This window comes from Mytilus galloprovincialis, chromosome 1, assembly GCF_965363235.1.
Source record: "Mytilus galloprovincialis chromosome 1, xbMytGall1.hap1.1, whole genome shotgun sequence".
NCBI lineage: Eukaryota > Metazoa > Mollusca > Bivalvia > Mytilida > Mytilidae > Mytilus > Mytilus galloprovincialis.
The window spans coordinates 73,029,988-73,318,345 of record NC_134838.1 but is presented as its reverse complement, the minus strand read 5'-3'; the positions used below and the strand labels follow the sequence as shown (position 1 = coordinate 73,318,345).

Here is a 288,358-nt window from a genome sequence, read left to right as displayed (position 1 = left end):
TCCGTTAAAACATTATAATTCTAATTTCGTGTAACACCTAGGATAATGCACTTTTGTGTGGTTATGTTTTATGCCTTATTTTATTTTTCTTAATGTTGTGCAGAATTAAACTGTATTGTTTTTGTAGGAAGTTTGAGGTTTAACTTGGTTAAAAACCACTTCTGGCAAAATCTTGATTGAATGAAACTATTAAGATTTATCTGAATAATTGGTTTTGATCATAAAATATGAATATTAATATTCTAATTTTATTGATTTTTATCATTGTTTTTCTTTGCCTTAGGTTACCTCTTGTCAAGAAGCATGGCGAAAACAACAGTATGATGTAAAATAAGTACCGTAGAACTAACAAGAGGGCAGGTGTTACCAGCAACTGTAGCGTTGCCGAACCAATGTAAATTGTGTATTCATGTTCTAAGGTAAAGAAAAAAAAGAATCCATTGATTTATACATGTGTTACAAACAGGTGGGGCAGGTGACAAGCACACGACCATGCCTGGTGGCCTAACAATCATGCACGCTTTCTTGTCTTACAAATAAAAACACAAACTGTTAAAAACTACCAAATAAGTTTTCTAATCCTACCATTAATTGAACCCATTAAGAATCGCAGTCTGTGTCCCTTTTACATGGAATTTTAACAGTTTGGATTATATATTAAAGGACCAATTGTCACCCAATAGAGAAAAACAACATATAAAGATTGTGAAATTAACAACTTTTCTTTTGTCCTATTGTAGCTACTCCTCTTTTGAAAGTTTGTAACAATTGTATAAGAACGGCATACAAATATCTTTTAAGTCTACGTCAAGGGGACAAATAGACACTCTGACAAACTTCTGTTTACATTAAATAACACATAGAATGGTCAATATTTATCAGAATGTATGTGAGGTCTCAAGGGTCGGACCGTAGGTGACAATTTTCTTGAATAATATTATATAATGCAATCATTATAGTAGTGTTGATTAAATAATCATATTTTATTATGATCCATCTTGGTTTCGTAGTTTATTTTAGCTACTTAAATTATGATTTTAAACACCTATGTTCTGAAGAAGTAAATTTTTTGAAAATATAATTGCAGAGTGCATGCAGTACTGTCCATCAGAAATAGATATGATATTTTGGGTAGATGCATGTGACACAAATTTGAAAAAAAATAATTTCAATATTTTAAGGCGTTGGAATCGGGTGATGTCTTTAAACATCAAAACTGGCCAATTTTTATAGGGACTAGTCTATGTTCAAATGGTCATTTTAAACATGAGTTAATCCATGCTTTGCCTAGATTGACAGATATCAACAAACAGACTATATTGTAGACTATAAAAAAAACCCAGTCCTATGAATAACTTATAAGTCGAGGATAAACCAATGTACAGATTCATTGAAAATCCAGGTTATTTTGAGGCCAACCTGGGATTAGTATTTTTATCACTTATTTCATCTTTTGTCCTGTCATGTTATAATAATTTATTAACATTATTTATTTTGACTTGTTTTAGATGTTCTAACAAAAATTCTATTGTGTTTTGTGAGGTTTCAAAATTTTTCGTTTTGAGCTTTGTCTCTGAAATTGGAAAACATAAAATCCTATAATGAATAAGAAACATTTATTAATTTCCTTTCTATCCACTAAACTTGCATGTAATATATTTAAACATTTGAAAAGAGAGTTGCTATAATTTCATTTCCACAAAATTGATTTATTTGCATTTCTGACATTTAAATGATATAACATTATTATGGAATAAAATTTGGCATTAATAATTTTTTAAACGAAGAATATTAACTTTTTTTCTATTTCAATAATGAAACTTAAGGGTTTATATTGAATTAAAAATGGATGCATAAATTAAAAGATTTATAGATATTTTTTGCAAGGAGACTACATGTATTATTAAAAGTCATGTAATTGGGTCTTTAAATTTGCACATTTTGTTAGAAAAAGATTTCTCAAGATAAAATTTTAAATTTTCTCATGACACTTTTGTATGATTTAGATATGACTTTCAATCTTTAAGAACAAATTTGGTGACTATTTTGAAAAGCTATGTCCTTTAACCGTTTCATAGTTCTTATTTATTAACATATTTTCAGTAGGTTTATTGTTCCTTGGAGATTTACAATGAGTTGTGGTAAAGTTTTTGGTAACCCAATGAATTCAACAATATTTTATGTTGGAACACAGTTAAGTTTACTGTTTGCGTTTTGTTTTGCATACTTACAGATCTTAATATAAAAGTTTGTGATTTATATGTACACAACAGTCCATAATTTTGAAAAGTCAAAGCATAAAAACCAAAGGGGCTTTAAAACGAAACAGCCAAAACTGTCTAAGGGTCAACTTTGCTTAGGGATGGAACTTTAGCACATTCATATTTTTTTTGAATGTCCAATATTGGTTATAATCTTAATATATCACTGAAGAACCAAGGTCATTAGAGCTTCACAAATCACAATGTGCAAAGTCTCAATTAAAAAAAAATTATGACAAAAAAAATAGAAAAAATTGTGTCATGTGTTGATGGACTGTTGTCTTATAATTGTAAAACCCAGAAGACACATATACTTTATTCAAATGAAATGATGTTTAAAAATGAGCGATTAGCACTTGCCAAAAGTTACATACATTGATGGGTTTCCTGAAGATATTTGTTTCACGCATTCTCTTAACTTTATATCGAACCATAAAACACAAAATATGAAATTAAACATGTAATATTCTGTAATAAGGGTGAAGCAAATAATTGGGGTACTTTGGATGCGTGAAAAAAACCATATAGTTACTGTATTCTGTTACAAGATAATGATTAAATATATTATCTTTTTTTCACAAGTTGTATTATTCGGTGTCTATGAATCTCCTAATTTTCACAACCTGAAACCAGACCATCTTAGAATCAATAACTACTTATCATTATAAGCTATTTGATAGGATATTAAGAGGAGATCATTTTTATCTTCAAATCTTACTAATCAGTGATAAGCCTGTTTAATGTCAAAAATACAAGCCATTTGTCATAATTATATTTATTTGCAATTTGTTGAAATGTACACCTAATTGACATATGGCTGCCATCTTGAAATGGACATGATGACACACAGATTAGTTCTTGTTTAGTTAATTACAATCAAACACATGATAAGGAGACCAGGAATGAGGCTATATATCTTGTAATTGCCATAAAAATTGTTTAATTTATGAAACAACCATATCAGATTAAATACTTATATTTAAGAAATTTTATCTGACTTTGTCTTTTAAATGTTACTGGATTTAAATTTTGGGCTGTCGTTAGATTAGGCTTTATCACAAATTTTGTATTGTCTTGTCTTAGTCTGATTAATTCTCCATGTATGGAACACCACTTTCAGGATCACATTGATGATGCAAGACAGATATCAGCATCATATAGTAATTATGTTGGGTTCTGAAATTTGCTGTTAGTGCTCCTTTCTTTGAATTAGTTTTATCTTTTATCGTATTTATCCCTGAATTGCTATCTCTACAGAGCAGAACTGTTACTGTAGTTTCACAATTGTTAGATTGTTTTGCAAAGGAGTAGATTCACGAAGGGCCAATATTGACCCAATTTTTCTGCAAAAAAAGCTAAAAACTTTGTCCTTATGCTCTCATCAGAAGAAGGTGGTTGGAATAGTTTAGAGTTACTGTCCCTTATTTTGTCACCTGCATACATTGATGTCATGTTGAAGGTGTTGAACCTGAAAATTTTCGAGTACCTTGATATTCTCCATAACCATAATTGAAATACAACTAAATTTTCTGTCATTTGCATATGATATAGCCACTGGGGCATTAAGCAATCAACAATCAATCAATCGTCCTCCTCATGAGAGAAGCTTGAGATGTAGATTTAAATATATTGCATTTCTTATCAAAATGATATTATAATGTGCAGTATGATCTTAGTAGAATTTAGTGAGTAGGTGTGTGGATACTTGATAAAAATAAAATAAATTTAGAGGATTTTGAGCAACATGTTGCAACATCACAAAGAACTTTAAACTTTTAAACTTTAATGGGGTAATATCAGCATCCATAAATTAAGTAGAATACAAAATATAGTTTATGTTTAAATAACCTTGTGGCAGGAAACTGATGAAAATGTATATAAAGATGAGATTTTGATGAAGATTAGCATATTTCTATTCTTATTTTTCCATATCGAGTTTGGTCTTGTCTGAAATTATATCACACAAATTATTTTTAAGGTCAATCTTCTTTATAAAAGATTAAAAGTTTATCTTGCCTCACAATGCCTTACTAAAAGGATGAAAAAAATAATATCTTCCTTGCTATTATATATTTCAAATGATGTATTGGGGATAGTCAAGTTTGAAGTTTTTAAGCGTGAAAAATCTACCTCAGACTTGTTTAGTCATTAAATTATTAGTTTTGTGTATTGGGTTTATTATTGAAGTACATAGGAATTGTCATCTCAATGTGATATTAAGCATTTAAAAGGCAATTTGAGTACTTATAATTATAAGCTAGAAGTAAGTCCGTCACCAGGGGTGGAGGAAAGAATGTCTTTTCTTTATGCAGAGTGTCTTGACATGATTTGCTGACTTCATGTTTTAAGAGATTACTAAATGTCGAGCATATTTAGACGGTAATCTTTTCAGGACAATCAAAATAGTTAGGATTTTGTATCCTGTTTATGGGACGAAAAACCCCGCTGTTTCCATTTCCATGTCAGACTGTTTAATAGAAGGCAGTTGTACCAAGACCACCTAAAATAATTATCCTATGATAATAAACATGTATAAAATAGGATTAAGTATGTCATGGTCTTTAGTGTAACATGTTCTAGGGGCTGTAAAAAGTACTGTTCTACCTCTGACTGACAAAGGTCGTCTAGTATGTATCCAAAAATGAAGCCTTGTTAATAATTAACTGGTTTTTTTTTCCCTTCTCAAACTTTAGTTTGCCTTATACTCAATGCTAATTACCACCAAACACCAACCAAGCTTGAATTTTGGTGGCAATTTGTTTAGTGTTCTTGAGTTATGCCCCTTCATAAATGGAAAAAATGATAAAAAAACATATAGAAACAAACACAATTAAGTTTCAAAGAAACCAAAATAGGTTTGAATTAATAAATTGCCTCTTGCATATTTACAAGCAGGAGCATCTTATTTGGTCAAAGTGTTGAGTATGAATTTTCAAACTAATTTCACTGATTGATATGCCTTGGTTGACCATAAAATGTAGGTTATTTAAAATACTTTTAAAAAAAAAAAACCTTCTCAAAAGGGAAATTACTCCTATAATTAATGAGACATTTGAAAAAAAAAAACATTTTTAAAAGAATTTGTAATAGCCTCCCAGTAGAGATTGACCTCATTAGTGTTGTGTTCAGTGACATGTTTTTCATGTTTGTTAAAAAATGTGAAAATTCTAACAAATTTATTTTAAAGAGTATATTACTAGTGAACAGATGTAGCACGCAATAATAGCTGCATTTTATTTTATCAAGTGAATTATTAGTAATAATGTTATTATTATATATTTACCTCCTAAGGGTAAAACAAGGTGATAATAATGTTCTTTGGTTGGTTCAAAGGCACATATGTATATTGCTGCTGACAGGTTACATTTGTATTCATATAAACTCTTGCATGATTGAACAATTTAAACAGGAGTTGTCTCCTCTTCCCACACAAATGTCACATGGTTGCTTTGAAGTTCGGAAAACAATATGTCTCCAGGAATTTTATTTATATATATAATAACTTAAAAGTTATATGGGGACAATAATAACTAACTGCTACATCAGCAAGAAAAGAAAACAAATTTTTAACCTGGGCTTGTGGCAATTGTGATGAAATGTGATGAAAATTGCAAATAGGCCTCATATTTTTTTCCAAGAAGTAGGTCTTAATTGCTATCAGTATGGACAGCATTACACCTGCAAACAATTTTTTTTAGCAATCTGATAAAAGCAATTTCAAAGTCTTAGGCCAAAATTAAAAATATGTTTGTTTCCCGTCCCCCCACCCGTGTCATAAATAAGATAAGTTGCCTTGACTGAACAAGTTGAACCATTCATGTGACCATCCAGTTAAAAAAAAATTAAAAATAAAACCTTCCTGGTCTTTTTACAAAGGGTAGGGGAAACAGACATTCTTTTAAACATTGCCTTGTGTCTACTACTAGGCAGTGGCGAATCCAGAACTTTTCATAGAGGGGGAGGGGAGCTCAAGTCATGCTTCAGTGATTCCCTCCGTAATCAACCAAATTTTTCAAAAAGGGGGGCAGGCACCCCAGGGCCCCCTGGATCCTCCTATACTAGGGAGTTGTTTAACGAACTTGACTACCTATGAGGGTCGTTCACGGTTGGTCTTGTGTCTTGAACAGACCTTTATTTTATACATGGTGCCTTGTTTGTAGGTTGGGACTCATACTTTATTGTTCCCAGCTGTATAAAGGAAGAAGTTTGTTACAACTGAAAATTTGTCCAAAATTGAAACCTCAGTATACATGTATCTACAAATAAAGTGAATTTACTTTTTCCCTTAATTGCCATAAGTGTCTAACATGATGTTAAATGCAAGTAAAATTAAGCCTTTTACTAATTTCTTTAAAGAAAAATTGACAAGTACAAATTGTACTGCTATACCAACAAAATCGAATTTCATTTTTATATACATATCTTTAAATTGTTGCAGTTATGTCATGTTAATTCAGTAAAAATACCTGACTTTAAATGTAAATAATGATGTTTATGGAAAAAATGACAACATATTAACTTTTCATCATCATAATCGATGCTCTAACCATTGTTCTGTACATCATTAAAATTCCTTATACATGCAGTGTCACCATCCTTTTGATAATTTAGTGGATTTACAGGATCAGATACTTTCGCTCATTACTTAGTTGTATCCAAAGATTCGTATCATTAAAAGAACTTACAAATCTTTTTAATATATAGCGCTTTTTTTTTCTTTTTTTCAAAAACAGTTCTCTACTTTTTTAATGTTGCTATTTGCTTAAAAATAAGCCAGCATTTTTATTAAGTGTAAACGAGTTTCATTGTTCAAATCAATCATCATTCTTTTAAAATTCTGAATTTATTGTTTGCATTTTAAAACTTATTTTGTTCCGCCCACAATTCTATATATACTTATATAAGCTATAAAAAACATACAAAGGCTAAAAATAAAATCAATAAGAAATCAGCATATTGTGCTGACATTGGGAGTTATGCATTAATGACATGTGCATATTGTGTGTATGTGTGCAGTTTTAATGTATTGGAATTTCTTTGTTGTACAATGGACAATGACCCAGTGCAAGCTTTTTTCGGCATAATTAAAACAAAGGATAGCAGTAGATTAAACAAGAGGTGGTGCACGAGGTATTTAATCAGTAAATTTATACAAAACATTTTCTTTGTCCTGGGACATTGATTTATATTTTTATTTTTTATGTTGATTTAGCATTTGTTGCATTCTTAAATGTTATGTTGTTAACTTCAAAATAGAAAGTGCATTTTGTAATTTCTTTGTTTCATTTCAGAAGACCGATTTTACTTTGTTTGAAAAATGGATGATTTAATTGTGTATCCAGGAATTAAAGAATGGTGGAATTTGAAAAAAATGAAGAAACTGTTGAAGTAAGAAATATTCTGATCAAAAATGCAGAGATTTACTTGACTTTTTAATGTCCTCTTAAAGTTATAGTTTTTAAGAAGATAAGGAGGGTTGAGATCTCAAAAAGTTTAAACACTGCCATATGTTTATGAGCCTGTAGCAAGTATGAAATCTCTTCAGTTATAATATATGTCAATGGTTAAATTTGATATCCCTGTCCATACATGAGAATACTAATCTGTTGGTCAGTGATATGTAAATGCATGGTCCATTAATGCCAAAAAAAACTATTTTTCAATTGTTATGTAATGCAGACTTTTAATGTGGTTTTTAACTTAATAGTTCAAAATGTCAACACCCTGTATGAAGACATGGTTCCTTGGTACCTCATCCAGTCACATTTTTTCCATCCTGATCTGCCCAATCTTTGCTATTTCTCCTAGATGCAGCAGGCTTGCACTTAAATAGGGGTCTTTTGGAGAAGATAACTGTCAGATTACAGTCAATCCTTTATAAAAGTATTTCTAAGCACCAGGGAGCCACAGTTACCTAGTTTACCTACAGTGATCCCTAAAGCTTGTCAACTCTGAGGTCTGTTTCAACCCTGCTGGTGGCACGGTGTGTTTCAATTGTATCTCAATGGACTTTGACTTGAGATTGCCAGTTTTCCTGCTGAAAGTCTCTGGTTCTCTATAGGGAAGCCAACTTGCTCAACAACAAAAAATCTCTTCCATGATATTTAGATGCAAGAAGATGTGGTATGAGTGCCAATGACACATCTCTCCATCCAAGTCGCAATTTATAAAAATAAACCATTATAGGTAAATTTATGGTCCTTTTGCTTACATTTTTAATAGCATGCTAAAAAGGGCCCCAAAAATGAAACACTTATGAACCACACCAACAAATGATAACCACTGAACATCAGGGTCCTGACTTAGGACAGGTACAAAAAATGCAGCGGGTTTAAATGTTTTAATAGGAACTAACCCTTACCTGAAACAATAGTGAAACATCACAACATAGAAAGACACTATAAAATATCAAGTTTTACTCTTGTATCTAAATATAACCAGATTTTTTCAGTTCTTCTTTATAAGTTATAAATAATATATTGTTGCATATTGATAAAATTTCATTTTTACAGGCAACTTATAGTGTATAACACTGCTAAGTACCAAGTACAATTAGGTCACTGTGATCTACATTTTATTGATTCTGACTTAATTTTATGTTCAACTTTTTGACTTTATTATAAATCATTTGTTGATAGTCTTGCATTAGATAACATACTTCTCATTATTTTGCACAATGGATTACATTAAGATTACCTACCCTTTCAGCATTTTGTAAACAATTCTGGTAAAGTAATTTTTCAGAAATTTTTTTTTCTTTTTTGTTCTTCTTTTTTTGTAACTGGTGATAGTCATTTATCCCCGGCTTAGTATATATCTAGGATTTTGATTGGTTAACGCACGTCGTTACAAAACCCATAGCCCCTGGGTGTTGCTAACCCATATCCCTGGACGTTGCTAACCATTATCCCGGGGAACTTCACGCAAGTTTTCCTTATTTCCATGTTTGCTCCTTGTGAAATATTGAATTCTGTAGATTATCCATGATGTTTGTAATTAAATATTTAATTCATTAACGATTTTGTCCTATTATGCCGATCATTTACACTCATTTCATTAAATGCATCACTTGACTGCCACATTTTCAAGGAATGGGACTACTGACCTAGCTATGCAAATTACCCACGTTAACGTCACACCATCTATGGCGTTACGCTCACAACATTGAGCGCCAAATTCGACTCAATCCAGTTTCTCTGTCTCCGTATTAAAAACGTCTTATATTTGACTACCTGTAGGGTTCTACCAAAGGTAGTACCCTACACCCCGTAAAAAATATGTAAAATTTCCAAATTTCAATAAAACTTTTTTAGATAATGAAAAAAACGTTGTTTTCGCGTTACACTTTGTATCCGAATTTCCATAAAACTCGCCCGATTCGGACTAAGACCGGGGATAAATTCGTTATCTACGTTCATATCCGTAGATATGGATATTTTAACACCCTTCAGTACCCTGTACACCCTTCGGCTACGCCTCATGGTGTACTGGGGTACTTCAGGGTGTTAAAATATCCATATCTACGGATATGAACGTAGATAACTTATATTCAAGCTCCACTCTCTTAAGCTTTAAGGTTTAAGCTTTAGTCAATATTCCAACTTTTTTCATATTCTAATTGAAAGTAGGCTAAGCAGGTCTCAAAGAGTATAATATTTTTCTTCCTTAGGTAAGGAAACTTTTAGAGGGAAGAAGATTGTATAAATCCAATTAATAATTTCCTGATTTTGTTTTACAGTTTATTAAATAATCACAGGATGTTATCCAGTATTCCTTTAGGGATTCATAAGGAGGAATAGAAAAATCATGTTATCCATTGTAAGGAGAGTTCAAGAACACTTTCTATTGACAAGGTAAATATGTATTAAGATCTCTCTTGAAGTGTTGAGGGTTGTAAACATGGACTACAGCCCAGACTTAGGGGCCATGATGGCAAAATGGACTTATGATGAATATACACAGACAAGGATTTATACTTCCATTACAGCATAACAATAGGGACTAATAGATAGGTAGATGCTATAAAAATGAGACCGGGACTCAATAAATGTATATGAAATAGAGTTGTAAGCCAGTGGTTTACTCCAGGTCACCAGGATTCTGGTTAAATTATATAAATGGATAGAATGAGGCATCAAACACACTTGACTTGTTGGAAACTTTAACATGTCATACAGAAATTTGGACATTGGTATTTTACATTCTAAAAGAAATGTTTTCTCATGCAAAACACCCTCTTGACAATTATTTTTAAGCAAATTAGGCCCAAACTATACCTAATCCTTAAGAGAATATAAAAGCAACATTTACCAAGAAAAGGGCCAGCTTTTGTCCTTTATATGGTTGTTTATACCTAGTCTGGTCTAAAACTGAAAACAAGAATACCCACTCCTATTGCCTGTTATTTCTACAGCTAATTAACATAAAAACAAGCATAACCTGTACATGTAGAAATAAAAATGTAGAAACTAAATTGAAATTTAATATGTGCTAAAATAGCTGTGAAATATCATTTGAAAATTTTAGCACATTTACACCTTTATAAATGTTCTTCCTTATTAAGTGAGAATAGATAAAGTTTAATTTATATTTGTCAAAATAGTTTGAAAAGATGATTTGTCAACCAAAAGGTTAAAATCTTTCTACAAATTCATAGTTTTCTCAATAAGAAATATGATTGACTGAAAGTTGCTTGCTTAATGTCCAGTGAAAAAAATAAGATTAATTGGAGAACTGTCAAGATCAAAATAACACCTGTTTAAAAATAAAATTGGTAAGATTTTTTTAAAATTTAAATATTATAATTTATTTAACTGTGAGCCTTTATTGAATTTTCGTGTTCTAGTTGTATATTTGCCACATGCTTATTTGGTTTGCTAGCGCAATACATATTTGAATTGAACTTTCACGACTGATATTTTGATTGCCTTTAAAGGAAAACTCAAATAACCAATTAAGCAAATAAGGTCTTTTGTTTTCCCTATCTTTCCTTAAATTACTAATGATTTCTTGCTCCTGATAGCATTATGTATTCTAGTTATCATATAAAATCAAAATATTAAAACAATTATAGAGCAAATAGTGTATAAAGATAAATGCCCCATGAATAATTAACATTTAACAAGCAAAAAACATAGAAATGTAATGCTTGATAGATCACTTAGAATATTTGATATTTCTTAATAAAAAATCAGTTTTTTATGAAACTGTGTAAACAGTATACATAATAAATGAAAATCATGTACAATAGTAAAATATGGAGACAGACCATTGCTACAACCAAGAAAGCCATGTCATCAGAACTTTGGAGATGTATTACAATAATAAGAGGAGTTGAATAGGGATAAGAGAACCTGAGAATGAGGGTTTGAAACTGAGAGAAGAAGGGAGGATGTAGGGGGAATAGGGATATACTGGAAAAGATGCTTTGACCATTTTTTTCTAGGAGCTGGGATGGGTGGAAAAGTGGAATCAGGGACCCCCTCCTTCTCTCATCTGATGAAGCAATAAATTGTGTGTGCTTTTTTTTACATTGATATTGTGTAAGAGTTATACAATTACACTCCATTTTAAAGACATGTGCACCATTAAAATACAAAAAAGTACAAATAATTGTCCATGACAGAAAGTTTGAGATGGGTGTGAAGACAAGGTCTAATGAAAGTTGATGTGATTCATAGCTCTACCAGATCCATCTTCATTAAAAATCATCAAATTTTGTTTTCATCCTGTCGTTATAAGATGTATACTAATTCATCATTACATCCTTAGGCAAGGACAACCATCATGGGGACAAATTTCTTACGACACGATTTATACAGACAAATTTTAATACTGGCTGTATCATTTATCATCAGTATAATAAGTGTTTCCCGCCAAAACAGGAAACATTTATTTAGACACCTGATAGGCCCCCTAGTTGTCGTCATCTATTATTTTGGTCAACTGATCTTGAAATGTTAAAAAAAATTGTCAGTTTTTATTTCAAGGTTAAGTGGCCTACTTGAATGTTGTAAGGTTATATACTCAATAGAGAGGTTTTTTTTATCAAGGGATGGTCAACTTTTTTGACATACCTACTTAAAACATACCAAGAATCATTAGAATTATACAAGTGTTAGTTATTTACATTTTTAATAATATATGATAAAAAGATGACTCAAAATACTGTTTAAAGGGATAGTAGCTACGATTTTGACAAAAATATGAACAAGTTTTAAAGCTGCTAAAATCAAAGATATGTACTAAATATAAGCAATAAGATCGCTAGAATGTTTTCATAAACTACAGAAGTGTTAATAATTGATAATTCATATCGTGTTGTGTGCCTATTCATCTCATTAATTATGCATCGGGTTTACTTCCCGAACTTTGCCGACACAGCAAGTGAGCTAACCAAGATATATATAGATACGAACACGTGCTTTTTGTTTTCTTACATATTTGATAATTACTCTATATTAAACGTACATATTTGACGCCATTTATCAAATTATGTAAATAAAAAATATAACAAATGCCGGCATATTATTCCAACCCAAGATTCTCCAACAATGGCGATATTTTACACTTATTACATTTGTATGACTTAACCATGCCGATAATGTATACACGTGTTTGTGTGTTAAATTTGGGGCCTCCATGAAGGATACACTTGAAAAATAATACTAAAGTTTAGGAAGTTGATTTATAATTTCTTCTAAGGTGGGAGATTACTGCCCGTAAATCTATAAACATATTTTTGACAATTATGAACACGTTGAGATTTTTTTTCATGTGATCTGGAAAATTTAAGAAATGTAAACATTACACAAACCGTCGGCTACTTCTGTTTGACTTTGCCTGCGTGGCAGGTGTTTTGAGTGATTTTAATGACCGATCTCGTCGACGTTTTTTTTTTTTAATTTACAATAACTTGTCTGCACCTCTTTTCTCGCTGAAACTGTAAATTCACGTACTATTTCCGCGATAACATTCCCCTGTTCGACCATTTTCCCTTCGAGGCACAATGTGCGATTGCGCATTAGGAACTGAAGAGTAAAGGTCATATGAATAAGGGTTGGGCTTAACATCGAATTATTATCTATAGACAATAAATAAATGTAGGTGCTAAACGTTAAAAAGCTTCTAAACGCTTAATGGAACGTAACCAGTAATTGTTTTAATCATAATTATTTTACTTTTTGTACAAAATCCGGCATATAGATTTAAAAAGTAATTTTAATGAAAATCGTAGCTACTATCCGTTTAAGTAGAAGCTGAAGTGAGCTTTAGGTATAAAAGAAAGAGATTTAGACCTAATGAAGAGTCATGTTTGTTCTAGTAAAATAACAATTGAAGATGTTAGCCTTCTTAAATTTAATTTCAATGACTGCATTTATTTTGCACAGCTTCAAATTTTCTGCAAATTGCATATTGGAGTTGTGGATTGACACCATTGGAAGTTCTTTTCTGGTAGTAACCACATGTCTGCTGCATATTCAGTGTTTCTGATGTCTTCTTGGTCTAAATCTTAAGAGGCAGTGCCAATAAGCATAGAGCTTAAGATGGAAAGTGAAAAAAAATTAAAAATCATAAAACCTTGCTTAAAATAAACATTTTAGTCTTATAAGACTATATGACAAGCAAAAATGATCATTTGAAAGAAAAAAAAAACTTTTTTGGCAGTTCAATAATGGTTACCATAGAAACTATTGAATCTGAGACACTATTTGAGGTAAAAAAACAGGACATTCCGACATGAAATATTATATCAAATTTGTTTATCCCCTTTCAAAGCTGAACCTAGTGGTTAATCTTGGGTTTGAAGAAAGTATATCAGAAGGTTGAGTTGTATTGAAATAGTGTTCATGCCATATCTTTATTCTGCATCCATGTCTACTTTCCCCATCCCTTCAAGTGCACATCTTGGTAGACCAAGGCATTATCTTTTTGGTGTAACAGCTAATACATTTATTATAATGGTGTGTGTGTTATACAAGGTCTCTTTAGTACCCTCTACCCTTGCCCATGTGAAATTTTTAAATTGTTTGTATATACATTGAACGACAAATTTATGTGACATGTAAAATTTTCTGACGTCAGACACACGAATCAATGAATGTGTTTGTAGATAGATGTTTTTTGTGTTCTGTTAATTGTTCCTTTTAAAATTGTTACACGATGATGACTGCTGCTCCCATATTTTGACTATTTTATTTATTATGACTGTTTAGTTCACGCATCATTGTAAATATAACGAAATTTTATGAGACTGTCATCAAAGTGAGAGATTTAGCCCTTTAAAACCAGGTTTAATCCACCATTTTCTACATTTGAAAATGCCTGTACTAAGTCAGTAATATGACAGTTCTTGTCCATTCCTTTTTGATGTGTTTTGTCATTTGATTTTGCTATGTGATTATGGACTTTCCGATTGAATTCTCCTCTGAGGTCCATATTTTTGTTATTTTACTTTTCACTCCTTATAAACTTGAAAATAAGGATCCCACCTGAAAAAGGTTGGAAACTTAACAAGCCATACCTTTCCTTCCAATAATTATCTGTAATCTTTTTATGTCTGCCTTCTGGAGGTATGTTTTCTCGTCTGTTAGTCCACTCTGTATCAGGTAAAAAGTTTTTGAATAGTTCAGAATAAAAATTGTAGTCCCATCAACTTGAAAGGATGTACATCTCTTCATTTTCATGTGAACTATTCAAATTATATATTGAGTTAAGGTTTTGACCCAAATTTCATAGTTCACTCAACACAGAAATGTAAAATGAAAGTGTCAAATAAGTACATTCTCAGGTTGAAGTAGTTTACAATGAAGTTGTGGTCACATCACTTGAAACTTTGTACACTTATAAAGGTAAGAAGGTGTGGTATGATTGCCATTGAGACAACACTCCAGTAGAGACCAAATGACATAATAGTTAAGAAAAATATAGGTCACTGTATGACCTTCAAAAATTCAATATTTGTCTGTCTGTCTTCGACTTGGATTTTTGACCAGGACTAATTTTATAGATCATTAAATTCATAATGTTAAATTTATGTGATTCTTTTAGTAAAACTTTATTTTTAAAATTAAAATCGAAATAAAATAAATCCGGAATAGTTGAGCATGCCTGACATTTCAGTGTGTGCACTCTTTTGTTGATAAGCTTTAACTATGTTAACAAGTGACCAAATATTGTTAAAAGACTTCCTTAGCAATTGCATGGAAGCCACAGTATATTTTAATTTGGGTCTTTGCCTATAAAGTAAGGATAGGGTATAAGGACTTAAAGGTTCACATTTAGAGGATGCATCTTATATATTTATTTCTATTGTTTGTTTGTTTTTGCAACATAGTCCCAGGGTCCCCTGTATACATGGTATGGCTATTTGTTTTCAATAACAGGTCATCAAAGAGTAACCCTCAGCCATTTTGATGACACAAGGAAATGTTGATGGTTCTGCAGTTATGAAATCATTTTGCATGTGATGATGTCAGTTGGTCATGTGTGACAGAATCTCATATAGCAAGAAGTCTTTAGGACCAAAAGGAATTGATTCCTTTTTATATTGTTTTTAAAACTATTTGATACAAGGAAAAAAATGTATATAATACATATAAATTATATATAATGTGTTATAGGTTTTTAAGCTTGAAAAGTTAATCTTTGCTATGCAGACTAGATGATGCCCAGAAACAATACGACTTTTCCAACACTTGAGACTTGAAAAGACTTGTAGACATTAATATTACAAAAATTAACTGTCGTCTGCCAAGTGCACAAATTACATTAACATAGAAGTGTAAATCATTTTATTGATCAGTAATAAATAAATCTTTTTAAAAAGATTGATAGAAAAATAAATGTTACAAAAAAATAAGTGATTGATGAAATTTTAGGTAAAATTTTTGTATGATAAAGATCAAAGAAATAACATATATATATCTTAACAGCAGACCGACAGAAAAAAATTCCTCATGCTTGGAGACCTCTTTTTTTTCACCTGCAGATCCGGTTGCTTACACAATTATGTCAAGTTCATTTTGTTTTTTATGAACTAATTGAACTACCAATTTAAGCCACAAAATATTTATTTTTAAAATTTCATCATAAGCCACAAATAAAACTTCTTTTATTGGTTACGATACACCATCAACACTAACATATTGTTACCTATGGTAGTGTTTACATTGTATTTACTTTGGTGTTTAGGCAGATGGGGCTTTATAGTATAAATTCCATCTTTTGTAGATTTAAACTATAATTGTGAATACATAGACAGATGTCCCCTATCTACGTGATCTTCTGATGACTTAACTGAAATAAAAAACTTTTCAAATGATTGTTTGAACTATTACATCTCATCTTGTGCCATTAATTTACTGTGGATCAATTTTTCTTTGATCATTCAGGAAGATATTTGGGTACTTATTATAACGAATCAGGATCGTCACAGCAGATGATTACCGATTTTGTCAATGTCTTTTCAGAAAAAGCTCGTAAACATGAATACAATCGTGAATGTTGCTTCAGTTTCACATAAAAAATCAATCGTTTATTTTTCATTTGGTAAACTGATATTGGAAATGTAGAGATAATTAGTAATTTCCATAATATTATCATTCGTCTTCTTCAAAACTGTGTATCCAGCGCTTCAGCGATATCACGGCTTAACAAGATGAGTCATTTTTATCAGAAAACATTAGGATATTTTTTTTAATTTGAAAGTTAATAATAATCCTTTTTTATAAGATGAGTGTAACACAATCACTCCAAATGGAAAGGGGAGGAAATTGGCTTGTGACATGAACAATGGTTACTATGGTGACATGATAATCAGAAGAATAATTTCTGCAATTAAAGGCATCGTCTTGAATTTCAGCAGTAATCTGCCTAAGGTTTCCTTCACTTTCCACAGCTGTGCACTAATTAGGACTGACTGATGCCATTAATGGTCCGAGATTCTCATAATGATTTATATACCGAACATGGATTTGAAAAAAATGATTTAATTGTTTGGTCCAATCAAAGTTATTAAGTCAAGTTATTAGTCTAGGAACAAATTCAAAATTAACTTTGTATTTTATTTTTCAATAGAAGAATGGAAACATTTTCTTCTTCCATATTTTGGACTGTTTGAATTGCAGACCTAAAATATTTAATGTTTCAAACTTTTAATACTGGGTTTTAGGAATACTTTTTTCTTAAAATTGTCACTGTTCTTTCACTTGCTTGTAAATTGACTAAATCTGTATACATTTGTAAAGTATGTTATGAACATTCTATTGCATTGGAATTAACTGAATCTAATTTATAAAATATTTTTAATGCTTTGAAAATCCCAGGTAACAGTCCTTGTTTTGAGCAGATGGGAAATGGAAAAAAAAGTTAATGTCCCACTGGGAGCAGATAACATCGTTTTATAAGAAGAGATTTAATGAGTGAAATGTATTATTGTTTATTTCCCAGAGTGTCCCAAGAGATCCCTGGAAAATCCATTGCAATCCATCACTGTCGGGGCATGTTTCAATACAAAAACATGCCTTATCAGAGCCACACAGCACAGAACACCATAAGGCCATATTATTAGATGTGAAAATGTTTTCTTGTAATTATTTTAATTAATGATTTAAGGGTCAGAGAGGCAGACATTTGGTTGATCATGTGGCAAAACTCCCAATTGAGTTTAATGTGTGCTGGTAGTGTTTGCATATTTGATTGGTCAGTTTAAATGTTGCAGAAAAAATATTCTATGGTTATTTAAAATTACTTTTAATAGGAATCAGCAATCACTAGCCATAGATTTTTAAAACATTTTAAATTCCATGGTATAATTGTTAAGAGGTTAAATTTTAAGCATATGATCTGAACTCAAGTTTTCTTTAAGATAAACTGCATGTTCTTGGTGAGTCAGTAGGGCAAAGTCGTGTACTAAATGTAAATAAATATCAATACTTTATCTAAGTAAATATGGACATAGTTAAAGAATGCAAAAACTATTGTTCACCCCCTGTATGATAAAATCTTCCATCTGGCTTGAAATTACTTAGAAACTGCAATTTTCAGAGGCATGTTAGAATGCAATAGAGTTGCAATTTAATTTGATTTCGAAGGGTCACTAGATTTTTTTGTTGCAAATTGAAAAACTTAGTATGAATGAAATTGTAATTTATAGCTATTGGTGTCAAGCTATTGATTTATTGGCAAGATAAATAATGTATACATGGTCAAAGTCAGAGACATCAATCTAAAATGACCTTCACCTTAATTTCAAGTCCTGCTGGGCTAATTATCATTAATTTGACAAATTATTGATGTAGGCAGAAGAATTATGGATTGATTGGTGTGATAATCCAGGTTTTGTGACAGGTGAGCGGGAGGATATGTAAGATGACAAGTACTTTTGACAACTAGGTCTGAAACTGCATGTATAATTAATCCCATTAGCTACTCTAAGGACCTATAACCAAGGCCACAAGTGGAGTATGTTGGTTTTGACAGGTAGGGATGGAAAAGCATGCATGAATAAACCATTAGTGGTTTCCAGGATCTATACATGTATGATTTTGCTGTTAAGAAAATTAGGGATGACATCTTGAAATGACATGGATGAAAACAGCATGTGTGAATCCCATTGCCTGTCAAAACTTACATTTGTCAAATTTTTATAGAAGTTTATTTGTGCAAATTAGATAACTACTTTAGTAATTTTTTTCTGTTAAATTTTACAGCCAAAATAAAGCAGTGACCTTTACAACTTGGTTTAATCAAATTTTTCTGCCATTATGCTGGGGGAAAAAATCATTGATTTGTTTAGACGCAACAGAAACATTTGAAATGACCGACTGAAGCAAATTGTTTTCAAAAGGTTACTATTAGTTGTCCAAAATTAAGGGCACTAGTAAGGCTTTAGTCACTTGGTAAATTTCTATATCTCAGCTGCCCTTTATGTCACTAACTCAGGTATGAAAATAAAGAGATGCCATGGGAATTTGATAATCCTCCTATTTCAAATAAGTTTTTTATTTTGCTATAAAGAAATAATTACATCAATCAAGACAGAAAACAAGTTTATTTTTAGACCTTTTTCACTTCAAACATTGTAATATCTGTTTAAACTGCATCTTTAAGGAATAATATTTTTTTTATAGGTCTCAAAAACTACAGCTTTCAATCCTGTCTCTTCAAAATTGTACTAACTCTCATAAAATAAAATTTTTCATATCGGTTGAATTTTTATAGTCTCCCTTGGTTTATAGATTTGTTAGAAATATATATTGCAAAGTTCACAAAATCTGTGTAAAGCAGTATTTTCTAGTTAGGATTTGTCCATCATAATGATTGAATGTAAATTATCTGAACTTTTTATTACTTGTCATATCAGGAGACAGAAAGTAGATCAAAAGTCACAATTCAGTTTTGATATTTTTCTTTGATTGATAACAAACTACTTATTTTTACCACTTTTTTCCTATAAATTTTCTTTCAATATATTTAAAGCAACTTTTTTAAATATCAATATTTTTTTTTAAGGTAATCTACTTTAAAATTCTGACTATTTGTCTTATTTTTCAAGGATAAGTTGCATGAACCATCTAATGTTGCATAAAAAAATACAAGACTTATTGGTGGTGAGGACAGAACAACTGTCAGATGTCTTGAAAACAGAAGGAAAGTGTTGCCAGGTGATGCAAAAATTTTGATGTAGAAATGTGCTATGGTAATAAAATCCAGTGACATATGGAGAGAGAAAAACAGGAAATGAGGAAAGAATGTGAATTTTTTATTTCCTCTGAACATATTTTTGTTATAAACATGTGATAAGATGACTTTAGTCATTCAAGTACCCTTGAATACAATTTTCATAGGAAAAAAAACTTCAAAACTATCTAAAAAGATTAATGATATGATGTACGTGGCTTCCGTTTCAATGTATGTATAGCGATCAGACTTTCATCAGAAGTGTAATGAAAAAATGAACACATGTAACCACATCAAGGTTTTAATATGTCTGGAAGATGAAATAGTTGGTTTTGAAGGTTAATGATTTCTATAATGGTTACATAAGATGTGTATTTGTTGTTTAAAATATAGGGAAACTTCCAAAAAAGTCCAAAAATGTAATACTTGTATATTTAGGTTGACCTCAAAACCACCTGGTCTTCCTAGCATGTTATAATTGCAGACCCTCTGGTCATTTGTCCTACTTTTAACCTCCAAAAATATTAATTTATGAATATATAATTGACACTTTATGGATTTATTTGATTGATTAATTAATTATTGACAGTTTCATAATGGTATATTGGTCCATTTTTTTTTTTTGGCATTGACAAGTTGTGTATTACATAAAGGTGTAGACTGCTGATTTGCAAAATATGACAGAGTTGTATATTTCAGTTAAGTTACCTGGCACATGAATGACAGGCACTTGTGCCATCCCTGCTATATGTAATAAACATGTTAATTAGGACAAGAGATTTTAATTGGAATCTGGTGAATTTTAATGAATGTGTGATATTTATATTGTATTGAATGATTGGTTGACTATAAACTTTGGCACTTTTATATTTAGATAATTAAGAAATCATGCTGTTTCTTGCTGAGGAAAAGGGTTTCAGATTTGATATATAACAGCCCAGAAAGAGATTACAGAATAAAGTACTGAAACAATATAAAGAATCATGTATTGCCTATAAGGTTTTCTACCAGTAATTAGGCAAATAGTTCTCTCTTTTGGTCTTTAGACTCTGTTTACATTTGCAAAAAAATGAACTATTCTTTATTTAAATTGTTTTTGGGGAAGACGGCTTCAAGCCGTCAATCCCCAATGGGGTTGACCAGAGTGACATTCCCTCACATCATTCATTTTGTTTTTATAGTGTGAAAAAAACCCAACAAATCTTACTGAGAATGATGAGATGGGGAGACACAAATGAATAAATTGACTTTAAACACTTTTTTACACATTTCCCTTCTGTTTCTCTCGAAATTATCGTATATTGAGCTCTCCTTTACACTATTTACGTTTCTTTTACAATCCGGAAAAATCAGTATGACGAGATATTCTAAATATATCCAACCTACATTATATTTTATAGTGACGTCATTGTTGGAATGCCACACTACGCATAAGCAGGGATATCCTTCATTGGTTATTTAAATCATTCTCAAAGATTGTGCACTTATTAAAAAATAGTATTTGTTAAATTTAAACATAATGATGTTTGCTAAATATCAACATGCAATACTTTAATTTGTAGGTCAACAACTTTCAAAGTAAACAGGATGTCCGAGGGGCTACATGTGATCGGGGAGAGAAACGATCTTTTCCATTTTTTTCTGTAAAACTCTGTTTTGAGAATCTTCCTCCAATTCAGGAGCACCTCAATTTTTGAGCTAATTATCCATTATAATAAACACTTAAAATGTGACATTTAGTATATGATAAGTAGTCTTCCATTAAAACTAAATTTTGTGTACCAACATAATCATTGTAATAGTTACAAAAAAAATTACAAATGTTGCATTTTGTAGTTTAAACCTATTTATTCATGAAATTTTACAAATATTTCAAAATGTAGGATTTGGAAACAGCTTCACACAGTTTACATCAATCATATTGCTATTTTTATAAGTACCTGTATCCCTGTGATGAGAGATGTAACTGGGAACTTTATCAATGGAAATTTAAAACTGAATAGATTTTTCAGTCCTAACTTTCTTAAGAAATAAATTAAAAATCTGTACTGTCACAAAAAAAGGAAAATGGCCCTAGCCTGCAGTTCAGTCATACACTATTAAGATTTCAAAAATAATTGTAGTTGTTGTTAAATGACAGAATTCAACTAGTTGAATTTTAGATAATTAACTATCAACTTTAATTGAATGTTTAGATTTAGAAGATGCAGATCTCTTCCATTGGTCTAAATTGAATCCTAAACTAAAGAAACGAAATTACATTAAACAACAATTGATTCCAATAGTGTCAACCTTCCACATGTTCTAGCTGTTGTTTTTTTTTATGCCCACCTACGATAGTAGAGGGGCATTATGTTTTCTGGTCTGTGCGTCCGTTCGTTCGTCCGTCTGTCCGTTCGTCCGTCCATTCATCCGTTCATTCGTCCGTCTGTCCTGCTTCAGGTTAAAGTTTTTGGTCGAGGTAGTTTTTGATGAAGTTGAAGTCCAATCGACTTCAAACTTGGTTCCCTATGATATGATCTTTCTAATTTTAATGCCAAATTAGAGATTTTACCCCAATTTCACGGTCCACTGAACATAGAAAATGATAGTGCGAGTGGAGCATTCGTGTACTGAGGACACATTCTTGTTTTTCATTCTTTATATGAAGACTATTAAAAGATAACCCCCCCCTCCCCCCCAAAAAAAAACATGAAATAGAAACAAGGGCCGTCTTTCCCCTCAGAGCTTTTCAGCTCTTTGATTAAAAAGACCAGTCCACAGTGCAGACAAAATTATATAATAAGCTGGTCAGCATTGTATACTGCTTCAATTGCCTGTTTCATAAATAAAACTTATTATAACTGGTACCATATCAAAACATTGGCAAGTTTACCATATTTTATCACTCATTTTAAAATCCTTCCCTTTTACCCCACGGTCTTAACAATTTTTTAAGACCATCCTCATTTTATTCCACTCACTTAGTCTGTTATAATTTGATCTCCGGTTTCAAAGAGCAACAAAAAGTTAATTAATTCTTAATCATCTGGTAATATGATTTTTTACATAACCCTATCATTATAAAAGCATTGACCCATTGACTTACATATAGTATAACTATAACTATGTGCTATAATAATCTCACGTTTGAGTCTCTTTTTAAATTCTCTTTATCTGTATACACATCAAATTTGAAGACTTCATAGAGGAAATCGATTAGATTTTAATTCAATGTATTAATTTTGAGCGTGATTGAATAATTTGTCATAATCAAAGTCTAATGATCTACACATCTATATGCCAGGCAAATTGATTGTCATTACACTTAGGTGCCAAATGTCATAATTGTAAGGAGCAGTCTTGACCTTGTATGTGATGTCATTTACACACTTATCACTAATTGCATTTCCTTATTTACCTGAAATGTCAATCAAATCTGTGAACAGGTATTGTTGACATTAGTTAGTAAATTTGCTAGTTTAACCAATAGCCTTTGACTAACCTGTAAGGATAGGTGACACTTTCATGATCATGTCATACACTTATGTATGAAATAATTGGCAAAGATCAATTAACAACATGATGTAAGAAAGTGCAGACACTGTTATATATGTTTAATCGTAGACTGCTATCGTTTGATCCAAGGTTAAATCTTCAAATAAGCTGAAAAATATATGTTTAATCGTAGACTTCTATCGTTTGATCCAAGGTTAAATGTTCAAATAAGCTGAAAATTGTATTAAAAAAACTGTTCAAATTTGGGATGAGAAAAATTGAAATAAGATTATTTTATTCATATTTGACAATCTGTTGTTATAATTAAAATTAATTTTGTTCTTTTAAAATTTATGACATATAAGTACTCGTAATATTTGATTGACATAACAACTGTATATATAATCTAAACTCATTGCTGTTGAAAATTGAAAAACTTAATAAAATGACATAGCGAAAATTCAATCATTATATAAATTGTATTCACAATAATTTGATATTTGAAAGTGCATGGATTATATGTAAAACCTTTCCATCATTGTTTATGGTTAAATGTGTTGGGTTGGAGACAGGCTGATTTAGCCGACTTAATAAATTATTAATATAACAATAACAAATCCTGCTAAGTTGATCTCCTTCTCATTTCAGTTTGGAAATTTTATAAATCAAGTAAATTCTTGCTTCAGCACAAATCAATTTATGTTCTATTGAGTAAACTGTTTTTGAATGATGTTTATGAAGTTCCGGAGTAACCTTGGAATAGGATAATGGAGTAATAAAAGTACAAGATGCTGTCGTCTGCTAATGCATGCACTAATCATAAATATCAAATATCCGTACATTAATTAGGAGAAAATTTCAAAAGAAATTATTAAGTGTAAAATCTTAGAATAAGTTTTGATGAAACTACATGTCTAAGTAGAAAATGACTTTCACAACACTAAAATTGTTGAAGTAGCTCATTGTGGAATGGTTTTGCATTCTATAGAAGCAATTGGTTATGATTTCTATCAATTTTTATTGGGTCTCTGTAGATACAATTAATGTTGTTTCCTGATGGTGTTAGGGGGTGAAGGAAAGGTCAGTGGTAGCTTCTTTAAGGAAAAATGACTATAACAATATTGGTTGTTAGTCATTATTGAAGACTTAGATGAACACTTTCAAGATTAAAAAGGTCAACTCTTTTTCTTATCCTTTCAACATCCTCAAGTTTTACAATTGTTAGTTTTGGATTCAGTCCTATTAAATTGGAAAACAGCATAATGATTTTGTTTTAGTAGAAAACTTAAAGGTCGCAACCTTTTTGACATGGGAAAAGTTGCACATTTTCTGCCTGACAATTCTTGTTTCCTCCACTTGTCATCTGTAATTACTTTGTGTCCTGTTAATTGGAGACATTTCAGAGGCCAATATTTCACCAAAGAGAGATCATTGAATGAATGAATGAGGCAGGAAATTGTTTGATTGTGCTTCCTGTGAAGTTTTATAGTGGTCAGCAATGATTTTGATAATTTGAGCTTACTGACCAACAGAGGTGGTCTGATAGATGACTGCCATGATGACCCTGTAAATCAATTTGTGTTGGACTAGGTGATGACCATGGCTAGCAGCTGTCAGATTTATTACTGGTCAGATCTTGTTATCATGCCCAATAGCAAGGAATGCTATATAAAAGTCTTCCAGGAATTTTTATATACATTTTTGTACTTTATTTAGAATATTGTTTTGTTGTCCTGATCTTTTATCATTGCTCATTATTGGGATGGTGAAATATCTACATGTACATCCAAAATATTTTGGCAATTTGTTAGTATGATTTTCCCAAAGTTCACAAATTTGTTTGCATGTATACACATTTTAATTTTGTGCTTTCTCAACAATAAACAATGAAAGTGATTTTCTTAAAATTACTGAAAGGATTGATTGATTGACTATTGGTACAAGAAGCCAGCGAACACAGAGAGACACACAGCCTTGAAAAAGCTAACTACCATATCTACTCTAATACTAGGAATAATTATACAAAATAGTTGTTCAAAACTATTAGTAACTTTTCTATTTGCTACTTGGCACCATTTCCAAATGACACTGTAGTAAACTCTCAGTGCATGTGGTGTGCAATATTATATATTTGTATTATAATTAAGTTTCATTTTTATAACAACTCTATACAATGTCAAAATGCATATACATGGTCTTTTTTGTTGTTGATGAGACAGATAATCCATTTACATTAAAAAAAAACGTCAGAAGGGCAACAGAATTTGTCCGCAACAATAGAGCTGGTTATAATTGTACCATTTAGATTGCGAACTTGAAACTTTTATTGTACAGTATTTTAAAGTACATTTAAATTTTACTGTTTTATATTTAAAGTCTTACAAATAAAAGGGCAATTGATCAAAATAAATTTAAAAAAACAAATTGCTTGGCAAATGCACATTTAATGCAATTCAAGACCTTGTCAATCAAATTGTAGACTCCAAGCGACCTCCTGGATCACAGACAAATTTGTCAGCTCAATAAAGGATATTTATCAAATTTTGATTGATTGCAAATTATTGACACAATAGAAAGTTATAAAATTGTTTGTCAATCTACAAAAGTCTTCTATCTTGATAAAAATATAAAAAGATAACACCATAGTTTTGTCAACATAATAACTAAAACATCTGAAAGAAAAAAGAGGCGATCGATTTTTGTTGAGAGGTTCATAGACTACAAGTGTTTGGTAATTACTAAGCACTTTGCTACCTTTGATACTAATTATAGGTCAAGGAATCAGTTATGAATTATTATGTGTTATGATTTGCAGAAATATAGTTGTCTGACATTTACCAATAATTTCTACCTGACTTTTAGGGGGTCTGTGAGGTAAATACCCCCTGGCTTGAGTAGGATATTGGACATTTTCATATCCCACTTGTCTGTTGGCTTGTCTATTGACTTGAAAATATATTCTCAAGATTATTGTATTTGGCATTGAAATTTCACTTGGAGAGTTTCTTTTTATGTTGTAGATAAATAAGCAATTGTAAATACAATATAGTGACAACGTTTTAATATCTCTATTTAACAGTTTAGATTTTTATGGCAGTTAACACATAGAGGTGGAAAGTTTGTTGATACCTGTAGCATGGCAGTTTTGTTTAAGTGTCTAAAAGAGTTACTATAATTCACAATTTTGTTCAGACTTTGGGCAATTTAGAGCTAAATACACGATTATTGACCTTCATATGAATTGCTCCCCTTTTTGAAATTATTGTTTATGTTGTATTAAACGTACAAAAGCAAAGTCTATACATATATTGGCTCTCATAGCCATAAAGTGGCATTTAAAATGAATAAATAAATCAATATGCTGGATCATCTATTAAAGACACTATGTTTTAATAAGATTGAGAATGGAAATGGAGAATGTGTCTGAGACAACAAGTCGATCTGAAGGTCATCAATAGGTCTTCAACACAGGGGGAAAATCCTGCAACCGGAAGCAGACTTCAGCTGGCCCCTAAACAGAATGTATACTAGTTTAAACCTAGAAAAGTTAAAGATACAGATTACATTGAAAATCTTTGCAAATTCTTATCAGTAATGAATTTTTAGAAAAGTTACTTTCAAAGCATTTGATAATAAGACAGGAAATCTTTGTATGTTTGCGATTTGGAAACTGGAAATTCCAAAAGGAAATAATATTAATTTTCAAAAGGTGCAGTGCAACAAGTATTACTGTTAGAATTCAGTTTTTAGATTAGTTGGTCAGTCTTTTACCTTGAAAATAAATAAACAAAAACCTACACTTGTTTCCTCTTAATCAACAGAGGTGGGCGATACCCTGAAAACCCAAGTAAACAATGAAACCTTCTTGGCAGGAGAAAAATAAAAACAAAACAAAACAGATACATGTCATGCTAGTAACTCATTTATGAATCAACTAAAACCTGACTTAACCTTTCTGTATTATCTTCATATCTACCTTGTTAAATGAGATAAGTCTTTTCATAAAATATAATAATTATGTCAAAAGCCGTTATTAATCAAGGCTGTCATCAGATATATGAGTGGGATAATTATACCACAATATTACCTCCGTTGTTCAGGCCGAAAATTTACTATTTTAGTTTCTTATTCAGATTTAAATTAGTACTTTACAGATTGGTTTATCGAAGATTTAAATTTGTTATGTTTTTCCATGTGAAAAATCGGTAATGTTACCTTAAAGAAATCAAATACTGCAATAGCAAAAAAAAAAGAATATTGGTCGATGTGATCTTAGTATCTTTTAAACTTGATCAGTAGAAAAAAATAGAGATAATAAAGGCACCCAGGTTCATCTTCCACATGATGGATAAGTTTTAAATGTCCATGAAATTGTATTATTTAGTTAAATTTGCAAAAAGCTTTATCAGCTGTGAAACTGTAGCTGATATGAACTCTGTATGCTTTATATACCCATACTTTAAAAGTGTAAGCTGTATTGAAATCATCTTGTCAATCTATACTCCTAGTTGTCCAGCAAAATCTGTAATTCATAACAGAGTGACTTAATATTACGTCTGGAGCTTAATGATGATGATGATGATGATGTAATATTTGAGCATATTGGAACTGTCGGCCACCTTCTTTCTTTTTGAAGATACTTTTTTATTAATTTTTTTTCAATATACTGAATGAACTCTTTATCAAGCTTTCTCAAAGTTCTGATGAACATAAATACTGTATGTTTAATTTGCAGCTTATCTTGTTAGCATTTTCTGGATCTATTAGACAGCTTAACTTCCTGAAAAATATAGAATTGTTTGAAGTTAGTTTAAGGGTAACTGTAACACCACTTGGTTTGATAGGTCAGTTTGTGACTTGCTTTGGTCAAAAATAAAAGAGGACATACTGCAACAAGTGTGTTACTTAGTTACTCACTGGATATTACTGGTAGTAGTTTTTCTAGAGCATTCCCTCTGTGACTGTCATATATTAAGCAAATGCGATGTAAAACCCACTCAATCAATTAAATTAATCATATTTGTGTGCAGGCTATAAAACCTGGGAAGCAATTATAGTTTAGACATGTATGTCTATCTCAACATAAGATGCCACTTTATTCTAAGAAAAATCTGAAACTCTTTTGCAATAATTTTTATCCTTTCAGGTGATTCCCAGAAAACCCAGTTCAGAGGTGTGATGGATTTGACTCTTAAAAAAGACCTATATTTGTAAGAAAATTAATAATTCTTAATATAACATCAATGTCTCTTATTTGACAAATCTTTGGGTGATCTGGAGTTATAGCCCTTCATTGCTTTAACAGGGTCACCTATTAAAGTAAGAAAAAAAAACCGAATTCTTTCATTTGACAGCCTCTTACTAGGGAATAAATTAGGTCATTAATAAAAAACTACTGGTCAATCTTGATCTGACTTGCATGATATTTTCACTTTTAGATTTAAATACATATCATATGTAATATAAAGGTAACTCAATGTAGTTTCAAAAGGAAAGAATAATAAATTCCCTTAACCATAAATATTAGTTTAATAATTACATTTGCACTATCATGACTGTAAGGTTATTGTATGTACTCAAAACAACTAGGAAATATGATTGACAGATAATAATCCTTTGATATTGACAACACACAATTGATAGAAAAAACAATTGGCAGACACAATAATACACCTCCACTAGCAAATAACCACTATTACCTGCTAAAAAGAGGAGATAATTAACATTAACGAGCTTTCAATTAGCTCCCAACAGCAATTAGGCCAAGACAAAATAAGCCTTTGGTTAACAGACCTCTTGTATATAATCGTTAGTTTAAAATACCATTAAGATTGGCGAAATCATTTAGTCCATATTCTTTTTATTAATCAAGAAACTTTTTATTGGATGTGTACTTGTGCTGCAGTTTATTTTTACACAAAAAAAAAATGTACTATGCTTCAGGTAAAAAAGCACGTTGCCAATACTTATAAATAAATAAATGAAATATGATGTCTATAAATTAAATCAATTGTTTACTTCCTAGTGCACTTGTTCTTTGGGTATATTATATTATTCTATATTTAGATACATTATTTTACATTATAGTATCCTCAATCATTAAAATAGCATTGTTCTTTTTGTTGCTTTCATATTAATTTGAATCACTAGCCAGTCAACACTGAGACTGTAAGTTCAAACCCATGCAGGTGCACTCTAACTCCAATCTTAATTGACTAGGTCAGAGACATGTATACACAAATATGTCTCTAACTAGGTCAATAATAATAATAATAATTATTGTCAATTTTTTTATCTGAGGTCGTGGTTTTTCTCCGTGGAACTCCAGCTTCCTCCACCAATAAAAACTGGCTGCCACAAATAGCTAAAAAGCAGTGCTTAAAGGTGGTATTGAAAACACACTAAATAAAAGAAAATCACATCATATTTATTTGGTTACCTTGGCCTAATGTTGCCTCATGCCTCGGTAGTAATTTATGTTTACTTGCATAAACATAGTAATTTGGTGCAATTTACATATAAATAAACATGATGTTTAAAAATGCGTTAATTACTCATTTCTACCTATAGTATTATTAAACCAGGTAGCTTTAAGAGAAAAGACAAGATTTGTATACATTTCTTATCAATATAATCTTTATGATTGAAAAGATAATAATTGCAGGTGTATTTTGAAGGATGATTTCATATTTATATAATTAGGACTAAGATATTAGTCTACTTAAAAGAAGATCGAGTTTCTAACTACTAATTATTAAGTGATTCTCAATTTTCTAAGTATACACGATTATGAAATAATGTTAGTGTTCCAGGTGAAAAGTGTCAATTATGACATTGCACGTTTTTAATGATTTATGGATGTTATAAATGGCTAGTGTTTTATACTTTTAATTTTGTATGAGGAAGAATCACAATAAGTCAATATTTCCTTTTATCTTCAAAAAAGGTTTTAAGGCGGATATATATCCTTATATGTAGATGTCCTGACCTGTGTCCTTGGAATTTAAATAGCCCCTGATGTAAGCTATAAATTTCCAACTGGGGCGTATATATATATATATTTTTATTAAGATTTTATATTTATAGAATTAATACCATTAGTTGCTGAAAAGGACTTCGACCTGATTAGAAGACCCGTTGAAATAGTGCACCAAGACCTCTTTCAATCTTCTATTATAATGTATTGGCCATAGGATTATACCCCTCCTGTTTCATAGTTGAACATAACTGTAAAATTTATTCAAATTTGAAATTTATTATTAACATTTAAAGAAAAAAAAATCGTGTTTTATTGTTATTCATTTACCAAACCACAGTGGCAGGTGTCGTCACAATAAAACTGTAAACTGTAAAGATTGCCCATTATTCATGTTCTTAGTAGATTTAAGATTAAATCGTCAGTTTTAATAATTTAGTATGCTTTGAACATTTTTGAACTTTCAAATCTTTTATATTGAAATAGCTTACCATTGATGTGGATATACATAAAAGTAAATAAAAAAAAAAACCTGATTATATTATGATGAAAAATTTGCAGATTTGTCGAATAGCTTATTTCGAGAGTTTCAAATTGAACTGTTTGTCCTTCACATTGAACTGAATGCTTTTTAAACAGACCAAGATCAATTTTCAATAAAATCGTCTGTTTTTTTTACAGTTCAGTTGGGACTTCAGGGATTAATTTTATGAAAAAAAGAAGTTAATGTAGTCAGCACCTTGAAATTTTGCATGCTTTATTAATTACAATTGGATGAAACAGTCATGTAATCACTCTTTAATTGATCTATGTACTAAATTACATATCACACAGCAAACATAGGTAAAAATTTGTTACTCAATCTCTCTTTTATGAGGAGTGTTGGTTAACATATATATAATAGTAATAAGTCAACCAGTGCTGAAATTACCACACATTATATAGATCACCGATACATTGAATATTTATTATCTATAGCGCTGTTGCAAATGTATTGTCAACATGTTTTCCGAACCAGTGAAAAAAATAAAGGAAATCAACAAACTTGTTTTGTTAAGATTCATATGTCAAATTAGTTCAATTTCATTAGAAAGCTGAGGATGGTTTGCTGCACTGAAGCAGTCAAAATATTGATTGCAGTGTTCCGAGTGAATCCGGAAAGATTTTTCCAAAGATGTGAAGTGAGACCGCTGAGGCAAACGAAATTGTCACAAGATGAATAGCTAGTAATTCTTTGGCATCCTTTATCTGCAGGGTTCAGAAAAATAGATCTGTACTGTTCAATTATTATAATCTTTATTTCTCAAATAAAAATTGCATGTTAGTAATGTAGAAGTGAATAGATCAAAAGTTTTATATTTATGTAAATTTGAACGATTAGTATTAATTGGGAGTATTCAAAGTGCATACTGAGTTCTAGTGACATTGTTGAGGTTTAATCTGGCTTAATGGCAATGGACTTTGTTTTATCTTTCCCAATTGTCTGAGGTTATGTTTTTCAACTTGAAAGTGAATTTTATAAGATTTATATGAAATTTATTCAACTGGAAAATTAAATAAATATTAATATTTGTTGAGACAGTTGTTTTGCAGTATTGAAAGAAAAAACGTTTAAAAAAGAGTCTGTAAAGGCAATTAGTAATTCTGTGAGTGATCTAAGCTGAAAAATATCAATTTTATTCCTGATTCTATTTGTTTTTCTCAAGTCTTGTTTTTCATCTATCAAATTAAAGCCACTGTACATGTAAGGAAATGATTTCGATAAAACTTAATTTTCTTATATTTGCCTGCAGGAATTGATTGGTATATATTACTGAGGGAAGACTTTTATGGTAGGACAGAGTTGATTGATCTGACGAACATCAGGGTCATTTAAGGAGACATTGGTCATTGGCCCTATCTTTATTGACATAACATTTGGTTGATAATGGAGTTTTTCTCTTAAATAACATGCCTTTTAATTTTATGTCCAGTGGATAAACTAGGTATCTGTTTTGAAAATGAATATAAAATCACTGAAATAAATTAACTGTATAAAGCTCTATTTATATAAGCTGTACATTGTGAAGCCTTGCCTGATAAGATGACATTAGAATTTAGGGAGAAAAAAGATTATCATAATGGATGCAGATGAGACAACACCCCAAAATAAAACCAAATGTGCTGTATATCAAATGTCTTCAGTGACTTCACTAGTGATATTGCATAGCCAAGGTTAAAACTGCATTTTTAACCGGATTTTTGTGACAAAAATGTCGGTTATTGATTTGGGGATGTACGGCGGGCGGCCGGGCGGGCGGGCGGCAATCAAATGTTGTCCGTGCATTTACTCATGAACCGTTCAACCAAAGCTTTTAAAATTTTAATATGTTGTTACTGACAAATAAATGAAGGTCAAGTTCAATAATGGCGATTTTGACTTTTACCGTTCAGGAGTTATGGTTCTTGAAAGATTGAAAAATGAAGTTTCCAGTCATATCCCTGCATTTACGCATGAACTGTTCTACCAAAGCTTCCCAAATTTTAATATGTTGTTACTGATGACAAAATGGAGGTCAAGTTCAATAATGACGATTTTGACTTTTACCGTTCAGGAGTTATGGTTCTTGAAAATTGAAAAATGGAGTTTCCAGTCGTGTCCGTGCATTTACGCATGAACTGTTCTACCAAAGCTTCCCAAATTTTAATATGTTGTTACTGATGACAAAATGGAGGTCAAGTTCAATAATGACGATTTTGACTTTTACCGTTCAGGAGTTATGGTTCTTGAAAGATTGAAAAATGGAGTTTCCAGTCGTGTCCGTGCATTTACACATGAACTGTTCTACCAAAGCTTCCCAAATTTCATTATGTTGTTACTGATGACAAAATAGAGGTCAAGTTTATTAAAGACAATTTTGACTTTTACCGTTGTGATATTGCCAGGACACAAATAAATATTAATAAATCCGGTTTGCTGTCGTTGTGACAGCCTCTTGTTACATTTTAAAATGCATATGATTTCTTGAGCATGATTTAAACTGAGGATCCTAAATCCCCCCCCCCCCCAAAAAAAGGGGGGTGGGTCAGTTTAATATCATACCACATCTCCTATAATACAGGTTTTAGTGGAGTGCTTTGGCATGCTTTCTCACTGTTTTAAATAATTAAGTTGAAATTAAGATGGTAAGGACTACCATATGCTTTCCATAGCTCATTGGGCCGTCTGAATTACCTGATAAATACCTGAAAATCCCTTTCATGCTAGACTTTTGATTTCCATAAAGTAACTCATTAGGCCTACTAAACTCCCTGATAAATACCTGATAATGCCTTCTATATTAGGCATTTCAAATGGATATAAGAGAAATACTATGACCTTTTAGCAAATGATTGATTTAAGTTCTGATGGACCTGTGGCTAAAAATATTTATATGAAGTAGAGTTTATTTAGAATAATGACTATGAAGTCTTATCAGCAGTGCAATCTATAAACTTGTATTGAGTAAAACCTTAATTGGTAAATTGCTTACTTTAGTAAATGATTTTTTTCCGGCCTACATACTGATGACAAAATTAGGTTTGACTGTGCTACTTTCATTTAATTTACATCATGACGTACATACATGATTTTTATAACATTTGACTTTTTTAATTGAATAACAGATTTTCATGGTATTATACTATGAGTGCTGTATATTCTACACGATTACAGTTTTTGTATTGAATGTTACACAATGTTTGACGTAGATGTAAATGATAACAGTAAACAGTTGTAAAGGTCGTTGTCACATGTTGCTTGACATGTGAAATTGTAATTACAGAATTAGATATCTTATTAATGTGTCCGATTTTAGTAAAATATGGAGAGTGATTATTGGGGATTAAACCCAACAGTAAGAGTAAATCAGCATTACTGTGATTGATTTCAAGTAGCTTCAATTTATGTTGTTTACTTATCTTTATAATATCCAAGATTGTAGTGTGTAGGCACCCGATAGTTCATTCACTTGGTGTTTTTAGCATAAAATGTCAAGATATTATTTTTTAATGTAGATATTGACTTAGTTAGTACAAGTAAGGTCACATTTTGCCAGTGGGCTTAACCTTTTAGGATATAGACTTGGAAATGTATAGATATATTTTAATGTATTTTTGTTTTTTAATCAAGTTGAGAGGGTTCTGATTGGTATTGTGATATTGGAGAAATAAAGTTACATTTGGAGGATTGAGGAAACAGACAAAACAGACAAGTGTCAAATTAGGTTCACAGAATGAATAAACATGACATGGTTGGTCTCTTCAAATCACTGCGAATTTTGGAATAATAATATAAAGGAAAAAAATCCGCACAAAAGCATTTTTGATAGTTTCTGATGTTTGTTTTTAAGGTTGATTTTTTTCTCCCAAAGTTCTAACAAAAGTTCCTTTTTTTATCATTGAGACATTGATCTATGTTGTATTTCACCTTTTATATTTTAACCTTGTCAATAAATGTTTTATCAGGATCAGGTCATTTACACAAGCCGCAGGCTATACAATTGTAATCTTTTTTAAAGAACTGTTAAGTCATTTCCTTTGAACGTAGAATCTTGTTAGTATATGCGGGGATAGTGTAATTACATACATCCATGTACATATGCACACCCTATATTATTATGTCTGCCTGTTATATCCGCGATAAACTTTCCTTTGACTTTGTAATTGGGTCGCATGTACGGCAGGTTTAACACTTCTGATCTATTAAAAACAATATCTTATACACATGGGTAAACCCCTCTTTAAGCATGGTTATCGTATAATACAGGTATATAATTACTCTGTATTGTGCGCTTCATGTTGAGCGTAAACGTTAAATTAACAGTGGCTTTTATGGCAAATGGGTCTGCTGACGATTTATGTTTTCCGAGGTAGAAAATTTCGGAAAACATCAATTATGTATTGTAACATATATCAGACAAAAGTATTGATGTCTGGGACCATTGACACGCAGGATGTCTAGATATATATATACCTTTAATGTTACATTCAAATGTCAGTTTTTGATGACAACTAAGATAGGTAAATAAACAATCGGTAGCAGTGTTAAAATCCACTGCAAATTAATACCAGTCCGTAATTAATACCAGTTTGAGATGGGGGTCATCTAGGTTGTTAATTACTTATTTTTCATGTCTGTTTTATAAACACACAGAAGATATGTACTAAGATAATTGTTAGTACATATATTAATAATAAAAGGTTCACTAGTTCATTTCTCTCAAGAAGAGGTGTTAATGACCAGTGCTGAAGTACCTGTATAGCAAGTTCAGATATTTAAAGTCTGTGAATTGTCAAGAAATATTGCTTTAAGAAGAAAATAAGAAAATCTTGCATCACAGAGTTTGATTGACTATTTTGTCTCTTGGGAGCTTTGAAAACTATCTGTGAGACAGGTTTTGAGTCATGAAAATTACTCATGTTGACTCAAAACACACACATTTGATCCTACAAATTAACTTTGATGGCTGCTAACTTCATTACAATGGAAGCTGAAGAGTTGAATGAAACTCTATGAATGCAAATTTAAATGTGAAGACTTGCAAATGCAATTTTTTTGTTGTTGATAAAAAAGTGAATGACTTGTGGAACTTTTATGGTTTTGAATTATAGCTGCTGCTGTTCTAATCATTTGACATTGAACAAAAAGTTTACAGTAAATTAAATGTGCAAATCTGTTCCAAGAAAGTTATAAAAGAGATGCAAGGTATTTCAAATATTGACAAGAAGTAGAGCTCAGACTGATAATGTAACATAATTTGCCATGTTATATCTTATTTTTAGAAACTTTACAATTGGCAAGTCCTGCATTTAACAGCAAGAATGTCCTGAAGTCATGGTCACAAATACAGTACAGTATTCATTTGAAATTCATATGACAGGGAGGATGCTTTTATATTATTCAGTGTATTTTGTCATGTATTTCTCCAAACATTGAATTGATAGTGTCCTGTCGAGACAGACATTATTTGTTAAGATTTTTTTTAACATAAAAAGATAAAAATAAATGCTTGTTCTGCACCTTTACAACCTTTTCACCTCGACACTTAAATCGTTGCCCCTTGTTTAATACCAGACACTACTTGATCACGTAATTTAAACACTTACCTATATGTCAGGTTGCCCTTATTGACCGTCCACATACCATTAAATATAAAGACGGTTATTTTTTTAATGTCTCTCTTTAGGCTTATTTTTTATTGTATCTCTTAAGGCTGTAAGTTTTAATTATATAATAATTAATTGTTTGACCAGTATTCATGTTTTTAAGTGTCATTATGATTAAAATGGTATTATCACCTAGCTATCCTCCTGGAAGTGTTTCTTGTCAAGTTAATTTCATAGTCTACCTGGATTTATGAAATGAGTATTTTATAATTGATCAATAGTGATTGTATTGGGATAGATTGAATCATTAGACAACTTTTATATTACTCAATTCTTGGTTAAGGATACTTAGTTCTTACCTATCGATTTTGACATATATATAGAAAAAGTGATTAATAAAACGTACTTAGATATTTTTGGGATGAGAATAACTTTGGCAACCTGGCAAAGTGCAGTTTTTTTCTACTCAATTAGATTTTTATACAGAATTGTTATTGGTGCATCTGCTATTGAGATCTGTGAAAATATATGTTGGGAGATATTTCTGCAATAATATATCTGATTATTAAAAACCTTGAAAAAAGTATGTCAAATAAGTAATCAGTTGAAGATATAAGTAGGTCAAAACTTAACAGGGATTCCAATAGATTTCAAATTGTTTTAAAAGCATGTTTGTCAACTTGTTGTGAATAATTTTTATTTGATAATCCTGTTGCAAGCAATCCTTGTATTGATGTAGGAATTACCACATTAGCTAAGTGATAAACTTAGCAGTAGTAGATGGAATTTCACGTTTCCAAAAAAAAAAAAGAGGGAAATTCCGTATATAAGAATCAATACTAGTAACAGCTGAACAAAAACTTTACAGACTGTAATGACGAGAATTCTTTTTTTAACACATATCGGATATATGGCATAAATAAGACCCATATTTAGTTACATTTCTTTTTCTGTTCTTCTCAAATATTACATCATTATGATGTACTATCAGACAAACCTACGCTGGTAACATGTGTTGGTGTTATATTGAAAATAACCTTGACATTGTTAAATTCAATTGATATTTAAAAATACATGTATGAAAAAAATACGAAGTAAATAGTGCTTGTTTATGATGGTTATCTCCTTGAACTAATAAAAGGGTGTACTGATATTTTTATGAACAAATTTATAGCATAAAAATGTTGACGATTTGCCTGGGAAATGATGAATACATGACTAGATTTATAATACATGTACCATGAAATACCTGTTTGATTACAGTTATATGAGCAGTTAATGGTTCAACTAGTTATAAGTACATGTATAAACATTGGGGTAATATCAGTGTACAGTTTGGATTCTGTTCAACTATGGGTCTAGACTATTCCATGTGGTAATCACATATTGTAAATATCACACTTAACTTTAGTATACACAGGTCATATAAATATTATCATAGATTTATAATATTGTTATTTTATAATGAACTGAATATGAGATTTTCTAACTCAATGCATCTGTCATTTAGGTTAAGCTCGGGAAGAGGATAACTAATACGTTATGCCATTAAAAGTCGGACTGACTGTGAGGTTATTTGGTATGAATCCAAGAAAGTCTATTCTTCAGATTATTGCCCTTTTTGTGTCAGTTATATCAAAGGTTAATAACATCGACTTGGATGAAAACCAGTTAAACACCGAAATTCATCTACCTGATGATTTTTTTACTGACAAGCTGTTGAAACTTAGTACATGCATGATATTGTATACAATGATAAACAAATACAACTTTTTATTAGATCCTTTTAATGCTTATTTTTATTTATTTTCACATTGATACCAAAAGGAAATCATATCAGTCATATCATGCCAATAAAAGTTGGATCTAATTTGATAAATCTATTTTCATAATCGTTACTTTTGCCTTAGCACCCCTCCAGAATTGCACTGGTATTGGAAATCTGCTTTTATTTTTATCTGGTCAACTATATTTAGGGAATATAAGGTTAACCTATATGTATATACTTTCTGGCAGGGTTAATTTTACTTTGACCTCACTTAGCTCTTTGATCAGTATGTGGATAAGCCTCTGCATCAGATACTTACCCTGTAAGCTATCTAAGTTCAACTAAATATGGTATTGTGTTGATTATTGGAAGATGCTCATATCTGTCTGGCAGGGTTCAGTTGACATTTACCTTAATTTCATGGAACTTAATAATGTTAAAGTAAATGTAATATCTGTGAAACCTTGATCTTTAGACTTTCAACATATAATTCAATTAAAGTACACATAGGTTATGCATCTAAGTAATACTCTTGTATAAAGTAAAGCTGATGTTCAGTCAAACACTAAAGAAAAACGTGATAATAAGAATTGTCTGATTTAGCTCATGGTTAGACCAGTCTTGAGAAGGACTAACAAATATAAAAATAAGATTTGGAATGTCAGTAACTCTCCTTAAGAGGCTAAACGACACCAAAATTAATAACTATAAGTTACCTTACATCCAGTTTGAAATGGGGAAACAGTTTATATGTTTTATATTTGGCCATAGATCCGATCCCATTTCAGTACGGTTTTTTTTCAATGACTCCTCCAAACTGTTAAAGATGGCAGTGTTAAATTAAAGCTCAGATTTTCCAGTAAATGACCTTGTGACAGATAGTTGAATATAAAAGTCTTCCATAAAAACTATCATGTTGAACCATTGTATAAAAAACATCTGCTCTCAAATACTACTCTATAATTTTTTTAATTTGAATATCCTTTTTATGTAGAGATCTTGAGTTTTGACTGTACAAATAAATAATGTATTGGAAGTCATTAATTATTTGAAATCAAAAACATTATGAAACTTTAAAAAGTAAAATTAATTTTATAAAGACCTTAAGATAAAATATCTATTTGCAATTCCCTTCTTATCATCTGTTATTTGCTTGTAAATAGTATTTTGCCTGTCTGTTAAGTCAAACTATTTATGTTTAATTAGATCAATGCTAATAAATTCTGTAACACTTCATAATTAAGAAGTCAAAAGATATAATTTGTGCACAACAACTGCTTAGAAAGCATTGTAAAAAAATTGTTACCCTAGAAAACTTACAAGGACATACTTCATTTCTTGTCTTTGAAGTGTATTTGAAACTAAACCTTGTAACAAAATTTACTCCAAACAGCAAAGGGTGTAAAAATTTGCATAATTTTCCAACCTTTCCCAAATTATACTTAGAATTAAAGAGTGATCAAGTTTGTCAGTGCATTCCTCTTTAACTGTCTGATGTGCATCAAAGGACTACAGTATCTTTAACATTGATATCACACTGCGTATCGAAATAAGTGCACCTTTTTTTTGTGTTTAATTTATCGACAAGAAAAGAATTATAACAGGATAATTTTGAATTAAAGGTAAACATATTACGCTATGATTATATGGCAGATGACGAGGAACTTCCAGTATTAGTTAAGGTAGAATTAATTTTAAGTTCATGCCTTTTGTTGAGTTTGGAGGTGGAATATATTGGATTTTTAAACTTTTTTAATGAAATTAGTATACTTTGACTCATTCTGGAACATACCACTTGTAAACTTCAGCTTTTCAATGTTTAAAAGAGGGACGAAAGATACCAAAGGGACAGTCAAACTCATAAATCTAAAACAAACTGACAACGCCATGGCTAAAAATGAAAAAGACAAACAAACAACAGCACATATGACACAACATAGAAAACTCAAGAATAAACAACACGAATCCCAGAAAAAAACTAGGGGTGATCTCTTAGGTGCTCCAGAAGGGTAAGCAGATCCTGCTCCACATGTGGCACCCGTCGTGTTGCTTATGTGATAACAAATCTGGTTAATAGTCTAATTCGGTAGGTCACATTCATGAAAGGGAAGGGGATTGTAGTTACGACGTAAGAAACATCCGATTATATGTGAAACGGTTATTCCATAACGGTCAACCAACTCGTGATGGCATCCGTAAAATTTACAAAGGGATGATTTCAACTTCACCATTTGGAACTCTTGGTTTAATAGCTTCCTTGTGAGCAGCAACCCTCTATCAAGAAAATCATGAGTGATAGGAAATGCAAGCACGGGAATATCGTATCAATTGGGAGATATATACCCTGTATGCAGGTGCTGCTGTAATGTTGCTACCTAGAAATGGAAAGTTCACAATTGGAAAGCTGAAATCATGTCTTTTGTCGTAAAGTTTTGTTTTCAACCGACCCTCATTGTCAATTTCTAGATGTAAGTCAAGCTATGAGGCTGACTTAACTGTATCTGTAGTATCTTTTATCACTAGATTGATGGGATAGATGAGTTCCACATAGTCACCCAATTTTGAATTATTTAGTGAAAGAACATCATCTATATAGAAAATAGAGTTAAAATATATTGCTAACTTCTTATCTTTCTTCCTAAGAAGTTCCTGGATGAAGTCAGCCTCATAATAATAAAGAAATAGGTCGGCAAGTAGAGGGGCATAGTTTGTTCCCATTGGAATGCCGACAGTCTGTTGAAAAACACGTCCTCGGAACGTAACAAATATGTTGTCAATCAAGAAATCAATCATCTTGATAATATCAGTTTCAGAGAATTTTTTGTTTGAATCAGAGTGATCCTTTACAAAGTAGGATTTATCCCTCCCTAAGACAAGATACTTGTATCTACGTTGGCCATTCTTTTTTATGAAGCAAAGCAATACCAACTCTTTCAATTTGTCTCTTAGTTTGGAATGTGGAATACTTTTGTAAAGAGTAGAAAAGTCAAATGTTTTAATGCTGTTACATGATGAAAGAGAGTTAGATTGTATGTACTCTAAAAGATCTTTGGAATTTTTAAGTATCAATAGACTGCACAATGTATAACAGACAGTGAAACTTTGCAAAATTCGAAAAAAGAAAATGACAAATTTAACCATTTATCAAACAGTCCCACAAAGTTCCATTCAACAGAAAAAACTGTAAAGTCCATCCCAATATCTAACAATAATGCACACTGTCGTTCATATTTTTGACTTTTTACTAGCATTTATAACTGAGAAAAAAGGTGATGACTTGAATATGACTAAAGATAATCAATTCATATTTGTCTGTTACAACCTATGGCATTCATTTTTTTAGAAGGATTGAAAAACAGATTTTAACAGGCTTATAATTTTTTTTTTTTATTTTTTATTTTATCAAAGGCAATAATTGTTTTATTCTATCCATTTAAACAGGCTTCTTGAATTTGAATACATGCACATGTTTACATTTACAGTTGACTGTGTCCTCATTATTTCCTCCTGCATGTTAGGATGTACTGCTGGTGTGTACTTTAAACAAATCTGTATTAGATTTGCATGTGATTAACAGATTGTAATGACACTATGACATAATCATACATCTTCCCTCCGAGCTGCATATTACCTGCACGATTACAAAATTTTCATTAACAAAAAAAAGATTTATTGTGAAAATATCAATTTTATATGCCAATGGTATTTCCTAATCCCTGATGAATTCTAAGATAAAAAGAAATAAAATACTGGTACAAAAGACAAAAGATGAAATGTCCTTTTTATGGTTGGATATTCCAAATATATTATTATCTCATTTGGCATTCATACATATTGTATTGCTGGAAGATTTTATAGATTTCCTTAGCAATGCCGGATTCATGTGAAGTGGGTTTCCCGTACCCTTATGATGCTGATACATTTACTTTAAATTTTGGATTTTCCCTTTTTCCAGTTTGACCTTTACCTTTCTGTAAATTGAAATAGTTTTCATGTTGATTTTATACCCTTAGATATATCATTCTCATCAGATAGGCAGATTTTAGGATGTTACAAAAGAATTTCTTTCAATAAATGATCATATATCTTAACTGTTAGCTATGTATTGATCAACATTAATATTTAGTAACTCCCTGTCTTGAGATAACATTCTCCGAAACCCAGCTGACATCCAACCAATTTGTCATCTTAATGCTGAAGTTACAATGGCCTTTATGTTGATGGATCCCAGGTAATGAACAAGTTTATGATTTTTTTCCATGCTGTATAGTTTTAAAGCAATGGTTGGTATTTCGGAATCTTGCCAGACAATACATTTGTCAATGTTTAGTTTTGGATCACCATAATCAGAGTCAAAGGACATCATTTATTTTCTACACTAAGTTCTAGTGACAGTGTTATTAAATATTAAAGTGACATCTTGGAAATAAGCAGAATTCTTTTTTTAAATAAATAACCAAGGTACTTTTACATGTACTGAATTTCAAGGTCATTTTATATAATTCAGAATCTCTTTCGTGTGCTAGAATGTACATAATATGTCTTAGCTGCATGTGAAGACTCAAAACATTAAATTATAAAATCATTCTGCCTGTTCATTTTTCAATAGATTATTTTTCATATATACATAATTGTATAGATATATTTTTTTCATTTGATTTTCTTTTGATCCGCAATATCTTCAGATATTTAGCACAGTTTATTTTCAGAATTCAGCTGTAGATTATATTCGATGACATTTTTGAAAAGTTATTGAACTTTTTTCCAAAGGACCTACATAAAAATTTGCTTAGATACATAAATAAATCATAAGATCTATCCTTGACATGTAGCCTAATTTGCATATATCCCATAGTGATGGTCTTAATCCTACAATTATAGGTCTGTTACCCTATTAATCATTTTGATGACCACTTTACTGTTCCAATATTCACCAATGGACTTTACAAATTTTATTACATTGTGTTTGAGGTATCCATTTAAACCAATCCCTGTATTTGGTCCTTTTGGGGTTATTTGATCGCATCATAATTGGTTTTGCAAAATGATGACCTTTTCAATCTTTTAATTTATTTAGATGGCATTTTGATTTTCATCCGTTATTGTAAGGGGTGTTGAACTTTTTAAGTATAGTGTCTGAATTTTTTACCTTGTTGAGGAGACCAGGATAGGATGTTCTAACACGAGATTCCCGCTGTTCTAAGATCCGGTGACTTATACCGCTCATCATGATACTGAGCTGTAATTATGAACTGACATCGCAAAAAGTAGACCTATTAAATGGCTAATAAAATCAAGTCTTGTAATCCAGTTTGGTCTACATTTGTGACATGCCTCCATTGGGAATTCTTCTTCAATGATGATAATCCTTGCATTTCATAAAATAACAGAAAAATGAATAAACAAGTATCTTCCTGAAATGCGAACAAATTGTCCTACTTGCCTTATTTAATTTCAAATTTTCCCTTTTTTTTTATAAGATTTAGAAGTAAATCAAGTAAACAAGATTTAAATGTGTTAAAATTAGGTTTTGATATGGCCTTATTATTTGAAATACCTGCATTTGTTTTCAGTAATCTGAAATAATAGTTAATATTTTATCATTCTATTTTCAGATTGTCTAAAGAGGGGTCAAGCTAATAGTACAACTTTAAAATGCAGGTAATAATATTTGATTTGAAGTTATGCAGTATTTAAGGATCTTTGTCAATTTTACATATATAAGTTTATTACAAAGAACTTTGCTTAAGAAATATAACTAGGTAATGAATTTAATCACAAAGCAAAGCAAAACACAAACTTGAAGTTAAATTATTAGTCCTTGAAAGTTCATTGCCATGGAAAAACAGACAATGTACATGTTAAGGTCATATGGTAATCATTTAACTCAAATCGGGTAAATAATGCAGGCTAAAATTGGTTTAAAAAAGAGGTTACCTGCTTAACCCTTTCCTCCATAGTGACGCCTTTTGACGCCACCCCTTTTACTCCATAATGACGCCTTTTGACGCCTGTGTAGTACCTCAGTTGAAACGCTTTGACTACAAAGTGTCTGCAGTAGACTTAATAAAATTTGTATCCAATATGAAAAGGAATATCGTAGGAATATCCGACTTCAATTTATTTGATGAATTATTTGTTTTTCGCAATGCATTAATACTTTAAAGCATATTTTTAGCATTTTATTGAAAAATCCTTATGCGAATCAAGTATGCAAAAGAAAAAATTCAATGGAGGAAAGGGTTAAGGCACTTGTAGTTCTCTACCCCCCCCCCCCCCCCCCCCCCCCCCCCCCCCCCCCCTTTTTTTAGCTCACCTGGCCCGAAGGGCCAAGTGAGCTTTTCCCATCACTTGGCGTCCGTCGTCCGTCGTCGTCGTCGTCCGTCGTTAACTTTTACAAAAATCTTCTCCTCTGAAACTACTGGGCTAATTTCAACCAAACTTGGTTACAATCATCATTGGGGTATCTAGTTTAAAAATTGTGTTCGGTGACCCCGCCAACCAACCAAGATGGCCGCCATGGCTAAAAATAGAACATGGGGTAAAATGCAGTTTTTGGCTTATAACTCAAAAACCAAAGCATTTAGAGCAAATCTGACATGGGGTAAAATTGTTTATCAGGTCAAGATCTAACTGCCCTGAAATTTTCAGATGAATCGGACAACCCGTTGTTAGGTTGCTGCCCCTGAATTGGTAATTTTAAGAAAATTTTTGCTGTTTTTGGTTATTATCTTGAATATTATTATAGATAGAGATAAACTGTAAATAGAAAAAATGTTAAACAAAGTAAGAATTACAAATAAGTCAACAGGTCCAAAATGGTCAGTTGACCCCTTTAGGAGTTATTGCCCTTTATAGTCAATTTTTAACCATTTTTCGTAAATCTTAGTTATCTTTTACAAAAATCTTCTCCTCTGAAACTACTGGGCCAAATTTAACCAAATATGGCCAAAATCATAATTAGGGTATTTAGTTTAAAAATTGTGTCCGGTGACCCGCACAACAAACCAAGATGGCCGCCATGGCTAAAAATAGAACATAGGGGTAAAATGCAGTTTTTGGCTTATAACTCAAAAACCAAAGCAATTAGAGCAAATCTGACAGGATGAAAGTTGTTTATTAGGTCAAGATCTAACTGTCCTGAAGTTTTCAGATGAATTGGACAACCCTTTGTTAGGTTGCTGCCCCTGAATTGGTAATTTTAAGGAAATTTTTGCTATTTTTGGTTATTTTCTTGAATATTATTATAGATAGAGATAAACTGTAAATAGAAAAAATGTTTAGCAAAGTAAGATTTACAAATAAGTCAACAGGTCCAAAATGGTCAGTTGACCCCTTTAGGAGTTATTGTCCTTTATAGTCAATTTTTAACCATTTTTTTCGTAAATCTTAGTTATATTTTACAAAAATCTTCTCCTCTGAAACTACTGGGCCAAATAAAAGCAAACTTGGCCACAATCATCATTGGGGTATCTAGTTTAAAAAATGTGTCCAGTGACCCAGCCAACCAACCAAGATGGCCGCCATGGCTAAAAATAGAACATAGGGGTAAAATGCAGTTTTGGGCTTATAACTTAAAAACCAAAGCATTTAGAGCAAATCTGACAGTGGAAAAAATTGTTTATCAAGTCCAGATCTATCTGCTCTAAAATTTTCAGATGAATTGGACAACTGGTTGTTAGGTTGCTGCCCCTGAATTGGTAATTTTAAGGAAATTTTGCTGTTTTTTGTTATTATCTTGAATACTATTATAGATAGAGATAATCTGTAAACAGCAATAATGTTCAGAAAATTAAGATTTACAAATAAGTCAACGTGACTGAAATGGTCAATTGACCCCCTAAGGAGTTATTGTCCTTTATAGTCAATTTTTTAAAATTTTCATATTTGTAAATTTTTACTAACATTTTCCACTGAAACTACTTGGCCAAGTTCATTATAGATAAAGATAATTGTAAGCAGCAAGAATGTTCAGTAAAGTAAGATGTACAAACACTTCACCATCACTAAAACACAATTTTTCATGAATCTATCTGCGTCCTTTGTTTAATATTCACATAAACCAAGGTGAGCGACACAGGCTCTTTAGAGCCTCTAGTTTTATGAATCCCTGTGTATAATATTTTTTGGAGGGCCATAATTTTCATCACACAAGTAAATGAATTCTTTTCTGTTTTAACGGTAGTGACAAGATCCTATTTTTAACCTTTCAGATTAAAATATCCTCAACTTTTCTTTCCTTTAATAATATAAATAGATATAAGAGTATTAGTTAATCTTCAAGAGTTGTCAATAGCATGGTATTAAACTGACAAATTTTATAGAAATATAGGTGTATTTGATATGAAATAAAAGGTTGTCATGAACTTAAGTCACATGTTAACTGTGTTAGTCCGGAAGTCTGCAGCACTGAGATACTTTTGTGATCAATGACTTTCTAGTACCTTGTGTGTACATGTAATCTATTCGTACTTGAATTGTTTATTGGGAAAATGGTATTGCGTTGTAGAAGTCTGATTTCATGTTAAATGATATTGACATTTTATTTTGTTTTGATTTTAAAGCTATATTTATTTTACATACATAAAATACAACAAAGATATAGGCAATAGTCTATTATTAGGTAAAATAATTGTCTTCTGTTATAAGAAGAGGGAAGTAAATGCTCTTCCTGGATTGTAAGTCCACAATAAACATTTGACTTTATCATAAAAATGTTTTAGTATACCGTAGTTTTATCAACTTAATTCAAATTGATGTTTACTACAATATTTGTTAATGCATTATATAGAACTTCAAATTTCCAATAAAAAAAGGATTGAACAGGGACCAAGAATAATCTTTCAAATAAGGATGCAAAAAAAGGCCCTTGAAGCTTTTTCGAAGAACTGTTCGACGTGTTTGGAGATTGCAAATTCGGGAAATAATGGCTATCTAAATGAATTCAGATGTAATGTTTCTGCTTTTACATAAAGGAACTGTCTTGTTCCCCCTCTTAACACTTACCTTCCAAACACCATCTTCCCAAAAAAGAAAATTTATGCCAGTTATATTGGTTGGGAGAAATTTAAACCAGAAATGCTTTGTCCTCGGTTTTGTCACGTTTCCTTTCTAGAAATCAGATTTTGTTCATAGATATCATGCTTATATATTGCAGTTCAAATTTGATCTTCTTCAAGAGGTGAAAACATCTTTTATTTTCAGTTTTTGCATAATACAAGCTCGTCAATTAAACCGATCATAATTAGATCATCATATGTAACACTGCACCAGTTTTATCCCTATTTTAGTGTCTGACCTCTTGGTGCATTGCTGAACAATTAAGAGAAACTTTATATACCCTATAAATTGCATGTCACTAATGTAATGTGTTTCGGTTCTATAACCCCTGAACATTATGTCAAATTTTACGTGACATTATCAAGTCTATCAGGAAATTAGTAGAGAAGTGGAGGTCTCATATAGGTCATTCTTCAGGATGGCAAATTATTTTTGTAGAGAGAAAACTTACCTTTAAAGCAAATTAGACTATAAATAATGATAAAATAACTGAAGGCCTTTGTCCCTAGTATAATAACAGTAGATGGTTGTTGTCAAGCGAATTTTACTTAATAACGCATCAATTAAGATAAAAGATTATTGGTCTGAAATAGTAACTTTTCATGTTGTGATACTTAGGAAGTGAAGTAGAAAGGTTATCTGCTAATGAAATACACATGAAGTTTGTTAAGTGTCAGCTGTGTAAAGGTTAAGGGTAGGCTGGTGAAGTCAGGGTCCACCCTTATATCAAAATTCATGATTTTTACTTTCCACGGCTCCCAGCCGTCTGAGTCTGCACTGTTCAATATTACAGCATGCACATTAACATCATTTTTAAGGGTTACTCAAGGTAGGAATTATTGATAAATAACAATGTGATACATATTGACATTAAAAAAGATCAGACTTCTCTAAATGAATGAATCAGTTGCCATCTTTTCACAATAGCAGGGCATAAATTGCTGCAAAGCAAAATTGAATTGTCTGATTTGTATTAAGGCCTTGGATCTTGTGTGCATATATATTTTCAAAGTTGGAAAGAAAATGTTGTCGGTATATGTCACGGGCTCTATTATATGACTTGATATAACTTAGATGGAAAATATTTTAGGAGGAGGGTTTAGATCATTAGTTTTAAGAACAGGTCAAACTGGAAGACCTTTTGTCTCTGTTAACACTGGTCTGTCCCCTGATTTACACGGAAGACTGCATGAGGATTTTACTGAAATCAGAAAAGTTGCAATAGTTATAAAAACATTAATGAAAATTTGCTTTCCCATGACTAAAAAAATTATGCGGTTCAAACCTATATTATGTAATGGTTGACCCTTTTTTACTGTCTTCAATACAAATTTAAAAATTTTTAAAATAAACATGTTAACTTTTTGCTTAATTTTGTACAATTATTCAAAGTGTGTCCTTGACTTGCTACTACACATTTACGGACCATTTCCTGGAATAGTTTTCTTTGATATTAAATGTTTACCTGGTTAATGCAGGTTTTGATATGCTTTAACATGATTAAAGTTTTTTTCTGATTTAAAAACTGATATGAAATGTCTATTGTTTTATCTTCTGGTTTATCAATTGTTTACAGACATTTTAATATGATTGTACTTAGTAGATGGTCAGATATTCTTATACATAGACGGTTGATATCTGATAGTGGTAGTAAAAATGATAAGTTGTTATAATTCTACCTTACATCTTTTAGTTGGGTTAGCTTCAAAGGGTTTTATTTGGTATAGAACTTTTAAAAAAGGGTTCCTGCCAAACACCAAGTTTGAGTTCTACTTGTTCAGATTTTGACATTTTAATTAATTGCTGTAACATTGCAATTTAAAATGGTGGTATTACTGCCAACACCATCAATGTCCTGAGCTGAGGCCAACGGTCATCATGTGTCTCGACCTCTAGCTCTGTACACTCAGGATCAGTGTACATTCAAATTTGACCAATGAATAATTAAAATTTCATTTTTGGGGGAAAATTTAAGTTTCAAATAGAAATGAATAGATATTTGTCACATACATTACAAGTAACTTGATTTGGGATAAGTAAAGCAGACTTAATTTAATACAAGATTTCCACTTTGATAGATATTTTCACATAATGTCAAATTTCTTACAACAAACAGACAACTGTCATGTGTGTATAGAAGTGAAAAGGATTAACAATAATTTGATATGACAAATTCATGTACTCTTCATTTTACATATATGTTTTTCTTTCCTCAACTCCATGTTAAATGTTGGTGAAAAGAGAAAATGTCAGCTGCCAATTTAATTTAATTTTGACAATTTAGAATTGATGTGGTATTTAAATGTTGATATAAACAGTGAAGTTTATCATCTTTATGATAACCTTAACAGCACGACTAGGTGTGCAGATTGTGTACAAGGGCTGTGTTATGCTTAATGATGCATTCTGCTGGTACATAAGTGACCCCCATACCTGTTGACCTACATGCAGGTGTTCACATTAAGGCTCTCCAAAGGGAAAATTTATAGCTTTTTTTCTTAATTGTGCCAATAACCTCATAACTGAGATTGAACTTTTCTGTTTTATGATAATTCAACAGTAAATAATTGCATAATATTTTATAAAATGATTCAATGAGTCAGAAAGGATCATTCAACCCATTTGATGTAGATATTCTATTTTTAAAGGAGTTTTACAAGAAAATAATTAAAGTACTTTACCTGTCTTTTATTGAGAAATGGAGTAAGAAGGATGTTGATCACAACATGGGTGTTTTAGACTATGATACATGTATAGAAATACTTTTATTTATATAATTGACTTACTTCAACTGCTCCAGATTGAAGTTGTAAAATAGCCTTAATAGGTTCCAATTATGACCTACATTTATAAATTAAGAATTAAATGCATACTATTCCTGAATGAGTTGTAGAAAAATGTTTAATATAGTGATTGGACAAGAAAACCAAATGGCAAAATTTTTCTCAGTTTATATAAGCTGATAAAATTTTTGATAAATTCTCTGTCTGGCTCCACTGTTGCCCACCCTAAAAGTAGGTAGGGTTTTATTTGTTAATAGTTATCAAAGGTATCAGGATTATAATTTAGTATGCCAGACGCGCGTTTCATTTACATAAGACTCATCAGTGACGCTCAATCAAAATATTTATAAAGCCAAACAAGTACAAAGTTAAAGAGCAATGAGGATCCAAAATTCCAAAACGTTGTGCCAAATACAGCTAAGGTAATCTATGCCTGGGATAAGAAAATCCTTAGTTTTTTAAAAAGTTCAAAGTTTTGTATACAGGAAATTTATAAAAATGACCACATTATTGATATTCTACTGGGCTGGTGATACCCTCGGGGACGAAACGTCCACCAGCATTGAAAAATTGCAGACAGGTTTTTTTAATGAAATTTGATATACATATGCTATAACTTTTTATATGTAGTCTGTAACCTATGTATCAATTTAAATATGAAATACTGGTACATAAATGTCATGTCCTAAGTACCTACATGGTAAAAAAAAATTAAAATCTATTTTAAAAAAAGTAAAAAATCCTGATACAATCCCCTATTGTATTGTAAAAATCATAAATAATTTTGACGGCAAACATATCAAGAACAAGGTTAATATTTTATTACCCTTAGAGCATATGATATCGCTCTATCTTGGCAGATACATTACAATTAAAGTTAATTTCATGCTCAAATATATCTTTGAGTGTTGTAAATATTTAAAAGTAAATAGGATCATCAAAGATTCTAGAGGGGATAATAAAATCATATTTTCTGTATAGATGGGCTGTAATCTTCTCTCTTTACAACTTTTGTATTGTTATATTACTATCACAAGGACATGCCATTAAAAATATCTAGACACATTTGAATAAAGGTGCAAAAGACTTAAGTATTGGAACATGGCATAAAATCACCAGGGCCAAGTATTTTCAGTGTTGTTTTCAAGTCTGTATTTCTTGTGATTGCAGTCAATAAATTCAACATCAATTTTTTTTTTATTATAAGTGTAAATGTATTTCATTTAGCAATATTCAATTGAAGGCAGTTCAGTGTATTGCCTCCCATTTGTCCTTCACACCATATTTTGATAATGGCTAAAATTTAATTTTACAATTTAACATATGTATAAATAGAAGTCATTTACTGCTTTTATTCTGAGTGATTGGTTCAGATGAGCATATGTAGTTTGGGGCACTTGCTCATTGAAGTTGTAACATTTTATTTGTTGGTAGTGATCTTTGATAAAAGTGAGGGGTCTTTACAATGACCTATATCTAATGCAAAGCCAACATAGTTTTCAATAAGATAAGATAAGATCTACAATGAGTACGAATGTCAAGGAGGATCACATTGACCTAAAATAAAGTCTTATCACATAAGAAAAATTGTCTTACAACATTATAATATAGATTCATCATTAGTTAACATATTTCCTGGTCATTTCAAGTGCTTAGATTTTCTTTAAAATGCCATTTATATTCTTGTAGATATGTGGTATAAAGTGTTGAAACAGCTTCCCACTGGCTTTTTCAAAATACAGTTATAATAAAATGGTATATTACAGCTTATTTACAGGTCAGTATCAAGGAAATGTAACACCATTTACAGTATGTGCCAAACTGATTTACGGTTTGCCTGACTGAAAAAGAAATTTGATGTTTTTCTACTATATTCAATTGAAAATTTTATCTGAATTATTTTTTGTCTGAAATTTTGTTGGTCAGCTCTGAGAGTTTGAGATACACTACATTTATTGGAAAAAGATACCTACATTTTGACTCTGTCTTATAGTTGTCTACATGTACTTCCTATGATAGTAGAGTGGCATTATGTTGTCTGTTCCTTAAAAGTTTGGTTTACAGTAAATCTCAGTTGGTTAAGGAAGTTTGTTGTCTGTTTGTTGTCTGTTTCTGATGGCAATCTGATTATTTATTTTAGGGTTATAAAGAGGTTTGGTGCACTTTTATGTCATTTCTGTACAATAACTAATAACCCTAAACCCAATGGGTTTCAATATTTTTAATAAATTGTTCTTCAAAACAAAATGTAGGTATCACCTTATATTGACAATACAATTTTCCCTTCTACTGTTCTGAAATTGTCCTCATTTCTTTATTTCCAAGTGCATTTTTAAAATCTACCTCTGCTACAGTAAACTTGCATGTATTTTTGGTCGCCCCTTTAGAAATTGTCCTGGAAGCAACTCATGACTAACCAAGACATACTGTATCTAATAAGTTGTTTCTATATAGATAGGCTACAGTTTCTTTTAGGACTTGACTGGCTTAGAATTTGTTGACCTTTTTTTTTATATATATATATATATATATATATATATATATATATGGGAAGGAAATCTAAAATTTTAAACTTTTGTACACTTTGATGTCTTACTTAATTTCCATATTTAACTGGATTGTTTGATTATAAGTGGTATATTTTAACCCATCTTTTACATTTATAGGATCAATGTGTCCTTTAGAAGTACTTTTTAGTCAAACTCATTTCGTATACAGTACATATATACTGATCGCAATAATAAAATCTATTTACATGTTGTTTTTCACTCTCTTTTTCTGATCTGTTGTTTTTCACTGTCTTTTTCTTATCAAATTGTTTATGTGAATGTTTGTTTGCTTTCAAACGGTCTAATGTTTGGTCTATTTTTGCATGATACATTTACGTTTCAAACAAATTAATCCATCAAAAATAGAGCCAGATATATTTATAACACAGGTAAAAACAGTCTCACCTGGCGTCAATTACATAACGGATAACACCTGTATTGTATAAATATGTATTTACATTTGTAAATCGTGCCCTCCTTGCCAAGGTAGCATCATTACTTTCATGATTACAAGTTAATTATTATTTATTCTTTAAGTAAAAGGAGAAACTTGATAAATTGTCTATTTACTTGTATGCTGTATTTTTAAGATCCTTGAGTAATTATTTTAAAAGACAAACATGAATATATTTCTTCGATATTGTCAATTTTTTTATAGGTTTTTTCAACATTTTTGGTTTTTAGTTCTATTTAGATTTAATTAAAATTCCTAAAAAAGAACTTACTTTAGTGATTATTGGTATTCTAAGTTATTTTAGTCCTATATAGGACAAATTACTAAATTTGATTTACGAGATTTGTAAATTTGCATATAAACCTAATGGAGTCTTGTAACATCTTATCAGTGTAAATAATTCAGGTATTGATTCAAATTTTAATCGCCTATAATTCGAGTCTCTCCAATAGATGTAAGGGTCTCTAGTCCTTTACACTTAGACTGAGAGCACCTGTCCTGATTATTGTATTTATTTACACGGGTAGATAACGATTGTCTCCAGTACCCGACAGATGTTCCCTGGATGGAAACACCCTTTTAAAATTCACTACCCTGAAGTCGTAATGTGAGATGTATATCTTTATCTTATCACCACACCATTATAGTATCGCCTGTTAAGTACTTATAGCAGTAAGCAAAGCGTGACAAAGTCCAACTTAAATCCCTGTTTCTTCAGTTTTCAAGTGGCTAGCTTTGTTCCTGCTGTTTCTCTTATCCTATAAGTCAGTATATAAAATCATAGGTGCGATGCCATCACACTTTATATATCTAAAATGGACTTGTTTTGATTTTATCAAAAGGCTCTCGTCTGCTTGATGTTATTTGCATTAAGAACATTTCACATGTTTTCAGTTTTCCCCTTTGATAATGAAGTACCATCCTGAAGCATTAAATTGTTTCCCACATAAAAAAACAAGCAGGTTTTCATTCACTTAAAATAATTTTCTACAGTTCAGAAGAGTTTTTTTAAAACACCAATCCTTCATATTGATGCTGCATATGTTTGACTATTAATTAAAATATCTTCTAATTTTTGACTACATAAATTGGATTTATTGGAGAGGAATTGGTTCAGACAAAGAATTGCCATTTTTGATTTTGAGGAATTTTACATATTTACAGCTCTGACGTTTTGTGATTTCAAGCACAGCCAATTGTATGGTAGTTAAAGCCTTTTATATGTATCTTATTATAACTTTTCAAGTCTCTCATGTGGAAACTTATATTTATAGCATTCCTAGAGAAGTCCTTATTAATTTTGCTTATTGGTGATATCAATCTTGCAAAGAATTTTACAAAACTTTTGGCCGGCATGTTGGTCATTTTTAAACCAAGGAAGAAAAATTCATTTTCAGTTTCAAAACACAAAATATCAAACAATTATGTTTAAGTGGACAAGCATGATGTACAAAATGTTTTATCTGTTCATTATATAATCTGAACAATATAGGGAATTCAAACCAAATGTCATTTTTGAAGTATCCACTTTTAATAAAAGATTTTCTTGTCTTTCTATCAGTTTTTAATGCAGTCAGCATGTTTTTGTTTGCTCCTCCTTTCCATTAAGCATCTGAAAAGAATTATAATTTACTCGAGATTTATTTCCTGTTTTCACCCGATTACAAATTTTAATTTAACATAACTAAAAATACATAGATATATAATAAGTGGCACAATTTCCTTACAACAGTGTAAACTGGCACGTTAAAAGAATTAACTGAACTGATTAAATCAAGCTGCGATTTTTAATAAGATGTAGGTCAAGTTTTATATATATATATACATCCTCAGGTAATATAATACGAAGGTTATATATAAACATGATGTCATTATTGTTTGTATACAGAAAAGTTGTTTTTGTTTTATCCCAGGGCAGCATGTGGTTTTAAGGTGTAAAAAATAATCATGATTCTGTCTCCTAGGTAATTGTCATAAATCTTAATCATTGTAATCACAAATTACATTATCTACATGTACAGTTTTTAAGTCGTGACAGGTTTTCTGAACTTATTCTCATGGATATAGGGCATAGTCAGACAAACATGAATGTCAAGTTGGAAACCTCAAGTCTGTATCATTAATTGCTAATTCATAGGTTAGGTCATGTAATGGGTGGGTTCTTGTTAGTTACTACATGTATTTGCTTTTATTCTTATCCAAGGCTAATTGATATATCAATTAAACTCAGGATTTATATCTGACTATACAAATCCTTGATTAAATCAATAACAACACCAATTAAATGAATTTCAAAGTTAAAGGCCAGAAAATTTGTTAACCCATTCTGTTTTCAAATGTTGGATTATATTTAAAAGGATATGTGGTGTATAATGTCAATTAGACACCAACAATGCAATAAAACAAAAAAAAAATTTCTTTAACCAGAAAGTATCAGAAAGCCATTTAGTTCAGACCAGGTAACTTCATTATTAATTAACGCACACATGAAGCACCACCGATCATTACAAATAATACTACAATTATATGCGCTGGTTCTGGCGGGGTACCAGAAAACATGAGACATACATGTATCTGTGGTCAGATCTGTGATTATGATAAATGTGAATCACCATTATTTTTTTATGTGTCAGTGTGAACCCTGAAGATTGATAACCATCTTTGTTGTAACATTTTTTTGTGGTTGACTTTCTGCAGGGGTATAAAGATTTGATGTTATTTGTGAATAGATTTGACAAGACCTAGTGAAAGTTTGAAGTAACTGCCCCAAAAAATAAAGAAAAAAAATATGCTTGTCACTGTCTGACAATGATCTAGCTAGTAATTTAGATTTCAATCTTAAAAATTTGATAAATCACTTTAAATATTTTTAAATAAACGTTTAGCAGGGTCAGCCACATTGATTACAAAAATTGATGTTGTGGTTTTGGGCTGGGTTTTATTGAGGTATCAATTTTTTTGTAACCATTGTTTGATAATGAGACCAACTAAATTTGGCATGCATTAAAGAAAAGGGAAATATTGAAACATAAAATAAAATTAACATTTAACCAACACATTAATTATGATTTGTTCTCAGTGTTTCTACATCACCACTAACATCCTTTAGCATTGCAAGAAATTACTTGGTATTGAGGTATGTAGAGCATATTGCTTGCATTTTAAAAACTTCTACAATGAGCCTAATTTCTTAATTTTTATGTGAATTTAAAATAAAATATCAAAATTAATGTGTCCAACCTCAGATTCAAACCCCTAAAAAAAATGAGCGCTTTGAATTTAGCTTCTAATTCCCTAAGAACCCTTTTGGTTCTGCTAGGACCTCTAATATATAAGTAATTTTGATTTTAAAGAAATCTTGCATATGTATTGGAAAAACATTGATTCTGACTTGTGAACAATCCTTGAATCTTAAAAAAGTGTGTTTTTGTAAAGATTGCTATATATAGTGTTTGCATGCAGAAAGCAATGGATAAATAGATATAATCTAATCACATATATCCTATTAGATATCTATCAGGTGTGGGTAGGAAATTGTTGGAAATAAGAGAGGTGTAAATACCCAGAAATAGGAATCTTGACTTACATCTTAAAGTACAGGTAATTAGATATATAAAAAAGTTAATACACAGAAAAATTAAATCCACTAAGAACATCCTGCAAAATTTTTGTGTAAGCAGGAAATTGAAAGAATACAGAAAGGTATAAATACTTGACGTGATAATGTTAAACAAACATGCAAGTAGAGTTAGTGTATATTAAAACTCAATACACAATAAAACACTTGAAAACATCCTCCCGACAGACTTATGTCTAAGCAGGAAGTCATGGGTACTGATGTTTGTTAGGATACTGGGAGATATGGAGACATGAACCCCTTATAAACATTGTAGAATGCTTAGCAGGAAGTCATGAGAATTCAGGGTACTGAAACTACTGATGTTTGTTGGAAGCTTCTGTATAATACTGGCAGATATGGAGACAAGTACCCTTTATAAACATCCTGGAAGGCTTAGCAGGAAGTCACCTTCACATTCTTAGACCCGAAACTGGTACAGAAGGGAAAAAAAACATGTTTTCAGTTATGGGTATCAACAAGGATCTGATTTCATTTTAAAACAGAAAGGAATTTTCTTCCAAAACATGGCTTTGGATATTTGTTAAAAACAATAAAATATTTATTCAGGGTTTATAGAATCAAGAGTTTCAAAACTGAATACGGTAAACAGATGATAGTGTATTATGTAACCCTGTCCAAAATTTGGAAAGATGTTATGTCCTGATATTATATGGAAATATTTGAGTTAATCGTGCAATTTGATTGGTTGCCTTGACAGGGTACATGAGCCCTTGAAAAAAAATGAAGATCAGAATTGTATTATATAATGTTGAAATTAAGACACTCCAGTATAATATAGTTGTTGTTTTCGGGCTTCACATGAGATTTGGGCTCACATTTCCTGTGAAGATCCCATTACAATGTAGTTTGAGAAATTAAAAACAAAAAACAGGGTCTTTGATAATGTTACATAAAATGAAACATTTGTGGAACTTGGGTAAATATTTTGAACTTGTGTGAAGTCAAGGTCCTTAACAACCCCTACAGGAGAAGGCAAAGATTAAGAGCTATTAAGGAAAACTACATGGTCCAAAATAAAGAAAAGTATTATTAAAAATTATCGTAGAAATTTATATGAAAGTTGACAGGGACTTGTAATAAGTAGCAGTATATATCCTATGTAAATATAATTACAGGGGTTATGACCAGTACAAACTGACCATTAGTAATCCTCAGGTCTGATCCATTTAATCCTGACACCTAACACTCCTCAACATATGTCTTGATAAATATCTAGGTAACAATTCTTTATCCAACAACTTATTTCAAACAATAATCTAAACAAACGGTTAGAAAGAAAAACATTGATACAAATATTAGAGTCACTTGTTTCCCTGAAAGGTGTGTTATCGTTTATAAACTTTGATAAAGCGTTGAAAATTTATGAGGCAGTATGTACTTTACATAATTTGGAATTTAATGGTTTTAATTGTTATTGAAAGGATTATTTAGAAATTTTTAAATGTCACGAAGAATTACGTTTTGACTCTTGAGCGTTTTGATAGCCTAAAATATACAGTTAGGCAGATGGGGCAGGCCGTATGTTTGGGTAAAGGTGTTAGATGGGTACCAGTACTGCCATCTGTTGTGGCCTCACCTGACGGATACTTTACTAATGACAAATCCTTGTTTAATGTCAACTTATAGTCAAGTGAAATGTTAATGGTACCAGGTTACAACCATTGTGACGAATCAAACTCAATTTTTTTATCAATATATTATTTTTTAATTTAGCACTCAAATTGATTGTCAGGCAGTTTAAATGTTAGTTTTAAGTCAAAAGGATGGATTTTTAAATTGCCAAAAATGATTGATTAATAGCTTATATCAATGCATTTTGTTACAGTGCAGGTTGTGTATTGATTTTTTAAATCAGATTAAAAAACTTCATCTTGTGTCTCGAAACTGATTACAACTACAAATGCCAAGGTTTTGTATACATACGTAAATCTACTGTTGTTCAGAAATTAGAAATAGCTGTTATGTTTTTGATTAATTATTTTGTTATGTCAAACCAAGGTTTCTTCTAGTTGTTTCTGGTGACATGTAAACAGATCAAAAAGTTTTTGACAAATTACAGAACAGATAATTATGCTAGTAACTTATATAATGCCATAGTTTTTCAGGTACTTAATTTTAAATTGTTAATTAGATTTCAGTTGCATGCAAATTCACTGCCAGATGTTTCAGTGAAAAATAAGGGGCAATGGAGGTTTTTGTTGCTGTAGTGGGACATTACGTCCCAAAATTGTTAAATCCACCACTAAGGATTACTCAACAGATATGTTGTACAGGCTTGTCACCTGTCTTGTGTGTTTAGTTTTTTAAAAGGGAAAGGAATTGGGAATTCACCAACTTTATTTGCCCAACTAAAACTTTCACATATTTATTTTTTTTTAATTTGTACAACATTAACATAACAATGTTATGTACTCATAGATGTGTCCTAAAAAAACATGAGTTTTATACAGAATTTCTCAAGATTAATACAACGTCTATTTATATGTACATAAAAATATACTTCACAATTGTACCGAATTAGCAAAAAAATAAATTTAAGGGAAGTAACTCTTTTAATTTGTCACATTCAACCTTTGAACTAAATATGATCTGTGTATGACCTTGACTGAAATAAAAGCTATAAAAGTTACTATTAAACTGCAAAATAACAAATTCATAAACATGTCATAAATTTCCAAATGAGAATTTCTATTGAATTATCCTTGAGAGAAAATATAGATAATATCAGTAATAATTAGACAGAAAAAGTTTTACGTTTATGTTTATTTACCAAAGATAGGGGGCTGTGAATAAAGATTAGTGTAACACATTTTCTATTTCCTGTACCGACTTTGAGAAAGTTTTCATTAATTTTGCAGCTTTGTGTATTTCTATAAAGCCAGAGGGGGGTTACTATTGAAGTGCTTCATTTGTGATAATACCCACAGTCTGTCAGGAGTGAAAAGATTAACTGAGTACACAGACACATCTGTCGCATTCTCACAAAATCAAAAGATTTTGTCAAATCCTTATTCCACTTTAAATCTCCAGTTTTGTTTGTTTATCTTTTAACAGAGGTAATTTGTTCTGTATCTAGGCTGATTGTGTATTAGAAAACTGTCAATTTGGCAAAAATCAATAATAATAGCATTCTTAGTTTGAAATGAGAAATGCATGTTTGAAATGTTGTATTTCCTTGATTATTAGTTGTAGAAGTGTGGTAGTTGTAGAGTTGACTTGAGGGTCAGAACTGGTCAGAGAAATGACCTGGTTGGTTGTGGTCAGTCATCCCAGGTCATTGTTTAGAGGCTACATGTTTTCTGTAGACCAGAACATATTATACATGATAATTCATAATTAATAGGTCCTCTTTGATGTTTATATTGGTTGTTTTGATATATGGGATATTTTTCTTTAAATCTATTTGAATATGATTCGGATATAATTACTTAAATAACATAAATAAGCTCGCTCAATAAAAACACCATAAAATGAAAATTACAAAGAATAAATAAATGTGTTTTTACTTATTTTTTACATAAATGTAGGTTATGTGGATTTATATATTCCCTTGACCTTGATGTCCTTGTAATTGTTACCGTTCAGTCAAGAAAATTTTGGAAATGATGTTTTGAGGTTTTTGACATTTTGATATCTATGAAATTCGTCTGAAGTTTTAAAAAAATCTGGTCATAAGAAGGAAAATAAAAATTGTGAAAAACATATCATTGTGCCAAATGAAAGTATTTGGATTTCCACCATAATTAGATTTTTTCTGGCAAAAAAAATTATTTTTCTCCTGTTCATTTCTATAAACATATATAACCTCATTCAGGTTGAAATTGAGGTCAAGGATTCCATTTCAATTGTATTAGGCATTGCAGGAAAAACTCATAATTGCTGAAAGCACATTGCATCTATAGGTGTGATTTGAAGAGAAACTCAGATTTATTATTCAAACCTGGTACCTATGCAGAAAGACATATATGATGCTACATATTTTTTTTAAATCAAAACATTATAAATGACAATAAACCAATGAATTGTTTGTTAAAGCTTGCTAAAAATTCACCTAAACATTTTCAAATCTAAATGATTGTGTTGACATTTTCTAGACACATGGAAATGTAAATAGTCTTATCCTAAAACTAGAACGAGTATAAAGGATCTGTCACATTCAGTGAGAAAAAAAACAGTTCATTAGATTTATTCTCTATCAGATAAATAAGTGATGCAATGCCAGTAAAAATTCTCTTTCCTTTGAATTAATGGCAAGTTTGTCAGTTTCCTGACAGATAAGAAACATTTGATTTGGCTTTTTGAAGAATGTTTATGGATAAAAAACAGGATTTAATGGATTTTACTTTGATACCTGATCTATTAAAATGTTGTTCTTTGGCCAGAAAGGTTTAATATTTTGACTAGAATTAGTTAGGCCTTTTTGGCTCTTTCTTGTAATGTTTTGAAACCTTACTTTGTTTTGGACAGTTTAATGCATTCTTTACATATCTAAATTAATTTATTGATTTTTTTGTGTGCAAAAATGACTTGTTTTATTCTTTGGAAACATTCAGCTTAAAGCAAAAGTATAGTGCATGACAACTTTTAGATTCTATCATCACATTCATTTCCGGAATCAAAACATCAAAGACGTTCATATTAAGGACAATATGGACGTGAAATGATTAATTATTATAAAATAATGGTAAATTGTTATTAAATTTTCTGTTAAGATGTATGGATTTTTTATTTTGACTAATAGTAATGTATTCTGTTTGAAGTTAAGGATTTTGGCTAATCATCTTAATGTCAACTGAATTAATTAATGAATGTATTTGGTAGATTGTCACTTTGGATCCAATCTATATCATAAAACAACACAGAACAGCAAATTGAAGTTTGCAGAAAGAGGTTGAAGAGGATGCCATGGGGGAGTCAAAAGACTATCTGTCAAAGATAAAAAGACAAAACTTCCAGAAATAATAAATATCCACACAACTAATTAAGACCTACAAATATCCACACAGCTTATTGAATGTAAAAAGTTCCTGCTCCACTATCTGCACCCATCTTGCTACAAGTAAAAATTTATTGAGGGAAGATTTATTATCCAGAAATAGGGTTGTTGCAACAACTAATAAAAGCTACATATTTAGCATATATTTGTCATTAACATGTTTTTTTAATGAGCAGTGAAAGATACTGTTGCAGAATTATAATTCGACATATGAAATTGTATCTTTTGTATGTAAATCTGATAAACAGAAGTATGATATTACATACCTTTTTGTTTTGAACATTTAGAATAAACACTAAAGAAAAAAGTGTTCCTGTGCAATTGCATTTTGAGTGTGACATTGGAAATCAGAAATGCAAATGGAGTTACATGTATGTATTATTTTTTTTGTAAATTGCAGAAAAATATATTGACTACCATGATCATATGGACAAGTGTTTAAATCTGTTCAGTGATAAAAAAAAATTATTCTATGAAATATTATATTGAGGTCTCCCACCTATGGTAGAAATGACAACAGGTCATTTGGTCTGTGAACTTTTCTCTCTTGTTTACCTGATTTAGCACATAGTTTCTTGAATGTTTGTCATGGGGCAGTTCAATATTAAAATGTGGACTATTTTTATGACCAGTGACTGAAGACCATTTAGTGCAATCTGTATTCACATCAACCTAATTGAGTATAATCCCTTTAAATAGAAAATTTAGTTTGACTTCTGAATGAACCCAACACCTTATAATTGAATCCAATTCTATTACTTATATTCATTTAGAAGAAGAAATGAAATTGTCTGTAGAAAGCAGAATGGAAAAAATCTATTCCTGAAAGCATGTTATACGAAAAATGTTATTTGTTTACTACTCATAAGGAAAGTGGAATATCTGAGTATTCTTTCTATGTCTCAATCTTGCTATGAAATGAAAAATTTGGTCTATTTGGTCAATTCTGATTTCTTTTTCATTTAATCAGTAGAATACTTTTCTTTTTATGGATGTTTTATGTATTTACAAGGAATGTTTGTTTGAGTTTTGCTATTTTAAAAGTAAAAGACATTTTTCATCTTTTAAGGATTACTAAGTATGCAATTAAATGGAAACCTCTGTATGAAGTACTGCAGAACCTGCTTTTCTGATGCACTTTGATTCTTAAAAGTGAAATTTTAAAAGATTTAATTTATCAAGTGTTTTAAGAAACATACTTGTATGCATTCAGAATGAAGGTTCAAAATGCTTCAAAAGATGAAAGATAAAAGAAAATTATATTGATGATAACATACTCTGCAAAAATCATTTCCAATTTATGAAAAATGAATAATTGTGCACCTGCAGACACTATATATAAAGTATTAAATTCTTGTGGCTTATATTAATGGTAATATGAATGTATTAAAAATATTGGATAATTTTCCTACCAGAAATAGATTGGTTATTATAGCCTTAAAAACTACTAAGAAATTGATATTTTTGTTTCTTTCAATTGGTTTATTTGCTATGATAGATAAAAATCCAAAATCCATCAATTATATGTCTTGTTTGCAGTTTTTACCTTCTGGTAAAAATTTTATGAATAATCAGATGGATTGGAAAAAATCACGAGTTTGGTTGTTTTAGCATGAATTAGTAATACCGGCCTTTCATTAAATATTGATGAAAATTATGTGTATTGAATTGCTGACGGGCAACTCAATACACAGAGATGACTGTCATTTCTGACGGTCACACTCGGTTAATGCTATAACCGATCGGCAGTGAGTAACAACCATTTGTCATAAAATTGAAGCTCATCATGCAAATTCTGCTTCATCTAAAAAGGAAACTGAAGTTTTGCAGGTCTTCGCCTCATCGAACATTTGTCATTCATTAAACCAAGATTAAAAGTTGTCTTTGATCTGACAATCTTAATTATCATCTTTAACAGTGTTATAGAAGGTGTCCAATATCCTTAAAAGTAGTAAAGAAATACTTTTATGTATAACAATATTTAATAGTCTTGTTAGAAGAATTCATTAAATTAATTTTCCTTTTGAAAATATTGCAGTTTTATAGATTGTAATTAAGATTTCAAACAAAGCATATTTTTTTGTAATTAAGGCTTGTATGTCATTTTAAAAGTCTAAATTGTCCCTTTTTAATCTTTAATCTACCATGCAAGTACTAAGGTAAATGAAGTTTTCTGTGACATTGGGCTTTAAGAGCTACCTGCTCTGGATGTGATCCTGTATTTAATGAGGCTTCTGATAAACCAGGCTCGGAACCATACATAGTTCATTATTTAATGGACATTTATGAATAGTACATGAGGACCAGGAACAATCATTCTTAGAAATAAAAAAAAAAAGGGAAAATTATTGAAAATCAATGGTTGGGAAAACTATTTATGTAAAGATAACTTGTAATGTCCACACTTACTACAAAACTATTATATATCAATAAATTGAGTCCACCTCATAGATTTTTGCAAATGTCTGATCTTAACAATATCATAATAGATGTTAATACAAGTCCAAATAACTACAAAATTTGGTCTATGAGTCTTTTGTTGGTCATAACTTAGAAAATTAGGACTGCCTCTTAAAGTAAGTTTTTGATTTTTTGATATAATGCTATCCTATTTGATCTGCTTGAAATTCTTCAGTGCATTAGGGGGACTTATGTACTGTCTATTTTCTCGGTGAAAATGGCTTAAAATGCAAATGAAACATTTGATTGTAAAGTGGTTAAAATAGCAATATAGACCACCTAATGTCTGAATGCATTGAGGTCAGATTATTTATACTTTCAGGTACATGTTAAATGCTTTGTAATATTATTCAATCTTTTTACACCCATGGATAATAAAAGTCTGGTGATTAGCCCATTAAACTGCCTTTCTATTGCCTATAGATTAAGGATGCACAAAGATTTATAATCTGATAAAAGTGCTACTGTAACATATTCTTGCCAACAAACAAGATGTTACTTCCATAGAAATTCAATTATTTCAAAAAGCGGTAGCTTCATAATTTAATTTCAAATGCACAAAAAATTGAAATTATCGTGTTATCATCTATTTAGTAATGTCAGATATGGTGAAATGGATCATACTAGAAACCAATTTTATTTTTCATTAGAAGGTGAATTGTTAATTGGACAATTTTAATCGGAAGTTTCTATGTTGAATTTTGGTTTATATATCCCATTTTGAGTTGGATGCAATGACCTGACATTAGATTTGAGTAGAGCAAGTGGAAGTTATTCCATCATGGGGGAAATAAAGAATTGCATCATTTCTATAATTGTATATGACCTATATTAGCTAGGTGATATTTATAGTCAATATTTCACCTGTTACTTTGCTATAACCAACTACAAAATATAGATATTAATCCTGTGTTACATGCTTACTTTTGTTATATGAGATAACTATATTAATATAGTATAATCCACCCTCAATTATGATTATATTACAGAAAAGCCCTTAGTTCTTAAAATGTAAATATAGAGTTCAAACAGTATAAATGCTTAAGATGATCCAACCTATTAGAACCTTATATGTAGATCTAAATATAAACACTTGCAGTTATTAAACCTTCATTGTCTTCCTGGTCAAGATGCTGGGGACAATTATCACCACTCAAGTGTAATTACCAGTATTGGAACAAATCCGTTTAACTTATGTTTTATAAAAGAAGTTTGAGATATTTTTTTGAAAAAAGGAGTATAAGGTGGCCCAAGAAAAGAAAATGTTAGATAACTTTTTCAAATTGGCACATAATGTTTAGAAATGCATAGGGTCAAGAAATATCAATGAAAAACATTAAGATTTTTAAGTGATGACGTCACAATTACGTCATAATATGCACTGTTTTCACAAAAACAATGAAAAATACATTATTAGGGCCCCGCCTTTAGGCGGGTCGCCCTATAGTGATCAGTCTGTCCGTCCGTCCATCCGTCCGTCCGAAAGTTGATCAATAAGATTTTATTAACTACGATAATTATTGTTATCATGATTTGAAGTTTATTTAAATTGTTCAAGAGGATTAATTAGGGCCCCGCCTTTAGACGGGTCGCCCTATAGTGATCAGTCTGTCTGTCCGTTCATCCGTCCGTCCGTAACACTTTAACTTTGTGTCCGCTCCATATCTAGAGAACCATTATGATTTCATACTTTATACTTTACATGTTTATTAACCACCACCAGAGGGCGTGTCATGATGTATGTACAACTTCCTAGGTCAAAGGTCAAGGTAAAAAAACTTTGGTTTCAGTTGACAACACTGTGTCCTGTGGTGAAGATCGTGTCCGCTCTATATCTTGAGAACCGTTATCATTTCAAAGTTTATACTTGACATGTATATGAACCAACACCAGAGAATGTGTCATGATTTATGAACGACTGCCTAGGGCAAAGTTCAAGGTCAAAAACTTTGGTTTCAGTTGACAACCCCATGTCCTATGGTAAAGATCGTGTCCGCTCTATATCTTGAGAACCGTTATCATTTCAAAGTTTATACTTGACATGTATATAAACCAACACCAAAGGGTGTGTCATAATTTATGTGCAACTTCCTAGGTCAAAGGTCAAGGTAAAAAAACTTTGGTTTCAGTTGACAACACTGTGTCCTGTGGTGAAGATCGTGTCCGCTCTATATCTTGAGAACCGTTATCATTTCAAAGTTTATACTTGACATGTATATGAACCAACACCAGAGAATGTGTCATGATTTATGAACGACTGCCTAGGGCAAAGTTCAAGGTCAAAAACTTTGGTTTCAGTTGACAACCCCATGTCCTATGGTAAAGATCGTGTCCGCTCTATATCTTGAGAACCGTTATCATTTCAAAGTTTATACTTGACATGTATATAAACCAACACCAAAGGGTGTGTCATAATTTATGTGCAACTTCCTAGGTCAAAGGTCAAGGTCAAAAACTTTGGTTTCAGTTGACAACCCCATGTCCTATGGTAAAGATCGTGTCCGCTCTATATCTTGAGAACCGTTATCATTTCAAAGTTTATACTTGACATGTTTATAAACCAACACCAAAGGGTGTGTCATAATTTATTTACAACTTCCTAGGTCAAAGGTCAAGGTCAAAAACTTTGATTTCAGTTGACAAACCTATGTCCAATGGTAAAGATACAATTTTTTAATGCACATTATTCACAGCGGGGCCCACAGAGATGGCTCCCATCTCAATGATATCTAGTTTATGCAGTTTTCTATCTTTATTTCTGTTGTGGAAACATCATGCGCAGCCAAGAAACAACAAAATAATTTAACAGAAGCTTTATTATAAGTATTGACAAAATCTCACAAAATATAAAGCAGTTTCTTGGGTGCGCACATACTTTTTCAATCTAAAATATACTTAAAAATTTGACGAAAAACAAAGAAAATCTCGAAATTTTACAAATTATGCAAATTAAGTCAAGATTTGTTGCCATGGTAACTTGTTCAATGTCCAAAATTGTTTTGTTTTTCTGAAAACCTTGTACCTTAGATACTGTACAGTAATTTAAAAATATGTATGATAACTTTTATATTTGCAGTAATTTTTGGGCCAAATAAGTGCCTTATTGCCCCTACTCCTTTAGTCATCCTGCTCCAACTTGAACATGAGAAGTCATGTTGACCTCAAGATATCTTTTTGTTGCTATCTCGTTTGACCTTAACCTTGCATTTATCAAACCTTTTTTTATGTAAAAATGATCACTTTTTGGTCTTCATTTTTCTTCAGTGTGAAAAATGAAGTTATTGAAAATGTTAAAATATTTGAAAATCTAAGGATATTTTTGATAAGGCCTGAATGGCTGCATTATTTTATTCTTAAGTTGTATATGACAATACCACCTGTGACAGTCTGTTTATTATCCCTGGTGTCTTACATCATATGTCTTGTAACAGCAGCTGTTTAACCTGTCAAATAATAAATGTAATTATTTAAATTCTCCTTTGGGCTTCTGTATAGAAAAGGTCCATCCATGCATACATTATCCTGTAACTCTTTTGCAGTTAAATCAAAATATATATTGTATATAAGGTCCTAATTTTATACTTAAATTTGAAAAATAACACTATTTTTGAATAAATGTTTTGAAGTAACAGATTTCCTAGTCCAGATGTTTTAGTCAGTTAAAAAAAAAAAAGGTTCAATTCGGTTATTTCATGACAAAGCTATTTTCTTCTTTTTTATGTTAACTTAAAAGTAGGACCTCTTTAAATTCCTTGACAGATAAAGTCAGGAGCTTTACCATTGCAAACAAGTAATGGCAAGTCGTGACTGCATCAAAAAGTTGAAAACAAACATTTGTTTCACAACATATTTTTATATTTTACAGATAGCAGTTAGTAAGAAATTGAGAGCACCTTAGTTCACCAACACAGACATACGGTCAAGGTCATGATTTTCAGGAACCCAGATTTACATCAAGCATGCAGTGAAAATCTATTATTAGTGGTTTATTGAGATAATAGAAATCTGCAAGACTAAGGTAATTTCTATATATCTGGCTGTATATAATAAATTAGTCATTTTCTGCCCAGGAATTCCAACATAACATTGTTGTAACTTATAGTCGAATATATCTTTGGTCTGGCTGATCTGGCACACGACTAAGGGTTTTAGATTTCACCATCTTAACAAAGTTGTAATATTTCACAAACTTGGAAAGATAATCCAATTCTTACAACCTTTGTTCTTTCTTGTGTATTACATGATATATTGATAAAATAATGAAAAATTAAGATACATAAGCTAGAAAACCATTCTTCGTATGAAATTTTAATAATTTTGACATTGTTTCATGTACTGTATCTAAAGAGATAAGAAATATTTCTTTTACTGCCGTTATTTAGATAAAAGCGGTGGTTTCAGTACCAGTTAAAAATGACTTTTATACAATTAATGTTATAAAGAAAACATAAATATCAATTTATAATGAGATACCTTAGCTTTAATGAGGATATGAACATTTCTTTCCAACATTATTTGTGTAATTATTGGCACTTCAATTGTTAGAGAGATAATTTTATTTGAATTATAAATTTATCTTTATGTCAGTTTGATTCATATAACTCTTGTTTGTTTGAGTTTTGCCAAAAGCTTAAGCTGTTGGATTTTTGATTTTGCAAAAGTATGTTTCAGATATTTTTTGACATAAAGTGGTACTTCGACTTCTTACACATTAAAGAGGCCGTCAAAATCTCTTCTAGTTGTAGGGATATTTCTTCTGCAAAATATAGCTGACACTACTTGGAAAAAGTTGCATTGTAAACTGGAAATCAAAATTATATTGTATACTGGTACATAGGAAAAAAGGAAATAATCATATTACATATTGATGAAAACGTGTATTATTTTAAGAGGTCTAAGTGGACTATTGTCTAGTGAATGTTCAGCACTTATTGATAACTTATATTAAAAAAATAAAAAGATGGGGTATGAATGCCAACTGAGACAACTTTCCACCACAGTTCAAATGACATGAATTTAAGCAACTATTTATCACCATATGACCATCAACAATAAGCAAAAATCACACTGTATGGTAAGGTTCTGACATGATGAACAAAATGTGAAACAATTAAGAGGAAATTAATTGATATTGTTATCTTTTGGTCCTTGTAAAATAGCTTATATTAAAACTTTGACTATTGGTAGTTAATATCAAATGACCGCTTTACTAGAGATTTTTATACATTGCAATTTTGTTAACCATTCTTTCAGCTTCAACCACAGAATAAGGCCATTAAGGCCATTACCCTGAGCACATTTTCTTTAATAAGATTAAGGGATTGCCTTGACATCATTATCTTAATTTTACTTATGATTTCCTTCTTTTCACTAGACTTATACTTTATGTCAGTTTACCTCAGATGTGAAAGGGGGATTTTGTTGAAATATTTTATTAGCAATTATTTTAGTATATAAGAAAAGATATCAGCTATTACGTCTTTAATCATTAGGAAAGTTGGGTGATTTGTACCACCATCTGGGAGTTGTTTTTACCACAATCTGACTGTGAGGTTGTTCGATAGTCTGCTGAGACTGCAATGATTCTCATTCAGAAGATAATTACTAAATATCTTACACAACCATCTAACAGTACTCATTTGTGTTGTAGTCTGCCTGGAAGAACATTTTTAAATTCTTATCTTTCAGTTAAAAGGGTGTTAAATTCAGTGGCGGATCCAGGGGGGGTCCCCAGGGTTGGAACCCCCCCTTTTTTTTGGACGATCAATGCATTTGAATGGGAGCATATAGTTGGAACCCCCCCCCCTTTTTAAAATGGCTGAATCCGCCACTGAAATTAGAGAATAAAAGTGATTTTAAGACCAACAAATCATTCTATATCATAACTGTCTATGCCTTCAACAATGAGCAACCCTATACATTTGTGCTTTATATTGAATATGCTATATAAGGAGCCAGCTTGCTAAATACAAATCTATTCTTGCAAGAAAACTAAAGCCTTGTACATGGGGAAGTCACATTAATTGATGTTGCTTTTAAAGGGCAAGCATGTCTTGCTGAACTTGTAGCACTCATCAGGTTACTCATGTGACAAATGTTGTATGATCTGGTGTGAAATGCAAGAATTGCATGGAAGCTTTCGATAAAAATCAACAAAAAAGGTTTAAGTTGGAACCTCTAGGTAATGCAACATTGGGTATAGCTCACTAGTACTTAAAGGTTATATCATCTACAGTCAGTATGGCATGCATCAAATAATTCTTCACCTTCTTACATTTTAATCTGAATCATAAATACAATTTAATAGACAAATTAATTGAGCAAGATGATACATTAACATTTATAAATAGATAGCTAATTGATTGAGTCTGCTAAATTTTGAGGTCATGTGTACTTAACATTGTAACCTTGACATTATACCTTTGCCAGATTTTACAGTTGCCTTTTATACCAGGTGTGGCAATAAAAAAAATCAATCTGTAAGCATTTTAGGGAAAGTTTTCTGTTCTTCTTTGATAACAGATTTCTTGGTGGTATACTTGGCAAAGAAATTACTTGTAGATTAGAGAAGAAATCAGTGTAATTTTGACGGATCATTGGCATCTCTATCAGTTAGTACAAAATATATTAATAATTGTGCTATATTCATAAAAATGTTAACTATTGGCATATTTCCTGATAAATTATCTATTTTTTGTCTTCCAGGGTGAAGAGTTTTAGTGTCTTGTCATTGACCTAATCAAATAATCATTACTTCTGATAAGTGGCTGTGTTGCAGTAGCAGAAGAGAATGAAATGCCAGCAGACGTCATACCGAATCCTGATCAATCCTTGACATTCAAAACTTTGATGTCATCATTTGGTGATCGACAAAACACGAAATGATCAACAAAGTATATTTGCGTCAATGTTATGTAGAAATGGGGCAATGATTGCAAAGCTTCTGCACTCATCATTATATAATGAAATACTTTTTTGTAATAAATCTATGTAACAGTTGTCAAAGTTTTAAATCTGTTTAAGATCACCTGCAATGATGAGCAATTGATTCCTTATTTAGATCTTATTAGTCTGGAGGGAAAGAAAAGTTTTAATCATTTGATATGCTTATTACTGCAACAGTAGATTGTACAAAAAATCAACAAAAATTAGTAACAGTTGGTTAAGTACAAAAGGTCTGAATTAACATGAAAAAGGCCTAATAAGGCTGTCTCTTTGCTGGTGCAACATAACATGCAAGTAATATTTAATTACTGCATAACGCTACTGTTAAAAAATGTGTATACAAGTACAAAAAAATGTTTTAAGGTTTGAATTAACATGAAAAAGGCCTAATAAAACTGTTATGGCTGGTGCAACATAATATGCAAGACTAATGTAATTATTGTATTACACTGCTGTAAAAAAAAATTAAATACAAAAAATGTTTTTAGAATTGAATTAACATGAAAAAGGCCTAATAAGTCTGTTTTATCTGGTGCAACATAAAATGCAAGGCTAATGTAATTAAAATTATCCATAATATGTCTCTAATACTGGTCACTAGACATTTATCAGCCAATTATCAGTTCATTCTTACTGAGGGAGGTGTGTGATGGGTTATTTGATAGCCAGTTTCTCCTGTTCTATAATGTATGAATAAAAAAAAACTTCTGGCTGTGCTTTTTTAACCGGATTTTTGTGTCAAAAATGTCGGTTATTGATTTGGGGATGTACGGCGGGCAGTCGGGCGGCTGGGCGGCAACCAAATGTTGTCCGTGCATTTACTCATGAAGCGTTCAACCAAACCTTTTAAAATTTTAATATGTTGTTACTGACAACAAAATGGAGGTCAAGTTCAATAATGACGATTTTGACTTTTACCGTTCAGGAGTTACGGTTCTTGAAAGTTTAAAAAATGTTGTGTCCGTGCATTTACTCATGAACCGTTCAACCAAACCTTTTAAAATTTTAATATGTTGTTACTGACAACATAACAGAGGTCAAGTTCAATAATGACGATTTTGACTTTTACCGTTCAGGAGTTACAGTTCTTGAAAGTTTAAAAAATGTTGTGTCCGTGCATTTACTCATGAACCGTTCAACCAAACCTTTTAAAATTTCCTATTAGGAGTTTTGGTCCTTGTAATATTGATAAATGCCAGAACACAAAAAAATGTTAAAGAATCCGGTTTACTGTCATTTTGACAGCTCTTGTTTTTTTGAGAATTGACTTTTAATTTATATAGGTAGGTGCTTACAGTCTGTATTCTTTTAAGAACTTCTCACTTCCAATTATTTACACTATGTCATATACTGAGTAAAATTATATATTTACAAAAGCATAACCTTGAAGCATAAAAAAAACATGAAAAAGAATGTTATGGTTCAAGTAGTTTTTACATGTGCAAAGAATATTTGTACTATAATGGCCATCCTTAATGATGAGGGTGAAGAAAATCTTTAATTTTGTGAATTCCATTAAGAATGTGTTAGCAATACAGTTGTCTTAGGCTAAATAGCACTTAATTATAAAAACACACAGTTGGGAACAGCTGTAGGGAAGAATTTTCTCACAAAAATTAACTACTTTAATCATATGTACCAAAGATGGTTAATCACATGTTGTGTCAACTAGAATTAGCTAAATGGGGGTCACAAGGGATGTTGCAAATAGAAGAAAACACTCTTTCGTCCTTTAAGTTTAATGGCATTTTCTTGACATTTGTACAGAACTAGTCAGTTCTTTAGTTAAAGACACCTGTCTTTTATTAGAGAAGACCCTGGAATTTTAGGAAGTACCTATCACATATCAAACTACTGATGACCAGGTCAAATCTTTTCCTACTAAAGAAGTAATAGGCTAAAGTTGGGGGAAGTACATTCCTAAGGATTTTTTTTTGGGGGGGGGGGATCTACCCTCCCTACACTTTAGAGGGAGATATCAAATTTATTTTTCTAATTTTGTTGTGGTGTGAAACACAAATAGGTCAATCAAGGATATGTTAAATTATCATAAATAATTTTACTGGTGAGGGATGCTGGTTGGTTGATTGATTGATTGATTGTTGTTTGTCTAATGTCCAGTCGCAAACAGTTCTGACATAAAAAGAACATTTAATTGATATATATTGGAAAGCAGGTCTTGCAAGTAGAAAATCTGGAAATTTGACACTGCTTAAACTGTGTATGTTGAAAAGAGCTATAAATACTACAAATACTATGAAATTAATGTCAGATGATTACAAACATAAAGTGAAAAAAAAAATTACAACGTAGCTTTGGGTGATTGTTTTCTGCATATATTTTGTTGTTCACTCGTCAATTGAGCCCTTTTAGGTCAATGCTATAACTAAAGGGAGAGTTATAACCAAAAGAAAGTGTCATGAACATAGAACATAGTATTACTGAGTACACATCATTACAAGATTTACTGCAATCAAAAGCGTAAAAACCGACAAAACTTTATAAAAGAGAACAAGGCTGGATTTTAATGTGACAATCGAATGAAAACTAGAAGACACCAAGTGTATAAAAGTAACTTCTTTTTTGTCGAGCCTTCGACTTTAGTCGAAAAAGCGAGACTAAGCGATCCTACATTCCGTCGTCGTCGGCGTCGTCGGCGGCGTCAACAAATATTCACTCTGTGGTTAAAGTTTTTGAAATTTTAATAACTTTCTTAAACTATACTGGATTTCTACCAAACTTTGACAGAAGCTTGTTTATGATCATAAGGTAGTATCCAAAAGTAAATTTTGTAAAAATAAAATTCCATTTTTTCCGTATTTTACTATAAATGGACTTAGTTTTTTCTGCGAGGAAACAAAACATTCACTCTGTAGTTAAAGTTTTTAGAATTTTAATAACTTTCTCAAACTATCCTGGGTTTGTACTAAACTTGCACAGAAGCTTGTTTATGATCATAAGATAATATCCAGAAGTAAATTTTGAAAAAATAAAATTCCATTTTTTCCATATTTTACTTATAAATGGACTTAGTTTTTTCTGCGGAGAAACATTACATTCACTCTGTGGTTAAAGTTTTTAGAACTTTCTTAAACTATCCTGGGTTTGTACCAAATTTGGACAGAAGCTTGTTTATGATCATAAGATAGTATCCAGAAGTAAATTTTGTAAATAAATAAATCCATTTTTTCCATATTTTACTTTTAAATGGACTTAGTTTTTCTCCAGGGAACCATTACATTCACTCTGTGGTTAAAGTTTTAAAAATTTTAATAACTTTCTTAAACTATCCTGGGTTTGTACCAAACTTGGACAGAAGCTTATTTATGATCATAATATTGTATCCAGAAGTAAAGTTTGTAAAAAGATTACTCAGTTTTTTCTGTAATTTACTTTTAAATGGACTTAGATTTTCTTGCAATCATAAAATAGTACATGTAACAAGAGGAATATTTTTATTGATTTTTTCCCTCATTGTTGTTGAGTCTGCAATTTACAGCAAAAATAGGCGAGACACTGGGTTCCGCGGAACCCTTACAAATTTTTCTATTTGTATGTCTTTGCTGACTGTGGTATGGGCTTTGTTCATCTGTGTCATTTGGTCTCTTGTGAGTAGTTGTCTCATGCAAAAATCTTCTCTGAAATTATTGGGACAAATTGATTCAAACTTTGCCTAAATCATCTTTAGGGTGTCTAGTTTTAAAAATGTAACCGGAGACCCCGCCCATCAACCATGTGGTGCTGAAGTTATATGTTCATATACAGACAATCCAACTCGAACGTTCAACGATATCAAAATGTTAGAAGATCAGCTAAATTTCACTGTTGGACATTCGCCCAAAACCTCCAGGATATTGGCATTTTATATATTCATGAAGTCGTTAACTATACAATTTACTTTGACAAAAAAGTGAAGAATCAAAATACATTTAACATACTAATTATGTGCGATAACAAGGAAAAGAGGTGAATTTCCTTTTTATTGACCTATATATATACAATTCCGCCGTTCTCATCGATTTGAAGATACAACTAAATGTCCCAAGGGGAAATGTTGACAAATATTTACTAATAATTGTTATGGTCAGTAAACGGTTAACAACGTGTGGCCAAGTCGATTTGATACCGCTGGACATATCGTTAAACAGTATTATAACTTATATTTATAATCAAAATGACAAGAAATGGATAGTAACTCTTGTGTTTACATGACAATATCTGTCCTTATTTGACCAGGACTTTGATCTTTCCCAAAAAATTAAATGAGATGAGGCTTAGAATAGACGAAAAGTTGATAACACGTTATTTACCATGTACATTCAAAACTTTTAATTTTTCTTTGCGGAAATCATACCAGAGAATAATATATATCTGTACAACAAGAGACCAAATACAAATGACAAACGTATTCAATAATAATCCCCGAGAACTCTATAGGATAAACATTTGCCCATGCTGCATTTTATTATTTATCGAGGGTTCAAGGTTGGCAACATTTATATCAAGAAACGGAAATGCGCATTGCACGTTTTACACCTTTAAATTTTAAATATATATTTTAAGAGTCATTAAGTAGCTCATTCTTTGACAGATAGACAAATATATTCCTTTTCATGTACAAATATTTGGCTGTTATGTGGGATTTGGTGATTTATTTAATGATAGTTGAAAAAAAACTATTAGTATATGTGAAAATAAGACTGCATAATTGAAAATTAAACCTGATTTTTTTCTAGATTTACGTCGAAATTTGTCTATAGTTGAATAAGTAGAAAAAAAAGTCGTAGGGTTCACATTTATTTATACCTGTTTCATGCGTAAAGAACGTAAATTATCATGTAACTTTCATTTTCTGAGATATTACACAAATTAATGTTATTTTTATTACAATATTTAGACATTATGCACATAAACATGTACATTTTTTTATTTTTGCTCCTCCCAGAGTCAATAGACAAATATGTAGATTTATAATAATATAATTTACGCAATTAAGAAACATAAAATAGTCTTATTTCCTTGTATTTTACCGCTTTTATTTCTCGAAAAGTGATAAAATTGTGATAATGAAGTACAGAGGCATAAATTGCGTAGGTTATTTCACCAATCTGAACTATGATAAACGAACTTGGTCTATCGGGGTCAGTGTGACATCGGCCAAGTTTTTCGGCACTCAATCATTAGAGAATAAAAGTTGATGCGTCCTAACCTAAAAATTGGCATAATGTATAACCATTGGCACCAGGAAAATATGCGAGGACACAAAACATCGAAAATCGCTCAAGCATGTGAAGAAGGTCATTCGGTTACTGATCATATCTTCCCTTGTCATATATTTCAAATGGTTGAAGTAGATGATACTATTTTATGAACAAAGATTACTATTAACTGTGTTGTATAAGGAAAATATGTACATATTAAAAAATTAATATGATTGCCAAGGAGACACCTCTTCACAAGAGACCAAAATGACACAGAAATGAAACACTAAAGCTCACAATACGGCCTTCAACAATGAGGTATAACCAGACTTCATTCGTGCACGGTGCGACACAACTATTTACGTGCATTATTAAATATTCTTAATGCATATATGCAGAATCGAATGCACAGTTTGCAACACAACGGGTGCCAATGAGTAATAGATACTATTGGAGCAGGATATGTGTACCCTTCCGGGACATTTAAGCCGATCTCTATGGATGTTTTTTGTTCCGTCTTGACTCATTTCTGAATAACATTTGAATATTTTATTATATTTAAAGCTGTTGTTAATTCGGTCATTTCCTGCATTAACAAGAATTTCATAATTTACAGCATTCGTATAGTTCTGACAAACTACTTTTAAATTGCTAAAATTGGTATTCTTGTTATATATACCATGAGTTTACTTAAATGATCTTAACATTAGATCAGAAAGCATAAGCAGTTTTTTTTTAACACCTACTGGCTTGTCCGCTTTAGTCAGTAATTAATGCATCTAAATAAAGCTATTAACCTAAAGACCGCGTTTATGCCTTCTAAAAAGGTAAAATTAAGAAGAAAATTCATGTCAACAATACATTAATGATCTAATTCGTCAAAATTGTATGTAAGTTGGCTGTAAAGTAATTAGCTTTGTGTTTTTGAAGTTTTTATTCCATTTTTAGTATATTTCATCATTTTTATCATGACTGTTCGCAAAGTTCATGTTTTATTTAATCGATCTGTCTGACTGGTACTTTCTACATTATCACCAATAAGAAATGTCCTTTTTTAGTTCAAATACATTTATAAGAAACTGAAGGTGTCACTTTGATTTATACTATATCCGTGTAAAAGGACACAGACCCTCGGTCCAATCAACGAATTGTGAACTTTTGATTACGAGAAAATGGCCAAGGTATAATTTGAGGCAGGCAACCGAGGCGGCAACATCCGACGGATATAAGAACAAATCCATAAAAGAATCAAACCAATAAATTCCACCCTTGCTGTTTTTTGTATAAACTTAAAACATGTATTAAAATAAGGTGAAGCCGATGAGTATCTTTCTACGAAGATGTAAACATTCCGTGGCATTGCATTTTAAATCTCTCATATTTTATTTCCCATTATATATAGTGGACATTTATTTAAGAGGCAGTTTGAAACTCAAAATTTTGCTCGTTACCATGTCATATTAAAAAAAAAGAAAAAAAAAACATAGGAACATCTCTAGTATGTGATTTCTGGTATACATATAGTATTTCCATGACTTTTAATTTGAGAATAGATTTTAACCATTCCTTCAGAAAATTTAGGTGTCACTCTTGTCATTATTATTATCTGGAAATCAACTTTCGAAGATTAGATTTTAATAGAAAAATATCTAAATTGCCATTTTGGTAAGTATGCCGAGAATGAAAAAGTTGGACATTCCCAATTCAGTTCCGGGAAAACCCGATGAGTCGAAAACAATAATAGAAAAGTGTCTCTCCTTGCGATTAAGGTAAAAAAAAATGTCAATAATTTGCTTAGTTTGTTAACCATGGCCTATATGCTAATTAGAAGTTATTTTGAAACCAGAAATTGACGTAAAAAATGACTTCAAGATCCTCTATTGTATGTGTAGATTTTTCCCGATCTCAGTTCAATCAATATGCACCAAGGGTTAAAGTTCTTATAACAGCTTTTATGCATTTTCCATAGAAAATAATTATTGTTGCAAGTAGGAGATAAAATTGAGAAAGGAAATGGTGAATATGTCAAAGCGACAACCACCCGACCATAGAGCAAACAACAGCCGAAGGCAACCAATGGGTCTTCAATGTAGCGAGAATTCCCGCACCCGTAGGTGTCCTTCAGCTGGCCCCTAAAATATGCATAATAGTACAGTGATAATGGACGTCATACTAAACTCCGAATTATACACAAGAAACTAAAATTTAAAATCATACAAGACTAACAAAGGCCAGAGGCTCCTGACTTGGGACAGGCGCAAAATTGCGGCGGGGTTAAACATGTTTATGAGATCTCAACCCTCCCCCTATACCTCTAGCCAATGTAGAAAAGTAAAAGAATAACAATACGCACATTAAAATTCAGTTCAAAAGAAGTCCGAGTCTGATGTCAAAAGATGTAACAAAAGAAAATAAATAAAATGACAATAATACATAAATAACAACAGACTACTAGCAGTTAACTGACATGCCAGCTCCAGACCTCAATTAAACTGATTGAAAGATTATGTCTTCATCATATGAATATCAGGTACAATCCCTCCCGTTAGGGGTTTAGTATCATACTATCATAAAATATATGAGAAGAACATAACCCGTGTCATGCCAACAACTGTTTTTTTAGAAGTAAATGTGTTTAGTTCCGATGCAAAGACCCTATCAGTGAATCAATGTTAAAGCCAAAATATGCAATCTTTAATGACCTGACAACAGTATCGTAACTATATCCCCTTTTAATAAGTCTATTTAAAGGTTTTGTTAGTTTCTGAGGAGAATACTGACATTTTTGTGCTTTATAAAGAATATTTCCATAAAATTTTGGATGTGAAATACCTGAACGTATAAGATGTCTGCATGTTGAGTTATATTTACGAATTATTTCCTTATACCGGTGATAAAATTTAGTAAATGTTTTGACCAGTTTGTGATATCGAAAACCCTGGTGTAATAATTTTTCAGTAATACATAAATTTCTCTCGCTAAAATCTAATACATTGTTACATACACGAGCGAATCGTACAAGTTGAGATATATAAACACCATAAGATGGTGACAAGGGAACGTCACCATCTAAAAATGGATAATTAACAATAGGAAATGAAAAATCATCTCTTTTATCATAAATTTTTGTATTAAGCTTCCCGTTTATGATATAGATATCAAGATCGAGGAAAGGGCAGTGGTCATTGTTATCATTAGCTTTATTTAAAGTAAGTTCTACAGGATAAATTTCTTTAGTATACATACTGAAGTCGTCATTATTTAGAGCCAATATATCATCCAAATATCTAAAAGTATTGTTAAATTTTTGTATCAAATGTTGTTTTGATGGGTCTTTGCTAATTTTAGTCATAAATTGTAACTCATAACAATACAAAAACAGGTCCGCAATAAGTGGTGCACAGTTAGTCCCCATTGGAATTCCAATAACTTGACGATATACGGAATCTCCAAAGCGAACAAAAATGTTATCAAGTAAAAATTCAAGTGCATAAATAGTATCAAAGCATGTCCAATTGACATAGTTCTTTTGTTTATTGCTACTAAAAAATGATCTAAAAGAGTTTGAACATATGTACTCGCATTCCGACTTTTTAAATGCCCAGTTAATTAGGGATGTGAATTTTTTCTTAATAAGAATATGAGGCAAAGTGGTATATAGGGTAGAAAAATCAAAACTTTGAACAGATTCAAAATCACCAATATATGCATGCAATTTATCAAGTACTTCCAACGAGTTTTTGACACTCCAAAAGTAATTAATTCCATGAGTTTATACTTACGTTGTTTTTCTAAAAATGACCAGATATTTTTATTTTTGATAACATCATATATGATCATTAGAAAAGTAAACTAAAATATTGGGAAATTGTTTGCATCTCAATGTTTTAAACTTATATTACAGGAGATTTATATAATCAGTGACGGATCCAGATAATGGAGGACCCACTGACTGACTGACTGACTGACCTAAAAGGAGGGGCCGCTCCAGAATGCCTCAGATATTCCCTATATAACCCCCCGTCTATTAGCTTGATGCCAATGTTTATATTGTTTATATTCTGTATTTCCTTTTAAATTTGTCAATACTTTGCCCTAATGGTCAGTGACTCTCCACTGCCAGCATGGTGATCGGTCATATTTGATTGGGACAGTGTCTGCTCTGGTCAGTTATCTATTTCCAGGTGTTTTCATATTAATACTTTCGACAAGATAAAATGTATGTCTTAGCCTATCATCTTTTTTACCTGATTAATGTATATATAGTTAGAAATTGATCAGGTTGCATTAGTATTAAATGCAGAGAACGATGAACTCTTCATCAAATATAGTTCAAGATGTAGGCCAGCATTGATGATTCTATACAAACATATATGTTTGCATACGTAAAAGAAAAAGGTGGGCTTGATTGCAACACGATGACAAGAAAATTCCTAATTTTTGTGAAACTTGATTGTTCAACCAACCACCAATAGATTAGAAACAGTTTTGGTCTAATTTATTATCTCTCTCGTACGAAAATGACGTCAATTAGCTTTGATCGAATTGATCATAATCATTTGATGGGTTCAATGTCCAGTATTCTTATAATTTACTGCTTTCATATATATCACATAAAAAGGTTAGTCAATGAAACGTAAAAATATATTCATTTACAGTATATGTAATAATTACTTTATATTATAGCGTACTCAATTGAAGACCGTGTCAGTACGATCGGTTTTATCATCTTTAATCCTACCTTGTTGCACTACAGCAACACGCTATATGGTGTTCAATGCGTTCTACTTCCTTACCTGATATTACAATTATTGAAGAAAAAAACGTTATTCTCTTCTGGAATAAAAAAAAATAAAAAAATTAGCAATTTTGATTTTGACGCACCACTGAAAAATTAGCGGGCAATGTGTGCTAAAGGTTTATGTAAATGTCTACATGCTTCACTTAGAGTCCGCTTTAAATTCTATTATGTAATAAAATTATTTTCAATTTGCAACTTGTGCGTGTATTCTTAATTTTGGATGCGTATAATTGATATGCGTTGTTGAAGTCTCTTTTTTTAACAGAAAAGACGATAATGACCACAAAAATTTAGTTTTACATCTAATTAGTGAACAAGTGCCCTGGTTTGCCCTACACATTGAGATCTTTTTGCAGCTGGCTTGTTAATCAAATTCTCCTCATACGGTCAAGGGGTTATGGAGAAAAGCCAAATTTTAATAATCCATGAATGTCTTCCTTTTAATCATTTCTAACTTTTATTGACAATTTATCTGGCTTGAATTAATCCAACAACGGACAGTGTCCATTTCTATATCATGCTATGGGTCATTAACTATTTGTTCGATCAAAATCTGATTATTGTAAAACAGAGGTCTATAATGTTTGCGTGAGCCTTTTAATGTTAAACTTTAAAAAAAAAATAATCATGTATCATTTTCTCCCATTGACATAAACATCATATTGAGATGACAACACATGCATTATAGTATATGCTTAAACTATTATACATCTTTAACTTAAATTCCATAACAAACAATGTACTCTTCACTGATCCAGACGATACACTGATTGTCCATGCATCCATTCTACTTTTGTTTTTGTTTCTCTGTAGTTGTCTTGTGTTATTCAATAACAATTGCTCGGAGAAGAAAATTGCAATTTAACTTTGCTTTAAATTGAAATAATTATTTTGTTTGCTTGTTTCAGCAAATGCGAAACTACTTCATCGATTTTATAAGAAACAGTAGATAACAATTTGTTTTGAATCCTTACAGTTAGATTCCAGCAGCACAAATTGAAATTTACGTAAGTTTGGTTCAAGGACGGTAGATGACTTCCTAAATGGAAGATAAAAACTAACTTAAGTATTGGGCTATAAACGATACGTCTTGAGGAATATATTTGCATTAGAGAGTTAGCATGTATCTTATATATGATGACATACAAGCCGTTGTTTAATGTCTTTTGGAGATCTTCAGCAGTACACACGTTTCCACAAAGTAATCGGTCGTAAATAACCATTAAACGGCTGCGCCTCGTCGTTAGCTATAATGTCGAGCAATACTCGCGGACCAGGCTTACTTAAAGCAAACACATATAATTAACAGGCTATAGGTATAACAGGTTCTATTGTACCAGATTACTTTTAAAATATTCGTTCATGCAATCGTATACTGCACATTTTTTTGTCTGTTTTTCCCGTTTGATGTTGCAATCGGTCATAGATGTTTGCAACTTTGATTTGTGCTACCTATTGCATCTGTCGTACCACAGCCGGTAATAGGGTGTGGCAAAAGGTTGATCCGCGGGCAGTCATCTACTCTACTGAAAATAATTCAATTTTTCGGTCCCGTGCATACTTTGATCCCGGGAATTTTACATATATGGACACTCATTTTTTTTATAGCATAACATAAGAAACAAAAAGGATATATCTATACATTATTTTTACAGGTTTCGTCGTGTTCGGTGAGAGAAAACATATAGCTCCTACCCCATAAAATCAGATCGTCCGGAAGAGTTTTTGTTGCGTTTCCAGTCAAATCAGACTTTTAAATTATTTTACACATATTTAAATGGTTTATTCTGATGACAGTAAGTAAATTTACACGTGGCAGCACGTCAGCCGCACGGAGTCGTTTTGTAATTCTATAAGTGGAAACTAATCGGCGGACCGTCTTGTGTCAGTGCAGAAGAAGGATCATTATATCAACAAAATATATTAAAACCAGCTGCTAGGGTACAAGTACCAAACTTTAAGTCAACTCTTACAAATAATTGACTTTCTTATCTGTTTCGAAAATTTTTGCAATTTCCTCTAGAAGGTCACATGACACGTACCATATCGTCGCGTGCCGTCTGCAACGTGCTAACAGAACTTTTAATTCTGCATGGAACGAAATATGGGGATTGATAAGGGAAACATATTATAGAGATATATATGTATTTAAGTATACATTAAACAGTTAGTACATGTTAGCTTCTAGATGGAATCGAACTTTCCGTTCACCAAATAAACTTGTTTTTTATATATGTTTTATAAAATTTAGCAACCTGTCTTTTCATTGGTTCTATTGAATTGTGTCTATATAAGGGGCAATTTGTGTTTCATTGAATAAAAGCCTTGATAAAAGATTCCGAGTAGATAATCCATCTGCATGCAATCTCTGCAGACCTCCTCTCTGTGTATATAGCTTTTTATCTCAGGTTTCAGCAAGACACACATCATGTAACTATCCGCAGTCTCATGCTTTAACTTTCTGCGCCGTTTTTCGGCAATCATGGAGCCTGTACTGACCCTCATAGTTTTTGACCTCATAACAGAAACTCGTTACAGTATATGTTCGAAATAGCAGATGGCACGCGAATTCATGCTGTCGACAGCAAAAATTTACTTTTTAAATTAAATATCGGATGACAAAAATGTTGATAAACATCAGCAAAACGAGAAATGTACTTGATGTTTAATACTAAACATATGGAGGAAGTTTACAGCAAAAGAAAACGACCGTTTACTTCTTGTCTCTGATGAAAAGTACAAAAACAGCTGGAAACTCTACGTTATTGCTAACGGAAAATGAATTTTGATGAAGTTTATTCTATTTTCAAAGAAATTTATCAAGAGTATTTGTTTCTCAACTGTTTGTCATATATCACTGCAATAACAAATCTGAGGAAATACATCAATGGTCTTATTTCGACGATATATAGGTCGAAGGAGGATTTTAGGGTGAGAACTTTTTTTTTGGTATTGATGGACGGCCAGTCAACAACGATTTATTTCTTTATAGGGGTAATGGCGTTATTTTACGGTCAGATTACGTATAACAGGTCAACTATGTTCCCGACTTATGACGGTTCATTTTTTTGTTCAGGAAATTTATCGAAAATGATCCGATTAGAAAGTCTTGAGATTTCTTGGGACAAGTTTGTCTTTAGACATTACAATGATCATTTGCCATGGTTTGTTTGACTTGTATATATATCAAATGTTTGTCCTTGACCTCATCATTTGTGCACTTTTAGATCAGGAATATTGCTATATTGACTGATCTGCAATAAATAGATTTCATTTGACCTTGACCTTAGTTTCAGGGTCCATTCTTTTTTATTGCCGTTCTCCTTCTAAAATTCTATATATTGCATGGGCAACATTTTCGATTCCTGATAATCTGTTAGGTTACTACATACCACACTACAGTATTTTTTGGATTATAAATCATAATGTACAGTAAAACAGTATTTATCATTATCTTATCCACTAGCAACGTAGGTACAGTTATAAAACGGTATGCATGCAAAGTTGAATAATAACAATATAAACACTCATCAAAATTAAACTAGTTCTATTAATGAATGCGTCGAGCCTAGATTAATAAATCCATGCCATGTTCAGTATGGCATTATCTTGAATCATGATGGAAGTTTACCCTGCTGGACAATAAACTTTAGTCTTAGGTATGTTGACCAACAGACATAATTGGAGTTACCACGATATTCCTGTATGTTATATTTTTATTGATTTAGATCGCTTATTAATGTAATGCCTCAAAAACCCTTCGGAATATCAATAATTGTGTAAATTATCCTTTATAGATGGGAAATCGATCAAGTGAACGACTTCAGAGCATTTCCGATCATACAGTTCATCGTCTGATCGTTCGTTACGATAAATCAGATAGAATAGGTCACTCTGCTGCCATCGTTGCAAAAGATGAAATTTCAGGAACATTTCTGTAAAAAAGTTTATGCAAAACATAAAACATGTAGCTATTTTGAAAAACTGTACACTAGTTTTCTCATGAACTCTTGTATTCGGGTATGTGTAGGGTTATTGAAAGGTTTATAAATTTGACAATCATGTCTTAAGGATATATAGACAAGAGACATACATTGTAACATGCCTTATCGCCGATGATATAATCGGAATTTATATAAGTTAAACGGCGGGTATCAATGGTGAAACACATTAGACCACCCCTGCATGTTTACTGTTTTTAGAGGCTTGGTGCTCGATCATTAGTTTCTAATGTTTTGTTTTGGTGGCTGTAATTTTTTCTTTCCGTCCCTTTATTTTTTAATTTTCTTAATAATTTTTCATTTCGCGCGTTCCGGCTTCCTGCCAATAAAAACTGACCGAAATTATATCCAACCTAGCTTTCTGGACACTTGAATATCGAGCAATGCAAGGACACGCATGTAACGCGTGTGTGTCTATGGTACTATTATGCAAATCGAGTTGCATTATAAAAAAACGGTTTCATATGTCGCGATCGGATGCCCGTATTCATTTACCGTTATATGGGACTTTTACACTTACTATAATAGTCCCAGCCGTTATGTATACGAGCAACATTTGATAATTACTACTCAATTACCGTATATGGGCTTTTGGGTAATAAAATACTATTTACTTAAATTAAATATTCATTAAATATTCATAAATTTTTCACGAAATGAAAATTACATACATTATAGATCAAAAGCCTACCCGACATCTGGTTTAAACAAATTATACAAATTTTTGCGAAAAACAGTCGTCAAAATCAAAGTGTTTCTGTCGAGGTGACAGATGGTGGCTAAGACAAATTAGTCCAAATTGAACCAAGTCCGTGTTTGACTTAGCGGTGTGGTATGGTTAAAAGGCAGGTGTTTTTGACAGTTAGGAAAATATAACAAACCCGTTACCAGGTGAACTTTTACAACATAGTGTAAATTGAAAGAGTATTTGTCGCGTGCTCCTTTAAATTACAGAAGACCGTTAGTTTATTCACGCATGTCTACACCAAAAAAAAAAAGTAAATTGGAAGTTGAGACCACCATGAACATTTTGCACCCTTTTCAACATCTATTTAAAAGCATCGCTGAAACCTAAATTTAACCTGGGAATACGTAACACATGCATGAACAGTCGGTTCATGTGGGCTGTTATTCTGTTTATTTTTGCCCATGACTTGTTCAACCTTTGAGAATAAAAAAATGTGTAACAGTGGTTTGTTTTTTCTGATTATTTATATAACAATTAAAAAGTACCGGTGCGAACGTATCTGTCCTTCTACTCAGTCTGCCGAAAACTAGTAAGATTAGACTTTTCATTTAGATGAGTCTTGTATGTATTCTGTTTACATCAGCCTCGCGGAAGTTTAAAAAGTATTATTTAAAATCTTGTTTAGATCAAGTAAGGGTTTTTTGTTGTTATATTGAAAACATTCTAGTTCATTTGTAAGAAATCTATATTGATATATTAAATTACCTTTGAGCTTGAATAAGAATAGATAAAAATTTTCATATCAAAAGAAGAGATTTATTTTGAAAATATTTTGATAAATCTGGCGTATGTCGCTGGACCCTGTGATTGGTCAATTACTTTTAACAGCTGTCGTCTGTCGCGTGCCTTAGTCCATCATTTAATAAATTGACACCGTGTCCTGCACCTGTCAGTGACGTCATTAAAACTTAGAAAACCTTAAAAGTTTTAACTTATTCTATCATATAATTCCGTTTGAGGACGATAATGATTATCCTTTACTCAACCCTGCATCTCGACTTAATAAGAAGCCATGAAGCCTAAACTCTTTTCTTTCTTTCTTGTTTTCCTATAACAGTTATTGGACTTTTTATTCAATCTTGATACGTAATACTTAGTGTCCGGTGGTAATATTTAGCAATTATACACTTATAAACTTGAAAAACGATTTAAACCCTTTGTTTGAAATTCCCACGAAAATATTGCCATCTGTCGGGGTGATATTTTCTTAGATTTGTCTTATTTACTCATTTCGTCGATATTATTATTGAAAGTAGGGATAAATAAATCTTATTTGACTTACAAATAACTACCAATACCACGCGTCTAAGTTTTAATAGATTCAATCACATGATTTTAATTTAATGGAAAGAAAATGACATTTGATTCGTTCAGAACCTATTTCCAATTTAAATAGACACGTGCGCAAAAATGCGTTGCGTGTGCTCTTTGAAATGTAAATTAGAACAAGTCGCGTGCCGTAATTTGCCTTGGGATAACATTTCTACTGTAATTTGGTATATTCCATATCTTTTCCCACGAACCTAGTGCCAGTATGATATGTTTCTGTGAGCTTAGTGTTACTAACCCTCGTTTGCATGGCTACAAACTAATCCTCCAAGTCAAAACATACAAAGATTTGCATGAAATGAAAATGTTCTGCAACTTCTCACTTCAAGTAGAAAATGAGTCATATCCCAGGTTCTAGATTTGGCCCGCAAGATGTGTTAGCTTTGTAGCGATAACTAAGATATGCTGTAATTCGGTTGATTGTAACTTAATTCCCAGAGGATCTGTAGATTATCTAAAATATTTCAGTATCTCTTTTTATCAAAAATAACTTTTGGAATATTGCATGTTCATGACTTGAAAAAGTTTTAAATAATTTTGAACTTTTTTTAGTTGTTTTTTTTTATCTTCTTTATACTCACTGTTTATACTATTATGTAAATTAACCTAGTTAAGATCAATGAAAAAATAATCATATTACAAGTATTCGATTTCTGGCTAGTAATAACTAAATTTAATATGTATATTCAAAAATATATGTATATTTGTTTATTGTCAAGTTGTTAATTAATATTATTTGTAATCAGACTAGCTGGCTCTTTAACTACGGTACACATAAATTTAGTACAATTCTGAACCGTGATAAACCACGCCTGGAGGCGGAGTTGAAATGGATAGCTAAACTCTGATTGGATATTGGAAGATCAAAAGAAAAAAGGGCACATAAAACCGATCGACTGAGATTTTGAACACAGAATTTAAAAAGTGTTCAGCAGTTAAATATTGTCATATAATTTGTGGAAGTCCTTCGTAAGAAGGCTTACACGTTAAACTGGATTATTAATATATTTTTTGGATATTTTGAGTGATATATTTTTGTGATATTATTTATTATCAACATGGTGCCTCAGAACATTACAGGATCTTCAGTGTTTGGGTCTCAGATGATTGACCCTAACACACACACACCATACTCGGATGCTACTCAGTGCAAAAAAGCTTCAAATCATGTGAAAAGACCTATGAACGCTTTTATGGTTTGGTCCCAGATTGAAAGAAGGAGAATCGCTGAAGTTTCTCCAGACATGCATAATGCTGAGATTTCCAAAAGACTCGGAAAACGCTGGAAGTTGCTGAATGAAACTGATCGCCAACCATACATCGAGGAGGCTGAAAGATTACGCTTACTTCACATGCAAGAGTACCCAGATTACAAGTACCGTCCACGGAAGAAGGCAAAGCCTGTCACCAAAAATGACTCTGGTAAGATTTCAAAATCTACTCTTTCCAAAAGTCGAAGTGAGAGAAGTAAACAGAAAATTGCTGCTAAGAATTTTATTCACAATGAATTTGAAATGGACAATAATTCACACAGTCGTATAAAACTCAGATTAACAATCGACAAAAAGTTTAAAGACAGTATTAAAGCAAGCCGTACCGTTCCAGTATCGTCTTGCCAACTGACGCCACCCGCGAAAGTACCGTCCAGTCCCAGCATTTATTCCCCACCAACGCCTGAATCCACCAGTTTCTATCCCGAAGAAATCTACGACACACCAGCTGCCTCGCCTCAGGAAGAACCTTCAAAAGGACCACAAACTCAGTATATTATAAATCAAACAAATAACAACAATGTTTCTCAGGGAGATGGATCCTCACTTGCTGATTTGGACAATCTAACGGATGTGTTACAACTGCCTACAAATTGGCAAATGGAACTTGGAAATTTAGACTTGAGCAAACTTACTGACGCTGACTTTTCAAATTTTGGAGACATTCAAAATAACAATATCTCTAGTAGTGCATCATCCACGTCAAGTAACGGATCACATTTTGAATTCCCAGACTATTCCACACCCGAAGTATCGGAAATGATTGGTCTTGAAAGTGAATGGTTGGACATAGGTGTGCTAGGTTCAATTGCTGCTCATTAAGTATAAAATGTGCTTTATAACGGGACGATGTGCAAATTACTTTTGAAGTGATGAATTTGTTAATGGGAGGAACAACTGTCGAGAGATTTTTTTGAGGACCAGTATATTAAGTGTGTTTGAATAAAATTATATCATTTTATATTCATTTTTGAAATAACGAGTTGTGAAAATTGTAAATAAGTGGTGTGACATCATATTATAACCGCATTATATAGTTTCTATGCATATCAGATTCAGGCATTCGAAATTTTCACAAAATGGGATTATTGTATAACGATAGTAGCTGTTTAACCCAGGTATAGATTTTTTTCATTTTAACTTGTGGTTCACTCATTTTTCATCCTTCATTATATGAAAAATTCATCAACTTTATATTCCATGAAATTGCAGGGACTCAAATTGTGTAAATATATATTTTTTTGTAAGTCAGAAGTATTACAGCTTCCATATTTTTGTAAATTTTGCAATGATAAAGAAAGAAATGAGATTCTGCTGTGACCTCAGTGCAAGCGTTTGAACAATTTTATTAATACTTTTTTCACTGTAAAGCCAGTCAAGTTTGGAGGGATGCTGAATTTTGAAAGTTTTTTGTACAGAATGCGAGAAGGGGTGTTTATAGTAAGAGGTTATTTATTTGTGCTATATATAAAGTGACTTATTTGTTATTATTATATAAATGTTTTCTCAATTGTTTTACATATATATATTTGATACCATTACCAACGATTTAAGAATAATATCTGGCATTGATGGCCAATATTGTACATAATGACATTCGCAAATTCTTTATTTGTATGTCATTTTCCATGTTATGTTGTAGAAAAAATACAACAATTTCTAATACACAAATGCATTTATCTTGTTTATTTATAGTACACTACACGCTTACCTAGACTGGTTTGTTTACCTTTTAAGCGCCTCCCTTTTCTGTCAATCACACCTGTCATTTCTGAGATATATATATTCATAGCCCGACCTACATTAGCTTACAGCATGTGCGCTACGGATCGCTGAACCAGTATGAAAACATATATACTATGCATATGTTTGTGCAGACATAAAACCATTATTTTTCAACTGCGGAAGTAGTAAATCTTAACCTACACACATTGGGAACGGTTTGAAGTTGCTAGTACATTAGTCAAATATATAATTATTAGACAATAATACATTACTCCAAAATTAAGAAATATCACGTACACATCGATTTTCGAAGATTTCCTAAATTGTTAAAAGGACATTTTAAATACTGTATACAATTTTAATCAAATCTAATTTATAGGATGTAGACATTCGTGATATTTCTCTGAGTAGTACATAATCGGTGTCACGAACACAGAAAAAATTGTGTTTGAGTTTTCACCCATTCGTTTTCTGTTTTGATTTTTTTTTAATTATAAACAACGAGATGGGGTAGGTAGATTGCCAATGAGACAACTATCTATCAAAACCACATGACGATAATTTAAAAAAAGTATAGGGCACCATACGTGTATACTTCAACAATGAGCAAAATCTTTATTAAGTATGAATTGGAGGAAATACAACTTTTGAGATTGTCTACCACTGTAGTAGTTGTTTGTTGGTGTGGTTGTCATAGGTGTTTCTCATTTTATATAGATAATATCGTTGGTTTTCTCGTTTGAATGGTTTCACACTAGTAGTTTTTTTGACCTTTTATGGCTTGCTGTTCGATGTGAGCCAAGACCGTACTTTGACTTATAATGGTGACTTTGACGAAGAGTTGTCTCATTGGCACTCAGACCACATCTTCTTGTGTATCTATTCCAATCGTTCACAGTGGTAAATAAACAATGATTTAATAAAGTGTTCTATAAAACTTCACTGTGTAAGCTACAAAAAACAAACACAACAAACGAGCAAATAAAAAACATTGTAAACAAACAAAAAGATACCACTAAATAGTAAAACTTCTACTGCTTTTGAAGTACACAACACAGGCATGAACATTGTATTTCCAAAAGAGACCCTACGACTAGAACACAGAATAGAAATATAGAATTTTCAATGCCTGAAATCTTTGACAAAAGACATCTTTTAATTTACAAACACATGAGAAGGCATCAAAATTGCATGGTAAATAAAACATGAAATAATATGTGTCACATGAACAGCTTGCATATATGTAGATATATTGGTGATCCAATTACCAGGGGTACCATTACTTGGTGGACTACACACAATTTGCTGAAATAATGCAATTGGATGGGTAGAGTCTTGGCTAACAGTAAAATTTGAGCGAGGTATTGCAGTCAGTCAGATGCAGAAGTCACCAATGGTGGACGCTAGATCTTGAAATAGAACACGTACTAAAATTATTATAAACAAACATATTAAACATGTACAATCACAAACATATAAACATATGCAAAAGGACCAGCGAACGTGATGTTCGTTATGATTTATCGGGGTTTGAAAACAACTTAAACATACGATTGAGTTATTCGGTACAAACAGTACTATTTGTTAGTGAAAAATACACGAAAAACAAAAACATAGGTGCAGTGTATGCAAGAAAACAACGATTCAAAATCTTGACGCCAGAGGTATTCTTGTGGCAGCGAAGCACGGAAAAGGATGTTTTATGTTAACAAATACGAACGAAAAGCAAATAGCAATGCTGTTAACTTATGATAACCCAAGGGGAAAGTTGATCAGACAACTTATCAATTCTTGATAAATATATCAATAGGTAGATGTACTGGAGGGGAAAGGCGATTACGTACACACGGAGAACAGTGACCATGACACTTGTAAAATCCTTTCGAGAGAACTTTATACCCAGTAGAGACACGACAGGGGTCATGCCACTAAAAGTGGGTGGTGTCAGCCATCTGTCGAAATATTTTACAACTCCTAATACTATCTTATGGTTGATTAATTGTGTAATTAATTGTATAAACAGAAAGTTAGGATTAGCTGTCAAAACAAAATTGACAAGAAGTTTAGCTGTTGACTGCACTCAAAACAATTATAACCACTATCTAAAGTACTGATATGAGCTGGATTAAGATAAGAACATGCGTAAATTCTATATCTTGATATTCTATTTATTCCAAATAGATAAAAACTAATATATTGACCGGTTGATTATTACTGTATTGTTGTCAAAGACAAACGATTAAACACAAACAAATACTGCTTTTAACGAAATTTGAAGCATGTTAATGAGGTTAAAGCCAGCTGAACTATAAACATCAAAACATATATAGGTACATTAAACAAGATGACAAACAATCTGTACTGGGTTAACTGTAAATATAAGGGTACCGGTACAACTTTGACACTTTATAAACTAAACAAAACTTTATTAAAACTTTATTTAGAGTACCAAGTGAACTGATCCTGTCATCAGAAATATAAGGATCGGATATTGCGGTAAATAGTGTGGTATATTTGTTTTCAGACAACACCCGCGCTTTTTTTTATATATCTTCTTCCCGCTATGCTGAATCACCCGTGTCAAGGACTTTATATTTCAATACACGTTTATTTAATGACTTGGACGGTCTTTAAATATTTATTTAAATTGAACTACCTGAGCGAATTACTATCATATATTGGCATACTTTCTACAATGGCAGGAAGTTCAAAGTATTTATTCACTATTGAGTACTTGATGATTTTCTTATTACGTGGTTTATACACATTATAAATAGTAATTTTCAGTTTTATTGGATTTTTATATTCAGTGCGTTCATATGAGTAATAAATGAAAAGTCAAATTATTCAAATGTCATAAATGAAGCGGTCACTCCATTTGTGTTATGATTGTAACGTAAAACTGTTTGAAGGGGAATAACTCCGATTGCCTCGATACAGCTTTCTGAAATGTACAAAAATATCTCAGAAAAAAAGAAAAGGCCGTGACTTAAAAAAGATATATTAAAAATACGACCGACTTATTAGTTCCTAGATTTTATTCCGGGTTTGGAGGAACAGAAGAATATCACTTTTATATTTCTGTTACTATAGAATTTTTAAACATAAAAAACCAAAACATTAATTCAAATATTTATTGTCATGTAAACCATTAAGCTTGTGACAAATTATATAAACATACACAAAGTACATTTCACAAACAAAACTATGGGAAACATATCATATAAAACATAAAAAAACAAAACATGTAAACACCAAAAGTAAAAAAAACAAAACATGTAAACACCAAACAAAGGAGCCCCTGAAGAGTAAGCACGCATGTATAATAACTCCTTCATTAAACAAAGGAGCCCCAGAAGAGTAAGCATGCATGTATAATAACTCCTTCATTAAACAAAGGAGCCCCAGAAGAGTAAGCATGCATGTATAATAACTCCTTCATTAAACAAAGGAGCCCCTGAAGAGTAAGCATGCATGTATAATAACTCCTTCATTAAACAAAGGAGCCCCAGAAGAGTAAGCATGCATGTATAATAACTCCTTCATTAAACAAAGGAGCCCCAGAAGAGTAAGCATGCATGTATAATAACTCCTTCATTAAACAAAGGAGCCCCAGAAGAGTAAGCATCCATGTATAATAACTCCTTCATTAAACAAAGGAGCCCCAGAAGAGTAAGCATGCATGTATAATAACTCCTTCATTAAACAAAGGAGCCCCAGAAGAGTAAGCATGCATGTATAATAACTCCTTCATTAAACAAAGGAGCCCCAGAAGAGTAAGCATGCATGTATAATAACTCCTTCATTAAACAAAGGAGCCCCAGAAGAGTAAGCATGCATGTATAATAACTCTTTCATTAAACAAAGGAGCCCCAGAAGAGTAAGCATGCATGTATAATAACTCCTTCATTAAACAAAGGAGCCCCAGAAGAGTAAGCATGCATGTATAATAACTCCTTCATTAAACAAAGGAGCCCCAGAAGAGTAAGCATGCATGTATAATAACTCCTTCATTAAACAAAGGAGCCCCTGAAGAGTAAGCATGCACGTATAATTACTCCGTCATTAAACAAAGGAGCCCCAGAAGAGTAAGCATGCATGTAGGATAAATCCTTCAAAATACATAATCCGGTTAAGGTTCTTTAAGTAGTATTTATAAAAAGGGATATTTAAGGCATAAGTCGAAGGGCAGTGATTGACCACAACTCTCACGACGATATTTAACCAGTGAGTTAAATCTTCACAAGTATCTCTTTATTTGACATTTCAATGTGTATGCCCAGTTTCAGCATGCACACTTGCTTAATTACTTTGAGTAATCAAAGTAAGTTACTGATATGAGGTAGACATATTAGAAACTGAATCGTTAACCGAAATACGACTTTGAAAGCAGAAATGATTTACCTAGACGATTTCTGTTCAAATAGTATGAAAGTAAAATGGTTTGAACTTCTTCAAAGAGGGTTTAAATGGTATATCTAACAGGTTTCATGGAGAAAAAGGAAAAGACGGTCATTGGGTTAAAAGAAATCAGAAAATTTAACGGTTGACATAATTTCTAAAGACGGTTACACATGGAAGAACCCTTCAAGTGGGATTTTTTAAACGACTGTTCCTTTAAGGATTATCCTAACATCCGTTTTGATGGAAATAAATGTAAGAAGTCGAAATCAAAGAGAAAACCGAAAATAATATGTTTACCTACAGTTATAACAAAGGTCGTGTTTCTTTAACAATGTACCATTTGACACCTCGATCACGACGGGCGACGAAACTCACTTTCATCTAATGAAAAGCCGATTTCTAAATAAAAGTAAGAAAACCTTATGGGCATATATGTTATTTCCTGTCTGACCCCAAAATCATACAAATATTTAATTTCCCACTTGGTTGAGCAGTGTTGTCGTAGGTGTTGCCTTAGCCTTGCAGTAAATTTGTCCATATATATATAATATATTGTTATTTTTTCAAGATATGACGCAGTATACTGACCTATAATGGTTCACTTTTATAAATTGTTATTTGGATGGAGAGTTGTCTAATTGGCACTCATACCACATCTTCCTATAACTATATACATTTCGTATCTATAAGTTCAACAGAGGTTTACGAAACTTAATCAGAAGCATTGCAATTCACCGACCATTTGTTTCATATACTGATATCCTTGATTTTTGGTATTTGTTTAATAAAAAAAGACTTTAACATTATATACCTATATTTAATGTTTTAATCCTAATGCAGTCAGGGTATCTCTTGTAAAAAATATTCTGAAGTGGGTGGGTTGGAGGGTGGTATGGTGTACATAAAGTACATATCTTATAACATACCCATCACTGAAGGGCAACTACGGGGAGTAATGGTTCGACCGCCGCCCAGTTTAAACCAAATACTTAAAAAATAGCCTTTCCGCTGCTTATAGCACGATACAATTTAATAGACTGGTCGTTTTGGAGTCAGCATAATGTGACCGTGTAGGATGACTAATTTCCCTGCGTAATGCTACCTTGTAAATAATCACGTTAAGAACATGGCTCGATCGTCTGTGTAGTAAAAAGCAAGCTTCATATACATATCACAACCATGCTCTCTTCTTGATATGCATGATATTTGCAACTGGACAGACATTAAACAATACACTATCAGCATCACCATTTTTAATAGGAAGGAATTATTTATTACATATTCAACGAGTTTTTCGTTTGATATATATGTGACAGGCAACACTGTTTCCGTCTTAGTAATCAGGACCCAAAAACTGACCATCACAGAACACACATTCTTAAATATATATAGATAAACACATAAAAAAATCGTTTAGTATTGAGTGTCACAGCGACACTGAACTACAATGCTGATAAGCGATACGCCGTAAGGTCTATGTTTTGGTTGCGATGAAGATCAGACCACAAAGTCAGAAGTGACACGCAATGTCTTTTTTAGTCTTTTTTAACCTCTTCTTTTCGGCGAAGGTATTCAATAATTTTACAGTATATCATGTTGTCTTTATGAAACCAAACTGAACTTTCTGATTGATAAATAAGAGACCGTATAGCTTATGAACTTAACTCTACCTCATTTTCATGCTCTTATGATCGAGATTTGAAAACAAACTTTGATTAATTGATGGCTGTTTATCACCTAGTGTCAAAGACCAAAGACAACATCCATATTCTAGACGAGAACATCAATGCTTGCATGGACGAGAAAATATCATTAATGTATAACTTTGTACCAGACATCAATGAATCTAAAAGAGTCCCATTTATGCTAACTCCCTGTCAGTCACTTGCAAGTGTTGAGGGAACAAAAGATGTTTAATTTACTACATATATTCCCAAATAACTTCATAAGCTCATAACTGGCAAAACTACTAATTCTGTTGGTAATAGTTACAGTGCATTATGATTATCAGTCTGGGAACAGTCGTTTCATATAAAGGTCTTCATCTCTTAACCAATGTGATCATCCTGGAAATATTAATGATTGAAGTCCCTATCCGACTTCAATATAGATTGATTGATTGACTGCTTTTGACTGCCTATCGCCCAGTGGCAAGTATTTCATGCATATTCAAGATGAGAGGAAATTAACAATAACCGGGATGAAGGATCGATGTCCAACTTTTTCATGAGGGAATGGAACAGATATTTTGGCGTGAACCATGCTACCAAAGGACTCATTAAAGGAGTTGTAGCAAGATGTCTTTTAGAAGGATATGTTGTTTTTCCTACACAAGGCATTGGACTATCCCCTTATCAAACCCTTTGAGTCTACTAGAATTTACTAGATTTTTTACCCAAAAATTCCCAAAAATGTATTTGTTATCAGGTAAAGGAACACTACCTACCAGACTACGGTTAAATGATGCATGCATTTGTGACCCTGATAAATGACTGACGTCAGAACCTACTGGTCAGCTACTAAAATCAAGGTCGTCATCATTACAAAAACAAGTATAGAAAAAAGATATTCTTTTAAAGTACTTTTAAGGACGATTTACTTCTATAAACTAAGACTTAAAGAGTTGTGTTGATAACTTCAGTCAGTTTAATTCAAAATTATAGAATATATATTGATCTAACTGTAAACAGTTTAAATAACTATATACGCAGGAAATATTGTTAGCAAAAACATGCAATTTATACCAAAAGGTCCTTTCTTGATGTTCTGCATCCCGATTTTAATGGTGTTAGTTGTTGATGACGATGACGCATACAGAAATTACACATCTAACGGCAAAATAAAGATGACCAAGTTCCAAGTTGAAGCAGATTACAGCCGGCTTCAAATTATATTATCTGTTACAAAATAGTTTCGACGGTGTTATTTACAAGTTCATTCATATTAGAATCCCACTCTTTTCATGCTTTCCGATAGGATAGGCGAAAGATACCAAAGGGACATTCAAACTCATGATATGATGAAAATAAACTGACAACACCATGGCTATTCAGAAAAAGACCAACAGACAAACAACAGTGCACAAAACAAAACATATAAAACTAAAGACTGATTTACACGAACCCAACCAGAAACTGGGGGGTTATCTCAGGTGATCCGAAAGAGTAAGCAGACAATGCTCCACATGTGACACCGGTCGTGTTGATCATTTTAGTACAGTAATAAGTCTAATTCCGCAGGTCACATTGGGGAAAGGGGGTGGGATTGTCACTGAATTACGACAATTGGAACGTATCCATGAAGATTCCAAATGGTCAACCAACTCGTGATGGTGTCAGTTAAATTTGCCAAGAGATGACTATCACTTTGATATGGTTCATTAAACCACCGACACGTATATGTAAAGTATATAACAGGGTCGTCTAGAAAAACTAACAATCACTTTATTATTGATCACTTGATGTGTGGATCTTTTCAATCTACATGTATGACTAGAATTTATGATAATGATAACTTGATTATTCACAAAAATAAGAAGATGTGGTATAATTGCCAACGAGATAACTCTTCACCAGAGACCAAATGACACACAAGCTAACAACTGTAGGTCACCAAACGACCTTTAACACTAAGCAAAACCTATTCCACATAGTTTGCTATAGTAGGCCCCGAAAAGACAAATGTAAAACAATTTTTCGTAAAATCATTATAACATTTGAGCAGGAAATTAAACATAGATATTTCTCTTTCGCGTAGGACAAATTCGCACAAACGTATACATCGCACCGTCCAGACCTAATGTTGCATTCCCTTTTATTCAAGGAAGTTTTATATCAGCAGTATAATTTAAATGCATGTAATATATAATCGAAGACAAGTTAAATTTTCTGTTGATTTTCTCTCTGTATATTCTCATTTTGTTAAAAGCGGCGTTGATTTGCATGCACGAGCCAGTATCATGAGGGTGTTCATATACCATTCATCCAATCCATATTACAGTCACGTCTCAGTCCTTACAGCTGAAAGGACGTGCTGGATCAGCTTCTGATTATCCGTTGGCTGCAACATGTTACGCTGCTCAGATGGTTCAACAACAAACTAGTTTCATGAGGCTCCCTGACAATAGACCTGCGTCAGCGACACCCTGAAACCCATTGTGGATGGGCGAGTGTCATGTTCTCAGTGCCAAAACGTTCGAGGGCTATGTGTATCGTAGTTTTAGTGCAATTTGCAGTCATCTACTACATAGTCAATGATTCATCTATATCAACAACACATCCCCGTGGTTAGCGGGCTGCTCAGCTGATCAACCTGGCACAGAAAGCAGCCGTTGTGGAGTCCATATGGAAAAGAAACATCAAAATAGTAAAAAACCAAACCAAAATAACTCACATAAACCAAGATGGCCGCCTACCAAAATGGTGCCTTCCGAAATGGCGCCTTCCAACTGTTCCTGACCAACTGCACAAAATATTTAATGCTCAACAATCGCCTCCGGGCACGAGCGAGTGCTGTATAGCCAGTCAAGGTCGTTAAACACCATCATAATCATCATTAGGGTGTGGCTTGAGGGGTGTGGATGTGCCAGTGGTTGACAGAAAAGAAAATAATGGGCAACAGAAATGAAATAGAGAAACCTAGGCAAAACAAAAATAAAGAATAGGGAATAATGGGGTGTTAAAATATAAAGAATATATACAAAAATTAAAGAATTGTGTTGAAGTATAATACTGATTACAGAAAAGAACAAAATCCAGTATACAGCAAGTTAACAAGTACTTACAGAAAAGCTATTATTGTTGAAGATAAAGAACACTGTGCGGAAAATAAGGAATACAAAAATGAATTACCCCATTACATACACTCTTTTATTGCTTCGTCAGTTTTATCTTGATAAGTTTTTAAGTACATTTGTCGTATTCAGTGGTCGCATTTCTTAAAAGTGTTTTACGTTTTGACAAAATATATATATTTTGAAGTTGCGTTTTTTCAAAATAATTTTCTTTACACTAGGGTGCATGTGGGGAGCTGCACTTAGTTTTACCTCTTAAAGTATAGATATATCTGCGCTAGTAGACGGAGTACACTCTTGTTCGACATTACTATTAGGCTCAGTTGATGGATCAGTGGATCGAGCATAGGTTGATGCTGTGGTAATTTAAGCAGGAAAATCATGTTATGCTGTTGCAAGTGAAAGGTTAATGCCTTTCCAATGAATACATAAAAGTAACCTCAAATAAGTAAAAGGAAAATTCTCAAAAATAAAGTCTGGTCACTATAAATTAAGACATGTTTTGCATATCTGCGTTAGTGCCTCTATCGCACGAAAGTCTTCATTTGACAATACGGTACGATAACAGACTTCTCCATTACCAATTCCAAGTTGGATCCATCAGGAATTCCAACATTCCGTATAAAGTAGTCTCTCTTTGGTCAGCATCAGTTTTAGATCGTCTGCTTAACAGGTGAATAGCATTAATATCTATAAAAGGCTTCAGAAAATCGAACAATTACTATATTGATAGTACGTTGTCATGGTTATGCTTCATCAGTCTTGCAATTATCATATCCAATGTTTTGGAATGAAATTTTCATGAATTATAGAGTCACATGACATCGTTATTCTTGGGATGCAAAATGGTTGACGCAGGAAGCTTTAGGGTGTTACAAAGTACTGACTACTTGTGGTCTTTATCGTAAATACAAAATTAACAAGAGTATTCTGAAATTCTTGAGGATATTGGAATCTTGTGCTGTTGATCGATCCAAGAACATACTGCGATCAATAATTAATCCGTTTATAAGAATAAACAAGTGAACAACACGTGAAGATATCAACAGATCGTCAACTGTTTTGACCATCGGAATAATTGTAGAATGAGGTTCCAAGTATATATTTGTTTAATCGTGTGATGGATTTTTTCTTTGCTATATAAATACAAAGTGAAATCTGTCTTTTATTATTTGTGTATTCTTCAAAACAGGTTCCGGTGCATCCGAACGGTTCGTGAATCTGTCAACAAGCAACTCCTTGAACAAAATGCCGTTACATGTGCTACATGGCATTTTATTCTGACTATTTTAAAGGAGATGGAGATATACTTGAAGAAATGGAATTTAAATATTTATTAATGAGAAATGGGAAAGAAAATTCAATGCATCGGCCGCTATGTCATGGACGGGAAAACACTTGGGAAAGGCACTTTTGGCAAGGTGGAACTAGCCACACATGGCGTGACAGGTTGTAAGGTGAGGGGTGCCGAATATTTAAACATACCGCGCTTGTAACTTTTTTCTATGCAAGTGAACAGGAAACGGAAAAGGTATTCGTAGGGTATCTTAAAGATATTTTTAACAGATTTATTTATCACTGTTCGAGGTATTTTTGAATTCCAGTAATTAGAGAAATGTCTTTGATATTAACTATATTTTGGGCACTTAAAGCTGACAGTACCATTTGAAAGTAAAAAGTTCCACACAAATTTTATCTTTAGAAAAATTTGGTCTTCTGTTTTCATCTTTCACAAGAGTTGTCTCCCATTTTGAGTTATCTCCCATATTGATTGTACTTCTACACTGTTTGTATGTAAGTCAGTGGTTTTTTTTTTTAAGAAAATGTTACAAGATAAAAAAGCAAACTTTAAATAGTCATCAGTTTTATTTGTATTTCACATCTTAAGAATTTTAGGAACTTCTTGGTTATTACAACATGTAACTTCAGCAATGTTTTTGAAATTATTTTTGGATGGAAAATTAATGTGGTAATAAAATGTCTAAAATGGACATACCTTTATAGCAGTACTGTACTACCAAAGTGTATAAACCTGAAAAATATTAAAGGAATAATGATTTATGAAATGATGCCCTCTATGCAACCTGCAAATTAAGTACCATCTTTACTGTTTTTCTATTCATTTTAGCCTTTTAATGGATAGGCGAATAAAATGTCTTTAGTTCATGCTACATGTATCCTATGATTGGCCTTAATTTGAACCAAATATATATTATTATCTTAGGCAAAAATTCTTTTAATAAATGTGCTGTTTCAGTGCTTGAAGTAAGCAGGCATTTTTTTGTCAGACATAGTTAAACTTCTTTATATCCTACAGTGTCCCAATGGAGAAATACAAATGGTTTAAACTTTGGACAAACATTGGTTTTCTGTGCATTGAAATTTTTAAAAGAATAACTGAACAAATTGTGACATTTGTACTAGTCATAATTGGACTTGTAATATAAAATAAGTAGTGTTATCATTGCCAGGAACATTCAAAATGTGGCAGGGTACATGTAACTTAAACATATTTTGGGACAATTTTCTAGTTATTTTCTAGTGAAGCAAACCTTCTGACCCTTCCAGGCCAACATTAAAAATATCTTTGTTTCCCCTCTCCCGACTGAGGTTGTTAGGGTATGGGTAGGTAGGTAGGCAAATTATTTTATTTTATTCCTTGATATGGTTTTCTATATTGAATTTGTACACAATTCAACAGGTAAGGCTCAAGTCAAGAAAAGTGGGGTATTCCCTGTATTCTAATTCAGTGTACACCACAGTTTTCTGGTGTTAAAAAAAACAACATACAGGGACCTTCTTTTTTTTCCTATTCATTTAATTTAATGAAATCTACAAAAGCGCACATTCTACTTGTGATACTAATGCCTATTGATAGCAAGTGTTTTTTTAGTTAAAAAATCAAGCTTATTTCAAAGTCTAATTTGATGCATAACTCACAACAAAACAATTCCTTTGTTCACCAATTCATACCTTGATCATCAATTATGAGATGACAAAAAGATACATGTATGTTAATCACTTGGGAATTAAAATTCAATGAATAAAAATTTTCAATAGAAGTGAACATAATTCAGTTATGTTCAGTTACACCTGGATCATGCAGCTTGGTCAATTGATTCCCAAACAAAGATTTGTATGTTTTTTCGAGTTCTAGAAGAAACAAGGCTTCCCTTTATATTCATGTTTTGTATTTCCTAAAATACTTTTAATAAGTATTTACGAATTCTACTGATGCAGGTATTACGTTAAAACGTGTCCTTCTGTAATTTTCATGCCATAAATTGAAAAAGGAAATCCCATTTAAACTGTTTTTTTTTTACACCAGAAAACAGGGACGTTCCCTGAAAGCAGGGAATACATGTATCCCACATTTCCTGACTTGTGCCCAACCTGTTCAAAGACAAAGTAGATAGATTTTAAAGCACAAGTCAGACCATTTTTACTCAAAGTCTTTAAGATTTTATCCTTTAAACAGGAACAGAGGTTAGACACAAAGCAAATCAAGATGTACTCAGCGGATTGAAAGATGCTTCATTTTTTTTATTTTCAAAAAAAGATCACCCTTGAAAACCAAACAAATTGTGTGGGAAAGCATTTTGTTTGTTTTCCTTGATTCTGAATCATGTAGACGCTTCAATGCAAAAATACCTTGATTTAAAACGCTCGTTGACTACAGCATCGGAAAGGTACCCCCAAAACCCAACGATCGTTGACTTCATTATCGGAAAGATATCACCAATAACCAACATAGCAAAAAACAACATAGTGGACAAGAATGGCCAATAAAATTTTTCGGGTAGCGTTGATTTTACCGGGTCGGTCGTGTGAGGGGAAACAAACAATATTTTATTTTTGGCCCCAGAGCCCTCAGTGTTTTGTTGGTTTTTGTTATTTAATCTTTTATTTTTCTGTGTAATAATGTCATTTGCTTGTCTTTGTTCTTCATTTGACAATTCCTATAGTGTGTTCTGTTTTTTTTTCGACTATTTTTCTATTGATACTTTGGTATCTTCTCACCTCATTTTATTTTCTGGTGGTAAAGGTTTATAATAAACCTGACAAAGTAAATTTATGAAGGAATCGGCATTTCTGCATAATTGAAATTATATATCCATTGGCTTCATGTACATTTGTAATAGGTTTGCAGATGTTTTGAAAAAATTGTTTGTTTTGGCCAGAGATTTTCAGTTGCAGTCCTATAAAACACAAAAGTCCTGCTTTCTATTTAAAAATTGTAAAAATAACAATGTATGGGCACATTCAAACAGTAAAATTGGGTCATATATTTAGCTGATCTGTAAAAAATAACATCTCCATGCCTTATATATCATGTACTGTAGTATGACGCTAGATTAAAACTGACGTGGAAAGGTAACACCTGTCATTTTTATGAAGCCCAGGTGGTCGTGTGGTCTAGCGGGACGGCTACAGTGCAGGCGATTTGGTGTCACGATATCTCGGTAGCATGGGTTCGAATCCTGGCGAGGGAAGAACAAAAAATTTGGAAAAGCAAAGTTACAGATCTAACATTGTTGGGTTGATGTTTAGACAAGTTGTATATATATACATAACGTACACAGCCATGTATCACCATCACTGCTGGTGATCCGATGGATAAATCTGTTGTAGAATTGTCACTGGCTCAGACGTACTTATATACATGTATATATAGTTTAATAGTTCAACATATTTATGATTTAGACAGCTAGTTGATAAAAGTCTGATAATATACAACTACCATAGTCTAAAACATTGACTATTAGTTTAGATATATATTTCAAGTCTGCAGTATACAGTTGACACAGTTGGGCATTGTACTGTGTCCACACTTTGTAATAGAGAATCTCTGACTGCTTTTATATCTTCTATTTTAGAGAACTGTAGGCATTCTCTCTAGAAACAATATTTTTCATTGTATCTTATCAACTTCAATTTAATTTATTATCCCCATTAATTAGAAGACAATTTACTCAAAACATCAATTTAGTATTGAACAAATAAAACACATTGCATCCCATTGATTTGCTGCAAGTGTTTGAACCAGACTATTTCTAATTCATTTATTAACTCAGATGAATGACAACACATTTAATTAGAAATCAGAAGTAATCAATAAAAACACAAAGTGAAGCTATAATTTAAACTATTTAACAGTGGAATAAAAATAATTGTGACCTTGACCTTGAGTAAATCATTTAAAAACATACGAAGTTTAAATTTTATTTCAAATTAGTTGTATGCTGTAAGTTGAATTTGTTGAAATATATTAAAGAAAAGATGACAGTGGAAAATTTAATTTTAATTTTCCTTTAGCTATTGGTTAGAAACATTTGTGAGAAGGGTGGCTTCCCCCCCCCCCCCTGTGTCCTATCAATTTTTTGTGCACAAAATCATGAATAAATATTATCTTTTTATGATACTTATAAGTCCTACAAACATATATGTTTTGTTCTTATAAAAAGTAATAATGTGATTAATCTAAAAATCAACACTTAAATATGAAAATGATTTTAAAAGAATCAAGAAGATTGATTTTGTGATAGAGTAAAGGAATTGTCTATGAAAACTATCACACCTAATTTTTTATTTGTTTTATAATGATAATTGAACAATAATGTGGATTTAATATATAGGCTAGATTGTCTGTCTTTGAAAGGCAAAAACTAAGCCTTTGATTCCCATGTGTAGCATACCCTATAGATTTATAGTGTACGTAATTAGCCTGTCCCATTTCATACATAATTCAGGAACCCTGAGGAAAGAAAAAATCATAGTCGTATAAATAAAATATATAATATATAAATGGTCAACACATAAACATGATAATTTAATCCATTACTATGGAAATTCTGAATAAGGTGGGAGAATCCACCCTAGGGGGGTTCTGAAGTAAAGGGATTATTGTAAATTACTAAGTCGTGACTTAGTTGTCAGATAAACTTCTATGTTAGAGCTTGTGCTGATGCAAAAAGAATCAGATTTGATATGTATACACTCTACAAAGAAATGTAGCTTGCTGTGTGGTGTGAGCCAATTCAAGGCTCAGTGTTGAAGACTGTACTTTGACCTATAAAGGTTTACTTTTATAAATTGTGACTTGGATGGAGAGTTGTCTCATTGGCACTCATACCACATCTTCTTATATATTTCTACTGATTCAACTCTTTTCTATTCTTATATTGTGGAAAAATTGCTCATGTATTATTCTATTTTTTTTTTGATAATTCACTTTTAAATGATTGATAAACTAATGTTTGATCAAATTCTTTATGTAGAATTGAGTTTTCCATATAATATACACCAGCTCTAAGAAAGATAATAAAATTTATGTTGACCCTGAGATATCAGAAAATAATGGTCTCAACGGATAGATACCAGAATCAATTACAACTCTCAGAGAGAACAATATATTGATGGGTGGCTCATTTTGGACTACAGAAAAGAGATTTTTCTGACATTAAAGATGACAACCTTGATGTATACTTTCCGGCATTGTGGTTGACTTTGCTCGCTGTGGCGAACGCATGTTGCGTAAAATACTGAAAGGAAAAGGAATTAAAGTACAAAGATTGAGGTTATAAGACATGCCATTCTTAGAATATACTTCGCTGATACCCAAGAGAGAAAAAAACAGTCGACTGCACAGATGTGTATACAACGTAACGGCACTGAACCACTTATGGCTCATAGACAATAACCATAAATTAATAAGATGGAGATTCATTATACTAATATCCATCATAGAACTCATCTGGTACACCTATATAAAAAAAGAAAATGTTGTACGATTGCCAATGAGACAACTCTCCACAAGAGTTCCCATGAAAAAGCTCATCATAATAGACCAAATGACACAGAAATTAACAAATAGGTCACTAACGGTCTTCAACAATAAGCAAATCTGATACCACATAGTCCGCTATAAAAGGCCCGGAAATGATGATGTAAATTAATTCAGACCAGAAAACTAATATATGTGTTCTGAAATCAACAACAATTGAATCTGTTGCTCTCACTGCAGTTATTTCCCTTACTTCAATGGACAGATATTATTATTATGACAGGAATCACCACCCAACACCAGTGGCATATCGTAGGGAGGGGGGAGTAGTGGTTCTTGGGTAACCGGCTGGAACCCCCTCTTTTTTTATGATCAATACATTTGAATGGGCACCTATATTTGGAGCACTCTTTTTTAAAAATCACGTGATCAGCCTTGCAACCCTTAACAAGATCATATACAAAATTTATCCTTTAACCTTTTGCACTGGCCAAACAGGGGGCATTTGTTTTAGCAGAAATCTTTTAAATGGACTAATCTTTATCTAATGACTACTGTAGTATCATCCTACCTAGCAAATACATTTATTACTCTTTTCATGTCATTCCCTGAGTAAAAGTTTAGATATAACAGCTGCCGATGTTGACTCAGATACTTGTCTAATGTTTAACATTGGATGACATCTCATGTAAAATTGATGCTTTTTTTCAACAAGATTCTCATCTATCTGAGATAATTTCCTGAATTAGGAAAATCCATTTCCAGAAATGTGTTTTTATTTGTTTATAAAGTCATGTTGGTCAGCTTCTTTTATCACATTGAAAATAGCCTCTGAGAAATAGGTCAGCTGCAACCTGTCGCAATACTGAAATAAATTGTGATGAATTAAATAATGAATAAAACAGCTAAGCAGATATGATTTGTATGGTTTGCTGTCTTTTTGAGGTATCTCCTTTAATTCAAATAGTATATATGGAACTGGTCAAAGCACCATCTTCCTGTAGTCTAGAAATTTTTGGGTTAAAACGATTCCTTGCAATGACCTGTAGGATTGAAATATTTGACCCCAGCAATGGCATGTACAGCCGGTACTAATGGTCTTTTGTTTGTCTGTGAGTTTGGTGTACACAGTGAGTCCTGATGTTCTTTACTTACTGAAATATATGCATCTAATGGTTTACCTTTACTTTAAACTCATACTAAGATTGGTGGCCTCAGTGGCTAAGTAGTTCATTTGCAGTATCACTAGCCTGTCAGCACAGTCAGTTGTCCGAAGGTCAATGTGCTTTTTTATAATATTCACTTTTGTCAATCCAAAAAACGAGGAAATACACAGGTTTATTAAACATGTCTTGAATAATTTACTTCATCATATTCTCAGAAAAAAACTTATCCTTAACCAATGGAAGAGCAATTTTCCATCATACCCCATCTTCACATTTATTTTATGAAATTTCTAAGTGTTTTAAAGGATTTTTTTATTATTTCGTATGAGATGTTTGGTTGATTTCAGTTGTTGAATTTCTATGGAAACTTGTGGTTAACTAAATCAATACAAGTAGCATTTATTAATATTACTGATAGACATTTAGTAACTCTTTGCTTTCCCCAGTGAGTTGGACTTAAAAGCCTTCGTTTTAGCGTAAAAATTACATAAATGATTTCGGTATATAAGTCTGATGTGCATAACAATAAATCTTGAACTGTGTACTCAACAATGTTTACTTTGTTTCCCACATCAATTTACAGGATAATTCTAACAAAACAATCACAGGCGTTGGTTTTGTTTACCGATAGAATTTCAATAAAAAATTTCAATTCTGTCACATGATTAGATGAAGAAATCCGTTTAGCTTACTTGGGCTTCAATTAGAATGAAATGATTCATTCACCCGAGACAACAATTAAAGTATTTACTGAATTAGTAAGTCAGGTCATTAGTTTTACTGTTTCAAATATCCTAGATTCAGTTCCAATTATTTTAGTGTTTGTCATGGATTAAGAAAAAAAAGTGTCTGTGGTTTTAAAAGAGGGACGAAAGATACCAAAGGGACAGTCAAACTCATAAATCTAAAACAAACTGACAAGGCCATGACTAAAAATGAATAAGACAAACAAACAGCACACATGACACAACATAGAAAACTAAAGAATAAACAACACGAACCTCACAATTTATTCTGCATTCAAGCCTTTTGGAAATTTACATACTATTTTTGTTGAATATTGAATTCGTAGTTCGTAACTTTACCCAAAATACATTGTAAAAAAGAGGCAAAAGAAACTAAAGGGACATTCAAGCTCATAAATCTAATAAAACTGACCATGCCGTGGCAAAAAAAATATAAAAAGACTAGATTCAATGTAATCTACTTAACCTAGTACATTTTTCAAGTATTTTAATAAATTCACAGTAGGGAGAGTCCAAGGTCTTTTAATATTGGTCCGTTTAGGCAAAGTCATAACCAACTTATTGGTGATGTGGGGCTGGTGGGTGACAGGCATGTGGATTATTTCTTGTAAACAGAATTTTAACCAGTCAGGTGAACAAGATTTCCATTGATGACACTAGGGTCATACATGACTATCAAGACCACAACAGGGAGGATAAAAAAGAGGAATCCAAACCATAAGCAATTTGAGCCACATGGCAAAGGAAATTTCTTTTTTTTATTAAGAATGGTAATTCTTTAGAAAAGCATGCATCCTGAAACGTGAGAAGTCTGTTTAAATACAACACTTATTAGTATAGGTCTATGGATAAGTTCAGCATTCAAATTTTAATTGACTTATGTTTTACATAAAATGTGTATTACTGACTATTCTTTTTCAGAGAATCAATTTCAAATTTTACTTCTTTTTCAGGTGGCTATCAAAATAATAGATACAAGGAAAATCAAAGAGGAATATGTACAGCAAAATCTACATCGGGAAGCTAGAATACTGGGGCAGCTTCGCCACCCAAATATAATAAGGTTATATGAAACTCTAAAGGTTAGTGTTCAATTCTGTGTTACTCGTTAAATAAGGTCTATATTGCTCTCAGATCTGACAGCCTTTTTGGAGTACTTGCACACCAACTGCCTGAAATACCTTCAAATGTCTTAAGAAATCTCAAACTATCCTGAAAAAATGGGATTCATCAATGGTCACATTACATCAATTTTGAGAAAAATTATATATATCAAAACATGATATTGATTTGTAAACTGTACCTTCGTAATTTATATCCACCATTGTTGTTCTAAGTATACTAATAGTTCAATAATGGAAAATAAAACATATTTTTATGATATCAGCCCTTCAAATCTTAATAAATGTCGTAATCTTTAGGGAGAATATTTCGTCCTTGAGGACTTCTGATTCTGGTAATGCATTTTACACTAGTAGAAAGTTTAGCATGTCTGGATTGAGAATACATTTGAGAAGTTGTCAACACTGTTATGTCCAAGGGGAAAGGTATGTGTGTGACTAGTCACAAGTAGATTGTCTTAAATTCCATTATGCTGTCGGTGATGACCAATGTTTTATCACTTCTTTTGTTTCCTGCCAAGACAGATTACAGTCTGATAGAATCCGGGGAAGAATTAGTGCTCGCAGACATTTTATGGAAAATGAAAGTAACCTAAATACTGGCTTGGAAACCCAGTAAAATAAAAAATGGATTAGAAAAGTAATTGATAATTGATTCCCAGGTATCATTTGTAAATGGCCACCAGACATTTCCAATATTTTTCTTCTTCTGGAAAGCAATTTTATAGTTGCTTTTGATTTCCCTCACACATTAAACAGACTGTTATTGGCTTAAAATTGAAAATATTGAAAGTCCTTGATTTTGCATAAACTGTTTACAGTATAACAAATCAATTAAATGTTGAGATCAGCATATTTCATACAATTTGTTATATAACAATAATTTTCTTTATGTGATCAGCATATTGCATGCAATTTGTTATATAACACTATTTCTCATTGCATGGTAACTGTTTGTCATAAAATCTGCACATTTGATATAATGGTTCATCATCAGTTAGATTTTAAATCTGAAAGTTTCAAATTTAGAATGTTATGAAATTGACTTTTTTGCATAATATTTTTGGGTTATAAAATCAATTTTTCCTAAAAAGTTACAATTGTTTCTTACATTTTTAATTTTTGAAGTACCATAGAATTATTTTGCACTATATCTACACAGTACTGCTATTGAAGGCTTCCTTCCTCTTTACTTGTTCAGAGTCATTAATAGATGCAATATTATTGTTTTAGACTGTCAACTTCCTTATTGGTGACAAAAGGACTTCAATACTGTTTTATTATTTCTTGATCAAATTGTGAAATTTGTATCAGTTCTCAGACTCAATAATTGGGAATGTCACATATGAAGTAAGCAAAACTTCAAACGTTAAAATGAAATGGGCTTTAAAGTATTTGAATAATCAAATGATTGTGACCATTGTATTTGATGGGAGACAGTCACTATCTTATGTTCGTAATTATATAAAAATCAAGTACCACTTCACTTCAGAATCATGCAAAACGTGATTTTTGAGAGGAGAGCATACATATTTTTATTTTGACATTTTGTTCATAACATTAAGTTATGTTAAAAATGACCCATAAATTCTATAATTATATATTGTCATAGTTATGAAAATTCTGAAAAGGGGGAATAACTCCATAATCCACAGTATGCACATTCCATTAAAAAAAATATCAAGTCAAAATTTAAATTATTTTCATGACCAACCAGTTAAGGAGAAGACTACTTAAGTTCTAATGACATAGAACTCTGGAAAAGGTCTAGTTGAACCTACATTATGTACAGGGATTTATATAGTTAGACTATACAAATCCTTGTCCTTGATATGTAAAATAAACACAAAAATCAATTGATATTTTAGAAAGCAAAAATTCTTCTTCATCAGTACAACGACTAAAAAATTTTATTCATCTTTTGTGACCCTTATATATAGAATAATAACTTGTTTAAAATTATGAGATTGGGAACTCAGTTAATTATTGATTAGTTCTATAATTTCTCAAATTACCTGAAATGTTTTTTTTTTACTTTAAGTTTGCTACATAAATATTTAAAGCATTTGTAATTACAACCATATTATATAGTATTGAACTGTTTGCTTTGAGTTGTATTTTAAATGGATTTGCTCCAATTTTACACATATGGTTCTATGCCATGATAATATATAAGTTAGTATACATTTGTTGATATGCCTGAGGAGAATGTGGTATTGATTACAACTGCTTATGGGACATATAGAAACCAGAAAACTTCTAGTTAACCTTTAGTCTTTGGATAGGATTATAAGAACATAAGTTCTTTACATAACTTCTTGCGTAATCAACTATAAATCCTTATATTATTTTATTATTATTGTTTCTAAACAAAATAAGATTATGAAATATTTGTTCAAGCAAGAAGGAACTTTATGGCTATGTTTACAAACATAGAAACAAGTAGTCCAAGTAGGTTATGTAGCAATCATTATGTTATTTCTAATAGTAAAGTTCAAACTGATCTTATCAGCTATGAAACCATGTACTGAAAATTTGGCTATTGTTTTGGTTTAAAATTATAAAATTGAGAATGGAAATGGGAAACATTTATCAGGTGTTATGGGATACTTGTATAGTCATTATTATCAATTATAATCAAGATCATGTACTCTGAATTCATTATTATTAGTAGGATACCAATTTTTCGTTGATTTCGTGGGTACTGGAGAACAACAAAATTTAATATTCAACAAATATAAAATTTCTATAGCCTTAATTGTATGCAGACTTGGTAGAATCACGAACATTGGTACCCATGAAAATAAATGATTCCACAGTAATAAGATATAGGGGTATAGTACAACCTGATGAACTCCTGAACAAACATTGAAGAGAGCACCTAATGGTGAAAATACCAACAATCCTAAAAAAAATCTGATATTCTGACCATATTTTTGAATTTTTGTTGAGCCTGTGAATTTTTTTTACAACATGTTTTTGTCCCTTAGTAGTCACTGAAAATAATGTATCAATGTAAAATGAAAATCACATTGAAATTTTAGTGCAAATATTGAAGCAATGCAAATGAAAATCACATTGCAATATCATTTGCAGACCATTATTCCAAACGTCTTTGATAGATGATAACTTCCCAGTGGTTATATGATAAGACCTTGGTGTCTGTTTATAGACTGAACAACTGATTGCCTTTATCTCTACAGAGCTACCTGTTTTTAAAAGGAAAAAAATAAGAATTGACGTCATGTATTGTTGGAAGGATATTGATGTTACTGACGGTTAATACTACTAGAGACAAAATATCTATCACTTGGCATGCTTCGTTTGATTTTAACATATTATTCCTAATAGATCAGGATTCAAACTTATTCATCCTTGAGATTTTAAACAAGCTGACAGGAATTGTAAGAAATGAAATAGAATCTGTATTATTGTTCATGTTGAAAAAGAAAGATTTTCTGTGTCATAGGTTTTGATTATAAAGATGTCAATTATGCTTGCAATACAGAGAAACAATGCAATCCTATTTTGATATAGAGTTAATACTGTTAGGGTGAATCTATAAACCAGAACTGAAATTGTGTCTTCAGAGAAAGTAAAACAAATGTAAATAATCATCTGTCCTTGTAATATTATTAAAAGCAATCTTGAACTTGCTCCTTAATACTGGAATCTTGAACTTCATACATCCAAACTCTTTGATTGGATCAAGTACATGTATCATATATTTTAGTCAATTCAAATGGGTATTACTTTTTTGAAGGCATTTTTATGGTTAGTCTTTCAAGCGACCTTCATAAAACTTTGTGCTTTTGCATGGCCATGGGAATTCTTGAAACCTTGTTTTATAAAATTCCAAGGTGAAGTGTCAAAGATCTGATTATGATATATGAGGAAATGGCAAAATATCCAGTAATCATCAACTTCATCAAATATTGAGCTATTGAGAGAGAGCGTAAATCCAATTGAATTTCAAGGTAAAGAGGTCCTTGCAGGCAAAATAAATTTCCTGTCTTGTTTCCAATATATATACCGTAAACAATTTCTGATACTTGGCCATAGGGTGAGCTAAAACCCTGTTTAATTATAAGGTTATAGGTCAATTGTCAAGGTCAGCTAATATCATAACAGGATAACAAGGAAAAAAGATGTGGTAATTGAAAAGAAATGATAAGTTATAGATCCACTTGAGACGAGCATCTTCTGAAACACTGGAGGTGGGGCTGTTATGCATAAAAAACCATTCCGAAGGTACATGTAGTAGAATTTCCTGAACAGTTCGCCTGCTAGACTCCAAATTTCTGAAGACTTTGTATATTTCACAAATATCCTTATTATCTAGCTTTGTAGACATAAAAAAACCAGTCCCATTTAATATTTGTGAATAATTCAAGAGTCCCTGGGAAGTTTGCCAAAAAACAATGATAGAGAGTGAAAAAGAGATCATCATTTGTGAACATACACTGACAGTGGTAAAATATCAATGAATTCATTTGATCAAAGAAGGTGTTACATGAAACATACACTAACCCATCAAAATCCAGGATATTTTATATGGTATAATTATAAATAATGACCAATATATCCAAAGTAATGTTAGATTTATTAAATCTGTGTTGTGATGGTCCTTCTTTTGATGTAATTGAGCTTTTTAACAAAACTGAAAAATCAAATTGGTAACTGTAATACATTTATGTGTGCACAAACTGTTCTAGTTTCAGGTCACTTAGAGTTGCATTAAAGTCCCTAAATATAAATTAATAAAGATAGAAAGACTTGAGATGCATTGATACTTCAATATATGAAACAACAGCTACTTTTATACATACATTTGTACTAATAGCTCTTGTTTCTGGGTAAAAGGACTGTTTCTAACATTTAAAATTGTCTAATGGATCAATATAAACACTCTTAGTTCTATGTAGCTGTTGGCATGCACCAAAAAATATCTTGAATCAAATTAACCCTTGGCAATTGTTGATTTTCTTTAGTAGGGTTAAATGTGGAAAATCAATGTCTTAATTGTAGTCTTGTTTTCCAACCAGTCATATAAACACCATGTATTGAATTAAGATAGATTTTTATGTATTTCCCACTAATTATACATCCTTGTTGTAACTATTGTATCCTAATGTATTCCCAGGATTGGAAATGGAAAAATTTGGTGGAATATGGTGGTACAACATTGATAATGGACATTTTGGCCCATATTATGTCACAATTGGAAGTGTAATTGATATTTTCAGCTACAATTATATTGAATTTATATAAGTGAAGAATCAAGGCTGTTTTTATAATTGAATTAATTTAGTCAATATTTTCTCCTATGTAAGACTTTGATTAAGTTCCCAGATAAAGGAGTCCACTTTATTCTGTTTATTTTTATTTTTCTATATGTTTAAAGTCAGAGTTGAGTTTGTTTGCGGAAAAGCTGCTCATAGTTTGAATTTATTTTATTAAAAGAAATCTCAAAAGCATTATATTATATATATATATATAAGTGGATGAGACTTAATTTTGCTGCCTTTATTTTTAAAGCAATAATTCAGAATATTTATAACATGTATTTAAACATGAAAACAACGAATAGTGTGGTATAAAACAAACTAATTAGACAATAACCCAACAACACAAACAAACTGCAACCAGAAAAATAATCACAAAAAAAATATTTCATAAATGAAAATAGATAACAGTTTATAGAGACTACACAGTAATGTTTTTCAAATGATGGTGTGAGTTTTTTTCTCTGTCTAACCATTTTTCAATGATGGTACATGTATTATGGTATTTTCTGTCTAAACATTTTTCAATGACGGTATTATGGTATTTTCTATCTAAACATTTTCCAATGACGGTATTATGGTATTTTCCAATGACAGTATTATGGTATTTCCAATGACGGTATTATGGTATTTTCTGTCTAAACATTTTTCAATGATGGTATTATGGTATTTTCCAATGATGGTATTATGGTATTTTCCAATGATGGTATTATGGTATTTTCTGCCTAAACATTTTCCAATGATGGTTTTATGGTATTTTCTGTCTAAATATTTTTTAATGATGGTATGTGATTATTTTCAGTCTAATCATTTAGACGGGTGATATGAGAGCCAAATTTACATTTTTAATGCACCTACCTAACATACGGCTAAATTATATATCACTGGAAAGCTAAGAATGTGTACTTTCTAAATATCCTGGTCGTCAAAAGAAATTATGGTGCAATTTTTTTAAATCGGGTCAAAGGTCATGGGTGCAATTTCAATTCATGCATGGATACTTCTAGTAGAAAAATCGAGGCAAAACAAATGTAAAAACGAAACAATACTATAGGAATTTTGTATTACTGTTGGGAGAATATATTTCTATCATACTATTAATTAATTTTGGTCGATTTTAACGGTAACGTATGTTACGTAACGTATTCTCTTGGATCCGAGTCTTTGAAAATCAACCATTAAGTCATACAAAAGTATCTGTAGTCGCCCTTGCATTATTTAAATCTTATAAGACCTCCATATCAACTGATTGCACATATTTACAAACATTTGATATAAATAATTCGAAACAAAATATTTGAAGCAAGGGGAAAATATAACATATGACGTATTTTTAATTTCATAGAAAAGTCCCACGACGAATGTATGGTCTCCTGTTAGTTTGAAAGCCTGCCAACTGTGCCAAGATCAGACAATCATAGGACAGATTTTTTTTTATTAAATTAATAATGTAGTGCAAAATGTTGAGTCTGGATCATACCGCAATTTTGTTTACATCACTATATCAGATATGATAAAAGTACTAAAACTAACATTACTAAAATGAGTAAATTTAAGTGCTACTAGAATATTTATATCAACAAATAGACAATTTTGATATAAAACATCACAAGGAAAATATGATCACTCCTTTAACATCAAACTGTGATGTTTTTACTTTGGGTGGCCGCTGTGTATCTTGAGATATCTAATTAATCAAATAACACCCAACAAAGTACTTTGTACTTTAATGATGATGTTCGGCTACTTTGGCACTAATATACTTACTTTTTTTTATAACTTGTTTTACCCCTTCAAACGAAGGACAAGGTTATCCTAATATTGAACCTTTTATTTGGCTTTCTTATGTTAATATTCCGTTATCATATAATTAAATGACCGAAACGTCGGACCAATGGGACGTCGGACCATTTAGGTGTCGGAATATTGCGATATCGGAATATCATAGCTTCATTTTCACTTGTAATCTCATCATTCTTACAAGAACCACTTCCTTGGCATGGGCATATATCATTACTGCAGAGGTTTGGCTCAAAGCTGACACAATTAAGATCTACTGCAGATTGATTTTAAGATTGAGAATCGACATAAGGAATGTGTCAAAGAGACAACAACCCAATCAAAAAGCAGACAACGGCCGAAGACCACCAATGGTTCATCAATACAGCGAGAAACTCCCACACCTGGAGGCCTTCTTTAGCTGGACCCTAAACAAAAATGTATACTAGTTTGAAGTGATAATGGTCATCATCTTAAACTCCGAAATATACACAAGAAATTAAAATAAAAAATTATACAAGACTTACAAAGGCCAGAGGCTCTTGACTTTGGACCGGTGCAAAAATGAGGCGGGGTTAAACATGTTTTTTTTTTTATCACAACCCTCCCCCTATACCTATACCTTTGCGTCAAATTAAATCTTGTAGAAAGTAGGATTACATCATACCAGTAGATAAAATTCGCATCGGACCAATGTTGCCTTTTAGCCAACCAAAGTCATACAGAGAACCTTTTTTATTTCTACCCCCAAGGGTGACTGGGGAATAGAAATATGGTCACTTGGTCTTCTTCTGACCGGCAGTAAAATGCTTGCCAAAGTGGGGTGTCTGTTTGGCTGTGCGGGATGTATCAAGTTCACAGTCACGTCCGGTCACAATGGGGACGTTAATTCCGTTGCCTCGTGTAGAGAGAGTGCCACGCTTTTGGCACGTTAAGAACCCTTGCAACAACTCTTTTGAGGGGTCTGTAGGTGGCCTGTTGAAAGGCAAAATTTCTGTTCCTATCCAATATAACCTCATTTTCCAGTGGCAGTCCAAATTTCCCCGACCATTATCCCGGATGGCCTCTTTTATGACAAGACCTATCTATTGTGTTTATTGTTAACTTGTTCTCTTCCTGAACATGCATGAAATATTTGCCACTAGACGTAAATTAAGCAACCAACAATCAATCAAACAATTTATTGTTTCTGTAGTTAGGACGACGTTGTCTTGGATAAGGTTTGACCATCAGAGGAAGAAATAATACCATGTAGAACGTATGCCCCATCTTCAATTTTTCTTATATAAACCTTATATATCATGTACTGTAGTACGACCCTAGATTAAAACTGAAGAGGAAAGGTAACACACGGCCACTGAAAGCTTTATTTTTTGTGAAGCCCAGGTGGTTGTGTGGTCTAGCTGGACGGCTACAGTGCAGGCGATTAGGTGTCACAATATCTCAGTAGCATGGGTTCGAATCCCAACGAGGGAAGAAGCAAATTTACAGATCTAACATTGTTGGGTTGATGTTTAGACGAGTTGTATATATACATATATATATATACATATGTTATAATTACAAATAATTAAAGCATTCAAGCTACATGGTCTAGTCATAATGCGTCAATAAGTATTTTGAATGACATTTTTGCTGGTAAAGACTACAGAGCACTTATACCAAGCAAAGATATTTCTTTTGATCAATCATTGAAAATGTACCTCCCCTTCTTGTATGAATGATTTTTTAATCTATGATAAGCTTTAGAATAATGTATAATGTTCTTATAATCTTCTAGGATGAAAAAAACATGGGGGGATCAATTTACCATGGGGTTCAATTTTCCATAGGGGGAGTTCAGGGGGGGGGTTCAATTTACCATAGTGGTATTTTGACCCTGGGGTCAATTTACCATGGGGTTCAAAATACCATATGACACTGGGCAAAAATCAAAGTTAAATCATTATTCTATCACACTCGGCTAATATATCTAGATGGTATGAGGAATTTTTGTGTATAATTAGGGCCCCGCCGACGGCGGGTCGCCCTATAGTGATCAGTCTGTCCGTCCGTCCGTCCGTAACACTTTCGTGTCCGCTCCATATCTAGAGAACCGTTATGATTTCATACTTAATACTTAACATGATTATTAACCAACACCAGAGGGTGTGTCATGTTGTATGTACAACTTCCTAGGTCAAAGGTCAAGGTCAAAAACTTTGGTTTCAGTTGACAACCCCATTTCCTGTGGTGAAGATCGTGTCCGCTCCATATCTAGATAACCATTATGATTTCAAAGTTTATACTTGACATCCATTTTAACAACCACCAGAGGGTGTGTCATGATGTATGTACAACTTCCTAGGTCAAAGGTCAAGGTCAAAAACTTTGGTTTCGAGTTGACAATCCTGTGTCCTGTGGTGAAGATCGTGTCCGCTCCATATCTAGATAATCGTTATGATTTCAAAGTATATACTTGTCATACATTTTAACCACCACCAGAGGGCGTGTCATGATGTATGTACAACTTCCTAGGTCAAAGGTCAACGTCAAAAAAACTTTGGTTTCAGTTGACAACCCTGTGTCCTGTGGTGAAGATTGTGTCCGCTCTATATCTTGAGAACCGTTATGATTTCAAATATTATACTTGACATCCATTTTAACCAACACCAGAGGGTGTGTCATGATGTATGTACCACTTCCTAGGTCAAAGGTCTGTCTGTCTGTTGGTCTGTCCATCGCTAACAAATTTGATCCACATTATATTTTGAGAGGACAGCTGTTATTATTTCATACTTTATACCTGACAAACATTTTCAACTTAACATATATATTAACCAACACAAGAGAATGTGTCATAATGTATGCATCCTAGGTCTAAGATCAGTCTGTCGGTCTGTCCATCCGTTCGTTGTTCTTAACAAATTGTGTCCGCTCTACCTCTCGAGAACCATTAATATTTCATACTTTATACTTGGTGGGTCATAATATATTGAAGGCATAATTCTAAAAATATGTGACAAATATCAATTGGGCAGCACCTTTAAACATATTGTTCAAACATCAATCCATATATCCAGAAGTCACCTTAGAGTAGTAAACAATGAGTTCACATCATGCAGTCATATCACTATTATACTATGAAAGTAAGATGAGAATATTTATCAGTTTTAACTTAAAATCTTAGATCAAAATCACACATGAGACTATGTAATAACTTCAAATAATGCTTCATATCAGATTATCCATACAACTTATTTACCCCACGTTATTGACAGCGGGGCCCACAGAGATGGCTCCCATCTCAATGATATCTAGTTAATTTTGGTATATCCATCTGCTACACTTCTGAAGCACCTGAGATCAACTGCAGATGTTGGGGTTGTGTTGCTCAGTCTTCTGGTTTTCTATGTTGTCTTTTGTTAACTATTGTTTGTTTGTTGGTCTTTTTCTTTTTTGGCCATGGCGTTGTCAGATTGTTTTCAACTTATGAATTTGAATGTCCTTTTGGTAATTCTTTTGCCTCTCTTTTACTGACGATTGTATGATGGTATGTTACCTCATCCATTTACCGAAGATGGTATGAAGGTATTTTCCATCTGAATATGAGGGTATTTTCTGTCTGTCTATTTTCCAGTAATAAAATGACAGTATTTCTATCTACAAATGAAGAATTATGATGCTTTAAGTTTTTTCTTCTGTCTTACACTTTTTACAATGATGGGATGAGAGTATTATCTGTCTTATCATCAAAGCATGCAGGTATTTGTTGTCTTTCCATTTTCCAATGATGAAATGGTTGAATGGTCATTGTATTTTCCTATACAGTCTTGGAATTTGATTTCATTTAGGAATTATTCCTAGCGAAAGCAGTTCTACAGTATAGCAATGAATGCACTGAAGCGGAAGTTATTTCACATTAGAATTTAATAGTCTGGATTGTGATCATTGCTTGTTGATTAAAGTAGAAGTCCATCCAATTACTGAAAGTAATCCTTTTTTGTAATGGAATATATCTGATAACAGAGCTGTCTTTTATTGGGCAGGGTTTGTTTATTAATGCCAGTTTATTCTTCCTGGCCATCAAATACAAGTCTGTCCCGATAGATGTTGTCTTTCATTGAAAACCACTATTATGCAATATTTCCAGAACAATATTACGCTCTATTATTCAATTTATTTTAATAACGCACTATTCACAATGATATATTTAATCGATGCAAAAAACGTTGTGCTTGATTGTTACCCAGCAGTGTCAAACCACGATAATTTGGATTTCATAAAGCAAATTTTATTTGGTCAGATAAATGGGACGAGTGAAATTCCACAGCAGTCACAAATTAAATCATCATATATAGAAAGAATAGGTCTCATTATGTACATTCGTTGAATTGGTGATGAGTTTGTATTTGTCCCTCAGGATTCTCTGTATCGAATTCTGAGTTTGTTATTCCAATAATCAGATTCCGTTTTCTTTTGTTACGACAGCCTACCCAGAAACTACTTCATTATCATGCAACATATGTAATTGTCTTGTGTTCGCTGTGGGGCAACAGTGACCTTTGGTATTAATTTGTGTATCATATGATTGATATTGGTTGTGCAACATGTAAAGTTTTGTTGTCTATACAGTATTATAAAGTCATAAATTCATGATTGACTCTTTCATAAATGGTTGTGAAAAACCTGTCTTGGCTTTCATCTGTTTTTAGTGAATTAGCTGATTTAATTTCTTATTTATAAACAATTTTGAGATGCTCAAGTAGCTGAATAATTGACATTTTCTTGGATAGTTTAAACTCTAAGCACTTTGTATAAAATGTTTATCGAAAGAAGATTATACTGATGAACCTTAATGCTTAGAGCACTAAAAACAGTGTCACAAGATATTAAACATTTCTTATTAAATGTTTATTAGCTTGAACAGAGATGAGATATGTTTTTGTAGCTCATATGGCATTAATGGCAACATAAGCTATACTATCAAGTGGTGTGTTATGCCTTTAGGCTTTCTGTTTTCAGTGGCAGATTTAGGGGGCTTCTATAATTTATACCCTATTGTCTTTGGTCTGGGTGTGTTTGAGTAAACTTTTGATTACTGCATAATCCAACAGACTCATCAACATTATCAACAACCAACACTGATCTCATCTGAAAAAATAAGCCAAAGAAAAACCAATAATATACAATACATGGTCCAGGTATCATGATTGCCTTACATGGAAAAGTATGGTGTGGTTATATAAGTGTTATGTGCACCTCCTTTGTCCATCTAAATCTGACTATTTGTCATAATACTAAAACACACAATAAAAAACCTGCACAGTGCTGCCACCAACAGGAATATTAACTTGGACAAGGAAATAAAAAATGACACATAATTCACGAAGCATTGACAAAATGTGCTCTAGAGGTAAAGCTTAGGCAGTTTACATAATACAGAATTTTATAGATCAATATTCTTATTTGGACAATAAGGTATTGGCCAGACATTTTTTTAACAATCGTAATTATAAAAAGATATACAAATACTTTTTTACCAGATATTAAATGACAGAGTTTCATATCTATTCAAAAAGCATCAGCTGAAAGGGTCAACTAATTGAGTTTTGATCTTGGTTAACCATGGTCAGACATATGACCATTGTCAACCATGGTCACAAAGGTGGAAAACCATAGTTGACCATGGTGTAAAGCACGTCCAACCATTGTTTGACCATGGTTATCAATGGTTAGCTATGGTAACAATGGCCAACCATGGTTGCATTGAATTACAAAAATATACTCCTTACTTGGGACAGGCATATATACAGAACGTTGAGGGTTTCAACACTCCCCTAACCTTGTACAGTGTGTAATTGTATCACTTAAGAACAGACTAAATTCATTAGATTGGAACAAAGCATTAAAAAACACCTTAACAGACAAATGATACAAAGTACAGATCTGAGAGCACTCTCGTTTAGAGCAAATAACACAAATAAAATCTTGTACCTAATACTGAAATTTTTCATTATTTTTATTTCCAAATTGTAGACTATTTCAAGTGTCTTAATTTGCATACTTCTTTTGAGGTACATGTTAGAGGCTAATACCAATTTAACCCTAATTATATAAGCACAAATTCATCATTTCAAATAGATTTTTGGAGTGAACAAATTCTGTAGTAATTCGTTATTCTAATTACTCGTGTTGCACTTTTGATATTGTATATATGTTTCTAACTTAATGTGCAATACTTATTTCTTTGGTACATGTGGGAATTGTAAACAATTACTTATTATCGACAAAATCCCACATGTTTTAATTATTCAATATCTTATCTTTGTGGAAAAAATAGGGCTTAATTTATGGCTCCAATACTGAATTCCATGGTGGATTATTACATGTGTAGGTTATGCTAAAGAAATGGTACATTATATACCATTACAAGATCTTAATTACATCTTTTGTTCCAGTTCGAGATATTAATTGTATAATGGTATATTAATATGGTATTGTTTGCCAAGGTGAAAGGACTCGAGCGAATTGTAAACATATTAGTTGTTGATGATATATATTTCATGGTATTTCATGGTAGATATTTACTTCCTTTATTTGGTCACATAATACATGACCTTCTGTTGCATCCTCTTACTGTTGTTTATATTGTGAGACATATTTAACTATCTTAATTATTTATAACACAACTTTGATGCACTTGAACTGTATGTCAAAGGTTAAGAAGAAGTGAATTACCAAATAGTCAAAAAGGTTATGTAATGTTCTGTCACAAAACATATTATTAACAAAAATGGAATGGATTTGTCTCATTGGCACTTATACCACATCTTTATATATCTATGGAATCCTTAATTTTGGACATTTACCAAAAGAAAAAGTTTTAAAGCCTCCCCGGGTAATTGATTGTTGGACTATTTGAAGTTTTATGAAAGAGGAATTCTCTTGTGGTCCTGACATAATTTTAAACACAGATCTGATACAATTTGATGAAATTCTATTAACATTGAGGGCTTTTATTTCCACTAAGGACTTACATTTTATGTAAGACTAGTTTCAAGTTTTATCTGCATTAAATCAGCAGAGAATATATAATTTTACTGGCTCCAGCTGTTTTTATTGGTCTCTGACTTGCATACAGTGCAAAGGACATAGAAATACAGGAACTGTATTCATATGTGGGAACTTAAGCACAAATCTTGTCAGACTTTTATGAAACCATTAAAAAAAAAATGCTATCAAATGTTTTTTAAAGTATAACATTTTTTTTTTGGCTGACCTATCAAATCACATTTTTGCAATAAACAAATATATAACATTTTTTTTGGAATTCACAGTATTTTTAAAGTTTGTAAAATATTTGAGCAGTTGGAGATGTGGAAAACCGTGATAAAAGCAATGAACTATATAAATGTGTTGTATAACAGGGCCAATGCAAAAATGACTTTGAATTCATGAATTTTTATGTGCATTTATTATGCAATTGGTTTATGTGCATTATTAATTGTTTTTCATCAAATGAAGCATGCAATTAATGGAAATGTCACATTATATGAGAGTTCTAATTAATGTGATCTTATCTGTGTTTTCAATTATAAAAATGACTAAAGTGGATTTAATCTGTCAGTTGTCTCAGATTCAGTACTAGTACAATGTACTAAAAACTCAGGTTAGCAGTAGTCTAAGAAATTTTGTATTTTGTTTGTTTTTAAATTTCCATAAGCAATAGGTCAACTGAGGAATAATTTAATGTAAGATGTCCATCGACTCCATGTCTGTCTGGTATGATTTATCTGACCTTGACCTCATTGTCATAGATCTTTCAAAATGTTTCACATTATGTGATACTTGTTGTAAAATCTTAATATTTAGGACTTTCAGCATAAATAAATGGTTTTAAAGTTAATTACAGATGAGACATTTCAGCATGTGGACTCTTGTTGGTTGTTTCAGTTTGTTGGGTTGCTGTTTCATTGATGTGTACTAAACATCTTTAATTTTTTATTCACATTTCCCATCACCAAGAAATTAAGCCTTATAAACATTGTTCATTATACTTCTTCACCTTGGACAGTTCATATAAACATACATTCTTTTCAAGTACATTTTCTGATTGATTTTTTCAAATGAGTTGATTATGTGTTTTTTATATGGTTTGTAAAACTAAATACAGAAATGAGCAGTTCAAGTAGAATTCCTTTAAATAACGCTATAGATACTGGTGGTATCGGTGAATTAAAATAAATAAAATAAAATAGGGCATCCGGAATTGACAGATGATGGGCTAGTCATTCTGACATTAGTGAAGCTCAATATCTGTTTTAAAATTGATGGACAATTAGTTAACAGGAGACAGACAAATGTATCAAGTTTAACAGATAAAAGTGAAATGTTCTGAAGGTGTTCTCGTCCTTGATTGTCCTGACTGATTGTCCTGACGCCTACAGACAGCATGCAACACAGGTTTTCAACATTTTATATTCTCAAATGATTGTGATTTTAGTGTGATCAACCTGTATATAGAAAACAATTGAAAATGAGAGAAAATAAATCCGTGATTGGAAATTGATTTAGTAGGTTCACATCATATGGCTGGTTTGATTAAACTTAATTGATCCTTTTCTGTGTGCAGTTCTATCGGAATGGTAAAATCGGTAAAATGGTGGCATTGGTAGTTGTCAGATAGGTGACACTGCATCAATTATATCAAGACGGAGTAATAGGATCAATATGTTTGCTTGTTTCATCCTTCCATGACTGTTGATAACAGACGTTTCTATTTTCAGTTTGGTTGATGTACAGATAGTTAAAACAGAAATAAAACTGCATTTAAATTTAAACTGCCATTGTACATGCTAGTTTGCATGATACTTATCACTTAGGCTCATTAAGACGGGAGGAACAAGTACTTTGACAATTAAAGACTTAATTTTACTTTTAGAAACTTGTATGTAAAACTATAAAATACATGCTTAGATCAAATTTCAGATAGCTATACTTCAGGGCTTATAGTATGTCTGATGGTACACTCAAGTAGAGAGATCTGAAGGGATGTACAACAATAACAGACAGATCAAAAAGACAAGTTGCATTTTTTATTTTTAGCTTTTTCAGACCAATTGGTTATTTTTTTCAAGCAACTGTACTAGCTGTGCTCATTATAGTTTGGAATACAATTTTGATCAAGATAGAAGATAAAACCCCTTATAACTAGATTGAATGGTCCAGCTTGCAAAAAAATGCTTGCATTCAATTTAGAGAGGTGAAATTTAAGAGTGAAAATCTTTATTTTATAACTGTTATTTTCTTGAAATTTTCATTCAAGTCCAAAAGCCCATAATTTCGAGACAAATCAGGGAAGCAGAACCAAATTCCCATGGTTAATCAGATTGTTTATAATTCACAATGTTTGTTAAGTTGACCATGGTCAACTGCTTGAGATTTGAGCTTGGTCAGCCTTGGTCACAAAGGAAGATAACCATGGTTGTCATATTGACCATGGTCAACCACCTATGATTTGAGCTTGTTCTACCATGGTGTTCTAATATGGTCAACCATGGCAAAACAAAAGTAGAAAACCATATAGTTGACCATGGCTTAAATCGCATCCAGCCATGGCTTAAATCGCATCCAGCCATGGCTTGACCATGGTTATCAATGGTCAGCGATGGAAACCATTGTCAACCATGGTTGCATTTTGACAGATCACCACAAGAGACCAAAAGACACAGAAATTAACAACTATAGGTCACTGCACTGCCTTCAACAATGAGCAAAACCCATACCACATAGTCCGCTATAAAAGTTTTTTTGTTTGTATATCTGTTTGTTGTTGAACGAGGGAATCACAGAATGACTGATAAGTGTAAAACTAAGTGGCTCTGACCACTTTATGGTGGGGCTGTAAAATTGAATAACAGATTGACAAATAAACGTGAATCTCTATGGCCCCAATCACTTTGTGGCAGAGCCTTAATAAAACACATAAAATAAAATTTGGGTGCCTGTTTAAGTACAGTATTATCTGTGTTACAGATGACCATGCATATTTTCCAATTGGCTTTTTATACCATAATCCCATCCTATTATCCTTGTTTTTGACCTCATTGACATAAACATTTCACAGAATTATTACTTGTGATGTGCAATACAAATGGTGCTACATGATGAGAAGGATCTACTAACCCTATTACATTTTTATCAGTAGACAAATAATGCTATAACCCCTATAGATGCTGGAAAAAAGAAAAATTGTTTCACTACATCGGACTTGACCCCAGGGTTCTACCAGCTAGATAAGTATTGTTGTTGCTTACATAGAACACAAAAAAACTTGGTGGTCCTATTAGCTTAAGGTCAGTTAATCTCATCATCAAAGGTCCTTTTGAATAAAAACTTGGTGGTCCAAAATATGGCTTAATGTCAATTAATCCAATTAATGGTCTGTTTGAATAAAAACTTAGTGGTCCTTTTTGCTTAATCTCAATTAATCTCATTAAAAGTCCATTTGAATAATTAGCAAACAGTTAATATTGATTCAGTCGATAAAACATAATATTCCACATATTTAACCCGATTAATCTGTTAAAGTACTGGGTATTTAATCCACTTTCATGGCAGTGTATATAATGAGTAGTTCACCCTTAAATCAGATAATCAAGTCTGTCCTTCTCTCAAGTAATTGATGATATCTTAACATGAAACCATCACCTAACAATTGTTAAAATGGAAAGGTTTTGGATGAAATATTTTGTTCAGTTGGTATCATTTTCTCTATTAACCTTGTGTTAGCGGATACTCTCCATTTGAAATTAAGCTTGAAATGTTCCTCACCTTACACAGATGGGTGAGCTTCAATAGAAAACAGTTAGAGGCGGCTCCAAAAAATAGTGAAAATTTGATATTTTAAAGATAAGGGTTGGGTACTTTTAGTGCTGGAATGCCAAACATAGGTTTTTGTGTATTGTCTTGGAGCTTTAAGGCTTACAATATTAAAAAGTTTAACATCTATGATTTATGGACCTCCAATGGCCCATGTAAATACAGTATTGACTGAGTTTCGCTTTTTGCGTTTAAGGTATTATGAATGTGATATCATAAGACAATCTTGCTTTCTCTGTTAGTTAAGTGACAAAGTAACCTTCATTTCGTTTTTGTCACCCATCCCTATGATAAGATCTAGCTTGCTTATGTTACCTTTGTGGTATTGTTATTTAACGGTGATAAAGCATTTCCATTGAGAAATTAATTCATGTTGTTATTTCATCAATTTAAGTACTCACTGATCCATTTTGGTTCAATCTTTTTAAATTCAAATCTATTGTCTAATAGTTACGCAGATGAATAAGTAACAATAGTTGTGTGGTTTCTGAAATCTTATTATTTTCCCGTTAGTTCGTACAAGTATAAATGCTGTAGAGACTTGCATCAGCCAGATTTGGGTTTTGTTTTATGTAATACATTGATAAGTATCATATTTTAAATTTAGCTGACCTTGCAAGATTTAGTAATCCATTTAAAAAAACAAATGTTTGAATTAGGAATTAAGTGCATTGATTATTGCACAATCAATAGGTCTTTGTGGTCATAACTCCTTCAGTTTTTAAACTTTTTGGGGGGCAGATTTTAACATGATGGACAGAAATTTGTAATCGCTGACTTAGTTGCATAATTGCAATACAAGCATGTTTGTCTATGTCATGTAATTTGAATACAAGTATGTTTGTTCTACATGATCTCTTTCATACAAGATGTTTTGTGATCTTCACTGTAATTCAATATGTTGTTGATTAAATATTTAGTTACTGAAAACAGGTCATTTCCTTTAAATGTCCTTTTTACCACATTTTAGATTTTTTATAAATCAGAACTTACTAGATCATCAGATAGGTAATGGTGTATACCTCCTTTGTAGATATAAAACATTAACTTGGCTGTTTGTTTGACCATATGTCTGCTCTTCTGACAAATTCTGTCATATTTTTCTCTGGTACTACAAAATATGAGTTCATATTTGGTCAGAAACTTGACAGCCAAAAGTTGGAATGTAGCTGAGCTCTAATGGGTTCTGTCAGTCCCCTACTATCTGTTTGCAGAGACAGTTTAAATTTTCAAACAGTGATGAGCTCTTTAGCAGTCTGTCGGAACCTACTTTTTGTTTTTGAATATTTTAAATTATGAGTGGGGTATGCTAAGTAAAATATAAAAGCATGACAAAATGTGCAGATTTTTTGGACTTGCTTTATAACAGCCCAATGCAAAGTCCCAAATGACATTATCAGATGGCATAGGAGTTTGGAGCTATAAGAAAATCCTATTTTGGTCTGCTCACTTTCTGTGTTATCTTCTGTAAATGTTTTTTGCATGTCTTTGACAATTGACAGTAAATTTCTCTTTAATGGCCAACGATGGGGGGGAATTCTTATTGTAATGCATCAGTATAAAGTGAAAAATAGGTCAACAATTGTGGTTAAAATATCTGTTGAAGAGAACTTAATATTGCTTGCTGAACAGTGGGTCTTACTATTTGTTAAATCAACTATATGTGATCTAGTAACCTTTGCATGTTATTAAAAAAAACTGAAATCAATTTGAGGAGAAAATTCCTTCACCTTCGATTGTTCACAATTGAAGAACTAGTCTTTGTAGGTGTTTTCTACTACAACCTAGACGATATCGAGTATCCGTAAAATTGCAAAGATACGACATGCATGTCTAGATGTTTTTTCACTTCTCAAAGGTTACGTTTTCAAAATTACTTTACATAATGTAGATATTTGTGATGTATTGATGTTCTTTTATACTGAAAGTTTTTTTTTAAATATTGAACATAAAAGCCTTTGTTTTGTTATTTTTTTACCTTATTAGATGAAAGAAATCAGTCTGTTTGCCCATTATTAAGTTTTATTGAAGAGTATTTGATATTTAAATAAGCGTGAAAATTTGACAATTGCAAACATTGTCACCAATGTCTCTGTTAATGTTAAAACATGATAACATTATGTCACAACAGATTTTTGCCTATTTTAATTCATGTTTCAGGTAATATATTACCATTTTACAACCATACTAGACTGATTTGATCTTTTTCTGTTTTTTTGTGTGATTGTTTGATGTTTGTTTTAAAAATTAGGTTTTTGATAAGATTTTTTTGTAGATGTACTCTTATTTGTTCATTGCTCATGCATTTATGAAAATATATCATTAATATTTGATACAGATGATAAAAGCAATATCACATCTGCATTAAACGACATGGAAATATTGCAATTAACTGGTGGAAAGTTAAATTCCTATGAGATTTACCTGTCATGAACTATTTCTACATGGAACTTAAAATAAGAAATGATGATGAAGGATTATAATGAGGATAACAGCTAGATATACGCTTTGAATCGATTTTGACCAAACAGAAAATTAGTGTGTGTTTTCCCCCTCTTTTGTGCCCCAAGGGATGTACTACGAGAGACAGCATGCTAAGGTCTGTCCATCAGTGTTTGTCCATCAGGTCTTGTTACAGCTCTAGAGCTAACAATTCTTGCACATTTTTTTTTAGACTAATATTATAGATTTATATCAGCTATGCCTGAGACAAGTTCAAAAAAATCACTGCTGTGCTGATCAATTAATTGTTATAAGAGTTGTGCCCCTTGGAAATATTGTTTATATGGTTTTTGAATTTGATTTTTGGTGTTTTAACGCTCTAAGCACAAATTTTAAGCTCTTTCCTAGCAGCCAGTTTTTATTGGTAGAGGAAGCCAGAGTGCCGGAAGAAAACCACTGACCTTCGATAGGAAAACTGAAGATCCTAGTCAATAAAGATTGGAATCGAGTGCACCCGCATAAGCAGGGTTCAAACTCACTACCTCAGTGTTGACTGGCTAGTGATAACAGTAAAAACTGCACTTAGACCACTCAGCCACTGAGGCCGCTTGTATATATGGAAAGTTGAATAGTTAGTACACCTGCTATTTTCATTTTTTTCCATTCTTTAATTTTGAGGCTTCTGAATCCCAAACATGAATTTTGCCATATCATTTAAAAAATACTTTAAAACTGCTTAACTTTCCAAAAATCAAGTTAAAATTTCAGAATGTCGAATATATAGAATGACAACATGATATGATATGTTCAGTCTACTTCTTTGTATTGGATAGATAGCATGTCTAGCACATTACTAAGGAAATCACACTTCAGTCAATGTTACAATAAAACTAATTGATCTCATTTAAAAAGTGCTAGACCTGAATTTAACCGATTTAGCTGAGCAAATTGAACATATCATACCATGTTACAAAATGTATTAACTTGTATGCTCATTTTAATTTTAAAAAAATTTTAAATTTTGAAACTTGACTTTTGGCAAAAGTTAAGAGTCTGTATCATTTAACCTACATTTTATGCTTGATTGGTTTTGGAACTTCAATTTGATTCTTGTTATAAAAAAATGGTAAAATGAAAGAGATTTCTTAGAAGTTTTGTTTCAGTGAACTGTGTTAGGGAGCATTCTTGAAAATTTGCATTGAAAAAAAGATTTGAAAAAATTATGCAGTAAATAAATGTTGTTTGTTGAAACAATATTCCTAATAAAAGTAAAATGGATATTTCTAAAATGTAGTACATCAATAAGTTTGTAATTAGTAAAGTGTAACAACTAATATCCTTGCCCACTCCATACTCGATATTGAAGTTTCATGTAGGCTTCATTACAATACATCATATACTAATACATTTGTATGTTAAATTACATGGATAAAAAGAACATCTGCCAGGATTATTACGCCAGAAACGAAATTAATCTGATGGACTAATTGAAAATTAAGGTAGAATCGGCACCAATAATAATGTTGCAGATACTGTATTTACAGGATAACACAATGTATTACTGTAAATTATATAGAAAAACGATGCTCATGGAATTCATTTGACAATCGATGTTCATCCATAAAAATGTTGTAATGACAAAAATATAGATTTTATTTTGCAGCCATTTATATCTGCCGATCCCTATCACACCATCTATCTATTGCTTGAATCCTACTGGTGTAATTTAGTTATTTTCTAATAATGCTTCCATAGTTATCAAACCATATATCACAAGTGAAAAGTTGAGTAGGAAATTAGGAACATCATATTGACAGATTTTCTCCACGTTATCACATTTTTTTACCTCCTTGTCATCGTGGTGCTGTTATGAGCACTAATGGATCATCACATTTATTTATTTTATAAAACTGTACCTTGAATATGATATTAGAGGATATTGTAGATCAAAATAATGATTGTTGTTATTTGATCGGTTCTGAAGAGTTTTGAGTAGACTTTATTGTAGTAATATCTTTGCCTTTAGTTAGACAGATTTAGGGCAGGTAATAGCATATTAAAAATCAGATTACAAAAGGAATGGCATCTCATAAGGACGTATCATTGCTGATGCAAATGTCAGCCCCACAAGCACTGATGTGAAAAGTATATTACTTATAATGCCCTAGGATAAATTGATTTTGTTATGTCTCTAAGGCTAAATTATGTGGATAGTAAAAAGTTCAGACATAAAGCTTTTCTACATTTTTATACATGTAGAGAGTGCATGTCTCTTTTCCATGGCAAATGTAAGTTATTTAAAGTTCATGACTCTCTTTTCACTTTTTTATCATTCCATTATACAGCGGACTTTCTATATACTGTTTCTTGTGGGTTGGGGTTTGGTAGTAGGGTCTATGGAGGTCTGAGATGCAAAACCTTAAATTTAAGGAAAAATGGCACATTCCATTAGTTAATCCCCTGGGAAAAGGGACCATGGTTGACCATGGATAAAGCATGGTCAACAATGGTCAACCATGATCATTATACTGCATGCTGACCATGATTTCACAAACATCAACCATGGTCAAAAGCATGGTTATTTATTCAGCCAAATTTTTCTGTGACTTTGCAGTATGACATCTTTCTATTATACCCTTAAAATCTTTATATCTATATAGAATACAGACACACAGTGGGGTAATAATAGTGGTCAGTTTTAAAATGATAGTTTTCTTGAAAATAAAATGCATTTTGATATTGTTTTATGTGATACTGGAAACAGGCTATTATTTGAACTTGGAATTATTTTTAATTATGGAATTTGCATAATTTCTTGTGCAAGAAATTTTTAATAAATTACATGTTTATTTGGTATTATAATGTTTTAAGCGGTTAATGACACTTTCCATGCAATGTATTTTGTATAGATAGTGTTGTGCGCGGCACAGTACATTCTATTGAAAATGTACTATCTTCTTTGTAATAGAAAGTGTTGTGCGCAGCACAGAACATTTAAGTACAGAATAAACATGGAATTTATTAAAAATTTCAAGCACAAGAAATTATGCAAATTCCATAATTAAAAATAATTCCAAGTTCAAATAATAGCCTGTTTGGGGTTAAATAAAGATGAATTAATTTAAAACACATGTACATTCTTATTCTAATTATGCAATACTCAGACATGACATATAATACCTGGTACCTTTTGAAAATCTAGAAGATATCTTTCACCTGAATCGCATATATGTATTTTCTAATATTTATTTAATTGTGACAATTTTGACAATTTAAATCTTGTATGCATTGAGATGAATGTTTTAGAATGTGTATTGCAGTGTCTACCTGTGAAGACAGACAAATCGGTCAAACAGGTGTGATCTTCTAATAGTCAGTTGTGCAAGATTTTAATCTCCTGATCATATCAGTTTCATTATCACAGGACCTAATCCCTCTTTATTTTAAGTAATAAATGAGGTACTTTGTTAGAAATATGTGCAAACAGTTATCTGAAACATGAGACGATTTTTGGGTTTATTACTTGAGATTGCAGGTAAATTATGGGAATTAACATGGGCAGTCATTAAATATATCAGATTTTATTATTTGAACACAAATTGAATGGTCTCATGAAACGTGTAAAGTGCTCACTTCTTTTAAAAGAATTCAAAAATATGATTTTTATCAGTTTTGACATTTTGTTTTTTTTGAATATTTGAAGAAATCTATATCTTTAATTTCAAAAATAACATTGATCATGTTTCAAAAGTCATAAATATCATGGAAAGAAATTCCTGACATGTTAAATATTAAATAAAGTGAAATAGTTTTAATAGTTTAAATTAATCCATGATGTTAATGCCACCTGGTGGGTTGTGGGAATTTGTTAATAATCTTGTAATGATTTAGGAATGAATTTTGTCTTATATATATATCTACCCTCCAAAAGTTTGACAGAGAAATATAAACTAGATAACACATGAACAGGTTGAAAAAGTTTATTTTCTTTCCCCGATTTAAATGGGGTGTAGTCTTTAGTCTTTAAGTTCCAGTCTTTCACTCATTGAAAACTTTGTAGTTTTGATTTATGGAAAAGTTGTCTTTTACTGTAAGATTGCATGATCTATAATGCTGGTATATTTTTTTAAACAATTTGTTTTTCAACTGTATTTCTCCAAGCTTTTAGATCTACATCAGTTGTGAAAGTTTCAAAGAGCATTGTTAATGTTGTTCACAAATGATCTGCTGAAACTCCTTTTGGTCAATTGGATTTTTTTTATTGCAAAAATCAGGTCATTTTGGAGTATTTTATGAAGCTTGTTTTTCAAAAAAAAATATGACTGGTTGCTGTAAATGAAAAAGTTTCAACCTCAATCAATTTCAGATTCAAAATTTCATTGAACTATTTGCAATCTAATTGCTGTCTACATTTCACTTTATAAACAGATGAAGTTGTTAAAAGATAAATGGTTTTCCACACTTTTGATTTTTAAATGTATCAGCCTGTCAAGAAGTTCAAGCTACCATCTTGACTATGTCATCTTCACCCAGTAAATGTCAGTTTGATTGTTACAAGATCAAAGATTGCACTGAAATCTTATCCAGAGTTCAATTTTCTCTCTTGTCATTCCAAGTTTCACCAGTCTGTCAGTTTAAATCTCCAATTTCTGTTTGTATGCAGAAAGATACCTATAGTAAATACATACTTGTGAATGACTTCATTATACATGTCTGTATCTAGTCTGCTTTTCACTCTCTCCTATACTTTTTAACTTACCTGTCTTTAAATGAAAATGAATAAATAAACAAATTGAAATTAAGTTATTAATTAAGTCAATTATGAATTGGTTAATGTCCTGTGGCAAATAATTCATGCTTATATAGAAGAACCACGGGCGGATTCAGAAATTTTCAGAAGAGGGGGCCACAGACTGCCCCGCCATTCCAGTCATGCTTCAGTGATGCCCTATATAATCAACCATTGTTTTCCCTACAAAATGGGGGCCTGGGTTCCAGACCCCTTTCTGAGTAAAAATTAAACAATTAATTAGTAAAAGAACTGATTGGAAGGGAAGGACAGGCAATTTTGACTGCTGCTAAATATGCATGATAGTGGCACAAATTTTACATCACAATTAACAGGTCACACCTGGGAGACTTTTGGCAAGTCCCCTGCCCAAACCAAAAATATTAATAAAAAAACTCTCATCTTGTACATCTCAATCACTCTGGGACTCTTAGATGAAGAATAACATCAAAGAAACAGTGAAAGCCCTTTACTTCTGTTTTTTTTTTCCATTTGTAACTCATGATTTTATGTCATGAATTATAGCAACTTATGCTTTCTTTGCAATTAGATAAATGACAGCTATAAGATGTTAACATGGCAGGTTTGAATCATTGTTAAAGGTTTGTACCTAAGAAAAGCATTGCTTCCCTTATCTCATGTCTGTTATAAGTGGTTGTTGTCAGATTCTTCCTGTATGGATTTTATGTTAATATTAAAGATTTGTTTGAAATGATAATTAATTAATCCTTTTTGTTTGTCATTGTAAATTAGGTTTTAATTTCAAATTTGGTTTGACTTAGGAAGTCATTCTGCACTTCATTAAGACTTCTGGGCACCAGTGTAAAATTTTGTGGTTTTAAGATTTTAGATAAAGACTTTGTTTTATATGTAACAATTGTCTTATACAGCAACAGTAAGATTGGTGGCTCTAAAAGTAGAATGTTACGTAACAGACAAGATTAAATAAAACAAAGAAAAGAAAATAATAAATAAACAGGATATTGAAGAAATAGATATTCCATAGAAAATTTAATTGTTTATTCAGGGACTATAATGAATGTATACAAATTGATGTACCCCAGGACACCCTTGGTTTTAAGTACTGTCTCATAGGGGTAACCTTTTTATTGGATATGCGTGTTTGGAGATATAATAACCTCAACTCTAGAAGTGAGGGCTTATTCTAAGTCTACTTATATATTGTAATCATCTTATCTGTCTGTCAGTCTGTTCATCTATCTATATAATTATGCTTGCCCAAAGTATATTTTGCCAACTATTTAAATATAATGACTTCATAGTTGGTCACAAGCTTGATATTGAAGAGACAAGAGTTATAATGTGTGTGTGTGTGCACTGTTAGAATTGTCAGACACCAGTACTTCTTGTTTTTCAACACTTTGAAGTTATGAGTGCATAATCTCTGTAAAAAATTTATGTAAGGCAAAAATTTTAATTATTATTTTTTCCATAATCTGCTTTGAAAACCACTTACTGAACTGCCCCAAATAGTTGTCCATGTATCTATACAAGTGATTTTACCTGCATCCCTTGACTTTTTGTTAACCTTCTTGGCAGCAAATGGAAGGGATTATGATGAGTTATGCTTCAGTATCAACCAATTGAAGGCAGTAATGCAGGTCCAGACCTCAGGTATTGGTCTGGTTTTCATTACTTGTTTCATTTCTTAGACAATATATATAGCTATAGTATTATTGAGTGTCTGAAAAATGTATATAAATGCAAATTACAATTATTGGAGAGAAAACAATGCATAAGTTCTTATCTGTGAAAGATATTTAAAGTCAATAAATAAACATCCACTGGTTCTGCAGACATACTTTTATGGTGCACTTATTGAATAGATTACCAAAAGTCAACATGTCACAGTTTAGGGTTTGTACCGTATTTGTTGATGCTACAAATTGAAAGAAGAGTTCTCAAAAGTGAGATGTACCTTTCAGATTTGTTTTTAATCTGCATGAATCACATGTGTCTTATAGTTTTTTTTGTGTGATCTCTCTCTGTTTTCCAACAAACTTTGTATGTAACTTTAAAAGGTTAAGCAGAATTAAATGGAGTATGCAGCACTGTTGTTTATTTCAGACTTTTACCTAATTCAGAAGTAAAATGACAACAAGGATTAAGAATTTTTATAGCCATTTATAAACAGTTCAAGTATTCTGCCTGACTCATTGGCACATCTTCTTCTTACATTTTAAAGTTTAAGAACATTGTTATTTTTGTATATAATTTTTACTTTCGTTTCAGGCTACTACTTTGTATTGTTTAGTGTTAGAATGTGCAGCAGGAGGAGACCTTTTGGCTTATATCAAAACTCATAAAGAAAACTGTTTACCAGAGGAAAAAGTCAGAGTATACATGAGACAATTAATTTCAGCAGTTCATTATTTACATGAAAGGGGTGTGGCACACAGGTAAGTTCATTTTTTAGCTCACCTGCCACAATGGGCCAAATGAGTTTTTCTCATCACTTGGCATTAGTTGTCCCTTCATCGTCAGTTGTCATCTGTTGTCTGTCGTCCGTCATTAACTTTTTCAAAAACTTTCTCCAGGAAACTTCTGGGCTAAAGTTAACTAAACTTTGCCACAGCCATCATTGGGGGAAATTGTGAAATTTGAAAAGTGTGACCAACCAAGATGCCCAACCTGGCTAAAAATAGAACATAGGAATAAGTTTTGTCTATTATTTTTGGAATTGTTATAAATAGAAAAAATATGAGAGGAGCACACATGTTCAAAATAATGAGCTCTTCCAATTATCAAAACTGTTAGACAAATTCTTATAGCAGTTATTGCCCATAAATGCATTTTACCCTATTATCATGAAAACTGTGATATTTAGAGAAAAAAAAATTCCCCGTTATACCTTTCTATGATTTAAATTATAAAAGATAAAAAATAAGACACTTTAAGAATTACTGTTAACCTTATCATTTGACAAGATTTTACCGTTATTCCTCTTGAAGGATCCCCTATGTTACAACCCTCATACTACATAATGAGAACTCTGTTTTGAGTAATATATATGAATCGAGACATATATACAAATTTAAGAGCTGTGAATTATAAAATAATTGAAACAATTAAATATTTATTTATAAGAACAATATTGAATTCATTTGAATCAACTCTTGGAGCTTAGTCGATAGATTTTCACATGCATTCATGGAATTTATAGATATACATATAGTGGATTGACATACACTAGAGAATGTTTTCAATATAAAGAATGATTCTCTACTACCTTATCAAACCTAACTCTCCCTACAGACCTTGTTTGGAATCAATAGCTATTGATTTTAGGAGGTAGTTAACCTGTATATAACATTTATTCTTCTTTATGGTCGTAATTTGCATTGCCATTCAAAGCAATTCTATCTTTTATGTAACAGTCATGTTAAAACAGAACATGTGTTTAGCAGGTTTGTATGATAGTCATTTTCTGTCCATTTTACAATTGCTCTATTATACACAGAGCACGGGAACAACGTGATCTTGGATCATTGAATGTATATGTTTAGTATTATTATGTGGGAATTATATTAATTAAATCCCAGTAGGGACTCTATGAATAATGAAAGAAGCTGCTTCAACACGTCGTCAAAGATATTTATTGAGGTTTTGTCAGTGTTCCATGTAGTAAATGTCTCCAGCGTGTTGTCGTAATTAAAAACACTGACCACTTACGACCTTACTAAATATTTATGACCCTATATGGGCATCATGAAAACAACTCTGTAGGCCGTACACTGTTGTTTCTGAGTTTTAGCTTTATTTCCATACAAATCTAGCAACAACCCATTGGGAAACCAATGGCTTATGTGTATTTTGTCTTAGAAATAAACTGTCATTGGACGGAAAAAGATCATTTTGGATCATTAGATTAGACACCAAATAATTAGCATCACAGGAAAACGTTGGTTGTATGTAAGGATAGCAGACATTAAAAGCTATCTCTGTGCTTAAGGTTCAGCTATTTGAAGAAAAAAAAATCTTATTGATCTGTTTACCAAGTTAATCAAGGGCATAATACTTATGTGATGGTTGTTGTTGGTAGGTGTCAAAAGTAGTCATTCTTTTGAAGAAGGTTTTGATCACCAATACATTTGCATTTATTCTGAGCTTCAAAAATATTATTACTTTCAATGACAACTGTCCTAAACATACAGGTATTGGTCCTGTTCCTATTTCTCATGATTTCAATATTTATCTTCAATACCTTAGCTGGCTTCTGTACCTCAAAATACACATCTTGTCACAGTTTAGAAAATACTTTTGGTTCCAGTTTAGGTCAAGGATACTAGTTTAACTATAGTGTAATGGAAGTCTGTTAATACATATTTACTGTACTCATATTTATATTTAATCAATTTTATCCAAATATTTTGTGATCAAAAACAAATTATTGATTTCCTTTATGATCTGTTACCCTTCACTGCTAACATTATTTGTAGCTTTGAATAGCTCGTAATTGTTATAAAATGGTTTACTGCAACTAATGAGGAATCATAAATATCTCCCTTTATAATGCTTTATGCTGACGAAAAGTGGGGGAGTATTGTATTCTTGTGGAAGCAGATTTATTCAAAATTATCAAAACAAGCCTAAACTTAATAAATATTTTATTGCAATTTGTCAGTTCAGTTTAAAGTCTTTTTAAAAATCACTGTGATTGAAATTTTTCTCTCTGTGTCAGAACCAAATCTCAGGTAAATCTCACCTGCATCAAGCTGTTTCACCTGACCAATGTTGGCTTCCGCAAGGAATATTTTTTTGAATAGCCCTTGATTAGAAATTTAACCAATAAGTTGCATGAAATATGGATTTGGGCACCCACCATTTCACAATCACTAATTAGAATATTGTTTCTTTAGAGTAGGCTTTGATTTCCTGCTTGTACAGTAATGTGGATTCATTCATTTTCTTTGGATTTTTCATGGATTGAGAGAAACTGATACTATGTGGATATTTTATTTTGTGTTATTTCTTGGTTTTGTCAAAGTCTGCATACACTAATGGAAAATGTACAATTTGTTGAACATTTAAATTCGTGGTTAACCTGTACCCATGAAATCCATGAAAATTAGTACCCAACGAATAATAATGAACCCACAGTGTTTTAATTTGAAGACACATCTTTGAATGATGGTTTAAACCTATAGGGTCTGCGAAGAATATCTTGTTTCAACTTTATGATATTTTTATCACAAACTTTTGAAACTTGTAAGAATGTTTGATTTATGTAATGGTTTGTCAAGTCAGATTATTTACAAGTCTTGTATATTATTCCCAAACATATTTTAATGAAATTTTGCAAAGAAATTTTTCCCGATAAATCTTCTCCTCTTGTGAAGAGAAGCAATGATTTAGTTCCAAATTGAATAGAACTTTTTCGTTGCTGATGTTGTTTCTCTGGCATGTTAGGTAGTTAGACAGTAGTGCAAGTCGGATTTTCATAATTAAAAAATTCTCCAGGGACTTTCTGTAAATAGAGAATGAGAGGGGAAAGATTGTGTAAAAAATCAATATATAGAGATATAGAAGATGGAATAGTTTGATTTACAAAATCAAAATAATTAACCTCTATATTATATCGTTTACAACGCCTCATAGTTTCCAAATTATTGAAATATTAATAAGCATCAAACTAAAAAATTTGGAAGCTGCAAGTTGAAAGGAAATCTCACCATCATACATTTTTGCTGACTAACATATTTTATGCATCAATTTCTTTAATATACATACATTTTTTGTATTGTTATGAGTTACAATTTATGACTAAAATTAGCAAAGACCCATCGCAACAATATTTAATACAAAAATTTAACAATATTTTTAGATATTTGGATGATATATTTGCTCTCAATAATGATGACTTCAGTATGTATACTAAAGAGATTTATCCTGTTGAACTTACTTTAAATAAAGCTAATACTAACAATGACCACTGCCCTTTCCTTGATCTTGATATCTATATCATTTACAGGAAGCTTAATACAAAAATTTATGATAAAAGAGATGATTTTTAATTTCCTATCGTTAATTATCCATTTTTAGATGGTGACGTTCCCTTGTCACCATCTTATGGTGTTTATATATCTCAACTTGTATGATTCGCTCGTGTATGTAACAAAGTATTAGATTTTAGCGAGAGAAATTTATGTATTACTGAAAAATTATTACACCAGGGTTTTCGATATCACAAACTAGTCAAAACATTTACTAGATTTTATCATCGGTATAAGGAAATAATAAATCGTAAATATAACTCAACATGCAGACATCTTACATGTTCAGGTATTTTACATCCAATCTTTTATGGTAATATTCTTTACATAGCACAAAAATGTCAGTATTCACCTCAAATGCTTACAGAACCTGTAAACAGATCTATTAAAAAGGGATATAGTTTCGATACGGTTGTCAGGTCATTAGAAATTACATATTTTGGCTTTAATATTGATTCACTTATAGGGTCTTTGTATCGGAACTAATAAACACATTTATTTAAAAAAAAAAAACTGTCGTTGGCATGAGTGACACGGGTTATGTTCTTCTCATATATTTTATGATAGTATGATACTATACCCCTTACTGGAGGGATTGTGCCTGATATTCATAAGATGAACCCATAATCTTTCAATCAGTTTAATTCATTTTATTTCTTTTCTTTTGTTACATCTTCTGACATTGGACTCAGACTTCTCTTGAACTGAATTTTAATGTGCGTATTGTTATGCGTTTACTTTTCTACCTTGTTAGAAGTATAGGGGGAGGATTGAGATCCCATAAACATGTTTAACCCCGCAGCAATTTTGCGCCTGTCGCAAGTCAGAAGACTCTGGCCTTTGTTAGTCTTGTATGATTTTTAATTTTAGTTACTTGTGTATAATTCGGAGTTTAGTATGATGTCCATTATCACTGTACTAGTATACATATTTTTTAAGGGGCCAGCTGAAGGACGTTTATGGGTTTGGGAGTTTCTTGCTACATTGAAGACCCATTGGTGGCCTTTGGCTGTCTCTATGGTCGGGTAGTTGTCGCTTTGACACATTCCCCATTTCCTTTCTCAATTTTATACATGTATACTAATGCCCACCTCTGGGTGTGGGATTTTCAAGCTGCATTGAAGAACCATTGGTGGCCTTCGGCCGTTATTTTCTCTTTGGTCGGGTTCAGCTTGGTTGTCTCTTTCACATATTCTCCATTTCCATTCCCATTTTTATTAATTTTTAATAATAGAATGCAGATCGACTTCAAAAAAGGATTTAAATCAAATTGATTTTTTGCTAACCCTTAAACTGTCCATTCTTTGGTACATTCTCATCTCAGCTATGCACATACAATTCATACATTCATACAAGTAACTGGTATTTAATGGCACGGAACAAAAAAAAATCTTTTTTAAGCAAAGGTGTAAATGACCAGTAAAAATCAGTTTAAACAAATACAAAGCGGTGACTGTGTGATATTTGTGAAGTGATATTTTTATAGTTGTGGATAGAGTACATGTATTGTTTGCTCTGGTTTAGAATTTGGTCATTGCCCTAAAGAAAGTCGAGGCCATCAGCTTTTGTACGTTTGACATTTATCGTATTGAGAGCAAAGTGGGAAGGGTTACGAGTTAAATTACGCTTCTTTCATGTAGGTAAAGTGACTGTCATTTAGGCTCGCTGTGGTGACCCTTATATTATTTGTTATGAAAGGGAGAGAATTTAAAGTTTGTAAACGAGATAACATTAAGGTATAACGTATAATTATGAATGAATGAAATTTGCTTATTCAATGAATATGTAAGGAAAACATTAATTGGACGTTGTTATTAGCTGAGTGAATTTTAAATGGAAACTGTGATCAGTGATGTACTTATTATACAGAAAATATATACCTTGTAACATTATCAAATGAAGGGGTTGGAATAACAAATGGACATTTTATATTGAATTAAAATGAGGGTATCACTTGAATAGTATTACTGAAAAATAGCCACCACTTAAGTCTTTGCTTGGACTCCTTAATGAAATTCTAGTTGGACTTGATTATTATTTTTTTTATGAAGATTTCTTGAAGCATTAATGGAATTATCATGATTCAAAAATTGGAAGATAGAAAGATTTTTTTCTCTCCCTGCATATGACTGAAATAGTTACTACCAGATTTTAAACAACTGACTATACATTTTTCATACATTTAAGATGCTTTTTAATTTCGATGTGCAGCATATTCTTCCATACTTTTGACCTACACAACAGAGTTTCAGAAATCAAATGCTAAAATTGGCTCTTTTGGAAAATAAAATTTAAACATATTAAAATGGCTCATCATAGAATGAATGATATTGACTATAACAGGCACTGATTTGAATGATAATATGAAGGTTTTTATGAATTAACCTTCTAAGGTATTCTAAACAAGAAGGATGTAGAAAATAAATTTTCCCAGGAAATGACATTTCTGTATGACAGGTTACAAAACAACAGAATCAACATAAAGAATAACAAACGATTAAAAATATTTTATGATTCAGAATTTTTTTCACAATAAATTGTATTGTTATGTTCATTAACATTTGAAATTGAAACTTTTGTTTGAGTTGAAATAATATGTGAAATATTACCTCCAAAAATGTCTGACAAAGAAGTGAAAGATTTGTGATAAGTATTAATTAGATGAATTTGTCATGTGTATCAGCACTAAGGGTGGCCATGTTCTGTGGATCCTGAGATAGCATATCTCCGATTTCTTTTAAATCACTCGGTCCATATCTGGTAAATAAGTAGTACCATTGTTTGGGGTATATATCTAGTAGGTAAAAACATTAGATGATGAAATTTGAACAGCTTTGTGTTTTAAGTGATGTGCGTGCATCAATTGAGGTTTAAATGAGTTTTTTTCGAAAGGTGTTTAAATTCTTTTGCCAGGATCAGCAGTTTTGAATGTACCCATGTTCTAGTCGAATAGATCAAAAACAAACTAAAGATGACATCTCGATTAAGAAAATTGTCCTAACAAATAAGAAATGACTGGATGTTAAATAGTATGTAACCCAATCATGTTAACGGTTAATTTTTTAACCCTGGCAGGTGAGGTTTAAAGGTATATTATAGAAGGAGATAAATGAAACACTTCATGTTTTTTTGTATAACTGAACAGTTCATAAGTCAATGTTATTCACATGGTATCAATATCACAGTAATTTTTTCTTTAAATCTTGCGAATACTTGAATGAGATTGGTGACATTTGGGGGTTGGAAGATTTTCAACTGATTCATCACAACTTTTGTGAAAGGAGGAAAAAAATGTGTATAAAGTATATTGAGTTTCAATTATCTTAGTATTATCTGTAGAGATTTAGATAAATATGTATGATTAATAAAATGGTATTGAAATTCTCATGAGAAAAAATATAATTACAAAAATGATGGTTTCAGTATTTGTCATACATCACAGGAGCTATGCATCATAAAACATCTATTTACCAATTATTTAATTGCATCTCTGAGCTGCCATATCTTGCTGAGGGTTGTTTGTTTTCACTTTTGTGCTTTCTATATCTGCATTATCTTGCTGTTTCCTGTAATTGCAATTTTTACTCCATTTAATTGAAGTGCTGGTAACTCGGGTGTATGGCTGATGCAAGTTTTTGTTCACATTTTTATGTCATCTGTATGACGCAGTGTCTTGTTTTGTTCACATTTGGTTGTTTCTTGTATGCTGCAGTGTCTATTATAAGTGATGATGTTCACATATTGATAATTTCTGTATGCTACATTGTCTTGTTTTGTTCACTTTTAATGTCTCCTGTGTGTTTCAGTGGCGTTCACATTTTATGTATACAGATTGTTTGGCATTTTCTGTATGCTGTAGCTGCTGTGTGGTTTTAGGTTTTGTTTTTTTATGTTACTTGTATACTGCATTGTGTTAGTGGAGACACATGATAACTTCTGTATTCTACAGCGTCTTTTATTCAATTTATTGTTTGTGCAGCAGTTTCCTTTTTTGATCATTTTTGATGGCTTCTGTATGTTACAGTGTCTTGTATTGTTCTCATTTGGTGTTTTTTTTAGTGTCTTGTTTTGTGTTACATTTGGTGTTTTGCTGCAGTGTCTTTTGTTCTCATTTTGTGTTTTGTTGTGTCTTGTTTTGTTCTCATTTTGTGTTTTGCAGTGTCTTGTTTTGTTCACTTTTGTTGTCTTCTATATGGTACACTGTTTTGTTTTGTTCACTTTTGATGTCTTCTATATTCTGCAGTGTCTTGTTTTGTTTAAACTTTGAGTATTTTGCATAATTCAGTGTGTTGTTTTGTTCACTGATGATGGCGGTCATAGAATTATAGAAGAGATGATTATAACTTCATCACTTGTAGCTGCACAATTACATGTATTCTAAATACAACTACAGCTCAAGTATCCCAATTTAATAAATAACTTTTCTTTTGCAAATATCTTTTTCCTCAATGCATATGCTGAATGTTTTCCAAATTTTAGACAAAGATTTTCAAATATAAAGACATTTCTAAAGTTCCTGACTATTATGTCATTGCGACACATTGGCCCATAACTTTCATTCATCAAAATTGGATATAGTTGGAGAATATCAACTTGTGACTGGTTTGATTAATGTTTAATTCTTAGTCCGGAAATAGCTATTATTGTGATTGTACTTTGATTTTAAAACTCTGTATCTATGACGTCAAATAATTCCCAAGAAAACCATGCTCCCAGTTTTAATATTAAAACAAATAGGATGATTTGATATGATAATTGCTTCATGCGAGTTATCTCTGATGAAATTTCTCTTCAGGAATAGAGTCATTTATAGAAAAAAAAAGGGAAAATAGAGAAAATTTATAAGCTAGAACTAATATGCATATTAAATTAGTAAGACAAAGCAAAGTGTAGTATTGGGCCGGTTAAAACTAAACTTACCTCTTTTATTGAGTTTTCTCAATCAGCACTAGTTAAGTTGAATGAAGTAAAGGTTGGCAATCTTCTAATAAAGTAATCAAAATACCCATTTGTGTTAGTTTCAGAATTTTACTCATTTCATAGTCAGTCCCAGAAGAATTTATATGACAGTTGATGTTCCCTTGTCATCCCCTTTTGTTTGTGGGATTACAACTTTTCGTGAATGTCAAGGGTATACTCCCGGTATAGGTAAGCCACATATTTAACAGTATAACAAAGTAATAAATTTCTAAAGACTTTAGCAAAACCACCAAATCAAGTATTTTTGAAAATACTTATAATTTTAGTCAGTCCACAATATTTGGTATCCACAAAAATAAATGAATCCACAGTGAGTTAAGTACTGTACTCTCAGAATCTATCTACCTTAAACCTATATAGATTCACACAGATGTGCAGATATGTCTTTGGGTGTCTCATCCATATAACATTAAGATGAAGGTTGCATAACTCATTTTTTAAGGCTCTAGTGAAGTAAATTTATCAGTTGATTTACAACAGTATTATCTCATCATAGAATGAGATTAAAACTTTTACTGAATTAAAAAAACCACTTTGATACCAAAATGTATATTATTTGTTGGACTTGTCATTTAAATGAAGACATTTTACATTACCATATTTCATTTTATGTATTAATTTGATCTTTATAAATACTGAACAGTTTATGATGGATATGAAAACTGTTATCTACAAATGTATAATTTGTTTTTGATGCTTTTAGTAAAGTATAAAAGTATTGTTTGGACTCCCATACTGCAAATAGTAGATACTGGTCAAATGTCAACTTCGAAAACAGTTGAATATATAGATGACCATGAGTAACGATAGTTGCTGAATCACTAAATAAGTGTTGTTTTGAAGCATTCAGGAAGCCATAAAATACTAACTGTCCATATACTAAGTTATAGTACATGTAAGATGTCAGGAAAGGTTAACCCACAATTCATGACCTTACATGTATACACGGAAACTAATAAAACATTGTGGTTAATCTCATTATATTTGAGGAGGAAAAAAATAATAAATATGAGTGAAATTTGGGAGGATTATTGTGGCCTTGTCGTTTGTTCCTTGTTGATGTAGGTGGATGGATCAGTCAGAAATTATAGATATGATTCCAATTAATTAATATATATGTCAACAGTACCAGAAAACACATTGCTTCATCTCTATATATAAAGTGACAACATGTGATAAATAGACATGTTTTTGTTGACAGTTTGGATACCATTGTTAATTAGGAACAATATTTTGATGACATTTAATAAGTAAATTACATGATATAGACAAGGTTATTTGAATCCCATATAAATTCTTACATATCAACCAGGAAGAGTTCAGACAAGATGGACAACAGGTCCAGAATTAAGTCACAATTTTACAACACTTTTTTCTAACCAATTGTTTGTATTTAGTGAGATTGCTAACATATCAATTTTTTCAATGAATGTAGCAGTTTCTATAATTGAATGGAAGTACAAAAAATATCGAGAAATATGATTAATGAAAAATCCTTTACTGGAACAAATAAGAGATCCATAAATTTGCAGTTGGAATCTCACCTATGGCATCTACATATTAGTACTAATTATTTGGTGGTTGGTTTTGTCTAAATAACAAAAAAATTAACAACTATAGGTCATCTTATGGCCTTCAACAATGAGTAAAGCCCATATACCGCATAGTCAGTTATAAAAGGCCCTGAGAAATGACAAATGTAAAACAAGTCAAACAAGAAAACCTAAGGCCTAATTCATGTACAAAATAATGAATGAAAAACAAATATGTTGCACAGAAACAATCAACAACCACTGCATTATAGGTGCCTGGCTAAGTATTTTCACTATTATAGGCAAGCTTGAGCGATCATTCATGTCCTCTGTGAGACACATTCTTCTAGTATTTCTAAATAGACTTGTAGATTTATTTATTGTTGGTATTAACAGCACTTTATGCACACTTGTTTATACCATGGCAACCAGTTTCTATTGCAAGTGGAAGCTGCAATTCCTGTAGAGAGCTAGACTGACCTTTGCCAGGAAAACTGGTCTTAATGTGACTGGGTTATGCTACTTAAATGCCATCTAGATTGTTCTATTCAATCCAGATAGACATCTCATTTTAGAAATAACCAGACATTTATGTAACAGTCTTTATTGCTTTGGTAAAAATATTTATAGTTTTGCACATTATCTGAAAACTATGGAATCTCAATTTGATTTATAAATTCAATAAAATTATGATATCCGCATGATTTTGAAGTAAATCTGTTGGGAATTAACTGTTGATTCATTTGATAATTACTGATATTCGTGGGTGCAAATAAACTAATCAGAGATACCAGGATTGGAATTTCATATTTGCGCCAGACACACGTTTCAACTACAAAAGACTCATCAGTGACACGTACTTGTATCAAAAAATGTTCAAAAGGCCAAATAAAGTACGAAGTTGAAAAGCATTGAGGACCAAAAATTCCTAAAAGTTTTGCCAAATACAGCTAAGGTAATCTATTCCTGAGGTATAAAAGCATCAGTATTTCAAAAATTCAAAGTTTTCTAAACCGTTAATTTATATAAATTATGAAATTCTAAACAGAAATGCTGACTCACTGGGCTGGTGATACCCTCAGGGAATTAAAACTCCACCATCGGAGTGGCATCGACCTAGTGGTTGTGAATAAACTCATCAAAGATACCAGGTTTGAAATTTCATATTTTCGCCAGACATGCGTTATGCCTGCAAATTTTAGTTGATACTAAATCTCATGGTTGTGACAAATTTTGCATACAAAATGTAAGATGTAGAATTTGTTGAACATTTAGATTCATGGTTCATCAGCAGAAAACCACAAAAGTGCATCATGAATTATAACTTATCCACAGTAGATAGTACCTATTAAGGAATTTTTAAAAAGTCTATGTCTTGTCAAAACTAGCAATGATCATATGACATTTCTTAATCTGATGTGCCTTTAAAATGTGACTTGCCCAAACTTTATGTCATCAGAAATTTGATAACATTCCATTTTACACAGGAGATGTAACATTTCAAACTTAGCTCCATAAACACAGAGTAATCACAAATCAATTTATTTTTTAGAAAGCTTGGTGGATTTAGATCGCATGTGTAACTGATGTTGCCAATATTATTTATTTGTTTTTCGTGAAGAATGGTTAACTTGATTATGCAGAACACATTACAACAAGTCTGTAGTACATTTATCAATTCTATATCTAAAAGCGAAATCTTTCTTGGAAAATATATTTTTGGATTTAAATGCATTTAGTCCTTGTTAAAGATCATGTTTTAAGTTGAAGACATGTTATGTTTTGTTATTCAAATGCTTCTTCACACGTGGATACATCAATTCATTACTTTATGGCATGTAAGGAAATGATAGAGTCCCATGTTTGTGGCCTATATATTTGATTTTACGTATTTCCTATTAGATGTTAAAATCTCAGACAGTGGTTTTATCAAATGCCACATAGTCAAAAATATACTTATATTTGAATATCTTTAACATGATGTTTGTTGACTATATTGCATTAATTAAAGTTAGTAATCCAAATATGTGTATCAAATGTTTTGATAAGCAAATGTTATGCATGTCATGAAGTCACACTAAAATGTGTAATGTGATTTGATCACTTATATAATGACTATGTTCAATACATCGTAGTACATTTTTGTGGTGAAAGGACACTCGCACTTTGGCTTTGACAACTGCTTTTCTAAGGCAAGCTGTTATATACATGTCCATTTGTACTTATTTTCAACAAATAAATCGTCCTGAATATGCATGAAATATTTGCCACTGGACGTTAAGCAACCAACAATCAATCAATCAACAAATAAAAAAGTACCAATAAATGGCAAAATCAAATCATGAGGAATATTATCTAAGGTAAAAAAAGTTGGATCTTGGGGAAAGAAGAAAAGAAGAGGTGGAAATGTACTAAGTCAGGAATCTGATGTTCAGTGTTTGTCGTTTGACTTTATGTGGTTCATAAGTGTTTTCTGTTTTTCGTTTTTATATAGATTAGACCGTTGTTTTTCCCGTTTGAATGGTTTTACACTTGTAATTTTTTGGGCCCTTTTAAGCTTGCTGATTGGTGTAAGCAAAAGCTCTGTGTTGAAGACCGTACTTTGACCTATAATGGTTTACTTTTATAAATTGTTACTTGGATGGAGAGTTGTCTCATTGGCACTCATACCCCATCTTCCTATATCTATATTTAAATGTGAATATATATAGGAAGATGAGGTATGAGTGTCAATGAGACAACTCTCCATCCAAGTCATAATTTGTAAAAGTAAGCCCTTATAGGTCAAAGTACGGTCTTCAACATAGAGCCTTGTATTTTTAGTTTGCTATAATTGTTACATCTGCTTTTCTATGAATAGTAATGAATCTTTAGAAAATATTCCAACAATAACATGACTGTGGTTGTCATTCAAGAAAAAAGAAAAGAAAATTGATTATGTGACTGGGAAAGACCTTTGATTATGGGCTCTTATGAAAGTTAATCCACCATAACAGTCCGTCAGTGGTAATCTTTTATTATCTTTCTTCATTTGTATTGTTATTTAACCTGGCTCTCAAAGGCCACATTAACTAATGTACTATTTTTTTGGCATATGTAACATATGAGCTTTATTAAATTAATCCTTTAGTTTTTTTTTTTTTACTGAAATGCCATTTGCAAATTAAAGATATTCCATTTATGTATGGACAATTGTGTCAAAAACAGTAACCATATTTTCTTGTTTTTTTTTTTGTGTTCTGATGTTGACTATAATAGCTGTCTTCTTGATGCTCTTCTCAAAATCTCATTTTCATTCATAAAAAAAAAAAAAATACAACTTTGAAAGTTATATGATTTGTGTGTCCCAGTAGTTCATAAATTATATAACTAGCTATTTATGTGTTTTACATAATGTATTTCATCCAAAATCTATGTTTATGTATTTTGAGAAGATCTGCATCAGCAAAATTAGATCAGGTTCAAAGTGAACCAGGAAAATGTTTGAGTGACAGGTTTATTTGCTTACAAAACAAAAAACAAGAAATGTTTTGAGGTCATATTTAGTTTATGTATTTCCTGTACTTATACTTGTAGATCATTCATAATTTTCTTCTTTTTTAATTCCCAAGTGACAAGATAAGAATTATTTGTGATGTAATTGATTTATAAATATTCTTTTTATTGGTATGTAACATCAGGAAAAAACAAGCCACATAACATAAAAGTCTTGTCAATTTTTGATACATTTTGGAGACAGTATATAATTTAAAAAGACTTTTTTATTTATTAATAATTTTGGCTAGGCTTGTGATACTATATTCCAGCCACTTTTATTTCAGCTTTTATTACAACCTAGATGTTCTAATGACCTATTTTCAGATATGCTAAAATTGTTTCTAGAAAAACAAGCAAAACAAAAAATGATATACATCAGTAATTGATGGTTTGTATAGATAAGTAATATTACTAAATCTGTTCAACTTATACAATAAAGAGAACAATTGAAGTTTATGCATATATAAATAAGAAATTGTGGTATGGTTGCCAATGAGAACACCAGAGTTCAAATGAAGAAAAAGCTAGCATTATAGGCAACGGTATGGCCTTCAAAAATGAGAAAAAAAAAACCATACCTAATAATAGAATACAGTGATAAAAGGCCTGACATGAATAATGTTAAACAGCATGCTTGATGTAAAGATGTGCAAAATATATTGCAAAAATGCAGTTTGGTTTGTGCACTGTACAACTTCAAGCTGAACAATCAGATGGACTGTTATAAGGCTAAAGTGGATCAGCCTCAAAGATTTAAAAAGTCAAATGAATGTTAAACTTAAAAGAAATTTGATACAATTGTTTAGGGTTATAGCTTGCATGCTTAATTCCATCAGACTATTGCTAAAAAAGTAAATTGAAACTCAGATCTTTCTTCAAAGGCTCAAAGAAAAAGTGACCTTTATGAGGACCAATCAGAGACAAACAGAGTGTTCTGGTTTCAATCCAGTCTGTGTTTTTTTTTAGTAAGAGTGTAAATGTATATAATAATATATGTATATTTAACATGACAAAGGTATATTTGACAGACTGATAATTTTTTACATGACAAAATATAAGTAAATTTGACAATAAAATCATGATGTCTAAATGGTTGAGGTAGTTGTGAGATATGACATATCAAAGACTTATGTTTTTATAAGGTAGTTTACTGCATGTATTTGTATTATAAATGGATGTCTTCTGTTTGTTTGATCTTACCTTGGTAACTAGTCCAAATTAAACATAATATCTGATGCTGTTTCATTCCAGACATAATTTTTTTTATCAATTTACCGATGCTGAGTTTGATGTAGTTTATTTTTGTGCAGATCAGTTACGTTTAATTGTTGCTAGGACATTACGCAATGTCAACACTCAATATTAAAAATGATATTTGTCTGGTATTGGATTAGATATTAATTGCAATATCTATTTCCATAAAAATCAGTTTTACCTACATTTCTCCACCATTATTAGAAAAGATTTGCTTTTTTGGGTGAATCGTTTATTTGAATTTTACGTAAAGAGTCTGATGTCGTCTGTACTCTTTGCTTTAAATGAAAAATCGTGTTCCTAGATTCCAATTGATTTAGACATGTTATCTTAGTTTGTTCAAATATATACAGGATTGTGAGATTGTTTATTAAAAGTGCAAGACTATCTATTGTACCACAAAGGTGCAGTCACCATATTGACCTAGGAATGAAGAATATGACATTTAGTATTGAAAGACTATTACGTAGTAACCTTATTCCATATAAAGACAAGATACTGGTTTGTAGAAGTAACAAAACTCCTTTGATATACTTTGAGCTTTAATGTGCTAAAAAAACATAAACAGCCAAAAAATAAAAAAGTATCTATATTGATATATGATATCATTCTGAGGACTTCTTTAGTGATATTAACCTTAGATTTAAAACAGATTTATTTTGTAAATAATGCTTATATAGAACTATTTAGGTTTGTTGGTAGATGATACCTATGTAAAACATTCAATAGCACTAGTATTTACTTAGTCCTTTGTAATACATATTTTATTTACAATGAGGACGCATATCTCTGTATTAATCACACATTTTCTAACAGTTAAAAGATGAAGAAAATTATCATTTCTTGCACTGAAAGTCTTATATTTTCAGTACATAAAAAAATTGTATGTGTAAACTTCCAGTATGTGTAAAAGTATTGGTCTTTATTGTATTCCTGGGGTTTTACTTGTGAAAAATCTATCAAGTGTTATCGATCAGATCAAAATAAATGGATCGTGTTTGGTATCATTTTTCTTTCAAATATTAGTAATGATTTTTGTTGTATCAGTTTTGTCATTCTTTCCACCATTCGATTTATCAAAAGGCTCAGTTCAGAATCATTACAATTATTCTATTGTTTGTTTCATTTATTGTTTGTACACAAACACAATGATTTTTAATGATTAATTTTTCCTGATTTGTAAATATTAGCGGAAAAAATGTCATTAAATGGCATTTGTATCACATTTCTTCAGAGTAAAGATCCTGTAATGTAACCTTTTAACCCAACAAAAAAGAATAGGAAAATAGTCGTGATTTCTTCTTTTTCATATAACAATGTGTTTTGTTGGATAATGTCAATTGAGCTGGTGGTAGATTATTATCGGGAGTCAAATGGTTTGCCCATAATATCTACCCAGGATTCAAAACAATTCTGCTTCTGTTGCTGGTATGGGATGAGATGACAATTTATGAATTGTGTATTGAGATTTAAAACAGATAATAATCAAGGTTAAAAGTTGAAAGCTTTTAAAATATTGAATAAATATGTAAAAAAATATTTATATGAAATAGTATAAATAATAGATTTTATATTTGAATACATGTTTGTACAGCGCTGAAAAAGCCATAACAAATGACTTCTTAAGCAATACATTACAAAAATAATCCTTCTAGACTTTGTTTTTTCTTCAGTTTTCCAATGTGTATTCCACTGAAAATCATATAATTGCATGCCTAGCCATAATTATTCTACTAGTCATATTATATATAAGAATCAGGAATTTTAAAAAAATCAATACCTCAGTACATCTATACTTGGTGAATGGGACAACACCTGGCAGAGCATCTAGCCATAATGTTACATTGTTACATCTATTAGTGAAGATGAGAATGCAAATTCTATTAAAATAATCAAGGTTGAAAAAATCAAGGTCACTGTGACTTATTTATTAATTTTCAGTAGATATTTTTTATATATGGATAACTTATTTGTTTTGTGATCTTGTTTTTTTTCTGGAATCATTATCCTACTTTTTCTGCAGTCCTTTGATATGCTAAGCAGCTGGATTGTAAATTTTGGGTTTTTGGGTCCGGGTATTGAATTGGTCCACATTTACGTCCAAAGGGTCCAAAAGTAAACTTTGTTTGATTTCATCAAAAATTGATTTATTAGACTGTCAATCTGACCGTGTATTTATACTTTCTATTTTTGGTACCATGTTTTTAAATTGGTCCGAATTAAATTCCAAAGGGTCCAATATAAATCTAAGTTTAATTTCATCTAAAATTGAATTTTTCAGGTTCTTTGATATGCTGAATCTAACTGTGTACTTAGATTTTTTATTTCCAATGGGACCAAAAATTTCTGACTCTTGCCATGTATTTTGAATAAGGATATTGGACCATAAAAAGGTCCAAATTCTGATCTGTATCAAGCTTGAATGTTGTGTCCATACTTGCCCCAACTGTTCAGTATTCAACCTCTGAGGTTATATCATGCTGCAGTGTGGGTAGCATTTTATTTTATTAGGTATTCTGATTGATTGATGCTGGCTAAATGCCTTATGGCAAGTTAGTATTTCATGTATATTCAGATTTTTTCCAGAAGAGGAGCATTATCTCTTAGTATACTCTTTCATGACTCTTGATATCATGGTTTTGTGATCTAGTCATCAATTCATGGTATTGTGTTCTCCTCTTCAGTAAATGTTTTGTATTTTTTATCTTGTCAGTCAATGAATAAGATTCTTGTCAGTCTGTTTCTCATGATATTATATTTGTATTTTTATCTTGTCATTTCGGTACAGCATTGCTATGTTTTGTTGTCAGTTAATATCTTCTATATATTGTATCTTGTCAGATCAGAAATGAAGTTGTTAACATTTGTATTTCATGATACCCTCTGTATCTTTTTATTTAGAGCATAATTGCAAATTCTTATCTTTCCAGTTTGTTATCTTTGTCAGTTCCCCTTGGCTTATGGTATCTCTTACTGGTTCCTATATTTTATTGATAGATTTCCTGCTGAAGGTTGGTTGTTCTTTCAGGGCACTCTGTCTCCTAATCCACCAATAAAAACTGGCGGCCTCAATATAGCCAATAGCGTTGAAAGTGGCATTGAACATGAACCAATCAATCAATGTATTTTCGTTATATTTTACCAATTTATTTTAGATATTGAAAAAATGTGCTGATATGATCTAGGGGGTTAAACCTCAATTTTTTTTCTAAATTGAATGTACACATTACTATTGCATCATATGTATATGTTGATTGCATTTAAAAAACAGTATGACTTATTCAATTTTTATGCAAATTTAAAAACAATAATTATCATAATTACTTTTAATATCCCTCTTGTTATATATCTGACAATTGATATACATATCCTCTCTCAAACACAAGGTAACAGATCTAAAATATTATAGGCTGGCTCCAGAAATCCGGAATGTGTTGTTCAATAGACTATAAGTTATGTCTATATGAATTTGATTAAGAGCTTTACAAGCATTTAAAGCTTTGAAATCAAAGTTGTTCCTGCAATAGAATTAGCATGAGTGTGACAGTAGCTCAACAGAAGCAGATTTTAGGGGGCCTTAAGCTCCCCCCCCCCCCTCCCTCTTTTCTGGGAAAGATTTGGTTGATTATATAGGGAATCCATGAAGGATGACCGGAGTGACCTCTCTCATAGGCAGTCAGTGGGCCCCACTTATGAACATTTCTGGATCCGCCAGTGCTCAACCTAAATTCGAGTATTTTCAGCACAATAACATATTCGAACAGCTATTTTTTGATATTTGAATTCTATAATTAGTTATTCTTTTTATTACATTGTTAATGTAAAACATGTAAGGAACTATATCTTTTTTCTACGCGTACACAATTTGTTTTGATCCGCCGTTATCGACGTCTTGACAATGCCTATTGTTGTATGATGTCAGAGAGTGAAATAACCACGTTTATTTCACATGTGAAATTATCGGTTTTTATTCAACTGGGAAATCAATGTAATTTATTGCAACCCATAGGCCGATCCAAGGGGGGGGGGGGGGGGGGGGGCAGAGTTTGGTGGGGAAAGTTTGGTTGGTTATATAGGAAATCACTGAAGCATGACTGGATCCCCCCCCCTTTAGGAAAAGTTCTGGATCCACCACTGCAACCAATGTACTAATCTTTTTTAAAATCATATTTTTAAACCATTTTTAACAAAACTGTTCAGTTCATCTTCATTAAAAATGTTTAACACTGTTGTATGTCAGTGGCGGATCTAGAAATTTTCATAAGTGGGGGCCCACTGGCTGCCTAAGATTCAGTGATTCCCTATATAATCAACCAAATTCTTTTCTCAAAAGGGGGGGCCCCCGCCCTAATTCTGCCTCTGTATGTATGAAAAATTAATAATTTGTGTATATATTTATTTTCCTAGGAAATGACTTAAATTACACAATATACAATGCCCTTCTGACCTTTTTCTATTGAGTTCTAAGGTCTTCTACCTATTAGTTCTGTAAACTACCATAAAACTTCACTTAATTGTAGTGTATTGTTGTATCATGTCAGTTGTTTTGTAATTCATTAATAAAATTGTTGAATAATTGATTGTTTTTTTTGGTCACAAAGTCCTTGGAGAAATTTTGTAAGTGAAATGTCACCTTTGGCAAATATTTGGCTTTAATTACCTTTAATTTATATTTAAATGTTATAATCATTTAAAGTGTGGTTGATTAACTCTGAAATAATGTTTTTCTTTTTGATGAAAATATTTTTGAAACTTGTTTGATGAAACCTAAAACTGATATATTGTACGATTCATGGTTAAAAGTGAAGTCTGTCAGAGGTCTTTGTTGTATTGAATGCAATGGATTATTATCTATAGAGTTAATGAGACAGGTATCTGACCAAAATATGACGAATATGAAATGACTGGTTATTTTTTTTAATTAATTAACTGCTTTGTTATGTCTAGGGACAAATATTACATACATATTCAGAATTATATCATACTTAAGTCATTCAAATACTGTACATTTAGAAATTTTTGTGTGTATTTATTATTGCATTTTTTGTCTTGCCTAGGTATTACTATGAGGTGGCGGCAACATTAGCTAATTTGTGTAAAGATTTATATTTCAGAAGGACAAGGTAGAAGGCCTGGATGCTTTATACCTTGTATGCAGATTATATTACAATGTTTCTGTCTGTCATATGTCCATTGTCCTTGAACCCATTTTCATTTTGCAGCCATTGCTTGAAAAAAAAACCAGTTTTTTGGTCATGTGAATTTTCTCACTAATTTTGAGTAGAAGGATCATAACTATATTTGGTATATGGGTTCCTTACATCTACATGTCAGTCAGACATGATTTATGTGACCTCAACGGTCAACCTCATTTCATGAATCAGGGATCAAGGTTAAAGTTACATGGTGAGGTCAGTTTCTTACATACTATAAGCAGTAGGTCAACTATATGTGGTGTATTGAATGATTGTAAGGGGTTCATATCAGTCTGGCAAATTTTAATTGACCTTGACATCATTTTCATGGTTCATTGGTCAATATTCAATTTTTTATGTTTTTGTCTGTTTTTCAAGTACTCATCAATAGATCGACTATATTTAGTGTGGTATGAATGCAAGGTGTAAATTTTGGTTTAGCCAGTATCATATGACTGTGACCTCATTTTCATGGTTCATTGGTCAATGTTAGGTTTTTGTTTTGGTTTTCCAAAAGCCAAATTATCTCCTAGCAGGGATTAATTAGTAGACCCACTACTTTAGCACTTGAAGAATGGTAGGGATAGAAAAATGAGATAACTCAACATGAGATGAAATCATTACCCTCCTGTGACCTTTTGTGGGAAAATTTGGTTGATTATTTTGGTGAATCATTGAAGTATGACAGGATGGTACCCTTACGAAAATTTTTGGTTCTCCCACTGCCATGACTGCTTGGAGCCCATCACAATTATTAAGTGTTATTTTCATTTGAACCCTGAAGTTTTTAAGAATAAAAAATATATATAGCTATTACAGTTATAACGCAGACCCTAGCTAGCATAGCAAAAACATATTGTTAGAGCATCTAGTAAAATGAGGATGTTCACCAAGTTTATTATCTGTAATGTCATTGGTATATACAGTTAAGCCTCAAGTTTTGAAAATGTGTTGAAAGTTTATAATAATTAGATAAAAAGATTTGTAATATATAGAGTTTTCCATATAGTTAAATTAAGATTTTTATGAAGGTTAATTTAGCTGTTTTGAACCTTTCTCGACTAAGTCTTAATTTTGTAAATAGATTATAAAAAGTTATTACTTATTTTATCAACTTCAAAGCTCTTGAATAAATTTGTAATCACTTATTGAATTATAAATATATATATAGTAGCATAAAGCTGATTAAAACATTGAGGATTTTTAAATCAATTAAAAAGTTTCAAAACCTTTTTTATCACACTTAAAAAATAATGAAACATTTAAATCTGATTAGGAACTTACAATGTTAAGCTAATAAAACTTCTTAAGGACATATTCAGTTATATCTAAATGGATTAATTCCATCCATAGGGATAAGGTAACTTCATTATTCAATATTTAAGTTCCAAAATCAGTCTGTACTAAAAACACTTAAAAAATATTTTGCAGACATTTTGTGTTGCCTGTCTTAAGTAACAGTAAGGCAGTGGGCCAAATTGGGAGAGGATTACAAAATAGTTTGAAAGTTTGAAGGTAGAAGTCAAAAACTGAAATTTAATGATTGTTGCCTGAACACAGAGTGTTGTCTAATGTGAAAAGCAAAATAACAAATATAACGAATTCCAAGGCAAAATGGGAAGTCCTTTTATAAAATGGTGATATCAAAAGCTCATTTACAAATCTAAAGAGTGGGAAAAAACTGTCATAGGTTGACATGGTATAGGAAGTAGAAAATGGTGGATTAAACCTGATATTAAAGCTAGCTAAACATCTCACTTGAGTGACAGTCACATTGAATTCTATTAAATAGTAACTGACAACAATGTGTGAGCAAAACATACAGACATAATTGGTAAAAACCATCAAAAATTTTGAGATAAAGTTGTAGTATGATTGAAAATAGATTAAATCTTCAGCAATCTTAAAAGGATATGAAAATCTACAAAACATAAAACAAGTTGCATGAATCTGCAAATAGATAAAACACAAAGGCAGGTGTATTAAAAAAAAGAAGGAACGATGAACTGATAACAATAAAAAAAATAACACTTTGAGCAACTTTAGGGTCCGTCACTCGGAATGCCATAATCCAAACTAGGAGATACATGCAGTGTTCTGAAGGTGTACTGTCTATTATGCTATTATAAAGCAAGACCCTGAGCAACTGTCCTGAGGTCCATTTCTAATAAAAAGAAAAGCTTAAACTGTCCTTTTTTTTTTTGAAAAGATATTAAGAGTATTAAAGCATGCAAATTGCAATATCATGAAATTGATCCAAATTCTCCTCTAATTTCAGGTTATAATGTTGTACCAAATAAAAATATTGATTAAGTAGGGTAATAAATATTATTTAAATCCATAAAAATTGTCTATAATAAGCAAATACTTATTACACTTAGTGTTTGGATGAGTCACTAAGATAAAAGTATCAGTGGTTTAACCACAATTATGTTCTCCAATATATGTCAAGGAAAATGAAAGAAAATTGATTCATTCCTAGGATATCATTTTGTATGCTTGGAAGATTAGGGGTATCGGCAGGAAGATTTTCTGATTGTTTGTTTGATACATAGATAGACTGTTAAACTAAAACAAACAAAGACTCAGGTGGACTAATAGATCACTACAGCTGACAAAAATCTAAATTATTCATTTATTTTATGAGATTTTTTTTCATTTTCCAATTCTGTATTGGTCTATTTAAAACTGTATTTTTTTTGTAATTCCATTTAAATTCCATTTTCATATTGCAAGCTCATGGTATTGATTCAAGCAATGTAAATTAAAATTGCATTGAAAATAATTGAATTGAAGATAATAACGCCTTTTAGATTTATTGCCTAAGATTCTCTTTCGATAATGGGTGTAAAGTGTAATGCATTGGTATGAAATAATCATGTAGATATTGTTACTTAAATTATATAAATGCACAAGATCAAAAGTAATTGTATCAAATTATACCAAGTGTTGGTCTTGTATTACAAGGAAAGGGGTCATAGAAATGTTGCAAATGGTTTTGGGGCTGCTTTACAGACCCATGCAAATTCAAGACTGTGGGGCTGAGCTAATAGTACTTAATTTGAGGGCAGGGACAATATGATGTCAGTTCTTTAAATCTAAGAGGAATATCTCTTTCATAGAGACCATTTGATCAGGTCTGATGTTTGCCTAGAGAGTGTGAAGTCTTCTGTTCGATCCCTAGCCAGGTCAAACTTAAGACTTAAGAATTAGTATTTACTGTTTCTCTGTTAAGCATGGCAGCATTAAGGATTAATAGCAAAGACTGTTTGGCTAACAGTCATAATAGTATGTCCCAGCTGACTGTTACCTTAACTCGGCACAGGAAATCTTGCTTAGCATGTTGGTCTCTGTACATTAATTAGGGTCCCGCCAAAGGCGGTCCCCTTTAGTGATCAGTCTGTCCGTAACACTTTGTGTCCGCTCCATATCTAGAGAACCATTATGATTTCATACTTTATACTTTACATGTTTATTAACCACCACCAGAGGGCGTGTCATGATGTATGTACAACTTCCTAGGTCAAAGGTCAAGGTCAAAAAACTTTGGTTTCAGTTGACAACCCTGTGTCCTGTGGTGAAGATCGTGTCCGCTCTATATCTTGAGAACCGTTATGATTTCAAAGTTTATACTTGACATGTATATGAACCAACACCAGAGGGTGTGTCATAATTTATGAACGACTGCCTAGGGCAAAGTTCAAGGTCAAAAACTTCGGTTTCAGTTGACAACCCCATGTCCTATGGTAAAGATTGTGTCCGCTCTATATCTTGAGAACCGTTATCATTTCAAAGTTTATACTTGACATGTATATAAACCAACACCAAAGGGTGTGTCATAATTTATGTGCAACTTCCTAGGTCAAAGGTCAAGGTCAAAAACTTTGGTTTCAGTTGACAACCCCATGTCCTATGGTAAAGATCGTGTCCGCTCTATATCTTGAGAACCTTTATCATTTCAAAGTTTATACTTGACATGTTTATAAACCAACACCAAAGGGTGTGTCATAATTTATTTACAACTTCATAGGTCAAAGGTCAAGGTCAAAAACTTTGATTTCAGTTGACAAACCCATGTCCTATGGTAAAGATACAATTTTTTAATGCACATTATTCACAGCGGGGCCCACAGAGATGGCTCCCATCTCAATGATATCTAGTTACTCATATATCATTTTATATGTTCTTGTTCTGAAAATGCATCTGGTTTTCTGCTGGACATTAAAGCAGCAATCTGAGTCATCATTTCTCTTGTCCTTCAGATCTAGTTGTATCATCAAGAATTTATCTGTCAACACTTGTGATATTCTCCCTCACAAGGCACCATTGGTTTGGTCCTCTGTGAGTGATATTCTCAAGTACCTCACAAGGCACCATTGGTTTGACCCTCTGTGACACCTCAAGTACCTCACAAGGCACCATTGGTTTGGCCCTCTGTGAGTGAGTACCTCACAAGGCACCATTGGTTTGGCCCTCTGTGACACCTCAAGTACGTCACAAGGCACCATTGGTTTGGCCCTCTGTGACACCTCAAGTACCTCACAAGGCACCATTGGTTTGGCCCTCTGTGACACCTCAAGTACCTCACAAGGCACCATTGGTTTGGCCCTCTGTGATATTCTCAAGTACCTCACAAGGCACCATTGGTTTGGCCCTCTGTGACACCTCAAGTACCTCACAAGGCACCATTGGTTTGGCCCTCTGTGACACATCAAGTACCTCACAAGGCACCATTGGTTTGACCCTCTGTGACACATCAAGTACCTCACAAGGCACCATTGGTTTGGCCCTCTGTGACACATCAAGTACCTCACAAGGCACCATTGGTTTGACCCTCTGTGACACATCAAGTACCTCACAAGGCACCATTGGTTTGACCCTCTGTGACACATCAAGTACCTCACAAGGCACCATTGGTTTGACCCTCTGTGAGTGAGTACCTCACAAGGCACCATTGGTTTGGCCCTCTGTGACACCTCAAGTACCTCACAAGGCACCATTGGTTTGACCCTCTGTGACACATCAAGTACCTCACAAGGCACCATTGGTTTGACCCTCTGTGAGTGAGTACCTCACAAGGCACCATTGGTTGGGCCCTCTGTGACACCTCAAGTACCTCACAAGGCACCATTGGTTTGACCCTCTGTGAGTGAGTACCTCACAAGGCACCATTGGTTTGGCCCTCTGTGACACCTCAAGTACCTCACAAGGCACCTTGGTTTGGCCCTCTGTGACACCTCAAGTACCTCACAAGGCACCATTGGTTTGACCCTCTGTGACACCTCAAGTACCTCACAAGGCACCATTGGTTTGACCCTCTGTGAGTGAGTACCTCACAAGGCACCATTGGTTTGGCCCTCTGTGACACCTCAAGTACCTAACAAGGCACCATTGGTTTGGCCCTCTGTGAGTGAGTACCTCACAAGGCACCATTGGTTTGGCCCTCTGTGAGTGACATTAACCATTATTTTTCCCACAGTATTATACAACTGCACCATGAAACCTTTACAATTAAACTACTGAACTGTTGGTTTTTTGCCATCTCATGGAATTATATGTACTTATTTTGTATCAAATAATAACTTTCCCAAAGGCTATGTACTGATCTGACAGGGTACTTTTAAAGTTGACACGACCTGAATGCTTGACCACAAGAAAGGTGTATTGGTCATCTCTGAATTATGTCTGTTATTGTTGAACCAACTGACTCATTCACGCTGAAGATTAACAGTTATCAAAATATTTGCTTGCTAAAATGATTAAAAGGTTTTATGTTCTTGTAAAAATGGAAAGTGACCAAAAATTAGGTGAAATTTAAAGTGCCTTATCATAAGATGAACCCCATGGTTCATATACCCTATAATAGAAATAGATTATATAGAACTTTGATAACTTAAACACCCTTATCAGACACAAATCATTGTGTTTAGCTTTGTAATAAATGTTTTTTTCTTTCCCATGGTGGTAGTTTATACCACCTAATAGATGATGAAAGTTAAAGATCATATTGCTAAAGTTTATCTACATGTAATTAAGAAATCATATGTTTATATATTTTTTGCAGTGTGTTCTATGTGTGGTCTTACTTTTTGTATAATTATTTCAATGTGTCGTGAGGAGGGAGTATATCTTCAATTAGAACTTAGATTTGCTTTTGTCATCGTTTTGTGGATTAAATCTTGACTAAAAAATCTGCCTTTGATGTTTAACTTATCTTTAAGTTAACAGTAGTTTTACATTTCAAAATTATGTGTGTATTGGATTGTTAGAAGCATTCATTTGATTAAAGACAAAAGGTTTCACATTCTCTTGAGGATTAATAATACCCATTGACTATTGTAATTAAAATAGAAATATTTTTCATATATCCATTTTTGTCGAGCCTTCGACTTTAGTCGAAAAAGCGAGACATAGCGATCCTACATTCCGTCGGCGTCGGCGTCGTCGTCGTCGGCGGCGTCCACAAATATTCACTCTGTGGTTAAAGTTTTTGAAATTTTAATAACTTTCTTAAACTATCCTTGAATTGTACGAAACTTTGACAGAAGCTTGTTTATGATCAGGAGATAGTATCCAGAAGTAAATTTTGTAAAAATAAAATTCCATTTTTTCCGTATTTTACTTATAAATGGACTTAGTTTTTTCTGCCAGGAAACATTACATTCACTCTGTGGTTAAAGCTTTTAAAATTTTAATAACTTTCTTAAACTATCCTGGAATTGTAAGAAACTTGGCCAGAAGCTTGTTTATGATCAGAAGATAGTATCCAGATGTAAATTTTGTAAAAATAAAATTCCATTTTTCCCGTATTTTACTTATAAATGGACTTAGTTTTTCTTCCAGTTAACATTACATAGTCTGCAGTTAAAGTATTTAAAACATTTTTAAGATTCTTAAACTAGCCTGGATTTTTTACCAAACTTGGACAGAAGCTTCTGACAATCAAAAGATAGTATCGAGAGAAATAATTTTATTGATTTTTTTCATCATTTTTGATGAGTGTGTGATTAACAGCAAAAGTAGGCGAGACACTGGGTTCCGCGGAACCCTTACAAATTTTTAGATTCAATGTGGTCTGGTATTTTTGCTGAGGGTATATTTTGTTCAAGAAAATTTTGGGAATTCATCTTTGATGCCAAAAAATGTCAACTTCAAAGAAGTTATTTATTAAATTGTACAAATTTTTGTGTCTAATCTCTTTTTTGTGCATATTGACTATGTATGGAAAATTTTGTAATTAAATCATTTGATTAATAATGCATAAACTGATTTGGTATGTGGCCTTGAAAGTAGATTCAGTTGTAAAGTTGATCCAATGTTTTCTGAATGAATTTTGTAAATAATTCAAATGCATTTCTCTTTAATTAACAAAAAAATATAATTTAACAATATTTATAAAATCAGACTTTATAGAAGTTTTTATCATTTAATGGAACAACTTAACTATGGAAGTTTATAGTTATGTAATGTGACGAATTGAAACAGGTGTCCATTGAACAGATTTTAATTTTATTTTACGGATGCTTGATAAAAAAATTTTGTTAAAATGATTCCATCAATATGACAATTAAGAGATTGAGGACTGGGTCACATATTTTGATTTAGCTAAAATGAATTGGCAACTTTCCATTTCCATAAATGATTGAAAAGTGCATTTTGTGGTCTGTTGTTAAATTGTAACGGGAGAAATTTAACAATTGATCACTCATTCAAATAAAATTTCATTATTTTAAATGTTTGCTTAGATAGTTTAGGTTATATTTACAAGAGAAATACTTCCACATAAACGCTGAGAAATGTGAATAAAATTTGTTAAAGATATGAACTGAAGGCAATTTAAAAAAGATTCCAACAGGATGACACATTCGGTTAAATATTTTCAAATCATTTAAAAATCAACAAAAGGTTTTATCATAATATAAGCAACCAAATTGTTGTTTAAATTTGGATTAAAAAGGGGGTAGACCTGACTCACTGTATTTGATATTTGTTGCCCTATTTCTTGTGATCACCTTGATGTATGGGTGAACTCTGTTTAAAATAATCCATTTATTATGATTCATATTACCGGGTGTATTGGCTGAAATTGATGTCAAAAGATTAAGGAATACATTTAGTCCCTTTAAACTGTTACACCTGTCCATGAATTTGCACGGTCAGCAAAAATCGTGTGAATAAAGATACGACCACCCATAGCAGGCTACATAGAAACGAAATTCTTTTACCTTTATTTGCAAAAAATAAAATTCAAACAAGTATGCTTGTGACATTTTTAGTATACAAGGTATACATGCCAGATAATTATATCTTGAAAAAGTGGGGAAATAACCATGTATTTTCTTTGAAGTTTTTAATCTTCTTAATTGATTAATTTTTGCAATATTTCATTCTTAACTAAAATAGATAAAAAGATGTGGCATTATAATAAGTCACAATGTATTAAAAGTTAAAAATTATAAGTCAGAGTATGGCCTTCAACAGGGAGGCTCACGTAATACAGCAAGCTGTAAAGGGCCCTAAAATGACTATTGTAAAACAACTTAAAAAACAACTAAGCATTGTAAAAGTATCATTAGGTCAAAGATACCAGATATATTATAAGTCCTCAGAGTTTTCATGTGGCATGAAACGTATTGCATATGGGCCTAACTCCTAACTAATCAACAGTACTTATAGATTAGTTCAAAAGTAGGTCCTACCCCAAGAGACTGGAGTGTATATGGTTACCTTTACTTCTCATATTCAACAATGACACCATGCTAAGGGGTCATCTATGTAGATGTGAAGAATTTACATTAAAGATGAAGCCATGTCCAGCCATAATGTGGACAATCACTGAATGAATCAGATTTGAAGCCCCATGGAAGAACAGTAACATTTCAACATGATTGACCCATTTTGCAGAATCTTCTTACTTGTTGATTGTATATTTTTTCTTTGAATTTGCATAATGCATGAAGTATAAGCAAGTTGGGTAGCTGTCACATTGACATCTATTCCACATGAAGTTTTATTTAATTCCTATTTATATACAATGTATTAACTTCTCCTATGGTATTATAACTGATAACCTTAAGCATGGGATTTAACAATGGACAGTGAATATAAATGTCTCTAAGATCTAACAAGGCAATGATGTAATTATGTTTTTGTAATAAATAGTTTTTGTCATTTATACCAAAGTGGTTATACAGGCCTGATGTATTTATCTTTATCAATTTGACTTGTACACAATGTTTGATAGCACACTTCATTAAATTTTCTTCTTGATGAATTTGTGCAATAATGAAATGATGTGCAGACACAACAAACAGTCTCCAATTGATTTTCTGTCCGAAAACCTGAGAAAAATGTTCATTGACGATGAAAATCATGTCCCACTTGACTAAGAGTCTGTTACAAACAATCCTCGTCGGTAAACACGATTGAAATAAGCATTTTTAGACACGAGATTATTCTGATAAACTTTGATTTTTTTTTTAAACATTGATACTTTTCCTCTTAACCTTCAAACTGGTTATCAAATTTTAGAAAGAATGTTATTCCCAGTTAATAGGATATATAATATACAATTTGAACTTCCGACGAATCCCCTGGTCCCTAGTGGATACCATCAGACAATGTCTGATTGGAAATCATACAGCATCTATTTTTTTCCATGTTACATTTGATATTTACTGGAACTACTCAGAAAGCCATGAAAAATTCCAACATTTTTCACATTTTATATGGTGAATTTGTTGGAAAAATATTTGTATATGCAATGGTCATTGCAGGTTAAAGGTCATGGCCATATGATATATCTTTGTTTCCTTGATTTTGGTGCCAATGTTATTTTTGGATATTGCATTTTGTCAAATTATTTCTAGAAATGAAATACCTATTATAAATCAGATTAAACTTTTATAAAAGATAATAGTTGCAAAAGTAAAACCAACAATCAGAAGAATTTCTCACTTGTTTTTATGTGTGATGGATAGTTGTATAAACAAAAACTTACTTTCATCTTTCGAAAAAGAAGAAAGCTATTTATAACTTTTTTTTCTTTTTTTTTTCAAACATGTTTTCAAATCACTGATATTTATTGCTTCATTTATATTCATAGATGTCAGGTACTGATATTTTTCAAAATAAAAAATGAACAGATTATGGCTAAAGGGAAATAACTCTTTTTAACCAGTCTTGTTGATAAAATACATGTACTGTTTTATATCATAGTATATAATCTGGGAACAGTATAACTAACATATAATATTATGTTCCTGATATAATTAAGCTGTTGCCTCAGGACTATTCAGGCTTCAGCAAAATTCTCAAGACCTACACCATTGATAAAAACATTAAGTTATAAATCTTTCTAATCCATTTCATAGTAATGACTATAAGTATCTTGTTTTCATCCTGAAAACAAAAATGAAATTGATAAACATAAAAAAATGATTTGCGTGTATTAAGAAATATTTGCTTATTTATTTTAATTACATATAATAGCTAGTTACTTTGAGGGTAAATTGTTTGAAAACCCCCAACTGCTGTTTTATTGATAAACTGTGAAGATGTGTGCTGTCTGAGATATTTATGATATCTGACAAGTTTGTCTGCCTCAAGTGTACTCTTTCTATTTGTTAGCTCCAGCAATTTATGAATCATATAACTTTCAATTTACACAGTTATATGAACAAGCATGATTATTTCCCATCAATTTACATTTGATTATCTTTACAAAAGTCTTTTAAGCATCGGAACATATGTCGGTAGTTTAGACAGCTAGAAAAAATGAAATGTACAGGTGTTCCACTAAAACGTTGATTTCTCACAGATCAGTTTCCCATGAAAAAGTTGTATATATATTGTGATATGTAGGTATTACCCCCTGCAGAGTTGGTACCATCAGTTTGTGATGAATCAGCAGTTTGTCTGGAGACACTGGAATATAGGATATATGTATAGAAACACTTGAGAAAAATCATGTCAGTTGATGAGTAATAAAGAAACAGGATAGGAGAATTATACTTGTTTATATATTTTTTGGAGAAACTATTTTCGTATGTAGGGTTACTGACTCAGTTGCTAGTACTTATGTCCCTGTTTTGTTCTACTTACATCTGTTCTGGGGTAAACACAATTTTTTACCTACACCCAAACCTTTAATTAGCTTGCTTGGTCATTGACTGACCACAAATTTGAATATTACAAATAAAATGTATGACCCTATATATTTGCAAGTTTTTAGCATGCATCTTTCTTTTTTGTATCAAATTGAACAGTTTTTATAGTATGTATGACATTATTTTATTGTTATTTATGTTATAATCATCTACTGGATAAGGTATTCACCTTTTTGTCAATGATTTAATGCCAAAAATTAACAACAATATAAATATAATGCCACTAGGTAAAAACTACAATTATGTCAATTAAAGCTATTTCTGATGGGAAATATTTTTAAGACACCTTGAAAGAGAGAGAGACTATACTTCAAAGTTACTGTAAAACTACTTATCTAATGGTATCTATTCCTGTATTGGAGAGATAAGTACACTTTAAAGTTACTGTAAAAGTACTTATCTAATAGTATCTATTCCTGTATTGGAGAGATAGGTACATGTATTTTTTGTCCACCTATTTTCATATACTTTAAATGACTTTTTTAGACTGATCATTTCATACTGTTGACTTCTGTGACATGATTTATGATTTTTTAACCATTTAAAAATGTGCTCTATAGTGCCTATAATTCAAGCCTTCGTGCATCTGTGCAATGACTGATACGTGCAGTCATCCTGTTGAGCAGAAATAACTGATTTAAATTGCATGTAGTTTTTTAATAAATCACATTTTGTTCAGTAAATTAAACATGTTTGTAAGGGAACATCTGCTAGATGGATAAATATGACTTGATTTTGTCAAATTGTTCAAGTATTATGCAATTAATACAGAAGTACAACCAATTTGTGACTACCTGGGTTTTAATGTTGTATAATTTTATTATCCCTGTATAAAAATGACATAACTATTGAACCATAACAAACATAGCAATAGTAAATCATCTGTGAACATAACAGATATAAGTAAATATAATGAACTCCAGTCCTATAACATTTCTTTGCAATTTTCATAAAAAACAACAAAATTACCACAACTTTAGACACTTTTACATGTCAGTACTCTGACAGTTTGGTCAAACCAGTGTATTCCCTGCTTTAAAACGCATACATTGATCTGTAACACACTTCAAAAATCATCAGTAGTGACCAGACTGAAATCAAATTGAATGCAACTCTGTTTTATGCATTTGCTGCAGTAAAATGTATTTTACAGATTTGTTTAGTATTATTATGATTGCATCTGGACTATCATAAAAATAAAACCATCATTATTTTCTCATCAAAATAGCAGGGTATATCATCTGGTGTAGTTTACTAAAATAAAACTGATAATCTTGTATATATGTAAACATGAATTACTGCTATTAGATCAAATTATTATTCCTTGATAACTATATATTATGAGATATGAATCAGCATTAGTAGTTAATTATGATTCAGCAACCTAGTTTCTCTCAACCCGTCAGCAACTCTGCAACCTGCATCCTCTTCAGAGGAGTAACCCATCGATGTTCTTGCTGTCAAGGTCGTAATGAAATTCTTTTTCCTTTCTTGGATATATATATATGTGTGAGTGTGTGTGTGTTTACCTGTTTGTGCTTTTAAATGGCTATCTTATATCACAGCATCATAATATGTTAGACCACTATCTAACAAAATATTGATAACTATACAAATCCAACCCTTCATCTACCGGAAACATGTTTGTTAGTCGGTATTCATTAATAGTTGTGGCAGACCTCAATGAATACTTTTTTTTAGATGTATTTATAAATCTGATTGTGGCAGCCCAAGGCAAAATTTACCAAATTGTCATGATATCAAACATAATATTTGGAAAGTCATCAATTTTAAAGTTAACCTTTTACATGACTGCATCTATTAAATCATATTTGTAACAGATTTTATTATTCTCGTACCAAGATCACACAAGATTAAAACACTGATAAAATTCTCTGTTTTTTTACATGCAGAAATGACAGGTATAATTTTGATACTTGTACCGATATTTAATGGTATATAGTGCAGTACATCAGACCCCTGTAGTCCATAGAGAACAATTGTATAATTATGTATAGTTTATCAGCCAGTGTGTACATGATACTTAACTTTTCAACATGATTTAACAAATTGAAATTGTTTATCATGGTTTGGTGGTTTTATAGTTTGGGTGTCACATATTTCTGTACATCTTGCCTTACCCGATGTTGTCAGGAATATCCTGAGTCTATACAGGGCGTTGACTAATTATAACTATTTCTCAGGAGGCTATTTTAATAGATTGATCTTTAAAATTTGATTAAATCTTGGTACTTTTTTTGTCATTTGAAATATTCAATATAATTAATTGATATTTTTGTTTTTATGATTTTAATATTAAATTTGTTTTCTGTGAAATGAATGTCAATGCTTGCAATTGTATCAATTTTATGCCCTATTTGCCATCAGGATTTCATACTGTTTTTGTGGTCTGATCTCTATTATTCAAACTACTTTTGAGGCAAACCTATTTTTTCCTTCTTGTAAAGCCTAAAAGGGCCAAGGAAACTTTGTATTTATCAGACCACTGTCCATCCACAGGTGAAATTGTTCACTATTTTTTCTGTAATCGATAAGTTTGTTATCAAAATTAAGTCATATCATAATATTTAAATTTGGAAGTTCATTATTAATGCACTGTTACAAATTGATCGAATAATAAATTTCTTTTCTTTTCTTCTTATGTTACAGATCTTAGAAGACTTTGAATTTTTTCTGCACTTGTTTAATATTAGCTTTATAAAAAGTGATCTCATGCTTTAACAAATTGATATACTTTTAACTTTGATCATATTGAACTTTTCATCTTTGGGATGGAAAGTTTGGGTACATTCATAATAGAAAGCTTTGGTAGTACTATTGAGTGCAGTTTGATGATGTTAAACCTATTACCCTACTTCCAATATATTTATATAAGTATATAACAACAGATTCAAATTCCTTTTGATGTGGGTTTTATTCTATAGATTTGATACTTTATCGCTTGCCGCCATGTGAATGCTTAACTGTAATTAATTTGGTAATTTTAATAGGTACAATGGTCAAGCTGTTTGAATACACATCTCTTATAGATTAAAACACACCCATAAGGGAATACACTAAATAGATCTAGTATCCTACAACGGACCATGAATAGATGTACAAAGGTATGTCTAATTTGGTTCAAACCCTCAGGTGTGACTTCCGATAAGTCAATAAAAGGATGAACTGGTTATCTTTTCATATAAACAATTACATCCCGATCTCGCCATTCAATCTTGACAACTGCGGAGGGGTTTGATAGTTCGGCTTTCCGTTTTTGATAGGGACGGTAAACTTTTTCTTGATATAGTTAATATTTAAGGAGATTGACGCGTCAATTTGATGGTTGCTGTAGGCAATGGATTACAGTTTAAAACTTATGTTATACTTATGGCATATATGTTTACATATTTGGTGACAGTCGGGCAAAAATCGTGATAAAACATGTTCTGTTTGAAAAAGACAAAATACCTGCACACTTGATTTTAATTACTTGTGGTTAAAAAATATTTACACTGAGAGAAAAATACTATTGATATAGTGAAATTTGTCATGTGCAACATACCAGTTTATTTCAAAACAGTTTTTAGATAGGAAATAAACATTTTAATGTCATTTTCAAATGATTTCAATCATTTATTTACTATTTTATTTCCAATTTTGGAAAATTGTACAGAAATATTAAATTATTATTAAAGGTTTTAGAGATAAAATTTTATTGTCTATTTATAGAGACATCTATCAACATTTCACTAGAGAAAGTGTGAAGTTTATTACTTTTTAAAGAATAACTATAAAAAATGATAGAAAGGACTATATTGATTATTACCTGGTACTATAGGTACTAGTAGGTACTAAAAGATGCAAAAATAGGATACATGTATAAATAGTTAATACCACTGCATCGACTTTGATGTGGTATGTCATCTGTACAGAAAAGTAAATTTTCTAAATTTAAATCACATTAAAGCAAGCTCTCAGCCTTACAAACATTGAAAATTTAACTGTCAAGTCTTTGGAGAAAATATATCTTCCTTTCTTCATACAAAATATGATTTGGTCAACACTTACTTTACATCTCAATAAAATTAATAAAAAACATTCAGTTCTAAAATGAAGTATGTAAATTCAAATAGGTACCAATTATTTTTTCTATGTCCTTCGACCATAAAGATAAAATATTTAAAAAATTTATTAAAAATTTAATTCGTGGAAACAGTACAATAATTGAGTAATTGACAATATTAAAGTCTGTATGAAAGATTGAAAAATGGGAAAATATAAAAAAACATAAATAAACATTGAAATTATTAATAATTCTCAATTTTTATTTGCAGAATTTTGTTTAATTTAAGCATTTCTGTATAAATTTTTATGACTTCATCTATCTGTTTGTATCTAAGCTCTGTTTCAAGATAAGTTTAATGTTATTGTCTTTGTATGTGTTAGTTTATTATTTATCTACCTAAGTATATACATCGATTCCTTTGATGTAGGGAATAATCTGTATATATCCCTGTTTGTACTGTATACCTATTAATACCTGTATTTTGATCAGGTATACTATTAAGTATGTTGACATTTGCTTTGGAATTAATAAGTTATCACTTTTATTAGCTAGCCTACCTTGAAACCATTGTAATAATTATCATAGATAAACGTCCTATCCATTAAGGAACATACCCTGATATTATAATCGGGGATGACAAATCATACAAGAAATATGCGATATAATGATCATTGAGTGTCTTGTGTCCAAAAGCTAAATTCTTCTACACTTTGTAATGCAAATACATAATGAATTATGATTTACATGTTTTTTTTTATTACTTTCTCAAGGTTTTCAAATTTTGTTTTTTACAATGGTCTAATTTCTAGAATTAAGCAAAACAACAAGTTTGTGGGATTAAAAGAAGAAGAAAAAGAAAGAAATGTCTTTTGTAATGAAAATGAATTATATAAGAGTACTAGGAGAAAGTCATGAACTCCCACTGGCCATCACTTGGCTGTCGGGATGATTTATAGCATCGTACATTTTCAATAATTTAATCAGTGGTTTTCAACATTTATTTGGCTCTTGTCACTCCCCTCTTTATACATGGTAAGCTGATGGGAAAACTAGGCATCTTTTTAACCATTGAGTTTATCATTATAGTCACCCCAATCAATATGGCAGTCATGCTTAATTTCCCTTTGATATCATGAAAACCTTTGACCACAAAAGATGGTAAGCAGGTTTTGTTAATTTCATGTCCATTTCACATCTGTTGAAAGGTTGATACCTGGTCAGTTTTATTATGTCTGGTGGAAGCTGACCTGACTTTGACCATTAACTGCTATAAAGGTAGTGAAAGAGTCTTAATTAGAAGTGAAATTTTTGCAGTTGTATGCATAAAAATGTTTGGTATGAAGCACTGGTGATCAGATCCCATGTAATTGTCATGCTCCTACTGTTTGAATGACAGTTTCACATGCATAGCCTTTAATTACCTAATTGGAAGTTTGCTATGGCAAAGTGAAGATACTTTTTACACTAAGAATTTTAATTAAGTTAAATGTTTTTATCTTTTTAATGCCTACATTTTGACATAAAAGAAACATGCTTTAGTTGATACAGTTTCCTGATTGCAGGTCTTTTAAACATTGTAAAATCATTTATTTATTTATTTTACATTGACTGTTACCTGTAATTACATGCATTTTCTTGCATGTGCAGGTAAATAAGAGGCCTTTGAAGTGTTATGTAACTAATTGTTAGCATGTTTTAGATGTCCTTCAGATAACCTGAATTTATTTGGAGCTTTTGATCAGGTAGTCTGATGGCTTCACACTTGATTATTTTCTGAAATCCCTCTAATAATCCCGTTATTTATTGTTTCTATTGGTACAGTCAATAATACTAAGTGTACATATGATATTTAAAGTGCTACATCTTATTAATAAATCGGTACCAATGTCTGACGACAAGACTGCTAAAATAACTATACGCATCTTTGACTATAAGATTTTTCGATTTTTTCAGCAAACTTCATAAATATATAAACACAGTATAATTATTATTTTCAAGTTGAGTGATGTTAGGCATCTGGCTTTCGTTGAATATTATATTGATGTTTAACTTGTAAGATACTCAATGTCAAAATGATTTTCATGATATTTTTTTAGCTGCAACATGCAGTCATCAACAATAAACAAAATGTCCAGCTCTAAAAGGACTATGCATATAAAAGTTGTGAATTCATATAACAGAAATAATCAATGATTTGCCTTTAAGGATCCCAATTCAAAGCCAAAAAAAAAAAAAAAACATACAACAACTTAGCTGACAATATTCTTGACTTAGGACAGGTGCAGGTTAAACTTAGTTTTCCCAGATCTCAGATTTAGTTTAATTATACTCAACTTAATAGTTAATAGAATAATATACTTTCAATGATGTATTTCTGTTTCTTGTAACAAAATGTGGTAAGATTAGAAAACAGCATCTAGAGTGGTTTGTTCGCAGGATATCTAGTTAAGCTTATACATTGTGCCAAAAATAAACTGATTCAAAACAAGTTTTTGTTTAAAAGTTAATTGTTTTCCTTTGTGAATTGAGTCTTTTAAACTGTCAATACTTTGTTCAATTAGTATCTTAGGCTTTTTCCCTCAGTTCAACTCTCTCAAAAGACCCAATTTGACCTTTTCTCTCTTATAGCTTTAATTAATGGAGATCTTGATAGTTGCGATTTAAATTTATGGATATGACTCAAAATGGGTATATCCTTTTAAATTTCTGTCACAAATGGTGTAATTTAATAATCATAAAAACTGGTGATTCAGACACAGAGCATTTTTTTGACATAAAGCATTTAAAAGGTAATAATGTAACAATTATCAGATATGGTACCAACTAAATGATGCCCATATTTCACACCTCATTAATTTCTGCAGGAAATATACATGGGGCAAATTTACAGTTAATATCTATGTGCTGTTTTACAGTGAAGATTTCAATCGCAGGGTATATATAGTGATTCATCTCTAAATACCTCAAACATCTGTGGAATGACAATTTATAATCTCATCAGGCATTTTATTTAGTAATTAAACTATATATTTTTTTATCAAGGTTGCAGAACTGATTCTGTTAGAATGTAAATATGAAGTAGTTGATTTGATCCAAAACGTTCTGGTCTACAAATATTTGTGTGTTTTTTATATAAAGTAATGGAGTATAAATGATTTTCTTGGGTTGGTTTTGAATGAGAAAAAAAATCAGAAAATCAGAAATTTAAATTAGGTTTCTTTTCAATAGAATACCAGACTTTGAGGTTATTTAACCTTGAAATAGAAGGAATAATGAATAGATATATATTGAGGTTATCTAACCTTGAAATAGAAAGAATGATGAATAGATGTATATTGAGGTTATTTAACCTTGAAATAGAAGGAATGATGAATAGATGTATATTGAGGTTATTTAACCTTGAAATAGAAAGAATGATGAATAGATGTATATTGAGGTTATTTAACCTTGAAATAGAAAGAATGATGAATAGATGTATATTGAGGTTATTTAACCTTGAAATAGAAGGAATGATGAATAGATGTATATTGAGGTTATTTAACCTTGAAATAGAAAGAATGATGAATAGATGTATATTGAGGTTATTTAACCTTGAAATAGAAAGAATGATGAATAGATGTATATTGAGGTTATTTAACCTTGAAATAGAAGGAATGGTGAATAGATGTATATTGAGGTTATTTAACCTTGAAATAGAAGGAATAATGAATAGATGTATATTGAGGTTATTTAACCTTGAAATAGAAGGAATGATGAATAGATGTATATTGAGGTTATTTAACCTTGAAATAGAAGGAATGATGAATAGATGTATATTGAGGTTATTTAACCTTGAAATAGAAAGAATGATGAATAGATGTATATTGAGGTTATTTAACCTTGAAATAGAAGGAATGATGAATAGATGTATATTGAGGTTATTTAACCTTGAAATAGAAGGAATGATGAATAGATGTATATTGAGGTTATTTAACCTTGAAATAGAAGGAATGATGAATAGATGTATATTGAGGTTATTTAACCTTGAAATAGAAAGAATAATGAATCAGTGTTCTAGGATTCCCATTACCCGTTACCCGGGGTAAGTGGATTAGGACAACGGGTAAGTCATTTTTTAGCCTTTGTCACCCGGTGGTAAGTCAATTTTCAAGTTCGGGGAAGCCGAAAAACTCTTGAAATTTCCCGGTCCTCTTCAATTTTCCCATATCTGCTTTTTATTTTTATTAAATCATGAGAAAAAACTTTGATATAGATCGAAGATTTTGTCGATGTCTATCGGCGCTTTTATTCAAGCACTCGTTTACTAGGTGTAATCAAGCGCAAAAGAGACCACATTCTTCTATCATTCTAAAAGTCGGTCACGGTGTCGGTAAAATCGGAAAATCCGGATTGATAACTGGTGCTTAAATCGGGACATAAACGATTTTTTTTCTTGTCATCGGAGGAAAATAAACTTACAGTTGCATTTATTATAGCTCTTAATAAATGACATAGTAATAACTATAACATATTTGTCAAATTTAGTAAGAAATCGGTTTTTTTTTAAATTTTGTACAAAATTCAATCGTATCCGAATCCAGCTTTGTTCAGTAAATTACAATATTCAAAGTTATTATGGCGGAAAATTCAAACTGAATCTGTAGATCATGAGTTTGCATAAGTTTGGATTTACTTCAAAAAGGCTAAACGATATAAATCAAGCATCACCCCCACCAAAAAAGCCCAAACTTGACAAAAAGCAGAGAGACAAACTGTATGATGTTGAAAAAAGGACCAGGGGGTATGCTTTGCGCCGTCCGCATTGGTTGGCGGATTTAACTTTTAGATGTGGGTAAGTAATTTTTTTATTGATCTTACCCGTGGTAAGTCAAGGTGCCAAAAAAATCCTAGAACACTGTGAATAGATGTATATTGAGGTTATTTAACCTTGAAATAGAAAGAATGATGAATAGATGTATATTGAGGTTATTTAACCTTGAAATAGAAGGAATGATGAATAGATGTATATTGAGGTTATTTAACCTTGAAATAGAAGGAATAATGAATAGATGTATATAACTGATTGATTGATGTCTGCAGTTAATATTACATGCATATTGTTGATGTTTTACCTAAAGTCCAACTAATGTATATTGACAATGTAAGGGGATCATGCAATCTTATTTTTAACATTTTTTTTAAGCAAGCAAATGTCTGACATATTTTCAATGTCCTTGACCTCATTTCAATAATTAACAGTATTTTTATTACAACATTTTTTAGTCATTATGAGCAAAAAATCAACTATATTTGTTATATTGAGATCAATTACAAGTTGAATAGGTCACTCAGAGTTCACCAGGCTTTACCTTCACCTTATTTAATTCCTTAGTTCATTGTTATTATGTCAGTATCGCAGCTACTTTAAGGAATGGATTTACTATATATTGGCTGTATAGAATGATTGTTAGGGGTTCATAATAGTCAAATGATCCATCTGACAAGGTTCATCTGACCTTGACCTTAATATCAGTTCCACGACATTAGATTAGTGTTGTACTCAAGTAATAGTGCTATCTAGTTATAACCTTGTCTGTGTACACATTACTATCCATAGTCAGCATTGCAGTGGGAAAATAATGCATATAAAATAGAATTTGATAAACTCTCTTCTGAGGCCTGACAATAGCAGACATATTCCTGATTATCTGACAACTAAGCCAATATTTCATAAATACTGTTGATTGATGATTTTAACTTAGTCCCTAGCTGCTAGTAGTTCTGGAATTGTCCTCTGATTAATCAAATCATAAAGCCAGGTTGTCATAGCAAGGTATATAAACATATCCAGGGAATATGCTTAGGTTTTATAACTCATCATATTCAGACTGCAACTGCTGAGTCAGGAGTTCGAGCAGTTGAGAAAAAAACTGGGTACATTCCTAGATGATTTTATTTCGTGGTGGTGTCTCATATTTTAATATTAGTATTAGGTTTTCATGGTTAAAGGGACATAACTCAAACATTTTTTTTTCCAAATTTATTTTGGAATTTTGTTTAAGTCATTTAATGGCCAAGTACATAATAATGAAGAAAAGAATCCAAGAAGGCAGTCTGATTAGAAAGATCTTAACTTGAACAGACAGTCAACAGTATTGAGCATACAATTATTTAAGAATTGAAATGTATTATATGTTTCCAATACAATAAATTATTGATAAGTTTAAAAAAATATGGTGAGATTCAACTTCCTAAAGCAATTATCATAAATTTTATATTTAAGATTTAAACATCAAGGAATTGACAGGTACGAGAGTTTAAAAAAAAAGGTCTGCCTAACAAAATGTGGCTCTGATGAAGAAAAAAACTAAACATAGCTTAAACTTTTTTCTTTGAAGGTTTAAAAAATAATTAGAGAATTTATTGTGAAAATTATACTTGTACTTCCACATGACTGATTGATTGAGAATTGATGAGAAATGTTTAAAGGAAGTCAATGAAATTCTATCTTAATTTGATCCTGCATATTTTTAATAGCTTTCATACCTGCATAGATAAACGTTACATTTTTCACAGAAGTCATTTAAGGGACAATTTAGTGTTCATTGACACGAAGTCAGGTGTTACTAGGTACATGGACGTTGACCAGGGGATATTTTGGTTTTATAGTGGATATCTGACCATCATCCTTGGACTAAGTAGGCCTTTGAATTCATAATCATGTACATTTCTATAAGGCATTCATCAACAAGAAAGAATTTAGTGGGTCACTTTAAGGTGAACAATTTACAGCAATTTTGTTCATTGATGTTTTTTCATAGTGGACAGGGTTTATGTGTCGTTTTCAAGTTGAAAAAGAATAATTGACGTCTATTTCAGTTCACGTTAATATCTAATTATCATTCAAGCAGGTAGAAAGATAATTTTGACTTTTCAGCAATTTTATACTAACAATTGAAATGGATTATTGCTGGTAATTGAAAAATGTTCACACTGAAATTGCCATTAAGTGGCTTGGAAATTGAAAATTTATGATGTTCTCAGAATGTTTGCCTTTCTCATAAGAAAATCTTCCATCAGATATGATAGTTTAATTGGTACTAACTTTATTGAATGGATCAAATTGACAAGCATTCATTTCATTTTGTGTATAAAGATGTATCAACTGTCTGATGGGCAGTCAACTGATTGATTCAGATATTAGTTTAGATATGCTGTACATTATGATTATTAAACCAGCAAATAATATGTGTTTTCTAGGTCATTTTGGGAAATGCGTTGTTTTTTTTGGGGAAAGTTGTCTTGATAGTAGATTAAAACTTAGTTAATTTCTTTTATGATTAAATATGAATATAATGTTAACTGTTCAAGTTTGTTATCCCCTTTAAAAGCATGTCCCTTGCAAACATGATTACACATGATTCTTGACAGGTCCATATATAAGCAACCTGATAATATTGAAAACCCTTATACTACCCTGATATTTGCATTGCACTTATGGGTCTGATTAATTGAACCAGTCTATCAAATACTAGGATACAACCATTAAAGTTACTCTTTTCTTGCAAGAGTTTCTTTACCAATGAATCATAAGAGCTCACACCATGCACACTTAATACAAGAAAAATTGATGATGTCCCTTGACTTAAGAAGTGCTCTACCATGTTCGACTATAACTGCTCCCTATGTTTCTTGAGAACATATATACAGTATAGTTCTCAATGAATTGTATATAAAAAGTAGTAAAATCTTCTTACAATTTATATGCTTCAGTTGCAAGAATTGTTGTTTGTACAGCAGTACTATTTATCTTCTTGCTGTTGAAATATAAATGAAATATCTGCCACTTGACAAATTTATAACCAATAATCAATCTTGTACAATATAAAACTAGGTATATACACATTTTGACATAGATAAATTTTGTACTATATAACTTACTGTAGACCATTTTGATAATCAGACTCTGGTTGCTAGAAACTTTGAATAGAATTTGATGGTAACTAAGTAAATTGCCACCAAGGAATCGTATAAGAGAGAAGATAGATAACTCATTAGATATTAGGAGACAGAAAAGTTGCATGTCAATAGGATATAGTAGATATAGATTTAATATGACATTTAAATCTACTGACAAAAGAACATCAATTATTTAAGGTAAAGTCAGGAGAGATCAGGGTGGATGTTAAGCTTTACGTAGTAGCATAAGCATTGTATGTATAAACTTTAGATAAGCTATCATTTAGTTAATATTACCAAAGATCACGGGTAATTTATATCAATCAAGACATCATTTGAGCCAAACCTTCCTTAATCCATTCTAGTGTATTTGGTATATCTCCGATTTAACCTTTTAATCAAAGTTTTCTCAAGCTTGATAATTGAATGCCTTATAGTTAGCTGTTAATCCGTTAGTGTCTATGATGCTGCCGTGTCTACCATCACCTAGCTATTATTTTGTTGTTTAAGGTCTATACCTATAGGTAGTATTATCATCGTGTTTACAATGTTGTTTTGTACACGGGTTCTAGGTCATTGTTTAACGAATGTATATACCAGGCAACGATTCTCCGTTAGGAAATAGAAATGAATTGGAAACAAAAATATTGTTATTCATAGGATAAAAATTGTTTTTCTTGTTCAATCTTGTACTCAGATTTATTTCTCTGTGTAATATTTAGTTGCACTAGATATTGACTATTTGTAATACTAATTACGGTACTGTACAGCTGTGAACAAGTTATTTACATATAGACAATAAATGTCTTTAAATGTGTACTTGCAAATCACATGTTTTGAACAACAAGATGATGCACTCAGCCTCAAACTACATATAGATGATTGTTAGTATTATTTTCAGGCCATTGAACTGATCTGTATCAACAAGTTCACTTATTTTACAGATTCTGATTTCTTTGTTATACAACATGATAATAATAGGCACAAAACTTTGACTTAGCTTGATTTATAGCTTAATATTGAAAAAATATTGTATTTCTTTCTTTTTTCCTTAAATATTCTTCCAGTGCATGAACAATTGCATAAAATGCACAAAAAAATCATTGTAAAATTCATATCTCCAAACTAATCCATGATGTTTTCTTAAAAATGCTGTTCTGAATATATTTGCAAATTGACTTCAGCAATCACCAAAAATTGAATCTAAAAACAGTATATGGCATTGCTAAACATATGCATCAGTATAATGATTTGTGATGAGTTCCTATTGATAAACTTTTTGAAGATTTATTTTTACAATTTTTGGTCTGGTTAATATATCCAGCGAACTTCCTGTTTAATTAGTATTAAATTAAACTATAATTTGAACAATGTAACATCTGGCAGATAAACAAAGTTCATCATATGGCAAGAACATACATGTATCCCTGAGTTTGCAGGAAAATTCTATTGACATTTTTTTTTCAATGAATCCAAACCTATAGATTTATATATAAACATTATTGACTGTTTTCACCAAGTTTACATGTATTTTATACAATTGTGCATCAATTTCAAGAATTTTGATGCAACTGTCTTTAAGATAATTTTGCAGTTTCAGAAAATGAGATGTATTAGCATGAGATGACATTTTAAAAGTATGCAAACAAACAAAAACTATAAAAGGACTATACTTTTCTTTTGCAGGGATCTGAAGATGGAAAACATCATGTTAGATGAGAAGAAAAGAAACATTAAACTTGTTGGTATGTAATCCCTGACCATGTTGATATGTATTTTTATCTTGTTTATTTCAATAGTACATAGTATATAGGTTAATAAATACGGGGTATGTGTAAGGAGATATTCAAACTTATATTTGGCACATGAGACATTACCTGTACCTTACAAAGATTATGCTATTTCATGGCTGAAAGCAATCATATATGGGACTCTATTATGTGGTCTGCAGATATTTTCATAAGTGAGGGTCCAATGACTGCCTAAGTCATGTGCCAGTGATTCCCTTTACAATCAACCAAATTTTTCTCAGAAAAGGATGGGGCAGCCCCCTGCCCCCCCCCCCCCCCCCAAAAAAAAAAATCTGCCTCTGTTAGGTGTCCATTGTTGGTGTCCCAGCTGGCAAGCAAGCTAACCAAAGATATTACCTTTGCCTACACACTCAATGAAATTAGCTGTAAGACCAATTGATTGATTGTTGCTGTTTGATGCCACTGTAAGCTCTTGGTTATCTTATAGTGGTCAGTATTTATTTTTGGAGGAAGTCAGAGGGAGCACCTTGAGAGAACCACCGAGTATTCGCAAGAAAACTGGCACTTCTATTTGATTTGAGATTAAGTCATACACACATAACAAAAGTTAAAAAAAAAAAAAAAAATAAAAACCAGCAGATGTTCCATAACAGTTTAAATTTTTTACATGATTTGCCTGATGCAAAATTGAATTGATAGCTTCATTTCATATTGATATAAAAAAACATTTAATATTTTTCTGCCTATAATTAATAAGGAAAAAAATGGGCATACATAAATGTTGTTGCCAAATTAAATGGTACTAAAGTTAGATTGTACATTTCTTTTTATCACAGCTTGAGTTGTCTTAATCTTGCATAAACATGCATCATTCTTATAAATAGGAAAGTTTTAATAAAAAATCACTTATACAATAATAACACAAGTCATTTCCTGAAATAAAGAGTTTTTAATGGGATTTCTTATAAATGGAATGGAACAGACAAAAAATGGAAAAGTTATGGATGATAAGTGCAACAGAGTTATAATGTAAAATATATAAAAACAAGATAAGTCTCAGACAACCATGAAAATCTTATTATAATTTATCATAAAACAACTATTTATGGACATAAATGGTTTGTATCATTGATCTAGATAACGTGATCATGTTTGATGCCATCTTAGGGATTGTTCTACACAATTTATTGAGGATTGAATTACCAATGTTTTACTATATTAATGACAAATGTTGTCATGCCATGTATAGAGTAAGAATTGAACTTAAGAAATTTACTCCCACCAACATCAATAATTACAAACACTAACCCCCATGACCGATTTTTTAGGTTCAGTTTTAAAAAATGTGATTTTCTCTCCTTGAAGAAGATTTTATGAACTCAATAATGAATAAATGAATAAATTATAATGTATGACATAGAGGACCACATATCAGCCTCAGAAACGTAGCTCATAGGTCCTTATGATATGAGCTACATTTCATCAGCTAACCATGGTTATGTTTCAATTATTGTAACTATAATACTCTCCACTTTTCATCAATTGTAACATCCCTAAAAGTGGCTTGTTGCAAAACTTTTACCTTGAGCAACATGACAGATGCCATATAAAGTGGAGGATCTGCTAACCCTTTTGTTGCACCTAAGATGACACCCTGTATTTTACTTCACAGTCTGATATTTTTATAAGACCTATTAGTTTATACCCTTAAAATGACATATTGTTATATAAACACTTATTGGACCAACAAACTTACTGACCATAAAATTGAGAATGGAAATTGGGAATGTGTCTAAGAGACAACAACCCAAACAAAGAGGCAATAACAACCGAAGGCCACCAATGGGTCTTCAACACAGAAAGAAAAAACCTGCACCAGATGGTGTGCTTCAGCTGGCCCCTAGACAAAAATGTGAACTATTTCAATGAAAATGTAGGCAAAACTCCATAACATTCAAATGAATTAAAATTAAAAAAACAAACAAGATTAACAAAGGCGAGAGGCTCCTGACTTTGGTCAGGTGCAAAAATGAGGCGGGGGTAAACTTTTTTTTAAAGATCTCAACCCTCCCACTATATTGATACCTCTATCCAATTAAAAACAAACACATAACAATATGTACAGTAAAACTCATTTTAAAAGTAGTTTGAGTGAACTGAGTGATTGAAATTGGAGGGACCAAATATTTGTGTAATTGATTTTGAATATATTGATATTTTTTCAGACTTTGGCCTGAGTAACACATTTACAAGAGATGAGTTGATGAAGACACATTGTGGATCATTAGAATATGCAGCTCCAGAACTGTTTGAAATGAGTGAGAAATATGGACCTGAAATTGATATCTGGGCTCTGTAAGTATACTGTATGTGATTATACTGTTCATTCCTTCTTCCTCAGACTGCCTCTGTTATCTTTAACGGTAAAATAACAAAAATACTGAACTCAAAAGAAAAGTCAAAATAGACAGCAATTAATATCAAATGACAAAATCAAAAACTCAAACACATCAGACGAATTGAAAACAACTGTCATATTGCTGACATGGCACAGGTATTTCCTCATGTAGAAAATGGTGGATTTAACCTGGTTTAAAGCACTATCTATTGATAACAAACTGTTTAGGGCAGAGGTCAAGGTTTAATATTTTTATGTTGGCCTCTCCTTTTATAACCTTTCTGATGGTACAGATTAAAAGTTATATAAAAGCTTACAATAAATAATTTAAAACTTATTTCTATACTAATGTTGCTTCTTAAGTATTTGTGCCATACCAGTTTGTGGATTTTGTCTGAAGACAACCCTTCAATTTAAATAGAGGATAAATACAATACTTTGATGGCAACCAATGATGAAACAATGAAATTAGGTACTCTCTAAAAGTAATTTTTTCTTCAACCACAAAATTTTATACATTATAACAACAAAAATAATAGTATTTGGAAATGGTATGTTCCAGCATAGAGTCTGATGTATGTAAAAGACTTGAAAAATGCAAGCAAACATACACACACAGACACGCAATGATTCACTTCCTTTAGATTTATTAAACATGCAAGTGTAAAAGCAATGTAACTTTCTGTACCATGTATTATTACATTGGTTGCAATGTTTTACCTTTATTTTCCATTGACATAAAAAACAGATAGTTTCATGCATCTTATGTCATATAACAATGGGTGTCGTTAAGACACACTTTCATGAATTGATGTGTTGTTTGGTCACAAGTTGAATATTTTTCATGATTTTTTCTTCAATATTTATTGGTATATTACAGGGGTGTGATCATGTATGCAATGTTGGTTGGTAAATTGCCTTTCACAACAGCCTATACAGACCAGTATAGACGCCAGAAATTATTCCAACAAATAGAGCGAGGTCTGGTAGAAATCCATGAGAGAGAAATGATCCACCTGACAAAAGGTACACAAAATAATTAGGTCAACATACTAAATCAATGTCATTTGAACTCACTGTGAGCACAAAATAATTAGGTCAACATACTAAATCTATGTCATTTAGACTCACTGTGAGCACAAAATTATTGGGTCAACATACTAAATTAGTGTCATTTAGCCTGACTGTGGGCACAACATAACTAGGTCAACATACTAAATCTGTGTCATTTAGACTCACTGTGAGCACAACATAACTAGGTCAACATACTAACTCTGTGTCATTTAGACTCACTGTGAGCACAACATATCTAGGTCAACATACTAAATCTGTGTCATTTAGACTCACTGTGAGCACAAAATAATTAGGTCAACATACTAAATCTGTGTCACTTAGACTCACTGTGAGCACAACATATCTAGGTCAACCTGCTAAATCTGTGTCATTTAGACTCACTGTGAGCACAACATAACTAGGTCAACATACTAAATCTGTGTCAAATAGACTCACTGTAAGCAGAACCTATCTAGGTCAACATACTTAATCTGTGTCATTTAGACTCACTTTGAGCACAAAATAATTAGGTCAACATACTAACTCTGTGTCATTTAGACTCACTGTGAGCACAACATAACTAGGTCAACATACAAAATCTGTGTCATTTAGACTCACTCACTGTGAACACAACATAACTAGGTCAACATACTAAATCTTGTGTCATTTAGACACACTGTAAGCACATCATATCTAGGTCAACATACTAAATCGTGTGTCATTTAGACTCACTGTAAGCACATCATATCTAGGTCAACATACTAAATCTGTGTCATTTAGACTCACTGTGAGCACAACATATCTAGGTCAACATACTAAATCTGTGTCATTTAGACTCACTGTGAGCACAACATAACTAGGTCAACATACTAAATCTGTGTTATTTAGACTCACTGTGAGCACAACATAGCTAGGTCAACATACTTAATCTGTGTCATTTAGACTCACTGTGAGCACAAAATAACTAGGTCAACATACTAAATCTGTGTCATTTAGCCTCACTGTGAGGACAACATAACTAGGTCAACATACTAAATCTGTGTCATTTAGACTCACTGTGAGCACAACATCACTAGGTCAACATACTAAATCTGTGTCATTTAGCCTCACTGTGATCACAACATATCTAGGTCAACACAGTAAATCTGTGTCATTTAGCCTCACTGTGAGCAGAACATAACTAGGTCAACATACTAAATCTGTGTCATTTAGACTCACTGTGAGCACAACATAACTAGGTCAACATACTAAATCTGTGTCATTTGGACTCACTGTGAGGACAACATAACTAGGTCAACATACTAAATCTGTGTCATTTGGACTCACTGTGAGGACAACATAACTAGGTCAACATACTAAATCTGTGTCATTTAGACTCACTGTGAGCACAACATATCTAGGTCAACATACTATATCAGTGTCATTTGGACTCACTGTGAGGACAACATAACTAGGTCAACATACTAAATCTGTGTCATTTGGACTCACTGTGAGCACAACATAACTAGGTCAACATACTATATCAGTGTCATTTGGACTCACTGTGAGGACAACATAACTAGGTCAACATACTAAATCTGTGTCATTTAGACTCACTGTGAGCACAACATAACTAGGTCAACATACTAAATCTGTGTCATTTAGACTCACTGTGAGCACAACATATCTAGGTCAACATACTATATCAGTGTCATTTGGACTCACTGTGAGGACAACATAACTAGGTCAACATACTAAATCTGTGTCATTTGGACTCACTGTGAGCACAACATAACTAGGTCAACATACTATATCAGTGTCATTTGGACTCACTGTGAGGACAACATAACTAGGTCAACATACTAAATCTGTGTCATTTAGACTCACTGTGAGCACAACATAACTAGGTCAACATACTAAATCTGTGTCATTTAGACTCACTGTGAGCACAACATATCTAGGTCAACATACTATATCAGTGTCATTTGGACTCACTGTGAGGACAACATAACTAGGTCAACATACTAAATCTGTGTCATTTGGACTCACTGTGAGCACAACATAACTAGGTCAACATACTATATCAGTGTCATTTGGACTCACTGTGAGGACAACATAACTAGGTCAACATACTAAATCTGTGTCATTTAGACTCACTGTGAGCACAACATAACTAGGTCAACATACTAAATCTGTGTCATTTAGACTCACTGTGAGCACAACATATCTAGGTCAACATACTATATCAGTGTCATTTGGACTCACTGTGAGGACAACATAACTAGGTCAACATACTAAATCTGTGTCATTTAGACTCACTGTGAGCACAACATAACTAGGTCAACATACTATATCAGTGTCATTTAGCCTCACTGTGAGCACAACATAACTAGGTCAACATACTAAATCTGTGTCATTTAGACTCACTGTGAGCACAACATAACTAGGTCAACATACTAAATCTGTGTCATTTAGCCTCACTGTGAGCACAACATAACTAGGTCAACATACTAAATCTGTGTCATTTAGACTCACTGTGAGCACAACATAACTAGGTCAACATACTAAATCTGTGTCATTTGGACTCACTGTGAGGACAACATAACTAGGTCAACATACTAAATCTGTGTCATTTGGACTCACTGTGAGGACAACATAACTAGGTCAACATACTAAATCTGTGTCATTTAGACTCACTGTGAGCACAACATATCTAGGTCAACATACTATATCAGTGTCATTTGGACTCACTGTGAGGACAACATAACTAGGTCAACATACTAAATCTGTGTCATTTGGACTCACTGTGAGCACAACATAACTAGGTCAACATACTATATCAGTGTCATTTGGACTCACTGTGAGGACAACATAACTAGGTCAACATACTAAATCTGTGTCATTTAGACTCACTGTGAGCACAACATAACTAGGTCAACATACTAAATCTGTGTCATTTAGACTCACTGTGAGCACAACATATCTAGGTCAACATACTATATCAGTGTCATTTGGACTCACTGTGAGGACAACATAACTAGGTCAACATACTAAATCTGTGTCATTTGGACTCACTGTGAGCACAACATAACTAGGTCAACATACTATATCAGTGTCATTTGGACTCACTGTGAGGACAACATAACTAGGTCAACATACTAAATCTGTGTCATTTAGACTCACTGTGAGCACAACATAACTAGGTCAACATACTAAATCTGTGTCATTTAGACTCACTGTGAGCACAACATATCTAGGTCAACATACTATATCAGTGTCATTTGGACTCACTGTGAGGACAACATAACTAGGTCAACATACTAAATCTGTGTCATTTGGACTCACTGTGAGCACAACATAACTAGGTCAACATACTATATCAGTGTCATTTGGACTCACTGTGAGGACAACATAACTAGGTCAACATACTAAATCTGTGTCATTTAGACTCACTGTGAGCACAACATAACTAGGTCAACATACTAAATCTGTGTCATTTAGACTCACTGTGAGCACAACATATCTAGGTCAACATACTATATCAGTGTCATTTGGACTCACTGTGAGGACAACATAACTAGGTCAACATACTAAATCTGTGTCATTTAGACTCACTGTGAGCACAACATAACTAGGTCAACATACTATATCAGTGTCATTTAGCCTCACTGTGAGCACAACATAACTAGGTCAACATACTAAATCTGTGTCATTTAGACTCACTGTGAGCACAACATAACTAGGTCAACATACTAAATCTGTGTCATTTAGCCTCACTGTGAGCACAACATAACTAGGTCAACATACTAAATCTGTGTCATTTAGACTCACTGTGAGCACAACATAACTAGGTCAACATACTAAATCTGTGTCATTTAGCCTCACTGTGAGCACAACATAACTAGGTCAACATACTTAATCTGTGTCATTTAGACTCACAATGACTCTTTGTTATATTTGGCTTTATGTCTGATGTTTTGTAACCCTGCTTTTATAAACAATGTTCTCCAAAGAAAATGTATTGTATAATAACAATTTCCGTTGGGCAATATTGTTTTTTTTAATAACCGTAGTTCATGCTTAGACAAACAAATTAAAAGATTGATTTTACTCAAAAAGTTGACACAATTAAACAAATACTGTATAGTTTTTTTATGAAGTTTAAATTTTCGCTTATTTTTGCGTATAGAACAAAATTACAAAATATTTTGTATACCTTATTCAATGAAAACCTTGAAATTTAACACCTTTGAAAATAACCTGCTATTTGGTATGTAATTGATAAAATAAACAATTCACACTTATACTGACAAAATATATAATTTAAATCATAGTGGAATGAAATCACTGTTTTCATTAGTGTGGCTTTCCTCTGGGACTGACACAAACAGAGGGGTAGAAATTTAAAAATATTTAACTTATCTTAGTGCACATTGCAATGTTTCTAGAAGGACTTCATCTCAAAAATTTGATTTCAACACAAAAGACACATTGCGTTTATCTATAACATCAAATTAACTGTACAAGTGCAAAATGGATGAACATTTTAAAAAAGGTAAAAGAGATATACATTAGAGAAAAAAGATGACTAGTTTCACTGTGTGTGTACATAACTTGTAAGATTTTACTTCCTTTAGACTTCCAAATAATCAGAACCATGCAATTTTTTGTACTGTTTAAAAACTTCCATTTGTTTTTTAGCTCACCTGGCCTAAAAGGCCAAGTGAGCTTTTCTTATCACTTGGCATCCGGCGTTCGGCGGCCGTCGTCGTTAACTTTTACAAAAATCTTCTCCTCTGAAACTATTGGGCCAAATCAAACCAAACTTGGCCACAATCATCATTGGGGTATCTAGTTTAAAAAATGTGTCCGGTGACCCGGCCAACCAACCAAGATGGCCGCCATGGCTAAAAATAGAACATAGGGGTAAAATGCAGTTTTTGGCTTATAACTCAAAAATCAAAGCATTTAGAGCAAATCTGACATGAGTAAAATTGTTAATCAGGTCAAGATCTATCTGCCCTGAAATTTTCAGATGAATCGAACAACCCGTTGTTGGGTTGCTGCCCCTAAATTGACAATTTTAAGGAAATTTTACTGTTTTTGGTTATTATCTTGAATATTATTATAAATAGAGATAAACTGTAAACAGCAATAATGTTCAGCAAAGTAAGATTTACAAAAAGGTCAACATGACCGAAATGGTCAGTTGACCCCTTTAGGAGTTATTGCCCTTTATAGTCAATTTTTTAACCATTTTTCGTAAATCTTAGTTATCTTTTACAAAAATCTTTTTCTCTGAAACTACTGGTTTAAATTAATCCAAACTTGGCCAAAATCATCATTGGGGTATCTAGTTTAAAAAATGTGTGGAGTGACCCTGCCAACCAACCAAAATGGCCACCATGGCTAAAAATAGAACATAGGGGTAAAATGTAGATTTTGGCTTATATCTCTGAAACCAAAGTATTTAAATCTGACAGGAATAAATTGTTTATCAGGTCAAGATCTATCTGCCCTGAAATTTTCAGACAAAACAGACACCCTGTTGTTGGGTTGCTGCCCCAGAATTAGTAATTTTAAGGAAATTTTGCAGTTTTTGGTTATTATCTTGAATATTATAATAGATAGAGATAAACTGTAAACAGCAATAATGTTCAGCAAAGTAAGATCTACAAATAAGTCAACATGACCAAAATTGTCAAGTTACCCCTTAAGGAGTTATTGCCCTTTATAGTCATTTTTTAACAATTTTCATAAATTTTTGTAAATTTGTAGAATATATTTTCCACTGTAATTACTGGGCCAAGTTCATTATAGATAGAGATAACTGTAGCAAGAAGAATGTCCAGTAAAGTAAGATCTACAAACACATCATGATCACCAAACAAAATTTTGTCATGAATTTACTGTGTCCATTGTTTAATATGCACATAGACCAAGGTGAGCGACACAGGCTCTTGAGAGCCTCTAGTTTTATTTTGTACAACAAACATTTTTTTTATTGATTCCATTATTTTGGTTGTGTGTGAATAACCAAACAATATATGTGTAAGCACTCCTGTGCTGGTCATATCATATTTTCAATTTATATTTTGTGAAAACTTAGTGGAACTAGTGTCATAATTTTTAAAAATACATGAAAAGAGAGATAACTCTGTTTGGCTTCTTTTTTCTAGATTGTAAAAATTTGCTCAAAAAGTTGTTAGAACCCTCTAGTGATCTTCGTCTTCCATTACTGGATGTAGAAATTCATCCATGGGTGACACAGGGAGTAAAGTCGTCTTTCCATACCTTCCACAAATATCCTAAAGATAAAACCATGAAATCACAGGTAAGTAGTTGTAGCAGTAAATCAGTTAAAAAAAAAATAGTGAGTGAATTGACATGGTTGAAACTTTCATGAAAACAAATGGTATTTGCTATTTCATACATGGCAGGTAAACATATATCTATCTAATCATATGAAAATAGAAAAAAAATTTGTCCTAAATTTTTTTGTAAACAAATTTAGAGATTACAGATAGTCAGCAGAGATATATACACAGCATTTTTTTAAAAATATAAATTGGTACAAATTGGTACATTTTGGCCATGAAAATTGAAAATGAATATATAATTCATGACCAGTAGGGTCGTCATAAGCCAGGTTTTTTTTCTTGAAAGGCATAAGAAATCAAAGTCATGGACTAAAGCAATATAGAGGCCCATAGTATTCTAGATACATTTCAAGTCAAAAACCTATATTGAACATTATACTACCAATATGTCATGACACCAAATTAGATGTTGTGCTGTATTTAACATATTATCAGCAAATAAATGATTGTAGAATTTTTTGGTAAATTAAAATATATGCCGTTGTGGCTTACAAATAGTTATAGATTTAAGATATCTCTATTTTAAACAATTGCTCTGCAATGATCAACCGTAGAAATTTATATGAATACAATAATTTTATTCTTTGATAGGATTCACTTCTGTATGATTCACTAGAAAATGAGGTAATGCTAATACCTGCAAGTTTTGATGTTAAAACAATTATTGTCAAATTCTTTGTAAAACTCTACAATACCTAGGCATGGCCATTTTTGTTCATCAATGTGAAAAGATTTATTTTCACAATGGTTTTTGCTGATGTTTGTTGAATGAAATTTAAAATCTTTTATTTTAAAGCTTATTTTTAAAGAAAAATTCAGAAGAAGCTCTGAAACCATCAACACTTTACCCTAAAAATATCAACAGCACAAAGCCTTTTAACATGTCAAATGTCCTTGTTTAGATATTTTACTGTGATAATGTTTAGCCAAATACATTAAGTTAAATTTTTATAAAAATGAAATAAGGAAGAAACGAAAGATGAAATCAAATGAAAAAAATAAGGAAGTATATTGCATAAATTTGCTCACTGTAAATTCGTTATTATTTGTTGGTTATTAATTTTTGTGGGTTACACGATATAGCTGATCCCAGAATTCAAATGTTTAAATCAAATATCCATGAATATGCAAGTTTTCAGCAATCCACGAAAATTGATGCCCGTGAAAAATAAATGAATCTAGAGTATTTAGAAGAATTATCTGGTAATTTTTAGTGAGTGTTTTCTATTTAAAAAAAGGGAAAGATATTTAAAAACAGCTTACCAGACACACAGTATTTGATTGGGCAAAATAAAAAATTGAATATTCATTTTAAATTTACATTTAGATCTTAGTTTTTACCGTAATTGATTTTGAATTATGTGATGTTGGGTGTAAGCAATTGAAATCAAACACTTTCACTAATTAAACACAATAATTCACTAATTAAACACAATAATTTTGGAAAGTTCCCTTTTTTGCATGGTACATATAGAATGTGAATGTGTACAGTAAGGAAACAAGAAATAACACTTAGTTCAGTTCAAGATAATGCTACACATTAGTTTTTTTTGCATGTAAACATTTTTTAGAGAGGCAATGGACTTTTCTCAGTCTCTCTTATGTTTTACTCTTCTGTTATGCATTGGTCTGCTTGGTTTAGTTTGTATGTGGTATATGACAGGAAATAACCTTAGAAATTTTACACTTGTTATATGTCGGGAAATAACCTTAGATCTTTGTGTTATGTAACAGAGGTTTATAGTAATGGCTTAATGGTGAAAGAATAGAGTTAGTTAATAGTCCATTTGCCAATTACTGATTTAATTCAGTTATTACACACTTTTTAAACAAATTACTTCCCTTTATCAATCGTAGACTGGTTCTATATTGGACAAAATTGGCTTTTGCAAATGTAATGCATGATAAGTTGAAAGTGATGTATCAGCAGTTTATCTAACTTTTTTTAATTTAAACAAATTAATGTAATTAATAGATTTGAAAAACTTTAAGGTTACTCACATTACGCACAGGTAAATTTGCTCTTTCTTAAATTCTAGCTCTCCATTGTCAATAAAAATTTATGTCCCTCATCAGCGAGACAACAAAAAAAGGGATCTCTAATTACAGGGTCAATTAAGGGAATTGGCAAATAGACTATTGGAGGAAAAATAGCATGCCATTTTATTTATGGATAATTTGAGATGTCCATCATTAGAGACCAGGTTGCTGTCTTGAATGAATTTGTGTTTTACTCATTAGTAATGTCAAGTGATTAATCTATTGATTAATTACAATGATTGGCATGAATAAAGTTTGATGGTTTTTTCCTAATTTTGTCATGCCGTGGCCTTTTATAACTTACCATGCAAACGTACAGTAAATGGTTATATAGTGACCTATACTATAGTTGTTTACATCCATGTTCTTTGGTCACTGGTGGATAGAGGCTCATTGGTGATACCTACTTTTATAATGAACAAACTTAATTCTATATAAATTTGAAAATGGCCATTCTTAGAAAATTTGCACAATGATTTGACCTTTTTCGCTTTATTAATACACAACTGTTTTCAAAACAAAATTATGAATGCTTAGATATCACATTGACATATTGTTTTCACATTTTTGCTCACTTAACTTTAGAACCATCATGAACAAAGGTGGATGTTTATATATTTGTACAGTAACATTGCTATCAAAGCATTACTAGGGTCATATAACAACACTTCTTTATTCACATTCACAGACATAGATTTAGATATAGAAAACTAGTATTGTGAGGCATTTTTTTCTGAATACAAAATTATTTGAGAAATTGACTCACTTGTTAAAGAGCTACAACTAAAATCATATGTGTGTCTACTAATTTTCTTGCAACTGCTAACTTCAATTTGAATTTGATCTAAATCTATTTAAACAGTTAGGTGATAAATGCATGCTATAACTGAATATTTGTAGTTGGATAGAATAGTTTCATGGCTGCATTAGAATAGAAAGGGCAGTATATATTACAATTTATTTTAGCACCAGTTGCCAACTAGCTTTTTTATAGATTGTTAGTAGATTAATTACAGTTTTCAGAAGATAGATGGCTGTAAATTTTAAATGTGTTAATAAATAGATGTACCAAGAATGTTTGACTTTATTTTGATTTGGTATAGATTATAGCATGATTAGAATATTAGATAGTACTGGTATGTATGAATAAATTCACAAGTGTGGAATTTTTAAAACAAAAGTTGCTGTCGCCAAATAACAGATATGCTTTATCCAAATGACTAATTTACACAATTTTGATGTTTTAAGGTGATAGAAGAGTTATCTTCCTTGCTACAGATGAAAAAGGAAGAGGTGGAGACAACAGTTCATGAGAGTAAATGTGATCAAATATCAGCCATGTTTAATATGATGATGGACTGTAAGAGAGAAGAAAAAGGTACACTGTTTGAAAACTTGTATAGAATATCTCACTTTGAAAGTGTTTTAGGGCTTAAAAATGGAAAAAAAATGGCCTTAGTGGTCGATTGGTCTAAGTAGTTGCTACTGTAATCACTAGCCAGTCAACAATGAGGTTGTGAGTTAAAACCCCGCTCTAGCCCTGGCATTCCAATCCTAATTGACTAGGATAATCAGTTTTCCTACCGAAGGTCTGTCCTTTTTTTCCGAGCATTTTGGCTTCCTCCACCAATAAAAATGGCCGTACCGAAAAATAGCCCAAAAGCGGTACTTAAAAGTGGCTTTAAAACACAAAAAAATATAAAAAAAATAACAACAAGAATGTGTCCAAAGTACACAGATGCCCCACTCGCACTATCCTTTTCCATGTTCCATGGACCGTGAAATTGGGTAATTATCTAATTTGGCATTAAAATTAGAAAGATCATATCATAAGCAACAAGTGTACTAAGTTTCAAGTTGATTGGACTTCAGCTTCATCAAAAACTACCTTGACCAAAAACTTTAACCTGAAACTCCCACTTTCATTTTCTATGTTCAGTGGACCGTGAAATTGGGGTCAAAAGTCTAATTTGGCCTAAAAATTAGAAAGATCATCTCATAAGCAACAAGTGTACTAAGTTTCAAGTTGATTGGACTTCAGCTTCATCAAAAACTACCTTGACCAAAAACTTTAACCTGGACGGATGAACGGAACCACAGACGGACGGACGGACGGACGAACGGAGCCACAGACCAGAAAACATAATGCCCCTCTACTATCGTAGGTGGGCATAAAAATGGAAAAGCTCCAATCTTCTGTCTATTTTCAACTGTCTTTATGATGATTGATTAATTGTTGGTGTTGAATGAATCTTTACATAATCTGAGGGAGCCAGAGAGAATCATGACCTTAGACAATTCTAGTTGATAAAGATTAGATTCAAACACACCTACTATGAGCAGAGTTCAAACTAGCAACCATTCACTATTTATCAATGAGATATTTTCTCATTTATTTCAAGTTTTTGGTAAGGCAAACTGTTTTAGGTAAATACATTTTTGTAGAAACTGTTGCTTTAATATGACGGAAGACAAATAAACCATGAAATAAATTTTGCTCTCATAACACCAAAAGATGTAGTGATGAATTCGATAAATATATAATGTATAAACCTGTTTTTGATATTTTAGGTATTTTTGATATTGATTATACTGTGTACCAAATGCCACCACCAGAGAAGAAAACAAAACGAAAGAAAAAACATCATTCACATTCAAAATCAGAGAGAGAAGTACAAAAAGGTAAAAGGTCACGATAGGAGCACCACTATATAAAGAATCTATCTGTATATTACAGAATTAGTTAGAAATACTGTGAAATGTCCTACTCTATATATTTTTATCAGGAATTATATAAAGTCAACTGAAAGACAAAGTTTCTTCAGCAATGAAATTATTTAATTGATAATTGGAATAAACTTTCTAGTTGGAAAAGACATTAAAAAGAGAAATCTTTGATTGGGTAGTTTTATAAAGCTGATAAGACTTAACAATATACTGAATCGGACATTGCATCTAACTCACAAAGAAGATGAATACTCAGTAATATGATAAAAACCCTTACTCTAATTGGCTACACAAGGTGTCTAAAACTTTTGAAAATAAGGAGATCTTGTAGTATGATTTCTAATGAAAAAATAAAGAGATATGATATGATCTTCAATAATGTAATAGCTCACCAAGGACCAAAATCATACAGATATAAAGAAGTGCTATTTACCATAGGCCTTCAATAATCTGCTTAAAGCCTTGGGATACCAAAGTGGGGAAAGACAACCCCCTCCCCCCCCCCCAAAAAAAAAAAAAAAATTCAAAAAAAATCAACAGCAAATAAGAGTTAATTAACAATTGCTTGACTCATCAGTGTCAGGCTCTAAGCACAAAAACAACTTACAAAATTTTGAAATTTTAAGTAATTTCTGCTTGTCAAGAGTGTACTTAAGTTTTGAACCTGTAATAAAAGCCTTTATATGTTAATCATTGAATCACTAGGTTGTGCTTGAAAACTAAAAATGCTGTAATAAGGTTGACTTACTTTAAATATTTCTTGATTTAAGTCTTGTAAAATACCTGTTTTTCAGAATCAGAAGTTCATGGAGATGAAGGACATGATGAGGAACATAAGAAACCTGAAGGTGAACAACACAGAGTCAGCACTGCATTTGATTTTATGGCTATTTGTAGTGCTCCAACATGGCTAGGGCAGGAAAGACGTAGATCCAGGAGAAGAAAGTCATATTTTCCTCAGCCTTCACCACTAGCTATGAATGTAAGCTAAGTAGCATCTGTTATAATAAAAGAAGAACCTGATAAATTATCTTGAAAAAGTGGTTTTCATAGCAACATAGTTGTGCTGACACATCATTAAACTGCTGTCAATCAATCAATTATAAACCTGCTTAGAATGTGGGTAGGGGGAATTGTTGATGATACTTTTATGGGAGATAACTCTATCAATGTGGTTGAAAACATTCATAAACATTTGGCAGAAACATATGTGATAATTTTTTAGTTTTTGTCTAATTTTACAGGAAATTGAACCTTTTTCTTTTCGGGGTGTATTGAAAATGGTAAGGCATGATTTTTCATAAAAATGCTTAATTTAAGAAGCAGTGATATTATAATCAAGGAGGAGGATCAAAAGAAGAAAAGGTAAAACAAGTTGCAAAATATTCCTTGATTTCTGGACAAATATTTATCTAAAAGTAAGAAATGCAATTGTTCCTGGCTTGTGCCTTTCAAATTTATTGGAAATTCCTAAAACTATGCAGAGTTTTGCAGACACATAATGAATTTTGTGTACTGATAAAGTCAGTGGTAGAAAATGTTCTCAATGGAATTACATAATAGAGTGTATAAGATAATTCAATATATACTAATGTATCTAAAAGACTTATTAGATAAGCAGGATATCAAATTGTTCATGAAAATTCTGTTATTTATTCAATTCTGATATCATATTGCTGATAAGGTAACAACTTTTATCAATGTTTATCATGATTGTGTTCTGGCTTCTAGAATGAATGATTATATTTCATTATATACAAAAATGAAATAACTATAGGGATAACATTTTTGTGAGAAGAATAGTAACATTTTGTAATTAGTTTAAATGATTTATCAAGATATCAGCTTGTTTATGGAATTAAAAAGAAATCAGAAACTAATCAATTTACTAACTGAGGTTAACAAATAACCTGTTACGTTGCTGTGCATAGAAGATGAAGTCAAACAAATCAATACTTTATAAAGGAGTAGTGGCAATAAGGCCCTTATTCGGGCCAAAAATTACTGCAAATTTAAAAGTTATCATGCATATTATTAAATAACTGAAAACTTGACTTAGGTACAAGGTATTCATAAAAAAAAACAAAAACAAAAAAACAAGTTACCATGGCAACAAATCATGACTTTATTTGCATATTTTGTAAAACTTCGTGATTTTCCTTGTTTTTCATCAAATTCCATGCCAAAATTTTAACTTCAATCCCTGATGATGTTATACATCCCCTTTCTACTAGACTGAGAAAAAACATATCACTTGAGTGGCAATGATTTGAAAATTTCTACACTAAAAAGATCAAAGCAAAATTTCAGAAAATATCTATAAATAATGGCAACTTTTTCTTGATTATTGTTTTTACAACTTTATAATTAATGTATAATGACCTTTTGTTTACAGAACCCAGATGCTTCATCAGAAGATGTGGCAGGAAATGCTGTAGGGGGAGATAACCCAAATCTGCTGTCCATTCATCCTGGTTGTGTTACCCCAGGGAGTGCCCAACCCTTCAACAGAAGGTCATTGAGGTCGTCTCGTAGACGTAAAAGGCCAAGTTCCTGTGGTCCTTCAAACAGAAGATCATTACGTGATAAATTGCCTCATCACAAAGGGTCTAGTAACTCTCAGCCAAGCAGTCCAACGACTTTGATTAGTCCCATTATCACTGTAGATCCACCCAATCACAGCGGAGTAGCTCGTCCAGATAAACTTGATGTGCCTGACTGTTATGGGTCAGTGACATTACAAGTACCAGAACGAACTGTGTCCTTTTCTCAAATGGACGATTCAACGTCAAATTTAAGTCAGTATTCTGATAGCTCAAATCCTGGGTCAGCCGTTAGTTTCTATTCTCCAAATTCCAACGATACATCTGCCTCACACTCAGCTCATGGTTTAAAGCCAGACTGGGTAATGGATGGGGCCTATGACATTGATAGTCTAGATTCTAAAATATTACCTGAAATTTCAATACCTCTTAAGAGGCCTTTAAGAAGACTAGTGAATCAAGATTCAGTTGAAGCAAGGATTGCCTCGGCTGATATCAAAAGTATTGTAAGACCCAAACAATTGTCAGCAATGCAAAACCAATCACAGCTAATACAGAAAAACCATACTCTTCTTCCTTGTCAGGAAATAATACAAAAAGATGACAGTTCAGGGATACAACTTCATGCAAGGCCACATGTGAATGACAGTTTAATCTTGCCTGGCATTGATAGTGCAGATAAAATAGCCGTCAAAATTGAAACTAGTCAAAATGATCATTTACGATTGCCACACAAAGATAGTGTGGATAGTGACGAGAATTTGGGTAATCATTTATTAGGGTTAGCAACAGGAGGTGATTCTTTAGAAGTAGCAAAAACAACTATGCAATGTGTGATGTGTAACAAAAATACCGTGGATTATAATTCAGATTCTACTCCCGAGCAAACTGAAGAAAGTGCCGATGAATTAGATCATAGCATTAAGTTAATTGAAAATTCTGTGAAACAGATTGTGTTGAATGATAAACGGGATGCAAAAACTGAGCCTGTCGTTGTGAATGTAAATGGTAAAATAACTATGGAGGAATTTTGTGATAAAAGTCGTTCAAAACACAACTCTGTGGAAGATAATTCCATGTCTGCATCAGTGAAATCACAACTTGAAGATATATGCAAGCCATATGTTGTAGATTTAGGAGTACCGTATTCTACGAATAATTCACCGAAATATATTGAAACGAACATTGATGCTCCTAATGATGAGATTGTTTCAATACCTCCTTCAAATCATAGGAAGAGTTCCGCAAACTCTTTACTGTCTTTCGTTATGCCCAATACTCCTACAAGACAGAAATTCACTTCCCCTATTGCACGAATTGATAGTTTTCATAGTGAAGATTTCGATAATATTGAGGATATGAGAATGAAATGTCAATCAAATTCGACAACTCCTGGTTCTGTAAATACTCCCACTTTTCCTTGTTTTGCCTATAAACTTCAGCTACATAAAAAGAAGAATGGTAAATTAAAGTCATCTAAACAGAAAGAAGAGAATGAGATAAATGTCAATGACCAAAAGAATGACAGATGTTCGAGGTAAGAGAGGTTTTTCTCACTGATTGATTATATTTGTTAAATATAAGAAGATGTGGTATGAGTGCCAATGAGACAACTTTCCACAAGATACCAAATGACACAGAAATTAACAACTATAGGTCACTGTATGGCTTTCAACAATGAGCAAAGCCCATACTGCATAGTCAGCTATAAAAGGCCCCAAAATGAAAAATGTCAAACAATTCAATCTAACTACCTAATTTATGTAAAAGAAATTAACGAAAACAAATATGTAACACATCAACAAACGACAACCGCTGAATTACAGGCTTCTGACTTCGGACAGGCACTACATACAGAATGTGGCCGGGTTAAACATGTTGGAGGGATATATTTGTTGCATGATTTCTGATGAATATTGTCCCAGTCAGAACTTCAGCCTGCTATCAAGGAATGCAATGGGCTAAGGCCTGCTGTTTCTAGCAGCAGCTTCAACAGTGTATTAGTTTGTGATTAGGGTTTTGACATTTATTTAGCTGTTCATTGAACATAGAAATGTATCAGGCTTTAATTATTGTTTTAAGATACAATGCAATAGTTTAACATAAAGTTGTGATCACATCACCTTGAAACTTAAGACATCATAATTATGATATGAATTTTTATAACAATTGTGTCCGATAAGAAATTCTTAAAAGAACTGAAAATAAAAAAAAAGGATAGTAAAATTAAATTTAACGTAAGTTGTACAAAACAGCTTGTTATATGTGTCATAAAACTAGTAAAATTCTTATGGACAATTTTTACATTTACAATCTGTTAATTGACTGTGTGATATTTGAAAGTACCAAGATGTAAGTACAGAATAAATAAGGAAATGTGCTATGATTGCCAATAAGACAACTATACACTCAAGTTCAAATGAGGTGGATGTAAGGAATTATAGGTCACAGTATATAGAATGAGAAAAACCAATACAGTATAGTCAGATATAAAAGGTCTCGACATGAAAAATGTGAAACTACCTGTCTAACTTATAACAAAACATGAGGTTTAATATACTCAACAAAGGTACATTGTTTACTTCATATTTTATTAGTACATTTGGCTTTCTTATCTTAGATTAGTCTGGATGCCATTGTTTGTTTCTGTTGGTGTCAATTAAGTTTTGTGGTGGAAAAGAATATGGTATTTTTTCTAATTCTTGCTCCTCATATTAAAAAAGATACCAATACCTTTAGAGATTGCCACTAGAGAAAGAGAGAAGGATGCAAAAGGAAGAAACAGGGCTTGCAACCCTGACTAAAGAACTAATAGAAAAAGACAAAAAGCTGAAGATGAATTTCATCTTTTCTTAGTTTATAGTTGATTTATTTTGATTGTAGGAATGACATTGAGCCCACCTGTTCAGATCCATTGTTAGTCGGATCAGGAAGTGATAAAAGTACATCTGATGAAAACTCTGACAAGCCTCTTCATAGTAGTAAAGCCAAAATCCATCCTATGGACAAAGGTTAGTGTCCAAGCACCCGGACAATAGTTATAGTTGCAATTTTATAAAACAAACAGGATATAAACTTGTTGTAATGTTCTTTCAATTTTTCATTTCAATTAAAATTCTGAGTTTCACAGTTCAAAATGGAAGTCTTTCTTTGTCAGGTGTAAAAACACTATACATGGATGCAGTTAAAGTATTCTGTAGTTAACAATAAAAAAAAATGCTCTTTTCCTTTGCCATGCAGAGATATATATTATGATAGTTGTGAAATAATATACTACATGTTTTTACATATAATTTATTATTCACTGCTATCAAAATATACACAAGAAAACTCAAAAGCATTAAACACTGAGAATTTTGAAGAACAGAGGACACTTTCATCTTGTCAATTGCCTGAGAGTAAACACATGTACAGTGATATTTTATTTCATAATTATCAAAATACCAATGGTTTTAATAGTGAAAAGAACAGCTAAGTTGAATTGAAAGCTGTACTTTCCTACTAAAAGATTGTATGAAATATGACAACAATATTCTGTAATGAATGAATTCTTCACAGTAGTAGCATAAATGTAGATGACATAAGTTCCAAGCTTTGGCAGGGGAATAAACTTCAGAATAAAATCATTTGCGATTGCAAAATGCTGTCAGGGTTGATGAAGATGTAAATAAAGTGTGATTTTTCTTTCAGATGACAAGGACTCCACAAAAAGCTGCAAATCTTTAAACAAATCTAAATGTACTGTTGATTCTGACCCTATCTGTAATGATATACAGGTGAAAAAACAACAGGTAAGGATGGTGCTCAGGGTGGCAGCTACCACATAGTCAGCACTGTAGAATTATGTCATTAGATGTGTATAGCAATCACAGTGCTTTATATACTCAAATATTAACTTACTTTGTGCAATGTCTGTAGACATTTTCATTAGGCAGCAACCATTTGATTTTCTGGGGGGGGGCTATGGTTTTTTTTGGAAAAAAAAGTTTGTATCCAGGTTTTGGTGAAAAAAATAATTTGTTTTGGACCCTGAGTAAAAAAAATTGTTTGTTTAACCCTCAGCTGCCACTTTATGTAATGTTAAAATTGAAAGAAAAAAATCGTCTTCGGTTTGTTGCCAAAAAAAATAGATTGTTCTTCGCCGAAGGCGAAAAAAAAAGTTTGCACAGAAAAAAAAACCATAGCCCCCCCCAGAAAATCAAATGGTTGCTGCCTTAGGATATTTTTAAGACGGAAATGGACAATTTTTGAGGCCTTCAAAATAACCACATCTAAATAGATATCAGTATAACACAGTGAAACAAATATCATATTATCAGTAAATATCAACATTTCTTTTTCATGACATGTTAAACTTGGCCAATAACAATTTGGCTAGAATTTTACAGAGAGTTTGCAAACCCTTCCACTATGATTTGTTTAAATGAGATGTTTTCCCATTTTGCTATTTTATAACTTGATATCTAGTTGAAATGCTGCTGACCCATATTTTTTGTCATCATCTTTTCTGGAATAGTCAAGATTGACATTTATTTATGGCATTTTTGAAAATTTTCTAAACTAGCTTATAGCATGGTGATGTGAAGCAAGCAAAAGGACAGGCAGGGAAAAGAGGATACATAATTATGGTTACCTCCTACAGCTTTTTACTCAAACCTCAATCCAGTCATTAAGTTTTTTATTCATTTATAAATATTATTTTACCAGTTTTCAACAACTTATTCATATAACTTTCAATTTTAAAAAAAAGGGTTATTTTTTTTTTATTTACTCTATAATTTTAGAGTTATGAGTTAAGATAGGGGAGCTTCACTATATTTTATTTATTAAAGGGTTTCATCAAAAGCAGTGATTCAAACATGTTTCAACACTCTGTGGTTGTATCATGCTGTCGGCAAGCATAGCCCTTTAAACTGATCCAGTTTTTATTAGGTCAGTATTTTTCATGTTAAGAAAAACTTTACACAAACTTTTATTTTAAGCAGGTAACACCCTATTAGTAGTCCCCATCTGCCCTCTGCTCTCAAAAGGTGTATACTCTTTAGATATCAATGGGAGTCTTACAATATATTCAACATTTTGGAAATTCCCTCTTAATACAGGGATTACTTCTGCACCAAATCAATCTAATTGAGCAATTTTCTGGAACAAATTTCCAGCTTGCTTAACTATATTTGAGGAATAGTTGGATTATCTTGTTAAGCAGGGTAAGCGATACAGACAGGTTTTTTTTTAAGCCTTTTCATCATTTTCAATACCAGTTTCTTTTGTATAGAAGTAAGTTTTAAAAGTTATGAAAAAATCTAATTGGAAACCAATTTCAGGAGACAGCATAAACATTTTGTAAGTTGAATAAATTCATTTCTGTCTTGCAATCCACAAATTATATTAAGCTATATTAACTTAACTTTACAATAGCATGATCTTCTTCTTGATGGTGCATTAGAAATGCATGTCAGAAATATTAATCAACTACTGTACGCAGCTGAATTACAAACACACTGGTAAAACTGAAATTGTCAAAAGATGTCTTTTGTATGTATGGAGAAATTATGGGTTTGATATGTATGGGGGAAAAAATAATATTGAAAACTAGTTAATGTTTGTGTGTTTAATCATATATTTGATGCTTTTTTTAGCATCATGTTGAGTATTTTGCTATTTTTGCTATTTTAAGAAATGAAAATTACGTTATCATAACCATGATTACTAATTTTTTTTCTTTGGGGGAAAAAGAGGGGGGGGGGGGCAGTAATCCCATTTAAATTAATCTGTAAGGAAGCTAACTCAGGTTTTTTTTATATGTTTCCTCTTAAATTTCAGGTTTTTTTTATGTATATTGATTGCTTAAATGTTGGATAGAACAATTTAAAAAAAAAATAACAAATATTGAATAGTAAGGACTCTATCAACTCTAGTGCTACTAGCATCTATGAAACACCATACAATTTGTATCTGTTACCATTTGATATTCAAAGAATTGTTTCCATGGCATGTAATGCATATATAATATTATCAATATTTGATTTTTTATTTATCATTATATATATATGCCTTTCTTTTTTCTTTTTTTTCCATACCACTTTTAAAAAAAAAAAAAAATTTGATAATAAATGTTTTTCTCATTTTTTTGTTCTTTTTTTACAATCTGTGATTGTTATATTGGGGAAATTTTTAGTCTTTAAAAGTCACAAAAAAAGGTTTTATAATTAATCCTTTTGTTACGAATATATGTGTAATGATTGTCACCTAGGTTACTGGTCATGTGATGGGTTTTATTATTATATATTGTAATTTTTGTATACTTTCTTGCATTTGCTTTTTTAATGTTGATGTTTCAATGACTTTAAACAAAAAGCTTTATGAAAAACTTGTATTTGATTTTTTCTTGAATGTTTAAAATGTAGGCAGTATAATATATAAATTCACTACACTTTAGACATTTAGGGAGGAAATATTCAGAGACGTTGCCTTCCATTTACTCGTTTTAAGTAAGATATATGTACTTTATCTATTTGTCAGACTTTCATGAAATTTTTTCTGTAATATAAAAGAATTAGGAGTGTTTAGAATTCAAAAAAGGATTTTAAAAGATATTGTAAATTAAAAATTGGAAAACAATTAAAATACAATAAAAGTGTATCCTACATGGACATAAATCATATTAGTATTTACTGTTATCAAAGTTTCAAATTTTCAAAAAAAAAATTTTGATTTTAACAGATGATGGATTAGGACCTATAAATCTAGATTTCTAATCAAGAATCATAGAAGTAAATAAGATACATAGTTTTTAAAATCCTACAATTTAGTTTTTTACTGCTGTCTTGAGTTGTATGGAGGGCTTGATAATACTGCTAAGAGATAAGGTTTTGCTTTAAATAAGACTAGCATTGGAGTTAGGGAAGTGGTTTGGGAAAGATTTAGATTAAGCAAAATTATATCATTACACAAAGTAAAAAAGTTCTGTTATTTTATAACCAATAATGTGGTAAGACAAGATTTTAAAAGATCAGTATTTTGTATTTTAAATGTTTATTGTTTGTGGTTTGAACTTGTTTAAAGTTGGGCTGTGTTTTTGTTGAAGCAATGAAAAGAGTATTTTACTCTAATCAAAAACCCTTTTTTTTTTAAATTTCCCATATGAATTTAGTGTTATTGACTTTGAAGTAAACTGTTTCAAGAAAATTGACCCTTACTTTAAAATACCTTCAGAAACTCTATATTAATCCAAATATAAATGATAAGCATTATATAAGAATTTTGACTAGGTAGATTTAAAGTGGAAAATATATAATAAGAAGTAAATGTGGTTCTTTACATGTGTTCTTGCTTTCATTTTCATCACACATGCTGCAATGCAGAGTGTTCAGATTTAGTTCTGCTGTCCAATAAGCTTGCACAGCTTTATGCTTTTTCTTACCACAGTCTATCTATATTTAGACTTTAATTTCAAGATTAGAAATATATTCACTTCATATATCATAGCTTTATAGTGACTTTTTTCTTTCATTTTCCCTCATGCTGCAGGCATTTTGATCACATGACCAGCCCTCAGGTAATCCATTCACATATTATGCATCCCAGGATTCCATGTAAAAATGGTCTCTCATGCAATGTCACATGTTTGCTTTTTAATAACCATTGTAATAACTTTTACTCATTTCTGCTTCTTAAATCTCTTCAGTTGCAAACTGTCTTGACCTATGACCTCTAAAAGCATGAACTCTCTGAACGTCTTAACTCTGATCTTTTTTGATAGAAATGTGATCTGAATGTGCTAAATTTTATACATTTTCAATATATAGGTGTACTGAGTGATGCATGTTTAAAAAAAAGAAATTTTAGGCTTCAGAGTATTGTTCATAAATATGTCAAAGGTCAAGAATTTATTAATTCACATTTCATATTTTAAACATAATTTCCACTTTTGTCATCATAACCAGTAGACTTGGTAGTACTATTCTTTGTTTTGGGGGTAGTCAAACGTTTTTTTTTAAGCTTTTTATAAATAGTCTATTTGAACTTAAATGTAGAACACAAATATATGAAGTCCAATATATATACCATACTATATAAACGAGTCTAAATTGAAAACTACGTTCAAACCTATGATTGCGTTGGATAAAAACCGCAATTTTTATACGTGTGCATGTAAAACAAATTTCGATGTAGAAGGGTCTAAAAACAGCACAAACAACATTTTCCAAAAGACCAAAAAAGTGAAAAAGTATATTTAAACAAAACGCATTTGACTTACAGGTCGAACAACTGATGTTCTTTAACCCTGCTGACTGCCATTGGCGATTGCCAAATAAAATTGATCACAAGATGTAACAAAATGGATCTTAATATAAATTTAATACTAAACAGAAAAATAATCAACTTGTGGCCACGATGTTATGCCACAAACATACGGTGTCAATATTTTTTTAGTACACCAGATCCGGATTTCGACAATAAATGTCTCTTCAGTGATGTTAGGGATCGAAACGGTATTTGGAAGGCCATATAAAAAGTACCCTCATTTTTAGAAAAAGTACCCTCATTTTTAGATAAACTCTTGAATTTTAAGAGTCAATATAGGATGAACGGATCATATAAACCGGAGGGAAAATATGATACAAACCCAAACGAAAAAAATATAAACGAGTCTAAATTGAAAACTACGTTCAAACCTATGATTGCGTTGGATAAAAACCGCAATTTTTATACGTGTGCATGTAAAACAAATTTCGATGTAGAAGGGTCTAAAAACAGCACAAACAACATTTTCCAAAAGACCAAAAAAGTGAAAAAGTATATTTAAACAAAACGCATTTGACTAACAGGTCGAACAACTGATGTTCTTTAACCCTGCTGACTGCCATTGGCGATTGCCAAATAAAATTGATCACAAGATGTAACAAAATGGATCTTAATATAAATTTAATACTAAACAGAAAAATAACACCGTATGTTTGTGGCATAACATCGTGGCCACAAGTTGATTATTTTTCTGTTTAGTATTAAATTTATATTAAGATCCATTTTGTTACATCTTGTGATCAATTTTATTTGGCAATCGCCAATGGCAGTCAGCAGGGTTAAAGAACATCAGTTGTTCGACCTGTAAGTCAAATGCGTTTTGTTTAAATATACTTTTTCACTACCATACTATATATATATTTTTGTTAAAATGTTCTGCTGTAAAGTTTTCTTTATAATGCCAGTTGGTTCACAAAGTATGTTAGTGTAATGTGTATCACTCCTGTAATGAAGTCAGAGGGTCTGAATGGGGTTTACAGAATAGAGAATACTCAAGGTCAAGACAACAGAAAAATGGACCAAAAAATCCATTACCGTTAATAAGAAAAATAGACCAAAAAACCCAAAGAATAGAGATTAATGAGCTGCTAAAATATAATGAACAGGAAATCAGCAAAATAGATAACAAATAGGAAAAGTGACATATTTTTTCAAAAAAATATACAGACTTGAAAGGACCTCACCGTCCAGACGCTCAGTCAGCAGGAAACAAAAACAAATGGCACCACAAGGAATAGAAAATGATAGAAATATACTATCTATTATGTCTTAGCATTTATATAAAAAAAAAATACTTTGGGGGTTATGGCTCAAACCATTTAGGAATTTGGGGCAAAAAAAAGGGGAAAAACAGGTTTTTCTGGTTACAGAGAATTGAGACAATTTTAAAGCAGTGTAAGGGAGATAATCCAAATCAATTTAAAGAACAATGTTTGATTACCTTCCTTACACTGCTTGTAAATTATGTATTCAGAAAGGATGATTGTCTTGAGGTGATAAGCTGTCAATTTATTTTTAGCAGTTACTATTAATTAATATTAATGTTAGCCATGACTATGTATGTCATTTTATATTTTAAAAGGTTTATGATGTATATAAATGGGTAATTATGGTTGCAAACTCCATTAGAAATTTGAAGAGAGATATTGACCATATCTTGAGGGAAAGATTTTTTTCAGAATAAGGGACAGGGGGAGGTGAAAAAAATTTGAGAGGGGGGACAATTTTTCTCATTTCCGATTTCAGAAATGAAAAGAAAATTCCTTCAAATATTTTTTTGGGGGGTGAATGTGCAACAGCATAGTGTATTGCACAAACGCCAAAAAAATGAATATAAATTCAAATTATATAACCAATTTGAAGTTCTTTGACTACAGTTTTTTTCTGTGTTGGAAACCTGTTATGTGTCAAAAATTTAATTACAATCCAAATTCAGACCTGTATCAAGCGTGAATATTGTGTCCATTTTGGCACCAACTTTTCAGGGTTTGACATCTGTGGTCGTATCCAGCTGCGCTCTGTGAAGCAATTTATTAATTCAGTATTGACTTCATTGTAATTGGTTAGATAAATAGATATTAAATCCAGATGCATATATTTAGTCGTAAATAAGCATTTCATACCCAAGTAATTACCTGTATATGATGATATTTAATAAATACTTTAAGGGAATATAAATATAGCTCATGGAAAGATTTTTATGAAGTGTACTTGAAAATGAACAAAGTAGGTTTAATATAATATAATTTGTGGAAATTTTCTGCTGAAAAATGGAGGAGGGGGGATTTAATTTCCATATAAAAGCAATTTTTTTAAGAAGATAGATTTTCATTTTATATCATATCATCTCCACAGAATCTAAACAAAATACTTAAAAATATTTACGAGAGCTGAAATATATCTAATTTTAATTGTAAACTTTTTTCATAGCTTGCTTTTCGGCTGCAAATAAACAGGTTAATCCTGAGAATTTCGAAGATATTTTTTTATTTCAGTCATTCAAGATACAGGAATTAGCAGTTCTATTTCATAACATTTGTTGTGTCACTAATTTCAGAGTTATAAAAACAAATATTTGCATAATTTCATTAATTTTAATTTTCTTTCCAGAATTTAATAGGAAAACCATGCAACTCTCAACTTTCGGATAATAAGAAAACTTGTGTGAAATATTCTCCATGGAAACATGGATTTGTACAGTTTTTGAAGAAGAAAAAACAAGGACAAAGACAAGGTAGCCGGAATAACAATGACTCTTTTCGCTCTAACAATCATACTCTCTTAAAAACTAACCTATCTAATCATAATGGTCATGCTCGCTGTTCTTACAAAGCTCTACCTAACTTGGATGACAATGGTTTGGAAGCCGAGACTCAGTTCCAGACTAAATCACTAGCTGTTCGTCCAGGTTAGTACAATTGGAAAAAATACTTTATTTGTTAGATTTTGAAAAAAGTCTTCTCAATGAAAAACAAATTCAACTGACTTAGATATATAATGTGTTAGATTTAAAAATAGGTTTCCTGCAATAAAAGAAACCAAATTCAATTCTAATAACTTTCACAAGTATGCCTAGATCTATAAGATGGATTAAAACTGATAGCCTTCATGCTTAATGTCTTTGTAGACCGTAATCAATCTTGTACTGGAAAGGACATTACCTTCCAACCAAAGTATATACCATGGAAAGGACATTATCTTCCAACCAAAGTATATACCATGGAAAGGACATTATCTTCCAACCAAAGTATATACCATGGAAAGGACATTATCTTCCAACCAAAGTATATACCATGGAAAGGACATTACCTTCCAACCAAAGTATATACCATGGCAATGGTTATATCTGTATTATATCTTGAAAAGTTCTGTTAGTATGGATCATCTTTTGCCTGAGCCTAAGGGTGTCAGGGCTAGTCAAGTAACTAATCTTCTGATTTTTATTCTGACGATTCCTTTACACAGAAGATTTTTTTTACTCATCATCTTGCTGTTGCCAAGTAAAAAAACTTTTCAAGATTACAAATTATATTGAATTTTATAATTGAGAGTTTATTTATTGATGTGCAATGTGATATTTAGTCTGTGGGTTCTTTTATCTAGATTCTTTTATTTTCAGATACTTTAGAAATCCGATCATCCCCTGTCCCTGGTCTAGCTCCAGCACAGCCAGCAACAAAAATGTTTGATTTTACAGTGTTATCTACAGAATCACCACAAGCAAACTCGTGCCTTCTTAGTTGGAAAGGATGTCGTGACTGTACTGTAGGACATGTACCGTCAGATGAGGAGGTATGACTTTTACTTTGTCAAAATGGACATATGCAGCAATCAGTATTTACATTCCAATTTCATATCTTTTTTGTCTGGCTGGATTTCAAAATCCCAAATAGGCTCACAGTAAAGTGATGTCGTGGGTTGGTGGGTGGGGAAAAGTGGTTACCTAATTCATGTATAAATCAAATTTTTAAATCAACTCTTTATATAGTTTTCAACCTAGATCCCTGAACTCACAGGAAGATTGCTTGTTTGTTGGTATAAATCAGTTATATCGTGTGATGAGTTTTCAGATTCGTCTTTCAATAACTTCCTGTTGACCATCAAGTTTTTGGGCAGTGCAGTAGCTCACAGATTCACTTGTTGACATCTATTTAAAATATAACCTAGATAAGATTAATTTGAATCAAAATATCTGCTTCAGGACAGTAAATGTACTTTTTAAGATTCTTTTGAAATATAACCCAGATAAGATTAATATGAACAAAATTATCTGTTTCAGGACAGTGAATGTACTTTTCGTTTTGAACAGAGTGTTGATGTAGCTATCAAGACAAACATGACAATACAGAATGTGCAGGATGCAAAGACTTACACAGCTTACAAATGTTCTCATTCATGACAGCACTTCTACAGTATCAGGACGTTCATCTGGATTATCTCCCTGTATGTGATTATCTCCCTTTGGAACAATTATAGGCTGTGCTGTATCATTGTCATCTTCTAATCAAACATTTTTTTTCAGACATTTTTTTCTATTTAGAACTCAGATTGTTAGATTGAACTTATCCTATTTTTTGCCTTGTTAAATTGGTAATAATTATTAATGTGTATTCTTCATTATATTGAAACTCCTTTCATAGAGTATCAAACATGAAAATATTGTTGTTATAAGCAGTTACTTATGAATAGTTCATTTTTTAATGGTTAGAATTTTCTTGTATTGAGAAAAAAAATATATCTTGTGAATACTTCATCTCATGTGTTTGAATTAATTTTACATTGAAGCCTAAAAGAAATTTTATATATTTTAATAAATGTTTCACCTGTACCACTAAAATCTTTAAAATAAATATCCAAGATACTAAAAGATAATCATAAGTAAATACTTATGATTTATGTCTTGAGTTTACTTTTAAGAAGAGTAATCCCCCCTTCTGCTGTCTTATAAGATGAACTTCAGTCAATATTATTGAAAAAATGAAAACCTATTTTACACTGTACTTTTTCATAAATTGAATGTTATATTAAAATAGTATGTAGAAATAATCAGTATTTTTAGAAAAAAATATATCCGTCCAACCAATACATTTCTGCTCATTTGACCAAACTTTACTAATTTGACTACTAATTGAATTCATTTTCAAAAACAAACAGTTAACTATCTATTCAGATTTAGACAATAAAATTTGATCATTGTGGTTTATAAGAAAAATAATTTTTGCTATCAGATTAAGTTTAAATGCATATCCAAATAGGGAATTGGTTTTAATTTCCTTTAAATTTGTACTTAAAAAAAAGTTCTTTTTCTGTATTTTCTGATTGCAACTAATTTGTAATACATTAAAATGTATAGGTTCTTTTACTATTCTTTCTCACTTCAAATTTGACTATCTTTTCATACAGACAACTACAGATAATAAATTGTTTTTTTTTTTATAAGAAAAATTGGAATATTGATGAAAACTGATATAACAATGAATTTTTTTAGAGGGAGCTAGAGAAGATTTTGAGGCTTTAAGGTGGTACCCAACACTTTCACTAAAATAAATTTGGCTCGTTTAATTTTTACAAAATTTTGGAAAAGTATTTACTTTGACCCTTTGACAAAATTACAAAAATTAAAAAAAAAAATTGAACCAACCAATTTATGAGAAAAATTACACTGGTTATATAGCAGTTTGACAAACACTAACTTTGATCATTGAGAAGCTTAATATTCCCTTAACAATGCAACGTAATTAAAATGTTTTGCTGATTTTACAGAGTTATCTCCCTGTAGTGTTATGTACCACCTTAAAGGAAAATGATTGCTGGATTTTCTTCTTGTCATAGTATTGAGATATCATTCTGTAATTTTATTCTAAGCTTTTTAGTGATTATTTTCTCCTCTATGATCTTGGATGTGTGATATTTTTATTGTTTTTGAGGTCAAGTAGAAGTTAAATTCAGTACCATCTCAGGTTTATTTGCATTTTCTCTTCATTGTATCTTTTCCATAAATATAGCAGGGTTTGATACCCCTGGTATTATATTTCTTGAAAACATAGAATGGTCCATTATACATTAGTTGCTGTAAAAGTGAACATCACTGTATATACATGTATATAGGAACATGAATGAAAAAGACATCATTTAATGTGTTTCTTCATAAAATATATGCATGTTAAACCAAAACTTGTATGATGTTTTTTTTTTTATTTTTTCTTTATTACTTCTATTAGAATGCCAAAAATTTGAAATTTGTAGAAAACCATCAGTTACCTCACTAGACCTTGTAAATGGTACCTCACTTGACCTTAAAAACTTTTTTTTTTTGTATCTTTAAGAAATTTGAAGTCATTTTAATTCGCTAACATTGGTAGGAATTTTTAGTTATTTAAGATATTTTGTAGTAGACATTAATATTTTTTCTTGCCAAGCTAGTTTTAAGTTTATGCTTGCCTCATGATTACAACACCAGTATGTTTGTCTTCCATACAGAAGGGAACAAAGACACTATGAAGATTATTAAAAACAATTACATTCCTTTAAATCAGACAATATATCCTTCAAAGGAAATTTGTTATTGATAGCAATTGATGAATATGCAAATGATATAAATACCTGCAAAATGTTTTACAATAAATATCCATTGACAAACATCACTCATAGATCAATAGAATTCAATTAAACTTGGGTCTGGAATTTATCACAAGTTATATGAATTAACATGAAAAATGAGTGATTTTTGTTGTAATATTTTTTAATGTAAACACATGCTATTGTAGCCTGTCTTTTGTAATTGTCTTAAAACCAAACATTGTATGGAGATCGTTATTTTTAAGCGCTTGTACCATTGTCTGTCATTTTGTATATAAGATAGATTTTTTTCAATGCTAAAAGTTCCAAAGATATCTGTTATATACTGTACTTTTTTTATTTGCAGTTTTTGACCTACCAAAGGGCTAATATGTATGACTGTTTTCCTTGTTTTTTCTTCTTTCATTGTTAAATGGTGAAAAACATTTGAGGTTAGACGAACCAGTTTACAATGCAAAACTGTAATGAGTAGAATATTAGGCCAAAAATATGTTCATTTGTATTTTTATTTGGTGCACTTTTATAATGTTGTTTTTTAAGATTTGTATGTGAATAAGCACAGTTGTGATATTTTTGTCTTAACCAATATGCCGATTAACCAAAAAAGTCCTACTGCATCATGGGTGTATTTATGTTCTTTTGATAAATTGTTGAGTTATTTGTAACAATTTTATGTCATTGCCATGGTCTTTTGAAAACAAAGGGAAATTATATTTCATTAGTTACCAAATCTTACCTAAACTTTGACCTTACTCAAATGAAAATAATGAATTTCTGAACGAGTTTTCATTTCTGTTTTCAACTCAGCTTCTTGGTTGAAACTTCAATAAGATCAAGCATGACATATACTGTTATTACGTACCTTCAATAACATCAAGCATGACATATACTGTTATTACCTACCTTCAATAAGATCAAGCATGACATATACTGTTATTACCTACCTTCAATATCATCAAGCATGACATATACTGTTATTACCTACCTTCAATAACATCAAGCGTGACATATACTGTTATTACGTACCTTCAATAACATCAAGCATGACATATACTGTTATTACGTACCTTCAATAGCATCAAGCATGACATATACTGTTATTACGTACCTTCAAAAACATCAAGCATGACATATACTGTTATTACGTACCTTCAATAAGATCAAGCATGACATATACTGTTATTACGTACCTTCAATAACATCAAGCATGACATATACTGTTATTACGTTCCTTCAATAACATCAAGCATGACATATACTGTTATTACGTACCTTCAATAAGATCAAGCATGACATATACTGTTATTACCTACCTTCAATAACATCAAGCATGACATACCTTCTGTACTTCTTGACTCTTAAAAGGCAGGTTATCTTAAAAACCAAACTTAATTAAAAATCAATTCAGGAATATTGCAGTTGAACTCAAATAGTCTGTTTCTTTGTATGCTGGCATTTGTTTTTGTTGCAGTTCAGTTTTTGTTGTTCCGTTGGTTATCCTTTTATAGTTGATGTGTTTCTCCCAGTTTTGGTTGGTTACTGGAACTTATTTTTGCTTATTCAATTTATGACTTTTGAACAGGGGTATACTACTGCTACTTTTATTTTCCAGACAGAAACATCTAAGCAAAAGTATAACAGTCATAGCATGATGGTACATCTAGTTGAAACAGTTGTTTTTAATTTGGTCACACAAAATGACTATTATCGTCCAAAATGTTTCTAATAACACTTTAAAAACTGTTTTTTTTGTAAATCATGACTAAAACAAATATTTCTCTAAATATTCTAAAAGTGTGTTATAATATCCTTGTAATGGAAAAGAAAAAAATAATTGTATTAACACTTGATATAAAACCACTACACCTACACCTACATCAAAAATCTTAAAATAGAAAAGGTTTGCTAGATGCCCCTTAGTCTTGATCCGTACATAGAAGCTACAGGGTAATATTAAATTATAAATATATCAGGTGAAGAAATCTACCCAATATTATCACAAATTGTCCAACAGTCTCAAGCAAGTAACATATACAACCATGATGCATTAGGACCTTTTTATATTTTTTTTATTTTTGTTATTGTTACTTATTGCGGGTATAGAAGAAATATAGAATTATTTGTTTTGTTTTTAGTGTATTTTGACATTTCACTAGTACTTTTCTTGATGTTCATTGTATCACAACCATTTTTTCCTATCATTGCCTAAACCAAGTAACTGAACCACATTTCTAATTATGAGATATCTGTTTGTATTCACTTCAAAAGTCAAACTGCAGAAATTAACATGGTCCAATATTTGTCTTTATAGAATAAACAGACTATAAAGGTAGGTTTGAAACATTTAAAACTTAAAGCTTTGGACACATTTGAGACTTTAGTTAACAAGAAGCTGATGGTACACCTGTCATCTCTCTTTTTACTCTGTCTTGTTTGAAATATTGGAAACTTAACTGATTTTTATTCAACTTTCTCGAGTAGAGTAATAACAGGCTAATGAAGTTACCAAAATGGGAAATTTGGCTCACCACTCTAATAAATACTTCAAGAAAATGAGAAAGTCTTGAAATGTGTAAATGCAAAATAAAGAATGTGGGAAAATAAGTTTGTAATATATTTTGAACATGAAAACAGCAAATATAACACACTTGTTAATCTTTCAATTATTTTTCAACACTTTTACACATTGTTTTTGACTTCAGAATTAATAATGGTGGCTTATTCAACTTTAAGATTTATAGCTTGAATGAGAGCCACTAATACTTTAGGTATTGTATTTATTCCTGTAAGAAAAAATCATACAAAAGGAAAGAAACAAACAAAAAAATAAAGAAGAACTGACAAACGGATTTAACATTTAATGGATTTTATATATGAAACCATAATATGAACAGCATGCTGTTGTAAAGCTTTTTTAAAACAAAATTCTTAAACTGACTAGAAACCAATTATATTTTTGATATTAAGTTCAAGGTAATATTATGTACATATATAAGATATGAACAGATCATTTTATACTTAATATTCAAAATAAAATTCTCTCATAAAAGAATTTAAAATTAAGTATTAACCAAGGCATCAGAGTTTTGACTATCAGACCTCATAGTTTTGACTTTTATACATCTGAGTTTGACTACCAAACAGTCTTATTTACAAAGAATTTTCTTGTATCCATGTTTCTGCTGCATACACCTATTTATATAATAACTTAGGTGTAAGGATGTATTGTATCATATTATATATATAGAGACATAACAGTGATACAAGTTAAAGAACCAAATATGTATTTACCAATGTGTTGGTCTCTTCTTTTATCATCAGTGTTCTTGTTATTGCAAATTAAATGAAAATAGTATTTTATAAGATACACAAAATTAAAAGATGATACATAATGAGCTATATACCTATATTAACATTCCTTTGTGTGTGTGAGTGTCACATGTGTATTTAAATGTGTATGTGTGTGAAGTTTTTGTTTTTTTGTTAATTTGTTGGCATTTTTGTTGAGAACTGAGAATTGTGATTTTTACACGTTTTCATGTTTTTTTTATTGTAATTCTTCCACAAAACCTTCTTCCTTGTTAAGAGGAAGGGTAATTTATTATGTGATGAATTTGTTGTTGAATTTTAAATATATGATAAGTTATCATGATATTGTAGAAAATATAACCATAATAAATGAGATTTCTTCACTTACAATATGTTTTTGTTTGATTTCAGTGTCATCAGTCAATTTCAGATCCTACATTATTATGTTTTCGTCTAGATGCACTACCATTTTATCTTTGAATCGTCTAGATGCACTACCAATTAATCTTTGAATCGTCTAGATGCACTACCATTTAATCTTTGAATCGTCTAGATGCACTACCAGTTAATCTTTGAATTGTCTAGATGCACTACCATTTAATCTTTGAATCGTCTAGATGCACTATTAATTTATCTATAAATCGTCTAGATGCACTACCATTTAATCTTTGAATCGTCTAGATGCACTACCAATTAATATTTGAATCGTCTAGATGCACTACAATTTAATCTTTGAATCGTCTAGATGAAATACCATTTAATCTTTGAATCGTCTAGATGCACTACAATTTAATCTTTGAATCGTCTAGATGCACTACCAATTAATATTTGAATCGTCTAGATGCACTACAATTTAATCTTTGAATCGTCTAGATGAAATACCATTTAATCTTTGAATCGTCTAGATGCACTACAATTTAATCTTTGAATCGTCTAGATGAAATACCATTTAATCTTTGAATCGTCTAGATGCACTACCATTTAATCTTTGAATCGTCTAGATGCACTACCAATTACTGTTTGAATCGTCTAGATGCACTACCATTTAATCTTTGAATTGTCTAGATGAACTACCATTTAATCTTTGAATTGTCTAGATGCACTACCAGTTAATCTTTGAATTGTCTAGATGCACTACCATTTAATCTTTGAATTGTCTAGATGCACTACCATTTAATCTTTGAATTGTCTAGATGAACTACCATTTAATCTTTGAATTGTCTAGATGAACTACCATTTAATCTTTGAATTGTCTAGATGCACTACCAGTTAATCTTTGAATTGTCTAGATGCACTACCATTTACCTTTGAATTGTCTAGATGCACTACCAATTTATCTTTGAATAGTCTAGATGCACTACCATTTAATCTTTGAATCGTCTAGATGAACTACCATTAAATCATGGAAAGAAATGTTTTATTGGCAAGTTGCTTCTTGGAGTTGATGTTATGTTCGCCTAAAGTTGATGTTGATGGAAATCTTTTTTCTTGAGAGTTTTGGTGTTGTACAATTTGTGAGCCAGAATTTGTTGGTTAATATTCTTTAGTCAAGACATATTGCTAGTGCTTTTGTTTTGGTAGGAAGAGACGTCCGTCCTACTATTTTTGTAGCTTTCTGTAGAGCAACATGCTGGCCCCACATATCTTGACATTACTTTCTACTCTAGCTATCAAATAAGTTTTCAGGAAGAAATCTGTTCATTGACATCTTTACATAATCGTTAACATATAATGTGTCTGTCTGTCACCGTTATATGACAGTTGCCTTTATTCCACATCGTGTGATCAAGGTCAGTTTTCAAGATGAGGTTTTCCTCAGCAACTATCAGTTGCCAGAAGTATGTGATCCGTCTGACATTTAATTTCAGATCCCATTGGTAATGTTAAGGGCATACGATACAGTTTTGATCCCGTATTTAAAGTTTGATGAAAATTTCCATATAGGCTGTTTTTGCCTGATTAAATCAAATACGTAATAAAAAATGTACCTTCATGTGCTACTTTTTGAGTTAAATGAGATTGAAATTTTGTATATATGCTCAAAATTCGGATTTGTGGCCGTATTTTCCATTTCGAAAGAAAGACATAACTTTTTTGTTTGAAAAGATAAACACAAATTGTTTTTTGCTAAATAATTTGTAATTTCTGGTTTTTTTTATAAGTATTCTAAACATTTATGCATTTTTTATTCAGAAATTACTCATATTTATCAAATGGTCATGAATTGAGGAAAAAAACGTCATTTTTTGCTGTATATTTATCAAAATTAAAAAAATTGCACTATTTACAGTTTTATAAAATTTGGTCCACATAATCTCCCTGCAAAATTAAACAAAATGTTGTTTTAAAAAATAGGGGTCTATGCACTCGTTTTCAAATTAAATCAGTCGAAAAATGCATCATTTCCCGATATGTCACAGTTTGACGTCGCGAAAATAACATTCTAATGCAATTTGAATTTGGATGTAACAATTTTTTTCATTGGCTAAAAGTTGCCGTAACTAAGGAGGGACCCGCCATTTTGAATTAATTGAATCAACAAATGTTCGATTACTACTATATAATCGAAAATAAAACAACACTTACCTTGAATTCGCCGTTTTAATGTAATTTTATCCGAATTTGAAGCGTACAGGTAACTCCAGTTTGTAAGTTTTCATTTGTATGACGTCATGTTGTTACTGACAACTAAATGAAGGTCAAGTTCAACAATGGCGATTTTGACTTTTACCGTTCAGGAGTTATGGTTCTTGAAAGATTGAAAAATGGAGTTTCCAGTCGTGTCCGTGCATTTACGCATGAACTGTTCTACCAAAGCTTCCCGAATATTAATATGTTGTTACCGATGACAAAATGGAGGTCAAGTTCAATAATGACGATTTTGACTTTTACGGTTCAGGAGTTATGGTTCTTGAAATATTGAAAAATGGTGTTTCCAGTCGTGTCCGTGCATTTTCTCATAAACCATTCAACCAAAGCTTTTGAAATTTTTATATGTTGTTACTGATGACAAAATAGAGGTCAAGTTCAATAATGACGATTTTGACTTTTACCGTTCAGGAGTTATGGTTCTTGAAAGATCGTAAAATGGCGTTTCCATTCACGTTGTTGCATTTACTAATGAACCATTCAATCTAAGCTTTTCAAATTTTAATATGTTGATACTGACTACAAAATGGAGGTCAAATTTGATATTGACGATTTTCACTTTCAGCATTCATCAGTTATGGTTCTTGTGATATTGCCAGGACACAAATAAATGTTAACAAATCCGGTTTGCTGTCGTTGTGACAGCCTCTTGTTTCAACTTTTATCGTATTTTTTTTCTTTTTTGTAATGCATTAGAATCGGAATAACAGTACTGTAGTTGAAGAGCTGCCACCGTCAATTTTGATTTGACGGTCGCAAATCTCCGTTTTACTGTCTACGCTATGCGGCGTCAGTAAAACTGCATTTGCGATCGTCAAATCTACAATTGACGGTGGCAACTCTTCAACTACAGTACTGTTATTCCTTAATTTTACGTTAGCAACGTCATTACCTCCCCTGTAACTGTATCATATGCCCTTAATGTTCTATGTTCTGTACATCATTTGTTAACAATATTTGCTCAGTGAATAAGTAAGCTTACGAAGAGTAGATTGAAAATCTAAATATATGTATTTTTGTATGTCCTTTTCGGTCATATAGCGCTTCAACTGTTTCGGTTCTTATTCATATTTGGTTTTCAGTTATTCGGCTTTGGGCGTTCCAGATGAAGTTTAATCCATTAAAGCAGGTTGAGAATAGGAAATATACTACTTTTTTGCGTACAAAACGTTGTGATAGTTGTTCTGTTGTATGAAAGAAGCTGCGTGCATTTCATTGATAAATTGACGTGGTTGGACGTAAAATCATTGCCTAAAATATAGAAGCTTCAGATAAATTCACAAATCATGCATCCCTGGATTCCATATAAAATGGTACCTCATGCAATGTCACATGTTTATTTTTCTCTTATCTTTGCTTTCTCTGTTTTACTCAATTTTGCTTCTTATTTATGTATGTTATACTCGTTAAGACGGACTGGGAAGTCATACTCGATGAGGTTGATTTCAATGTGCATATCTCACTTGACACCGATATATTTTCTTTGTGGATCATGTTCGCCTAATGTTGATGTTAATTGAAATCTTTTTTCTTAAAGAGTTTTGGTGTTGAACATCCTTGTGAGCAAGAATTTGTTGACTACCATCCCCCTTTAGTCAAGACATTTTATTTATTACTTGAGTGCTTCTATTTATGTAGGAAGAGACATACGTACAACTTTTTTGTGGATTATATTCGCCTTTGAGAATCATGTTGCATAACTGACTTGGCACCGGTATTTTTTTCAATGTGGATCGTGTTCGCCTAAAGTTGATATTGAGGAGGATTGATATTTCAACAGACAGTCGGTATTCCAATGGGTACTTAATGTGCACCTCTACTGGCCACTTGGTTTTTGTACTCGTATGAAACAGAATTCATTCAGAACCTTCTAAAAGACAAAAAGAAAAAGCACCTTGCGAAATTCTTAAATTTATATTTCAGATATATTGATGATGTCCTATCACTGAATAACCCATATTTCAGCCAATACATCTTATATATCTTATATATCCCAGTAAACTTGAAAGTACGGATATTACTGATACTAGAAGGACTGCTTCATTCCTTCATCTTTTCCTGAATATTGGCACAGATGGACGACTTCACATCAAAATTTATCACAAACGGGACGATTTCAACTTCCCAATTATAAATTTCCCTTTTCTCAGCAGTAGAAGTGGGACAAAAGATACCAGAGGGACAGTCACGAAAGTAACATACCCTCTGTCCCATCGTATGGTGTTTACATTTCGCACATGATAAGTTATGCTCGTGCATGTTCACACTGTACGGACTCCATATACAGGAGTGAGCTCCTTACGCAGAAACTGCTCCAACAATATTATGACTAAAGAAGGAAATTAAGATTAAAAATGTTATGGGCACCATCACGAATTGGTAGATCCCTGCGATGTTTCTGTGTCTAAACTAAATAAGCAGATTTTTACCACGTCTTTTGTGGTTTACCATTTATTTCTGTTTTACAGTTTGATTTATAAGATTTACAGACATAGCTAGATAATACAATTAATTATTTAATTACTAACACATTTCTATATTTATATTCTTGTTATTGTTATAAAATACATCAAATAACATAATTACAAACCTAATCTTGATTTATATTCGATTTCTAGAAATGATCTCTTTTGTGGCGTTGATACAGTCGTGTGATGGACAGTTTGTTGTTCTGTTGTGCTGTTTTTGTCTGCTGTCTAGGTTGTTTTGCGTGTTCGTTGTTATTCTGTGGTAAGCATGTCGAAATGTACTAATGTATTGTTTATTTGTGTATTTCTCTGTCGTTAATGTTCTTGCAATTATTTGTACTGTATTCCTGTCATGTAATGTTGTCATTTTAGTGATATATCAGGTTAACATTGCCATAAAAGCGCGAAGTTTGACTAGCAAAAAAAAGGTTCAACCTACCATTTTTTCTTAAAATGTCCTATACCAAGTTTTGAAAATGGCAGTTGTTATTTTATAATTCGTTGATATGTGTATTGCATTGTCGTTTGTTTTTGTTGCACTTCAGTGTTTCTGTTGTTTCCTACTTATAGTTGACGTCTTTTCTTCGGTTTAAGTTTGTATCCTGGATTTGTTTTCTCTCAATCGATTTATGACTTTTGAACATCGGTATACTTCTGTTGCCTTTATCTAAGTATCCAAAATTTCAGATTGTCTTGAGTTGTGGCATATAAAACCATGCCGAACTATCTAAACATTTTAACTCTGACCAATGTGAACTGAATGTGGTAAATATAATTTGCATACAAATGTGTACAGAGTGATGCAAATGCTAAAAAAAGAGGGAACTTTAAGGCATCTGAGTATTTTTCAAAAATATGTCAAGGATTATTAATCCAAATTTCATGTACCGGTATTATATATAGTTTCCACCCTTTTTATAATAAGTAGATCTTTAGAAAGAATTTCAAATTGTGCTGTATAACCATTTGTGAGTTTTATAGTCTAAGGTCGACAGATTATGTTGTTAGGCCAAAAATCACTGTTTTGAAAATATGTTTTGGATATTATCGTAACGTTTGTTGTTTGTTGCACTTCAGTGTTTCTGTTGTTTCATTGTTTTTTTCTCTCATAGTTGATGTGTTTACCTGGGTTTTAGTTTGCAACCCGGATTTGTTTTCTCTCAATATATGTATGACTTTCGAACAGCGGTATATAACGGTTGCCTTTATTTATCTTTCAGAGAGTTGTCCTTTGTGTGGTTTGAAGAGTATGACGTGCGTTATATTTATTCCATGTTGTTTCGCATAGCTCAATAGTAATATAGCTGTTTATGAAGTCTATTTTAATTGGCCTTATAAACATTTTTTGATTCGAGCGTCACTGATGAGTCTTTTGTAGACGAAACGCGCGTCTGCCGTATAAATATATATATATATATATATATATATATATATATATATATATATATATATATATTTTTTTTTTTTTATCCTGGTATCTATGATGAGTTTATTTGAACATTGAATGTACAACATGAAGTCTAATTTATTATACCATACCAATACATAAAAGTTGCATTATATGTCTCTGATCATACTATATATATCGTTTTGCTAGATGGTGTCTTTTAAGACGGTTGGTATTCAAGTGAGGAGGACACATTGAAGTATGCGAAACAACGTGGGGTTACTTTTACGTATGTCCTACTCTTCGTCCCACGATAAAATCGACAATGCGACCGAGTGTGATGTATATCGTTTTGCTAGATGGTGTCTTTTAAGACGGTTGGTATTCAAGTGAGGAGGACACATTGAAGTATGCGAAACAACGTGGGGTTACTTTTACGCATGTCCTACTCTTCGTCCCACGATAAAATCGACAATGCGACCGAGTGTGATGTAATACTCTTTTTACGCTTAATTTTCCGTCAGGAAAGTCGTAAAACTAAACGCATTTCGGAAATACTACAGGTACATCAAAATTGACCGTGCAAATATCCGGAAGATATATCCAATACTTTTGTTGATTTTTATGCAGAAGTTTATACACCAATCGAAAAATACTTAACTGATTCGATAGTAAATACAAGGCCTATGTGACTGAATTTGTAGATCGCACACTCGAGTCATGTGCAATAAATAATGATCTCCTCCAAGGAGGGGTTATAAACATTTTGGAAATTGAAACAGAAATGAATTAGACCATGTATTCAATCTAGGTGAAACAAATGTGAACGTGTCAACTGATACCAATCACCTGTGTATAGGTAGAAAGGTTTAACTTATCGTCGAGCACATAATTCAGCATTCGTGTAAAATGTGTAAAAACACTTACTTAGCTTTAACCGATACCGGTTTTTGTTTCTGAAATCCGTTAACTATGTGTGTCCTGTACGATACCATCACTGTAACTGCGGCACTTTACAGATGTGAGCTTTGGAACGGATTTTAACCGAAAGATACAAAGTTTCTTGAAACTTTACAGCATTTTAGGGTTAAACATAGTCAATGCTTTCCTAAACGAACACGGTCAGTTTTACTGTTTGCAATAGCATTAATTGTTCTAAATAATAAGGATGTTCTTATCACAAGCAGAAAACCCTAGCCGTATTTGGCACAACCTTTTTCAACTTTTGATCCTCAGAGCTGTACAACTTTGTACCCTTTTTTTGACTTTCGAACTTTTATATCTGGGCGTCACTGGTAAGTCTTGTGTGGACGAGGCGCGGTTTTGACGTATTGAATTTTAAACCTGAAGCCTTTTGTTATCTATTATTCATGTGTTTCTTTGTCCTAATACGTTCTCCTATTTATTTGTATTGAAGTCCTGTATTATTATGTTGTCATTTTAATGTTATATTTAACAATGCCATTAAAGTGCGAGGTTTGGCATGCCACAAAACCAGGTTCACCCCACAATTTTTTTTCTTAAAAAATGTCTTTTACCAAGTCAGGAAAATGGCCATTGTTATATCATAGTTAGTTTCTGTGTGTGTAACATTTTTACGTTGTGTCGTTTGTTTTCTCCTATATTTGAGTGTGAATTCACATTACTATAAGACGTATCACGGTACTTTTCTATCCCAAATTCATGTATTTGGTTTTGATGTTATATTGGTTATTCTCATCGGATTTTGTCTAATGCTTAGTCCGTTGCTGTGTGTGTTACATTTTAATGTTGTGTCGTTGTTCTCTTATATTTAATGCGTTTCCCTCAGTTTTAGTTTGTTACCCCGATTTTGTTTTTTGTCCATAGATTTACGAGTTTTGAACAGCGGTATACTACTGTTGCGATTATTTGATATTATATTTTGATCTTGCATTATGATTAAAATTCTGTGGAAAAACATTGTCAATAGTGATATTTACCTGAATGTGAGACTTCAAAAGAAAGCGTATGCGAAGGCACAAGGATTTTATCAGATTTCTAAAATTGTCTAAGAACATTGACTAATTTCTAGTGGCAATATGTAAAGAATACTGGTAGACTTTTAACTGCGAAACATGCAGCTAAAATTTAGACAACTCCCCCGACTAGCGGAAACTGCAAATTGTGCGGACACTTTGTGTAAGATACCATCAGTTTTCAAGATGAGGTTTTCCTCAGCAAATATTGGTTGCCAGAGGTGTGTATTACGTCTTACATTCAAAGTAAAATAACAAAAATACCGAACTCCAAAGAAGATGAAAAACGGAAGTCGATAATCAAATTGCAAAATCAAAAGCTCAAACACAGAAAACGAATTAATAACAACTGTCATATTCCTGACTATGTAGAAAATGGTGAATTTAACTTGGTTTTATATCTAGCTAAACCTTTCACCTGTATGACATTCGCATGGAATTCCATTATATTAACAAAATATGGATCCCATGATCCATGTTAAAATGGTCTCTCGTGCAATGTCAAATGTTTGCTTTTCACAGAATATAGTTAATAACTCAATATTCTTCTGTAAAATCTGCAGTTGGAGATTGTCTTGACATATGGCATCAAAAAGCATGAACTCTCTAAACAACTCTGTTATTTACAAATATATATATATATATGAAACAGATGGGTTTAATAATTATACACTATTCGAATATATGAATAGGTGTACTGAGTGATGCATATATTTAAAAAAAGAATATTTTAAGGCTTCTGTGTATTGTCTTATAAATATGTCGAAGACTAGAATTATTAATTCACATTTTATATGGTATATCATAATTATATGTCCACATTTTTCATAATAACCAGTAGTATTGGTAGTAGGGACTTAAGCTTGTTCTCAAGTTTACAGTTGGCGAAAGCAATTATCAGTTTGATATTAAAAGAGTTGTTTATGAATAGTCTATTTGAACTAAGAATATAAAACACAAATATATGAAGCCTAATTTATTTTACCATACTGTGCATACATATCCTTTTGCATAATGTTTTTATGACAGTTGGTAAACGAAGTAGTTTACCTACATGGATATTCTTACATACAGTCAGTAGGTAACAGAAACAAACGGCATACTAATTAAGGAACAGTAAAAGGATGTCAGAAATCTAAATGCGTGACTTTTTTCTTCTTCAGTTATTGATCTATAAAGTTGACGAAAGAGAGATTGTTGAAATAAAAAATGCGTTTAAAATAGAAGATTATCATGTTTATACGGCAGGAACATATATATTATGTTAGATATTCTGTTCCCAGATCAGAGACATATTATAATTTATATATGTCTCTGTTTATATCTTTGGATAATATTTCAAGTGTTGTGTTACTCAGTGGCCACTGATTGGATTGTCGTGTTTTTTGTATATTTAGCCTCCTTGTCAATGATAAATAATGTTATTCACACACAAAAAGTAAGTTTAATACAGTTTTAGAAATAGAATGTTGAATTTGCTGAATAATCGTATTATATAAAATGTTCTTTTGTGCATTAAGTTTTTATCTGCAGTATAGTATTTTCCCACTGAGTGGGCAAGTAGATAGCAGCTGGACTACTATGTGTTATAGTAGTCTCAGATAGCAGCAATAAAACAACCATTCGCACCATCATTGTAATAGGTAAAATGTAAATATGACACAAACTGTTCTACCTAAACAGAATTAAAAGTTCGAATATTTACATTAGTAATCAGGGCCGTAACTAGGGTTTGAATTCAGGGGAGGCAGGGTTTGGGGGCCGCCGACTGAGGCCCCAAGATAGAGGGGTTGGGGGTCGCAGCCCCCCGCCGATTTTTTTTCTCTCAGTAAAATGGCTAAAAATCACCCGTTTTCCTTCTATTTCCTTACTTTAAGAAACATCAGTATGCTTGAACCTGGAAACATTTATTTTTTATGCAAAAACAAGCTGAGATTGCTGTTCGGGTGAGCAAAGGCTCCGTCTTGAAGGCTGTTGTTTGACCTATAATTATTAACATTAAATACATTGTGACCGCGGATTTTTTTCTCAATATTGCAAAAAATCACCCGTTTTCCTTCGATTTCCTTGCTCAAAGAAACATCAGTATTGCTGGATACTGGAAGCAATTTTTATGCAAACAATTATTATCTGTATTTAAAGATATTTTTGTTAGAAATCAAACTGGTAAGTTAAAAATATATGTCATATATATATACAGCAAGATCATAGAACGCAAGATCTTTTTTTATCGAGGACCTTGAATTTCAATATTGTTGAAAGCTGAACAGACATGTATATAACTACAACCAGGGATTTTCTAAACTAGTATATACTTTGTATAGAAAGTCCCTGCTACAACGAATGGGAGTGTTTAACTACTAAGGCATTGACCATAATGTTCTCGTACGATTGGGTGACGTTGACCCAACAGCTGATACAGCCGGTAACAAATTTCCGATGTTATAAAAGATTCACAATACAAAGGGAACTTCCTCTGCTTAATTGAGCCCCTAAATAAATGTGAATAGTTAAGTTTTATTCAAAATTGTCGAAAGCATTGCTGCAAAGTTTCTTATGTGTTCTCGAACGAATACTGAATAACAGACGGGCGGCCACATGATTTTTTTTTTAAATACTGAAACGGTTCACTTTCGATCAAAAATCCGGAAAATAACAGATATGTCACGTATCATGATAACACTGTTAAAACTGTAAACTTGTGTTGTTTATAATATAAATTCCAGTTCTTCGTTTACATATTGTCAGTATTTCATTTTATTCCTTAAAAAAAATTGGCGTAGAAAATTCAGGGGAGGAACTGCCTCCCCTGCCTCATAGGTAGTTACGGCCCTGGTAATCAGGCATAGAACAGCTAAACATGCGTGCAAGGATTTGCATAGTAAGAATCCTTGATACGTGTTTGGAGTAAAAATGTGGGGGATCATTTTTTTTATTTTTTTAATTGTAATTTTTCTCTTTCTGTAAATCTGTTGTTTTAATTGTATATAAACTGTCCTATTTTTTTCTTCTTGTCGCTGATATTTTTTTAACTTTTTGCTTATATTGTTCTTCAGCTAACATTCTTCTTGTCTCTAATTAGTGAGACCGTACGTTGCTGAATGCTGCTTCTTTTCAGGTTTTCAACTTTACTAGATTACAAAAAAAGGAAAAGTCCAGAGACATTCGAACGGCGGAAATAAATAAATAAACAAACTTTTCTCAGCTGCTTCACTACAAATCGAGATGACTGATTCATCCCCTGAAAAAGATCAGAATGCTGTTTCTCCAGCATATGGTAAAATATATGCACTTCAATCTTTATGAATATATTTCTAACATTTTGTCGTCGTTTGACGAAAAATGTGGACCCGACCTACACAAGTTCCATCTGTGGGTGTGGCATCAGGGACTTTCTACATGTTAGTATAGAAAGTCCCTGGTGGCATCCAGGACCGTAACTACCTATGAGGCAGGGGAGGCAGTTGCCTCCCTGAATTTTCTACACCAACATTTTTTTTTTGAAGTAAAAAAATAAAATATTGACAAATTATATGAACACGAAGAACTTGAATTTATATTATAAACAACACAAGTTAACAGTTTTAACAGTGTTAACATGATACGTGATATGTCTGTCATTTTTCTGATTTTTGATCGAAAGTAAACCGTTTCAGTATTTGTTTTATTTTTCATTTTTTCGTGTGGCCGTACGTCTGTTATTCAGTATTGAGGGGGTCAGTATTTGTATGAGAACACATATGAAACTTTGCTTTCGATAATTTTGAATAAAAACTAAAACTATTCACATTTATTTTGGGGCTCAATTATTTAAGCAGAGGAAGTTCCTTTTGTATTGTGAATCTTTTAAGATATCGGAAATTCGTTACCGGCTGAATCAGCTGTTGGATTTTTTTTTTAAGTTTCCCGATCGTATGAGAACATTATGCACGGTCAATGCCTTCGTAGGTAAACACTCTCATTCGTTGTAGCAGGGACTTTCTATACTAAGTATTTACTAGACTAGTATAGAAAGTCCCTGTTTGATGTTATATACATGTCTGTTTCGCTTTCAACAATATTGAAATTCAAGATCCTCGATAAAAAAAAAATATCTTGTGTTTTATAATCTTGCTCTATATGTTTTTTGAACTTACCAGTTTCTAAAAAAATATCTTTAAATACAGAAAATACAGATAATAATTGTTTGCATCAAATTGCTCCAAGGATCCAGCAAAACTGATCTTTCTTAAAGTGAGGAAATCGAAGGAAAACGGGTAATTTTAGCCATATCATTTGAGAAAAAAAATCCACGGTCACAATGTATTTAATGTTAACAATTATAGGTCAAAGTACAGCCTTCAAGACGGAGCTAGCCTTGGCTCACCTCAAACAGCAATCTCAGCTTGTTTTTGCATAAAAGTTGCTTCCAGGTTCAAGCAATACTGATGTTTCTTAAAATAAGGAAATCGAAGGGAAACGGATAATTTTTAGCCAATGACTGAGAGAAAAAGATCGGAGGGGGGCTGTGCCCCCTACCCCTATCAAAGGGGGCTCAATCGGCGGTCCCCAAACCCCTGCCTCCCCTGAATTCGAACCCTAGCCCTGGCATCGACTCATTTATCTCTATTTTAATAAGCTACCAGTATTCATTTACATTGTAGAGTAGGACTTATCTAAATAAAAAGCTTCACAGAAGAAATGCGAGATGTAGCAATTTACATTTTATGTTTGAGTGTGAGCTTTGAAAATATCACTCTCATTTTACTTTAAAAACCTACTATTGGTGTAAGAAAAAGCTCTGAAAGCGAGCAAGCATGTCTAATCTCTGAATATTTTCACTTCAACACTTCCATGACAGAGGTAAACGAGTAAGAAATACTTATAGTTGAGGAAAATACTGCAAATCAATATTGTAGAGGGTTTTCAGTATTTTTTCGCCTCCCTGTTCCTCACAAATTTGATACTTTATTATTTATTTTTAATGACTTACAAAATGTAACACATCTTAAACTTCTTTATTTTTGTAACCGCAATATGCATGTGACTTTGTGTAAGATTTTGTTTCTTCAATTCTTGTTTTAAATTTTATTACAAGTGTTTAAAAAGTTGATGCAGATGCTAACATTTTGCTGAAGCTGAACATTGAGTTCTATCTCATGAGTGCATGATAATAAATGCCAAGACAGTACAATCCTTATATAGACTGACACTTACAAAATAACATGTACATGTAACTGGCTGATACATGTATTTGTAGCCAGTTTAATGTAATTTTTACACAATTTCAATTTGAGTTATCTTTCTTTCTATTGTTTTTTTTTTAGATTTTAAATAATTTTACACAAGTATCTGAATCAATAATCCCAGCATGGAAATTAAAATATTTGAATATAAAATTGAAGTTATTAATTTTGCAGCAAATTGAGCGAGAAACCACGATATCATAAGCTTTAGATAGATATTTAACTGTTAAATATTTATCTGAAGCTTTTATATGATATGGTGGTTTCTCGTTCAATTTGCTGCAAAATTACAAATGTATCACACAAGTTATAAGTTTTACAAGAAATACATACAGATTGATTGATTAAATGTTGATGTTTTAACCCTACATTTAAGCGTCACTTTTGGGCTGTTTCATACCGGCCAGTTTTTATTAGTGGAGGAAGCCTGAGTGCTTGGAGAAAACCACAGACCCTTGATAGGAAAACTGAAAATCTTAATTCATACAGTCATGTATAAATGAAAAAAAAACATTCATTTTCTTTAAACCGTCAACCTGAGATTACTTTTTATGTGCAAGAAACAATTTGATCATAACTGTGTTTAACTTTGTTGAGGATTGAACATTTTGTGTACAAATGTACATTAGTTAATGTAAGACATACAAAAAAAATCTAAAAAAACAAAAAGATAATTACATTTTTGATTACACAAGATTTGTGTAATAATCAGTTGTTCATATACAATTTAACAAACTTTCTTTGAACTACAAATCTAAAAAAAAACACATATATATAAATAGTACATCTTAGTTCTTACTCAGTACTTACCCTTGTAAGTGAATTTTTTAATGATCTTTAATCTTTTTCAGCTTGTGATGAAACAACAAAAGAAGGATTTATAAGAGTAATTGTTGGAATAAAAGGTTTAACTGTATCTAGACAATTCAAAAGTATGAAGTTTATTAAAGTACCTGAAAATGCCACAATACCACAGCCAGAATTCACAGACAGGTACAGGGATTTATACTTAATTAGCCATTTCAATGCAAACAGAAGTGTACAAATAAACTTTCCACTTAACACATCAAAAGGATAATAGCCATTACCAAGAAAAATAAATATACAAAATTAAAAAAAAAACAATGAACAAAACACATGGTCCAGGTACCAGGTAGCCTGACTTGGCACACACATATGTGTTATGGATAAAACCAGGTTTACATAAGCATTAAACCTTCTAGACCAGATATAGTAATAGTAAAGTACATAATTAAAACCTTCCTCTTCAAGCTACAATGTACATGTATTTAAGCTAAAATTCTAGAAAAATGTCATATTGAATACTGTTACAATTTATGTTAATTTATTTTTATCTACATGTACATGTAAAACGAAATTTTTATTACATTTTATAGATTAAACTTAGAATTCAAACACACCATGTTTTTATGTATATTTAACACATAAAATCAAAGCACAATGTGCTTATAATTTCATATCCAGTAAATAGTTTTTGATGGGAAATATTAAGCTATACACAAAAAATTTATCCTATGATTTACCTTTTTCATTGAGAAACATTTTAAAGTTGTTTGTATCATAAAAGTAATATTGAATATTTAAATATTACTTCCATTTTTGTATGTAAACAGGGAAAACCCAATGCATATCTAGTGTTACGGGCTATGAGGCATTGTTGCGAATCAATGCATGTATATGTAAACAACAAATCTTACTTATTAGTTGAATTTTATGTGTCAAAAATATTTTGAACTTTAGACAATAAAAATGAAATAAAAACAAACATGCTCTTGAATTTTCTATATTTTTTGTAGGAGTCTATTGTTAAGAGTAGAAGGAAAAGCCAAAGGAGCACTGAAAGGAAAGTTATTTATACTAAAGGTTAGACAACTACCATTTGACATCAATCCAGACAAGAGCTATTTTAAGGTGAGATATTCAGTGTTATTGACAAGTGGCTAAATGACTACAGCCATGTAATATGATATGATTATAAAATAAATATGATGGTAACCTAGCACTAGCAATAGTAACAGGTTTACTAGGGTCTGGTTTTAACATAAATATTTGTTGAACAAAGAGTATGATTATTCGTAATATACAATAAATAATTGAAAACAAAGAATTTGAACAACTCAATAGTGAAATGCTTGTTTCGTATATATCATGATCTTTTTGTAATAAAAATATGCTATCTTTGCATAATCAATTAAAAATAACACACAGCATTTTGCAGGGACAATTGTATAAATTTGACGGTGAAAGTACCATTTCTCTGCAAATCTGTAAATGTTTCAAAATAGAAAAAAAAGGTGCCCACTTTGAAACAAACAAAAAAACAAAGGGGCAAACTTTCCTAGCATACACAAATAAGTGCACAATATGTAAATCATTGCTCTAAATGTGGTGTATAAAGGTCCCATATATAATCTGGAATTACAAATTAGAAACTTTTCAATTTAGTTTTTGAAGTAAGAGCTCCAGTCCAGTTACTTTAAAAATATTTTTTTTGGGTAAAGGTATATAATACTCTTGTACTTAACTTACAATCAACTCCAATACATGTACTTGTATTTATAGGCAGAAGAAGATAGAATCTTGCTGTTTTTAAGTAAGACACAAGACAAGTCATGGTATCCTGAACTAGAATCTGGACTGGAAACTGCTGAGGACGAAGAAGAGGAAGAAAAATCATAAAGGGAGATAATCATGAATGTTCTCTCAATGATTAATACTTCACCTTCACTAAAATTATAAGATCAACCACATGACACTGATTGCAAAAATAAAGAAGACTGAAGATAAAATAATGTTAGAAATCACCTTTTTGCACTGTTGCTCCGACTGTTTTTTTTCACAGCAGTTACACACATTGGGTTTTTATCAATTTTATATGGAACTATTGTGTTGTAATTTCCAAATTGTATACAAGTTTATTGTTTTGGGGGAGATATTATGGAATTTGCTCTAATATATATTTTTTTTTATTCTTTTGTTTTGAGAAAGAAGTTTTTATTTGATATACACATTTTTGCATTTTTAATAAACTAGGAAAAAGAAGGTTGTTCTTTTATTTGATGCTAGGTTGTAGTTTGTGATAGAACAATTTACCTTATCACAAGGCCCATGCAAATAATAGTCAATCAAACCAATCTTATTACCAATAGGGTTTTAAATAGACTAAGTTTTTACATATACTATATAAGTTTTACAAGGTATACAAATCATCTGATTCTGTCTAATAATTTGATATTTTAAAACTTCAGTCATTCATTTATGTTTTTATTTTTATGCCCCACCTACGATAGTAGAGGGGCATTATGTTTTCTGGTCTGTGCGTCCGTTCGTCCGTCCGTTCGTTCGTCCGTTCGTCCGTTCGTCCGTCTGTCCCGCTTCAGGTTAAAGTTTTTGGTCAAGGTAGTTTTTGATGAAGTTGAAGTCCAATCGACTTCAAACTTAGTACACATGTTCCCTATGATATGATCTTTCTAATTTTAATGCCAAATTAGAGTTTTTACCCCAATTTCACGGTCCACTGAACATGGAAAATGATAGTGCGAGTGGGGCATTCGTGTACTGAGGACACATTCTTGTTTACAATTTATGTTCAGTGTTGAATTTTTTATTTCAATCAGAAATTAGTGAATATGTACGTCTCATTTGCATAGGGTGATTTCAAATATGTCTGCTTTGCATCTAAAAATCTAAAAAAAACATCAAGGAATTATTCACATTATTGGTGCTATTGTTGGCTTCAGACAATTGTTTTAAGGATGTCAATTACCATAGCATACATGTACATTAAATCAGATGTGTTATTTTTTAGAAGTATTGCTTAGAAAATTTGATGTCTAATGAAATTTGAAATTAAAAAGGAATGAGTCAAATCAAACCACCTTATTTTGATAGGAGTAAAAATGGCAAGGTGAATGGTTTTTACTAGATTTTTATAAGTTAATATATGTCTTGTTTCTAATCCTTTGTTTAATTATTTAGACATTTTAGAACATGCCCTAGTGTTTTACCTTTATAAACTACCTCATTTTGTAAAAAATTCGATTCGAGATTACATTTTTTCTCTTGTACAATTTTCAATTGTGAAGAAATTTTTAGTTTTCCATTTCCATGTACTGCTAGGGTCTTTGATTTTATTTTATTATGGACCAAAACCAATTTTTATGATTTATCTTGCTTACTGATTCTGTTTATTACTTTTATTTGGTTTATTTTGATAGGGGTAATAGCCTTATTGTGCATGTCTATGAATATAAATGACATCTATTGTTAAATAACTTTATTTTGAGTTTTAAACTATTTTTGTATGTAAGTTGAACTTATTGTAATGTTTTTTATAAATACATTTTGTAATATTGTAAGATTTTGTCTTTCTAGAGTTTAAACTTTTGTTTTAAAAAGTGTAGTATGTATATAAATTTTGTGGTAAGGAAAAATATTTAATTTGTTGAATTGCATTTAAAGAAAAACTTGTCAAAGTAGACTTTCTAAAGAAAGAACATTCGTTATTTTCATGTTAAATTGAGTAAACCAATATTTGGTCTGCAACATATCATAAGATAAATTATTTCAGCATGCTTCAAATTTTCCTTTTTACAAAAAAAATTTTTTTTTTGGATGCTGAACAAATGACAGTCGATTTGTATGCCTATTGTTGTTGAAGATTAATTTGTCAAATACCAGTAATTGAAAAAGAATCAAATTTGTAAATAATTTTCATATAAAAAAAAGTTACACTTGAACATGTCAGAAATAAACCGGCATTACTTATTATAATTTCTAGTCCAAACATTTATAGCTTAGTATCTATACGTTGATCTTTCTTCACCTTAACTATATTGCTCATTTCAGTCGCTCTGTTTACTTGCCAAAAGTTCATATTGTGGATCAAGGCTGATATTTTATGATGTTTCTGTACAGAACCCTGATAATGTATATGTGGAAAAAATTGTAAAAAAATAGTTTGTATTTGTTATAGGTTATTACTTATGATGTGTTTCATGTTTTTAAAGCATTTAATGAGTTATGTTATCTATATTTATATAAGTATTAGATATACATTATTGAACAACTTTATTATCATAATTTTATACATACTGATCAATTATTCTTGTGTAAAAGTCACATTTTTTTGAAAGATTAAATTTCTTAGCACATTTGCTTCTTTTCATAGTTTCAATTTAATATTGCATTAGTAGGTATGTATGAAATTTGTAACCTTTATTAAAATCTAAAGCAATGAATATGAAATTAAAATGAGATTTTTAGCACAGTATTTCAACAACAAATTTATCATTTATGATGATTTAAATTCTGTTATACACTTACTTTAGTAGTGCAATAAAATATTTAAAACTTTTGTTGTTTTAGAAATTCATATTTCAAAAGATTGTTTTGGAAGTATCTTGAGCCCACCTTGAAGGATTATAAAAGTTATTTTGAATTACAGATTGAAATGAATTTGTACTTAAATTTGACAGAAATTATACTTAAAAACAAGAATGTGTCCCAAGTACACGGATGCCCCACTCGCACTATCATTTTCTATGTTCAGTGGACCGTGAAATTGGGGTCAAAACTTTAATTTGGAATTAAAATTAGAAAGATCATATCATAGGGAACATGTGTACTAAGTTTCAAGTTGATTAGACTTCAACTTCTTCAAAAACTACCTTGACCAAAAACTTTAACCTGAAGCGAACGGACGGACGCACAGACGAACGGAGGCACAGACCAGTAAACATAATGCCCCTCTACTATCGTAGGTGGGGCATAATAAAGAATGGAAATGGGGCATGTGTCAAAAAGACAACAACCTGACCAAAGAGAAAGAAACAGCGGAAGGCCACCAATGGATCTTAAAACACAGCGAGAAAATCCTGCACCTGGAGGCGTGCTTCAGCTGGCCCCTAAATAAAATGTGTACTAGTTCAGTGAAAATGGATGTTATACTAAATTCCCAAACATATAAATAAACTAATTAAAAAAGCATACTAGACTAACAAATGCCAGATGCTCCTGACTTGGGACAGGCTTAAATATGTGACAGAATTAAACATGTTTTGTGTGATATCATCCCTCCTCTATACCTCTAGCCAATGTAGAAATAACAAACCCCTAGCAATACACTTGAACACTTCTGGTAAAATTCAGTTTTATGCATTCACCTATTACAACTAACATTAGAGTTGTTACTATACATACAGAACACAAGAGCTAAGAAAATTTTATCCATTCAATTTTACTTGTTAACACAGATTATGAGAATTAATTAATTAATTAATTAATTTGCCAGTTGCAACTATTAACTTTTAACTAAAACCTTTTACCATGTTAACTGTATTAAATTTGATCTTGCTTAATGGGTTGAGAGTAATAGCCTACTATATTTTTGTGCTCTGGAAAACTAACATTGATCATGAAAGAAGAATGTAGTAAACTTTTATCTGCAGCAATGCCTGAAGATACCTGGCAGTGGTTGATCAAGAAATTTTCACAAGTGGGGACTAACTCACTTCCTAAGAAGGGGTCGCCTCCAGTCATGCTTCAGTGATTCCCTAAAAAAGCAACCATATTCATATTTTTTTTCCGAAAAAGGGGGCTTGGCCCCCAACTAAATCCGCCGCAAATTTTGATAATCAGAAGACCATAATGAGCATTCTTTGCTCTACTACAATAAAAACTTTAACATTTCTTAGCTTACAACTAACAGAGATATGCTACATATGTTTGTGGATCCCTCAAAGAAGACAATACTTACCTATTATTTCTTAAAATTTAAGCTGAAAAGGTTAAAAATTAAAATAGCACAACTTTATACACTGTAGAAGAATTTGTGCATATTTGGTTGGATTCCATTTTCAAAAGTTTTCAGATGTGATATGGGATACCGAAATAAAATCGCTCAGATTAAAAAGCAAATTAGCACGTTAATTTTATTTCCAGTAGAATTATCTGTACAAGTTTGCCTTAATTCTACAGATATACAAATACAAAGATAGTATATGTTTGCCGATGCCAGACTAGTAATTTTCAATGAGTTGCTGATTACCATTACTTGTGATTCGAAAGATTAAAGAGACTATGACCATTACAATTTGCCAGACCAAAAGAGATCCATTAAAGATAAAATGGACCACTGGACACTATCAGGTGACACAATAACTTTGCTGTGTTAAATAAAGACCCATTGATGCCCTTGAGCTGTTTCTGCTCTTTGGTCTGGTTGTTGTTTCTTTAACACATTCCCGTTTCGATTCTCAATTGTAACAGAACAATGTAACATTTCTATTAACTGCAATTTATTTAAATAGAACAAATGAGCACCTAAAACTTACTCAAATTGATAGATATTTATGTTAGACATACTTAGTACTACGAATGTTAGATTATTCAGATGGCTAATAATACAGGTTAGATGTTTTCTGCTTGCGTCGTAGTTGTTAATTTCATAAGTATTTTTTTAAAAGGAAAACTGTGCTCCATCACTCACAATAATGAACACTTTTATGTTATATAAATCTAATGCACCTATAAAGACAAGTTAAGTCACTTATACGAATGGCTTTAAGGTATAATCACACTCAGGTTCGAGGGTTATTTTTGATGTATAAGACCTCTATACCAAAGTCCTAGAATGATTAGGTCAGTTAGAACCAAGTATAGCCCATATCGCCCTTAATTGTAATGCAGTGGTCTACGCTGCTTTCATGGAAGCAGAATTAAAACAGATGACTCCAAAGATAACTGTACTTGGTTAACTCCGATTCAATTATCAGAAAAAGTTATCTCTTTTACATCAATAATAGGTTTCAGACTTATTGTTGGAACTTACAGGTGCCATTTGTCCTAACGGTATACTCCTCTATAAAAATAAGGAAGATGTGGCACGAGTGCCAATGAGATAACTCTCCATTTAAGTCCGTTATATCAACGTAAGTGCCTATACAGACATAACTATTTTCTACGTGTTAATAACAAAGTAGAGCAGGTGTACCAGAATATTGTTATAATAATTCTACGATCCTTTAAGTCAGCAATGTCAGCCGTAAAGTAGTTTATAGTGATAAAAGACGGATGATTACATTTTTATCTTCATTACCATTTCTCCTGTGAAGATTATTTTTAAGATAAAATGTAATAAAAGGATGCTATCAGTGGATGTTAGATACTAGAATTCTCATAGGATTATAGAAAGTGGGAAAATCAATATAATAATTATTTAGTTTGCGCCAGACATGACAATGAAACAAATGATTTTATATGGAAAATGAAGTTATATATTGCAAATGACATCCCGTATTAGCATGAACAATCATATTACATTTTCTGGTATGGTTCATTATTTTTATAAAATGACTGTCATTAATGTTTGTCGCAGTACAGTAACAATACCGTTTTTAAAATGAGTCATATCTAATAAAGTACAGCAGCTTCGTGAAAAAGCTATTAATTAAACTGAAAAGGTAACTTTCAAATAAGATAAAAAGGCATTTAAGAAACTAGATATTTAATGGTCATCTCTTTAGATATCAAAACATATAAGAACTTACATCCGTTTTTCTTTTGAATATTTCGAATTTAAACTATGTCATAGTATATGTTAAATACCTAAGTCTCATGATATACAGCAGTAACTCTTCCATATTCGCTTATATATACTTCTTTATAACCTACTATTGCACTACAAGTCTTTTATTTATCCTTGCGCCATCTGTAAATTATCTTCTTAGTCTTCTGTTGCCTCTGCCGGTACAAGTTTTTCCTGTTTAAGACACACATGTTGTTCTATTCCAAATCTGCACTTGCATCTCCCTTCAGTCACATAATATATACCAGTTTTGTCTACTCGGAATCCCTTATCTTTCGTGAATATTTGTTTAACATCTCCTGTGATAGTAGTAATAGGAGAATTGTCTTTCTTATTCCGAAGTGTTACGTGCACCTTCCCGCGAAATTGCGATTCTGTTTTAAAATGGCTGGTGTAATCGTCCTCCTTGATCACTAGCTCTGCTTTGGTTTTGAATTTTGGTGGAACGCTAATCTGATTGTCTATAGACCAAGTAAGCTCCTCCTCAAAAGTTTCCTCACTTGCTTTGGTTAAACTCAGTTCTCCATGAAATCCAGCGTTTGCTTCGATGACAGGATTTGGTGGTGTTAGTTTTATATCTACACTGCACCCGTATGTATACCCCTTTTCAAGAGACAGAGAACACGTGGATTGTGTTCTACGTTCCGTTCTCAGGGAATACACTTGTGATTGATCAGTATCGTTTGTAAAATAAGCAGAAAATAAAATGTGTGATTTTGGCTTGGTCGCATGTATTTCGTCAAAATAGTCCGTTTTGCCATGAGTTATTCTAACATTTTGCCAGTTTATATCCGAGGAATGTATATCATCAGCATCCTTTTTCTGAGCCTTGTCGAGTGGAAAATCTAATGCCCATTTTCGTACAATATCCTCAATATCAAGGAGATCTTGCGACATTGTTCAAGTTTTTCTAAAAAAAAAAAAATAATGAAAAATAATTAATGGGTACAATTATCGCGAGCTTTCGTCGCTTTTGAAAACATCAAATGAAAGTTCTTTTGATATCTTTTTGTCGTACATTTATAGCTGATTGATTGTCAGTTGTTTGTTAAATGCCCAGTGGCAAATATTACGTGCATGTTCCGGACGAGAACAACGGTAACGAAGAATGCATTGGGTATAGGATCAGCATGGACTATCATTATAAAATTAAAGCATGTTAGATAGGAACAGAAGGCTTGCAAGAGGCCAAATACGGATCCCTCATAGACCATAGAGATGTTGCAAGGTTCTTTGACATGCAGAGGGATAGACCGACTCTTTCTAAACGAGACATCGAATGGGATCGTTATTTCGACTTGGATGCTGCTGTATAGTTATACTCATATAGCATATTTTCTTTTCAAACACGTTAGAAATGGAAACGGAAACTTGTTTAATAGTTCTTTTGGGAATGATAAAGGAAAAGTACTTCCAAGTGCTTTGTTTTTGTTTAGAGATGTATATTTTTCAATGGCATTTTTAAACACGAAGTACATGATTTCTGTATTGGAAATACGAAAATCGAACCGCTGAAAGTGAAACGACAAGTTCCAATAAGTTGCTTATTGGTCCTTATGTGTAATTATATGCAGTTTTGCTAGTATACAAGTGTACATCTTTATTTATAGATAACTTTATTTAACAGTTTATTCTTGAGTTTAAAACTGCATAAACTTACTGAACCCGTCAGTACTAAATATATATATAATATTAAATAACGTGTATATATTATCATACTGTATGTAGCTTGGATATGTTTAAACACGTATATGCCCCTAAGTAAGAAATTTGATAAGATTTAATGCTCAAATACACACACGAATTTAATCATTAATAAATCTATGTCATTTTTCATTGTATAAAGTACTTAAGTATAAGTAAGTAAATAATGTTGTCGAATTTAGTCACAAATCTTAAGTGACTCTTAATTCTTTATCTTAATATGTCAATATTAGTGGACACATATTTTGATTTCCTAATAGACTTATAGTTGTTTCTATATTTCATTGAAAGTAATTGTTTAACTTGTGAAAAATAAATAAATACAAAAATATCTTTATAATATGAAGTTTAATTTTCTTATTTTTTAGGATTTCATTTAAGACATTACGTTTCATATTAAAAAGAAAGTTTGGAAGTATTTCAATCTTAAATCAGAACATGAGATTTCATATCTTAAGAAAATATTTCTGGTATATGTAAGAGCAGTTCAGAAACTTTCAAGATAAAATCTTTATCTTATTTGCCACGCGCCAGGAAGATAAGATAACTTATGCATGCCGGGCTTGTCTTTACATATATAATTCTGTAGTAGTTAGTAGTTTTTACAGGTTTTAATGAATTTTACATCTCTTCATTCACTAATTAACCGAAGAAGCTGCTGACAACTGCGGTTGTCTATCAAGAGGAAAACAATGAGAAAAACAACCACTAAAGCCAGCTAATTACATCGTTTTCTCATACTCGAAATGGAATATGTTTCATAAGTTGGACGAATATTTGCAAGAATAGTTAAATTGCACATAGAAATAAAAGTATAATCCCAGGTTTAAACTCTGAACATGCATATTAAAGTATATCAAATGTAAACTTCTGTTGGTTTCATACGGACATGTATAGGCACAAACATTAACAGGAAGAGGGGTCAATATTGTGTATTTCCGAATCCATCGAAACATACATCTTCCGGAATGTACTTTTCATAATCTTTCCACAGCTTACAGATATTAGTCAGAAATCGACATATATCTAACTATGATGGATAGAGATCATCGTTGATCAAATTTCCCCTGGGGTCTGGTATCGTAGCAATAAAAATCGACAATTTCTGCATAATTAATAAGATTGGAATTTAGTATGTATTTCACGTTTTTCAAAGGATATTAATTCTTCGGCTAAACAATAAAATATATTATGAATTATTTTTTTTTTTTACGTTTCCGACTTGTTTAAGTTTATGGTTGAAAATAAGAAACATTCAAAGAAATGTGGGTGTAAAAATAATCAAAATGACCATGATTTGATCAAGTATTCGATTCAGTCATATCATATACATGGTTGCAAAATTATGAATTATGATAATATACAAAAATATAAAATATAAGTGAAATTTAAACTGTGACACTTCATTTTTTAATCAGAGTATCATTTACTTCTATTTATTTCATTTATACTATAAATCCACCATTTTGAGTATGTCCGACATATTTTAAAACTATTTTTGTCAATAATATGATCTTGATAATCGAAAATGGTACGTCGGCAATTAGAGTAAACACAGTTAATTGATATTATTGAATATTCAGTTTAATAAAGAATCGAAAGTTAAGTTCAAAAAGTCGTTTGAATATTGTAATTAAACCTACAACCCGTTTCACTAGGGCGTGGTAAGGAGAATATGGATCTGATCACCTTGGATCTTTTACAGTAACAAAAAATAAATTATTATTTCTAAAGGTATATATCAAGTACCGAATTATGAAGAAAAAAATATTACATATTAACTGACATATTTTCCCTTTTAGCATGAATTGACATGAAGTTGAATAATTCTTCACATATTTTTCATTATTTTCAACCTCATGATTCCCCAAGTCTGAAAAGAAAATATTCTCTAAGTATAATTTGGAATATTGGTTAAGATTCATTTACAGCATCGAAAAAATGAAATGAAAATGTCTTACCGTTCTGAATTATAATATCCAACCTGAATTTGCTCCTAGCTTCTATTAGCTGATTGGCTTAGAAGATGCTTACGTCAAAAACTTGTATACGAATATTTTATCTGTCTCTACTTGAATTAACGTAGTATCTTTTAAACTGCACTTATATTTTGTTATTCAGTATTTTTCCCGACAACTCTTTCCATAAGGAAACAAACTTACTCGATCGGTAATATTTCCTGTATTAAGTACAGGAAGATAAGGACCAATGTTAATAAATTGTAATCTCTAGGGCAAAATCAATAGCGTAATATCGTTCCACCTGTTACAGTTATGACAAAAAAATAATTTCATATTTTTGATACTAAATATCATGTTTGATGTATTACAATATTTTACATACGGATAAACAGGTGTAAAACATGTAAAAATACTTTTTTACTTAAGTTTTTATTAACAGAATCAACTTGGTGTTTTCAATATGATCCAGGAAGGATGGTTTAAAAACAAACATTGTTAAACAGTTTTGAATTGCAATATGCATTTTGTTATCTCTATTAGAAAATGCAACACATATGTAAATGTGAAATCACTTTAAACAAAGCTATAGATAATTATTTTGCAGTCTTTGATTTCTCGTATATAGGATGAACATGTATTTGTCTCATACATATCAGTTAAGCTTCAATTGCGGATTTGAAGCAACTATTCTCCTTTGACTAAGAAGCAAACGAACTCCTGCATTGTGAAAGTACAAAACACATTCGTCCACAAATATTGCTTCAACAAGCAGAAGCTTGTCAGATTATATTCGAACTATAGTTCTATGAAGAAAGATTTTGTATCTTTCTAGATAAATATTGCCAGCACGGCTTTTAGTACCAAAGTAATGTGTGACAGTTCTATACCTTTGGATCTTGATAGCTAGATCTAACTTAGTAACAGTATCAAACGTACAAATCAACAGTATAACACAGATCTGATATTCATAGACTTAAGTATGCTCTGTACCAAAAAAATACATTTTTTTTTGGATGTTCTCATATTTTAAGGGGGTTGGTTTGTACGTTTGATACTGTTACTAAGTTAGATCTAGCTATCAAATACGCAAATGCCGCACAAAGAAGCAGCAATATTAAATTTCCCGCCAATCTTTGGTTCGATTCGACCAGGAATTGAGCAGACGACTTTCTTCATCCAAAGAAAAACAATCTGGTAATTTGTCTTATAATCAAAATCCCATGAATAACATTTAGAAATTTTTTTCATTTCTGTATATATAGATATGTATCACATCAACTACCTCTAACGAACTACCTATTGAAGAAATTATATGGTTTGGTATAATTAACGTTCCATGTATACAATGGTTTGTAAGGTAAGTATTCAATTTCGTAGAGTGTAGGTATACACCGTAATTTTCAGACTTTTTATATATTTAATTGACACATGTACGTGAATAAGACACCTTTACAAAACTTAGATGGGATGTCCTTTATAGTAACTAGTATTATAATCGAGATGTCCAGTTGCGAAGCATGTATACATATATAAATATGCTTGAATGCTTAAGCTCTCACACTGCGACCAAATATTTCATGTGATGTTTAGCTATGGTTATGAAACTTATCAATTGTTTTACCTGTTTTATGAAAACGACATAAAAACCATTACTTACTTACAATGGCAAAATCGAAAACAAACTTTTGTTGCGTTTCATCTCAATATAGCATCTATAGTTTCCAAAATCGCATCGAATGAGTCCTAGGAAATATAAATTTTGAATAAAGAAAGTATTGCATGCATTTTTCTTCTTGAATGCAATAACGTCATAAAAAATTATGACAGAATCAGTACCTTTTCAGTTCGCATTTAGTATGTTACCGAAACAAAGTTCAAATTATCTATATCCATCAGATTTGGCGATAACCATATTCATATTTCTTATTTAGCACAACTCTGTTTTATTTTGAAAGTTATTTTTGGCCATGTCAGTATTTGAATTACCTAAATAAATTTAACAACAGCTTTAAGTAGTGAACTTAATTTATTTTTTGAGTTAGACGTGGTGCAGTTGATTGCTTAAAGTCTAATAGTGCATATCAAATTTCGGAAGTATCAAGTCAAAAAGAACTTAAGATACCCATGATCGTCTAATGCCAACTATACATTGCAAACGATTTTATCTCCAAGATAGAATCATTGACGACGTTAGAGTAGATTCTCTTTGGTTTTAATTCACACCCTTTAAACTTTTGTATATTCATATCGGTTGAAATGGAGAGGGAGGCAAGCATAATTTGGTACACGGTCACCAATGTGGCTGTCATATCAGCCCAACTGTGCCCTGTCGCTTTTTTATTTGCTAGGGGTGTAAATACGTCGCAGTTACTTCCCTTTCTATGATATTGCAACTTTTAATAGTTGAAGTATTTTTCACCTATTAATATCGGGTGAGCCGTAGTGTTGTGGATTGATTCTTCATGCGAACCTGAAGCTCCTGGTCTGCCTCGTGTCAATAGTGTTAATAGCACATGTATTACTACAACAACTTGACGCTCACTCTTTTTTGTTTTTTTCTTATCCTTTTTTTGTAGCAATGTGTAATAACTAAAATTATCTGCTTTTTCGGAAAATAAAACATTAAAGGGGCACTAGCTACGAGATATATAAAAAATCTAAAGTAAGATTTTTTTTGTTCAATCAATAATGTAATGAAAGTGAAATGGTGAAATAATAATTCGCTTTTAGCAACCAAAATGGTTTAATTTTGTCAAATTAAGCTGAGAAACATTGAGAACTAGTTATTCACTTGCAAGTGAGTAATAAGACCTCATTAAATCCGTATTCATGTGAACTTTAATTTAACCCCTAGCTAGAGATTGACAACGCATACATTGAACGTGTACTGGTTATTTAAAGGAAAAGAATGTAAAAAATAAAAGCGAAACAAAGGTAAATTCTTTGATAACTGATTCGATCCACATAAAATTATTCTTATACGGGTAAAAAACGGCGAGAAACATGTTTAATCTATAAAATTAAATTAAACAGACCTATACAAATCCAATTGCACGAGATGGCTTACTCTATTTACATCTTTATTTATATTTACATCGCTTATATGGTCATCTGAGGCCAACTCGATAGTTAATTAGATGGCTCTGGACTAAAATACACACGAAACGAACCTACATATTATCGACCCCATGCTCTGTAAATTGTTAATTTTAGACTTTGATATTATGGATAAATGTTTTACATTGTTATAAATGAAATATGAGAATTTGAGTCAAATCGGTGACCATGAACTTGACAGCTAGTGCCCCTTTAAGAAAAGACGCAAAAAGATATATCTACGATGTAAAGAAATAACTCCTGCGTTGTTTAACGTAGCCACTTCTCTACGTAAATCAACATTCATCTATTTGTGTATCTTATGTTTTTTGATATTATTCTAGTGACAATTTGTATAACATGTTCTTTTGTTGTTGTTGAATGTTTGACATTTGATAAAACAAATAGTACAAACCCTACAGAAAATGAAAAAAAAAATGATTAAGAAAATATACAGACAAAACACAAGACAATATCAAGGTAAAATAAACCACAAAAGAAAAACAAACAATAAAACACTACAAATAAAATAGTAACAATTTAAGATTGAGCAACGTGTATTCCACCAATCATTGGACAAACTCAGAGTCTAGAATATTATACCATATGTAGGACCAGTAGTTTCTGATCCACAAATGACACCAGTCACATTACAACTATTAAAATCCGTTTATAAACTATAATAAGGTATCACACAATATATCACATTGGATAATGTATAAAAAAGAAGATGTGGTATAATTTCCAATGAGACATGTCAATCATTAAGACATCATAAAATTTAGTGACCATTATACATTCTTCTCGAATCCTAAAACTGGACGGAATGTCGAAGTTCCGATAAATGAAAATATTTTAAAGGACAAATGGTAGACAAAACTGAAACCAATAGACACATCACAGATAAGAATAAATAAGACGGAAGAAATAAAACATCTACGGCTTCCGGATTGATAACAGAACGGGATTCATTGTTTTTTGTAAAACTGACGCTTTGATGTTTTATATATACAGCAGATTTTTTGTTAAATGTTAAATGTTTAAATCAAAGCTGTCGTCTCAGGTCAACTGTAGAAAAAGGGAGAAATATTAGTCAGAGTTACTTCCCTTCATACGATGTTGAACAACAACATTTAGCTTTAATACAGTATTTTTCACATATTTACATCGGGTGAGCCGTAGTGTTGTGGGTTGATTCTTCATGTGAGCCATAAGCACCTGAGCTGCCTCGTGTTAATAGCTCAGGTACCACATCACTAAATTGACCCTCACTCTTTTTATATTTTTATCCTTTTTGTTTTAGATAGCAATTTTATTTGTTATGATTATAATAGTTTGCTTTTTGTTTGTAAAATAAAACGCTTTAAAAAGATTCAGAACAAATCTTTTATGTAAAAACAATAATGTCATCGTTGTTTGACGTAGAAGCTTTTGGACATGAATTGACACTCATTTTTTTATTTGTCTTTCCTTCTTTGTATTTTACTAACAACTTTTAGTTGAAACATCTGAAATTCGAATACGAGTACAAACTCTGCAGAAAATGAAAAAAAAAAAAAAAAATAGAAAAAAATACAGACTAAAACAGGACAATATCATGGTAAAACAAACAACAAAAGAAAAACAAATAATTCAACAACACAACACATAGAATAGTTACATATTTAAGACTGAGCAACGTATATTCAAACAAATAGTTTGCCAAATCAGGGTCTAGGTTAGAATGCATAACATAGGACCAGTTGTTTCTAATCTAAAGAGACATCCGTCACATAAGATATATCCAATGATAAAGCATCACACAATATATCACATTGGATGTTTTTATCAAACATTAAGACATTGATTATTATACATTGTTTTCTATCCCTAAAACTGGACGAACTGTCGAAGTCCCTATCAATGAAAACATATAAAAGGACAAATGAGCATTACTAATATGGATGAATAAGATTAAAGGAAATAACACAACTACAGGGTTTGTCATACTGACGCTCTGTTAAATTTGACATAAAGAAGATCCATGTATCATTTTTATAATGTAATTTTTTGCTTAAATCTTTCATCAATGATTATTTTTGCTTTTCAATACATATTAATGAATGCCTTAAAATTCCATTGAAATGTTCTTTGTATCTGTCATATTTTCTTTAAAATTAAAGAAATACATTTCACCCCTATTTTCCATTTTAGCCATAGTGTCCATGTTTCTTGACATACGAAAAAATAAAAAATAAAATTATACTAGATACTCTGAAACTCATTCAGCCCAAGTTTGGCTGCAATTGATTCAGCAGTTTCAAAGGAGAATATTTTTCAAGTAAGCAAACTAAATGAACAAATTGTGAAAACAAATTATTTTAAAGGGCAATAACTCCTTAGAGCGACAATTGACAATTTTGGTCATGGAACTAATTTGTAGACCTTACTATGCTGAACAATTTTGATGTTTACAGTTTATCTTTATCATTAATAATATTCAGATAATATCCAAAATCTGCAAACATTTCCTTAAAATTACCAATTAAGTGGCAGCAATCCCACAATGGGTTGTTACATTCATCTGCAAATTTCAGGGATGACAGAGATTGGCCTATAATACATTTTTACCTTTCATCAGATAAGCTCTAAATGCTTTGGTTTTTCAGATATAAGCCAAAATTGCACCCCCTTACGTTCTATTTTTAGCCATGACGGCCATGAAAATAAAACACAAGCTTTATTCTAGATACCCTTAGGATCATTCAGCTTAAGTTTGGTTGTAATTGGTACAGTAGTTTCAGAGGAGAAGATTTTTTAAAGTTAGAAAACATGATAAACAAATTGTGTAAAATTGTACTAAAGGAAAATAACTCCTTAAGGGGTCAGTTGACAATTTTGGTCATATGAACTTATTTTAAGATCTTTCCTTGCTGAACATTTTTTCTGATCACAGTTTATCTTTATCATTAATAAGATATTTTTTTCAAAAAAAAATGAAATAATTATATATGTATTTAGTTGTTGATTGAGTTAAGCCTTTCAATTGATATTTTATAGTTTTTTTTCTATGTTGTGATGTTATACTATTGTTTCAGAAAGGGAGACGGTTTGGTACAATTACAATGTTTAATTCCGCTGCAAATATTTGCACCTGTCCTAAGTCAGGAATCTGATGTACAGTGGTTGTCGTCTGTTTCTGTAGTTCATACGTGTTTCTCGTTTCTCGTTTTTAAACAGATTAGACCGTTGGTTTCCCGTTTGAATGGTTTTACACTAGTAATTTTTGGGACACTTTATAGCTTGCTGTTCGGTTTGATCCAAGGTTCCGTGTTAAAGGCCGTACCTTGGCCTATAATGGTTTACTTTTATGAATTGTTACTTGGATGGAGAGTTGTCTTCTTATATCTATATAAATGGTATTCAAGTCAGGCCTATAATTTACTTGATAAATCTGCAATCATCATATGTAATTAATCAATAATTTAGATTAAGTCACTTTGGCTTGAAATAGTTTGTAAAATTTTAAAACTCTTAATTGGAACAAACCAGTATTTGTGTTTAGTTTATTCCCTATAAAATGTCAGATCTGTTAATAATTTAAGTTATTTGAAAAGAAGAAGTGTATATTCAATATAAATATGTTCGCAATCAAAAAGCTAACCCGTTTAAATAAACTAAGTTTTGTAATTTGTTTATGTTAAAAAAGTACAGTGTCAATGACTTTTTCTGAAAAATATTTGAATTGTAAATTGCTTAAAATACACTCTACAACTTTTAATCTTCAGCCATGTCAGTGTCATATAATCATGATAATTGTTTTCAAAATCAAATAGCAACTCTCATAAAAATAGTATACATATTGTTTCAACTTACAAAATGTCATAAACACAACCTTTTTATACCTTTTTATTTTTTGACACAATAAAGTTCTTAGCTTCACCTCTTTCTGTTGGTCAGGTTTCTGCTGGGGATAATTGAGAAGAATCTTTGTTTTTTAAGTTCATTTGTTTCGAAAGATAAAAGGTAAAAGGTGAAAAATGTATATAAAAGGGAACATTATTAGGTTAAGATACAAAAAGTAAAATCATAAAAATACTGAACTAAGAGGAAAATTCAAAACGGAAAGTCCTTCATCAAATGGCACAATCAAAACCTAAAACACATCAAACAGATGTATAACAATTATGAACTGACTGGCATATTCCTGACTTGCTACAGGCATTTTCTTATGTTGAAAATGGTGGATTGAACCTGATTTTATAGCTAGCTAAACCTCTCACTTGTATGACATTGGCATCAAATTCCATTATATTGACAACGATGCATTATAAACTGCAATTTAAACGTAATGTTGTGCAAGTTAAGGGACACGTCATCATTGATTCACGTTTATCTCATTGTATCTTCTAAAATGTGCTTATGTTAATGAAATTGTTAAGAAAAGTGCTTTATTAATGATCTTTTTTGTCCACACCTTACCTATATATCTGAAATGATTCTAGCTACTCTCCCAATCTTTTCATGAGTGATTAACATCACTTTGATTGAAAACGTTATGGGTCTTTATCATATTTTGACATAGTTTCGCTATGCCATTGCTACATACAAAATGATACCTGATGTTAATAGATTTGGCGACATTTTAATTTGTAGTAGCAATCTTGTTTCTTAAACGTCTATTGTCAAATAATTCATGCACATTTGAAACGAGAAGAAGACACCTATACTCTTAGTTCAATTTGCACAAAATAATTACACAAAAGCTAAAAATAGTTGTTCAATGTTTGAATTTAGAAAAGAAATGTTGTATGATATTAAAGTTTTTTTTATTTTGAATGGTTATGTTATTTAAAGAGGGATCTCCGGGGAAATATTTTAGTATAAACTGATATTACTCATATATCACATTTTGTTTCAAGTGTCTTTAGCATATATTTGTGGTTTTTACCAACAACAACAAAAATTGGTCTCAAAATTAGTATTACTATGACATTGTTGAAATAATATTACTTTAGCCATTAATCTATCCTGCCTAGCCTTGCAAGCACCAAATACTTGACCGAGTCCCCTTAATCATATGACTCTTTTGTTAACCTTATTCTAAAGGATACCACGAATATTTTAAAAGGAAAGTAAACTATAAATAACTATTGGAAAGGAACGATAAAAAACAAATGGCATACGCGTTGGAAGTTTAACCAGCTATAATACTAGGTTAAACTCACCATTTATTTCGGAAAAATGCCTGTATGCAGACAGGGATTTGGCAGTTGTCTCTAACTCGTTTCGCTTGTTGATAGCATTTGATGGTGTACATTATCCGTTGTCGCCTTGCCCTTTTTGAATATACATTGGATTTTGATTTTTTAATAAATAATTTTTGTAACATGAATTTAGAAGACGAAGACATAATGATAGAGCTTCATCAAGAATTCATGGATTATTTGGATGCAAAATTTCTTGTTGATTTCTTATACAACCACAAAGTATTGGCAGTAGAGGATTGTAACAGAATTAAAAACACGGAACCGGTCAGTGAAAGGACTAGAGAACTGTTATTTCTTCTCCCGAAGATAATACCGTCTTTAGATTTGTTTTTCCATGCACTTAATGAATGTGGATACGACTTTTTAGAAAACAAAATTAAAGATAGTAACATGTATATAAATAGACAGCATAAATGCCGATTGTTTGGAACTAACAGATATCATCTTGTGAATTATCGCCATGAATTAAAAAGGTTAACCCATTCTGGAAAACATGATCAATTAAGAGAAGAAATCAATAAAATACGAACAATGTGGGAAATGGCCGTCCAAGTTAAGTTTAAAGGCATGACAAAAAATGATCAACGCGGCCTTGCAGATCGTTATTTCTATGCTCTGGACGCCGATTGCGAATTTAGACGAGTAATATTTGATACAACATGTGTAGAGAGTGACTTGTTTGAGAGAATTCGTGACTTGTCCAAGTATACGTCTGAAGTTAATATTCCCAACATGCTTTGCTCTGCCCGATATGGCTCGGCTATCTTCATGGCTAATAAAAAGATTTTGAGAAAGCACATAGTTACATTAAAGAGGCTTAACAGCTATTTTATCTTGTTAAAGCTTGCCGAGAAACAGGGGTCGTTTTATATATCGAATATAATATGTTTAATATAATTTATTCTGAAACAATGCTATATAACCAAAGGGAACATCTATTAGAATTAGGAAGACAAGCAATCGATCACTTTCAAAAGGAAAAGAAAACTAACCCAGAGGTAGCCGAAGATTTTTTTAGAATGTTTAGCTTGAAACTTGCCCATCTTCATTTAGGTATTGGCCTATTTTGGAAATTATTTGAAGACGGATGTACCGAATAAAGACATTAATGAGGGAAAACGTTTGCTTAAAATAATAAAAGACAACAAACAAATGTGGGAAAGAATGGAGGTTCGCTGGGAATGGTTTTATTACACCGCACTAGGAAGAGTTTCATATTTGGAAAATTGCCCGAATGAAGCATTGGAAAAAACGAAACATGCTTTAAGTGTTGCTGAAAACGGGAAAAGAAATAATCAAAACGAAATAAAAAGTTCAAAAGAAACTATAAAATACATTGAAGACCAACTTTATTTACAACAAAGACGTTGGTATTTCTGTAATATAATCTGATTAAATGCTATATACTAGTGATTGATATATAAAACTACGTCACCGAAATATGATCTACAATTGAATGTTTTGTAGTTTATGTTTTTTGTTTGTTTACACGAAGGTTTAAAAAAATTATATATCTGCATATCAAATGATATAAAACAGATATATGTAAACGTGAAAGAGACTGAAACCACCAAAACATTAAGAGATCAACGAACATTCTCAAAATTTAGCAACATACACATGTCTCAGAAAAGATAACGTAAAATGATAATATTTAAAAAATATACCCATGATTATCAAAACTTCTGGAAAAATGTCATGCAACACTTGACTCTTTCTACGTGGCGCACACAAACCTGTTTCCCTTTGACTTTCTAGCTTTCTAGATATTTATTTTCATAAAATTAGTAATTTTAAAATGACTGTAATAAAAGTTCACAAACACCAGTAACAACAATCAATAATCAAGATTATCATATAACATATGATTTTTATCATACATTACAATTTACGTAAATTACATATTTTTCGAATTGGTGCTTAGCGGGCTGATATGAAAAGTTTATCACATGCCTTTCCGTAACGTTATCGCATGGCATTCCGGTGATTCTTGGCAAATTCTGGAAAATACACCTCTATGGTACTTTTTTTTTAGTGAAAACATTACAAAGTATATTACAATACAATTACTTGGATACTGAATTGAATATTGTGTAAAATGAAAAAAAAGTAACAACAAACAATTGATAAAATAAATGCATTTTAAAAAAAAATCAAACGTAATTTAGAAAGTTACTTTAAAAATATTGACTTTTTCATACAGTGTTCATTATGTATATTGTTTATTTTTTTTATCGTCCATATTAAAATATATGATATATCATACAGCTGTTTTTCTTCTTTGTTGAGGAAAATGATAGAAAGATTTCATATCGAATGTACATTTTGGTTCAGACGTCCGCGAACTTTTCTCTCTTTGAACTTCTATTTGTGAACCACGTAAAAGGATCAATATATTAATCTGTTATTTTTCTCCATTGTTGAAGCATATGATAAAAAGATCATGACATGTCATTTTTCATATCGTATGTATTTTCAGCCCTCGAGCCATGCGGCTCTTGGGCTGATATTGAACCTAGGGCTGATTATACATGCGATATGAAAAATGCCATGTAATAATCTGATAATATTGAACAGATATATCATGTTACGGAAGGGTATTTTTGACTGTTATTTTTTTCGCAAATACCCCTCCATAACATGATATATCTGTTTAATTACATCGAATATATTTGGATTGAAACTTTGTGCACAGATGAAGATATTTTTTTTTACTTGAAATTCATGGATTGGAGACCCGTTTTGTAGTGGATAGCACATCGAACAACTAACACAAAGGTTCCTGGTTCGGTCTGTAATAATATCAATTGGATTTAACTTTAAATAACATGTGATTGTATATATATGAACAATTCACCAAACTATGTATATGGGAAATCCTATCTAATTAAAATATAGGTCTCTGATTTCGTTATACTACGTTATACTACTCAACATATACTACTCATAGGTAGTATAACATAGTATAACAAATTAGATATATTTCAATTAGATTGATGGGTCATCGTAAAAGCAGGTTGTTTTTATTGTACGACGTGTTAACGACAGATAGATGGTCAGACAGTTGTATATCACAATTCGTTCCGTCTGAAACAGAGTCGTATAAAAAAGATAAAGCTGAAATATTCAGTCATTATTTTTTTTTAAATTTGTCTGATTTTTGGTTATGAGTTAAAAAGTGTTATTACTCAAGGAAACTGTTAATCTGGTCGAGGTAAAGTAATTGCATGAAACCTAGAAAATATAAAATTCTTCAACTAATTAATCAACTTAATACAGTGACACCTGTTATTGAGGGCTGAACATGGGAGGATTCCCACTTACCTCCCCTTACCACTGAATTGGTGAAGCATATTAAATTATCACTTTTCACTACCCTCGTCACCTGGTTCCCGATCGACTCTCGATTCCCTCTAACCTACCTCCCACTTAATCCCATGATTAGATTCCCGAATCGGGTCCTCCCAGATCTAGAGTTGGGACCCCCCTTTTTTTAGACTATCAATGCATTTGAATGGGACACAAGGTTACCCCCCTCCCCCCACACACACACACACTTTCTCCTGAGTTGAGAACCCTTTATAAAAATAACCAGATCTTCCCCTGCTCCCTTCGTATTTGTATCATAAATTGCACTGTGATATATCTTATCTTATCTGTATGTATCATAAGACATACAGCGAGCAAAATGCCAAATAAAAAATGAATTAAAATGATACAACAGATTCTCAAAGAAATCTTCATTATTTTAATTAAAGACATTGTCATATTTATTAATTAGCTTATGTAGACCGACTTCTGATACCTTCGATCGGCCAGATTATCTCATGTTATTCAGACTGATGTAGTGGTAAAGTAGTATTTAGAAAAAATGCAAATATTTATATAATAGTTCTTGAAAAACTGGTCATTATCGTGATATATGGACTGCCCAAAGGACAGTGGTATTGACTAAGATAGTGATAATGACTGAGCCGAAGGCGAGGTCATTATCGTTGTCGCAGTCAATACAACTGCCGTACGGGCAGTCCATGTATCACGATAATAACCAGTTTTTCAAGAACTATTATGTTTATTTCATTGAGAAACCATGTTTTGGAAAATTCTCATAAATTCAAAATGCCTACAGCGAACTCGAGTAGTTGTACGATTTCTATGGCAAAGAGTGAAGACCAGTGGTAGTAATACTGCCATTCATTTAAGTACAATTTTTCAGTATATAAATACTTATTAATCAAGTTATCTTTAATTTTATAATTAACGAAAACATATAATAAACAATTCAACAACTTAAATATAATCATATATTTAAAACAGGAACATGTTTTATAAAAGGTACATCTCTTTAAAAAGAGAAACCACGCCCCTCCGGTCATTAACAGAGAAATCACGCCCCAACGGTCATTATCAGACGGAAACCACGCCCCAACGGTCATTATAAGACGGAAACAACGCCCCACCGGTCATTATCATGTAAAAGATTGTTAACGACCGGTTTTCTGGTCCGTTTTTGTTTGTTAATGACCGATGAAATTTATTACTGAAAAATAATGAATGTCATGTGAAACCTATTGAGATTGATATTTAAAACCGTTCCATCATTATTTAAAGCATGTTTTTAGCATAAAATACGCGGACTATGATTATTATTTAGTTATACTTTAGGGGTGTGATTTGCCGTTCGTCTGAATCGGTCAAAGCAAAATTTCGAAACAGAACAGGAGATAAAACCAATTGCGACTGATCATCATTATCTGAAGCATGTTTTCAATATAAATTTTTAATATAAATACCCTGATGGATAATTTATGTATTAAATATAAATATCCTGAATATTAATATAAATAAAGCTTAGTCGATTATCTAATTGCGGGGTGTAATAGGTTTGAATCGTCTGCATCAAGTAACGGAAAATTTCGAAAATTTGACCTACATGGTCAAATGAATATTTCTTTTCTCTATATTGTTGTTAACAATTTGTATTAGATGTTTTTATCTGTCTTTTTGATAATTTGATGTTCTATATTAAAAAAAATGACATTTGATTAAATTACTCTGCAAAGAATGAAAATCTTGATTAAGCCCCAGACTGAGTCCCACTAGACCACGATCGCACTACGCTCACCGCGATCTAAAACAAATTCAGATCGTAGTGAGGTCGCGGTATGAGCGGCATGCAAATTTTAATTTTCGTTGCTTTCACGATGCTTCTACGTCCTCATTTCGCTTCTACAAAGATCCCGCTACGATTATACCACATTCTCACCGCGCTTATTCTGCGACCTCTCTACGCTTAAGCCCCAGTCCCACTAGACCACGAACGCACCACGCTCACCGCGATCTAAATTTATTTACTTACTGCGATTATAGCACGTTCTAACCACGATTATACTACGTTCACACTGCGATCTTACTACGTTCTCAGCAATAACGTCAACATCGTGTTCCATATCAATACAGTTCCATTCCTTCTATTTCTGATTAATACGTAGATTTCACGGAAACAATACAGACGAGTCATGCCACCAAATTAAAATCTACCAGAACACGTGAACGTGGTGGAAGGGGTTGATGTAGAGGCAGAGAGAGCAAAGTAACGAATCCTGATCAAGCAGAGAGGTCGGACCGACCAATCCAACCTAAATTACAACCTATTGCTGGTCCATAAAGCTCAAATGACGATATTCTAGTGAACGATAGCAGAGATGACACAGATGTGTCAATAGATATAGGAAGATGTGGTATGAGTGCCAATGAGACAACTATCCATCCAAGTAACAATTTATAAAAGTAAACCATTATAGGCCAAGGTACGGCCTTCAACACGGAGCCTTTTGGCTCACACCGAACAGAACGCTATAAAGGGCCAAAATATTACTAGTGGAAAAACATTTAAACGGGAAAACTAACGGTCTAATCTATATAAAAACTAGAAGCATGGTTGAGCCGTTAGAGCAAATAGATGATTACATTCAGACAAACAAAATCTAGGGAGCTTTTTTATATATTTTATGTGAAAATTACAATGAGAATGATGGTCGTAGTGTGGAGCGTGATGAGGACGGCAAGAGCGTGCTAGAATCGTACTATGGTCGTGAACAGCGGGATATAGTCGTAGTGGAAGGGTAGTTGGGTAGCGGTTAGAACGTGATGGTCGTAGCGAGGTGTTGATAATGTCGCTGTGAGATCGTAGCGCAGTCTCTCCGAATAAAATCACGATTTCGCTATGCTCTCGCTACGATTGTACAGCGACCTTTGCGATCTTACTACGATGTTAGTGCGCTCTCACTACGCTTCTACTACGAACTGATTTCGCCACGACCGCACCACGATTGTTTTGAACATGTTCAAAGTTGGCCACGCTCTTCACGATCTTGAAGACCTCATCACGACCGTGATACGACCTTACTGTGATCTACATGATCGTACTACGATCATCAAAATTTGCATTTTTTTCACATATCGTAGTACGATCGTGGCCTAGTGGGACTGCGGTATTATCAAGATCTTTCTACGATCATCACGTTCTCACTTATAAGACCATACCACGAGTTATCCGATTGCAACACGATCCTACCACACTTTTACTGCGATTATAGTACGTTCTTACCACCATTATACTACGTTCATATCGCGATCTTACTACGTTTTCAGTAATAACGTCAACATCGTGTTCCATATCAATACAATTCCCTTCCTTCTATTTCTGATTAATACATATATAGATTTTTCGGAAACAACACAGTCATACCACAAAAATCTTCTAGAACACGTGGGCGAGTTGGTATGGTTGATGTAGAGGCAGAGTGAGCTCTGATAGTAACGAATCCTGATCAAGCAGAGATTTCGGACCGACCAATCCAACCTAAGTTACAACCTTTTGCTGGTCCATAAAGCTCAAATGACGATACTTTAGTGATAGCAGAGATGACACAGATGTGTCAATAGATATAGGAAGATGTGGTATGAGTGCCAATGAAACAACTCTCCATTAAAGTAACAATTTATAAAAGTAAACCATAATAGGCCAAGGTACGGCCTTCAACACGGAGACTTGGTACACACCGAGCAGCAAGCTATAAAGGGCCCCGAAAATTACAAGTGTAAAACTATTGAAACGGGAAAATCAACGGTCTAATCTATATAAACGAGAAGCATGGTTGAGCCGTTAGAGAAAATGGACAAGAACTACATACAGACAAACAAAACCTGGAGATATATAATATATTTTAAGTGAAAATGACAATGAGAATGATGGTCGTAGTATGAACGTAGTCAGGTCGTAAGAAGAGCGTGATGAGGACTGCAAGGGCGTGCTAGAATCGTATTATGGTCTTGAACAACGTGGTGTAAACGTGGTATAGTGGTAGTGGAAGCGTAGTTGGGTCGCGGTGAGAATGTAATGGTCGTAGTGAGGTCGTAATAACGTCGCTGTGAATTCGTCGTGAAGTCTCTCCAAAAAGAATCACGCTTTCGCTAAGCTCTCGCTACGATGGTACAGCGACCTTTGCGATCTTACTACAACCTTAGTGCGCTCTCACAACGCTTCTACTACGAACTGATTTCGCCACTACCGTATCACGGTTGTTTTGAACATGTCAAAGTTGACCACGCTCATCACGATCTTGAAGACCTCACCACGATAGTGATACGAGCTTACTACGATCTACACGATCGTAGTACGATCATCAAAATTTGCATTTTTTCACAGATCGTAATGCGATCGTGGCCTAGTGGGACTGCGGTATCAAGAAAAATATTCAGACAAAAACAGGACACTATCATGGCAAAAACAACAACAAAAGAAATACAATTTTTACAATAAAAACAACACATAAAATAGTTACAATGTAAATAAAGGCAACAGTAGTATATCGCTGTTCAAAACTCATAAATCCATGGACAAAAAACAAAATCGGGATAACAAACTAAAATTGAGCAACGTATATTCCACCAATCAGTGGACAAACTCAGAGTCTAATGTAGGATGCCTAATGTAGAACCAGCAGTTTCTGAGGCACAAGTGACATCCGTCATATTACTACTATCAAGATCCATTTATACACATATATACAAATATAAGGTATCGCACACTGTATCAATTAGGCAATTTCTATGTAAAAAAATAAAGATATCATCAAATTTAGTGTTCATGAGTGTCTACTTTACATCTTCGGATTTCAAATGTTTGGCTTTGAACGTTCCTGATGAAGGTAAATCCAGAAAAGCGCTTCGGACGCAAGAAATTATTAAACGTTTTTTTTTTAATTTTTCATCCTAAAACTTGACTTAATGTTGAAGTTTCTTTAAATGAATACATTTTTAAAGGACACATGATTGGCACCACTGTAACTGATGGGAACATCACAGATATTGATAAATGAGATGGAAGAAATAAAACAAGTAGGGCTTCCTAATTGATAACAGAAAGATATTCTTTGTTTTTGTATTATTGACGTTTTTTTTATATTTTTAACGAACAGAGAATGTTTTGTTAAATGTGTCAACCAAGTTCAATTATGCTCTGTAATCAATATTTTTTCGTTTGCTTAATAGAAGAGGGGACAAATATAATTCAGAGTTACTTCCCGTCATACGATGTTGCACAACTACTTTAAGCTTTAATTAGTTATCAAAGGTACCAGGATTATAATATAATACGCCAGACGCGCGTTTCGTCTACATAAGACTCATCAGTTCAAAAATGTTTAAAGCCAAACAAGTACAAAGTTGAAGAGCACTGAGGACTCAAATTCCAAAAAGATGTGCCAAATACGGCTAAGGTAATCCATTCCTGGGATAATACAGTATATTTGGTTTATTTACATCGGGTGAGCCGTAGTGTTTTGCATTGATTTTCATGTGAGCCAGAAGCACCTGATCTTCCTCGTTTTAATAATACAGGTACCTCTACATTAAATTGACACTCACTTTTTTTTTTTATCTCTTTTGTTTAATTTGTAATACTAAATTGATTTAATTATAATTATCTGCTTTTTTGGAAAATAAAACATTAAGAAAAGATGCGGGACGATTTATCTTTTATGTACAGAAATAACGTGTATGTTGTTTAAAGTAATCACTTCTCTACGTGAATCACAAGTTACCTTTATGTGTTTCTGTCATTTTTTTGTTTTTATTCTAGTAACAATGTGTATTAAATATATGTATCTGTCTTTTTGATATATCAAAAATTTCCTGTTCTTTCTTCAATTTTTGACATTGGATTAAAATACTAGTGCAAACTCTACAGAAAAAGAAAATAAAATTGAAAAAAAAAGACATCCGAAAACAAGACAATATCAAGGTAAAATAAACGACAAAAGAAAAACAAATAATAAAACACTACACATAAAATAGTTTAAGAGTGAGCAATGTATATTCCACCAGTCATTTGACACACTCAGAGTCTAGGGTAGGATGTCTAATGTAGGACCAGTAGTTTCTGATCGACAAGTGACACCTGTCACATTACTGCTGTTAAAGTCCGTTGATAAGATATATCCGAAGATAAGCTATCACACACTATATCACATTGGATAATGTATGTCAATCATTCGATATCATCAAATTAATTGATCATTTTACATTTTTCTTAAACTCTAAAACTGGATGAAATGTCGAAGTTCCTATAAATGAAAACACTTTTTTAAAGACGAATGATATTCACGACTGTTCCTGACAGGAAAACCACAGATAAGGATGAATAAGATTAAAAGAAATAACACAACAGATTTTGTCATATTGACAGACTTAAGGTATTTGACATACTAGTAAAGAAGATCCACGTATCATTTTTATAAATGATCAAACCAGCTATTGTCTCAGGTCACTTAAGGATGTACACCTGATTTTTGGGTTTATATGACTGTAAAAAAAGTTAATTGGTGAAGAAAAAATCATATGGTGGTGCGCTTCTTTTTTTTTCTATGGCCCTCTGAGAGTACCAAATTTTGATGATTTTTCCATTTTTCATCAATTTTAACCCATTTTGGGCATTTATCGTGAAAAAAATCACAGTTCCACAATTAAACTTTTTTTTATACTCTCCATTAAGATGAAGGGGACCAATCTGAATAAATTCATCTAAAAAAAACTATAGGTAGGTGTTAATATAAGAAAGTTTTATCATATGTTAAAGAACAAAATGCATATTTTTTCAACTTCCTTGTTATAATTGATAGAAAAAAATACATATCTATGAAACTTGAAAAGACAAAGTTATATGGGATGTTTATGTTTCTGGTAAAATAATTTTTTGTACCCCTCAACCCTTTTTCTCAAAATTTCACTAAAAATGACTGACTTGATTAGTAATAAAATTCGAAAATTTCATTACTCAAAAACTACTTATTGGAAATACACAATTCTATCACAGAGGTAAGTTTGATTATGATTATTATCAAATTCATTGCTATTCCCACTTATATCACATGTTTTGTAAATAAATAATGAACGAGATTTCAATGAGACTGAACAAGACTGAGATGTCAGAAGAATACATCTTTAATTGTGCTCTGCAATTATTACTTTTTTTTCAAAATTCTTAATCGAAGAGAGGGACATAAATAAACTAGAGTTACTTCCCTTCATATGATATTGTACAACAACATTTTAAGCTTAAATACAGTATTTTCCCTAAATTTACATTGGGTGAGCCGTAGTGTTGTAGATTGATTTTTCATGTGAGAAGCGCCTGATCTGCCTCATGTTGAGAGCACAGATACCACTTCACTAAATTGTCACTCACTCTTTTTTAAAAATGTTTTATATCCTTTTTGTTTTATGTAGCTATGTGTTACAATTACATTTTTGGGGAAAATAAAAAATTAAAAAAAGATGCGGGACGATTTATCTTTGATGTACAGAAATACATGTATGTTGTTTAATGTAGATACTTCTCTACGTGAATCACAAGTCACCTTTTTGTGTTTCTGTCATTTTTTTGTTTTTATTCTAGAAACAATTTGCTTTAGATGTATGTATTTGTTTTTTTGATAATTCAAAAAAATGTTGTTTTCTTCAAATATCGTCCTTTATAAAATTTATCCGAATATGAGGTATCACACAATATATCTCAGTAATTCTTATATCTATACCCTAAAAATGGACGGAATGACGACGTTTCTATAAATGAAAACACCCTTTTAAGGACAAATGATAGGAACGACTGTTACTAATAAGAAAAACACAGATATAGATGAGTAATAGTAATGGAGATAACACAACTACGGGTTTTGTCATACTGATGATTTGAGGAATTTGACCTATAGAAGATCCACATAACATTTTAATAAATGGTCAAACCTTGCTATCGTTTCAGGTCAATTGTGCTCTGCAATTATCAATTGTTTTCAAATTATTAAGCAAGGAGAGGGACATAACTAAATCAGAGTTACTTCCCTTTCTATGATATTGCAAAACAACCTTTAAACTTTAATACAGTATCTTTAACCTATTAATATCGGGTGAGTTGTAGTATTGTGGATTGATTCTTCATGCGAGCTTCTGGCTAGAATATCGTGTAAATAGTGTTAATAACACAGGTACCTCTTCACTAAATTGACAATCACTCTTTTTTTTAAAATCTTTTTTGTTTTATATAACAATTTGTAGTACTTAATTGATTTAATTATAATTATCTGCTTTTTTGGAAAAGAAAATATTAAGAAAAGTTGCATAACGATTTGTACAGAAATAACTTCTGTGTTGCTTAACGTAGACACTTTGCCGCGTGAATTAACATTCACCTTTTTGTGTTTCTTTCATTTTTGTGTTTTTCTTCTAGTAACAATTTGGTTTAGATGCTTTAGAAAGACATGTTTCTTCATTTTTGAATTGTTATTTCATTTGACATCTGAAATATATGTACACACTCTCCATATAATGAAATTGATAATTAAGAAAGATATACAGACGAAAAACAAGACAATACCATGGTAAAATCAACGACAAAGGGAAACAAACAATAAAACACTACTCATGAAATAGTAACAATTTAAGATTAAGCAACGTATATTCCACCAATCAGTGGACAAACTCAGAGTCTAGGGTAGGATGTCAAATGTAGGACCTATGGTTTGTGATGTACTAGTGACTCCCGTCATAAAATTAATATTAAAATCCGTTTATAAAATATATCCGAAGATAAGGTATCAGATAATATATCACATAAGATAATCATGATAATGTCTGTCAATCGTTTAGACATCATCAAATTAATTGACCATTATACAGTCTTCTCTGACTCTAAAACTTGACGAAATGTCGAAGTTTCTATAAATGAAAATATCTTTGAAGGACAAATGATTGGCATGACTGTTGCTTATAGGGAAATCACAGCTATGGATAAATAAGATTAAAGAGAATAACACAACTACAGATTTTGTCATACTGACGCGTTGAGGAATTTGACATACTAGTGAAGAAGATCCACTTATCATTTTTATAAATGTTCAAACCTAGCTATTGTCTCAGATCAATTGTGCTATGCAATTATTACTTTTTTTTCAAATTTTCAATCGAAGAATGGGACATAGATACATCATAGTTACTTCCCTTCATATGATATTGCACAACAACATTAAAGCTTGAATACAGTATTTTTCCCATAGTTACATCCTTAATCTTGTTGATTTATTCTTCATGTGAGCCAGAAGCACCTGATCTGCCTCGTGTTAATAGCACAGGTACCACTACACTAAATTGACACACACTCTTTTGGCATTTTTGCTATCCGTTTTGTTTTATGTAGCAATTTATAATAATTATAATTAACATTTATAAAAGGTTTAACTTGTATACTACTCTACGTGAATCGACACTCACTCTTTTTTGTTTTTTTATCCTTTAGTTTTCTATAGCTATGTGTAATAATTATAATTATCTGCGTTTATTCTTTATTTTAGTAACAATTTGTATTAAAATGTTTTTATATTTGTTTTTGATGATTCAAAAATGATCTTTTTTTTAAATTCAGGTATTTGATGAAAATACTAGTACACACTTTACAGAGAATGAAAATAATGATTAAAAATAATATACAGACGAAAAACAAGACAATATCAAGGTAAACCACAAAAGAAAAACAAACACTAAAACACTACACATAAAATTGTTACAATTTAAGATTGAACAACGTATATTTCACCAATCATTGGACAAACTCAGTCTTGGGTAGGATGACTAATGTAGGACCAGTAGTTTCTGATCCACAAGTGACACCCGTCATATTACTACTGTTAAACCCCATTTATAAAATATATCCGAAGATGAGGTATCACACAATATATCACAATAATTCTTATATCTATACCCTAAAACTTGACGGAATGACGAAGTTCCTATAAATGAAAACACATTTTTAAGGACAAATGATAGGCACGACTGTTACCAATAGGAAAAGCACAGAATATGGATGATTAAGAGTAATGGAAATAACACAACTACGTTTTTTGTCATACTGGTGCTTTAAGGAATTTGACATACAGAAGATCCACGTAGCACTTTCATAAATGATCAAACCTTGCTATCGTTTCAGGTTAATTGAGCTCTGCAATTATTAATTGTTTTCAAATTCTTAACCGAAGAGAAGGACATAAATAAGTCGGAGTTACATCCCTTTATACGATATTTGCACAACAACATTTAAACTTTAATACAGTATTTTTCACAAATATACAACGGGTGAACTGTTGTGTTGTGGTGAGACAGAAGCACCAGATCTGCCTCGTGTTTATAGCACAGGTACTACTACACTCAATTGACACTTATAAATTAACAGTACACTGACTTATTTTTTTAATCCTTTCTGATTTATGAAGCAATTTTTAATAATTATAATTGTCTGCGTTTGAAAGTAAAACAGTTAGAAAAGATTCAGAACGATTCATCTTTCATGTAAAAATAAACAATGTCTGCTTTGTTTGACGCTCACTTTTGTTTATCTGCATCTGTCTAATTGTTTTCAAGATGTGAAATTCAAATACAAGTTGAGTGCTCCTTAGATTTTTTCGATTTATTTTTCTACAAATTTGATTATAGAAAAAGGATGTTCATTTTTTTTTTGGTCGAAATGTTACTTGACATTTGATTGAAATACTAGTAAAGACTGTAGAGAATGAAAAAGATATAATAGAAAAAAGGACCAAGAAAGAAAAGACAAAACGAATGACATCAAATTATCAAAAGACACAAACAAGTCAACAAAATACTTGATTGATCAACATGAACTACACCAATCACGGAAGATGACTCTGGGACTATAAACATACTTATAAATATAATAATTTTTGTGACTGTATCTTGCATTTATTTGTAGGATCCTTTACAATAGATATTTCGGCTGATCTGTAACTATTCCATCTTTATGCCTTAATATCATGTGCTGTACTTGATTGTTTATTTTTGGGAAATGCCTATTTGTTACTATATAAAGATCCTTCAATAACGTCCTTAAAATAGCATTCAATCAAAAAGTGTAATATTTACAATTTAGGTGAAGGTCTCCAGGTGAATAGTTTATGAAGAAAAGAAGATTTTAGTGAAGCTGATTTTTTTCCTGAAGTAGCTAGGTATGGAGTGGGTCTCATTGGGGTCTTAGTGTGACGCGGGATTGGCGATTTTTTGTAAGCGTGACACGGGAAAGTCAAATTATTGTACGTGAAAACGAGAAACAAAGTCTGGCGGGACACGTGAAATTACCTAAAAGTTAGCAGGGAACCCGGGAAAATCATCATATTATTAAGCGTGAAATCAAAATTTGTCGTCAAAACTTGTGTGTCATGTAATGTACGGGTTAGAATCACCAGACTACCGTAATTAGTTTGTGCATATTAAAAACTGTATCCCGAAATGCCCGCCTCACATTGATTCATAATCATAATAGAACAACATTATCCAGTCGAAGATCAAAGATCAAGAGGTGCGTTGCAGAAATTTATTGTTGAGGTACATTTATAATTGTTTATTATATCTTTATTACTAGGCATGATTGTTGTGGGTCCCTTGTAGTTCTGAACATTTATATTTGAAATAAAATTTGATAATAACGTTTGGTTATTCGAACTTAAAAACCAAAAACTCTGCATATTGTTTTGTGTTTTATTTTAACCCTTTATGGTCCTCTAGTACATAGTAATTAATATTCTTAATCAGTTCATTGCCTTTTATTGACACTAAATTACAACATAATTTTAAACATCTACACTATTATGACAAAGTTGATGAGCGGTAAATAATGAAATGGAGCTTAAAATTCTAATACATGCCCATAACGATGGCAAAATTATCCAAAGAGAAAAGACGCGACTTGCGTTTTAGAAAAATACCCAGACTCATTATTAGATTTCAAGGCACAAGTTTGCAGCTTTGTGGGAGTTGGAGATATTGCAAAAGAATTGAACTTCCAAAATTACGACACAACGTTCGCCAAACTTGTAAAACATTCACAAACTGTAACAGAAACATTTACCATAAGGACACATGACCAGTACATAGCTACTAGGAATTCATTTGCTGAAGACAACAATATGATATTAATAAACATCATTAGAAAAATAATAAAGTGGAAAGAGGGAACAACCCAAGTCGTTACCACTGACCAGTCTAATGGTACACATACATTAATATATATTTATCACCACTTTCACATACCACAATCATTACTTGTCCTTACTTGAACTAGATGTTTCAGAGACGGGAAAACTCAAAAGGGGGTAGAGTGGGGTTGTATTATCGCACATCTTTTTATTCACTTTTTTTAAGGAGGGGGGGGGGGGGGTAGAACTTTGGTTTTTTTTAAGTTAGTCTCGCCCGCCACTTCCCTCTAATACAACACCCATGCTGTTGTCTGTCCTCTGAATCTATGTAGTCCTATGTATGTCATGTATAAAATTTTCATTTTTATTCTGAAAGTAAGACAATCGTTCGGTTGGATCCACAAAAACAATTCCTTTTGAAAATGAGGCGTATTTTAATTTTGGTCTCATTTGAAAAAAATATCCTTTATTTCAATTATACAATAGCACAAATTACGCACAGAGAAGGACAAAGGGCATTCCAAGGGGCGGATCCAGCTATTTGAAAGGGGGGGTCCCAACCCAAGACAAAGGGAGGTTCCAACTATATGTCCCCATTCAAATACATTGATCGTTCAAAAAAGGGGGGTCCAACCCCCGGAACCCTCCCCCTGAATCCACCAATGCATAAACAATTCATGTATACACAACAAAATATATAAACTTGAAACAGAATTTTCTTCACGTTACACATACTGACAATTATCTTTGAAGTGTCCTTACTCGAAAAGTTAAATATTGTACCAATGGAATATTAAATAAATTAATAAAAAAAAAAGAAGATGTTTTGCACACAGTCCATGAGTGGATTCAATAATGAAGGCGTAGTCCTCCTTTTCAGGATTTTTTTTTAATAATGCTATTGGTTCAAGGGCATATTTGTCAAGTTTTTGCCTCCCCACATTGGCCCAAATTGTAGTGGTACTTTATTGTAAGTGTTTCTCATAAATGAAAGATTGCCGTTTTCATGCATGAGGACAAGTGAACATACCGACAGAACTGGTCAACATCATAATCGATTAATAATATGTCAAAATAAGTGTTAACAAGAAATAACTAAACAAAACATATGATAGGACTGAAGAACGGACGACACATACTCCATAACAAAAACAGGAGTTACCGTAAAATTAGGTATTCCGGAAAAGTAAGAATCTTCTGTCATACATGTGTCACTAGTCGTGGCGTCCAACTTCTCAAAGCAAGTATTAAAAACAATCAAAGTACACTGTATTATCTAGAAAAAATAGAAATCTCGGGGCCCTATGGTAACACGTCAGCAATCAGAAATCTTGATATGTAAATCAGACTAGTAGTTACTGTTACATGTTGTATGTTATTGCGTTTTAATGCATTTGAAATACGAAACACTTAGTGAATTAAAATTCATATTAAAGGACGCGGTGAATGATAACATAAAAAATTTAAATAACAATTTTGAAATTTTTAATTATCAGTTATATTTCTTTTCTTCTTTTAGCAGACACGTCCAATCCCACAGAACCCCAAAAACGCAAAAGAAGTGACAGGGCCGAGGATAAACTGCTTGTTAACAAATTAAGATCTGCAACTGATGTTATTAGAAATGAACGACAAGAAAACCAATTGTCTGAATTCAACCAATTAATCAGAGGCAGTTACTGAACATTAAATAAGATGTGGAATATGTAAAGAAATAAAACAGGCGTGTGCAGCAGATCGAAATAATGAAGGAAAGATTAAATATTTCAAGCGCAAACACTATGATAAATGTCTCGCTAACAGTGGATCTACCAGTCTGAAACCAAAGGTCGTTGGTCAGATGCAGCAGTTCATGAAAACATTTTTAAGTAAACAGTCGCAAGAGAATACAGATAGCCCCACCCAAGACATAGTCACTGAACCTCATGCAGACCTTTCAATTATATTTGATACAGACAGCAACACAATGTAAATGTTTTTTTTTTAATTAGTTCTTAATTAAATCTTTAATTAAAATAATTATTGGTGTACCATAAAGTAATAGAGTTAATCTTGTCCATTCTTGTTTGATTGTAAGGAGTACATGCCTAACTGACAGGTTTCATCTAACCTTGATACAATTTCATGATTCATTGGACAACGTTTGGTTTTTGAGGTTTGGTCTTTTTCTCAGAAAATATAAGCAATAGGGTCACTATATTATAAATTGTACAATGTATGTAAAGATTGCAAGGTGTACATGTCTGTCTAACATTGTTCATTTGACTGTGACCTCATTTTATTAGAATACCGATACATTTTATTTAATATGATTCGTGTAGTAAAACCATTCTATTATAGCTAGACTTTTAACATACATTTAGTGATACCGTAGGTTAAACAGACCAGACATTTCATCATGAGCACTCTTGTTTTTTTCTTCTTCTGTAAATGATATAAAATAGCTGAATTAAACTTGGTCCCTGAATAATCTACAACCTAGGCAATCATTGTCACTGCAAATAGACATCGGAAGGACGGTATGGTATGAGAGCCAATGAGACAACCCTCCATCCAAGTCACAATTTATAAAAGTAAACCATTACTGGTCAAGGTACGGCCTTCAACACGGCGCCTTGGTTCACACCGAACAGTAAGCTATAAAGGACCCCAAAAAATACTGGTGTCAATTCATTCAAACGGGACATCAAACAGTCTCATCTATATTAAAAAAAACGAGAAACGCTTATGAACCACATAAAAAAACGACAACTACTGAACATCAGATTCTTGACTTAGGACAGGTGCAAACAATTGCAGCGGGATTAAAAGTTTGAATGGTACCAAACATCCTCAAATATCTAAAAGAATAGTGTAACATCTGATCACAACATAAAAAGACACATTAAAAAAAACCAGATGGATTAAATTTGGTTTAGTTTAAATACAATGTACAATAATGACCTACAGAAAACAGATGTAGAATATACCGTGGAATATACCAACCTATAATTGATTGATCGCTGGATTAGCTGAGTTTTATGTTATGGAACACCATAAGTGTAAACATATAACGAATAATTTTGTCACAAGGACTTTTTTATATCCATATTTGATCACTCTTGGTACAACTAACATAGCTATTCATTTTTATCTAGTAAAAAATGTAGTACTGTATTTTAAGCAGATAATTATTATCTTGCGAACACATTTTATATACCAATTATGATTGTGACTTAATTAAGTAAATAGTCAAAATCGTTAGCTGTGCGGTAAGGGTTTCTGTGAAGGCTGTATGGCGACCTATAGTTGTTTACTTCTATGGATTTTGGTCTCTTGTGGATAGATGTCTCATTGGTAATCATACCACATCTTCTTTTTTATATTAATCTTACCTATTTCAATAATAGAAAGCTATGCACCTGTCCTCAACAGTTTTACTTTACATAGTCCGCTCATCAATCTATTGCTAAATGATATTTGTTAATTTTAAGCAAATGATTATAGATCAACGTAGTTCCAAGAGTATCCTCTTGAAAGTGTCTCTATTTGAACTGAAGGCAGAACTAAGCATAGTGCATATTTTTTTTAAGGTTGGACACTAGTACAGAACACTTTGCAGACATTGATTTGATAGAAGAAGGAGACATATTTGATGATGAGGAAACCGACGACGTCAGTTTTGGATGTGTTGTTTGTTCGGAAATAGAACCAGACCTAAATATGACTCATGACAGCGATGATAACGTTCTACGCATGAAACTGAACCTCACAAGCTTGCTTTATCTCTGCAGGACGTAATTAACCAGAAGAAATTAACACCTGATTGTTTTATGTATAAATTCTTGACAAATGTATTTGACTATGCATTAATTAATCAAAATGCTAAGCACACATTTTCATGGGATACTGAGGTCCTTGAATTTTATAATTCAGTACAACATTTAGGCGGCGATAGAACAGTCCATGAGGGTCAAAGCAGAGGTGGTGGTTCAAAAACATTCACTTTTGAAAATGCAAACCTCGGTGGTCCGTCATATAATTCACGGTCAAAGTTGAAAAGTGGATACACTAATAATAGTGGAGTTCACAAAAATCTAGTTGATACATTTCAAACGATTTCTCACCACAAACTTGAACCACACATTAGTAATTCTACTGTAAATGTTGTTGCAGTTGCAGTTGCCTCAGATGGAACCGCTTTAAAACCGTCTATTCAGTTTGATCCCCTATATAAGACAAATGTTGGACTTGTCGAAGAAATTGATAGGGAGAATTTTTAAAAGATAGGTTTGTGACAAGAAGCAGTCGTTAATTTTTGCACAGATGTTTCTAATTCTATTGCTTTGCCAGTAGCAGTTGACTACATGCCAAAAAGGGGAAAAACCGGTGCAAACATTCTACAGTTGATGCTCGACAGAATTCGTTTGTTACAAGTATGTAGAAAATGTCTTACAGAAATGCGTACTACAGACTTTGTCCTGAATGTTGCAGACATCAATTGTCAGTTTGTTTTAGATTTATGAGTTTGACTGTCCCTTTGGTATTTTTTGTCCCTCTTTTGTAAAAGTCGTTGTAACGAATGCCTTCGGTTAATGACAACATGCGACAACTGTTTGCTAATTGGACACTCCAGTCATGTTCCAGCATTGCGGGCATGTACTAAATGCGTTTCAGATGGTAATATTTGTCAAAAACTTGCCGTATATGTTTTGACTTTGGATTGTGAGGAGGGCAATAAACAGGCGATGGAGGAAATTATGTCTTAGAGAGAATCTCAGACTATTGATGCTGAATTTATGCTTTTAGTCCCAATGCCAGACGTTATTCATGTTGTCAAAAGTATTAAATGTGCATTTTCGAACTGGTTTCTCATGATGTCTGGTTACAGAAGTGCATTATCACTTGTTCGCTCGCTTCGCAAGAACGGGGACCCTGACGAAAAAGAAGCGCTCCATCGTATGTTAAAAGCGGAAGATGTCAGAAACCGTGACCGGATGGCTGTTGATCCAATTATCCGTATGACCAAACAAGAAGTTGGTAACACTTTGTCATCGTTGAACAAGGTCATTTGTACAATTATTCCAGAAAGAATGCGGTTCAAGGAATCTAACAAACCTGGAATATTTTGTCCCGTTTCTATTTGTATTCGTACTTATGGTTGTGTAGTCTTTATTGATTATGATAATAAGACAAACAAAGAACGAGTTGTTTTAGCAAGACTACATTACCCTGTTACATACAAAGTTCTCCTTAACGATATCGCTGATCCTCGAAATATTACAATGCAGAATACTATTGCATTTGTTCCAGAATATACGACAGGACATATAAGGGCTATTGCAACTGCCAAAGATCCAAAACTTAGAGTTACAGCATTGCGAAAAAACGATCTTCAAGAAGAATTAAGAAAGAGAAATGCTAGTACTGAAGGAAACGTCAAAGAATTGCAAACGAGACTACGTAAAGAGCTTGATGAAACAACCAAACTTTACAATGATAAAACCTTGCTGACAGATTGTGTAAACTTAACTAACCAGTCTACGAAGTTTGTCAACCCAGTAGCTATTGTATCATGTGATGATCTTTTGTATGTTGCAGACAATGGTATTCGGCAGATATGCCAGTTAGAAGTAGAACATGATGGTATCGGTTTTTTAGGTAACAATACTACAATACTGCCTTATTCTATGGACTGGGCAACAGTACTGGACATGACTTTACAGAAGTCATTGTTATATGTAAGCAGTGATACCGGTATTTCGGCTGTTAACCTGGAAACAATGACAACATGCTTAATTATGAAAAACAACAAACAATGCCAAGTTACCGGGATGGATATATATTGCGACTGTTTGATTTTCTCGGATGTAGCTTCCGGGAAGGTAAAATTGATAGATGAAAATGGGTCAATAATCGATGTTGCAGGAAGCGGCGCAGGACACGATCGGGATGGAAGTGATAAATTTGCTACTTTAGCCAGGCCATATGGAATAGCATGTGAAGAAAAGACAATTTATGTGTGTGATACGTCAGCACAGGCAGTAAAATTATAACAAATTTAAAGGAAACAAGCAACTTTTTGAAGGCACTTGGTACATTTTATTCTGCATTTGGAATACACCTAAAGGGAACTAAACCAAAGAATGTATCTTTGGGTGAAGCTAGGATAGAAACGCTGAAGCTTCATAGTTTTCTTGAGGAAAATGCTAGTTTTATAAAAACTACATTTTTTTAGGGTAGGGAAGTTACTTTAAATGGACCAGAAGGTATGGTGTCAAAAAAAACTGTAAGGTCGGTGCAGTTAATTGCAAAATCATTACAATATTTAGAGACGGACCTGTCCGGAGTGTCAAATATTCAGCTACAGTCATTTTTAACAGGGCAAGTTGAACACTTTCATGAAACCAGTCACATAAAGTTTGATATACCTACAATGAGCCAACACACAAGGGATTTCAACGAGATCATTAAGGAATCTATTAAGAGAACAGCTCAATGGTCGGTGCACTATTTCACACATCGGGATCACTACTATCCCGACTGGAGACAGCTATACCGTTAGCAAACGTCCCGTTCATACACAAACCGACACCTGCAAACATGACAGAGTCAGACAAACAACTGATGATAAGATGGGCCGAAAAGCACGGCAAATGTGTTCGACAAAGAACAGTTAGGGGAGACAACACAAAGGACAAGGCCGGAACATTGCCTGAAGTTGCATATGAACTAACAGATCGGCAAAATCAGCTTGACTTTAATTTTCCCTTTTCGGGTCCATCTATTGAAGAAGTAGAAGTATTTGAAGACAGCGATTCTGATGACAATGATACAGAAAGTGATCATGATAAGAGTGATGTTGAGGAAAATGATTTAAGCATTAGTGACCTAGCCATCAGAACACGCACAGGGAGTGGGCGAAACATTATCCCTAGAATTCGTCTTGATTTATAAATAAAACAATTCCATAAAACAAGCTATATTTTATTACACAAATGTGTTAATTACACAAAGAGAAAATGAAAAAATTATGTCGCCTTCACTTACATCGGTTAAAGGTCTTTTTGGTAAAAAAAATTAAGGGGTGAGGTTTGACTGCTGTCGTCCTAAGTTTAAATAAGTGGATGTAAGCAATAATTGTTTGTTTATCAAATTCATTTTGTTTTCTTCAAATCCATATGCCATGATGGCCTATGATTTTATGACAGTCATTTTTAAAGTTACAGGAAACCCTTATGCCCAGAGTACCACCGACCTTCGGCAAGTCACTGACACACTTTGAAGTTTCTGTATCATGCCTATCATTCCTTTATAAAATCTATGACACCAGTAAGCCATTTATCGGTCTCCTAATGTCTTGCCAATGCCGTAAGACAAGCGAAGCATACCGATTGGGGGATCTATTCTTGCAAGATGACTGCTAATAGATAAAATTAATAAGCGGGAAACGGGAAACCACAAAAATGATAAGCGGGATACGGGAATCTGACAAAACAATAAGCGGGATCCGGGATCAGACCCCCAATGAAACCCCCTATAGATTGAATGAAAACTTTTAAACTATCGTTTCAACTCACTGATTATCTAACGAATGTTATCTAGTAGAAAATACACAGTTACACGTATCAACATGATCAAGGAAGTTAGTCTACACATAAAGAAGGGTACTACTTAACAAGGACATTGTTTAGATAGCGGTGAGTAAAATGGCAGCATCCGTCAAGAAAGCACAATCACCGCTGTGCTGTCAGTTATGTGACAGTCCAAATGCTATCAAATGGAAATGTAAAGAATGTGCGCTTTTAATGTGCGATAAATGTAAAGATGTTCACCGTCGAATCAAAACATCCGAAGAACATACCATAATTTCTATTCAAGATATCAAAAAGGAAGGTACAGATTCTATTCCTGGCAAAATAATATCTTCAGTAGTCCAGACGTACACAACAAACATAAGAATGGTTACTAAAATCATACTTACAAAAGACGAATGCATATACATTCTTTACAACCCAGGCACAAAAGACGGACACATTGTTGAAGCAAGACTGCTACGAGCTTCAATTAAGATATTAAAAAAGTTAGACATACCATGTATGGACATTACAAAAAAAGGAAATGATTTTGTTTTTTCGCAACATGATTCGTGCGAGATAAAACTCCTATCAGAAGATGGCTCAATCAAACATTTTCTTGATGTATCTCCAATGATACCACTAGCGAAGCATTTTAATCAACATGGTGAGTTTATTTTGGGCTTACGAGAACAGGGTCCGGCTTTCCCTTCAACACCATTTAGTTCCAGAAAATTAGCAATTTTGGGAACAAATAACAAACTCAAATTAACAGTTGAATTCGACAAAAAAGGTAGAAAACTGTTTTCCTACATCTGGCGTTTAATAACAGATTCAAAGGACAACATTTATGCTATTGATAATATAAATAACAATGAAGATGGGAGAATCGTAGCATTAAGTAGATCTGGTGACGTGAACTTTATTTATGCGGGGTATGCAGGTATAAATTCAGCTGACAACCCCTTTCGACCTTCGGATATTATCGTAGTACAAAGCAACAGTATTCTCGTGGCTGACGAAGATACCAACTCTTTACATCTATTAAACGAGAAAGGAGAACTACTTACATTCCAAAATACTGAAATCCATGGAATAGAATTGCCGCGTAGTTTGTGCGTTGACAGCGAAGGATTTCTGTTGATCGGGTGCAATACATATAATCGAGACAAGAATTATGCAAAAATCTATGTTGTAAAGTTAACAGTGTGAAAATTCTATTAAACATCACCATATAATTATGCAAATTACATAAAAAAATGTCTAGAAGTTTTAAGCTTTTATATTTGTCTGTGTTTCTTTATTTTATTTCGGTGTTGAGGACTTTTGAAAGTGAGAGCAAAGAAAACCTCTTCTATATTTTAAAGTTCTAAAAGTAAGTGAGTGTTCCCTTTCATTTAATTTTTTATAATTAATGAAACAATTGTTATCAAAAACAGTGGTGGATCAAGAAATTTTCATAAGTGGGGGCCCACTGACTGACCTAAGAGGGGGCCCGCTCCAGTCACGCTTCAGTGATTCCCTATATAAGCAACCAAATTTTTTCCCAAAAAGGGGGGCCCGGGCCCCCCTAAATCCGCCTCTGAAAAAGTGGCGATGGGGCCAAAACGAATTTATAGATAGTAGATAAATATTTTCATTTTTTTAAAAGTACAACTTGGTACATGTACATGAGAAACATCATATTACAATTTCAAACATATGTATGTAGTCAATAAACAAATGTGTATTTATACCAACCAGCCTTTAGAGGTTATGATGCATTGTCGTTTATGTACGAAATATTTTTAAAATAAACAAATTTCAAAATCATGTTTATCCTTTTATTTCTATGGCTTAAATATTCTGAAATAGTTTCAATATATCAGTTTCATAATGCTAAAATAAAGATGAAAGTATCTCAGTAATCATTGGTTTGATCATTTTTGGGCTGAACACGGAAACGCAGGAGGATAAGAGTTATCTCTCTTTATTCGTATAAACATTTTATCATGTGTAAATTAAGATTTGTAGTAAAAGATAAACAGATTTTATCTACTAGATTTGATAAATTGTGACAGCTGTATGATTAATCTATTTCTAAATTATGTATAACATCTAATGAGCCAGTAAAATAGTATATTAACACAATAGTTATTATTGACAAAATATGAAAGAGAATAAACCTGTATACATTATCTATAACTATTTATCACAATTGTTCCAACACAGTCTTATGTAACAATGAACATCCATCAATGGCCAGACCTAGGATGTTTTTAATATAAATAAATGGCCCCAGTGTGTAGATATGTGCTGTTTGCAATTCTATTTTGATGACATTTGTCTCAATGGAAATTTTGACTTCATATTTTGACATCTTCGTCTCATTTAGATTTAGTGTCTCTAGTCTTTTTATATATATAAATAGTTGCGTCAACAGATTTTTATGATACTGTGGCTTTACTACAACTACAATAAAACAGTATATTATTACATGGCAAGATGAAACTAGTGTAAGCTAAAAAAGTGTCCCATGAAATTGAGTCTTCTTAAACTATATTTCACAGTTCATCTGTGAAATTTGGTTCACAGGACAGACTATCACATTTGTAAACTATAAAATATTGTCTCCTTTAGTGAAAAATTGTCCCTAGTACTTGGCCATAATTTCATGGATGCTTTATAAAAATATGTCCCAAAAGAAGGGAAATAATTTAAAATCTTTGAAAAAAGTAATATCACAAAAATACTGAACTCGAAGGAAAATCCAATCGGAAAGTCCATAATCATATGGCAAAATCAAGCGACAAAACACATAAAAAACAAATGGACAAGAACTATCAGAACTGTCATATTCCTGAATTGGTACAGGCATTTTCAAATGTAGAAAATGGTGGATTAAACCTGGTTTTAAAGCGCTAAACCTCTCACTTTGATGGCAGTCTTATCAAATTCCGTTATATTTACAATGATGCGTGAACTAAACAGACATAATAAATAAAATAGTCAAAATATAGGTACAGCAGTCATCATTGTGTAACAACTTTAAAAGGAACAATTTAACAGAACACAAAAAACATCTTTCTACAAACGCATTCCTTGATTCGCGTGTCTGACGTCAGAAAATTTTATACGTCACATATATTTGTCGTTCAATGTATATACAAACAATTTTAAAATTTCACATGGGCAATGTTAGCATGCAGGGTTAAAAAAATCAAAAGTATGTAATTAATTTCAGAAATATACCGAGATTTAAAATAGTCCAAAAGTTATATAGAATTTATAAGAATCTACAAATAGTTCATTCCACTACGCAATTGAATAATTTTGACGTTTGTGGTTCAACGTATTTTCGAATTCATAATAGAAATATATCATAATGACATATAATAGAACAATATCATACTGACAGGATCTTTTAAAGTACAGAGTCACGTTATAAGAACAAAAGAAACACAAAAAGTCGCATATACAAAACCAACAGCAAAAAATGAAAGATATTAATACAAACACATTGACGGGATGTTTAAGTACCGAGCCACGTTAAATGGATATCACATACAACAATCATACAGTAAAAGTAATATTAATTACTGTGAAATTGTGTACTTGGGACATCATTTCATGGGGGACACTATTTAATCCTACAATAGCACCTTCAACGATATTCAAAACAAATGTACCATATGTAAAGCTGTAAATTTTAAGAACCATTTTAGAAAAGTGTTCAAAAGGTTGTGGAGACAAATATATAATTGCCTATCCGAACTTTTAAAAGTGTGTGAGTGATGGGTGGTTCCCCTTGTTCTCATCCCAGCACCTATGTAATCCTAATCATACTAATAGTGTAGAAGCAATTTTTAAATGGTTTAGTATTTTACATGTACTCTATTATACGTGTTTCGGAAAGGCATGAACTCGACGCTGAGGTTGACAAATTAAACCTTAAGTTCGGGGACTGTGACAAAACATTGGTCATCGATCTTAAATTTAAATCCTGTACGTGGTGTTTACCTTTAAATTCGGGGACTGTGTCAAAACATTGATCATCGATCTAAAATTTAGATCCTGTACGTGATAAATGACCGTGGTGTTTACCAGCTATCATACAAACGTCGTGGTTCTTTTATTTTTTTTATAATTTGGAACAGATAGGTCCTGTAATAGAGGCCATCCGGAATGAAGAGTTCTCAGATAGTTGTTTGCAAGGGTTCTTAACACGCACAGAGCGTTATATTTTCACTACACGGGGCATCGGATTTAACGTCCACCTTCTGACTGGACGTGAATGCGTACTTGTGTATCCCGCAGAGCTAAACGAACACCCCACTAAAACTACATCTGGTGTTTATCTTTCAGAGGAAAACAACGAAACAACAGAACACTGAAGTTTAACATTAATTGTGGGCTTTAATTTTTTTTAAAATATTTGATGTAGTCTTTATAGGTCCCGAAATACATGGTACTCTGAAACCGCCAATTTCGAATAGTTAAACAAATCTATTTATCGTCTGATTTTAAAGGTTTTCTTCATCTGGTTCCTTGTGAAAATACCAGCCAGCAGTGTGATAGCTTTTAAAATTTCTCGCTACATTGAAGACCTGTTGGTGACCTTCTGCTGTTGTTTTTTTCTATGGTCTGGTTGTTGTCTCTTTGGCACATTCCTCATTTCCATTCTCAATTTTATTTAAAAGGTTTCTGAGCTCTAAAGGTGCTTCATTGAACTTTTTATTTTCGTAGTAAGATTCCCTTTCGACTTGAACAATCATGATGAGAAAATTTGACAAAAATTTATATGCAGACTGCAGTGTGATTTGAAAAATGTATTCAAGAAATAAAGTCTATGTTGATTTTTAATACAAATCGTCATTGGTTTTGGTTCATCTTCACTTTTGTCTGCTATACTCCTATTTTTGACATTTTTACCTGTTTTCTATAAACATTATTGTTGATATAATAGAATTTCATACGACTGTCATACAAGTAAGGTTTAGCTAGCTATAAAACCAAATTTAATCTATCATTTTCTACATACGGAAATACCTGTACCAAGTCAGGAATATGACATTTGATGTGTTTGAGCTTTTGCTATTGCCATTTCATAAACGACTTCCCGAATCAAATTTTCTTCTGAGTTCGGTGTTTAAAATTTTTAAACTATCTTAGAAATACTTTGACATTAAGTAACTTGGTGTACGTATACTAGTAAATTAAAAAGTAATTATGATTTTAGCGTACAATAGTTTATTGAGTTCATTGAATGGCCTTTGTGCTGGTAAGTTGATGTTCAGTAACACGATATTCACTATATACCGTTCATTAGGCGTTACAAAGATGGAACCAATAACATTCGGTTATTAAGGAGTTGCAATTTGGGCCAAAAAAAAACAATCGTCAATACATTACAAAGGCGTATTGAAAACAAAATATAGAATGAAAAAGACACACAGCATATGTTAAAACGTGAATAATTCCAAAACAAACCCTGAACTTATGGATGCTAATGATCTGGCATGTCTAGCATTATTTGTAATAGCAGCAGAAACAAAAATAGAGCCAATAACAAAAATCTATAACTAAAATAAAATATTCAAACAAAACACAAGATGAGCTTTTGAACATGAAAAATCACTGTAAAAAGACTTAAGTACATGCTTTAAAAACATCAAATCCCATGGGGGCCCTGGACTCCATTAACTTCTGGATACGTTTCTGCCTTGAATTCCTGTCTCGTTGTTTTAATTTTCTCTTTCTCCGAATTCTTTCAACATCAAAAACTTTCAAAATACTAAAAAATTCAGTTTCAGGCAAACTGATACAACATATCAAGTTCTAAATCATGAGTTTCTATCATCCCTGATTTCCGATACTATCATCTTCGTTCTTTGTCAGGTTGAAGCTTCTTTCAGTGTATCTTGTTTTTATTTCTGATATCGTATATCTACGCTTTTAAACAATTCGATGACAAATAAATTAATTTATTGTTTTAAGGTTTTCGATGACCGCTATCTTCTGATGAATTTATGGAAACAAACACACATATCTGAGTGTTTGATACGAACAAACATATTACATCTTTTGAAATAAATTTTAATCCATATAGAGGGAAAAAACGCATGAATACACTGTTGTCCATTATAAAACAACGTATAGAAATTAGATAACAGAATGTATGCTGGTCAGCTGGCAAATCATTTTTAAATGAAAGGTGAAGACCATATCAATGACACATATAATCATAGCAAGGTGTTCAAATGTTAAAATCTGACAATCTACACGTACTCTTTCGTCTTCTATTCTCGTCATGCAACATATTTACGTTGTAAGAAAACTCACCAGAATTTCTGAGAACATCGTTACGTTAGAAGTATGCACTTTTGAAACCACTCATTGTTCGAAAGATTGATTAAATGTGTATCAATTGTTAATATATATGTATGTCACGGAACAATATGTTATTTATTACAACATAGTACTCGTTCGTCTTATATTTTTATTCTATTTTGCATAATTTAACATGCAAACAGTTTCTGTCAGCCAAAAAGTATCTTTAACTGATAGGAATGCATCATTTGGTGATTAAAAAAAAGGTGACGCAATTCCATGTGATATGATTTTTTTGTTCTCTTTAGATTCAATTACAAATCGTTTCATGTCTTGATTTATTGTCAGTTTTTTTTTTGTCATTTGTAGCTTCTAAATTTGTCGATCTCTTATTCCGTCATTTATGTAAGAATAAAGCTTAATTTTTCTCTCGTTTTTAATTGATCATATAAAAACAAAAATTGCTGATTGAAATACCAGATGTAAAAACACATTTATTGAGGATTTTCAGACAAATACGTAATTTCATTTGAACATGTTAGCTACTCTGTTTCATAATAACAAAACTTTTATAATCAAATTGACAGTTTATAGATAACGGAACTAAAAAAGCAGAAAAAAGAAAGTTCATATCCTCGTTTTAGAGATATAAGTCATTGAAAATTTTCGGGAAATTATTAACCCTAGATTTAACATAACCGGCTCTTGTTTTATCCATGTAGTGCCATAAAAAGTTTTGCCGCTAACAACTTCTTTTCTTTTCATAATTCTAATGCTTATATTTAAAAATTAATTGTGTTAAAAAAATAAAAAATATTTCTTATTTTTTCATATATTTTTAACAGAAAGTTAGGTGGAATATCTGTGAACATCATTAAGCATTCAAAATACCAACACATTGTTTTGATACATTCAATTATTATATTATATAAACCAAAATAAATTGTACATTCTTGTCTGTTACATGTGTAATCGATACTGCCAATAAAATCACTTATAGAGTAAAAACAAATATTTATTAAAATGCAATTTCGCTTATAAATGATACTATGTCTAACTGTTTTTAGGCGTAAGGAAAATGAATTAAAAAAAATAATGGTAATGTAAAACAAAAGACAAGGGGCCTAACTTGGGGTATCTATACTTGCTTTTTTAATATTGGTATAATGTATTCGAATGGTGAGTGAGTGATACCGTGATGCATAGTAGGAAACCTTGTCCGACGCAACCGACTCGAACCTTAAGAATTCATGATATTCCTCCAGTTTTTGTTTTTTTTACCTGTAATTGTATCTTCTTAGATCTTCTTAATTATATATGAGATTTGAACATCGTTATAAAGTAACCTACTGTTGCCTCTAAATCATAGACACCAAAAACAAAGGTCCAAGTAAATGAAATAATAATCCGTAGTAAACAGTGCGTGGGATGTCTGAAAGCCAACTTTTAATGTACTTTGCATGTTTGATGATGCTGATAATCATCTTACATTCCTATGCTCATACATCCGCGGCTTAACTTTCTAGTCAATCTGATTTTTATACAGCTCCTGTTATTACGCGTCAATTACGAGACAAAACACGCTAATATCGGTTTAGAATGTACCTTTCACAAATTAAGTAAAACATTAATAATGAAAAATTTTCTTATCGATTTTAATTTTTGTTGAGAAACTAATATATTTGCTTTAGTATTTATTTATGATAATTACAACTTAAATTTTAGGTGGGAGGTTTAGCTAGCTTTCATCCACCATTTTCTTCGGGAAATGTTAAGTAATTTTTTATGGACTTCCACTTTTTGAATTATGTTGAAGTTCGGAAAGGTTTTAGAATATTTTTATCTAAACATTCACACCTATGTACTACTCTTTTATATTCAATAGTACGTCAGCCAATGTTTAAATCTGAATTGATGTTTTGCATGAAATAAAAATTTGCCGCTTTTTTGCAATACATACATGTATGTCTAAATTTTTAATTAATGCTTCGCCCAATATTGAAATAATACAGGTGTATTTTTTTTAGGATAATATAAGAACCCGAATATTGCAATTATTTTCATTGCAATCCATATGGCCTAGTTCACATAAACACAAGTTTTACCCATCAATTTCCTTTGAGAAATGCCTGTACCAAACAAGGAATATGACAATTGTTTTTCCTTTATTCCGTTACTTCATGTAGTTTGGTGTTTGAATTTGTCAGTTTTATGGACTCCCTCACAGCACGAAAGAAAGAAAAACATTAAATGTTATGGTAAAGGATTTCCCGCATCTTAATTTGAAGAAATAAATAAACAATTATTTAAACGCTAGTCAATAAAAACTTTATATTATCTTAACACATTGTCAATTATTTTTGTCTTTTCAGAATTATTTTAGAAATTTAGCAACATAAGCACTGACTGAAAAGGTTTAACAAAATTATTGAACGAACACAATGCAAAATCAAAAAAGGAAAGTGCAGAATAACTGACAAAATTAAACGCTACCAATCACGCAACAAATGAAAAACAACTGCTATATTCCTTATTTGGTACAGACATAAAAAATGGGTTAAAACTGGTTTACGTTTTGAATTTTTGATCCACTATGGTCTTCAACTTCGTTCTTGTTTGGCTTTATAACTATTTTGTTCTGAGCGCCACTGATGAGTCTTATATGTAGACGAACGCGCGTCTGGCGTATTAAATTATAAGCCTGGTACCTTTGATAACTATTTGTAGGTATAGTTAAACCTTCAACTTGTATGACAGTTTTTTTTATATAGACCCGTTGTATTGACAAAATTGGGTATCAGGCCTTTCGATTGAAGCCATGTGCTTATGATTGAAGTGAATTCATCTAATACATCATAAATTCACTAAAAATAAACGCATTGTCTAAACTGTGGCAATTAATTAAGATGGTATAATAATAATCACTGGACGAGGATTGAAAGTACTATAACTTTTTGTAAAAAATAAAACTATTTCTGCCTATACTGTACTAATAACCGGTTTAAATCAAAGATAACTAAAAAAAAATATTATTGAGTATGTTAAAGTATTGAACACTCAAATATCGAATACGAATTATTATATCATATTAACCGTAAAAGAAAAAATCTAATAGAATTAACCGTACCAATTTAACTGCTCCAGATCCCCATTTCGATATTTAATGTCTCTTCAGTAATGAGGAGAAACGTTTTGAAATCCAAAAAAAAAAAAAAAAAAAGAAAAGCTGTTTTAAGATTAAAGGACCAAAAGGTACAACCAAACTTGGACAAAGAATAATAGCTATGAAAGAGGGAGATAATTCCCTAATTCAAAATGTTGTTTAAACGAAATTTTAACAGTAGACTTCAATAAAACAATATACGTATGTCCATGCCAGTACTCAAGTACTTAGCTACTCATATGGAGATACCCATGGGGACAAGAAGTCCACACACAGAGGTATTGACTCAGTGTTAGCCTTCAGTTAACGTTAAAAAATTTACTGCGTCAGATGCGTATTTCGAAAGTGATGGTCTAAGTCAAATCTAAAGTGATGGTCTAAGTCAAAAATAAAAATAAAATCCAAAATCTAGTCATTGTTTGCAGACAGTGACTCAATTAAACCAATGAAGCGTTAATTCCCTTGAATCTTAAGTTTCGACAACTATCGAATAGTTAATTTACTGATGCTTACGGCTCCTGTCAAAAATAATGTTTAATCATAAGGGTTTCATTAAAAAAAAGTGTAGTTAAACCGCTATTTTCATAGATTAAATCATTTTAATGTTCTATCATATAGCCTGTATTTGTCAGATGTCAATATAAGACAGTAAACTATGTGATGTTATAAACACATGATTTTAATATTAAGAAATGTCTTTTAAAAATATATTGACTTTTCTCTTGCAGTACAGCATGTAACCAAAAATGTACTTCAAGTTTAGAAATCAACAAAGTTTGTATCATATTGCACTTTATAACCTTAAGTAAAACATCTCAATATTTTAAAAAAGGAAGTCTGATTTTAATTTAATTTGATTTGGAAGAAAATACTATGACTCATATATTCAATAACGAAAATTATACGAAAATTGTATCTCGTCTTTACCTTTTTAGATAGACATATGCGGCAAACCACGTATGAATAGTTCCGCTGATAATGTATGGGAATCACGAAATCAATGATTAACATGATAAATACAAATATCATATATTTAACATTCAATTTTCTTTTTGTATAAATTGAAAATTAGCTCATTTGAAATTTACAATCGTTATAACTTGTTCCATCGACGGTATCCAAGACTTGTTGAAGATCGAAGTCTAGATATGAATGTTGGACATTTAAGTTATTTGTTCTTTCTGGTTCTGTTAATTCTACTTGACTTAATACCATTGAATGAAAGTCAAAGAAGGGCTAGAGGACGTCGTACAAATCGTCGTAGATCACGAATCACTCGATGTAGACCAACTACAGCAGACATTTATGGTCCGTACTACCGTCCTAGTTTCCCTAAGCTACATCGATTGTGTAGTCCCGATGCATCAAGGTATAGGCAACATGCTTTGATTGTAAGTGGATATGTTTACGAAAGAAACTGTAGAACTCCAATTCCTCGAGCACGACTTGAAATTTGGCAAGCAGATCGAAGAGGAAAGTATGAAGGTGCTGCAAGGTGCAGAGGTTATGTACAGACTAATAATAATGGCTATTACCGATTTTTAACAGTACACCCAGGAAAATATCAAGTGTCTTATGCAGAAGCACAGAGGGTTGCCCAAATGTACAACAGGCCAATGGGACATCGATGGAGACCTGCACATATTCATTTCAAGGTCAATGGCAGAAGAGGACATAAATCATTAGTGTCACAAATGTACTTTGCGGGTGACGCACATTTGGGTAGAAATGACACGTGCATAGTATGCAATTCAGAACATTCGGATTTAGTTGTGCGTCCAAAAAGATCTTGTCGGAGAAATGGATGTGTCAGTTATGTTAATTTTAATATTGTACTAGAAAGAGGCAATGGACTCAATTTAGGTTAATGGTAAGGATTAGAAAGAACTATAACTAATTGTTATAACATATCCAAACGATTGTGACATCTCATTAACAGGGTATGGGTCAACGATGTTTTGCTTTAATTTTGAGTTATTTATAAGTTGAATATTGTACATTTTTTCCAAATTAACAACCTTTACTTATTATGACAGATAAATGTTTCTTAATTGTTAATGACTGTTATTTTAAAAGTGAGTTAGTGTTGTTTTGCAAATATTTGTTTTTATTTAATATATTTCAAATTAAAGTTTTAAAACTGAATTATACTAGTTTGTATGAGACTTAAAACACTTTATAAATTGCGTGTGTCTGAAGTGCTTTTTCCTTTATCAAAAATGCTAAAAACTAAACGTTTGAAAGTCAGTAATGTAAAGAAAAGTTATGGGTTATAGGACAAAAGCGACATAAAAAAGGCGGGTTCATCTAAGGTCAACTTTGCCAGAGTCACTTAGACTGATTTAAGAGTAGTGTGGCATAAATTCGACAATGCATTTGACCTGATATTACAAGTAATTGAATACAACCAAATATCATATTTTCTGTTCTAGCATGACTGCTAATTCTATGTTTAACAACATTTATAAACGTAGAACAACACCATCGCTTTTACTGCTTGTGTTATGGTCAGGTAAAATGTTACTCTATTGTTCGATTGCTCTATTACGCACATTCAATTTCTACATGTACGGCGAAATATTGTTAGGATAGAGGTTAAAAGGGGATATCTCAGAAATAACTCTCATGTAACATATCATAACATTTATTTATCAAAGGAAGACGATTTGTCTGAATTCTTTGTTTTGATTTTCTTCGAAATGGAGCTAACGAAATCACGTATTGCATCAAGAACAAGTTAGTTCTCCTTATTTCTTCTATCTTCAGACAATGTAACTAAATAGTTTTTGTACAAGAGAAAAGCCATTTTTAATAACTCGATCAATTCACTTTGTTAGCTTAGATCAATAGTAAATTGACAAAAACGGAACAAGGATATGCATACCCTTCCGGTGCACCTGCGATCACACCAGTTGTTTTTTTTTTTGGTGTTCGTGTTGCTTAGTCTTTAGTTTTTCGATGTTGTGTCTTTTGTACTATTGTTTGTCTGTTTGTCTTTTTATTTTTAAACCATCCATGGTGTTGTCAGTTTATTTTCGATTTATGAGTTTGACTATCCCTTTGGTAGCTTTCGCCCCTCTTTGATGACTTCAATGTAGAACACTAAATTTATATGTTGCACTCTTATACTCACTTTCTAAGAAAGCTGGTGTAAATGCCTTTATCTTACCTCCTATACATTTCTAGGAATATGATTGGTTATAAGCGTCCGCGTGAAGACCGTGTATATTTCATATTAGGTTAGTAGGGAGGCGGGGCTTATTTCATACACGATTAGAAGTGGTGTTACGTCCCTTTATATTCCATATAAGGTTAGAAGGGAGGCGGGCCTTATTTCATACACGGTTAGATGTGGTGTTACGACCCTTTATAAAAACAAAACGGTACTGAGACTAAATTTTATTAGGTTTCAACAGACGAAGAAATTGATGATTAAGATTGAAATAAATTCATAAAAAACATTTAATCCTAATAAGTTGTTATTGTTTGCATCTGTTTTTTGTAGGATCAATGAAGTAGTTTCTTAATACTAACAGTATTGAAGACTTGCTCGTTTTGATAAGTCACTAGTTTCCACACGTTAAGATAATGGGTAAGATAAATTCGTTACATAGTATGCTAGTGACGAAATACGGTATATATAATGTCAGTAAATTCCATATGGAATTGAATTTACTGACCCCATATATACCGTTTTAGGTCACTAGCACACTATGTAACTAATAGTACCAAGCCAGGAATATAAAAGTTGTTATCCATTCGTTTGATGTGTTTGAACTTTTGATTTTGTCATTTGCTGAAAGACTTTCCGTTTAGAAATTTCCTCGGAGTTCGGTTTTAGTTTTATTTTACTTCTTTAAAAGAATATTTGTCAGTATGGCGCTCCCTAATCTACATCAGTAGTGGTGCCTTGTGTACAATTTACAAGTTTTATTCTTTAAAACAAAAATCACATATAAAATAACGTAACAAAAACAAAATACATTATAACAAATATACAATATGTAAATTTAATAATCAATTGAAATGACCGATACTAATCATGCTCTTTAAGGAAGTTCGTTTTAGTTTCAAATTTAAAAAAGACATTTTGATACTTCCGTCTACGGACTAGGTGGCACTTTGGTTAAATTAGCATTTATGATCAAATATACAACTTTTTGCATTTTTTGTGTTAGTTTTGGATTTCAAGTATTTTGACCTCAAGCATCACTGAAGATTAACTGTCAAATTGCACATCAAGCAGTAAAATTGGTACCGGTAATATATA

At 31.8% G+C, this 288,358-nt stretch overlaps 4 protein-coding genes across 5 annotated transcripts; 3 read left to right on the top strand and 1 right to left on the bottom strand.

Moving 5' to 3' along the window:
* Positions 1–88,156: 88,156 nt before the first annotated feature.
* Positions 88,157–90,199, top strand: LOC143083366 (uncharacterized). The gene has a single exon (XM_076259626.1). It carries the CDS (start codon positions 88,316–88,318, stop codon positions 89,348–89,350), a length of 1,035 nt encoding a protein of 344 aa, XP_076115741.1. The 5' UTR covers positions 88,157–88,315; the 3' UTR covers positions 89,351–90,199.
* A 10,061-nt stretch (positions 90,200–100,260) lies between these two features.
* On the top strand, positions 100,261–217,567 carry LOC143083354 (uncharacterized). Of its 2 annotated transcripts, XM_076259609.1 has the most exons (16): positions 100,264–100,906; positions 109,099–109,227; positions 136,678–136,844; positions 181,798–181,856; positions 184,088–184,217; positions 185,141–185,286; positions 191,472–191,626; positions 194,961–195,090; positions 196,284–196,394; positions 197,234–197,421; positions 198,835–200,519; positions 201,866–201,993; positions 202,673–202,773; positions 209,900–210,197; positions 210,909–211,081; positions 211,569–217,567. In XM_076259609.1, exons 1-16 carry the CDS (start codon positions 100,796–100,798, stop codon positions 211,686–211,688), a joined length of 3,831 nt encoding a protein of 1,276 aa, XP_076115724.1. In that variant the 5' UTR covers positions 100,264–100,795; the 3' UTR covers positions 211,689–217,567. The 2 variants fall into 2 exon arrangements, with proteins under 2 accessions (XP_076115732.1, XP_076115724.1); XM_076259617.1 differs by lacking the exons at positions 210,909–211,081; positions 211,569–217,567 and adding an exon at positions 206,513–206,540 and having other exon boundaries at positions 100,261–100,906; positions 209,900–209,961.
* An 11,242-nt stretch (positions 217,568–228,809) lies between these two features.
* On the top strand, positions 228,810–236,280 carry LOC143083341 (uncharacterized). The gene is made up of 4 exons (XM_076259607.1): positions 228,810–228,955; positions 231,755–231,896; positions 232,721–232,835; positions 233,487–236,280. Exons 1-4 carry the CDS (start codon positions 228,904–228,906, stop codon positions 233,601–233,603), a joined length of 426 nt encoding a protein of 141 aa, XP_076115722.1. The 5' UTR covers positions 228,810–228,903; the 3' UTR covers positions 233,604–236,280.
* A 3,133-nt stretch (positions 236,281–239,413) lies between these two features.
* On the bottom strand, positions 239,414–243,392 carry LOC143083332 (uncharacterized). Its single transcript, XM_076259602.1, has 2 exons — positions 243,177–243,392; positions 239,414–240,421 (listed from the first exon to the last, which is right to left on the bottom strand). Exon 2 carries the CDS (start codon positions 240,406–240,408, stop codon positions 239,650–239,652), a length of 759 nt encoding a protein of 252 aa, XP_076115717.1. The 5' UTR covers positions 240,409–240,421; positions 243,177–243,392; the 3' UTR covers positions 239,414–239,649.
* Positions 243,393–288,358: the final 44,966 nt, after the last annotated feature.

Coding starts and splice junctions, on each gene's coding strand:
- LOC143083354 (XM_076259609.1), top strand. CDS start 100,796: ATGGGAAAGAAAATTCAATGCATCGGCCGCTATGTCATGGACGGGAAA. Junction 136,845..181,797: donor GAAAGGGGTGTGGCACACAG/GTAAGTTCATTT, acceptor TTTCTTTTGCAG/GGATCTGAAGATGGAAAACA. Junction 201,994..202,672: donor AATCCATCCTATGGACAAAG/GTTAGTGTCCAA, acceptor TTTTTCTTTCAG/ATGACAAGGACTCCACAAAA.
- LOC143083366 (XM_076259626.1), top strand. CDS start 88,316: ATGGTGCCTCAGAACATTACAGGATCTTCAGTGTTTGGGTCTCAGATG.
- LOC143083332 (XM_076259602.1), bottom strand. CDS start 240,408: ATGTCGCAAGATCTCCTTGATATTGAGGATATTGTACGAAAATGGGCA.
- LOC143083341 (XM_076259607.1), top strand. CDS start 228,904: ATGACTGATTCATCCCCTGAAAAAGATCAGAATGCTGTTTCTCCAGCA. Junction 231,897..232,720: donor CAGCCAGAATTCACAGACAG/GTACAGGGATTT, acceptor TATTTTTTGTAG/GAGTCTATTGTTAAGAGTAG. Junction 232,836..233,486: donor CAGACAAGAGCTATTTTAAG/GTGAGATATTCA, acceptor TTGTATTTATAG/GCAGAAGAAGATAGAATCTT.